Source organism: Tenrec ecaudatus, chromosome 5, assembly GCF_050624435.1.
Source record: "Tenrec ecaudatus isolate mTenEca1 chromosome 5, mTenEca1.hap1, whole genome shotgun sequence".
In the NCBI taxonomy this organism is placed as follows: Eukaryota; Metazoa; Chordata; class Mammalia; order Afrosoricida; family Tenrecidae; genus Tenrec; species Tenrec ecaudatus.
The window spans coordinates 17,318,123-17,606,480 of NC_134534.1; the positions used below are offsets into that span (position 1 = coordinate 17,318,123).

The 288,358-nt window shown below is 42.1% G+C and overlaps 1 long non-coding RNA gene and 1 pseudogene across 1 annotated transcript; one reads left to right on the forward strand and one right to left on the reverse strand.

Moving 5' to 3' along the window:
- The first annotated feature begins 64,113 nt into the window (after positions 1–64,113).
- LOC142448658 (dynein regulatory complex protein 8 pseudogene) lies at positions 64,114–64,774 on the forward strand (annotated as a pseudogene).
- Positions 64,775–282,197: 217,423 nt separating this feature from the next.
- LOC142448659 (uncharacterized) lies at positions 282,198–285,357 on the reverse strand. Its single transcript, XR_012784531.1, has 4 exons — positions 285,125–285,357; positions 284,562–284,683; positions 283,228–283,369; positions 282,198–283,067 (listed from the first exon to the last, which is right to left on the reverse strand). It is a non-coding gene; the product is annotated as an uncharacterized LOC142448659 (long non-coding RNA).
- Positions 285,358–288,358: the final 3,001 nt, after the last annotated feature.

The window sequence follows — 288,358 nt, forward strand, 5'->3', positions numbered from 1 at the left end:
AAGAAAGAACACCATTTTCACAAGGACACTATTTTTAATGTAGCTCAAAACCAGAATTCTGCTTCATAAAGAATAAGAACTTGTTTTATTCTTTCTTTCTTACTGAATTAATCCTTTACATACTGTGGTTGTTACATAGTCTAGAGTCAATTTGGGACTTGATAGTAAAGGGGTGGAGTCTAGTCTATCAATGGGATCATAGCTAATGAGGCCTCATATGGACATGGCCTGCTCCTGAGAATTCTGGGAATTTCTGGATTTCTTCCTTGGAGGTGGAAGACAGACTCTTTCTCTCCCGGCTCACTCCCTTGGAGACTTTACTGACAATGCTCACTCTCTGAGAGACGCTCTACTGACAAGACACGTGACACTACACTGAGAGACCTTATGCCCTGGGAACTGGAGAAGCCACCTGGAGACCCCTGCCAGCTCTGAGATGCTTACAATGCCACTGGATCCAAAGACTTTCTACCTACTGGCCTGTGATCATCCTTTATTCAGTGTCACTGCATGTGTTTCATCAGTCTGAGGAAGACTTTACAGATTTGTATCAGACATGTGGACTAATATAAGATTTATGGGCTTGGACTAGAATGGATTGGGCTGTTTTCTCAATATTCAACTGCTCTTGTATAGAACCCTTTTCTTATATAAAGATGAGTTTCTATGGATTTATTTCTCTAGTCTACCCAGACTAACACACATGCTGATCTGTTTATTGAACGTGTCCCAGTTTTGTGAGGTCTAAGTTTAGATTCTCGGGGAGGCTATCATTAAGGAAGGAAATCTTGGTGATGTAGTGGTTGCACATTGGGCTTCGCAACACATGGTCAGCACTTTGTAACTACAAGCAAATCCTTGGGAGAAAGACAAAGCTTTCTACTCTTTATTTCAGAGCACAGTCTCAGAAACCCATGGGCAGTTCTACCCTGTCTTACAGGGTCACTATGCATCAGGGTTGACTTGATGGCAGTGAATTGGGTTGTTTTTTTTTTTCAGGGTGTGTGTGTATGTATGTGTTCTATTAAGAGATAAATATAAAATTACTAACAAAAAATGAGACCTAAGATCGATTTTTTAATTTCAAGTAAAAAAAGAGATAACAATAATTATTTGAGATTCACCCCCTCCTTCACCTTTCCAAGGTAACTTTGGACAATTCGCCATAGTGTTTGCAAACATTTCCTGGTTGCAATCTGGCTCCCCTGAAACACTCTTGAACCCAGCTGAGCCACATTCTTTAGTTCTCAGCCTTTCTGAGCCCTTCTCAGCATCGCCGAGGAACCAGCCTTGTTGGCTTGACAGCAAATGCAGTTCTTACAATAACGTCCTTTTCCAGAGACTAGACTCTTTCTTGATAAAGCTGAAGGTGCTCATAAAAGAAGACGACCCTGGAAGAGATGGGTTAGCACAGTGGCTGCAACTACAGCAGCAAACAGAACAACAGCCATCAGATGACAGAGGGCGGGCCAGTGCTTCATTCTGCTGTCGGAGTCTCACTGTGAGTCAGAACTGATTCTATGACACCTGACAACAATAATACACTGAGATCGTGTGTCACTCCCAACTCTGAAATGCTATGCTTGATATTGGAAATACGGTCCTTCGCCTTGTTTTTGTTTTGTTTTTTTCTTTCAGAGCACAAGGAGTGAATATCTCTTCAAACTGCTATCTGAGGCAAATAGAACAAAGAATGATAATTCATTGTGTGCTTGTTTGTTTTGTTTTGGTCAGGGACTGTATGCACAGCAGAACAAAATACCACCTGGGCATGCTTCTTCTCACATCTTTGTTATGTTAGAGGCAATTGTTGTGTCACTTAATGTCCTTGAAGCTCTTCCTCTTTTTTGCTAATCCATCACTTGACCAAGACCGATGTCCTTTCCCATGGACCAGTCCTGGTAACATGTCCAAATGATATGAGACAATTTCCTGCCATCCTTGCTTCTAAGGAGCCTTCTGGCGGTACTTCCTTTAAAAGAGATTTGTTTATTGTTCTTTTCAGTTCATGGAACACCCCGTGTTGTTCACCAACACCATGACTCAAAGGCAGAAACCATTCTTGAATCTCCCTTACTCGTTTTCCATCTTTTATATGCATATAAACCCATGGAAACGAGCATGGCTTAACCAGGAACATCCTAGTCCTCAAAATTAACATCTTTGTTTTACTGAACTTTAAAGCGCTATCGTGTACCAGATTTGGCGGATGCAAAGATGAATTGTTTTCTTGTTTGCTTCTCCCTTGCACATTTATTATGGGTCCACGTAAAATGAAATCCTTGACAACTTCAGTGTTTTCTTTACTTCTCATGATGCTGCTGACTGGTACAGTTGTGAGGATTTCTGTCTTCTCTACATGGAGTGTAATTCATAGCACAGGCTCTGGTCTTTGATCTGCATCTGTAAGTGCTTCAAGTCTTCTGTGCTTTCAGCAAGCAAGGTAGTGTCAGCTACACATGGCAAATTATGAATGCATCTTCCTATAATGCTGAAACCTAATTTTGCTCATATAATCCAGCTTCTCAGGTTATTTATTCTGCATAAAGATTGCCTAACTCTGGCGAAAGGATACAACTCTAAAACATACCTCATTTTCAACCACACAAAACAATGCCACAATGCCTGCTGGTCTGTGTATACATCCTACATAAGCACAACGAAGTGTTCTGGAATTCCCGTTCTTTGGAATATCATTCATAATTTTCTATAACCCACACAGTCTATTGGTTTTGCAATGTCAATAAAGCACAAGGAAACATCTTTATGGTATTCTCTAATTTCAGCCAAGATCCATCTGATACCAGCACTGATACCACTTGTTCTGCATCCTTTTCTGAATCAGGCTTGCATTTCTGGGTGTTTTCTGTCAGTGTACTGCCATAATATTTTCTCAATTATTCTCAGCCTAAAGTATGCTTGCTTGTGATATGAATGATATTGTTAGATAATTTCCACATTTTATTGGATCACCTATCTTTGAAATGGGCATGGATATGGATCTTTTTCTAATTGGTTGTCCAGGTAGCTGTCTTTCAAATTTCTTAGACCAGACAAGTGAGTGTGTCCATAACGATATGCATTTGTTGAAACATATCAAATTGAAAGTTGAGCAAATCAGTTTCATACAGTGACCTCTTCTTGTTTCAGTGCTTCCTGGGCAGTAAATGTGTTTGCCCCATAGGATCCTTCAAATTGAAACCTGACACTTGAATGACTTCTTCAGCTCGTTACACTTGAGCAACGACAGGAATCTTCTTGACTTTTGTTTCCCAACTCAAGATTTTGGCACATTTCAGGGTAATGTTTTGTTTACTTGAGTCAGGGTTACTTCACCATTTCTTTCTTTCACTTTAGCTACTCAACATTCAAGAGCAAGTTTCAGAGTTCATTGTCACATTCATTTTTATCTTTGCTTCCTGTTTTTAAAAACCGTTTCAGTGACATAAAATTCACATATATAATTCAATGGTTTAAACATATGAGGGGGGTACCTCCCCCCCAAAAAATCAAAACTAAAACCATAACAGGAAAAAGCTCTACTGGGTGGAATTTTCATAGTTTGCATTTTTCCCACAAATAGAGCATCCAGCAACTTGCTCTGCGTTAGTGCACACAGGGGCACCACCTGGGAAGGTTCTCTCTGGTCACAGTGAGTATTTTGTAAAAGCAGTTTTGTTTGAACCATGTTTTTTGGTTTTGTGTGTGTGTATGTGCGTGTGTGTGTGTGATGGTTGATGTAAAAGAGCGGCATGAGGCTGTGAAACTTGATTTCCTGCCAGGGGAAAATGCCACAGAAACTGTGATGTTGAACACAATTTACAAGGACAGTGTTATGGTGAAAACTCAAATGCACAAGTGGTTTTCTTGTTTCATAAAAGGTGGAATATTAATTGATGTTTTGAGCTACCTCATTTGGGATATCTGTCAACTTCCAGAATGGATGAAAATGTGCTCAAAGACTGACAACAGACCATTGAAGAGATGGGGAAATTATCTGGACTATGCTGGAGCTCAGTTCAGGGAATTTTAACAGAAGATTTGGGAATGAGAAGGGTCAGCCTTAGGCCTGGCTGACCAGGAAAAAGAGTGTTGAGTGGAAACATGCATGTTTTGAAAGGACAGTCAGAAGTGCCCCAGATGTTTTTTTGCAAGGTCATTACTGGTGAGGAGACATGGTGCCATTCTCATAACCCACAAACCAAATATCTATCAAGCCAGTGGAAGACACCATCCTCACCTTGTCCAACAAAAATCTCATCAAGTGAAATCAAAGATCAAGATGATGCTCATTTGTTTATTTTTTAATATTTTTTAATGTGAGGGGGTTGGTGCATTTGGAGGTCATTCCACCAGGTCAGGCTGTTAATCGAACTTTCTATTTAGAGGTTCTGAAAAGAGTGCATAACAGTGTGCAACCAAAAAAAGCCTGATTTGTGAAAGACAGGGGACTGGTTTTGCTATCATGACAATGCGCCTGCTCATGCTGCCATCTCAGTGTGCCAGTTGGGGTAAAAACCAGCATGCCTCTCACCCCACGCATCTTACTCCATGAGACTTCTTTTTGTTTCCATGAATGAAGTGGGACATGAAAGGACAGCAATTTGACAATGTAGAAGAGGGGAAGAAAAAATGTGGGATGTGCTGCCAGCCATTCAAACATGTTTGAAAAATGTTGCCAAGAATGGAATTGCAGGTGTGATAAATGTATTAAGTGTAATGGAAAGTATTTTGAACGTGATAAGGTTATTTTGCAAAAAAAATTTTAAATACAAAGCTTTGAAAAAATTCCATTTTGGGGGGTGGGTACCCCCCTCATATTGTAAAATGTTGTACAATCATCATAACAATCAATTTTAGAATTTTTTCTTCTGTTTGTATTCAACCTATCATAACTCCAAGAGACTATTAACCTAGTTACTGTTGCTATAGAGTTGCCTGTCCTGGATTTCTTATAAAGAAAAACATACAAAAACAAGAAGCAAAATATAAACAACAATGATAACAAAATAAAACTTAGGAAAGATTGAAAAGATAACAGAAAGCCATAAAGTCTAGAGCACATTTCAATTGGATCTCAAGGGAGAATAAATTATAAGTTGTTAAATTTTAACTTAACTGCCATCCACATGATTTCACTTTGCAGTGTGGTCTGTCTGAAAGCAAGGCTACTTCTCACATCCCTGGTCAAAGTTCAGAGTGAAAATTTACCAGAGGCTCAATCCAAGTGGGGACCTTGCAAATGGATTTTGGGTTTTCACTGTCATCCACAGCCTTCTTTAAACTGGGTGCTCAGAATTTAAGCTCTATTACTGTTCTCTCCCATCTTAGATATTGTTATTTCCAATCCTTGGGTCACAAAGGCTGGTATGAAAAAAAATGTATTTGAAATTTAGAAGTTGTTGGTCTTGCAAAAGTCTCTCATGTGATCTCCAGCTTTGTCTCGCCCACTAAGATCATAGTTTTCAACTTTGATTCATTCCAATTTGATCATATTTTTCAACATTGATCCTTCTTGGTTCCCAACATGTCACTCTAATTATGCAGCATGATCGATGCAATGAATGTTTGATCAATTTTAAACCACAGATGTTTGCCATTTCAATTTCATCTTCGACATTAGTGGTGTTGCATCAATTTTGAATAATAGTTATATAACTGGTCTTCCTTTTTGGGAGGTGGGAGAGGAGGAAAATGAAAGAGGGAAGAAGGGTGGGAAGGAGAAGAAACACAGAACCATGTGGGTCAATGATCCGCATGCTTCTTCAGCCGAAATGTATGGAAGAATTACACTTGGATTAGCCTTCTTGGTCAGCATTTCTCCCTAGATTTGAAGTCAGATTCTGCCCCTTTTCTAATGGGGTGTGTGGTGGGAGGCTGAGGGGGTGGTTGGTGGTTGCATTTAATTACGTTCAAAGAAAGCTGCGGAATACTCAGCAGATGTCAGGCTTTTAGCTGGGATCCCACAGCCAATGCTGCTCTGCTATCTTGCCTTCCACATGACAGCACCAAAGCAGGGCCCAGATCCCGACCAGCAGACGCACTGGCTGGGGCTGAGGGAGAAAAGATAACAAATCTTAAGGAAACATGTTGCCTATTAGTCCTCATAATGAGAGCTGCCAGAGTGTACACTGAGCAGGCCTCCGGCTGATACGGGGACACAAAGGCTCTTAATGCATCCCACACAAGGATGTCATTTGCAATCTGGAGAAACAGAGGAGATGGAAGCCGTGGAAGGTGGGCCTTGACGCTTGATACTGCATATCCCAGGGAGGACAAATAACAACCACACCGTTTGCTTTCCCAAGCCCCATAGGCGTTCAAAGGAAGCCCGCTGACTGTAGTTACGATGGCTCAGCTTTTCAAAGCGGGCCCTCTCAGCAGGCAGTGGGGCCCATCATGGACCACGGGATTCGGGCATGTTTCAGATTTACCATGGAGGCAGGCTCATTGAAAGAGACGACAAGGAGGAAAACCCTAATGACTTCACATTCACAACCCCCATCACAGAGGGTCCCACTGCTGCCTCCACGTCAGCGAGCATCTGACTTTGTAGAAAGAAAAGTAGCTCCCTTTTTAGTCCATATGCCCTGGGTCCACCTAGGAGGTCCTAACAGAAAGCTCCCTTCCGACCTAACGTTTCCTTTGCCTCCTCACCTAGAGGCTGTTTTTGCTGAGTGGAGTTAGTATGGGGCAGTCCGGAGGTGCCACGGATGGAGAATAGAAGTGAATGTCTGGTTCCTGCAGACTAGTTAGACAGCAGCCCCCAGGAAATTCTCGGGGGGAAATTGAATCCTCAATGTCACCCACTCATAGTTACATCCTTGGATGGCTTTCTTCCTTTCCCTGGATCCACTTCTCGTTCTCTACCTTGACTTTGACATGACCTTCCAAATAAACTTGGTGGTGTTGTTAAGTGCTTTTGAATTCATTTCAACGCACAGCACCCCTCTGTGAGAGTAGACCTGCTCCTATAGAATTTCCTCTAATCTTCACACAAGCAAGCTATCAGATTTCTTACTCGTGGAGCCGCTGGTTGGACTTGAACCAACATCTTTCATAACCATTTTATTATAAGAGCTCCTCCCAAAGATGCCACTTCTACCCGGATTCTTCTCTCGGGATCTCCTTTGGAGGAAACTGAACTGTCCAAGTGACCAGATTTTATGAACTGATTCATTCTGTACCCTGACGTAGGCAATGCCATCAATATGAGGGTCGAAGGGTGTGTAGCCCATCCCATGACACTGTCAGAGAAGTGACACCAGAAAACCCCAGGGGCTGCAGCACTGAGCAAGTCAGCATGGTAGGGTAGGGACTGTCCAGGCAAGGCATGCCTAAGATTCCTGTCACCCAATGAGGTAGTTCCTCATCTTTCCCTGCCTCCTGCAGTCATCAGCCAGTCAAGGTATAGGTAGCTCCTGCAACTGGGCAGAGAAGAGGATCTGCATCAGGGCCCATGGGAGAGGGAAAGAGTGGGTGGGTTGGGGGTGCTAAGAAGGGCAGGGCTGTGTGGCTGTGACTCTTGGTCCAGTGTGTGGGTGGGCAGGACTGGGCTACTCTACCCACTTGAAGGGGTTCCACCAGCAAGCCTTACCTACTCAGAGAGTGACATCATGAATGAACACAGCCTCAGTGATGAAACTGTGAAGCAAGAGCAAAAACAAACACAAACCCGCTGGCATTGTATTGATTCCAACTCATAGTAAGCCTGCAGGGCCATGCAGAACTGCTTCCCAGCACTCTAAATATGATGGGAGCAGAAAGCCTCATCTCCCCCGCCCCCCACGACCCTGAACAGCTGCTCAAAGTAGGCCAAAATTAGCATGACCTCAAACTATCTTCTAAATTCACATACACTTTCTCCTCAGTGACTCTCTCATCATCCTATATTGTGCATTTACAATAGTAAAAGTAAAAGACAAGAGCCCTTATGGAGTAGTGGTTAGGTGTTGGGCTGAGGTCCTCGTGGTTGGCAGTTCGAAAATAAAAGACAACTCCTATCTAATAATCATTTGGCACATCGACTGCATACATCTGACAGTGATGAATACAGGGTGCAGGGGAAAGTGATACCGGCTACAATGCTGTCCATGATGTGCCAACTTGGCTCAGGCGGGATTCTCAGAGATTTGCCAGCCGTGTAATGAAATGATTTGCAGTTGTGTAGTACCTTAGTTGTCTTCCATTTTGTGATCGAATATGATCATCCTCTGTCGTCACATTACATCCTCATTGTTGTAACCTACTGGTCTTCAAACAAAACGCGAGGAGATGGTGTGAAACCACTATATCACACCACTCCCAGACAAGCGTTATAATTTCATTATTTCAAGCCCTAGCACGTGGACTTTCCTCAACCCAAACTCCTCACTTAGCAAAAGCTTCTTTTTATTTTTAGGCCTACCTGAAATGGCACTTTACTCCCCGCAGCCTTTCAGCAGGCAGAAGTAGAGCTGGGTTCTCCCACACTGTGTCGACAGCTTGTGAGGCAGGTACCCCGCTCTCTGAAAGGCCCTTGCTCCCAACACCACTGGTGGATGGAAAACTCCACAGAAGACACTGTCTTTTCTTTGTGGTCTCAACTCAAAGTTACTTAGTAGGTGCCCAATAAAAGCATTCTATTTGAGTGACAAAATTAATAAATGAGTGGCATCGCATTGCTATGATATCAGGGACAAGTGTTTGATGATTCTGCTCTGTCCCTCTCTATTTCTAGGTAAGGGAAAGGATCGAATTTACCTTCTCAGATTACTTGGAAAGCCATACAGTTTTTTCTTAAGGATACGTTAAATACAAAATATTATCAATGCAGTGGTTTGTTGGGATTGTGATGTTTTGTATGGTTTGTATGGTTTATTGAGATTGTGATGGTTTGTATGGTTTGTTGGGATTGTGATGGTTTGTATGGTTTGTTGGGATTGTGATCCACGACATCCTTTTGCACACATTTTATGGTATCATTTAATATATACCAGAGGAACATCGAGGCCTAGTAGCACAGTGGTCACGCATTGGACTACGAACTGCAGTGCCAGAAGTTTGAAACCACCAACCTCGCTGTGGAAAAAGATAAGGGTTTCTACTCTCGCAAGGATTTATAGGCCTGAAACTCATAGGGGTCGTTCTACCCTGTCCTATAGGGTTACTATAGGTCAGAATTGACTCCGTGGAAGTGAATGAGTGGGTGAACATCACTGTCCCCTTTGTATTTTAAATGAACATTGTAAATGTGATCCAGTGAAACATTAGGGCATTCAGAACCCCATATTTACAATTATTGCTGCTTTTATCAGAAAAATTGTATGATTGATTCTGCTTTTACAAGGCAGTCCATTTAAGATTTCTGCGTTGGTACCTCTTAAAATTCAAATAACATTTCATTTGCATGAATTTGAGTTTTTTAATGAAATATTATGTACAAGTATGCTTTGTAAAATTTAATGTGGCCACACACACACACACACACACACACACACACACACACACGAGTAAGTCAAAAAGTATTGCTATAATATGGTAGAGCCTTTTATTAGACAAAAATATTAAAAGGTGAACATATTGTTCCCAACCTATCCTCTGTATAGGCTTGTTTCTGAAGATATTTCCATTTCTCTAACTATTTCCCTAAGAACTATTAGCTGCTTATCAAGCGTGTCAAATGCCATGTCAAAGTGGAAGCTTGAGCATCTTCCAGGACTCAACCTGTGAAGCTTTAAGTTTGAGGAACAAAAAGATGCCTGCAAGGGTAAGATCAGGCCTGTAGGGGGCGTGGAGTGGGGAAGTTTCTTTTTGTTCCTCAGACGTCCAGGGCCATCTTTGCTGATGTCAGATGGCTCTTGGCTGAAACCAGAGAATAAAAGGAAGATATTTATTTGTGTTCCACTGACTATGCCAAGACATTAGACCGTGTGCATCATAACCAGTGTGGATAGCCCAGGAAAGACTGGGAATTCCAGAATGCTTCCTTGTGTTCCTGCAGAATGTGTACATGCATCAAGAAGCTGTTGTGCAAATGGAAAAAGGTTTATAATCAGGAAATGCATGATTTAGAATCTGGAAATGCATGATTTAGAATCAGGAAATGCATGATTTAAAACCAGGAAACAATTGAATTAAAATCAGGAAATGCATGGTTTAGAATCAGGAAAGGGGTGTGTCAGGGTTGTATTTTCTCACCATACTTATTCAATCTGTATACTGAGCAAATAATCAGAGGAGCTGGTTCATTTATGAAGATGATTTTGGCATCAGGATTGGACGAAGGCTTATTAACAACGTGTGATATGCAAATGACACACTTTGCTGCTAAAAGAAGGGCGGACTTTAGGCACTTGCTGATGGAGACCAAGGATGACAGTCTTCGGTATGGATTAAACTCAAAGAAAAGAAGAGCACAATTCTCATCACGGCACCAATAGTAGCATCGTGATACGTGGAGAAAAGATGGAAGGTGCCACCGATTTTGTGTTGCTTGGATCTCCATGAAATGCTCATGAAAACAGCTCTCAAGTAATGAAAAGATAAGTTCCTCTGGGTAAATCTGCTGCACAAGACCTCTTCAGAGTATTGAAAAGCAAGGATGGTACTTTGTGGATTAAGTGCACCTAACCCAAGACATGGTATTTTTAATTGTCTCAGATTCATGTGAAATTGTGACACTGAATAAGGAAGACTGAAGAAGAAATGATACATTGAATTTCAGTGCTGGTGAAGAATATTAGAAGTATGGTGGACTTCCAAAAGATCAAACAAATCTATCTGTGAAAAAAACATATATATATACACATATATACATATATATATGACTAGAGTGCTCCTTAGAGGCAAGGATGGTGAGACTTCATCTTACATACTTTGGTCATGTTATCAGGAGAAACATCATGCTTCATAAAATGGAGGGACAGTGAAAACCATAAAGGTCCTCAGAAGATGACTTGGCACAGTGGCTGCAACAATAGGCACGAGCCCAGGAGGATGGCACAGAGCTGGTCCATGTCTTGTTCTGTAGGGCATCACGTTGATATAGGTGGGAATCAACTCAACAGCACCTAACAAAATCATAACCTTAAAAACTTGTGAGAAGGAAGCATTTCTCTTGCTCAAAAAACTTCACAATTTGGTTTGGGAAATGTAACCGCTACACACCGAAGTTTATAAAGCAATATTAACACACATGTTTTTGCATAGTGTGCAGCAAGAAATTTCTGTGATCTTAGTGCAGACCCCGTTTTCTCCTTCTAATTACAGTAGATTCCAGGATGGATGCTTTATCTCGCCTTCACACACACAAGTTAATTCAAGTGGTTTCCCAGCAGCGTGTTGCAGGATGTCATTCTTCTGGTTGTGATTATTTTCAGGAAAGGAACCATCCATGCAAGAAAATGTGCTAGCAGAGCCGTGTGGCACGTGGGGTCACGCCCCCCACACGCTGAGCAGAGTGGAATATCCGCCAGTGTATTCAGCAGTTTGGATTTATTGGATCTGTGTCACAGGTCTACCCAGACCCTACTGAGACAATGAAATGGGGCAAATAGAAAGGCTCTAGGGGGTGAGTGCAGCAAACAATGCAGCCACAAAGTAATGGAGGAAGTCAGCACATCAAATAGAACCCCGATGCAAAGGGCATAATGGCAAAAGGACCCCAAGATAAGGATGGATGATCAAAATAGAAGTTAGAGGAAGGATCTGTGGTGCTTTCCTGAGGGCTGGGGATTCAGAGCATGAGATAGTCAGCAATCCAGGTAGCTAGTAGGTACTGGGGGAAATCTGTAAGTTAGTAAATATGCTTTACCCGTTCAGTAAAGGGCCGAGAATGGAATTTTAATTCCTGGAAATCAACTTAAAAAAAATCAAGCTAATTCTCAGCATTCGAGCTATCAGCTTCAAGCAAACTCCCCCAAAGAAGAATCAAGTACAATATTCACAAAGTAACGATATGAATACCAGAATGAGACGCAGATATGGACACCTATTTTGTCATAGATTGGGGTGAAAGGGCAACACGTGATCAAAGTTGGAGTCCAAGTTCCCGAGAATGGGCTATATCCTTCCTGCCTCTACTTCCCCTCTATAAACGGGACCCAGGGAAGGGTTGTCAGGTAAGCAGGAAGGGCATGCAGGATGCCAAGAGCTAGGAGCTGGCCATCCGTGTACACTGTCCATAACTCCAACATAAAGAGAACGATATTTCCTCCACGGTTGGAAAATCATCACGAGGTGAGGTCTTTCCTGTGCTCCCTGAAGATTCCCTTAGAATACAATCTTTGGGAAGTGGGGCCTTCCGTGAGCTACATCCTTCCTGTAACAAAGATGTAAGCATTTTCCTTGGAGAGTTTTGGAATTAGGTATCTATCAAAGATCTTGCATTGAAGGTGAAAGTGATGACTTCTTCAAGTTCCACCATGGAAATCATCCTTTCCCAAAGCCAGCTCCAGCTGGCGAACAGCACTGGCTGTCCCGGAACCCAAACATCTGGAAGAAGGCTGGAGTTGGCCATCTCCCTGCCTGCCGCTGATGTCTGAAACCTTTCTTAGATAGTAGGTTTGAAAACACATTCTTGGCTAGACAAAATTAATACATTTTTGTCTAGCTACCAAATTTCTAAAGTAGCATAACGTCGACCAAACAATAGATACCCATTGCCATCACAGATCAGTTCCAACTCAGAGTGACCCAATAAGACAGAGTTGAATTGTCTTGTCGAGTTTCCAAGGTGATTGCTCCTCGTGGAAGAAGATTGAAACCTCCTTCTCTGATGGTGCGGCTGCGATGGTTGACCCAGTGACCTTTGGGCTAGTAGTTCAGTGTTTAACTACTGTATCATCAAACCTCCTTCAATAAGATATAGAAGACACAAAAGACATTGCATTTGTACTTTATTTAATATTTGGGTGTCAACTATACTGATAAGATCAATGGGAGCATGGAAATGATGTTAGCCAGCTGGTTTGTTTTTTTTTTTTGCACCCTAAATTGACTGCCTTCTAGTAAACGTTAATGCATGGGAACCCTGTGAGTGTCAGAGGACAACTGCACTCTAGCAGGTTTTCAATGGCTATATTCTTCCAGACACAGGTCGTCTCCAGCATCACTGAGTGGACTCAAAAGACTAACCCTTTAATTAGTAGCCCAAAGCAAACTGCTTAGGCCAGCCACCCAGATAATTTTGGTTCTGCAGATATCATAATGACAATTCATACATTTGAAGGTTGTTTGGTTGGTTAATTGTTGTTGTTGGTTTGTTTGTTTTTAATGGTTTTCTTGGCTTCTAATTCACATATCATACGATTCAATAGTGCAATCACATCAAGAAGAGCTGTACAATCATCACCATAATCACTTTTAGAAGATTTTTGTCATTCTTGTACTCATCAATATTAGCTCCCCATTTCCCCTCAACCTTCCCTTGCCATACTCCTAAGGAGCCACTAATCCAGTTACTGTCTCTACAGATTTACCTTTCCTAGATTTCATATACAGAAAAACATTATGCAAGACCCCCCAAACTAACAACAACAACAAAGTAAAACAGATTAAAAACTTCAATTTAAAATATTAAAAACTAGAATAAATTTCAATAGATCCAGAGGGAGATCAAATAATAGGGTGCTACATTGTAACCTAATCGCATGTCCAACAATCTACTTTCCAATGCCTTCTGCATGATAGCAAGGCTCCGCACATCCCTGGTCAAGGATCAGAGGGGATTCACCGGCGGCTCAATCCATGTGTACTTCCCCTTCATTTTTTCTTTCAAACTGAAACATCTTTAAAATGGGTCCAAAGAGAGAGCAAATGAGACAATGTGACACTTTTGTCTAACTATGCGTGTCATGACCTACTTTACAATGCTTTCTGCCTAATAGCAGAGCTCTTTCCAGCCCTCAACTATGATCAGAGGGCATTCACGGGTGGAGCACACTCATGGGGAATGGATTAATCCACATCCGAACCCTGCAAATGGATCTTGGACTTGCACTATCATCTGTAGTCTCTGCACACCAGGTGTTCACAATTTAAACTCTGATACCATTCCCTCCTGTAGGTTTGGATTCTATCATTTATGGTCCCTGGATTATACAGGCTGGTGCGCTTCTTCCATGAGGACTTAGTAGATGCTTCACTTCGATGGCAGCTTGTTTGAAACATGCCTTTAAAACCCCAGATTCTATTCTTTCTGATAGCCAGGAACCACCTAGTAGCACCCATACCTTCACTGATCTCTTCATAAGGAAGTGCATCAAGCAGGGAAACATCATAAGAACTAATTGTCTATAGATTGGGGCTAGAATTAAGTGAAAGTCCCAAAGCCATTCATGTATCTATGGTATCTTTGATTCATCTAGAGATATCATTGTCATTTTATGTTAGAGAGTGTTACCAATCACATTCCCCTGGGGCATCACGTCCACTGCCACCAAGTCAATACTGACTCATATCAACCCCAGAGGGCAGGGGAGAACTGCCCGTGTGAGTCTCTGAGCTTGCAAAGCTTCATAGGAGTAGAAAGCCTCATCCTTCTCCTGCAGAGCTGCCTGCGGTTAGTAGTTCAATGCATAACAACCATGCATTGCTAACATCATTGGTGTAGCCAATGGTACAGAATGTAAAACACTGTTGAGAAAAAGAACTTATTTGAGTATATGGCAGCTATGACCCACCATACAGGAATTGTTGACTTGTACAGATTAAACGCTTAGGTGAATGGATACTATTTATATAAACTACTAGTGCTGGTGATTGGGCAAATCTCCCAATGATATTCATTCACAAAAGCAGAGCCACACCTACCAGATTAATACATGTCATAATGAAGCAAGGAATCAGGGGAAGCATATGGTACTGGGTGAGCTACCATTCATTGGACACCCTCAAGGTTAGAGATTCAGCCAAAATCCAACATCCTCCCATTCTACGTCCTTGAGTAAGCAGCCATCTACTTCTTCTCACACTTGGAAATTTTGGGCTTAAATCCAATGGCTGCAGTTTGAGGTAAAGACAGTTCACCTAGTGGCTTGGTTGGTTAATTGAATGGTTTAGTTTTCCAGAAACTGATTGGAATGGAGCTGTTGCCTGGGCTACAAGTACCCCCACTCCCACCCCCATGTTGGAAAAGAGAACTAGAATGAACATGTTCATTCTCAATCTTCACTTTAATTTTTTAAGGCTTTCTTTAAAAGGTTTTGCATGAATTATTGAAAACCTCAATCAGAACAGTGTCCTAACTCTGTAAACATGCACAATCCACTTGTACTTTCAGATTCTGGGGTTCTTCCTCTATAAAATAAGGATAGACATAACTAACACTGGGTATACTATGAAGATTGTGATAGATAAGACATGTGTAGAGATGCCAAACAATTAAAAGTCATTACCTGGCAGTCATTTTTATTGTTGTTGTTATTAAACTGCAGAGCAGAAATCACACAAGCATCATGTACCAACATTAGTGATGGCCCTTGCCTAAAGTGACACAGGTTTCGTATGAAATGGTTAGTAAAAAGCCGCAGGAGGATGGCTGACATCAAGGAAAGTAAAACTTCTCTGGACACATCTGGAAGTCAGCTGTGAAAAATCCTATCCCCTTCTCGTTTAAGGACAACTGCATAAATATAGACAAGGATTAGCCCATTGCTCTTTCCCCCAGTTCCTACATGGCAGCAAATCTTGGCTAAAAGTTTCCTCTTGAAGTTCCCAAATCTGTTTGCCTGTGTCCTGTTTGGAAAATGTACTTGAAATATGTGCTGTTGTCTGCACTAGGCTTTTTACTTATTCCAGCCACTTTTGAAAGTCCGTGTTTGAAGGACTAGAAGATTATTGACTTATTTCTTCACACTTTATTTGCCTGTAATTAAATTGAATGATATAGTATGATAATTTTGTGAGAAATTAAAGACCCTCATGTTTTGTTTTATGCTTATGAATTACTTTGGAAATATTTAGCTTGCTAATATATTAGGTATTTATTTAAGAATGTATTGCATCATTTTCAGTCTTTTTTAAATGGCTAAAGTATTCTTTCCTTTTACAAATTTTCTGACAATCTAGATTTCATAGACTCATTTAGCAAAATATTATTGGTTGACTGATATGCCTTAAATGTGATGCTTCTTTCTGGGAAACTACACTGAATAAGATTAAAAACTCTGATCTTGTCTGTAGGAAGCTTAGCATTTGGCCAGTAAATAAAAAAATAAAGAATAAGTCAATTCAAATTTGAGAAAAGGTTGCGTTAGATTGAAGACAGTAATTTGACCAGACTCATGGACTACAGGGACCCCAGCCTCCGTGGCCCAGAGACCAGAAGAACAAGATGGCCTGAGCTATCACTGGCCGCTGACTACTTGGAAAAGTAGAGGTCCTGGGTAAAATGGGAGAAAACATTAGAATGAAAATCAAAATCATGAAAGAAAACTAGGCTTATCGATCAGACACAGACTGGTGGAACCTGGAAACGATGGCTTTAGGCATGCTCCAGGTCTGAAATTGAACTCACCTCCCATGGTTCAGCTTTCAGCCAAACCACAGAGAACCTGGAGCGTGAAGAATTCCATCAGGGAAGTATACACACTTGAAAATCATCAATCATAGGAGATCAAAAGGTCCACATTTGCCCATAGAGAAAACACAAAAGGCAGAAAGGTAGCAAAGACAAACGAAGGGAAATGGCAAATATACAGAAGAGGGGAGAGTGTTCCTACACTGAAGGAATTGCGATCAATGTCACAAAACAAATTGTACACTAATTGCTGCGTGGAAAACCAGTGTTCTCTGCATACATGTACCCAAAATGTTCTAAAGAAAAAATATAGGAAGTGGAAGATATGGATTTTCCTCTGGTTGGGAGACAATGTTGACAGAAATATCTTAGTGATCTTTCTAAGAAAGAAAAGGTGCACACCCAGAAATGTCATGAGCTCATCTTGTGAGTCTCAAATCTGTCTGTACATGTTTATCAGAAGTTCCTCTGTACGTTTAAAAGTTAAAAAAAACTAGTCTGAATATCAGCCCCTCCTGCAGGCTTTTGACTTTATTGCTTTGGTGAGATTGGCGTTTTTGTAAAGCTCCCTGGGTATTTTTAATTATTAGATATAATTATGAGCCATTGGACCAAGACACCAAAGGAAACAAGGGAGGAAAAGAAGGAAGGAAAACAGGATGGTAGGAATGAGAGAAGGAGGAAAGAAGGAATTCTCTGAGGCCAGAATGGTTGAGAGGCTCTTAAGAACCAAAAGGTCAAAACCAAATTCATGTGATCCAATATATTTAGACTCACAGGTGACCCTACTGGACACAGTAGGACTGTCCCTGAGGGTTTCTGTGACAGCAATACTGTATGGAGGTAAAAAGCTTTATCTTGCTCTCTCATAGTGGTTGGTAGTTTCCAACTGATGACCTTGGGGTTAGCAGCCCTATCTGTAACGTGCTACGTCACAGTGTGCTTATGTTTTTAATAGGTGGTGTGTTAATATGGATTGACTAGAGAAATAAATGCAGAGACACTCATATGTACAAGAAAGAGTTTTATATAAAAGAGCAATTATACATTAACATCCCAGCCCAGTCTAGATCAAGTCCATAAGTCTGATATTATCCCTTATGTTGACACTAGTCCATAAATTCCTCTAGACTCACACAGCCATGAAATGATGCTGAATGCAGGAAGATCACAGGCTAGTGGGTGGGAGGTCTTAGGGATCCAGTGGTGGTGGAAGCATCTCAGAGCTGGCATGGGTTTCTATGTGGCTCTTCCAGCATCAGAGCCCTGGCTGCCATTAGTATAGTTCCATGTGACTTGTCAACAGGAATGTGTAGCAGACAGAGAATGCCTCCCACCTCCAGGGAGGAACATAGGAGTTCCCAGAATCCTCAGGAGAAGGCCATGCTCACACAGAGGCCTCATTGACTATGGCCAGATTGACAGGCTAGACTGCAGCCCTCCGCAAGTTGACAGGAGATTATGTCACTGCCACATATGGGTTTAACTTACTGGAAGAGGCCCGGCACAGAAATGGAGGGAAAGAAAGGCTGCTCTACTTGAAGAGAGTATTTAATGCCACTAAATTATACATAGGGAAAGTGCTTAGTAGGTATATGTTTTTCTGTGTATATTCTCAGCTACAACAAACATTAAAAAAATGAATCTACTTAATTTTCTCTTCGCCACTGGAAAATAAGATCCCTAATGCCACCTCCTCCTACCATTGTGGTGGAGTGAAATGCCTTATTATATCTCTTCTCTCCGAGTCTCTGCAACGCACACCAAATGACTGGGTAACCCACCCCCAGTGATTGAGACTATGTAGACAGAGCATGTGTAACACTAAGAGATTGGCCAGTTTTTCTTCCCACCCACCTGCCTACAAGGATGAACCATCTTTGAAACAACACCCGTGAGAGAAAGCCCAGGACTGTGATGTCCAAGATCTCTACTGGAAGTGTAGAGGCTGCCAAGACCCGAGGTGCCAGGGACTGCGGCTCAGAGACCCAGAGGAACAGTTCTGAGACTACAGGTACCTTCTCCTCCTCTGGCCTGAGACTGTCTAACTGTGAGACAAAGTGACAGGTTGGCTGGCTTTCTGGTCCATATAAGCCAAGGCCAAGAGATCATGTGGCCACGGGACTGAAAACCAGAGAATGGGCCAGGCAGGTTTTGTGCCCCCTTCCCTGTGGCAACAGGGGAGCCATAGGAGTTCAGATGTGTCCCTCCATCTCTGTGTATTTGCAACCATCACCGCTCCTGCTATCCTCAACTATTCAGGAAAGTCTGAAGCCTACAGCCTTGCTCCACTCTACTCTTCTGAACAGAAGAAAAGCAGCCATCTGCCAGGTGCACGGGGTTGGAAAACTGGGTCAGAATATATGGGTGGCAAGAAGAAGAGAACTTGCATGCAGCTATAGCAGAAATTTAGATTCAGAAGTGAAATATAAATTTCTGATTAATCACTATGGCATTTCTGCTCCCACTGCCAAGAATATTGTTATTGTAAGATGTATTATTAGATAGCTGAATTATCAAACTCCCTACATCTGAGTCCATGTTCATGAAATAACCTTTTGATTAAGATTTGGCTCCCTATGTGCATCTCTCTGCCTACAGGGACTCCAGGAGCTGATTACATAGATTTCAAGTATATCTAGTTCTCATAAAACTATGCAATAGCTTCTGATTACAGTTTGGCTTCCTGTTTATCTTGATTACAGGGGGAAAGTGCTTACATGAATTTTTTATCTCTGATTATGTGACAATAAGTTTTTATTACAGATTCTTAAATTGACATAGCCATACATAGATTGGACAGAGCCGTTTTCTACGTGTGTATTAACCTATGCTGCAAATGTATCACGGATGAACTGGCGCTCACAGTGCTTCTTAGACACAGCCAAGTGCCACGAGAGAATGATTCACTGGGGCTGGGGCCGCAGTGCCACGGTTTCCGGGGACACCAAGGTCAACCGATAGAACAGCCTATAAAGACATGCTACTTGGGTGAATATTGATTGAGATCTGTAAACTCAAAATTGGCCGTCTAAGACACAACCGTTAGGCATTCCCTGTCTGAAGGAAAACAGAGTGAAGAAAACTGAAGACAAAGGGAAATAATTAGTCCAGTGGATTAATGGATCATTAAAGCAGTAGCCTCGACTCAAAATCATCAAAGAGACCAAGGGTATTGGATAAAGACGAATGGAACCACCAAGACTATAGTTCTTAGCAACACCTCATTCTAGAGCTAAACTCAACTCCATGGCACAATTAGTTTACCAAACAATGGTCCTGATGGCATACTGCAGCGGTTCTCAACCTGTGGGTCATGACCCCTTTAGGGGTTGAATGACCTTTTCGCAGGGGTCGCCCAATTCATAACAGTAGCAAAATTACAGTGATGAAGTAGCAGCAAAAATAATTTTATGGTTGGGGGTCACCACAACATGAGGAACTGTATTAAAGGGTCGTGGCATTAGGAAGATTGAGAACCACTGGCATACTGGGTTATGCATCCAACAGCTAACCCCAACATCAGCAGTTCAGAACCACCACTACATCTGTAGGAGAAAGATGAGGCTTTCTATTCCCGTAATCTGTTACAGGTTCAGAAACTCACAGGGCAGGGCAGTTCTACTCTGCCCTATTCGATTGCTATGGGTCATACTATATTCTGTTACAGCGAGTTTGCAAATCAGAGGTGTGCACATTTTAGAAAAAGTATTTGGGATTAAAAAGGCTGCCTCTACCCAAAGCCAAAGTTCAAAATGATGAGTGAAAAACAAGGAACAGAAACATAGGGAGGAAATGAATTGATATTATATTCTGGGAATTTCAATCAATGATGTGAAACAAAATTTATATGAATTATTAAATGAAAAACCTATCTACTCAGTAAACCTTCAACCAATTTACAATCAATATTTTTAAATATATATATTCTATTTATATAGTTAATCTAGAGATCCCATCCACTGAAATGCATCTCGATAAATTGTTTTCTTGCAGAAATCACAAACCATCTTTTTATCATCGTAAAACGGCAACCCTGTTTCTTTTTTCTTATCATTTTATTGGGGGGCTCATACAGCTCTTTTTTTTAGTTTTCAGTTTAAAAATTTTTTTAAATCATTTTACTGGGGTTCATACAGCTCTTATCACAATGCATACATACATCAATTGTGTAAAGTACACATACATTTGTTGCCCTCATCATTCTCAAAATTCGCTTTCCACTTGAGTTCCTGGAATCAGCTCCTCATTTTCCTTTTTCCCTCCCCCTCCATCCCCGCTCCCCCTTCCCTCATGAACCCTTAAATATTTATAAATTATTATTTTATCTTATCTTACACTGCCCGGCACCTCCCTTCACCCACTTTTCTGTTGCCCATCCCCAAGAGAGGAGGTTATACATAGATCCTTGTGATAGGTTCCCCCTTTCTATCTCCCTTTCCCCTCCTGGTATGGCCACTCTCCCCGCTAGTCCTGAGGGGTCATCTGTCCTGGATTCCCTGTGTTTCCAGTTCCCATCTGCACCGCTGTGCATTCCAGCTCTTTTCACAATCCCTACATCTATCCATTGTGTCAAGCACACTTGTACATGTGTTGCCATCATCATTCTCAAAACATTTGCTTTCTACTTGAGCCCTTGGTATCAGATCCTCATTTCCCTTCTCTCTTTCCCTCCCCTACGCTCCCTCATGATCCCTTGGTCATTTATAAAGTATTATTTTTGGCAACCATGTTTCTCATGAGGATTTTATTTCATCTAAAACTTAATTCAGTTCTGTGTATTTCAAGAGCTTATTAGCCATCTTGAAAATACTGGGAAGATAGCACTTCATGGGTGCTATGTTTGCTCGATGGATCCCTGTTGGCACAGTGGACTGAGCATTGGGCTGCTAATCACAAGATGAAAGTTTGCAACCCTCCAACCAGTCCGCAGGGAAATGGTTGAGGCTATCTGCTCTCATAAAGATTTACAGCTCAGAAGCTCTATGGAGTGGTTCACTGCACTTTCAAGGTTTTCCTCCAACACCATGGTTCAAATGCACCAAGTCTTCCCCTCTCTTTCTCATTTATTGTCCAGCTTTCACACGCATGTGAAAATATCATGGCATGTGCCACGTCCACCGCGGTTCTCAAAGTCACAACTTTGACTTGTCAAGCTTTAAGGAGCTCTTTTGCAGCAGCTTTATGCAATTCAATACAATGTTTGATTTCTTGACTACTGCTTCCATGGGCATTAATTGGGCAGAGTCAAGGAAAATTGAAATACTGAGAACTTCAGTCATTTTTATTGATTTACCATGATGTTTCTCATCGGTCCGGTGGTGATGGTTTTGGTTTCCTTGATGTTGAGGTGGTCTTTGATCTTCACCTCCAACTGCTTCATGAACTCTTCACTTTCAGGAGGCAAGGTTATGGCATCTGCATATTGCAGGTTTGTAGTAAGCCTTCTTTCAATCCTCAAGCTACATTCTTCTTTATCTAGTATAGCTTCTCCTATCATTTGCTCAGAAGACAATTTGGATATGTTGGTTGAAATTATGCAAATCTGATGCACACGTTTCCTGATTTTAAACCACCAGAATCTCTTGTTATGTTTGAACAGGACAAGTTCCCCTTCAGTATAATGCCATCTTCTGGAATTCCCTTTCTTTGCAGTGTCATCCATAATTGTTATGATCCATGCAGTCCAATACATTTGCATTCTCAGTGAACACAGATACATGTTGAGTTAGTTTACTGTGTGAACCTGGCCAATAAACACATGTGGAGTTAATTGAAGGGTGGAGAGATAAATGACTCAGTGAGCCTCACCTTTCTAGTTCTTGAGTCTCCTGCTTTGTAATGGTACGAACAGGGTGCAGTTGCCTTAGCCAGTTCCCTGATTCAGCTTGCAAGGTTCACTTCCCGCAAGACATCCCCGAGAAGCCGCATGGACCTCCCCCGATGCAACCCTGGGTGCTGGAGCAGCCTTGTGGAGAGGCTTACACTTTCACTGACTCGGCTTTCCTCCTGCAGTTGGTGTCACAGTGTGTGTTTTGTGAGATGGAGGAGGATTTTGTGGTTTGGTGTCAGACATGTGGGTTAATGTTGGACTCGTGGGTTTGGGCAGCACTGGTTTGAGATATTTTCTTAATATGCACTTAACCTTTATATAAAATTCTCTTATACATGAGTTTCTGTGGGTTTGTTTCCCTAAAGTACGGACTAACACACATGTATTTTTGCCATTCTCTGCCTTTAGCCAAGATCCATCTAAGATCAATAATGATGTTCTTCTTCCTTCGATATCCTCTTTTGAATTAGACTTCAGTTTCTTGGAGTTTCCTGTCTCAGTGCTGCTGTGACTACTTTTTAATTATCCTCAGCAAAATTTTACTTGTGTGTCTGATATTAATGATATTATTCAATAGTTGCTGTTTTTTATTGGCTCACTTTTCTTTGTAAAGGGCACAAACTTGTACGTATAGCTTCCAGTTGGATGATGGGTATTTATCTTCAAATTTCTTGGCAAAGACGAATGAGTCCCTCCAGCACTGAATCCATTTGTTGAAACATTTATATTGGAATGCCATCAATTCCTGGAACTTCAATTTGGGGCTAGTCTCCTCAGTGGCCACACAACGGGCTCACGCATACCAGCCATTGTGAAGTTGGCATCAGAGAGGGGACGTTTCATTTCCCATCTCGCTAATAACTAGCAAGAATGGCCACTTAGAACTCTACTATTGAAGAGTTTTTACCCTAAAGAATATATTTCCTGAGAGTTATAATGATGTAAACGTAATGAACTGCATATGCCTTGGTTTGCTAATTCAGTCGAGTTAAAGGACATGCCACCGTTTCGTGCTTCCTGTCGCAGGCAACAGCTGGTCTTGAGCGCTCTTCCTTCCCTTGGGCATGGGCAGTGCCTGACGACCTTTTCAGGATCAGAGCAACCACAATTCACCAAGCAGGCAGGTTGGCTGCAAGCCGTGAGTCCAAGGATCAATTTGGGCTGAAACAAGGGAGGACTGTTCTGGCACCATCGTCACATGTGGTGTGGTCACAATAACTGCAGAGAATAAAGATCAAATAAAAAGATTTTGCTCATTTTGCTAACTCAAGTTCTGCGCTGAAATGTTGCGTGGCTTCCATACATGAATTGCATAGTTTGAAATACAACAGAGCTTCATGCCTCTGGTTTATGAGAAATTTTGACTGGGGATTCTTTCATTTTGAAAAGCTTTGAGTTTTCCCCCCATATTTAATTACTTAGTAAATTGAAGGCTATCAAAGTAAGGTTATTTTGTTCCACTGAGAGAACTTCAATGCGATGTAGTATGTATTAGCTCCACTTTTTATTAACAGAAAAATAGAAACAGATTTCTGATTCTCTCCAATCTACCTCACAAATAGCTAGAATGGCCAGGATCAGATTTGCAGAAAGGAATCTAAGTTGTTTTCTTTTCTCCAATTGAATGAATATCTTAAGGAGACACTGAAATAAATTCAAATATGATAGAAGGTAATTGCAAGGTATTTTAAGCTATGAGGAAATTAAAATAATTGAATGTGTTAGAGAGTGATTTAGAGGGGTTTCATTTTTCTTTTCTTATTTTTGTTACCTTTCAAATGTAATAATTATTATACATTTGAATATTAAGAATGACTGAAAAAAATTTTAATATTGGCATATAAGCTGCTCTTTCCACACAAGAATTATTCATATGTGATAGTCAACATTACTTAACCAATTGACTGTTCTATAAATCAAATTTGCTTCCACTGAGTCATTTCACCTAACAGTGACCCAACATGACAGAGTGGGACTGATCCATAGGGTTTTTCTTATTTTCTCAACTATTCTCTTTTTTAACATGTTTTATTGACATGTGACTCACACATTATAATTCACATATTTCAATTCACTGTTGAATTATAGTTCCATAGTATAACCATATTAAAAAGAATGGCTCACTCATCACCACCATCAATTTTAGAATATGTTCTTTCTTGTACTCATTAATATTAGCTCCCTATTTCCTCCTTACCTCCTCTGCCATAACCCCAAGAAAAATTCCAAATCCATTTGCAAGTCTCCACTTGGATTGATCCTCCGGTGAATCCCCTCTGACCGTTGACCACAGAGGGGAATAGCCTTGTTCTGAGGTCAAGTGCATTGTAAAGTAGACTGATGCAGGCATAATTAGGGCAAATTTAACACCTTATCATGTGTTTTCCTGGTGACTAATTTTGTATTTGTTCTAGCTCTCATTATTTTCTGCTGTCTTTCAATGGAAGTTTTCCCTTGTTTTATTTTGTTATTGCTGTTGGGTTTTGTTTGCTTGTTTGTTTTGTTTTCAGTTTTCTGTTATTCTTGAAATGAAATCCAGGGTAGATAAATCTATGACAACAGTTACTGGAGTGTACTCATGTTCTATTGTTTCATAACAAACTACTGGGAATTTAGCAACTAAAAGGAGCTCTTGGTACTCAGTGTTTAAGTGACTAAAAAGTGGCTTAACTAAAAAATTGCTGCTTTGAACCCACCCATCCACCCATTGAACCCACCCAGCTGCCCATTGGGGAAAAGATCTGACAACCTCCTTCTATAAAGACTGCAGCTTTGGAAACTTACTCTGTCCTTCAGGGTCACTACCAGTCACAATGGTCTCGATTGTAGCTTAAAGGAACATAAGTTTATAATCTGCTTCTTTGCCTGAGAAGTACAAGCTGAGTTAACTGGAACCTGTGCTCAAGGTCTCACCAGTCAAAAATCTCAATGGCAATGGTGTTCATGATGTGATATGGAGCGCAGAGTCTCTTCCAATCCATCTCAGGGGGGTTGTACAGTGTGCTTCTTGCCACTGTAGAACTCAGGTCCCTGTTGCCTGGCTTAGTTTCATAAGCAACTTTCAGCATTGTGAGGCCACCCTCAAGTCTCTGCCACCTGTGCCCTCCACCAGGCCCCCTTTCACTGTGGATGTGGCTTCTTTTACGTCAACAGCAGGATTCTTTTACTTAAAGGGCTTGCCTGATGTGGTCACATCAACTCAAGGTTACCACTCTTTTGATCAACTTAGAGTTAACTGCATAAGCCCTGTGTCATTTAATTTATTATAATCATAAATACATTATGTGATTGATTATATCTGTAGGTCCCATCCATACTAAAAAAATGTGATTTACAAAAGTATAGCTCACAGAGGCCATCTTAGAATACAATCGATCATCATGGTTAAGTCAACGGCATTAACTAAGGTCATGGGGAAGACTTCAGAGAGAAATAATATTTGAATTACAACCTGAGTTTTGAGAAGGAGTCAACCATACTATCCTAGGAACACACACACGCGCACGCACACACACACACACACACACACGAGGCTTTAAGAAGTTGATGAAAAAGTGGAATCAAAAGATAATGAAATTTTTGTGAATGTTTTGCACACACACACACACACACACACGCACACCCATGTCTACATGTGTCCTGGCAGTGCAGTGGTTAAAGCTCTCATTTGTAAATGAAGGGGTCTGTGGTTTGAACCCACAGGCCACTCTGTGGAGGAGAGAAAGGTGTGGTAGTCTGCTTGCACAAAGATGTACAACCTTGGGAATCACAAAGGAGCAGTTTCACACTGTCTCAATGTGCTGCTGTGAGTGGAGTCAGTTGGTTCTTGTTGGCCATGCAGACTTGGGAATTTAAAATAGCAGACAATAAGGCTGCATTGTATGTTTGGTCAGTAATTTGAACTCAAGTTGAATGAGAAGTAATAGGATAGTGAAGCATGGAGGAAGCAGTGAAGAATCATGATCTAATATATTTGTAAACAATGCAAAACCCTTAGGGAAGACATCAGGAGACAGAGTACTGGAAAAGAGATACCTTAATTGAGAATTGTAGAGATCTATGAAGTGAACCCTCAACACACACATGCAAACAACAACAACAAACTACCCAAGATTATCACTGTGAAGATTATAGAAATAATAATACCCAGAATTCATACAAAGCCTGTTTTCAACAAAGCAGACAACCTCTAATAATGTGTGGCTACTCAACTCACTGCCATTGAGTTGATGCTGACAAATAGTAACCCTGTAGGACAGGGTAGAACTTTCTCTGTGATTTTCTGAGACTGTAACTTTTTATGGGAGTAGAAAGCCAGTTTTTTCTTCCATGGAAAGGCTGGTGGTTTCAAACTTCTGAACTTCCAGTTAACAACGCAACATGTAACCACTATGCTACCAGAGCTACTGCTTCCCCACTGGGTATTGGGTATTCAGAAAGATCATGCCTCATGGGAGCACAAAAAAGCTTGCTGTTGTTGTCATTGTATTATCGCCGAGTTAATTTATGCTTCCTAGTGACCCCTGTGACAGAGCATAACTGCTTTTATGGTGGGCTAGGCATCATCTTTGTGGAGACAATTGCCAGTCCTCTCATCAAAAGATGAACTGGGTGGGTTTGAATTAGCGACTTTTAGATTATGAGTTGAATGATTAACCTTTGAGCCACCAGGAATCCTTTAACCTCATACTAAAGAACGTTCTGGCCTTACCAAAAAATGCTTAGAAGAGATATACAAAGGGATAAGCCCTGTGGAAACTCATACCCAGGTAGTAATTAGGGTTTAAAGCCCAAACAATAAGAAGCAAATGTGCATCCTTGGTCTTCAAACAGGACAGGGCTCTTGGTTCGGCAAGGTTCAGCAGCTTGAGTAAAGCTAATATCACCTGTGCCTCTTTTCCTCTGGACTGTTTTTCTTTGATCACATTCATGTTGTTGCCACTGTTAGGCGTCATCAAGCCTTTCCCAACCCCTTAATGACCCTAAACCCAACAGGCAGAAACACCACCTGGTACTGTGCCATCCTCACAGTTGTTCCTGTGGTTGCACCCATTGTTGCAACTGCTGTGTCAATCCATCTGATTGAAGGCCTTCCTCTCTTTCTGCTCTTCTGCTTTCCCAAGCATGATGTCCCTCCGCTGAGGACCAGTCTCTCCTGACAACATGTCCAAAGTGTGAGATGATGTCTTGCCATCCTTTCTCCTAAGGAGCATGCTGGCTGTACTTCTTCAAAGACAGATTTGCTTGTTCTTTTCATAGTCCAAGGCTTTGCCAGCAGGATCACCTTTGAGTCTTATGTTTCAAACAGACTTTGGCCAAAGAGTTGGAACAGGGTCCTAAAGACCTCCTACTAAATTGAGGCATTAGCTTATTTGTTGTTAAATCACCAAAGTTTATGGAATATTCTGAAGCATGGTAAACACACACACACACACACACACACATCCTCATTGAGTCTAACATGTAAGCTTTGGGGATGCCATTGTCCAAGGGAAGTAAGATAGATTTTGCAGAGGTAATGAGCAAGGCTGTTACTTTGAGGACCAAGATACACCTGACCTAAGACATGGTACTTTCAATCACCTAGCATGTATTTGAAAGTGGAACACTGAATAAGGAAGACCGAAGAAGAATCGATGCATGTGAATTGTGGTTCTGGCAAAAAGAGTATTGAAAGTACCATGGACTGCCCAAAGGAGAGGTAAGCCTGTCTTGGCAGAAGTACAGCCAGGGTACTGTTAGGAGGCGAGGGTGGTGATGGAGAAAGTGGTTGTAACCCAGTGGCTGTAACAGTGGGTTTAACTATAAGAGCAATGTCCTCTAGGACACCACCATAGGCTCATTGTAGAATTCAGTAGAGGACTGAGAGAGTTGAAGGACCTCCAGCCTATCTTCACCTACCCAGTGCTGACTTGTGCCCGCCACAGTCCATCAGCAATTCTTAGTTTTGCTAGCTATGCCAGCTCACATGGGTCCCTCTAATCAATATGGAGATCTTTTCATGTACCTTAGTTTACATACAAGGGAGTAATTGCCCCTACCCCCCAAAAAACCCAAAAACCTGAAGCTCACTTGTTTGTTGTTTTATGTGAGAGGGATAGTGCATTTGGAGTTCATTCCACCAGGTCAGACTGTTAATCAAGTTTTCTATTTAGAGGTTCTGAAAAAAGCTATGTAACATTGTGTGGGGGGTGGCGGGGGGGAGGAAGCACCTGATTTGTGACAGATGGAGGAATGGTTTGGCCACCATGACAATGCATCTATTCATGAAGCCATATCAGGGCACCAGATTTGGGCAAAAAACAGCACACCTCTCTTGCCCCATACACCTGACTCACCTGACTTTGCTCTGTGCAACTTCATTGTGTTTCCATAAATGCAGAGGGACAATAAGGGACAGAAGTGTGACAACATAGAAGAGGTGAAGAGAAAAACAAAGGAGGTGCTGTCAACCATTCAAGCAGATGAGTTTGAAAAATGTTTCCAAGAATGAATTCGCAAATTTGACAAATGTATTATGTGTAATGGGGAGTACTTTGAAGGTGATAAGGTTGTTTTGTAAAAAAAAAAAATACATAGCTTTAAAAAAATTCTGGGTTTTGGGGGGCACCATATGGTTCAAAAAAGGCACATGAAAACATATATCTTATGATTAAGAATAAGAATCAAAATCTTTGAAACCTGTGGAGATGAGTTTTGCCTACAATGATGTCAATGTCTCCTAAGAAAGCACTAAGGATGATGTGACTACACCCACTGGGTCCAAGCAACCAACATTGCTTATTGTTATGAGGACTTGTTTCCAAAATCTGAAATGTACTTAAAAAATACAAAGGAAAGATGACTACCCAATGGAGACAGGCTAGTTTGGATACCACCATAACATTCACGGATCCAGGAATTAAATGAATGGAAATCAAGGGATTCCATTTTGGTTCAGCGTTACTCAAGAGAACAAAATTTAATTCTGAATCTTCAGTATTGAGGTCTACACAGTCCTAGATTTATCTATTACATGATTTCTCCAAGAATTTCATCCATGAGAAGAATTCATGATGTAGGTGATATGAGGTCAAAGAAGGATTGGGGTTCTGACTTAGCTATTGAAGCCAATATTCCCAAGTTTTGGGGTTTAATTATCCAATGTGTTTCACCAAGAATACAGAGGTTTAGTTAGAGTTGCCAGATTTAATTTAGCCAATAAAGTCATTAAACCATCCAACAATTATCTGCTTTCACCATCAATTCTTAAAGAAAAAAGATTTTAACCTCAAAGTAGCAGTAGTAATAATAATTCCAGAATAAAGAACACAATGTAAAATGAAAACAAAATTGATTTTTAGGAAAATTGGCTGTTTCAGTTTCTACCATTTTCCTAACAGATTTGGATTTCTTGAAATGTTGCCATAGGCCAGGAAATTATAATATGTGAAATATTGATTTGTGTGTCTCTCCTATTTGGGCTTATTTCCAGAAAATTGAAAGAGAAAAGAAGCATTTATGCAACTGTAGTAATTTTCAGCTAGAAAATAAACCTAAGCTGGAATAGAGAGATAAGCAAACCATAATGGAGAAGGTAAATTCTTACAAATAAAGATGGCTTAACAATCTTGTAGGCCAGTAATTCTCAACTCAGATTGCCATTATAATTACCTGGACTATTGACTATTAGTATTGAGATCAATAGTAATTTCACATCTAAAGATTCTGATTGAATTATTCTTGTAGAGTGTCCAATTATATGTACCTCTTTAAGAGTGTCTCTTATAAATCCAATAACTAGATAATGTTGTCATGGATTGACCAAACATTAATTGTAGTTTTTAATAATAGGACATGGGCAGTAAAGAGTATGCATTGTGAGTATTTGCCTACAGGAATGTATTTAAAATAAAAATGAAGTAAACAGAACACATTAAAGATGGGGTTTTTCAGAAATACTATTCAAATATCTTATTTTCCCCTAAGAATCAAGGGGTAAGAGGACTTAAATAAATTGCCTGGAGTCAGAGAAGAATGTAAAATAAATCTTTACTCTGCCTTTACGGAGAGCTCGTATTTCCCCTAAATATGACCATTACAATGGGTTTCCTTGACATGAATAAGGTGGCTCCATATATTGATTTAGTGAGAAAAGACTATGTCACCGTGATGATGTGGTCATCCTCCACTTCCCTGCAATGCTGATTTTCAAATGGGGCCTGATCTTTGGAACATCTCCACGTCGATAAGCGTGAGTACAGACAAATATGCACAGGAAGGGAAGTAAGTCAAAAGGTGCCTCAGGGCCCACCTCAGACCCCTGCCTTTCTTCTACTTTAAGTTACAGAATTGTCTCCAGAAGCTTTCTCTTTGGATTTGAGCTCCCTTGACATCGCTCAGGTCCTGGAACAAAGGCCCTGGAGTAACTCAAAAGGTATTGCTCAAAAATCATAGAAACCTTTACTAAACCAAATATCAGGATGTGCGGCTATGATTTCCCAAAGCATGTCCCATCTAGTTCACTACCCTTCCCCGGGCTGTTTCCTTCTCTCCGACCCTCCCCAAAGTCCTCTGTTCGGTTCCATTCTCACCACGGCAAATGGCAGTCTTGACATCCTCAAGGGACTCAAATTGCGTTTCTTTTAAGTGTTCTTTGATTTGGGGAACAAAATCTGTCTGCAAGGACAAGCTCAGGACAGTAGGGTGGATGAGGTAAGGTTACCCCATAACATTCTCAGAGGACAGTCCTTGCTACCCTCAAAGAATGTCAAGTACATTGTCATGATGGGGGAAATTACTTTCGCAAAACTTCCTTGGCCTTTTTCTCATTAATGCAGTTTTCAATTTCCTGAAAACTTCCTCCAGATAAGCTCTGATGAGCGTTCGGTGTCCCTTCAGAAAATCGATCAAGATTACTCCATTGGCAACAGGAAAACAGTCACCTTAACTTTCTGAGCTGACCTCTAGGCCTTGAATTTAACTGGCCCAGCAGATCCCCTAGAAAGCTACTCTTTATCTTGCTCTCCTCTTCTGAAGGCACCCTAAGGAGAGTAGGCTAAGTGTGTTCTGATAGAGCTTACCTACAGCCTGCCCTGGGTGCAGAGATATGTTGAAATGTGTTTTGTTTTGTGAATAAACTCGCATGTATGAACCGGAACCCTAGAAGCAATAACATTTACTTCTCCTTTTTATATGCATATTTCCTTTATCTCTTATAAAGCTCTCATTTATCCTGTAAATTGATGTCTACTGTCTGAGCATAACAGATAAAGGGAAAAAGAATGAGAGACTCAATGTGAATTACCCAAGTAAATAAATAGCAATGGTGGAACAGGAATTCATTTCTCTCTGGCTCTACCCATCCTTACTAGAGACATGACCTTGGATACATTGTTTGTAGCATCAAAATTCTCAACTGTACAAGAGGGACATTCACCCATCGCATCGACAATTTGTTTCGTCGCTCTCACCTGCTACTCATACTTTAGATACAGTGGAGCCTCTGGGTTTTGCAAAGAGTCGGGTTGTAAATAATTATAAGTGCTAACTGAAAGGCTCAAGGTTCAAGGGTCAAGTCCACTCCGAGTGGCCTTGAAGAAAGGGCTGGTCATCTATTTCTGGAAAATCTTTAAAAACCCTATGAAGCACAGTTCGAACCTGAGCCACTTGAATTGACCGACATTGCTTTACAATGTCACAAAAAGCTACACACAGAAATAATGTTCAGCCTAATATGGTAGCAAAGATTAAAATAATTACAATGGAAAATGAATAGCTATAAACTGATTCCAAATATTCTGGAACATAGGAAAACCGCTATGTGATTATATACAAAGAGCGTGCGTGGGTCAGGGCAGTGTCAAGGAGGAGAAAACATGCTTATTATATGTGAGAGAGAAGAAAAAGGTAAGTATGCAGAGGGCTTGGGGGAGAAGTCCTGGCAGAAAACTCACCAGATGTTCTTGGTGAGTCAACGCTCTTTGTTCCAGGACCTGAGCAATGTCAAGGGAGCTCGAATCCAAAGGAAAGAGCTTCCTGGGACAAATCCTTAACCCATGTGGCTGTCCTGTGCTTAAAGTCGAACAGAGGCAGTGGTCCAAGACTGGCCCTAGACACCTCAAACCAGGATATGAACCCACGGTGGGCGATGGGGAGTGGGGGATGTTGGGGGTTGATCACTTTTCACCAAACAGTAGACAGGCCCGTCCCTAAGGAAAGCGCTCCTCAAAACCATCAACCATATGAGAGCAATAGGCAGAGTGTGCCCCCAACAAAGTTCCTAAGGCAGAAAGACGGGGGAATGGAACGGGAAACCAGAGAGGAAGTAGAGAGAGGGCATATCATCACATTTCAGGGGATAGCAACCAATGTCATGTGTAAACTGTTAAATGGGAAACGGATCCGCTTTGCGCACTTTCATGCAAGGCACAATAAAATAGAAGACACACACACACACACACACACACACACACACACACTCAGAGTGAGAGCGAAGAGGCAAGGCCAGGGAATACGCTTTGTACATTTAAGAGTATTGTGTTCATGTGACGGTGTGTGGGAGTTTGCCTGATTTCTTGTTTTAATTAAAAAAAAAAAAAACTTTAACATTTTCCCCAAATGATTCCTAAAGATCGAGCGCTCTGCTCCCGTGGAAAGTTCCCCCCTTTGGACCCCCCAGGGCAGTGCTGCTGTTTCCTGCTGGCGCTCTGAGCCAGGACTGCTTGATGGTGGAGAGTTTGGTGGGGTTTGGTTCTCAAAGTCTTCGCGCAGAGGGGAAGAGCGAGGTCTTTAATGGCATGAAATTGGAGTTTCCAGAGTGGCTTCTGGTTGTACCTTTTCAAAGCTGGAGACAACTCCAAGCAGGAGTGAGCTGAAAATATGTTTCAAAGCATCCCATAGGTAGCCCCTGGCTGCTTCTAAGGAAGCCACCCTCAGACTGACAGACACGATGCACCCGCAGCTTGACTGGCCGTATTGTTTGGATTCCATATGTGTATCAATTGGTCTAAGAGGGGAGAGACAGAAAAATGGAACTGTCTCAGAGGCCCCAGAAACATGAGGAATTTTGCCCACTGGGAGATGGGGTGGGGACAGGGGAGGGCAAGTCTGTAAGCCGGTGACTACTGCGTGCAGATATCCTGAACTGTCCTGAGGCAAAACAGAACAAATCCCTGTGTGGGAGGTCTCGCCCACCCACACCTTTTCCAGGTTGACTTTCCAGGAGGTCTGAAATGCACCCTGTCTGTTGTGGCAAATGATGGCAGTTGAGGGCCAAGGGACTATCAAAGACTGTTGTTATTTGCCATTCACTCTGTGGCAGAGTAGAACTGCCCCATAGGGTGTTCTATGCTGGTCTCTTAATGGGAGCAGATTTGAAGGTCTGTATCCCATGGACATGGTGAGGGACTCAAACTGCCCACCCTTCAGTTAGCCACCCAGTGTTTGACATCTGTTCTCTCAGGGTCTCTTCAAAAGACGTTCACTCCGGAACAATGGGTTCCCAAACTCAGGGAGCAACGAGGTGTGGAGAAGCTAGTAAGACCCTTGGTGGTTTATGAGTCATGTACTGCTTGAAATAGTTCAGGCAGCCGATAAAGCAGTGGTTCTCAGCTTCCTAATGTCGTGACCCTTTAATACAGTCCCTCATGTTGTGGTGACCCCCAACCATAAAATGGTTTTCATTACTACTTCATAACTGTAATTTTTTACTGTTATGAATTGGAATGTACATAAATATTTGAAATGCAGGAAGTATTTTATTGGTACTAATTGAAAATAAAGCATAGTTATTAATCACAAATATAATATGTCATTATATATTGTGAAATATTGATTTCTAATTAGAAATAAATGATATTTTGTCTTGAAACATGGTGTAGCATGGGTAACAGTCTTAATATAGCAACAGTAAACTACATTTTGCAACAGTATGTGTAAAACATTGCTATATTTTGCAACAGTATGCATAAAAAGCCAACATCAGTAAAAGGTTGAGCAAACTTCTTTCTCAACAGATCAGAAGTGTTGTTTTACCTCCAATACTTCAGCTTTCAACACAGTAGCTGCTTTTAACAAAGTAGCTGGTTTCTACACAGTAGCTGCTTTCTACACAGTACCTACTTTCTACATAGTAGCTGCTCTCTACACGTGTGACTTGTCCACATAAGTACATTATGGCATCAGCCCTGTCACACACACCTGTATTTGTATGGGGTGTATGTGATGGGTTTGGCGCCATGATGTCAGTGGAGGGGAGAAGGCAGGAACTATTGCTGGTTATCAAGGGTCCAGGAGAGGCTGACACTATTTTAACGAATGACAGAGAGCAGGATGATAGGAGATATTCTAAGTTTTATTACAGCAAGCACTGACAGAAGGGAACAGTGGGATTTCTACCCTGAAACTGTTCCAAAAGTCAGTTAAAAATCCACCAAATTATATGCCTTAAACTCCAGAACAATAAACGGGCTTTGCTAAGAGGAAGGAACCCGAAAGGGAAGAAGAACTCAAGATAGAGAGAGCGTGTGCGGGCCCTGAGAGGCCCGCAAGCTGCAAGTGCACACAGGGGAGATTCCGCACTCTGACCTGCAAGAGAGAACCCGAAAGAGGGGCAGCTTGCCCTCGGTCTGCTATTTGTCCCTTCTTATCCCAACGGGCTGAGGGAGCATGGTTGAGGGTATTGGTCCATCTTAGAGGCTGAGTTCAGGCATACCTATGTGACTTAATATCACCGATCCCTAATGTGTCTGTGCCCAGGATGATCTCCACTGGGCCTAGGTGACCTGGGTCTGAGAATATTCATCTTTGGATTGTCTAGTGTGTGCCTGATTTCTTTGCAAGTCCTTTAAGATGGCCAGCTAGTTTTCATTTAGTGTAAGTATTCAGTGGAGACAACCTGCTTTCTCCCTGATCTATCTAGCTAACCTTTCTAGCACCTTCCAAACGTGGGAAGTTGCTGCGGTGGGTGTGAGGAAAGAGTTGCATAAACATTAATGGCACGCTATTTACTCGTTGTTAGGATTGTGATGTGGGATCGCTGATCACTCGGGCATTTCCTCCGGCAAGTATTGAGGGCACCAACTCGGTCCCAGTCACTCTACTGGGCACTGCAGAGTCAGGGTCAGTAACCTCAGTCTAGCGGAAGAGACATATTCAACAATAACTACCAATCACAGCATCCTACTGATATGGGAAAGTGAAAGATTCGGTTGCCATTATTGGTGCTTCAGGTGATGTTATGTAATGTTTATCAGGTATGTTTCCCATGGACCCTATTCACTTCCAAAGGAAGCACTATCAGGTGGTGTTGATGTTCAAGTTCACTGCTGCAATGACTCTTCTCATGTAACCCACGGCTCTGGTCCTACATTGGGGCCAACTTAAAACAGCGGGCTTTGCATTCAAGAGAAACAGAAGGAGATTTATTATCTGTAAAGACTAGGAGCCTGGGGGAAGGTGACAAAAATATGCCATGTCCCCCAAATTGGGAGCACTTGGGTCTCTTATGCCCTTGGTATTCTTGGACTCTGACTCTTCTTTGCCTTTCCACACCCTCTCACTTGCCTCTGTCCATAAACGGACATCTGGTGGCTGAGTCACGAGGTTCTGAATGTTTTCTAGATGGAAAACTCGCTTGAGAAACAAGCTAACTCGAGGAAGAGCGCCGAGCCAAGATAGCATGCTCCTTCCAAGTGATTCTTGGGCTGAGTGACTTGGAAGATGCTGATGTATGGACTGTGCATGCTCTCGGACCCAGACAAAACTTGGAAGACCCTAAGTCCATTCGTAGCAGACGTGTCTTAGGAAGAACAGACGATGACCAGGATTTATAAGATGGGACAGTTAGGTAATAATAGAGTGAGTTACAGAGCCCCAGGCCAGGAGTCATCAAAAAGAGGATATTGACCCAAGTGTTTCGCGACTGTGCCCATCCATGTCATTGAGGACCTTCCTCTTCTGGGCTTACGCTCCACTGTGCCAGTCATGGTGTCTTTCTCTGGGGACTGCTGCCTCCGGAGAACATATCCAAAGCATGTGAGATGAAATGTTAGCATTCTTGCTTCAGAGGAGAATTCTTTCTGTTCTTAGATGGTTGATTCTATCTGAGAGCTACCTACAAAGCTTTAAAGGGGGGGCCTTTGGGCTGGATCTTGAGAAGGCATCCGGTTGAGAAAGTGAAAAGAGGAGGAAGAGCAGACAAGGTGAGCACACTGAGGTTTGGCAACAGCACACCAAGAGCAAGTTGCCTCAGCAGGTTGGGCAAAGAAGAGGCAGGACTGTAAATGCCAGATCAGTGTTCGCAAATGCTAGAACGAATACTATCCTTGACTTGTTTGTTTGCCTTGCATCCAGTTTATACAGTTTCTAGGCTGACTAAACGTCCACAAACCAAGTGACTATGGGTCCCAGGCAGTAAACAACCCAGATCATCAACCTTGGAAATATTTCATGTAATTTCAGAAGAAAAAGAAATGAAGGAATGTTGGAATGAAGGAAGATGCTCAGGAAAGAAAGAGGAAGGGACGGACTCAAGCAGAAGGACAGGGAAGGACAATGGAAAGTGGGAAAGCAGGAGGGAGCAAGATGAAGGGAAGTCACAACTGGAAGAAAAAGAAGAAAGGAGAGAAAGTAAAGAAGAAAACTTTTTAAAAGAAATCATTTGGATCTACTGCCAACAAGAGTTAAGAAAGCTGATTTCTTAAGATAAACTGAAGGAAAACAAAATACACTCCATATGTTGAAACTGTACACTTAGTTTGGGATAAACAAAAACATGTTTGGGGAATAGCTCCCATAATTAAAAAGAAATTAAAAGAAAGAAAGAAAAAACATCTGGGGATAGATACATATTTAAACACACGCATACACACAGGAGGACACAAGCACACGATGATTCCAAAAGTTTGTTTTTATTGACTAAGGGAAACTGATTTTTGCAAAAGTACATTGTAATAGTAATAATCTTTGCCAAAAGTATCCCATGTTCTACGCTCCCACTCCACGGGGCTAACCAGCAGTGCTCAAAACACCAAAAGGCTTTCAAATCCTGTCACCTGATGCTGCTCTCTCCTCTGCTTGGATCTGTGTTGTCTCTCTGTTATCTGGACAATGCCCACTCACTCCTCAGCACCCAAAGAAAACATCACAGGGCCCCTGTGAGAGCCTGGATTCTCAGGTAGCTAATCATGCCATCACCTGTGTACTCTACACCAACCCCTCATTGAGTGTCTGTTCCACTGAAGGGATAATATGTCTGTATCTTCCATCCCCAAAGGAGTCCATGGGAAAGATCACGGCAAAGATAGTATCTCATTGCTGACCTTCTGCCTACAAGTGTGAACAGACTAAATTTAGTAAATTCTTGGTGGTGGTTGGGGTTGACTCTGACGTAAGGTGACACCATAGTCAACAGAATGAAATGTTGCCCCTTCGTATTCATTCATATCCTTGAGGCTGTTGTTGTGGCCACTGTGCATTTTGAGCCCCACAAACTAAGGGGGGCTCCTTTTCCATTGGAAAATGTTGTGTTGTGATCGGTGGGGCTTACATCGGCTAATTTTCAGAAATAGATGGTCAGGGCTTTCTTCCTACTTTTCCTTCATCTGCAAGCTCCACTAAAAGTTGCCCACCATGGGGGACCCTGTTGATATTTGAAATACTAGTGGTTTAGATTACAGCATGAGAGCAACATGCAAGCTGTCACAGTTAGACAACCTGATAGATGAGTAGCATGGATTTTTAGTTCACGTATTTTGGCTAAAGTCAATTGAATCATATTCTCTATCACCAGAGAGCTGATTCAAGCCCAGAGGAAAGGGAACATTCAGATTAAAGCTAAGAGGAAAGGGTAGATTCAGTTGAATCTACACCAGAGCAGGACTTTGGGTATCAGACACGCCCATTTTGCTATACTTCCCAGATTGTACATACCTTCCCTGTGGCAGTGCAAAACCCTTGCCTGAAATAATGTAACAGGATGAACAATTATGCATAAAAGACTTACATGTCAATATAGTTCTCTGACCAAATAGCTATTTAGTCTTCTAAAAATTGCTGCTCGGTGAACCTCAGCTTATATATCCTCAAAAGATGGCATTTAAACTAGAAAGAGTGATTATCAAATACAACAATGCATAAGAACTCTCTTATATATCCCAAAGACCCAATTTACACAACAGATCATGGTCAAGCTGCTGGAAACACCGAAGGGAGGTAGCCTAGAATTACATTGTCTCGGGATTTCTAAAGAAGAGCCTTAACCACAAGTGAAACCCACTGCAGCAAGGTTCATAGGGGCCCTGCTTGGGGTTTCCAAGACTATCGCTATTTCCAGAGCAAACAGCCTCCTCTTTGTCCCGTGGAGTGGTTGGTGGGTTTGCAGTCTTGCAGTTGACAGTCCAATGCCTAAGGAACTCTGGGAAAATGTATATTTAAAATGACTTGACCAAATAAAAGTCTAGGTGTGATAGTGAATTCTTCACCTGCAATCATAGACATTTAGTCAAGTGCCATGGAGTGAACTTCAACTCATAGCAGTCCGAGGTATGGACGAGTAGAACTGTACCCCACAGAATTATCAGTGGCTAGATTTTTTGTAAGTAAATTGCCTGGTAAGTAGGTGCCTCTGGGTAAACTCAGATAGATATCTAACCTTTCAGTTATCAGCCTGGTGTATTTACATCACCCTGGGACTCCTGTAGACATATATAGAGAGCGACATATATAAATAAAAAGCCAAACAAGTAAACAAACTTACTTTCACTGAGTTGATTCTGACTCACACTGACCCTATATGCCAGAGTAGAGCTGCCCCTTTGGATTTCTAAGACTGTAACTCTTCACAAGACCCAATACCTGCACCTCTCTCCTGCAGAATGGCTGGGGTTCAAACTGCAGCTCTTGTGGTTAGGAAGTAAAAGCCAAGGCCAGGAGCATCACCAAGACTCCCTCCATGGGGCATGCGTAATGTTAGCTAGTCAGAGGCTGGCAGGAGGGAAGAGTTGATAACGGAAGGAATCTGAGAAGAATCTTAAACACAAAAGAGAGGAAGAGGCACGTTTCCCCACATGCCCCTCTAATACAAAGGAGTATGAAGCAGAATAAAATGCATTTCCTTATCGATGGAAGAGACTCTGGGGTATTGGAGATGATTAAATGGTGGTGATGGTGGCAGGGGAGGTGAGAGATAGAAAATTCCTACAACCCCCCACAATGATTGAACAGACTGTTGAGTTTGGGGTCTGAGACAAGGGTACAACATATAGTCAGGGGTGCTGAGATGCACATACCTGGAAAGAGGAGGGACGCTATGGAAAACCAGCCAATAGCAGAAGACTTGCCGGAAAGCCAGCCTAGGGTTGGAGTTCTGCCAATAGCCGACTACAAGTTTCAGCTTTATGTTTTGATGGGCCTTTTAGACTAGCTAAGGCTCTTTGGAAGTCTCTTCCAAAGTACCCTCTTTGAGACATTTATTCTTTCTGTTCAAATCTTTTCTCTGACTCGGGTCTGAGTTTTGTCTTTTATCCTGACATCTTTCTTGAGAGCTGGACACCAACTGAGGAGTGGAGGGGCTTGAAACTCCGAGTCTTCTGCCAGCGACACATCAGATAACCAAGAGGAAATAAAAGAGCTCATTATAAAAGTATAAAGATACTTGGCCAAAGTGGTAAGCCAGACAAAGATCTTGGACAGAACGTTTTGTGGCCAGCTCAGAGTGAGCACCTAATTGTATCTCGGTACTGCACTGTCAGGTTTAAGTTCAGCAGGAACATGAAAGAATGTGCATGCCCAGTGTAGATTTTCACCCTTGGTCCATGAAGAAGGCCACGGAGTCAATGTCAACTCGTAGCAACCCTTTAGGGTTTTGAGGTTTGAATTTTTAAAGTCTCAAGAAAACCTCATCTCTCTCCAAGAGAGGCTATTGGTTTGGCTCACTGCCTAGCGGTTAGCGACTTAATGATTAACCCATCGAGCCAGAGAGCTCCCTGGATTCGCCCTATTCAATGAAATTGTTTTTAGATGCTGTAGGGGCCACATGTACAAAGGAAGGAAACATTGCTGGTCCTGTACCATCCTCACATTTGTTGTCACATTTGAGCCCGTTGTTGTGGTCACAGTGTCAGTTCATCTCCGTATGGTCTTCCTTCTGCTTGTTCATGTTCACTTCGCCAAACATGAGGTCCTTTGCAGAGCTTGGTCTCTCCTAATCACGTCCAAGGTGCCCGAGGCGGTCTTGCCATCCGCACTTCTGGCCACACTTCTTCCAAGACAGAGTTCTTTGTTCTTCTGGAAGTCGCTTTTAGTCTGGGTAGACTAGAGAAACAAATTCATAGACACCCATATGTGTGTAAGACAGAACTTTATATACAAGAGCAATTGAATCTTGAGAAAGCACCCCAGCCCAGTCCAGTTCTAGTCCATAAGTCTGATTTTAGCCCATATGTCCGATACCAGTTTATAAATTCCTCTTCAGACTCACGGACCACATGCAGTGAAGTTGAATGCAGGAAGATCACAGGCCAGTGAGTGGAAAGTCTTGTGGATTCAGCGGTGGTATAAGCATGTCAGCGCTGACAGAGTCAGGGCACTAACATAGTTCCATGTGTCTTGTCAGTTGCAATGTCTCCCAGGGAATGAGTAAGTGTGTGTCCCACCTCCAGCAAGCTATTTGTCTCCCCAGCGCCTCCAAATGAAGTCATCATGCTGTGACCTGATTGACAGGCTAAACTCCACCCCTCCACTCTTCAGTCTCAAATGGACAACAGATTATATAATGACCACACAATCCAATGTATTTTTAATATTCTTGGCCAGCACCATAATACAAAGACATAATTTATTTGGTCTTCCTTTTGTCTTGTCTACCTTTCATGTGCATATAAAGCAACTGCAACATTCTTACTCTTCAATACTTTAAAGAGGTCTTGTGTAGCAAATTTGTCCAATTCAATACTTCATTTGATTACTTGAGTCCTGCTTTCATGAGAATTGACTAGTAATATGTATAAAACAACTTTCTCTATATATCCACATGAACTTTTGCTCCTAACAATTATGAATAGGTTTGCTTTAGTCTTCTGTCCCTTGGTGCATGCTGCTCCTTCCGTTGAACATGTCTGTCTCTGCCTTCGACCCTAATTCCTCTTTCCAAGTGTGACTTAAGCTTATTGTTGTTCAAGAATCTTTCTCTGATCTCTAGGTCCAATTAACTTCACTTTCTTCAAAATGCCTTTGTGTATCTGTTGTTTCATGAATGCATTCATACAGTTAAATTATCAACTTAAATTGTGAGTTTTTTATTCCGTTGCCGCTTAGTTCCAAACAGAGTAAATTTGGACATTCTTCATATGGGTGTTTATGCCTCAGGAACCACTAACACATTTGGACTATAATAAACCCAATGCTGGCCAATAGGTGCTGGCGCCTATCAACCCTAGAATAGAATGGCCCTGCTACGTTCCCAGGGCTACAAACATTTATGAAGCCAGACGATCACATCATTATCCTGCAGAACATCTTACAGATTCGAACCATCAAGTTTTGGTTCACAGTCGAACCCTCAACTGGGGCTCCTTATGGATGCTAATAAGCTGCTGAGAAATGTCCAGAGGAGAAGCGCATACTTTGAAGGTCAATAGTCAATTTAATTTGCATAAGAGAAAGTGAATACTGAGAGTAAATCTCTAGTGACTATATTCTTGATTCAACACAGTCAAGGAGGAACAGAAAATGTAAATTTTTTCTAACTTATCTGGGAAATTAGCCCAAGAACCAAATGTTTTATTTTAATAGTATGTTTCTTCTCTCATACCACAACTAGTAAACATTTCAGATCACACATGCATACAATGTTTGTTTGTGTTTACTGTAACTCGCCTTACAGCTCCAGATGCTTGGACTGGTTAGGCATCTTATGCATGTTTGATGAATTAAGGAATACATGAAGGAGCACTTGAATAACATGAGCTAAGATTCTGACATCCATTAGCAAGCCGTTAGCAGTTTTCATCGGCTTGGTTTGAAGAATAGGCCTGTCCATTTTGAAAAGGGAATGGCAAGAGGTGATATTATGCCTGACGCGCTCCATTCGTTTTAAATAAATACTTAAAACAAACAAACAAAAATCTCGTAAGACATTTTGTGGCCCATGAGGTGACTTCGGTTGTGGCTGCAGGTCAGTGCCCACGTTGCATTGTGAGATTAACCTCCTTCATTTAGGAGGTTGAGCTGGGAGATTCTAGCCACATTAATGTATTCTGACTGCAAAACACAGACCAGATTTCCGTGAAGTCTCCTCTACTGTTGTTGTTGGGGACTATTGAACCGATTCCAACTGCTAGCATGGTTTCTGAGGCTGAAGGTCTTTTGTGAGCGCAAGGGAGAGAGCCTTATCTTTCAACCAGGGATCAATTGGTGGGTTTGAACTGCTGACTTTGATGTTATCAGTCCCACATTTACCCCACAGCACCACTCCTTCAGACCCAAGATGCTCTAATCCAATTCCATAGCATAATGATACATGAGGCTGAATTTCCATCTGTGTACACATCAAGTATCATCTTTAGGAATTTACTAAAAGGAAATGAAATATTGACCCTTTTGATTAAATTCCAGGAAAATTTCTTGGGAGAAGTGTCTTCTGTCCTCCAAGAAACACACCCCTCACCGCAGATTTCCCTGCCGCTCTAGAAACACAATGCCTTTACAAGGTGGGCTGCTAATTGTAAAGTCAGCAGTCCAAATCCAGCAGCCGCTCCAAGGGAGAAAGAGTGGGCTTTCTACCCCCATAACCAGTTACAGTCTGGGAAACTCACAGGGGCAGCTCTCCCCTGTCCTGTTAGGGTCGCTATGAGTTGGCATCAACTGAATGGTCATTCAAATCCATCATTTCTTAAGATGGAAATGAGCAGAAATCAACGTAGTCTGTCTGCTCAGTTTTCAGAAGTTCTTGCAAAATGGTGTGGAAGAAGGGCCACTGTGGCATCTCAGGCTGTGTCCGTGTGGTCTATCAAGAGAATCAGCAGTAGCTTACTTATAACCTTGTAAATGACTAAATTCCAGCCAGAATTTGTGTTTCTCTTCCCCAATTGATAAATTTATAAGGACAGCATTTGAATTTACCAGAAGGCTGAGGAGAGTATTGTGTTACACGGTTTTAAGAAACATTGGAGACGCTCCCTGAGGGTCCTCATCTCTCCCCTTGTAGAGGCACAAGACCCTTTCCACTTTGGCACAGTGAAATGACCTGCTAAGAAACGACTTTACTAAACATGAGAACAAGATGTCTGTCTCCGGGGATTGGTCTCTCCTGGTATTTTCAAAGTATTTGAAATGAAGTGTCACCATCTCTGCTTCCAGGAGCATTCTGGCTGTACTTCTTCCAAGACAGATCTATTTGTTCTTTTGGCATTCCATGATGCTTTCAATATACTTCACCAACACCATAGTACAAATCTGCAACTCTTTCTCTGCTTTTCCTTATTCACTGTCCAAATTTCACACGCATATGAAGCAATTGAAAATGCCATCGCTTGGATTGGGTGCACCTTAGTCCTCAAGGTAATATCTTGGACCAGTTGCGATGATTTGGGTCTTCACATTGAATCGTGAACCATACTGAAGGCTTCAGTCCTTGATCTCCGTCAGCAAGTGTTTCAAGTCCTCCTCACTTTCAGCAAGCAAGTTTGTGTCATCTGCTTATTGCAGGTTCTTAATAAACCTCCCTCCAGTCCTGATGCCGCGGTCTTCTTTATCTAATTCAGCTTCTCAGGTGCTCTTCTCAGCATCCAGATTGGACAAGTATGTTAAAAGGCTATAACCCTAGCACGTGCCTTTTCTGATTTTAAACCATGCACGAGTCACTTGTTCTGTTTACACAACTGCCTCTTGGTCCCTGTACAAGGTCCTCATGAGCAAACTTCAGGATTCTGGAGTTCCCATCCTTCTCAAGGCGATCCATAATCTTGTGCGGGCCATGCAATCATATTTTTGTGTGCATCGTCCATGAAACACAAGTAACCCTCTGTTGGATAGCCTCTACTTTCTGCCAGCATCTGTCCAATGTCAGCAATATCTGTGCTAGTTGGATGATTATCCATCAACTTGAATCTGTGTGCAAGTGCAGAGGTGGGGTTCAACTTTTCAATCAAGCCACAGCCTGATAATGCCTCCTTGGGTGTATGGCCTTCTTAAAAGGGAGAAATGGGGAACTACTCCCCTCTCTTTCTGTCTCCCTCTCTCTTTCTTTGCTCCATTCACCTTCCTGCTTGCTGGGACTCTGCCTTCCTCCGGGGTGGCTGCATGTGGGCTACCTGATCCTGAGAGCTTGAGGAGCCCTGCCATGTTTCCCCTGACTGAGGATACATGAGACTCTGCACCCATTGGCTTGTGAACTCCCTGCTTCCCACTTCACTATGCTGTGTCATCGGCCCGCAGCCACATGACTCTGAAGAGGACCCTGGCCTGCATTGGACTCATGGACTTGAGTTGGACTGAGCTGGGATGCCTTCTTGATATAGGATTACTTTTTATATAAAATTCTTTCTTCTACCTATATGAGCATCTCTGATTACATTTCTGTAGACAACCCAGCTTAACATGATATTCCTTGTTCCAAGTCCTCTTCTGAACCCAGCCTGAATCTCTGGCAGCTCCCTGTCGATGAACTGCTGCAACCTTTGTTGGATGTTCTTCAGCGCAATATTACTTGCATATGATATTAATGACATTTTTCTATAACTTGAGCTTTCTTTAGGGCCGCTTTTTTTTGGAATGGGTATAAATATGGATCTCTTCCAGTCAGTTAGCCAAATAGCTGTCTTCCAAATTTCTTGGCATAGACCAGTGAGTGCTTTCAGTGATTCATCAGCTTATTGAAACATTTCAATTGGTATTCCATCAATTCCTGCAGCCTTGTTTTTGACAAATGCTTTAAGTACAGCTTGAGCTTCTTCCTCTGGTACCACTGGATGATGTGTAAATGCTACCTCTTGAAATGGTGGAATGCTGACTAGTTCTGTTTAGTACAATGACTTTGTGTTCTTTCCATCTTCTTTTGATGCCTCCGACATCATTCGATATTTTACCCATAGTATAGTTCAAGATTGCAACATAAGGCTTAGATTTATTTTCTTTCTTTCTTTTTTTCAGTGTGAGAGATGCTGAGCATGCTCTTGCTCTTTGGTTTCCTAACTCCCTGTCACTGCACTTTTCATTATAACATTTTACTTTGTCTTCTTGAGCTGCCTTTTGAAATTTTGTTCAGTTCTTTGACTTACTCATTTCTTCTATTTGTCTTAGCTACTCTGTGATTCAAAGCAATTTCCAGAGGCTTCTCTGACATTTGCACTGATCGTGTCTTTTTTCCTGTTTTTAATGACCATTTGTTTTCTTCATGATTGTTCCTCTTGATGTCATATCGCAGCTCATCGGGTCTTCTTGTCATTGGTGTTGAATGCACTTCTGAGATGCCCTTGAGCTATTCTCAACATGAGATATACTCAAAGTCGTATTTGGGCTCTCTTGAACTTATTTGCATTTTCTTTAAGTTCAACCTGAACTTACATATGAGTGATTGATGGTCTGTTCTACTGTCTGCCTTTGGCCTAGTTTTAAGTGCTAATATTGAGCTGCTCCATAATTAATTTCCACTTGAACCAACAAACTCAAACTCACTGCCAATGCTGCCTCATAGCTAACTTATACGACAAGGTAGAACTGCCCGTGAGAGGTTCTGGGATTCTGTTTGCAGGGGTAGAAACCCAGCCCTGTCTTTTGCTTGCAGAGCCGGGCATGCTGATTGCCAATAATTATCGGTGCACCTTGATCAAATATTTGCTTGATTTCAAACTGTAGATGTTGGTAGAATCCTACAAATTCTTCATCGCTAACTTCAGTGGTTGGTGTATAAATATGAGTAAAAACTGTACTGGCTACATGTCCTTGTTTGCAGATAGACCTTATCCTATCACAGACAGACAACGTCCTTTCACAGACAGATCTCAAAATGTCCTTTTGAAGGTGACTGCAATGCCATTCCTCTTGATTGTTTCATCTAACTATAGTAAATCATGATTTCTGATTGAAGATTGCCAATGCCAGTCTGCTTCAGCTCACTAATACCTAGCATATTTTCTTGTATTTTATCCATTTTATTTTAATTGACTTTAATTTTCCTACATTTCAGGTTCAATTTTTTTTATTGATGTTTGCAGCTGTTTTCTCTCACGTTGAGAAAATGAAGGTGCTGAAGGCTTTGCTCATGCAGCCTTGACTCCATGTGTGCCCTGACGGTCAATTCCACTTTGAAACGACGATTCTTACTCAGTCATAGTGTACGTGCCGTCCAACATGAGGGGCTGCTCTTCTGGCACCCCTACTAGTCTCTGCAAAATAATATCATTGCTTGGCAAAGCAGAGGGGCAGTGGAAAACAGGAAGACACAGTGACTACAACAATGGGCTCAAACGTATGAACAATTTCAAGGATGCTGTGCATGGGTGGGGTTGCTATGAGTCAGATCAGGTGAGATGACACCTAACAAGTGTGCCTGAAGGTTTCATGGGGAAAGGTGAGCTAGGACTTCTTCTCTGTCCATAAAGATTCGCCTATGGAAGCTGTGAAGCCAGAGGCTCTTGCCTCCATTTGGTGTATGTTGCTGACTGGAATAGGAATAAGGAAAGCTTACTGGCTTGATATAGAGGAGAACATTCAGAATGAGCTGGTTCAAACACCTCAGTGCCACCACGACTGTAAAAGATCCTACTTATTATTTCATTGGAGTGGGGATCAAAACTGCTTCCCCTGGTGTCTTTTCTCTGCCAGATTCCTTGTGTCCTTTTAAAAACACTCTCCAGGGCCTGGAGGAAAAAGTAACATCCTTCATTTTGAAAACATATTTTTCTCTATGTAGAAGAAACACACGTTTTAGAAACTGAGATGGTATAACTTTTTAGTAAAAATTCACCTCTAAAGAGTGCTGCAAAGTAACTAGTTTGTGAGAGTGTCTTCCCAGCCCGACAGGAAACTACAGAAGGTATCTTCGTGGCAGGAAGACAGGCATGTTAGGAGATCTCAGGATATAAAGGATAGTTCTTCAGTTACAGGCAGGTCCAGCAAGACCTGGGAGAAGTCAGCTGGATAATTGTGGTTTGGTTTTGTCTTTTATATCTGGAGGCAGCCTCATAAAGATCACAAGACATCTCTGAAGGAAAAGAAAAGAAAAAGGCAGATCTGGAACATCCAACTCTAAATGACAGCCCCAAGGAGGTCTACAGCTTTTGGGTTAATCTAGAGTTATTTAAAACTAATTTTATTGACCATACAGCACTCTGTTTGTGATCTTGAGGACATCCAGTGACCACTTACATTTTCTGCTTCTGGGGTTGAATGGGAAGCACATATCCCAATTTTAGACCAGGCTCCCTCATGGTAAGAACCTTGATGGCCCACTGGGTTAAGCATTGGGCTGCTAACTGAAAGGATGTTGGTGTAAACCCACCACAGGAGAAAGATAAAACAGTCTGTTTCTGCAAAGATTTGCATCCTGCTCAACCCTAGGGAGGCATTCTCCCTGTCCATCGAGCCATTCTGATTGGAAGTTGACTCAATGGCAGTGAGGTTGGTTTGGCTTTGGGGCTTTACATCTTATGGGGGCCTCTATTACTGTGTGAATCTGAAGAAACAGGCCTCATCCAATTGTGAGACAGGCACTCCTCATGACATATGTGTCCCATGACTAATTGTATCAAAATTCATATTACATCAAGAGTTTTCATTTTATTTCATTCAAGATGCCTTCCATTACTAAAAATTTTCTTGGTTGCTTCCAAGAAAAAACTCAAAGCAGAAAAAAATCCAGTCCTGAAAGGGTTAAGAAGGTCTTTGTGTATTCATCAGTAGCTCTTGCTGTGGTCTTGTAAATAAAACAAGCACTCAAAGAAAACCCCAAATGAATCATACTGATTCTGACATTTTCTACATCAATGAATGTTGTAAAAGTCGTGCCTTAGGCGTAAGAACTTTAACAAAACCCAAAGTGATAGCTTTCTCTGCTCTCATTCGGATTCTGAGTGCACTGCAAGCATTAGGAGAAGGAGGGAGGGAGGGAGGACAGGGAGAGTGAAAGGGACATCCGGAGACAAAGCAAACTAAAATGAAATAAAATAATCACACAGCGAAAAGATCCCATCTGTTATTCCCTGCTTCCTAAAATAAAAGGAAGCTTGAGCCTTGCCCTGTGAGTCCAGTCTTCTTCAATATTTTCCACCCACGACCCCTCTTTGCTTGAGAAGGTTTTACGTAACTGTGGATAGACAGGTATATAAAATAAGTATGCAGATCCAACGCAATGGTTCATGAAGCTCTTGATTTTTATAGGATTGAAATGCGCAACATCTAACTCGGGTGGTTTCCTTGCCTTTGTGCAGGTTGTTTGTTCTGAACCAAGGCTGCAGTGAAGCCCTGCGATACGGCATGGGCAAGCGCTCACGGAAACACCTTAGATTCCATGTATGTCTGAGTTTGGATTAATTTTTGGTCACTGCTCATTCAGAAAGCTTTTACCCCATCCTCCACCCACAGTTGAAGAAACTCTGCCCTAAGTCATGAACTCCCTAAAGAAAATGATTTGATCATTGCAGGTCTGATACTCATGTGAAAAGAACGACTGCTGTGTCCTCCAAGATAACACGGTGACCTTCGTCATCTTTAGACACTTCTATTGTTTCTTTTATACTGAGAAACATTCTTTTCAAACATGATATGGATACAGAACTAGATGATCCAGATATACTTTTTGTTTGTTTGTCTTCTAAACTCTGGACTCCTTTGTCTTATTTGTGAGGAACCTACGCATTTTACAATAAATGCTCTTGAATGTGAGCCTTTCTTGAATGGGAGAAGACCAAGCGACAGCCATTTTAAAAGGGATGGGATTTAAAAGCTCAGCAGATGTTGACACCATCTGTCTCTGCGACTGAGCCTTGCTTACTGTGGCTGTGTGCTCCATTAACCCAGCACAATCTCCACTGGAAGGGAACCGGTGGTGTCTTGGGGGAAATCACACTAACTTCAAACCTGGGCCAAACAAGCAAGGACCTGCTGGTTGTGACAAATTTCCACTGAAGAGGAGGATAGGACTTCATGTGCTGTGAGAACTCAGTAAGAAAAAGGATTGAATAAAAAAAGGTAGAGTTGGTACAAGAAAATCCATCTTCTACTCCTTAGAGCTGAGCAATGTTAACTCACTGAGTTGTTGGGTGTGGGTCAGGAGGCATATTTTACTAATTTCTGTGTTCACCATGCCTGCCAAAGGACTCTGTCTCATTTATTCATTCAACACATTTAATGAGTCCCCACTGTGTGCCCTGGAGTCCCTGAGTAGAGCATGGCTAACACACTCACGGTTAACTAACCCAGGAGATAACCGAAACGTATCCACTCAGAAGTGCCTCGGAAGAAAGACCTGTTGTTCTACTTTAGAAAGTCAACCATTGGAAACCCTATGGAGCATGTCACTGCCCTGATGCCCTTGGGCTGGAGTCAACTCAGCATCAAATTAATTTTTGATTGGAGAGAGATAGATAGAGATAGCGAGAGCAAGCGAGTGAGCAAGAGAGAGAGAGAGAGAGAAAGAGAGAGAAGTAGAAGGTGGGTGTAACAGTTCATGCTATGGATCACTTATGAGTAGGTTATGGTTCCCCGTGGTTTGACACACATTGAACTAGGTGCCTTCCCAGCATGTCATGTGGTGTTTTCACTCTCAATGGTGTAATTCGATGTCAACACAAAAGGGAAATTCCCTTGGCCATGTGTCCTACGTGCAATATGAAAATGGATGTTCTAGCAAAACATTTTTTTCCCTCTTTCATGGCAACCCTGAAATCTTCTTTTAGCCTCAGTTTGAGTCTGGGGAAGTAAGTCTGCAGCACTCGTTAGCCACTACCTGATTTGCTGGGTTTAAATTTACCAGCCCTTTCTATCTCATGAGTCAGCAGAGGTTTCCAGCCTGCTGCTTGACACCCCCCCCCCTCCAATATTGTGTGAGCCATTTCCTTGAAGCAAATCTCTCAATATGTCAGTGAGATGAATATCACTGGCTCACATATGAATATATATATAGCGTCTGGGGTCTTAAAGGCTTGAGGGTAAACAAGCGACCATCCAACTCAGAGCCGGCAGAGCCCACATGGAAGAAGCACACCACCCTGTGCGATCACGAGGTGTCGAAAGGATCAGGTATCAGGGATCATCAGAACAAAAAGTCTTACCATAGTGAATGAGGGGGGAGTGCAGAGTGGAGACCCAAAGCCTATTTGTAGGCCACTGGACACTCCCTTACAGAAGGGTCTCGGGGAGGAGATGAGCCAGTCAGGGTGCGATGTAGCAACGATGAAAAATACAAGTTTTCTCTGGTTCCTAAATGCTTCCCCCCCACCCCACCGCCCACTATCATGATCCCAATTCTACCTTGCAAGTTTGGCTAGACCAGAGGATGTACACTGGTACAGATAGGAACTGGAAACACAAGGCGGGTGATCCCTTCAGGACCAGTGGTGTGAGTGGCGATACTGGGAGGGTAGAGGGAGGGTGGGTTGGAAAGGGGGAACCGATTACAAGGATCTACATATAACCTCCTCCCTGGGGGACAGTGAGTAAAGGGAGAAGTCAGATGGGGCAAAATATGAAAAAATATAGTTTATAAATTATCAGGGGCTCATGAGGGAGAGGGGAGTGGGAAGGGAGGGAAAAATGAGGAGCTGATGCCAGGGGCTTAAGTGGAGAGCGAGTGTTTTGAGAATGATGAGGGCAGTGAATGTACAGATGTGCTTTACACAATTGATGTATGCATGGACTGTGATAAGGGTTGTATGAGCCCCTAATAAAATAATAAAAAATATTTTTTAAAAAAACCCAGTCTAAGGAGATATGATAGCAACATTTTATGTCAAATCTTGGATGAGTCTGGATTCTCAGTGGTTTGGCAGATGAGGCCTAGTAATTACTCGTGATGTGACATAACAATGTAATCAACTCCATGATGTAAGATGAGGGTTGAGAGAAATCTCCTTACCTAAGTCACAGAAAAATGTCTCTGTCTTTTCCAGATACTCTTGTTGCTAGGTGCCTCCAAGTTTCTCCTGACTCATAGTGACCCTATATTTTAACAGAAAGAAATCCAACCTGGTCTTGAAACATCCTCAAAATTGTTCTAATGTTTGATCCCATTGATGAAGCCACTTTGTCAAGCCATCTTGTCAAAGATCTTCCTCTTTTCATTCCGTTATACTTTACGAAGCATGATGTTCTTCTCCAGGGACTGGTCGCTCCTGACAACAGGTCCAAAGTACCTGAGATGAAGTCTGGCCATCCTTGCCTCTATGGAACATTCTGGCTGTACTTCTACCAAGACAGATTTGTTTGTGCTTTTGGCAGTTCATGACACTTTCAGTATTCTTATTCAACACCATAATTTCAAATGCATCGATTCTTCTTCCATCTTCCTTATTCAATATCCAATTTTCACATGCATATGAGTCAATTGAAAATACCACGGCTTGGATCACTCACACTTTAGTCCTCAGAATAATACCTATGCTTTCCAACACTATTAAAGGGGTCTTGTGCAACAGATTTACCCAATGCAATGCATCATTCGTCCTCTTGACAGCGGCTTCCATGAGCATTGATTATGAGTCTACCCAAGATTAAATCCTTGGCAACTTCAATCTTTTCTCCCTTTACCAAGATGTTATCACTACAGCCTGATTTCATTGAAAGGCGTTTCCTTGGGGGTATGGCCTATGCATCCTTTTAGCTGTGTCTTGATCCTGAATTAGTGGAGTTAAGTCACTTATTTGATGCCAAGATAGTTGGCTCTAGCATTACAGGTGGTTGTTTTTATCTTTTTTGAGTGTTCTTGAGGCAACTCATAGCAACCCCAAGTACAACAGAAAAAAACACTGCGCTATCATCCCAATTGTTGTTTTCTTGAGTTCTTTGTTGCAGCTACTGAGTCAGTTCATGGAGGCCTCCCTCTTTGTCACTGCCCTTCTTCTTTACCAACTATAATATCCTTTCCAAGGTTAGAAGTACAGCTAAGAAAATAATACTATTCATATAAGGAAATGTGGTTTCTTCTTTGTTAACTTTTCTTTCCACTTTATCCAAGGAGAAGAATCTCGCATAATACAACTCAATTGTCACCTGCTCTGTGAAACTTTCTCTGTCCCTCCCAGACAGGGAGAGTAGCTTCTCTCTCTCCTTTGTGCTTAGCTTCAGGTGTTCTAAAGCGACAACAAACACACACACATACATGCAGGCACTAGAACAAAGCAAAGTGGTAACAAGTTTTATGAAGATTCATAGCACAACTCAATTTTTTGTTTTCTATTGAATTCTTTATTTTCTATCTCCTAAAAACCCCTTGTCTTCTAACTACAAAGAGAAGCAAAGAAAAAATTGATAATTTACTTCCCCACTGCCCCTATCTCTTTCTTTATTGTTATGTTTCTTAAATATTTTATCAATCAAATTCTTATTGCTGGCACTGGTCACATTTTAAACACTGGACTAAATTTCATAGGTGATTGGCAACTAGTTTTTTCTTGATTGGCAACACATCATAAATATAAGATCAGAGGCTAATTTATGTCTGAGCTAAATAGGAAATTAAGCAAAATATGGTCGTTGGGGTGACGATGAAGATGAACACAATTGTTTGTAGCCTTTCCTTGCCAGGCATATTTGGGATGAGTTGATAGCAGCAAATAGATACAGAAATAGAGATTTCTTCATTACTTCTTTATTGTGAACACTTGTAACTAGAAAAGTACGTAGGCCTCTTTCAAAGACCCAGATTTCCAAGGACCAATTTCAATGCTCACATGATTACAGAGGCACTCGTTGTTAATTACAGAAATATATTTGTGTATCTAACAGTATTAGACGGATTTGCTCCTCAGAAGCAATCCTACAGGACTGGTGGGATTCACTGTTAAAGGTCAAGCCCTGTTGCTGTGAGCACTTTGATGACATCATGAAATCATAAGTGACCTCTCAAGGCTATCTCCACACTGTAAAATCTGGGGATGTGCTCTTATTTGACAAGAGATGCTTTACAAAGGAAATTCCATGAAGCATCTGAAAATGAGGTGCTCCTGGATTGTTCTAGGAGCTCTACATTTGATAGTAAGTGCCCTTTTGAGAGGCACACAGAGTAGAGAGGCAGCTGGAAGCGGACACAGACCCAGAAAGATGGAGACAGATGTTGGACATAGCAACAGCCCACGCAGCACCCGGAGCCCCAGCAGCTGAACAGCCAAGGGGACCTGTTAGCCTCGAGTCCCGGACAGAAGTGAGACTGTGGACACTTCAACACCAAACTTCAGGCATCTGGAGCTATTAGGAAATGAGTTCCTATTGTGTGAAGTCACCAAGTATATGAGATAACCATCCCTCCGTCTCCACCAGCTTTGCATCTGTAGATTCAGTAACCAGGGATTGAAATATTATTGTTCGTTTCATTCCAGAAAGTCAAACTTGGGTCTGCTGCATGGTGCACCCTGCTGTGAATCCATGTGAGTGAAGTGCTGCGTGGGCAGGCCGAGGCTGCTCTTGTATTCCCTCCGCTTCACAGATTCTTCGTCTCTCACCAGCTTTCCTTTGGCATCGTCCCCCTCCTTCACTGGCTACTTGTGTTGTATGCACCCCTTAGTTTTGTGTGTGTATGTGAAATAAAATGTCTCCTTTAATGCAAATAAGTGGTCAAAACCATCCCTCAAATGCTAAGAGGGAGCCCGAAGTACTAATCACATAGCATTTACCTTGCGCACCATATAGTAAGCAACCTAGAGATGAGTTATTTTAAAGTATGGGGGAGGATATGAGTAGATGACATACAGATGCCATGCCATTTCATCTAGGGGACTTGAACATGCAAGTATATTTGCAACTTAAAGAGGTTCTGGAGGAGTCCTGGAAGCATAGTGAGTTATATGTTGGGCTGCTAACCACAAGGTCAGTGGTTTGAAACCACCAGTTTGTTGGCCAAGAAAAAAACGAGGCTTTCGACTCCCATAAAGATTTACCATCTCAAAAAACATTAATGAATTAAAATTAAAAAAAAATTTACCGTCTCAGAAGACCACAGCCCTAGTTTGGCTACAGAGTCTCCATGAATGTCAACTGTTGTGATTGCAGTGGGTTTGATTTCAGATTTTTAAGAGGGTTCCCTAGAGATGGCTGCAATTTATAAAAGCAGCAAAAGAAATTAATCATAAATGGGGTTGGCGTGTTTTTGAGTAGGGTGTGAGAAAGAAGTATTGGTTTTGCCAAGTAGAAAAAGCTGACCTTGAAGTTCATAGAACCAGATAAGAAAGAGGTTGAAAAATAAAGTGAAGGAAAAAGCAGGGTAATCATGGCAGTTTCTGAGCCTGAGCCCGGTCTATTCAGAGAGGAGTCACCATGGCTGACAAGGCTTGGGAGGAAAGAAACGTCTGGCTTCAGAGTTTCTGCCGTTTGATGGCATCTCCTCCCTGGGATGCTCGTCGAGTTTTACAGCTTTTTTTTTTTCTTTTCAAACTTGCGAAGAGCCAAATGCAATGTTTGGAAAGATTTCAGGTAATTGAGAACAGCACATCAAAGCAGCATTCCACAAAGAGAGGGGGATATGAGATTATCATATCCCTTGGCTTGCAAAAAAATTATTATAGAAAAGTATTCACTTTTTCAAGCATGATATTGTGGATTTGGGGCAACAGTCCTAGACTCTAAATGGTGATATGGTATATGATCTTGAATCTATTTATGATTTTGTACATGATATTAAACTCCTGGATTGATATTTCTTTTTTTTTTGACCACAAAAAATATTATTTTTTGTTGAGGGAAGAAACTGCCTATTAGTATCTGATTTCCAATCCTAGAAAGCATAAGCATTCATTCAATAAAAATTTCTTGGAAGAATATATGAATTGTATCATGTTGGAGCGACCGGCTTGTGATAGGCTTTGTTAGTCGATTAAAAAAGTATAAATAAATGCGAAGATATGCCACATTCCAATCATGTGCCAAGAATGGGTTTAAACACTTTACAAACATGAGACCACTTTTAATCTTTACCTTAACCATCTATGTTAGGATCAATTATGATCCTCTTTTAGAGATGAAAAGGCATACATATGATGAAATGAACTTGCTCAGAGTCTGTCACAGGTATGCAATGGAGCCAATGTTTGCATGTAGACGGTTCCTCATACATTCAGCGGATTTCCCTGGAGGTCTAGCAGTGCCAGGTGTTAGTGACTCTTGGGTCTGGGATGCAGAATATTACAGAAAAGGATCCCTCTCTCATGGAACTCTTTGGTTGGAGGAAAGACAGAGTAAACAAGTAAATAAATAGATGCTAGGTTTAATGGTGATGAGAATGATGGGGGGCATATAATGAAAGGAAAGGGGCTAGCGTGACCCGAAACTCCTTTTCTTTCAAATAGATCAAGCAACAATCCTCTGCTAATGGCCATTCAATCAAAGACAAAGCAGATGTAGAAAGGCTGTCTCAGGAAAGTATAATTCCTAAGATTCTGTCATGGGGACCAAGATGGCAGGAGAAGGCCTTCGCAGGGAGTGGAGAGCCCAGGCGGCATTAGGTATACAAATATCTAAGCAACACTTGCAAATGAGTGCGTTTACGAGGCCACTCGTAGAAGTTGCCTGTGGACTAATCAATGGGGGACAGCTGAATACATGTATTGTGGTCGTGGCGTGTGCCATTTACACATGGCAGTGGAGAACTATGCTGTAGAGGCTCCTAAATTGTGATCTTCATGGGAGCAGAGCATTGTCATGAATTGAGGGCTAATTTGACCGCAGCTAATATTAACAGAGTAAGTCTTAAAAACCCCTTCGAAACAGAGCCCACAGATTTAAGACTGGCATTTAAACATAAATCTGGTCATGTAGATTTGGGAATTAGTGGGCAGTTGTAGAAGGTGTAAGATCTTGGAGACTAGGTCAGGGGAACAAGGATGGTTTTTTGGTGATATGGCTCATTTAGGATCACAAGGCAGAGAAGATGGATGAATGGATGTAGCATTACTGGGAACATATGGGTCATAACTCACTCAAACCTGCATTTTCCAGGCTGACATGCCTTGGATGGTGCATCCTCTTTCAAGGAGCAGATATAAATGCCAAGTGTACATTCACAGAGAGCTCGTTGAATGGGGTGACCAATGACCCAGTACTAATCCACTCTGCTTTCTCATTTTTGTTGTACTCTTTCACCCTGCTGCAAAATTGTTCTCCCACTCCAGATAGAATGAATCAGAATCTACTTTTTAACAAAACCACTAGGGGATTCCTACGTACACATGAGTGCACATGATATACAAGGGGTGTAAAAAATCCGGAAAAAGTGATATTTTAATTCATTTTCCCATGACCTTTAAGAAGCCCCTCATATAAGGTAATTCTAATGTCATCCTAATCGGGGATCTATGCATCCTAAACTACCTGGGAGGAAAGGCAGGCCAATCTACTTCTGAAACCAATTGGGAAGCCCTGTTCTGATCTGGCCCCCACAGGTTCCCCATGAGCAGGAGTAGGCTTGATGACAGCTCCTTCACTGGCACTTAAGCTACAAACTTTCTCTGGTAATTTCCAGCATACAACCCACCTCTTCTTCTTTGTTCTGTACAGTATGCCACTTAATTATTGTTGTATTTCAGCCCTACTGAAATGTAAGAGCGACGAGGACAAGGAGTCTTGTCTATATTCTTCATCTCCACTTCCCTGGCACCAGAATAGGAGGCACTCAAAGCATGAAGAATATCCTTGAATGGATAATTATCTTTCCCCACTGCCCGGGTTATAATTGGGGAAGAAAAGAACAGTGGAGATTGGAAAGAGAAAGAATTGTCCTGGCAACGATAAAGGAAGAACAGAGCAGAACGGAAGCGCAGTCTGTCAGTGAACGCAGATCACACAGTGTTCACCGACTGAGTTTTCCACTCAATGATGCCCATCTCCTTTGTGGTCAAAGGAGAACCATTCTTTGGGCTTTGGGTTCCATAGCCCATGCTTCTCAGTGGCCGAAGAGGCTAAGGCAGCTGGTTGCTGGGCTCAAACGCAGTTGAAAATGGTTAGTTTCTGTTTGGTTTAATGTTAGCTTCAAGAAGTACAAAACAAGCTAGCCAAATCTCTTTTACATTATTTTGGAAAGCCCTGCACAATCCATAGGGAAACTCAATACAAATGTTCTGGTTAGTTTACATGGGGTTTCAATAACTATTTGATGACTAGAGAGTCCGTAGGGCATTTGCAAAAATAAGCAGTGGGAAGTTGGGCTGAGTTAAGAGAGAAACAATTGCAGGGCCTCCCCTACAATCCTCAATCACAACAAGCTGTGCGCTAAAGCTTACTGAGATGGCTCAAAAGCATGGGGGTTCGTTTTGTAAATCTTACAAAAGTCAGTGAATTTAAAACTAACTAATTCTAAAAGTTCTCAATCTCTGGAACAAACCCTTCTTTCACCAAACCGCCTGAGGAAATCGCTTAACATAAAGAACAATTACCTACTAAAAATAAGAACACTTGACAGTCATGACTTTAAAGCTCCCCATGAGCCAGCCCTGACTTCAAGTGGGAAAATGGCAACCATCTAAGGTGGGAGAGGTTCTATCTCTACCTGACTGCTTCCCCTCCTGGAGCCAAGGGCCCCACCGCACACACCACTTCAAGACCACAGATTCCTCTCCTGACCCAAGGATCTGGACAAACACATCTTTTCTCTTTGCTTCATTTCAAAGGGTGACGAGGACATTCATAAACCTTCTTTATGGAGTCCTGGTTTATCAGTGTCTCTGAATGTCTGAAAGCGTGCTTCTGAGGTTAGAAATTATAGCTTTGATCCAGATGAGAATGTGTAAATTTACTAATCATAATATATAACAATTTACTCAGTTCCACGTCTTTAGTAGATGGATGGCTATCAATCAAATGTTAAAACTACCGCAAGAACCACGTTCTCCAAGACTCAAAGTAAGGCTGACGTGTATGTGTGTGTGTGTGTGTGTGTGTGTGTGTGTGATGTTTCCATCTTGAAAATTTAGAATGTTAATTTCTGAGTAATTCAAGAATCTAGCTATTGTCATATAATGCCTGGTATAATGGAAGGAGAAGAGAGATGACTATAGCAAAGATCTGTGTTTGACTCCCAATTCTCCCACTCTGAGAACCCAAGATGGAGATTAATAATAAGTACTGTCAATGATTATTGTAAGTAACTATACTAGTGGATGAAATGTGCAATTATAGATGCATGACTGCTTTCATAGTATATAAAAATTAAAGCAGGTGAGGGCATGTTGAAAATTGTAAACCTGAAAATGCAGAATTTCAAGATGTGGAGTGACGGGATAGTGTCCTTTTTTTTGAGAAGGAAAGGAAGTGACAGTTGTAACAGCAGTTATACAAAGTCCATTAGTGAAATCAGTTCCTTTGAACTGTGAGGATGGGAAAACCTGTTCCCCACACCCGCCGACATCGACAATCTCGGTTTTGGTGCCATAATCCCAGATAAATGACCCAGTGTATCTGGCTCGTTAAACAATGCCTCGTCTTCGTAAACATCTTCATCTTTTCATATTTGCATTTTGTTTTTACTGGCATTTATGGAGAATTCTGTGCTATGTCAAATGTAATGACATTCGGTGAGACAGAAAAATCACACAGCGCATGTTCAGAGAGAAGCTCTGACTAATTGCTATAGGGATATCTTTCTCTATAAACCAGATTCAATTAAGACAACATATTACCCAGACTGACATAAAAGGTAATGCTTATAATTTATTGATGGTCAGTAAATTGAGTCATACAGAAGGCAGTCAAACTATGTGAATATGTTGATTGACCCACATATATATATTTATTGCTCATAATTGAAATCACTTCCTTCCAACAAGCATTTACTAAGTAGGGCCTTGGGCAATGTATTTTTGACACAATTCTTAGTGTTAGTTTGATATTTTTCCAGATGAGTTTGTAGAATTGGAGCAGAGATACTATACCACATAGAAATCTCAAACCTACATGAGATCTATGAGAGTTTTTGGAAAAGATTAATAGGAGTATTATTCAAAGCCAACTACCCATCTAAACTTCAAGGAGGACATCCTGAAGGCATTATATATCTTGACAAGCTTACACTAAGCACTGGGCTATTAGCCAAACGATTGTAAGTAAGTAGAATCTACCCAGAGGCCCTTCCGAAGACAGGTCTGGTGTCTTTCCACAAAGTCACAACCATGAAACTGGTGTGGAACAGCCCTACAGTGACACCTGCATAAAGGGTTCTTATAAGTCAGAATGGAGTCATTGACATCTGGACTTTTGTTTGCTTGTTTCATAGGTCTATAACAAATTCGCTTTTAAAAGGAGCGCTAGTGGTAGAGTCGGTTACTCCTCAGACTGCTAACCTCTGGGTCACCATTTCAAACACCTTGGCCACTCTGAAGGACATAGCTGAGGCTGTCTGCTCCATAAAGATTGACAGCCTCCGAAATGCCCTGGAACAGTTGGACTGTGTCCTCCAGGGTCCAGCTAAATCAGAGTTGACTTGATGACAGTGGGTAGGTTCTTTACAAAGGTACGGGGCCAGCTAATATGTCTACACAGATAATAAAAACAGTGAGAAGATGAATATCTTCTTTAGTTGCTCAAATTGTTATTGAATTAGACATCTACTGAGAAGCAAATGGATGCTTGAAAGTACTGTGTGATTACAGATAGCTTTGAAATCTAAGAGCAGAGTTTTGGGTTCTTTACACAATACTGAATTCTTTTGTTTTTGTTTTTTTCTCTTAGGAATGGAAAAGGAAACCTTAAAATCTAACAAGACGTTCCTCTCTCTAATTGAGGATGTAAAAAAATGTAAGTGAAGTGAACGCCTGTGACTGACTTCACGGCGAAGCTCAAGTTCATAGTTTGACAGCACTCTGAGGCAACTGGGGCACGTGATCCAGGCCCAGATACAGTTGGATCTGTAGCCCTTTCCAAGTCACTCATCATAGACACTGTGAAAAACAAAACAAGCCAGTTATCTCAGATTCCCAATGTTTACTGGAAACACAGGAAGTTTGTAATTCTCGGAATTAAGCCTAATGCAGGGTCTGTCTTCCACGGATTCTGTAAGTTCAAAAGGAATCCAAGTAAAAAACACCTGAAAGAGCATGTATGCTGATGGATATCTGAAATATTCCAATTTTGGTCCTGTAGTAATGCAGCCATCGTGTAGGCAATATACCTTTTTATCTGCTTGTGAAGGAAAATCTGCATGCAAGTCAATAGTGCAAATACAAGTGCTAGGAAGAGATCTGTAGAAAAGAACTACCCAACCATTTTAAAATCATTTCATTAGGGACTCCTACCACTCTTATCACAATCCATACGTACATCAATTGTGTAAAGCACATTTGTACATTCGTTACCCTCATCAGTCTCAAAGCATTGGCTCTCCACTAAAGCTTCTAGCAGCAGCTCCTCATTTTTCCCCTCCCTCCCACTTTCCAATGTCTCCCTTCACTCACTTTTCTGTTGTTGTTTCCCCAAGGAGGAGCTTATATGTAGATCCTTGTAATCAGTTCCCCCTTTCTACCTCACCTTCCCTCCACCCTCCTGGTATCGTCACTCTCACCACTGGTCCTGAAGGGATCATCCGTCCTGGATTCCCTGTGTTTCCAGTTCCTATCTGTTCCAGTGTCCATCCTCTTGTCTAGCCAGATTTGTAAGGTAGAATTGGGATCATGATAGTGGGGGTGGGGGGAGAAGCATTTAGGAACTAGAGGAAAGTTGAACGTTTCATCATTGCTACCCTGCACCCAACCATTTTTAAGACCCTTTCTAGAATCTTAGAAGTTCTTTTTATACAGAAATCTTCATTGTGCTTTCCATCCCCTAGGTGTTGCATTAAAATGCGTCCTTTCTGTCTTTCAAGTGGCTTTACATTGCTGGTTATTGATATCTACTGAAGAATTTGGAAGCAAAGATGCTGTTTCTCAGAAAGCAAAAAGTAAATTCCAATTAATGTATCCAAATAGATAACAATTTGCTCTGTACAAAACACAGAGCTCATGCTTGTTAACTGGTATTGTTGTTATTTAAGAATAATTGTAATCATCATGGGCATCATTCTTAAGACATAAATCTGTCTTGGAAGATGGACAGTCAGACAGACTTCATCACGAGAACTTTTGACATGTTGTCAGAAAAGACCAGTCCCTGGAAATGGACATGAGGCTTGGTGAAGCCATCAAAAGACAGGCAACTGGTGGTTTTGAATTTGCCGAGTTTACCGTTTACAGCCTAATACACAGCCATTATGCCACCAGAGAGACCCTTGGAATCTCTGACTACAGTGAGTCATCACTCCTATGACAAAGCTAGGCTATGCAATATGACAGGCTATTGTTGATATTGTTAGCTACTGTAGCCTTATCACAGACTCACAGAGACTCCACACACAATACAATGAAATGCTGCCTGATCTGGGACCATCCCCATGGTGGGTGTGAATCAGAAGATTGTGATCCAGAAGGTTTCCAGCGGCTGATTTTCAGAAGTTGACCACCAGACCTTTCTTCCTCGTGTGTCTTAATCTAGAAGCTCTGCTGAACACAAAAGCTATCCTTGAAAGACAGGTAGTAGCTGTGCATGCCCTAGTTGATCTGTGTCAGTCTAACCTAATCACATCACAGGGTTTTCTCTGGCTGAGAATAGAAAGAGGAAGACAGAGAGAGCCAAAGCTTTTGAAGCCCTTTGCTCTGAGGATGGAGGCAGCTAGGTGAGAAGCAATGAGTCCATGCCACAATAAAAGGCAGGAGGTGGCCCCCAGCAAATAGGCAGTGAGGAATCCTTGACCTTAGTCTTCCAGCTTGAAGGAAGTGAATTCTGTCAGTGACAAGAGTGAGCTGGGAAAAGGCTCCACATCCCAGGTGGGAATGCAGCCAGCTATCCGCCTGTGAGTCCCTATGCAGAGAGTTGAGCCAAGTGGTGCCAGCCTTGTCCCCTACACAACCATGAGCCAGTAAATGGGTATCTTGTTAATGCCCCCAATTTGTAATACTTTGTTCAATATCCACCACATAAGAATGGATGTCTCCTCTAAGAATTTAATGTATTCCCAGGGCTTCTGAGCAGCATCCAAATTAGAGGTAAAATGCTTTTCTGAGAGGGATGTTTTGACGACCCTTCAATGAAGCCAAGGCCCTTTATGTGGCCTTATTTAATTGCCCCGCCCCCAACTTGCCTCAGACCCTGTCACATTGAGAAAATAGATGCGACTTTCTTGTATTCTTTCATGTGTTTTGAGTTTCATAACATATGCTGTTTATAATCAGTTTCTATAGAGTTTCTTTCGGTCTTGTAAACAGTTGCAAAGCTTCACCTAGAGCTGTGTGGGATTTCTTTATCCCCCCACCCCATTGGAAAGGCTGAATAGGCCCAAGGATTAGTAACAGCTTAACTTCAGTCATGATTTGTAAGAGATAAATGCAGTCTTTGTTCCTGTTTGGCTCTTGGGGACAATGTGAAATTAACAACTTGTCTGCTTCTTTCTGTACTTACCTCAGCGTCCACAGCTTAACCATCACTCCTATTTGTGTTTTATTGTCTTGTCAGAAAGTACCTGTAAATGAATTCTCAATATGAAACGAGGTGCCAAGCCAAGTTACTTTCCTTCCAAATGAGTTCTGGAAAAGATCATCAACTCCTCTTTCTCAAGGGCTTAATACATGACAGATACTAAACTAGTCAAATAACATATGCCGTTTTTTTATGGTTAATACTACCCTTGGTTGTTTGGGGGGGGATTTTTTAGGTGAGAGAACTGACATTCAAAGAGAGGGAAAACTTGCCAAAAGTTAGAGCTAATACGTGGAGAAGCAACATGAATTTTAATCCAAGGTGACTCCATACTGATTACACTCGGATTCGTGTTAATCTCATATTGCCATATAGTGTAGGAGAACATCGTAATTTCCTTGACCTCAACCTCAGTCAGTCCACAGTTATCTCGGCCCTTTCACAGGTCTCCATCTACTCCTCATCTTGAACATAATCGTTCCAGCGCTATTTCTCATCCCGTAATACAGATATCCACATTCAGTTACCCCAAACACTCCATACTCAGCCATGGCCCTATAGGGCAGAATCGTACTGCCCGTATGGGTGTTCAAGGCTATCAATCTTTAAGGGGACAGAGTTGGCATCTTTCGTTCCTGGAGTGTCTCTTGGGTCCCATGGTGGACCTCATAGTTAGCGTCCAATGAGTCATGCAGGGTTCCTTCCACTGTAGACGACTTAAAATTAACTAACAGTAAAAATCCTCCTCCACACCCCACGAGCAATATTTCAAGGGCTCAATAGCCAGTTGTGGCCCTTGGGCACCATGCCGAAATGATCAGATTGATAGAACGTTTGATTATTTCCCTAAGTCCTTCTGGACAGCACTGATGGCGGCAGAGCAACAATGAAACTAGCTAAGCTTTGGGCTACATGCTGAGTAAACTTAAATCAAAATCATGGCCATTGAGTCAATTCTGTCCTAGCAATCCTGAAGGACAGCGTAGAATGGCCTCTGTGAGTTTCTTAGGCTGTAAATCTTTACTACAGCAGAAAACCTCATCTTTCCCCCACAGAGTGGCTGGTGGTTTCGAACTGCTAATCTTAAAAGGTAGTAGCTCTCCTCATAACACCAGGGCTCCTACACGCGGAATATGTACTGGCAATTTAAAAATCCGCAACAAGATGGCGGAGGATAAAGACTGGGAAAGCCCAGAGACTGCAGTAACAGAATTTCACAAAAGGATCAAAGAAGCCTTTGAAGTATTTGACCATGAGTCGAACAATACAGTGGATGTGAGAGAGATTGGAACAATTATCCGGTCATTGGGATGCTGCCCCAGTGAAGGAGAGCTGCATGACCTGATTGCAGATGTAGAAGAAGAAGAACCCACTGGATACATCTGATTAGAAAAATTTCTTCCAGTGATGACAGAAGTACTACTGGAAAGAAGATACAGACCAATTCTAGAAGATATCCTTCTTCGTGCGTTTGAGGTATTAGATCCAGCTAAACGTGGGTTTCTCACTAAGGAAGAATTGGTCAAGTATATGACTGAAGAGGGGGAACCTTTTTCTCAAGAGGAAATGGAAGAAATGCTGTCTGCTGCAATTGATCCAGAATCCAATTCAATCCATTACAAGGACTATATATCAATGATGGTGGTAGATGAAAATTGAATACTCTAAACACTTCTAATTCAAAGGGCAATTAAAATGTTTTTCTTTGTCCTAGCTAATTCCACATCTTATCTTGTAACTCTTAACATCTGATAATGAATTCTTCTGTACATAACTATTGCAAGATACGCCAATGATTTAAAGATGATTGTAACAGTGTAAAGCCTAAATATTTTTCGTATGTTTAGCCTACGAAGTAGTAAATTTCTAATAATTTTAAAAATAAAAAGATAATAATAAAAATAGTCTACATCTCATAGAACCTTTGTTTTGAAGTACAGAGTATCAAAGTTCCTTAATTCCTATGTGTCACAGAAGATGAAAACCATGAAGAGAGAAGTGTTCCAATTTCTTTCTCTTTTTTTTGATTATAGACCCAGTCATATGCGATACACTAGAACAGAAGGAAAAAGTTCACATTTCCCCCAATTAAGCTTCAACATCCTTATGGGTTTGAATTAATACACTTTCTGAAATGGCCCTCCTCTTTGTGAATTTACCATTTTAAATCCAGTTAGTAGAGAATATATCTTTAACCTACGTGCACGAGGAATTACCTTAGGGATGCTCCCATAGGAAGATGCATGAGATCATTTCCTCTTCCCTGACTTCACCATCATTCTGAGCTGCGTCCAAGTGATGAGACTGGAGACTATGCTTTTGTGTGTAGAATATCAACAGGGCCAACAAAGAGGGTAGGTTTGATCATTGACTTCCTAAAATTAGCCAATGAAAACCCAGAATTTGGTCCAGCATAGTTCTGAAAGATGACACATTAGCATGGAAGGCACTCAGAATATGCAGGCGATACAACAGTAGACTCAGCAAATCAATAATCATGAAGATGGTGCAAGACCAGGCAATGTTTTCTTCTGTAGTTTGGGGTCACCATGACATGGAGTCAAAGCAATAGCAACTCACAACAAAATAAAACTAAGCTTCATGTCTCATGTCATATGCCATTAATTCTTGGTAGATAATTGTAATTCTCTAGAAACTAATTGAGGTCCCACATCTCTGCATGCCCAATTCCACTGGCCTTAATCATTTCACCTTATTATTATGTTAATATAACTCATTTGCTCCCCACTGAAGCAATAAACACCCCATGGGCATGAGTTCTGTCTACCTAGTTAAATAGTAGATTTTTAACTGTTAGAATACTGTCTAATATTTGGTGGGTTCACACCCAACCACTTCTTCATGAATAGGATTTTTGTTTGTCTTGAGAGCGCAAGCAATGAGCTGGTTTTTGTTTGTTTGCTTTGTATTATGGCGTCTACCTGCCTCCCACAATATCATCACATCAACCGATAAAATCAAGTACAATTCGCTGTAGTTAAAAGACTATGCTTCACTCGTGCTTTCTATGGAAAAAAAGTACAAAGCTGGAGCTTTGCCCTGGAAAAATTCACGTCAGTGTGGACTAACATGCTAGCGTGATAAGGACATTGGAAGCAAAAGGACCCAATTGGGAATTTTCATTTTGCCACCAGACTACTATGTGATATTTTTTCTCATTGCTGTATCTTTGTTCTCTGTAATCCCCATCAATAAACCACGCACAAGAATTTCTAGTCCACAGAATTTCTATCAGTTGAATGATGCATGGTAGTTTCTAACGTACTCATTTGGTGCTTAATAAATGCCAGGGCTTGACCTTCCTCTACCCCCAGCATTGGCACCCTAGGCAATGACTGGGCATTTGCTTTAAATCCCTTCCCAGCCCTGTTACCCTCTCTGGTTTCAGTAGATATGCCTTTAACTTAGGCAATTCAAAAAAAAAATGTTGGGATGTGTGTGGTGGGAGTTATGTGGATCTTAGCTTCTGATCGTCCCCTTCTAAGCCAGCGTTCCTGCTCCATCTTTGATTCCTACTCGTGAGGACCCTGTATGAGTAAGTAGAACTTCTCTGGTGGGTTTCCAAAACTGTACATGTTTCTGAGAGTAGAAAGCTTCATCTATCTCCCAAGGGGTGCTTCCAAACTGCTGACCCTGCAGTTGGCAGCCCAACACATAACCCACTCCACCACTCAGGCTGCCTAATGACACATTGCTGTGATTGATCATTGACCTTTGGCACAAGTAGACATCTGATTTATACTTGTAGGACATCATTTTGCCTGTAACCCCTCCCAGTTCATGCTTCTAAACTGTTTTTGAGGTGTTCGTATCTGTTAAGGTTGTTAAGATTATTTGGTTTTATACTGATAAATATTTTACAACTAATTCTTCTCTCTCTCTCTCTCTCTCTATATATATATATATACATATATATATATATATATATTAGTTACATCATGTAGCAATCTATTTTCAGTTCATGATCACACCAGCAATTAGAAACTATGATTTCTTGGCAAAAGGTCTTGGTCTTTGTGGCAGAGATGAAGGGACGCCATCTCATTTCTACTGTGCTTATATTCTCTTGGCCATAATTGTGTTCTGATGTTTTTGCTACAGTTTCATAATTTTCAGGGGTGGGGGGAAGAGAGCGAGAGAGAAACAGAAGGAATCCTTCATGGCCCTTCATTTTGTCAAGGTTTTAAGTGCTCATTTACTTATTTTTTATTGATGTATGTGGTAGGCTACGCACAATGCACCTTCCCTTGTGTTCACATTTTAATTCCCAATAAACACAAATAACTTACATAGCAAATAACTCAACTCACTGCCATTGGCTTCCTTCTGACATAGAGACCCTACCGGACAGCGTAGTACTGCCCTGTGGGTTCCCAAAATTAGAAATCTTTGCTGGAGCTGAAAACCTTGGATTTCTCCTGTGGAGTAGCTGGTGGTTTTGAAATGCTAACCTTATAATTAGCAGCTCAATGCATAACCATTACACCACCAGAGAGACTTATCAGACTTTCCAGTGGGTTAAGTACTAGTCTGCTAATCGCAAATTCAGCAGTGTGTTTCTCAGAAACGCCCAGGGCAGTTCTAGTTTGTCCAGTGGGGTCGTTCTGAGTCTGAGTCCGCGTGATGGCAATGGCGTGTGTTTGATGATCCCGGTGGGCTGCGGTAATCTTACACAAGTGAGTCAGGAGCGTCAGAGTAAGAGAAACGTATTCATAAGTAAAGCAGAGGTGGGAATAATAGGCTTTAGAGATGGAGGGAGGTGACATGAGCCAAGGAATTCAGGTGGTTTCTAACCAACCAGCCAAACATACTGTTGTCCAGTCAATTCCACCTCAACGCTAGTAGAAAGGCCTCAGGAGTCCCAACACTATAACCTTTCAGACTCGTCTATCTTCTGTGGAGCAGCTGGTGGGTTCAAACTGCCAGCCACTAAGTTAGCGTGGAGTGCTTCCCCACTGCACTACCCACCCCAGTTCCTTGGGTGGACTCTAGAAGACGAAATGGCCAAGGAATGGAAACAGCCTGCCGAAGGATTGCAGACGTGGACACCTGTACTTAACTGCGGACCGCTGAGTTCTGTTGGAAGGCAATGGACTTGTGGTTTGGGGGTCGGGGGGGTTGGCACTGAGCTTTTGGTAACTTGTTACAATGGCAACAGGAAATTATTACAGAAGTCTGCATCATGTAATGCCCACAAGAAGTCTGTGATGCATGTTATGTGAATTTACAGTATGTGAGTGTATCTTAAAGCTCAAGGGGGGTTATTTCCAATTGTTCTCAGCACCTCGGCTGCCACAATTGCTGCAGCGGGAGCAGGTGGCGGAGTATGGAGGAATGGTCTGCGCAGTGATGGTGGCCCAGAGGGTTGGCTGGGTGGGCATTATGTGACCCATACCTGTAGTCGGTCAATAAGGTCTCTAAATCAGGTTGTTTTCTGAATGAAGGGGCAAACGAAAGATAGCTTTCACATCCACATAGAAAAGCTCTTAATGTACTTCTGTGCACATCTTTGTACTAAAATACTACGACTGTGAGCATCTGAACTTCTAGACCCAAAGGAATCCCTCCCATTGGGGCACCTGTGCCAGGGTGCATTCTGGAATATGGGTGCAGAATACTGTGCTTAATCCTCTGAGAACTGAAATGCTGAACATGTATGTACATGTACAAAGGCGGTCTTCAAAAAGTTCATGGACAAGGTCCATCATGTTTCCTTCCACTTTTCCATGAACTTTTTAAAGTTCTCTCATACATGCTATGATTTCATTTCATCCATGTGTGTGTATGAGTCAGAAATAGCCCAATGGCAACTGTTGGTTTTTGTTTTTTTTGTGGGGCAGGGGTATTTATTTAAGAAAAGTGGTTCTAGCGGTATAAGGGGGTGAAGTCTTCAGTTACTAACTAAAAAACGGTGGTTTGAACACACAAAGCTCCTCCACGGGAGGAAGATGTGGCTGTTTACTTCCAAAACTTCCTAGCCTTAGAGTCCCGGTGGTGTCGGCCCCTCTGTACTATAATGTTGCTGCGATCACCAAGGGTCTTTAGGGTAATCCAGTCCTAGAAGCCTGGCTTTCCATGCAGATGCCCCAGGTTCAAGTGACAGTCAACACAGTTCATGCACAACCACCACCAACCTCTCTGAAAGTTTAGTTATGTTCATTCACAAGTGTGGGGAGAACTTGCAGATTAAGATGGACTAGAAAGAAAGGCCTGGCCATCAACTTTTAAAATCAGCCAGAAAAAAAAACAACCATGGAATGCAAGTGTCTGATCGCTAACTGATCTGGGGACAGCTCTGGACCAGACAGTATCTCATGCCTGGTGCATGAGGTCAGCAGGAGGACATCCCTCAACCAAGGGAAATGTATGCATGTGTTAATTGACTCTGGGCTAATAAAAAGCATTTCCATTTCTATCCGCACTATAGACCATTTGAAGGAAGTTACTCTCTTCCAGAAATGTATTTGTTGACTTGGGAGAAGTGTAACAGACACTTTGGTGAATGACGCAGAATGAAGTCTGTTTAGAGGACTGCTGACAACGGATGTTCTAGAAGGGGAACACAAAAGGTAATTCTACACTGAAAGCATGGTCAAAACAGGCTAATAAACACTTGCAATCAACCCTCTGGGGAGGGAAACTTATTCTTTCTCTTCTTGGAGCTGTTCTTAATATGACTAAGAAAATACATTCAAACAAAATTCATTACCAAGCAGTTAGCCTCTGTGCCCTCCGGGACCAATGCAAACGGGTTTGGACCTCGCATACATGGAACGGCTCCGTTTAGCTTGGCATTGCTCCCCCACCCTCTCGGGCTCATTAATTAACCTCCCTGCATCTGGAGTCAATAGATAATTTTGAAGGAAAAAAATTATTTTCTATTCTAAACATCAATGCTGTAGTTTCATTATCATTTACATTATATATAGGACAGCAGAGGTGACGTGGGAGCCAATACATTACCTCCCAAAGGAAAACGTCCCTGATTCTTCTGAGCTATTTCAGTTATTCTACTTCTGCAATGTCTGAATAACCTTGATGCACAATATTATCTGCATGTCCAAATTGTATTTAAAATATTGGTCCATTGTTCTCTTTAGCTTGTAAGCTACTTGATGGCAGAGATTGACACTAATGTGTTTTTTCTGAACATCCAAAAACAAAACTCCAAACTCAATTGTTATTGGGTCAATATCAACTCATATTAGCCCTAGAGAACAGAGTTGACTCGCCCTGTGGGTTTCTAAGCTTTAAATATTTGCTGGATCAGAAAGCCTTGTGGGTTTGATTCTTGCAATTAGCAGCCCGATGCTCATCCCACAGTGCCACTGGTCTCCTCTCAAAGCGTACTGTAGGCCTTAAATGTACATTTGTGGAGCACACCCACCCCATCATTGTGAGGTACTCACAGAATTTTAAATGGGAGACTGACACCTCTTGCTTAGCTCATTGCTGTCTAGTAGATGCTGGCTCATAGTGTCAGAGCACTGCCCCTGAGACTGGTGGTTTCCAAAACCTGACCGTGTGGATCCTAGCCCAACACATCACTACTGTGCCATGATGGTTTCACATACCTCGTGCTAGGGTTATCAAATGTCTTTCCTGAACTAATTACCAATAGCTTAAATCTCTCATCATTTCCATCCACCAATAGTAAAGTTATTGCCATCCAGTTGCTTCTCATGCCTAGTAACCTTATAGAGAGTCCACATGGCCATACATCTTTATGGGAGCAGATAGGTTGATCTTTCGCCTATGGGAGGACTAGTGGGTTTGAAGCACAAACCTTGCAATTAATAGTCCATCAGGTCACCAATAATGGGCCCTTCCTAAAGCCTGAATATCTGCTCTTTTGGATTCAGCCAGAGTTTAGAACTGGTCCATAAGAATGGACCAGTTTTTCCCAGGCTAAAAGTGTACATTTCCATGCCAGATATACTAAATCAGAATGTATATGTTAATAAATCCCTAGGTGATTCTTAGAAGTACACATGTAATCATGTTAGGATGCTTGAGAATCAGAGGAGTGTCTTGTTAAACTGTGGATTCTGATTCAGCCATCTGGAGTGGAAATTCAAGTTCTCAGTAAGGGTTGGACCAGTGTGAACCCTTTTGAAGCCCTGGTTCCAGCTATATATATATATATATAAAAAAGTCTTAGACAATATTTTCAATACTCCATGCAATCTGTGTAACTATAAACACCAAAAATTCAGCTTTCTACCCTTGTCAAAGTTCCTGTCAGACCTTCCCATTATAACTGATTAAACCATATCCTTAACAAAGATGAACAATTTTGCGGTAACCCTAATTGTTCTTGAAAACACTGAGTCCCTGAATTCATTTTCTCTAAATCATCTGGAAAACGTGATTTGGGGGTTTTCTTACCATACAATACTTTATTTGCATTCTTGATTTGTTTTTGGCGAATAGCTCTATCAACACAGCTGTAGGTGGAGCAATGCTTAAAGTGATCGTGCCTTTCCAAACAATTGCTTTTCTCAACAGCTGACAACCCAGTCTGTAGGCTTTTGTCAAGCTACCATTCTGAGTCTCCGAAATGTGCCCACAACGTGTCCTGAAAATGTAGCTCCATGTCTATAACTTGACATGGTTTTCCTTGAATTTGTTTTAAGGGTTAGTCAGTCATCGGATATTCTAACAGCCGGCTTACTTTCTCCTCGTCGGTCCATCTAGTCACCACTACACTAAGGGCATTCCATATGTAATGCAAAATTAGCCCAATTGTCACATTGAGTTAGTTGGAAGAGCCGAGTGCTTTAAACTAGAATCAGAACGCTTGCCCCTGGCCTGGGCCAACCCCCAGAATCAACAAGCAGCTTTAAATGACTCACTTTCCCGGGACTCAGTGTTCTCATCTCTTAAATGCGAGTAGAAATTATGACCTAGCTCATTCTACACGGCCTTAAAAGATGGAGGTGTCTCCAGAGGAGGGTACTGTTTGTGTCTCCACAGGAAAAGAGGGGCCAGACTTAAATCCAGTGTTCCGGGATGCAAATGCAGCATGCCAGCATGGAGTGGGGAGCCAGTGGAGCAGCCTGAGGGCTCGGCCCCCATACCAGCTACGTGGACAACTGTCCCTCCCCCCAGAAGAATTTACTTTAGAGGACGCACTGAAGCTGCAGCTCGGGGATATGGCTGATCAGAACACTCGGGAGCAAATGAAGGGGGAGGAAGAGAGAGTGGAGCACATCCTGGCCCAACAGACCTGGAGGACAATATCCCCGCTCTGAAGAGCCAATGCACAGAGTGGACCATATGGTTGATCCCACACACCGTCCCTTGTTGGCCCAGGGCCTAAGGGAGACAACACTGGTGACTCAGTGTTGGGACTGGCCCAGACTGAACCTGTGACACAGAGGCAAACCACTAAAGGTGTGCAGCAGAGCAACCATGAGAGCAGAGCAGGGAGCCCTTGAGGGAGTACAAGGGACAGACTCTGGGGCCAGAGCACGGTACCCCATCTGACCTGACTGAAGGACATGCCTAGAGTTCAAAAATCAGACCTTGATCTATTTGCAAGTTTTTCTTTCTTTTTTAAATGTTTTCTTTTAATTAATTTATTCTTTTATGTGTCATTGGTTTTCTTTTTTCTTGTTATTGCTGTGTTCTCATTTATTGCTTGTCTTGCTATGTCTTGCTTTTTTGGTGCATATTATTATCTCTACAGATCTATCTAGATAAGATAGGCTGGATGAATAGTCTGGAGGAGAAAACAATAGGACCAGTGGTTCTAGGGGGACATGGGAGAGAGAGAGGTGGGGATAAGGAGGTGGTGTTGACCAACCCAGTTACAGGGGAGCAACAAGTGATCCAAAATTAGTAGCAAGGAGGGTGTGAGAGGTCTGGTAGGAATTCAGCAAAGGCAATGTAACTGAGAGAAATTACTGAAACCCAAATGAAGGCTGAGCATGATAATGGGACAAGACGAAAATAAAAGGAAATAGAGGAAAGAGCTAGGTGACAAAGGGCATGTATAGAGACCTAAATATAGGCACATACATATGTAAATATATTTATAGAGGATGATGGCAAGTAGATCTACATGCTTATTTTTATAGGTTTAATGTTAAGGCAGCAGATGGACGTTGGACCTCCACTCAAGTACTTACTCAATGCAAGAACACATTGTTCTATTAAATTGGCATTCCATGATGCTCACCTTCCTGACACTATCACTGAAGACAAATGTGTGCATAAGCAAATGTGGTGAAAAGAGCTGATGGTGCCCAGCTGCATCAGGGGTAATAAAGGCTTGCAGATAAACAGGCAGCCATCTAGCTCAGAAGCATTAACACCCATATGGAAGAAGCATAGCAACCTGTGTGACCACAAGGTGTAGAAGGGAGCAGGTATCAGACATCAAAGAACAGAAAAATCATACCAGTGGATGTCCACCTTGCCGATATGATCACTGAAGACATATGAGTGCAAAAGCAAATGTGGTTGAAGAAAGATGATGGTGCCTGGCTATCAAAAGATATAGCATCTGGGGTCTTAAAGGCTTGAAGATAAACAAGCAGCCATCTAGCTCAGAAGCAACAAAGCCCACATGGAAGAAACACACCAGCCTGTGTGACCACAAGGTGTCAAAAGGATCAAGTATCAGGCATCAAAGAACAAAAATCATTTCATTGTAAATGAGGATGAGTGCAGAGTGGAGTCTCAAAGCCCATTGGTAGGCAACTGGACACCCCCTTACTGAAGGATTGTGGGGAGGAGATGAGCCAGTCGGGGTGCAGGGTAGCGACGATGAAGCATATAACTTTCCTCTAGTTCTTAAATGCTTCCTCCCCACCCACTATTATGATCCCAATTCTACGTTACAAATCTGGCTAGACCAAAGGATGTACACTGGTACAGATAGCAACCGGAAATACAGGGAATCCAGGAAAGATGACCCCTTCAGGACCAGTGGTGAGAGTGGTGATGCCTGGAGGGTGGAAGGAATGTGGGTTGGAAAGGGGGAACCGATTACAAGAATCTACGTATAACCTCCTCCCTGAGAGATGGACAACAGAGAAGTGGGCGAGGGGAGACGTCAGACAGTGTAAGATATGTCAAAATAATAATAATTTATGAATTATGAAGGGCTCATGAGGGAGGGGGAGGGGGTTGGAGGGGGAAAACAAGGAGCTGATATTAAGGACTCAAGTGGAGGGCAAATGTTTTGAGAATGAAGAAGGCAACAAATGTTCAAATGTGCTTGACACATGGATGTATGGATGGATTGTGATAAGAATTGTATGAGCCCCCAATAAAGTGATTTTTTTAAAGATGGAGGTGTCTAATATTTTAAAGAAAATGAACAGTTATTCCCTTTCCTGGTTAAAATGCATTTTCTCATCTACATTGTATTATTGGAAATATATAGTATGTTTATTAATTTACTTATAAACAAGCAAGGTCAAATTAGGAAGCACTGATTTGTTCCTTTTTCTGAGCTAAAGGACAGGGTCGCTTTTCCTGAAATTTCTTCTGGCACTGGTGATTTGGTGAACACAGAATCCATCCTCCCTGCCGCCCGGGCCTTCCTTGACCCAGTCCATCCACGTCTTTTCAACCAAAAGGACTTGAGCTGAAATCAAGGGCCCTTTATGATAATCACAGAGCCCTTCTGTGGATAGCCAGTACAAAGGGTCCCAACCTGTCACTCTGTAGCATTTCATCCTGTCCAGTTCCCACATGGAACATATCACAGTGTGATAGTTCTCTTGTTCATTCACGTGTTGCTTTATTTTTCCAATAAAATATAAGCTCCAGAGACTGAGGTATTCTGTCAGTTCTATTTACCGCTGCTCACCAGTACCTAGAATTGTGTCTGGAACTTAATGAGCACTCAATAAGATGAGGATGATTGGATTACAGTATACTCATTCACTGTAACTCAAATCAAACCCCACCATAGAAGAACCTGCAATCAGTCTTGGTTCCTTGAATACGATAGAGAATTCATTCAGTACAGTAGAATTTTATTGCTTATCTTCCTAAGCATCTCCATGATTTTCACCACATTCCTATCCATGGCCTAAACATTACCCTAAGTAATTGTGAATTTTAAAATGCAAATACCTAGATTATTCTTCCTAACCTTTCATCTCCATCACCTCACCCATGTCCTTGACACCCATTCCATTCTACCAGTAGATACCCTCCAGGGTCTACCAGTAGACTTCTTGGCCAGAACAACAAGATTTAATCATTCATTTCTTTACATATTATCTTACATTGTGACTTCCATACTGATGAACTCTACCTGCAATGTTTTCAGTGAATTATTAGATATTTAAGCTTGGAGCTAAAATAAGAGTATTTTAAGAAAAAGACCGTATTTTATTTTGAAGTCAGTCATAAAATAATTTCAGCAACACGATAAGTAATAGTCACATCACCCATCAAGTTCAAAAGTATTGAGAAACACAGGAACCAGGTATATGGTGTGGGATGACAATAGTTTGACTAATATTATAACCAAGACTTAGGCAGCTACCCACCCATACAAATGTTCCTTGGCAGCCTACCCTCATTAAATGTATAGCTTGGAGGGAATGGATCTTCTTAGAAGGAGCTGGGTACCAAAAAGACAGAGAGAAGGGATTCAGTCAGCCATGCCTAGTACCTTCTCCAAATCTCACTAATCAAATAATGCATCCCCTTCTCACTGGAAGAAATGAATAAGGGGATTAAAATATTATATTGATAGAAACTCGTTTGCAATGAGGACACATAGAAGGGACATAAAATTCACTCTCAAATTCCTTCCTTCAAAAATGTCATGGGATCCATGTTTATTGCAAGAAGTGTCTACATATAATTTACAGTTAAGAGCAAAACAGACTAGAGACTAAAACAGACTAAAATTTATGAAGGCTCAGAGATGATATCAAAAACTAGATGTTGACTGATTGTCTGAAGGCCTTATAATGTGATCCCTTTCAGAGCAGTTAACAGTCATCACCAGACACAGACTATTCCTCTGGTGTTAGGGTAGCAGAAGCATATGTTCATGTGGCCCGTTAATCAATTAGACTAATTATTTCCATGGGCCTTGAACTGTCGTCACTTTTATTTTCTTCCTAGTAGAGTGATACTAATAGTTGTCTCTTAGATGGCTGCTCAGAAGATTTTAAGACTCACCAAAGTAGGGTATAGAACATTATCATTGTGGGTTACATTATGCAAATTGACCTTGGTGTCCCTGTGAGACCCTAGGCTTGAGCCTCGACACCCATTCATGCCTTCAGGGTGTTTGGTTATGTCTAACAGTTTTCATAACTTTCACACTTGTATACTCCATCACATTCATGGATATGCCTCAAAGATAAATACACATGTACAAATACCCTCTGTCGAATCTCTATAAACCTATGCGTATACTCCCACACCTGCTTAGCCTGTACTGTACTGTAAGATCACACTGCTTAGCCTGTACTGCTTAGCCTGTATCTCACTTTGAGACTGGCCTTCTTGTAGGAATGTAGAGAGAACAGTGTGTGCACCTGTGACCTTTAACTCTTCCACTCCTCCCAGGGTCTTCCTCTGCCACCATCACTTTTTGCCATCATCATTCCCACTGTATATTGCCATCCCCTTTGAGAGAGTTAGTTTATTGTGCCAGCCTGGCTGATAAACACATGTGGGATTGATTGAAGGGCGGAGAGATAAATGGCTTAGCGAGTCTCGCCTTCCTTGTCTCTCGCTCTTTGATCAACGGACCAGTGTGTGGCTGCCTTGCTTGTTCTGTGCCTCAATTTGCAAGCTACACTACCTGTGGGACACCTAACCTGTGGATTGTGTTGCTGTAATTTGAGTTCCCTTTAAGATCACACAATTGGAATGAACATCTCTTAAGCTGGGGACTAACTGTTGGTGACCTGGCTGACTGTTAGTGACCTGCCTTGCTGTTTGCTGCCTGTGCTGGGATAGCCTAGCTCTCTCTACAGAGGGCTACCTGGCAGCCCTCAAGACTTGAAGGACTGCCAGTGTCTCACAACTCTCTCACGGGAGTGAGTTGCACTGAGCCATTTGTACTGCTTTATAATTTAACTATTCATTTCTTGTATTATATATCTATATGTATATAATTTAACAGTTCATTTCTTGTGTTATATATCATTTATCTTTATAAATATATATATATAATTATTAGCAATCTGGTTTTGTCTCTCTAGAGAACCCTGTCTAACACACCCTTCCCCTAAGTTAACGCATTTCGACTCAGTAGTAACTCCCTCACAATCCTTCCTCTTCCTTCTCTGGTAGCCATCAAATAATGTGTGTTCGGGCGTGATAACCTTTTCCTGATTATTGCGCTAGAAGTTTCATAAAATATTTATCCTTTGTGATTGACTTATTCACAATGGCCTCCATCACAATGCCATCCATATTTTGAGTTGTTTACCCAATTTCATTGCTCTCCATTAACATTCTATAGTATCCCGTGTGCGTGTGTATCATAGTGTTGTTTTGTTTTTTAATTATTTTACTGGGGACTCATACAACTCTTATCACAATCCATGCATACATCCATTGTGTCAAGTACATTTGTGCATTTGTTGCCATCATCATTCTCAAAGCACTTTCTTTCTACTTGAGCCCTTGTTATCAGCTACTCATTTCCCCCCTCACTCTCCCACCCTCACTCTCTCAGGACCCCTGATAATTTATAAATTTTTTTCATGACTTACACTGTCTGGTGTCTCTCTTCATCCACTTTTCTGTTGTCTGTCCCCCAGGGAGGGGGTTACATATAGATCACTGTGATAAGTTACCCCTTTCTACCCCACTTTCCCCTTATCCTCCTGGTATTGCTACTCTCATTATTGGTCCTGAGGGGTTTATCTGTCCTGGATTCTCTGTGTTTCCAACTCTTATCTGTACCAGTGTACATCCTCTGGCCTAGCTAGATTTGTAAGGTAGAATTGGGATCATGATAGTGCGGGGAGGAAGCATTAAAGAACTAGAGGAAAGTTGTATGTTTCATCGGTGCTACACTGCACCCTGACTAGGTTGTCTCCTCCCTATTACCCTTCTGTAAGGGGATGTCCAGTTGCCTACAGGTGGGCTTTGGGTTTCCACTCTGCACTCCACCTCATTCACAATGATTTTTTGATTTTTGATGCCGGATACCTGATCCTATTGACACCTCGTGATCACACAGGCTGGTGTGTTTCTTCCATGTGGGCTTTGTTGCTTCTGAGCTAGATGGCCACTTGCTTATCTTCAAGCAAGCCTTTAAGACCCCAGATGCTATATCTTTTGATAGCCGGGCACCAGCAGCTTTCTTTACCACATTTGCTTAAGCATCCACTTTGTCTTCAGTGGTCGTGTCGGGAATGTGAGCATCATGGAATGCCAGCTTATTAGAACAAAGTGTTTTTGCATTGAGGGAGTACTTGAGTAGAGCCCAATGTCCATCTTCTACTTTAGTACTAAACCTACAAATATATTCACATAGATCTAATTTCCCATTGTCATATATAAATATATTTACATATATATGCCTGTATTTAGAACTCTATAAATGCCCTTTGCCTTCTAGTTCTTTCCTCTATTTCCTTTTACTTTCCTCTTGTCCTACTACCATGTTCAGCCTTCATTTGGGTTTCAGTAATTCCTCTCGGTTACATTGCTCTGGATCAAACCCTACCAGGTCTCCTAAACCATCCTTGACATCAATTTCAGATCATTTGTTGTTCCCTTGTCGCTGGGTTTGTTAACACCACTTTCTTTCCCCCTTTCCCATGTTCCCCCAGAACCATCTGTCCTGTTGTTTACTCCTCCAGATTGTTTATCCTGCCTATTTTATTTAGATAGACCTGCAGAGATAATAATATGCACAAAACATAAGACAAAGCAAAACAAAACAAAAAAACAATGACAAAAAAAGAAAAGAAAGAAAAGCCTGTAAATAGTTCAAGGCCTGTTTGTTGACCTTTAGGAGTATTTTCCAGTCAAGTCTGATGGGGTGCCACACCTAGGCCCCAAAGTCTAGTTTTGGTATTCCATGGGGACTTTTTTGCTCTGTTCCCCTTGCTGTTCTGTTACACACCCTTAGTGTTTCACCTCAGTGTGGTGGGGTCAGATCAGGTGCAATTCCTGTACTATGTCTCCAGTGTTGTACCCTTCAGGGCAATAGGTCAGTGAAAGATGTCGTGTCTCATGGTGGGGCCGGCTCTATGGTCCTCTCTGTACATTGGCTGCTCTGAGCGGGAATATTGTCTTCAGGGCTTGGTGGTCCAGGATGTGCTCCACTCTCTCTTCCTCCCCCTTCATTTGCTCCTGTGTGCTCTGCTCAGACATGTCCCTCTCCCTGAGCTGTAGCTTCAGTGCTGTCCTCTGAAGTGAATTTTTCTGAGGGGAGGGGGTGTTGTCCACATAGTTGGGATTGGGGCTGGTCCGTCAGACCTCTCTATTGGTTCCCTGGTTCATGCTGGTATATTGCATTCACATCTTGGAGTACCGAGTTGAAGTCTGGTCCCTCTTTCCCTGTGGAGATATAAACAATACCCTCCCCTTGGGTGGGTTAGTGTCCTTTCCCTTATTACTCATGTCGTTTTTTTTTCTTTTCCCTCCTCCTTTTTAGTTGGCTATCATATGTATTCCTGGATTTTGTCTGGCCCCTGCCATACTACCTGGTTCTCACCCCAGGAATGTTTGTATTCAGTAGCTTTTCCCTGTGCCCCTTTCCTAGTGTCAGTGTTATCCTTTTACATTCTATAGTAGTCCATTTCCATTGTGTGTATCTGAATCATAGATTTTAAAACATTTTAAAAAATAGTTTCATTGAGAGTTCTTACACATATCAGTAACATTCCACACTTAAATGACATCAAGCAGTATTGTATAATTGCTACCACAATCAGTTTCAACACATTTTCTTTCTCCTTGGATTCCTTGATATCAGCTCTCCTTTATCCTTTACTTCCCCCACCCTAGCATCCAGGAACCCTTTCTTTTATTTATTTATTTATTTATTTCCCATATCTTACATCATCCAATATATCCAGTCACATATAATTCTGTTGTTCACTCCCCTCAAGTGGAGTTAGTTATATAATCATCAATGCTTTCAGCTCCCCATTTCCCCCTTACCCAACTCTTCCCATACCCTCAGGGAACCATTACCCCTGTTACTATTTCTAAGGGGTTACATATCTTGGCTTTCATGTATCAAACGATCTTAAATATACAAAGAACATACACAAGTGTAACAAGATTAATGAGGTAAAACAAATAAAAACCATGATAGTAACAGTAGGAAATAATAAAGAACTAGAGGATAGTTATGTGATTTATCTGTTCTATATCACACCCTAGACCTAAAGCATATTTTATAATAGAACATTGCTTATGCATGTACCTTGCACCATAGTTGTTCAAGTCCTGAATAGTGGCCCTCTTCTTAGAGAAATATGGAATACATTATTTATGGAATATGTAATTATAACACTTATGCAAGAGATAATAGAGTTAAGAGTTTAACAATAAAACAAGGGGGGATTTCTGCAAGCAATATAGTGGTCCTATGAAAGGGAACCTATCCTGGGGTCACCAGTGGTGTGTCGTGAGGATCTAAAACTAGATCTCCAAGACAGAAACAAAGAGCACTGTTTTGTAGTCCTGACTGGTGTGGTATAAATATTCCTAACAAGATTTTTCAAGCTACCAACAGCATATCACTGAACATGGTACTGGAAAAAGATCCACAGTAGCGTAGTATCATAAGGTATTCTTAACTAGAGTACCACCATACTAAATTCATTTCTATCTGTTGATTTTGACTCATAGTGACCTATGGGACAGAGAAGAGCTTTACCCAAAGGGTGTCCATGGCTGTCCATCTTTGTGGAATCAGACTGCCCTAGCTTTCTCCCTCACAGTGGCTGGCGCATTCATCATCAGCACTTCTGCTATAAGCTCAGTGCTTGGCTCTATGCCATCAGAATTATAAAAACCAAATAAAACTTACTGCCATCATGTCGATGCTGACTCATAGCAACCCTACAGGAAAGGGCAAAACTGCCTGTTTCTGAGCTTGTTACTCATTAAGGAAGTAGAAAACCTCCTCTTTCTCCCTTGGAGCAACTGGTGGTTTCAAACTGCTGACTTTGAAAATCACAGTCCAATGTGCAACCACAAGGCAGCAGGCCTCTTCAGAGATACTATAGACATGCCAAACTGAAACCCATTACCATCGAGCTACTTCCCGCACACAGAGGCCCTGTGTAGAGTTTTTGAGGGTCTCAATCTTGAGGGAGCAGGTAGTCTCATCTTTCTCCCTGAAAGCACCTGATGTGTGTGAACCACCAACCGAAGCACTCCAACCCATAGCAGATGGTGCCACCAGGGCTCCTATAGAGAGAGGAGTAAGTGGAGAAAGCAAACACGTTTCTTCAGTAAAGACAAGAAAATGGGTGATAGTAAAATGTAGAAAGTGATTAGCTTTGAGCATTGCCATTTCACCTGTAACTTTTTTATGTCAGCTTTTATGTAGATACGTAATTTTTATTCATGCTGGGTTACAACTGGTTCATAAAATTTCTGAAAATTTAACAGTGGACTTCATACTGCAAGACAGTATGAGCCAACTCCAGCACACCACTGAAAATGCCATTAGAGGACATCACAACTAACATGTCTTGTCTTGTTCATCTTCAGGGCATCCACTCTAGCTCCTTCCTTGCATGTTTAGATAATGGCTACGTCTACACTGGCAGATGGAAAATAAAACCATTTCTCTTCAGCTCCCGAACAAGTTAAAATTCCTGGAACCCTTCATAAGATCGCTAAGCAAAGAGAGCCATGGTTTCTAAAGCATTTTAGACCCTATTTTCTATTTTCATCTTTGCATGCAGATGTAGTTGGACAGGGCCTTATTGGATGTCCTTGCATAGTTAAAAGTATAATTCTAGTGTGTCTGCACAACCTCAAACATCTGGACTGACAGAAAAAGATTCTACATCTGGTTGGAAAGTAAGAGTCAATCCAACATGTCTGGAGAACACCAAAGCAACCAGATGTCCCACTGATTTTTTTTTAATTTGCGCTTGATATGGATACTCTCAATTGAACTGATCCAACTGAGCTCCTCAAATGTGAATTTATGGATTGAGGGACTCTCCCATATGAATAATTCATATAACCAGTACAATAACCCAGCTCCATTGGAAATTACTATCCCAGCTTTTACTATGAAAGAAATGGTAGGCAAATGTCAAATATTTTACCGGAGAAAGGGATGCCCAATTCGCAAATAGCAAATTTGGGATTTGAATGCATGCCACGCTCGAAGGCATGCTAGCATTGTGCCACACAGCTTCTTCCACCTGCGTCTTGTGCAAAGAGTGCTGTGCCATCCTCAACTTCTTTGTCCATGGAGATGGGGAAGTCTTCTTGGCTGCCATATAGCCAGATGCTGCCGGCGCTGTGTGTTTGTTTGCTTGTTTCCATCTGTGACCATTTCATCTTTGAGTTGCTATGTGGGGTCTTCCTTCTTCCAACCTTAGTATAACCCTGCACCCAACATACTTTCAGTTCTTTGAATCTCTGGTGTTTTTGTTCCCATGGGGTGCAGGGAAACATTGGCTGTTATTAGTCCCATTTCCATTCATCACCACGATAACAAACAGACACGTGAAGGGAAGAAGACACTGCTCTAGATTGTGGATTGGAATACATCTGACAGAAGATTCTCCTAGAGTTGTTTGCTGGTTAAATAAAAGGGGTGCTCTTTTTCTCCATATTTCTGACCTGCCCTCCCCCCTACACGTCATTGCTATTATTTTAGTAAGGTTAGGAGGTAGGTGGATAATTGTATTTCATTCATACACTAGGAACCTAACCTACCCTATGGTCCATAGGAGACCTCGTTAATTCTTGTGCTGATGCCATGCAGGACATCTGGGGGAAAGGGACAAGGTTGTCCATTCGTGCTGGGCACATACAGAATGCAGTTGCTAAAACTGTGTGCTCTATTTGAGGGCAGAAATTCCATTTCTATGCTGCCCATGAAAGCCACTTTCTCCAGCAGCCTTGGCCATCAACTTTCTCCGAAGCTCCTGACAGTTGGTTCTGTCCACCCAGTTCCCACGTGTCCTTGTACCACTTGACCTGATCTGGTTCTGGTGAAAATCTTTGTGGTTAATATCTTTTTCACGCAGCAAACCAGAGCTTCAGCTTTCATATTTTGCACAAAGTTCTATTCTTCCATCTATGGATGCAGGAGTCTCCACATCCATAATTGAAATGCTATGCTTTCTGTTAATCTTCTGTGTTGAATGGGTGACATGTTAAATCTTGAATAACAATAAAAATAAATTGAAGGTGTATATGCCTCCATTAATTTTACTCCTACATGTCCAGGGATGTAATTTTTACAGAAGGGAGCCAGGGTGGTGTAGTGGTCATGTGTCACATTGCGATCCACATGGTCGATAGTTCAAAGCCAACAGCAACCCTACAGGAGAAAGGCTGAGCTTTCTACTGCCAGTCTGTAACTATAACTTCTCTTGAAAACCCACAAAGCGTTCCTAGGACTCCGCATTGACTCGATGGCAGTGAACTTGGTCTGGAATCTTTACAAAAGTAGATCTCCACATCATTCTCTTGCACTGACCTTTTGATGAACAGTTGAGCATTTGACCTCTAGTACCACCAGAGTTCTTTTTGTAAACCTATACATTTAAAAAAGAATAGTTTATATGTAGAATACCTTAGTAATAATAGTCAACATTTACTGAACACACATAAAAGCAAAGCACCGATTACAGTGCTTGATTATCTCAGAAAGGAGTGTTCTGGACTCTCTTCCTTTTACAGATGGTTGTTAACTTGCACTTACAAGATCACCCAATGCAATCATCTTAGAGTCAGGCTGTGGACTCCAAATAAGATGGAATTTAAAGTCTTTGTTTTGAAACACTATAGTAGTTTCAGGGAATCAGTGTTGACCAACATGCCCAGTGGAAAACATAAGGTTCAGAGTTTCACAAGTGTGATCCATGAGTTTAAGTATAGTAAATTCTAGAATTATAATCTTTAAACTATAATCTTTGAGTCAAGACTCGGGGATATACACAATGAGAGTTCCTTGAAAGATTTTTAGGAAGGCTGGCTTTAATGATGGCTTGGATTGTTCCCTATTATAGTAAATATATGTATAGAGTGGGAGAAAGACAAGCATTACATCAGAGTTACAGACACCCACAAGGACAGCTCTGCCATGTCCTCTATGATCACTATCCGTTGGTATTAACTGGATGACAGTGAGTTTGTGTTTTGGTTTTATGTATAATGTATCTAATATATACACATATATTTACTATAATAATTGAAAGTGACTCAATGGCAGTGAGTTTGAGTTTTGATAGCTTAATTAAATAATGTCACCCTTGTGTACTGTACTATTTTTAAAAATTATCTATATAGCAATTAAGCACCTGGTGAATCTCACCTGACCATGGACCAGGATTGGAACAGTCTCGATTTTATGCAGAATGCACTGGAAAGTGGATTGCTGAAGATGAAGTTAGGCTAAAATGTAGCACACCATACGATAATCTGCCTTGTTGTCTGGTTTTCAATAGTTTCTGCTTTCTTTTTAAGTGAGGTTTTTATCTGTTTCACTTTGTTATTGTTTCTAGTTTTTTAAACGTTTTTCTGTACATGAAATTCAGGCTAGGTAAACCTATAGAAAGAGAAACTGGATTAATGGTTCTTTGGGGGCAGGCAGAGGAGGTTGGGGGGAAATAGAGAACTAATAATGGCGAGTAAAAGAATGAAGAAAATGTTCTAAAACTGACTGTGGTAATAATTGTACAGCTCTTCCTGATGTGATTGCACTATTGAGTTGTATGATATGTGAATCATATGTCAATAAAACTGTCTTTTTAATTCTCTATGGGAAACTAAGTGGACAAAAATCACCCTCGAAAGGCTGAGAACAGTGGGACTGAGCTGATGGGCAGAGATCAATCAGAATGGAAATAGGGACAATATCGACACAATGTAAAGAACATAACCAAGGCCACTCAACATTACACACAGAGTTTGTTGAAAGGGAACCTGGTTTGCTAGATATACTTTCACCAAAAATGCAATAAAATATTATTTTAAAGAAGATCTTTTATGAAAACATGCCAGGTAATTACTAAATAAAAACACCCTGTTTTCTGGGAAAACCTTCAGCTATTTTAATTAAAGATTCTCAGTAACAAATTTCTTGATGTATCCCCTCACAGTTGGACTGAGACATAAAAACTAATGAATTCTGACCTAGTTCAAGATTCTTTTTTTTAAGGGGAAGAAAATAAGATGTGGGAGATTTAGGTGATTTATCAAATTCTAATAGCTAGATAGTGACAGAACTAGAATGCACTGTCTAAACATTAAAATGTTGACACAGGAAATGCTGATAACTTCTAGTGCAAACCTGGTGACAATAAAAGTTTATTGAGGGTGATTTAATTGATGGAACTATTTTCTTACTCTAAAGGTCATTTAAAATTTGAAAGAAAGAAAAAGGAATCAATGTGCAGATAAGTTTGGGCCCACAACCATAAGCTGAGATATAATGATCAACAGGTAACAACACAATGCATTTTGAAGGCAGATTCAATGGATGTGCTCTGCACTTGAGGTGAGAATTAATTCAAACCAAACGCACTGCCATAGAGCAGATGCTGTCTTCGCAATCCTGTAGGACAGGGTAACCAGTAGTTTAAAACTGCTGACCTTGCATTTAGCAGTCCAGTGCGTAACCACTACAGCCCTAGGACTCCTCTGAGGTGAGAGCTAACTGTGATTGTCGTGTCACGTGGTGTCTGAGTAAAACAAAGTGAGCCCTAGGGGGTTAAGGATGAAAACTTCACTACATTATAGATAAGTTGAAAACCGCTGAATGCAAATTACTAATGTACTAATCATGAAGTGGAAGGTTGTGCCAGCAGCTGAGGAAGCCAGAAGTGACAGCTACACGAGGGAAAGTGGGTAGTCTCCTTCCTCAGCCACGAAGATGCTGAGCACTAGAAGATACGTAAAAATAAAAATAATTGCCTTTGAATTTAAATAGTATTAAAATAGTGCTATTTAACAATTTCCATTTGTTTAATGCTTGTTGTATGGCAACTATTTCTAGGAATTATTTTACTTAAGTTGTGGCATACCTCCTAAGTAGGAGGAACCCTGGTGGAACCCTGGTGACTGAGACACACAAGGTTCGCAGTTCAAACCCACCAGCTACTCCATGGGAGAAAGGCCAAGCTATCTACTCCAGTAAATACTTACAGTGTCAGAAACTTGAAAGGGCGCTTCTACCTTGTCCTGCATGCTCGCTGAGTCGGTATAGACTCCATGGCAGTGAGTTTGGGTCTCTTTTCATGTACGTGCTAAATGTATATTAGTTAATATGATTGCTATTTTACAGGTGAAGGTGTTAGCCTAAAATAACACAGTAACCATGTGCCAGGATTGATTCCGAAAAATCGCTGCCTGTCTCATTTTCCATGATACAAATTCCTAATTTTTTAAATTGTAATACACTACGTATGGCGACCCCTTAAGACACAGGAGCTCATTGTCTGCTGAGGCTGTTCACTCTAAGTTCATACGGAACTCAGAACTCCTTAATCCCATACACTATTCCTAGGCATCACAGAGAGGAAGACTTTGGCTGATCTGTCATTCTCATAGCTAAATTTCAGACATGTGAAGGTATAAATGAAACTACACCTGTTGGTGGGGAGTTGATGTTGACTCACAGCTACTTTCTAGGTCTGAGTAGAACTCTCCCCCAAAGGCTTTCCAAGGATGTAAATCTTCACAGGAGTAGACTGCCACATTTTTCTCCTGAGGAATGTCTGATAGATTCGAAATTGACTACTTTAACCACTATACCACCAGGGATCCTGTTAAGCAGCCACCGCCATCCAACTCCATTCAACTTAGTCAGCTCATGGGTTTTCTGGTTCAAGCTTTATTTCTTCTGTATCTACCATGTGGCTCAGAAATATTATTGAATAACCAGTCACCCTCTTAAAAACCCTACTTTGAAAAACTTGTATCTAGACTTCAGACTTCTAAGTGCTGCGAATTCTAGTTATTACGTGACAAAGGCAGAACCAGAAGAGACTTTCACTTCTGAGTGTTAGGGATAATTCACCTAACTGCTATGTCTGGGCACTTCCAATTTTATCCTACTTGACAATGACTTTATAAGTGTTGGTCGGCTTTGCTACATGATGCAATTAGTTTTCTTACTGAACAGCAGCAATTTGGGTTAGACAGCCGTGAGTCCAATCCATGGAAACAAATTCAATGGAAGGCCAATGAGCCTGTGATTCTCTTTCCCCCCAAGAGCATGAACGAAGGTACAAAGTCATGAATTATGGAAGTCAGACAAAATTCTTTCGATGAGGTCATGGAGCACCGAAGCCAGAGTCTGCCCCCACAGCACCCAGTTCATACCACTACCCCAGCACATATGCTTTCAGATAGTAAGGTTAAGTATAGTACCTTTTCATAGCTCCGTGTTTCTCATGTAGATTGATACCACACATATGAAGTTACTTGGTCAATGTTTGCTGAATCCAGCCAGGGTAAATCTCTAGAATGAATTTAATTTTAAGACATCTACGTTCAGCTCATAGATTTATAATTTACCATGTTCATGAGGAAGCTACTCCTGATCAAGGGACTGCTATAAAAATGATAAATTAAAATTTATCAACTAAAAAATTAGCCTCTTATATTTGCTTGAACATTTTAATTCACTCACCCCTGCTGTGATGGCTGGAACCACTCCTCTTATACGAGGGCTGCAATGCTCACTGCTATTGGTGGTTTTGTCGGTCTGACTTCCCTTCCACTCTTCTACACCACTGCATACAGGCCCACGCCTAGTCTTCTAGCTCCATCTACCTAATGCCAATAATTCCCTCTGTCTTGCCAACAGAACTCGGTCCAGGTTAGAGGCTCTTCCACAAAGGTCATTGTGAAACTTTTCCCACCACATTTTTTTTACTCTGGCTGTAATTATTGGATTAAAGCACACACTGAGCACATGTCTGTGTCATGGTTTAGAAAATGGGCTCGTCATGAGAAAATCAAGGTTCGGATTCTGGTTTTTCTTGTAAATTGTGTTCCTCTCAAATTCTGCTCAGTGGGAAAAAGAGCAACAGAACACCTGCACTTAGTTCAGGGTGTTTTCTGGATACCCAATTATGCAGGCATTGCGTCCAAAAATATCACGGCTCCCTCAAATCAAATAGATTTGAAAATAAAATAAAAGCTGTGACTTGGGCTTTTATTCCACATTTCAAAGTTACTGTCAGGCATTTTCTCATTTCTAAACCTTTTGACACACATTCTCACAAAGCTATCACACCTGTTATTAGATGGACTCCAAGCCCACTTCCCTGGAGTCGATTCTGACTCATAGCAACCCTACAGTGCAGAGTGGATTTCTAAGGCTGTGGATTTCTTTACAGGAGCAGAAAGCCTCACCGCTCTCCTTCTGTGTAGCTGATAGATTCAAATTGCTATGATCTTATAGTTATCAGCCCCACACATGACCCACTCTGATACCAGTGTTCGGTAGAGGGACTAAGTATGCATTATGATTTCTTTTATCTAGAAAAGAATGCTGGTGTCACTGACAGAGATAGGGGTTTTCCAAGGAACTCCTAGCTCATCAATGGCAGAGATGAGTCCACCTAGGTTTCACAGCTCTAAATAAGATGTTCTTCCTTATGATACCATCTGTGCCACTGATAGCTTCTACCTGTCACATTTGGAGATATAGGAACTCAACAGGCCAATTGAAAGAATTGTCAGTCATATCCACACATCATAAACTAGGAGTGAAGTTCATTTGGACTGTCTGGAAGTTGCTCCCTTTAGTTAATAAACACACAGCGATTGTTTATTTGAGAAGCAGAGGAGTCCATGCTTTTAGGTAAGCTGCTCAGAATGATTTACTGAAAATAGGGATTTGCTAAAAGCATCTGCCAAGATCAATCTAACATGCATATAAAAATATTAGAATGCTAACTTCATGCAGACAAACTGATGAATATCACTGCCATGGGTTCTGGGATATGAGGAGAATATGTATTTCATCTTTATGCAACCAGTCCTTCCCTCAGCTTCTTAAAACAAAGGGTTGTGAGTTGCATCTAAGTACGCTTTGTCTTGGTAGCCACTGGTCTTAGCTCACACATGAAATCTTGATTTATAATGCTGAGATCAGTTCCTCAAGTTTCTTCGCATTTGTCTTGCTGCCCTCACAAGACAGCACTTCAATCTTCTTTCTCTTTTTTTCTTTTTCCTCCTTGGCACTGTCCTTCTTATTTCTCTTACATATCATTATTTCATCAAATGTATGTACTCAATATGATTCCAATTTTGTTTTGTTTGTTGGGCCAGTGAACCCGGGTAACCCAAGGCACATGGCCAAGCATCTGGTAACAATAAAATCAACATTACAGTAGAAGTAGATCAAGAATCCTGTAGCTCTAAGGTAATATGGTGTACATTTGGGTAGCTATGCAGAATACATAACAGTGTGCTTGCTTCCATGATCATTATGTTCCCTGAGTTGACAGAACTAGGTCAAAGATCCCCAGTATCTTGCTTTCAGTGCACTTGGCCAAGAGAAAACAGCATTTGTCCTTTGTGTCTGGTTTAGATTTTCCTTTTAATTTATTATTTCTTCTAAAGTTCTCAGAAATCCAGAACCCTAAAAGCTGCTGGAAATTCACCTGGTCACCAACTAAATGAGAAATGCAGTCTCCCTGTATGCACTACATCTTTTCGGGTTCATCGATTTTCACTTTCACAGTTGGGGTCCTGAGTCTTTGAGAACTTCTTTCCCCCTAGCTATTCATGGTAAATGTCCCGGTAGTTTGGCATGCTCTGTATAGCCAAGGATCCCCAGTGGTTCTGTGGGTTAAGCACTAGACTGCTCATGGGAATGTCTGCTGTCCAAATTCACCAGCCTCTTGGAGGCAGTCAGCTTCAGTGAAAATGGAAAGTCTCCGCAACTCTATGGAGCAGCTCTCCTCTGTCCTGTTGCTATGCGTCAGAATCAACTCAGTAGCAGTGGGTTTGCATTGGGGTTTCCAGCGCCTGGCACACTTTGGGTACTTGTTGTTAGGTGCCAGGGAGTCGGTTATAACTCATAGTGACCTTATGCATGACGGAATGAAATAGCCCAGCCCTACGACATGGACCTTAGTGCTTCATAGGGGCCAATTTACATCTGGTGAGTAACATTGAATGGACCATTCTTCTGCATCTCTGTCCTAGGGAAGCTGTCCTTATTCCCTTTGTTGTTTGTAGGAACATCTTAATTAGAAAGTACTAAGAAAGTACTAAGTACTTAAATACATTCTTCCTGTTTTTGATTTATTCATTAAATCAGGAGATCAATGGTTCCACTCACATCTGTTCAAATAAATTTTAATGTGATTAACTTATTTATTTATTTAACGCCCCCATTCCCAAGTGATTAGAAAATCCCCCCATAACTTGTTTCTGCAGAATTCAAGGTTTATACTTCAGCTTACTCTTTTGTCCTTTCCAAGACTTTCAGGCAAGCTATTTCCTTTCGTTGATAGCAAGTATTTATGATCTGAGAAGCCCTCTGGCGGAGTGACTACACTGTGAACTACTAACCCAAAGGCCAGCACTTAGCAGCCATCACCCATGGTGCTGCTGGGTGGATTGAAGCTACCAAGCTTTCAGTGAATAGCCAAGGCTAAGTCATGTGTGTCATACCAAGGGATTTGTACTTTATGAAAACCTGTCTCTGTTGAAGTGTTATCACGTGTTGGTATCATCCATTACCTCTACAAAAGTAGAGAGAGTTTGATGTATGTTTTCTGGAGATTGTTTGACTGGAAATAGCATTAATCAGAGCAATCACTGCAAAAGGAATCCCAGTAATGGCAATAGTCATTTTAGGAGTATGTCATACCTGCCGGACCTTGTATTTTCCTAGGGAAAGTACATAGGTCATGGATCCCTCCAACCCATCTTTAGAAGGCAGGTAGTAGTTCCTTGCAGATCTAATTTCAATAAACTCCTAGACCTGCTAGTTCTACTAGGTTCCTCTTCCAAAGAAGTGTCTCATCATCCCATTCAAAAACATGTACATGCTCCACCCAGTCATCCTGCCTTTCCTGTGTCTCTCTAATTGGTCAGGCTAGATTGACTCGATACTCTGCAGCTCAGCTAGATCTGATTCCTTAGGGTTAATTGTTGCTTTTTCAATCTTCAGTATTTAGTGTACTTTCAGGGTAATTGTTTCAAAGTATAAATAAATAATTAAATATATAACTAAAAGGTGATCTGGTGGCATAGTGGGTTAATATTTGGGCTGTAGCCATTAAGGTCAGCAGTTAGAACCTGCCTGCTGCTCCACCGGAGAAAGACGAGGTTGCCTCTGACACCCACAGGGACAGACTCTGTGGCAATAGTTTAAAACTCAAATAACATACAATAGAGCACTTGCTTTTAAGTGTCTTCAGGTAAACTGGGGACTCCTGAATAATACATAAACCTCCCCAAACTAAACTATCTTCACAATCCCTTTCAGGATCCCACAGCCATAAGGTTGTATCATTATTAATAATAATGTCAATTTTCATTTCTAGTCTTTGGGATCCACATCCAATTTTCTCCTAACCCTGGAGAAAGAAGAGCTTCTTTGCATAGCTCAGGAGCCACTCGGTTCTGCTCCAGGATAAGTATGTCAAAACCCACAGGACTGGACAGCACCGAGAATGAACCCAGTGGGCTTAAGTTCACCAGGATGCGTCAATGTCGGTCATCGGCTGGAACAAATGAATTGCTGCAGCGCACACTGTAAATAAAAGGAGAAACAGAATGCAAAAGAGTGGGGGCCAAGTGGGAGCTCTGCACTTTCTGTACAGCTTTTCTGTAAAACTAAAACTGCTGTAAAAAATAAGACTGTTAAAACTATCCAATAAAGAAACAAACATATTCCCATAGAAGATCAACTTTACTGACACCCTATTGACAAAAAAACCCATCTGAAGCGACTGAGGCAGCCTGGTGGTGCTGTGGCTAACTTCTTGGTCGCTACCAAGAATGGTTCAAACCCACTAATGGTTCCGAAGCTGTTCCTGTAAAGATTTACAACGCTGGAAAACCTATGAATTCAACCAAACTACAATAAAATCCCAAAGAAGAAAGAAAGAAACCCTGAAGGACAATTCTGCTATGTACTGTAATGGAAAATAACCAAGGTCACTGCCAAGGAGGAGATGCTGACTCACAGGGATCCTTTTGGACAGGGTAGAGCTAGCCCTGTCAGCTTCTGGGACCGGGACTCTTTACAAGAGTAAGAAGCCCCGTCCTTTTCCTGCGGAGCCGTTGGGGGTTTATGATTAACCACCACGCCACCAGGACCACTGCACTAAGTATTATAGCAGAATCGAAATTGAGTCCTAGACTGTTAAATGGATCTGAAATGATCGATCAAAATGCTGCGGGGCATACACACAACAGCCCGGTCCCTGTGGGCAGACCACGCCCTCCAGGATCTGCCCAATGGAGCCTCTGGTAGCAGCTGAGCACCAGGCTCCTCCTCCTGTATGTGCTTCCTCTGGTCTCTCACCTTTCCACTCCCCCAGCTTGCAATGACTCCCGGAAACCCTTCTTTCTTTGAGCACGCTTCTCCGTGTTGGGATTTTCGAGTCTCTTTGGGAGGCAGTTTTGCTCTCATCTTTGTGCTTCAGGCACTAACGTTCTCCAGGAGGGACTGTGAGAGCCCTAGCCCAGGGACCCAGGAATCTATATGGATGGCGGCGGCAAGACAAGGCTCCACATGCAGGGAAAGGAGAGTTATCCTCACACGTTATGAAGATGTTTTCCTGTTTATCCGTCAAGCATCTTCTACATCCTTCTCAACTGCACTCTCCACTCTCATCAAGACCTGTCAAGATTTGTATATAGCTTTTGTTTGGGAGATGGTGGGTCTTGATCATGCATTTCCTCACTTCTTATTTTATGCATAATAATACAGAATAGGTTATAGGACATGAGCAAAATCCCATAAAAAACTAGAGAGAGAAAGGAAACTTTATCCCAAACATCTCATTTCCTAATCCATATCATATTCCTATTTAGTCTAATGTTCAAGCTGGTGGTGGAGTGGTTATGTGTTGAGCTGTGAGATAAAGTTTATTTTGCCAACCTGGCCGATAAACACATGTGGGGCTAATTGAGGGCGGAGAGATAAATGGCTCAGTGAGCCTCGCCTTTCTAGTTCTCAGGTTTCTTGCTTTCTAATGGTCGGACCAGGGTGTAGTTGTCTTAGCCAGTGCCCTGCTTCAGCTGGCAAGGCTCACTTCCTGCAGGACATCTCTGAGGAGAAGCTGCATCGACATACCCCGATGCAGCCCTGGGTGCTGGAGCACCCATGTGGAGACCACTGCCAGTGCTGAGATGCTTACCCATTCACTGATGCGGCTTTCCTCCTGCAGTCGACATCATAGTGTGTGTTTTGTGAGATGGAGGGGGACTTTGTGGATTGGTTTCGGATATATGGGTTAATATTGGACTTGTGGGCTTGGGCAGCACTGGGTTGGGATGTTTTCTTGATGTGTACTTACCTTTTATATAAAACTCTCTTATACATTCGTTTCTGTGGATTTGTTTCTCTAAAGTACCCAGACTAACGCAGGCTGCTAATGACAAGGTTGTCAGTTTAAAACTACAAGCTGCTCCGGCAAAAAGTTACAGTCCCTGAAACCCACAAAAGCAGTTTTACCCTTTCCTATAGGGTTGTTATGATTTGGTATCTGCTCAATGGCAGTGAGTTTTATTTACTTGTTTGTTTGTAGTTCTTCTTGATACAGTGACTGTGTATTTTTTCATGTTATTTTCCTCCTTCCTGCATCATTTATATGTTGCATTCATTGTCAAAGAGACATTTTGAGATCAATCTTATAGACATGTAGGAGCTAATATATTTGCTCCTTTAGGATTGACAAGATTATTCCTTCAACAGCAGGGTCTGTTTGGAGAATTTTTACCCTGTTAACTATCACTCACAACTGGAGCATGTAATCAGTCCTAGCAGCACCATGCCCCACCACTTCCTACCCAAGACTCATCAGGAAAAATTCACTTGGTGGGAGTTATAGACTATGGCTAGAAGGTTATGTCAAGTAATTCGCAGCACTACAATCAGTTACTCTCTTTATAGCCAATTTAGAAAGGCAGAAAAAGAATGCACCTAGACTAAAATGAGAGAACATCTGTCTGCCATACGAAAAAGGCAGTATCTTGAAAACTGTTCATGTGATTGAAAATTGTACTGGAATCTTCTTATAGAACACATAAATTCTATCAATAGGGCTGATAATCTCTCCAAGAACTTGAGAAGCAGCCCTGTACTTTGAGTTTAAAAATAAAACAAGACAAAAACTCAGCAGCTCAGCTTCATTTTTTTTTAAGTTACTTTTGAAAGCCATGTGTGCATGCCTGCATGCATCTGAGAGGTGGGGTGGGGGTGCTTTAAAGGGGTTGTGGAGAATGAAAATTAAAAGGTAATTAATTCTTCAATGAATCTTGTAGGAGCTCCTTTCTATAGACGTTAAGGAGCCCCGAGGGCCTGGCAGTAAAACATGGGGCTGCTGGCCCCTTCACAGGAGAACAATGAGGTGTTTCTGCTCCCATGACAATTTAGAGCCTCTGAACCCCCATGGAGCAATGCTTCTCTGCTGTATGGGTTCCTCTGAGCTGGAAGCAACTGATGAGTGATGGGAAGTTCATGGAATATGTGTTGTATTTTGTAATTATAAATGAGAGGACCCAGTGGGTTTGTCTCCGTTATAGGCAATGCTCCAGAAAGTCACAAGACTTACGGGACAACAATTTCTCAATATCCGCTTGGCAATGCCACTAGGTCTCGTCTATAATGCTTTTTCTCCATCACAGAATTTAGAAACCGCTTTAGAAACTCCTGTGACAGAAAGATAAACTTATTAAATACTCAATCCATATTTTCTCATTGCAAATAGAGCCTCATGCTGTTTGGGGTAACAAGGCCAGTTCTACATGTACTTTCACATTTCTCTTTTCAAGTAGACATATTGCTTGTCACTAGTAGGCAAGACTAAGTCTAAGAAGAACTTTTGGAAAAGATGTGTTTTTCTGGTCTACAGAGCCAACACCATTGGCATTGCCATCTGTCCTGCCTGTCACTGGACTGAGTGACTGAGGACAGGATGTGGAACTGTTAGTGTTGTTGTTAAGCGCTGTTGAGTCGGTTCGGACTCACAGCAACTTTGCACAACAGAAGGACACGCCGCCTAATCCTGCACCCTTCCTCACAATTGTTTTTATAGTTGAGCCCCTGTTGCAGCCACTGTGTTAACCCAGCTTTCAGAGCCTTCCTCTTCATTGTTACCTCTCTACTTTTCTGACAACACATCCGAAGTATGTGGGATGAAATCTCACTTAGTTCTCATTAATTATTGAATTTCTTAGGTCCGGATGATGCATTGAGCAAGAAAATAAACCCAGATCTGTTTCAGTTACTATTACATGGATCTCTGCTGTGATTGTCATTCCTGTTAGTTTCCATCGAGGTGGCTCTGACTTACAGAAACCTTGTGTGTATCAGAACACAACGTTGCTTATTCTGCACTGCCTTAAAGAGCATTGGTATGTCTGAGTTCAGTACTTCAATCACTGTCTCAATATATCTCATTGAGAACTTCCCTGGTCTAGCCGCCCCTCTACTTTACCAACCAGGATGTCTTTCTTTAGTGCTTGATCTTTCCCGATGATATGTCTAAACTAAGTGAATCAGTCTTATCATCCTTGCTTCTATGAAGTATTTTGGGTGTATATCTTCTAAGATGGATTTATTCATTCTTCTGAAAGTCCATAAAATATTAGTGTTCCTCACCTACTTGTAGTCAAAATTATTCCTAGTTGTTATATTAATTTGAATGTCTTTTTTTAAGACAAACATGAGGCTGAGTGTAAACAACAATCTGATTAGAATGAGGAGCCCTGGTGGTGTAGTGGTTATTCATTAGGTTGCTAACCTTAAGGTCAACAGTTCCAAACCACCTGCTTCTCCACATGTTCCTTGGGAGAAAGATGAGACTTTCTGCTCCAGTAAAGAGTTTGAGTCTCAGAAACCCGTAGGGGCTGCTATCGGTTTGCTACAAGTCAGAATCAACCCAGTGGCAGTGAATTGGTTGGTTGGTTGGTTGGTTAGTTGGTTGGTTGGTTGGTTGGTTTAGAGATATTTGGGGTGAGAAGTACATTCTAAGAGCCCATGTCTTTTCTGGAACACAATCTGCAGCTACTGAGTATGGTTGCAGTTCTGCTTCAGGACCTGTCTCTTCAAGTCAAGAAGAAAATAATGATATCAAAAGTCTCATAGTTTATTAAGTCAGAATTGTTGATAACTGTACAAATGAGTGCTGGACTTCACTACTTTATAATGTTGGTTTCATATAATAGTGACCTTTTGGATGATGTTTTAAAATGTAACATATTGAAGTCAAATTAGTATCATCTGCAATTACATGCTTGCTCATTCTTGAGTCAAAACATTGGGATGACAAATCAAAAATTCCACAGTTCATCAAGCTCTTCTTCCTAAATTCTAATTACCCAACTCTCTGGATGCTTTGGCATCACGCAAACTCAGTTACGCTAAGCGTTGAGTTAGGCAATTATCCACTGTATTTGGGCAATGTGATTTGAGTAATTCACTCAACCATTACTTTCAGGCTTTTTTTCCCTCTTAATTAAAAATCCCAGAAGACTCTAGAATGACTGTTTGTCATCTGTCCTTTGTTTTCCTCTCCAGCTATTAACTTATGTAAAAAGAAATGAAAGTTTACAACTTGTTGGGTGTCCTCTTTCAAGGGTGGTATTTCTCGCACTTGCTAGTGCTAACGCCCATTTCCAGACGGAGCTCTCCCTGTGCCACACTTCCTTGCAAATCGCTCACGAACAAACGCGTCCTCTTCCTAACGTGTCGGCATCATTCTCTTCCATCACGAGAATGCATTTCTAAGCTGTCCAAATGCACTCATGGACCAGATGTGAAGCATGACTTAAATGAACAAGGAATTCAGTATGTTTTTACAATGGTGGGACATAGAGTATATCCCAACTAAGGCACTGCTGCCTGTAAGATTCCCTGGTGCCGGAAGGCTGTGACAAGTGCCTTCGGAGCTCTTTTGGGCATACTCGTCTTCCTTTTGTGCCTTTCTTTCAACTTCTCCAACCAACTAAAAATCTGAAAATGGAGGCAAAATGTAAATAAGACTTTCTTCCTTGCCTTCAAGTATTAATGCAAATAGATGACTCATGGGGGGAAAGGAGGCTTTCTATGCCTATAAAGAGTTACACGCTTGGAAACCAGAGGGCAGTTCTATCCTTTCTGATAAGGTCATAATAAGCCAGAATCAACTTGATGGCAGTGAGTTTGAGTGATAAGACCTATGGATCCCTTTTCTTTTAATCTGTGCTGATGAAGGACAGGATTGTCAGTTACATCATTCTTTTGACCTTAGATGTGGTTTGAGATTCTACCCAACACATGTAATTCAGTCATTTCAAATTGGCACTCAATACAGTTGTGAACAACTCATCATAATAATCTAAATTTAATGTGAACTCTGTGACTCTATAGGGGGCTCTTTTGCCATAAATAAATAAATAAAACTTCTTGTCACGTGTGTGTAGAAGGAAGAGTACTGGAATGGAAGAAAATAAAAACCTAAATAGATCCCAAATTAATCCACTTTTATTATCTCTGTTTCTTTAAACCAAAACTCAGCTCCCATGTCCCCCACTAAACTATGGTGACAGTCTCATATCCATCTGCTTACATCCCTTTGTCTTTTCCCCCATCCATTCTTTGAACCAGCAGAAAGAAGAAGCTTTCAGTACTGAACATCTGTTGATGTCAAATTTTATCAGTAATATCATTACACATAGAGAAAACTTCAATATATTCAATATAATCTATAAAGCCTGTCATAATTTCGGTCTTTATTTCTATCTTCATCATTGAATAATCCTAGTTTGGTTGACTGTACCCCACCCACAGTGGTTGTCTCTTGGTCGAACATGATACACTCTTTCCTCTCCCTAGGATTTCCAGTTCATCCAGCTATTTTTTAAAATTGTATGTATTAGGTGCTTAACGTATTCCAAACAGCCTACTTCATCTGGTTGTGTCCCACTCATGTCTGGATTGCAGCATCAAACCCCCCTTTCTCATCTGACAATCACAGAAACATCTACGTACACCTCTCAAAGTCGACGTTCTCCTCCTGCCGCCGGTCATGGGTCCACAAGTCCCAATCTGCTCTCGCATCTCAGAGAGAAAAACAATAAGTACTGATTAATCAAATGTGAGGATAAGTGTGATAAGTCACTGCCTGGCTAAAATGATTAAAGAGGGAAAAAATATTATTCCCTGAATCATTGTGAGAAGGACCTCAAGTTTTACAGCGTGTCGATGCCGGTGGCATGTTTTTGGTCAACTGCCCAACATCATGGCAACTTCAAGGTCTGGTGACATATCTTCTTTTCTGACTTCCTTGTAATAATTACATGGGTCTGTTTGACGATCCAAAGCAACTTCTCTTCTGTTAAACCTTAACTGAATTTGAATTGCATCTCCAAAATCCATTTTGCCATGTAACTCATCCACAGGCACTGGAAATTCTAACATGAACACATTGAGGTGTGGCATGATTCTGTATAATACATTGAGTAATAGGTATGTGAAAGGTTTAGAACGAACTGATGTTATTAACGCTCAAACTTAAGACAAAGGAAAGAGCCAGAATGGAGGTGGGAGAGAAGCTCCCTTGGCTGAAAGGAGAATATTGAACATAGGTGTTGTGGCAGAAGACTTAACTTTGCTTGCCAAAAATGAAGATGAATTACAGTTCATATGGATAAAAAATCAAACGCTAGGGCTGAGACCTTTTTTTGAACGCATATTACTTCTTAGAAATGCAAAGTACCCATTGTTAAACTGGAAAGAGGTGTGAGAAAATAGAAGAAAAGAAATAAAGAGAAATACGAGAGCACATAAATAAATAACATTGAGCATGGGCACAAGAATCATGAACCCTGGCGGTATCATGGGTTATCCATTGAACTGCTGACCACAGGGTCAGTAGTTTGAACACATCACCCACTTCCATAAAGATCTTTTCAGTGTCAGAAACCCTATTTAAGGTCCCTTTAAGGCAGAATCTATTCAATGGAAGTAGCATTGACTTTGGTTTACAAGCATATGTATTTTCTAGAGACAAGTAACAGAATCCTACCAAATTTTCACTGGAATGATAACGCCTCTAAAAACATAAGCTAGAGTAATAAAACCATGAGGAAGAAATAACACATGTAACAATTTTATCTAAAATCAATATTTCTTCTTTTAGAACTCTGATGTCTTGTACTGATAGTGGAATCTAACAATTATGAGCATGATAATTTTGAATACTATATGTCCACATGTAGTGTATAACCTATTTTAACACTACAATCTGAGGTACATAAATACACATTCTTTTCTAAATATTTCTTTTTCATTTAGAGATGCACTGTTTCATAGCATTGTTAGAAAAAAATACCACCTATAATTCTATGAACATTTCCAGTGAAATCTGAAGCCAGTCAAAAATCATTTTGAAATAAATATGACTAGAGATAAACATTCCCAAGTCTGATTCTAACAGGCAAATGGGCCAAAAAACCCACTGCCATCAACTTCATTCGGACTCATAAAGGCCCTATCAGCCACCAGGGCTCCTTAACAGACAAGTAGACCACACAATGAGCTACAACACCAAGCACAATTGACATGCTGATGCTCTCTGAGGACGCCTAACCCAAACTTCAACATGATGGGAAATAAAGAAACTTTCTTCAGAAATAAAATACTCATGAGTTCGTAAAATTTACGATGTGTTTTTCCCTAAATGAAAACATATATTCATTATTTTTCTTTATATTTCTTTCTTACCCTTCAACACACAATCCCCATTGTGAGTTTGCCTATTATTTCTTGACTCCAAAACTCTGAGTAGAGTCTGAACAATTACCGAACCCCCCCATCAAATTCTCATATGTTGTGAATGAGCATCTCATTGAACATGTACGTGGGAAATGAAAGACAGATGTCTTTAAGCCTGTATCTCCTTTATCTCTATTGTCAAACCAGAATCAACTTCACATGCCTTCCCAGTTTTATTTGTATCAATAGCTTGCATTTGGTTCACAAATAACCCTTTCTCTCTCACATGTGTATTTTTACCAATTCGACATCTCTGGAGAGCTCTTGGAATCATCTTTTATCATTTTGTCTACTTACCTTTTATCCCTTCCTTCTCGATCAGGTCCTCTTGAGGATCAACTCGCTCTTGAGCTTTCTTAACTCACTGCCATCGAGTCAATTCTGACTCATCACGTCCCTATAGGAGAGTGTCGAACTGCTCCTGTGCATTGCTGAGACAGCAATTCTTTATGGGAGTAGAAAACCTCATCTTTCTCCCTGGAGCAGCTGGTGGTTGCGAACTCCTGACTTTGTGAGCCATGGTTTGCCAGTTAAGCATTTTAACTAAGTATTTCTTTACCCTTCAACAATTTAACAGAACTTTTCACTATGAAAATCAACTCAATGTCAGTGAGTTTGGTTTTTTAAATTTTTTTATCCCGTGTTCTCTTTTCACCAGCACGGGACATTTGGCCATCTGATTTCCTTAGGTGGTACAAATGAGTAAGCACTAGACCTTTAGCTAAAGCGCTAGACCATTAACTAAAGAGGTGGTAACTCAAATGTACCCAGAGGTGTCTCAGAAGATGCCTGCTGGTCTGCTTCTGAAACTCCACAGGCTTTGAAAACCTTGTGGAGTGCAGGTCCGCTTTGCTCTGCGACATGTGAAGTGCCATGAGTTGGCATGGCTTGAAAACTGGTAACGACTGGTAACCACACAAAAGGCATTGGACAATCAGGAGAAAACGAAACCTATTGTTCCCTCTCACCCATATTCACTCTCCCAGAAGCCCGAAGCAGTGCTGGAACTGGAAGAGAGAAGAAAAGCATGTGGTCTGCGTGTTTATGTGCGCTAAAGAATAAACTATCTTCTCTCTTCCCATTACTTAATTGTGGCAATCGAGAGTCAAGGCCGAGCTGGAAGGGAGATGAAGAAGTTTTTAATTTGAAAGTTCTGTGTGGAACTGGCATGGGAGAAAGACTGGACTTTCTCTTCTCTTAAACAATTGCGGTCTCACAAATGTACAAATGTGCTTGACACAATGGATGGATGGGTGGCTTGTGATAAGAGTTGTACGAGCTCCCAATAAAATGATTTAAAACAACAACAGTTGCAGTCTCAGAAACCCCCTGGGGTCGCTCTGAGTCCATAGCAGTGAGGGTGAGATATGATACTGGAAATAAGACTGATCATCTGGGACAGCTAGGACCTGGCTGAGAGCCCGTCCGAAACAAAGGCGGGAGATAGAGCACAACACACTGAGGGTAGTTGTTGAAAAGGAAACAGGGTTTGGGGTTTCTACTCAATCTAATATAGTCAGAAGGCGCCTCAGAAGCAAAGAAAACAAGACTTTGCCTCACTCACTCTGCAGAGTTTAGCAGGAGGGACCCACCTTGGAGAAGGACATCAACCTTGGCAAAGTAGAGGATCAGCAAAAAAATTCCTCAATGACATGTCTTGATGCAGTGGTTGCAACAATGAACTGCAGTGTGGGAGCACTGGAAAGGATGGTGCTGGAGCAGGAAGAGCCCTGTCTTGTGGGGCACAGGATTGCTATGAGTCAGAACCAACCTGACAGCATCAAATAGTAACGATACTTAACATAAATACACAGATAATTTATGAATAAATACACATAGGTTGTGCAGTGCTGCATGAAGTCGAAAGTCTACAAGAAAGCATACGGAATGCTCAGATGGTGGTAAGATGTTAGTTTTGCTGACTCAAAATCCTCTTTTTAAAAATGTGCATCATAAGATGTCTTTGAATTATTGTGAGGTCACAGTAAACACTGATGTATGAACGTATAGAGCGCCAAACCCAGATCCTCTTGATAAGCTTCTCTCACAAGTTCCTAACATCATGCATGTTTGAAGATCTACTAGGTCCGAGAAACCAAACTAGAAAATCATGCAATCACTTCTATTTTGTCCACACTTTATAAGGAGCTTATAGGAGACACAAAGTTAAGACAAATAAACGTCAGAAACTGGTACAAGGGCATTATGGTCGACTAGCATGTGTGGTGTCAACTGTTGTATAATTGATTTAGAAATCTAGAGAAAAGGAACAAAATGTAAACCAACATATTTCCTAGAAAACAACATAAAGTTCAAGTCAACAAGACTTGATTTTTCTTTTCTTCCAGTTCTTTCCAGTTTGAAACACACCCAGGGTTCTTCTGAAGACCAGGGAGCTTGAAGACTGGCAGAGCCAACAGTAGATGGGATTGTATTGATTTGTGATCCCAGACACCGATCTTGATCCTTAAAGAACATTCCCCACTGCTACCCTGTTTCAACATTTGCAATAGATTATTTGGAAAACAGTGTTGGGGCCAAAGCCACTTCTAACAATTTCCATTCCAAGAGCATCAAATTTTTATTTTAATGAAAACAAGATTCTAAGTCTTTGGACATCAATTTCTGACAATGGGGAGCTATGAATAGAGTAAGGCCTGGTTACATTGGGTTTATTCATGTAAACCCACCATGAAATCAATCGTTTGTTAGTAGAATGTAGGCTTAGTTTACCTTAGATTAAGGAAAATGTGACAGTCCATTGTGTGTTTGAGTCATGAATATGCACATATGGGAACAAAAATTAATACCAGGGGAGAATATGCCAACATTTTAACGTCGTCTCCTTTCCTCCAGAGTGCCCCTCTCACTGCCAGTCCACATCTTCTTTCAACCTCAGATGATTCTCTTTTTGTAGTGTAATGAATTGCTTCATCTGACTCTTCTGGACAGAGGTTTTGTAATTCTTACCCCCAAACTGGGTCACACCATGTACATGTGAGTTTCTGTGGCCCTCTAAGGGGATGAAATAGCATGCCAATGATGTACATAAGGACCACCGTGTGTTGTCCAGCTATACAAATAGAGTATGTGGAACTCTAATGTGGGGATTAGTCAGTCAGTTCACCATCTCACTAGGTTTAAAATGAGCCATCTCAGAAACACCAAGTGAGATCTCACTCTCATCAAGAAAGAAAAGCCAGGAGTGGAGTGTATATCATTTAGGTCCCAAGATCACTATGCCAACTCAGTCCCGGAGACTAAGAGTCGTGACACCACAGAAGCAGCAAAGAAGCGGTGGCAGCAGAGGCAGCAGAACCAAGAGAGCACAACAGGGCAGTGGGCTTCCTGGTCTATGGAGCAGGAAAGCTGAGTGCCTTTCCACAGGCAGCTTAGTTGTGATGTGGGGTATACCCAGGACATGAATCAAGGGGCCTAAATTGGCAGACTCAAGTAGCTCATGCTGACCACCCTTGACAGGTTTCCCAGCAAAATGGAGTGTCTTTCAGGCACTAATTGGCAGAGCAAAAAGAACTCTGTAGCATTGACCATACACAATAGGGCCAAAGGACCAAATGTCTAAGACCTCGAAAATCAAATAAAGATGTGCCTGTGAGTGTGTTTGAGAAGAGGTAATCTTGACTAAAGAATTATAATCTGACTATTACTCATCCTGAATTGTAATCTGGGAACTTCCTAAATGTACAGATGGTCTATGAGTCCTGTGCTGCCATTTCAACAGATGAGGCACGTCTCGCCTCTGCCTCACAGAAATTAGCCTTGGACTGATGTTGAGTTTGATTCTTCTTCCCTCTTGGGAAGTCAGGGAAATTCAGATACTGCCCCAATGCCAGTTTTCTAAGCAGTCATGCTTGTTCTTACTCTTTTGTGATGCACACAAAGGTAGAGAATAAGCAGAGAAGTCTTGAGAGAGGCAAAACCCAGTCTCTATAAAAATTTAGAGAAAGGGGGGGCAAAGAAAGAATGAAAGTGAAGAGCCAGAGCAGGCGGAAGAATTAAACTTGACTTATGTGTTAGGCTGGACTGACTAGAGAAACAAATCCAGTGTACTCACATATGTGTAAAAGAGACTTTTATACCAAGAAGTAGGTATGTATCAGGAACACAGTCCATCCCAGTCCAGATCAAGTCAGTAAGTCCACTACTAGTGCACCAGTCTGATACTAGTCCATAAATCTCTCTTCAGATTCACACAGTCACAAGCAATAATGCAAAATGCAGAAAGATCACTGACTGATGAGTGAAAATTCCTGTGGATCCAATGGCAGTGGCTGCATCTCAAGGGCTCATGCAGGTCTCCACATGGCGCCAACAGGAAGGTGAAGGCAGAGGGAGGTGAGGGGTTCCAGGACGCTCCTTATGAGGAGGTCACGTTTACAAGGAGGCACTATCAGACTGTGACCTGATTGACAGGCTAGACTCCACCCTTACACGCGAAGTTGACACAAAGTTATGTAACTAGCACACTTAGCTAGAGGAGAAATATTGAGCATTGGTGTTGGGTCGATGGCATAGCTTTATTTGGGTTAAGGGAAGTACTAATGTACGTCAGACATCAGTATGAAGCACACCTGGACATAAAGAAAATAGAAAGCTTCACAATCGAACTAATAACATCATAATGAAGAGAAAACAAACAAAATGAAATTGTCAACAATTTTATTCTACTTGGATCAACAGTCAACCCCATGGAAGTAGTGGTCAAAACATCAAATGATGTATGATATTGGAAAACTCTACTGTGAGAGATTTCTTTAACATGCTACAAAGCAAAGATGTCATCTTTGCCTAAGGTGCGCCGACCTCAGAATAATCATCACATCTCATGTGCATGCAATAGGTGGACAATAAAGCAGAAGAATTGATGTGTTTGAATTATGGTGTTTGCAGCAAATATTAAATATACCATGAACTAGCAAAAAAAATCATGTTCGAAGAAATACAAATAGAATGCTTTTTAGAAGCAAAGGATAAGGTTATTTTGGATGCATCATCTGGAAAGACCAGTGAGTAGAAATCACATCATGTTTGGTAAAGTGTACAGTCAGGGAAAAAGAGGAAAACCCTCCGTGAGATGCACTGACGTACTAGCCTCAGCAATGAACTCAAACGCACAGAGGATCGTGGAGACAGCACATGACTAATAGCATTGTGTTCTGACATCCATGAAATTCACCCGAGTCAAGGTCATTTCAACAGCAGTCCCAGCAACAAGATGTTGTAAGGTGGGTCACTGTTTCAGTCTGGTTTCTCTAGGGAATAATATCCAGTAAAGCTGACATGTATGTATACATCACATATAGGTCTATGATTATACATAGGTGTGCAGATATAATTGCCTCACCCAGTTGTAGATGTCAGGCTGGAGGCTTCTCTTGACTCACATACCTGCAGGGATTGATGAACCCAAGATCAGCAGGTCAGATGGCAGGCTGCTAAGGACTTCTTTCAGGATCACCAGCGATAGGAGAGGCCACTGGCACACGTCTGAAGAACAAGAGGTAGAAGAGGAGACAGATCCAAGATCCAGATCCGGCAAATGGCAAGCCAGCTTCTCCACAGCGTCCACGTATAATACAACCTGGCCACACCCCAAGGAAATGTTCTTTCAATTGACTGACTTCTCAACGTCACTCTCATTATGGAGGTGATTACAGTATATCGATCTCATTGTATGGAATTACTGTGTCTTAACTGTCAAACCACTGAGAATCCTGGCCCGGTTAAGTTGACCTCAAACCATATATGAGTATCATTTGATAATATTAAAGTGAGGAGAAGACACAACCGGGCAGGAGAAATGTCACTGAGGAGATGGGGTTTTTCTATGGGGAACACGGATCATGTTTAGAATTTATATGGGGGCCCTTTTGGTTTGGCATGGTGACTTGTGCTTCCTAAAAGTGAAATAATATATAAACTGAACTCTGGATTGTGAAGGGTATACTTATGCCTAAATAGTGAGAAATTATTTTTACATGGTTCTCTTACAGACTTTATATCACCTGTTTACTTATATTTATCACCGATAAGGGTTAAGGCATTCACTTGTAACTCTCTTTATGAATGAGATGGCCATAAGATCTGGGCATATAAAGGAGGGCAACAAAGCGATAGGAAATAGGAAGAGGGGACAAGAGGCAGAAAAGGAAACATGGAGAGCAAACGACCAGGTATCAGTCCATGGAAATTTGGGATTTCTTGGCCACTTTGAAGGCTCACAGAACTACAAACCAAAAGAAAAAGTAGTTTCTTGGAGAGAAAAGATCCTTTCTGAAGGAAGTCTCCATCCAAGCTGAGAGAAGGCTCTGGGGAACGGAATGAACTCTCCGTGTCTAATATCTGTTATATGTCCCTGCTTTCTGTAAGTTCCAACTAGAGCTCAGCTCCATCCAGGAGCCTGAGGTCATCAGCTCTTGCCCCAAATAATATTTGGTAAATAAATGGACACATTCCCTTGGAAACCACTGCAAACTCGACAATGTTACTGACTATACATGAGTAAAGTCAACTTTTTCTCTGGTGTTGTTTCTGTCTCACTCACCAATTTAAGCTCCCTGCACTCAGGAACAATGTCTTACACATGTTTGCCGTCTCAGATGGCAGAGTAAGTACTCAATGGACGAACACTGCACTGAATGGAAAATAAATATGCAGAAAATAAGCACTATCTTGGGCAAGTACAGACCGCCTTCATGGAGTCCCGCAGGAAAAGAACTTGGCAGCAGACTCAGGTGAATCTAGGCTGGTCTTGTAAGGGCATCAGCAAGGACAAAACAAGCAAGCCCACTGTCACTGACTCTATTCCGACTCATCATAATGTCAGATCTCTCGGGGGAGAGAGAAGCCTCTGTCCTTGGCTTCATGCGAGAAAGAATTCCCGCCGAAGCCTGGTCTGTGATCCAAGTGAGTGTATAGAGAATAGTAGCAGTTTCAGGTCCTACAGTAAACGGAGCACAAGCCAGACAGAGTCCACAGCACAGTTGCGAAACTGCGACCTAGTTCTCTGGACCGTAACCCGGCTGTGCTACATGGTGTCACAGCCGCTGGGAAAGAGAGAGCGCCTAGAGCAAAACCTCTGGCCTTTTCAGGGGTCCCGTTGGGAGGTGTGGTCGACAATACTGACCGACCCCATTGGATCACTCACATTCACTAGGCTTAGATGGGCCAATCCAGGTGTAACGCCTACCTAGGTGTACCACCCCTTCCTGGCCAGAAGCTCAAACCTCTGAGCATGCGTAATGGACACCCCAGTCCCTATGCTAGCTACCTAACAATCACTGGACAGGACAGAGTACAAACGTTCCAGAGGCTTTCTCAGACTGTAAGTCTTCATGGGAGCACACAACCTCCTCTGTCTCCCAAGGGTCAACCACGGACTGACGGTTGACCCATTGTGCCAGGCCCCTGCGAATGGTCCTGTAAAGTCGTTTGAGTGATCACTGCCTAACCCTGCGCCAAGGGTTTCATAATGTTTGCCAGAATGAGTACCTAATTTAAGTAGGAAACGAGATCTGCAAACTTTTGTTTCTTTTATGTTGAGCTTATTTTTCAATGAGTTAACATCATATAGTGACAATCAGATGCTGAAGGAAACTCTTTTCCCCCCATACACCTGAAACCCTCACCTAAATTGTTATTGTCGCTAGTCGTTAATTAGTCGATGCTCACTCTCAATGGCACAATGCACGCAGGACAGAGTGCTCCATAGGGGGCTCAAGGCTGTCACCTCTCAGAAGCTGATCACCATCCTTATCTCTAAATTACCTTTGCACTTTCTGTTGGTAGCTGAGTGCTTTGCCATTTGTGCTACCCAGGATTGCTCGGATCTAAATAAGGGTGGCCAGCTGCTCTTAAGGAGAAAGATGCAGCTGGCCACAGCGATTACACGTTGGGCTGTTAACTGCAAAGTCAGTAGTTTGAAACCAACACCCAGCTCCAAGGGAGAAACATGAGGCTTTCTACTCCTAAAAGGGTTGCAGTCTGGGAAAACCACAGGGCAGTTCTACGCTATCCTATGGGGTTGCTATGAGCCAGCATTGACTGGACAGCAGTGAGGTGGGTTGATTCCACTCCAATAAAAAGGAGCCGTGCCTACTGGGTCTCTAGGGGTCAGAATCAACGTGATAGCAAGAAGTTATTTCAGAATAGTTATTCTTGTACTCTGTATCCATATTCTAACAATTTTATGATTTCTCAGCATCTTTGGGGAACTTTAAAAACTTAAAAATCCTAAACTTTAAAAACTTTAGCAAGTGGTTATATTATTGATAGACTTTACTTTGAAAACAGAAAGGATTATGTCTAGTTAAATCTTGTGACTAAATGTGAGTGGGAAGCAAAACAAGAAATATGAATTAAATTACTGCTGTCTTTTTAGTTTTATTCTAAACTGACTGTAATCAGTGCCATATAAATTCACAATAATATCATGTAATATTGTGAGGATAAGTACAATGCTTTCTAAAATACAACACTGGAAATCAACTCCAATATGAATGCATAAGTATTTTATGGGCATATAATTCACGCATTATACAATTCAATAGCTCAAATTAAAAAGAGCTGTGCAATCATCACTCCAATCAATTTTACATTTTCTTCTCCCTTGTAGTTATTGTTGCTAGTTCCCCATTTTCCCCCACCCTCCCCTGCCATGTCCCTAGGGAATAATTAATCCAGTTACTCTCTCTACAGATTTACCTATCCTAGATCTCATAGACAGAAAAGTTATACAAACAAAATAAAGAAACGAAAAAGGAAGACAACATACTGCAGATAAATCTTAATCTAAATAAAAGTAGAAAATAGTAAGAACTGGAAGGCAGTTGAAATGGGTCAAAGGAAGATCAAATGATAGTGTGCTACATTGTAACCTAGCTGCATCCACCATCGATGACTTGGCAATGCTCTCTGTCTGATACAAGACTGTTCACGCCCCTGGGCTGTGGTCAGAGGGGAACCACTGGAGGTTTAATCATGTCAGGACCCTGCACTGTCTGTCATTCATGGCGCCTGCAAACTGGGTGTTCCGAATTTAAGCTATGAGACCATTTCCTCTGGTGGATTTGGATTTTTATAATCCTTGGATTATGATCCTTGTTTATAATTGGACCTAGTTGGTGCTCGTTGGGAGGAAGTCTCAGAACCTTGAAGATATTCTTCTCACCACTTAAAGGGAATAACCAAGAGCCACAAAGGGGAAAGAGAGTGGGAAACACAGATAAAGATTGAGAAACTCTGTATCAGTATTTCCTGTACAGAGATGCTGACTCAGAGATGTGCATCAACCTCTTTTATGGACACTGCATGATAAAAACAACAAATGAAATCATCTTCACAGGAAGAAGGTAGATATGATCAGATCTACCAACTTACTAGTGAAGTTTATAAATCTTACTCCATTAGTCCATCTACAACACACTTAAGCAGTTCCTAAGTTAGACTAGACCAGAGAAAGAAATAAATAAGCAGTCCTCCTTTGGCACACACATACTCACTTACGCATTGGCTTGGTTGCTCTTTCTTATCAAAAGTCTAGTGTGTAATACCAGTTACCGGGTGCAGTTGAGTCAATTCCAACTCATGGCAACCCCGTGTGTAACTGAGTAGGACTGCTTGTCGTAGGGTTTTCACGGCTGTTATTTTGTGAAGCAGTTTGCCTGGCCTTTCTTCCAAAGTGCCTCTGGGTGGGCTTGAATTGCCATCCTTTTATTTAGTGGTCCATCCAATTCTAAACCCTTTGTACAACCCAGTAACTACTGTAGGTAGGAATAAACTGAACCCATTGCCATTAAGTCCGTGCTGACTTATACCCAAAAGTTGGCAGTTCGAACCCACCAGCAGCTCAAAATGATACAATTTGAAACATTGGCAAATGTAATACTTATCAAATTTAAAACTCAATGCGTTTTATTAAAGTCTGGAAGTTGGTCTCTCATAGGTGTAAATAAGGAGATTAATTGGCAAGCAGGTACTTTTAACAATCACAGATGATTATATTTTTCTATAGAAATTAAACTTAATAGCGAATCCTGTATATGACAAGTTGAGTTGAAGTCTGCATATTTGGATACGTGATTACTTCAATATCTAGAGTACACTTATGCTTCCAGAATTCAGAAAATGTCCTGCTTGAGTGGCCTTTGCTCATAGTAATAAGGAGAAGAGAGGATAATTTTGAGTGCATTAAAAAAAAGAAAACAGAAAGAAACCATACTTTCTTGCTTTGTGATAAATCTCGTCTTCGAAGGTAAAAATATGAGTTTGAATAGAAAGTGGGAATATACATGGAGGGAAGAGGCGACACTGTTAGAATTGGGTTTCATGAATTTGAGGTTATCTGAAGCACTCCTTTGCTTTATTGGGGCAGAGTAAACCTGCCCATTAGGATGCTTCTAGGATGTGCTATTCATGGGAGCAGCTCGCCACCAAGTCTTTCTCTTATGGAGCTGTTGGGTGGGTTTGAACTGCTGACCTTTCAATTAGCCACCAAGTGCATACCCATTGCTTCCCATGGAGTCTTACTGCCCTGGAAAATCCACGGCGCTTACTAGTAAGAGAGATGCAATCCTTGCCTCTCGTCATCAACAGGAAAGGGGGTGTAAGGACAAAAGGTGGGAGAGCGCTGATAAAAAACACAAATTAGGACATGGGGGAAGGAAGACACAGCCCAGAGGCTTCATGGTGATGAAATAATTGCAGTGGTAAAGTCTCTATGTGGGTGTGAATGAGCAGTTGACCTCGTCAGCCCAGACTTCCTGGAAGGAGTTGTCTAAGCTGAGATTTAAGAAATGAGGGAGAAATTTATCTTGCCAAGAACTGACGACAAAGAAACTTCTCACAATGGAGAAAGTGGAAAAGATGACTCAGGCATGCGTAGACTCATATAGTCTGTGGCTGGTCGGCTCACCATTTCTCAAGAGCAGAGAGGAAGAGGTAGGAATATGGTGGGAGTCCTGGAAAGCCTTTCAGGCTGTGACGCATCTTGAACTTTATTCTCTGGGCAGTGGGAATCAATGAAGAATAGGCAAGACAGAGGGACTAGATTAGGATAGAGAAAAGGCTGGAGTTCATCTTCCTTCTCTTACTCCTCTATCTACTTTTTTACCCCAAGTGCCCCAAACCTGTTGCTGTCCATTCAATTCAGACTCATCGTGACCCCATAGGATGGGAAGAACTGGCCACATGAGTTTCTAAGACTGTAAGCCTCTCACAGAGTTGAAAGCCCTGTTTTTCTTCGGAAGAGTGGTTTCACACTGCTGACTGTGGGGTTAGCAGCCCGATCCATAATCCACTATGTCCTTGGGGCAAGATGGCCAATATCAATCCAGGTCACCTCAGTAATGCCTGGGGTATCAGTCGTTACGTTTCCCATTTCACTTTTGATAGCTTCTAATATTTCTAGAGTCAGACTGCATACATTCCACACTCAGGTTGTTAAAAAATATTAGCTTTCTTTTCATCTTAAATAGAGTCTCATCAGCAAGAGACAATCCTGAAAGCTTGGCCCCATCATGGATCAGGGTCAATTCTACTGTGACAAGGCAACCTTCTCCCCCAGTCATATTTTGAGTCCCTTCCAACCGGAGGGGTTTCCTTTAGCACGATATCTAACAAGACTTTCTGCTAGTCACAAAGCCTTCCATGGATAACCTCCCAGTCGTGAGCAGTCTTTTTCTTATTCATGGTCTATCTTAGTCTAAAAGCTCCATTGAAGTCGATCTATCAGTTGATATGTCAACTACTGGTGACCTAGCTTCCAGCATCACAGCAATATGCAAGCCAACACAGAATGACAGACTGACAAACTAGTGACAGTGGAAGGAGGGTGAAAGTGTATATGTGATTATTAGATCATATGATAATTTTATATTTAACTTTTTGAGAAGCTACCAAACTCTTTTCCACAGTGATTGTACCACTATACATTTTATAATCCACAAGGAATGAATGGGATTCCAGCCTCTCCACATCCTTGCCAGCACCTGTAGTTTTCATTGTTGCTTTGTTTGGTTTTGTTTCATTTTAGTGACTGGTGATTTTGAACTGCTGACATTTGGTTTAATAGCCCAATATATAGCCCACTATATCACCAAGAATATTTAGTAACCACATAGACCAGAATAAAATGGCCCACTGAATTTTCAAGTCTCTAATCTTGACAGTCAATGCTTACGAAAGCAGCAGTCAGGAGATGAAAAGACATACTCTATTGGGTAAATCTGCTGCACAAGACCTCCTTAAGGTGTTGAAAAGTAAAGAAGCTATTTTGAGGACCAGGTACGGCCTGACCCAACCCATTGTGTTTTCAATCACCTCAAATATATGTGAAAGTTGGACATTGAATTAGGGCTACCGAAGAAGAATCGATGCATTTGAATTGCGGTGCTGGAGAAGAATAGCGAAAGTACCATGGTGGTAAGAAGACAAAGAAATCTGTCTTAGAAACATGGCCAGAGTACTCCTTAGAAGCAAGGAAGGCGAGACGTTGTCTTACAGACTTGAGACATATTATCAGGAGAGATCAGTCACTGGAGAAGGGCATCGTGCTCTGTAAAGTATGTGAGCAGTGAAAAAGAGCAAGGAGATGGATGGACGCAATGGCTGCAACAATGGGTTCAAGCATCGAAACAATTGTGGGAATGGCCAGCATTGGACAGTGTTTTATCTGTTGTGCAGATGAGTTGGAATGACTCTGTGGTACTAACTAGCAGCAACAACAACAATCTTAACAGAAACAGAAAGCCACATCTTGCTTCTATGAGGTAGCTGGTGGGTTTGAACCATCAACTTTTTGGTTAGCAGTCATTGTGCCACCAGGGCTCCATATCCCATGCCTTAATCCTATCATGGAAACTTCAAGTTGCAAAAAATAATGAGGATGTTGTTGTTCAGTGCCACCAACTCAGCTCACACTCATTGCAACAGAATGAAACACGCCCATCCTGTGCCCCTCTCAGAATTATTCCTACGTTTCAGCCCATTATTGCAAAGATAATGGCAGCTGCTTCTTCTTTTGCATCTTGCTCTATCAACAAACGTTTGAATAAGTGTTTTAATAACTGGTTTTCTTTTCCTGAAGATTGATATTCTACTATCACAGATAACATTGTTAATCAAGATAGATCTTGAAATATCCTTTTTGGCAATGAATATGACCCCATTCCTCTGGAATCTGTCATTCCCAGCAGAGTAAATCACATGATTTTCTGCCTCAAAATGTCCAATGCCAGTACATTTCAGCGCAATTCCTAGGATATAGATCAATGGCATAATATAACAGAAATCATTCTGTAACAGTTAATGGTGGCGGCCAGATGACATGGTGAACATAATCAATATCGCTAACCTGTCCATTTGAAGACTGTTAAAGTGGCAAATGTTTTCTTACCTTTATGTTGCTGCTGTTGTTATGTGATGCCACTCAGACTCATACTGACCCTATGTACAACAACACAGAGCGCCGCCCACACCTTCACCCGTCCGACAGTTGCTGTGTTGTTGCCCATTGTAGCCACTGTATCATTCCATTTCTTTGAAGGTTTTCATCTTCTTAGCTGCCCTTGTACTGTACCAAGGATCCCTAATGGTGTAGTGTTTATTCGTTGGACTGCTAACTACAAGGTCAGCTGTTCGAAACTACCAGCCACTCTGTTGGAGAAAGATGGGGCTTTCTACTCCTATAGAGAGTTACAGTTGGAAATTCATGAGGGCACTTCTACCTTGTCCCTTAGGGTCAAGATGAGTTGGCATCAACTGGATGGCCATGAGTGTGGTTTTGATTTTACCAAGCATGATGTCATTTTTCAGGGACTGGTCTTTCAAAGTATGTGAGATGAAATGTGACCATCCTCGCTCTAAGGAGCATTCTGAGTGGCTTTACTTCCTCCAAGATAAATTTATTTGTTCTTTTGGCAGTCCATAATTCAAATGCATCAATTCTTCTTCAGTCTGACTTATTCAATGCCCACTTTCACATGCATCTGAGGTGATTGTGAAAAAGAAGGAGAAAATGAAAAGTCGAAGTATGGATTTATTTTTCCTTTCATTGGTGGTGGGTATCTATTGTTGCTTAAAAAAATCGAAGAGTTGTTGCAGCAACAACTTGTAGTAAATATCAAATGGTGATTCTGGAGAGTATTTATTGCTTTTAGCACCTGATATGGCCTGAACATGGCTAATGGAGTTGGTCACCTGCAGAAAGAGCAATTCTGTACGAGAATTGTCCATAGGAGCCCTAATGGTCATGCTGGGTAAGCATTGTACTGCTAACTGCAAGGTCTACAGTTCAAACTAACTAGGTGCTCCCAGGGGGCAAAGTGGTGGCGATTTGTAGTTGTAGTCATCTGCTCCCATAAAGATTTACACTCTTGGAACTCCTGTAAAATAGGATCATTATGAGTCAGAATCTCCTCAATAGCAGTGGGTAATCTTTCATAAGGGACCCTGGTAATGCAGTGGGTTAAGTGTTGGGCTGCTAACTGCAAAGTTGGCAGTTGAAATCTACCAGCCACACCATCAGAGAAAGGTGACACAGTCTACTCCTGTACAGTTTCCAATCACAGAAACCAAAGGAAGCCATTGTATTCTGTCTGTCCTATATGATCACAATGTGTTACTAGTAGAAACTTTTGTTTGGGAATCTTAACATCCACTTGGCCTTTATTCCCATTCTTTATGATTAACATGCCAGTGTGCCAACACATCACATGGAGTACATCTTTTCTAATCTTTGAATTAATCCTAGAAAGTAAATATTTTTATACCCATTTTCCACTCAAGGGAGTTGATACTCAAGAAATGTAAGTAGCTTCTGCAAGGCCAATGGAAAACCATTAAGTGATGTAAATTTAAATAAACGACAACTGCAGGCAGATAAACATGCCTGGTAGGCTATTCTTTTCACACACATGCCTGACAAATTAGGCCATTGCCAGCACTGGTGTTGAGAGTTGTGTGAGGATTTTGGCTATCTCACTGCTCAGTGGCTTGGTGATTCTTCTCCTTGCCCTGAACCAGAAGTGTAACTATCTCCATGTGTTCAGGAGCTCACAGGAAGGAAATTGAGAACAGCTTGATTAACACAGCCTGGGTGTTGGGCAAACTGCTCTCATAGCATAAGGCATTTCTCTGTATATTTCGCAGCATGAAGTCTCTCCACAATTCATCAGTTACACCCTGGCTCTGTAATGATCTTGTATTAAATCTTGGCTTCCAAGCCCTTTGGGAAAGTTTGACTTACTGATGGATAATCAAGGAGCCAAAATGGAGCACCTGCCATGTGAAAACCACAATAGGTGGTTGCATAAGAATTATGAGATGTTGCTCCTTTTCTCTAGGGATGCAGTGCCTAGCTAAGAAGAAATCAAAAACGCCCCATCCATAACAGGTAGGATAAAAAACAGGAGTAGAGTACAAGCTATCAGGATGTGATTGCTAATTAAAAGTCAAGCAAAAGTCGGAGACAATGCAGAAGCATTTCAAGTTGGGAGAAGTCACTAGCCTAATGTGCTTTTCAAAGGAGCCTGGGAAGAAAGGGACTTGGTAAAGTTTACGAGAGCTAAGATTGCATTTGGCCAGATAATTTTATTAAACATGAACAGAGAAAAAATATAGTGATTATATCAAGGCAATAAACTAATTATAGCACCATTTTCATGCTATTATGCATAAAGAAAAAATGGTTGCCTAAAGAATAAGGCAGATTTCAGTAATAAACATAATATGAGAGGTCATTCTAGACAAAAGAAACTTTGACAACATAGGTAGTGAGGCAGAAACATAATCAAGTGCCTTCACAGATGCTGGCTAAAATATCCACTATAATTTTTAGATAATAGCAGCAGCATCAGTGAAAGTGCAATATTATCTATGAATCTATTTTTTAAATGTGAAAACTATATGCACAGTTAGGCAGAGTTGGATTATCCAATAAGCAAGGCAAACCAGGGATTACTTTTATCATTCACTAATCTGTAGTAACCAATTTCCTTTCAATCCCTGGCAGGGATAGAGCCCGAGAAATAGAAGCGTATTTGTGTTTTATGTGAAATGTATCACTAGTAAGTAAGTTCATGTTGAATAAAATTATCTGGCCAAAACACTTAAAGAAATCCATATGTATGCCCATGTCAAAGATATGTGACCCACCCAAATTCAGAAATCATCAAGCAATATTATTAATATCGCCTAGAAGTAAAATTTTGTTGAAGATTATTCAAGAACGGTTGCAGCAGTACATTGACAGGGAGCTACCGAAAAGTTAAGGCTAATTCAGAGGAGGACATGGAAGGAAGTATATCACTCTGATGTCCCATAGATCTAGACTGAAAGTAGAGAATACAAGAAAGATCTTTACCTGTGTCTTATTGGCTATGCAAAGGTAGTCAATTGTATGGATTAAAACAAACAAAAAAACAAAACACTACAGCTAAGTTTGAGAGAAATGGAAACTCATGAGGAACCAGTCATCAGAACAAGGGACATAATTAGAAAAGGTATATGTCAGAGTTATGTTCTTTCATCATATTCCTTTAATCTGTATGTGAAGCAAGTAATCCAAGAAACTAAGCTGTACAAAGAAGACTTGCACCAGTATGGAGGAAGACTCAATAAAAGCCTACTATTTGTGGATGAAACAACTTTCCCTTCTGGAAGAGGACGTCAAACTTGTACTCATGAAGATCAGCGCGCGCAGCCTTCGGTATTAATTACACCTCCTTGTAAAGAAAACCCAAATCCTCGCAGCTGAATCAATAGAAAACATCATGATAAAGGGAGACAACTTGAAAGTTTTATAGGCATTCATATTATTTGGACCTGCCATCGTTGGTCATGGAAGCAGCAGTCAAAAAGTCCAACAATCTATTGTGTTGGGAGATCAGCTGAACAAGATTTTGCTAAAAGTGTAAAAGATCAAAGGTGCCACGTGAAGAACAAAGGTCTAACTGACCCAAAGCCATGGTATTTCCAGCACCACATATACATATAAATGCTGGACAATGAATCTGGAGCACCAAAAAATAATTAATGACTGTAAGGTATGGTGTTGGCCAAGGACTTTGAAAGCACCACCCACTGCTAGAACAAGCAAATCAAGAAGGAAGTACAGTCAGAGTGTTCTGCTCAAACAAGGAGTTCACACTTCTTCATCTTATGTACTTCATACATGTTATCAGGAACCCCCAAATACCTCACTGCTATCAAGTACCTCTGACTCACAGCAACCCTATAGAACAGGGTAGAGTAGAACAGTCCCTTTGGCTTTCAGAGTCTTCAAGAATAGAAACAGAAAGCCCTATCTTTCTCTCTCAGAGCCATTGGTTGGTCTTTCAGCTTGTGTCCAAACTCTAACCCACTAGGCCATCAGTGCTCCTACCAGGAGGGACCCAACTCACTGCCTTCCAGTTGATTCTGACTCAGAGAGACCCTAAAAGGCAGAATAAAACTGTCTACATGGGTTTCTAAGACCATAAGTCATCCTGGGAGTAGAAAGCCTTGTATTTCTCCTGTGGAGTGGCTGGTGCTTTCAAACTGCTGGCCTTGTGTTTAGTAACCCGACACATAACTGACTTAGGCACTAGGGATCCTAGTCAGGCAGCACTCATCCCTGGAAAAGGACATCATATTTCATAAAACAGAAAGTGAAAAAATAGAAAGTCCCTCAACAAGATGGATTGACAACAGTGGCTGCAACAATAAGGTCACATACGACAATTGTGCGAATGGTGGAAGACCTGGAAGTGTTTCATTGTGTTGCACAGAGATAGGGTCACAAGGATTCAGAGCTGACTATGGCACCTAACAACAAAATTAGCATTTTTAATAAGAAACCTTAAAGTATGAACGTGTGAGTCATGTGATGTTAAGAGAAACATATGGTTGGAACAGTGTTAGTCTTGGTTGACTAGAGAAACAAATTCATAGACACTCATATGTGTACAAAAAACAACTTTATGTACAAGAGCAATTGAATATTGAGAAAACAACCCAGCCCAGTCCAGATCACATCTATAAGTTTGATATTAGTTTGACATCTATAAGTTTGATATTGTCCGATACCAATCTATAAATTCCTCGTCAAACTCACAAAACATATTGAATGATGCTGAATGCAAAAAAATCACAGATCAATGGGTGGAAAGTCTTGTGAGTCCAGTGAAAGTGGAAGCATCGCAACACTGGCAGGGGTTTCCCGTGGCTCTTCCAGCTCCAGAACTCTATGGTAGCTCCATGTGTCTTGTCAGCAGGAATGTCTCCCAGAGAGTGAGAGTGTGTCCTGCCTCCAGGGAGCTATTTATCTCTTTAGTGCCTTCAAATGAGACCATCAAGCTGCGAGCTGATTGACAGGCTATACTCCACCCCTTCATTCTTAATAGTCTCAAATTGGCAACAGATTATCTAACTACCACAGGAACAAAATGCAAATCAGTGGGGCAATGGGAAAAACTTTTGTCTCTAAAACAATTGAGTTAGTTGGTTTATTGTGCCAACTTGGTTGATAAACACATGTGGGGTTAATTGAAGGATGGAGGGATAAATGACTCAGTGAGCCTCGCCTTTATAGTTCTCCAGTCTCTTGCTTTGTGATGGTCAGACCAGGGTCCAGCTGCCTTAGCCAGTTCCCTGCTTCAGCTGGCAAGGCTCACTTCCTGCAAGACATACCCAAGGAGAAGCCACATAGACCTACCCTGATGCAGCCCTGGGTGCTGGAGCAGCTGTGTGGAAATCCCTGCCAGCTCTGAGATGCTTACACATTCACTGATTTCAGTTTTCCACATGAAGTCACCATTATTGTGTGTGCTTTGTGAGATAGAGGAGGACTTTGTGGATTGGTGTCAGACATATGGGTCAATGTTGGACTTGTGGGCTTGGGCAGCACTGGGTTGGGATGTTTTCTTGATATGCACTTACCCTGACTTGTTTCTCTAAAATACCCAAACTAACACAACAATATAGAGATGCTATCGTTTTAAATGAAGTCTATCAAAAGGGAGATTTTCAAATATATATAGAAAAAAAAATAAAGGAACCTGAGACAAAGAATATACCTACAGAAGTCAAGATATCTTTCCCCTCATCCTGTGAAAGGAACTCCATCTCATTTAAGATTCTGAGTTGCCCAAACACTTGGAGTGAAAGCAGTGCATCAATAATTAACAGGACTTGATAGTAGATTCCAGGATGCAAGGGCCATTTGGATGCAGAACTTAAAGAAGGTCCTCTGTTGGCGGAAGACATTAGCAAATACTCTTAACATATAGCAAATACTCCAAGAAGCTCTGCCACGGTTCCCAGCAGATACTACCTTGAGCTTGTCATCACGTCAGGGAGCACAGACTTTAGTTCTGATCCCCGCCAGATGGAAAGATAAGCCTATTGGAAAGAGAGATGGAAGTTCTGATCCCAGACAGAAGGAAAGATAAGCCCAGTGTTCTCTGACTACAAAGAAACAGGGGGAAAAAATGCATTCACCAAGTGACACAGATTGTGGCTCCTGAGAGGAGCCAGCTGTTGCAATCCCAGGTAATGGGGAGATAGTGTTGATTTCTTTCCAAGGGAACACAAAACACCAAAGTTGGAGTGGAACTGGAGAACATGGACTTGGCAGGAAAAATGGCCCAGGCCAATTTAAAGAACGCTAGAGTGGGTTATGCATTAGGCTGCTAACCACAAGGTCGGCAGTTTGAAACAGTCTCAGGAACCCACAGAGACAGTTCTACCCTGTCCTATAGGGTCGCTCTGAGTCAGAATCAACGTAAGGTCAGGGAGACTGGTTTGTGGGATTTCAAGAATGACCCAATTAAATTATTTTCCTCTCCTTCCAATCTAGTGTTAAACTCCATACACCCCACCCCTCACTTTTCTGTTATAGATTGCACTGTGCTCCCCTCAAGAGATATGCTGAGTTTCTAACCCCTGAAGTTGTGAATGAGACCAGGTTTGGAAATAGGGTATTCCTTTGAAGATGAAACTAATTTTATGTTAGCCAGGTCGGGCTGGAGTAAGGTGGGTCCTCAGCCCTTGTGAGTCCTGGTTTAAAAGGGAGGGAAGAGAGAGAAGACAGAGCCACACAGAAAGGACATGACACCTTGTGCAGATGTTTCTGTAAAGCCAAGGAACACACCTGCGGCCATCAGAAGTAGGAGAAGACAAGTCATGCTCTTTATGTAGAGGAGACCGATGGAGCATGGCCTTGTTGACAGCCTGATTCCCAACTGCTAACCTCCAGGATGATGAGAAAATAAATTGCTGTTCTCAAAATAATACATTTATTTCTGCAAAGTCACCCATTCTGGGCGTTTTGCTATGGCAGCCGTGGGTAACTCAGGTTTCTTCCTAGAAACTTGATCCCCAGCCTCCTTAGCTTTCTCCAGAAGTCTTACCCAGACAAGACTACCTCATGTTTTATACATTTTCTAGTCATTCTCTTCCAAGAAAGTCAGACGTCTCTGTGTTTCATCCCGTCCTGCTACTTAGAAGTTATCTGGCTAGATACTGTTTCAGATCAATCACTTTTAGAAAAGATTTAATTGCTCACAATGATTTACTAAACATATTAATGACCAAATAGGTTAAGCGTTTTATCAGTAGTATTTTAAATCCGTGGCATATCTCTACTTTTATTTAATTAAATGTATTAATATCTCAACCCTGTGCAGAAAGTATCTGGCAATGATTTCTATAGTTCTCCTACGACTATTATATAGTAATCCTATCACATATTGATTCATCAGCTGCCAAGACATATAATAAATTATGGGATCCTAGATCTTTCCAGCACTATTGATCTCCTTTGAAAAGAAAATTTAGACCAGATGACCTCTTGGGTCCCCTGTATTCCTCACGTAGAAGTTCTTTTCTACATCCACAGGGACAGTAACAAGCAAAACTCAGCAGTAGACACTCTTATCTTACTTGAAAATGAAAGACCTTAATAATTAGAGAAATAGCCTCATCAGCATTGTTTTCCCCCGTGTGAATTAGCCAGAACATGTCGGGGCCTAAACGGAAATTTGGTTGAAGTCCATGCTCTCTTGACGACAGACCATCTAGCACAGTTTGCTTTGGTTACCCCTCTGTACGGTGGCAGACTAAGAGTTGGGCTGCCGACCCAAAGTTCAGCAGTTTTAGCCCATCAGTCACTCCACGGAGGTTAGACTGTCTGTTCCCATCAACATTTGCAGCTGCGGTAAACCTGGAAAGCAGTTCAACCTTGTTGCATAGGGTTGGAGTCAACTTGGCCACAGCAGGATTAGATTTATGCCTTCATAGTAACACCGCTTAATTATTAAGGTGGCGGCAGCCTGAGAAACGTCTTCATCCGACCCTCAAAAATCCCAATATCCAGACCAGGCATTGAGGGATTATTTGCAGGACACCTTGGTAGCTCACCTGAAAGTGATGGATGTAGACATGATTGGGACTCATGGTCAGTTCAGGTATGAATGATTCAGAATCAACCCTGTGCCAATCTGTCGTTTTTGTTTGTAGTGTGATTAAGAAGGCTTTCTGATTAGCTGCCACCATCTGCTGTCTCTGCTTCCAAAAGCATTTCCAACATCACAGAACTTATAAAATCAAGTCTGTGGCAGTCAGGGAAAGGACTCCATTTGGTAAATAATAGCAAACAAAAAAACATGACTTTCAAGACTGAAGAAAAAACTATGTCAGCAGCTGAACGCAAGGTATAGAGTGATGAAATCAAACTGCATTTTCTCCCTGCTGCCCCAACATGCCCCGCTCACAACCTGAGAATCACAAGCAAGCAGGCCTAGCTCTTCAATCCCTCCTCTGATTAACCAAGGTGGAACACATTTCTTTTCTTTCCTAAGCATAACGTAGGCTCATGATCGCACATGCTGGGTCATCCCGCCTGGCTCACATCTTGAGTGAAATGATCTCGTGGCTTCACGAAGAGCAGGTGTGAAGACCCCTGGAGAATCTTGGATGGGTAACATTAGAAAGAATTAATTTAGGAGGCGCATGGCCTCGCCTTTCTGACCCAGTACACTTGGAAAGGGAGAGGCTGAAGCCTGTCACAAAGTCAGAGATGGAAATGTAAATAAAGAATAAAATTCAGAGGAAGCAGTGGGGTCAGGCCATTCAAGAGACATAAAGATGAGAATATTATGCTTGAACTGGACAAACTGTGGCCTGAGGAAGACAGCAATGAACAGTGGGCTGCGATACTGAGAGCCAGTGTGTGACGCCTGAGAGGAACACAGAGCTATCCAATGGGAACCATACTTCCAGCTCTGGAAAGGGAGGCTTGACTTCCCAGCAGTAATACAAGAAGGGAGCATGAGAGCATAGAGATGACGGAAGGGAGCGAAGGAAGCTATAACATAGCGAGGGGCAGAGAACGGCACATAGCCTATGGAGCAGCCCGCTGTTGGCAGAACGGGTGACAGCTTTGAAACAAACCTGAAGAGAGGCACAATGGAATTTGGGTCTACAATGCTCGAAATTCACCGCATGTGGAATTTCCAGATCCAAGATTAGGATCCAAATTTTAATCATATAAAAGCAAAACAAGCAGGGGAGGCGATGTCAGATCACAAGGGGAAACGAAGAAGAGGTTGATAGAGAAACTATTTGCAGTTAGCCTTGCCGCAGGGTATTGAACTGAATCCTTGGAAGTCAACCTGTACTGAGGAAAATGGACCGCAAGTGCCCAGTGACCCTTAAAACCCCCTGGAAGCTGTGCCTGGACAACTGTGCATGTCCTGGCTTTGACTATCCACTAGGAAAACTGTCTGAGAGGGATCGGTTTGTCCTAAAAGCCTTTACAATCTTCAAAGAGCTCACTGTGCACGTGGAGCAGCTCCAACACTCCTTCCATGTTTTCTATCCCTTTATCAGAGCGGGAAGGCGATGGAAGGTCCGGTTAAAGCTTGCAGTTCAGTGAGACCTCCCTCTGAGTGTGCTGACTGGCTTGATGGGGCAAGCGTGGGCAGCAGCCATATGGAAAAATGAAATGACATGTGAACGCACTGGAGGGCCAGCGGATAGGGAGTTCTTAGAGATGACACAGATTGTTGCAGTCAAGTTGATTCCAACACATAGCGACCTTATTGGACGGAGGAGAACTGTCTCATAGAATTTACAAGGATGTCAAGAAGCACAAACACATCTGTGTTAGAAGAAGTACGGCTGCGTTTCTCCTTAGACAAGAGACAAGGTCAAGACTTCATCTTACAGACCTTGTGTATATTTTCAGAAGAGAACAATCTCTGGAAAAGGATATCCTTTTCGGTGAAGTAGAGGGTCAGCAAAAGAGAGTAGGACCCTCAATAAAATGAACTGATATGGTGGCTGCAACCATGGGCTCAAACATAACCCCAAATGTGAGGATGGCACAGGACCAGTGTTTTATTCCATTGTACATCTGGATCAATAGATAGCACCATGATATGTGGAGAAAGATTAAAGTTGTCAAGGGTCCCTTTTTAATTGGATCCACAATTAACACTCATGGAAGCAGCAGTCAAGAAATCAAGCAATATATTATATTTGGGCGAATCTGCAGCACAGAATGGATTGAATGTATTAAAAAGCAACGATATCACTTTGAAAACTGAGGCACACCTGGTCCAAGTCATGGTATTTTCCATTGACTCAAATGTATGTGCAAGTTGGGCAATCAATAAAGAAGACCACAAAAGAGTTGCATTTAAATCATGGTCTTCTCCAAGAATACTGTATATTCCATGGACTGCCAGAAGAACCAACGAATCTGTCATGAAGGGAGTTTGGCAAAATTCTCCTTTTGAAACAAAGATGGTAAAGCTCCACCCTATATACTTTAGACGTATTAGCTGGGGTTCATTAGTCGCTGGAAAAGAACATCATGCTTGGCAAAGTACAGGGTCAACATGGGAAAAAAGGAAGGAAGACCCTGAATGACATAGATGGACATGGTGGTGGCAACAATGGCCTCAATCACAGGAACAATAGTGAGAACAGAGCAGGACCAGACAAGGCTTCCCTCTCTTGTGCATGGAGTCAGTATGCGTGGGAACCAACTCAAAGGCATGTAAGAACAACAAGAAGCTTTACAGAAGCAACCTGCCATGTGTACCGTTCCCCCCCACCCCCCCAACCCTCAGAGAGGGTGGTAGGCTTGAAATGCTGTGGTTGTGATAGCAGCGAGACTTTTCCCTACCACACCACTAGGACTCCTAATTAACTTCATAAAAAGCTTCAACAACTGTTTGCCTCCATACCTTCCTCTAACCACTCTGCTCTAAAGTAACTATGTCAATACAATCCAGTTGATTTTTTTTTCATTTCCTTTTGCTAAGGAAAAGTTTTGGTAAATGAAAATTTTAGAATTGTTTGAGAATTTCCACTGGCTAGTATAGAATTTTAACAAGTCTCTGCCTTTTGCAAATTTTACCACCCCTGATTCAGCTATTAATGGGATGTCTAATGTCTACTTCGACACTGTACCAGATTGTGATAGTTACCACATGTACTTGAGTATAAGCCGACCCAAATATCAGTCAAGGCACCTAATTTTACCAAAAAAAAAAAACCCTGCATTTAAAATGTGCTGAAAAAACTCGGCTTATACACGAGTATATGCGGTACATAATTTCATGTTAACTTGATAAATAAGTGTAGCAATGGAGTCTACCCTGTCAATCAGATCACAGCCTGATGATGTCTGCTTGTGGGTGTGGCCTTCTCATGAGGATTCTGGGAACTTCCTCTCTTTCTCTCTGGAGGCTGGCCACACTCTCTCTTTGCTTCACCTTCCTGTTGACAACCCTTGTGGAGCCATGCTCAGACCTGAGCGAACCATGTGGTGGAGACTTGTGTCAGCCCTGTCATGCTTCTACCACCACTGGGTCCAGAAGACTTTTCACTCACCATAATTTTGGTGCAATGATCATCCAGCATTATGCATCATTGCATGGGGCTGTGTGAGTCTGATGAGAGATTTATGGACTAGTATCAGACTTACAGGCTAATATCAGACTTATGGACTTGATCTGGACTGGGCTGGGACGTTTTCTTGAGATACAATTACTCTTTGATATAAAGCTCTTTCTTTTCCATATATGAGTGTGATAGTTTATTGTGCCAGCCTTTATAAATATATTTATATATAATTACTAGCAATCTGGTTTTGTCTCTCTAGAGAACCCTGTCCAACACAATGAGTGTGTTAGACAGGGTTCTCTAGAGAAACAATAATGAAGTGTCTCTAGGACACTTATGATTTTATAGATAGCTAGATACAATATGAAGAAATAAACAGCTAATTAGTCCACAGACCAGTACAGCAGAGGGCTCAGTTCAAGTCACTTCCATGAGACATTAATATACTGGCAGTCCTTCAACTCACAAGGGCTTCTGGGTGCAAATCAAGGAAGCAGACAGCTGCGTCTTCTGTAGAGCAATACAGACAGTTCAGCCGCAGGCAGCAAACAGCAGGGCGGGTCATGAACAGTCAGTCAGATGACAGGGTCAAACAGTCCCCAGCTTGAGTGATGCATACACCAGCAGTGTGGCAAAGCAGGTCTCAAAGTAACCTCAAACTATAGCAACATGGTCCACGGGTTGGGTGTCCCACAGGTAGCGTAGCTTGAAAGTTAAGGCAGAGAACTAGCTAAGGCAACCGCAAACTGATCTGATCCTCAGAGAGCAAGAGACAGAAAGGTGAGGCTCGCCAAGCCATTTATCTCTTTGCCCTTTAATTAAACGGTGATCTTTTTAATCTTACATGTGTTTATTGGCCAGGTTGGTACAATAAGCCTTCCTATCACAATGAGTGTCTCTGGATTTTTTTTCCCTCTAATGAGCCCAGCCTAACACAGAGATGCTTGTGTGCTATAGGGTAAGCAAGACAAATACAGTGCCTGCCAGTTTGCATTTTATCAGGGAGACAGAAAAAAAAAATTAGGCTCCCAACTAATTGCTTAATCGGTGTTCTTTGAAATCTACGAGGGAAGCTTAAAGTGTCCCTAAGACACACAAGCACAGATTACCGTAGATTTGCTTCAGACTTGGCAATCCTATGTGTCTCTGAATAGGATTGTGTTCTGTGCTGTTTATTATGGCTGTGGTCTGTTAGTAGATTCGTAGAGCTTTCTTTCATCTGAAGCAGTTTCGAGTGGGTTGAAATGGTCAGCATTCTGGTTATAGCCAAGTTTTTACTTTAGGACATCCACTGGACTATCCCGCAGGTGTGTATAGGATCCAGGACCTGGTGGCGGGAGTGGGGCTCACAATTGTCTCTGAAATAGACAGTCTATGAATGTGAATTGGTAGGCTTGCTGGGGTCAAAGAGGAGAAAAGGGGAACCATCTATCTAGCAGGATCGGCTCGGGAAAAGGCTTGTCGCAGAAGGGGAGAGAGACCATTTGATAAAGCTACAGGAAACTCAGAGAGTCTAGCAAGGAAAAGCATAAATACCGGGTGATTCAGGGACTTACAGGCTTGGTACAAATTGTGAACTGTAACGTACGGCCATTGGGAAGCAATGACTCATTTTCAGCAGGAAGATTAAGATCCTTACATGTGTTTGGAAAAAATACTTTATTTGTATTTATTTTATTACTTTGCATGTGTCCTTAGTGCCTCTAAGCATCATTGGCTACAATTTGTTTCATGTGTTATATGTAATTTGGAAGGTGGCTTCTCTGTTCTTTCCCATGGGTTTTGAGCTTCAGTCTTGGTGAGAGCCACCTAGTGGCGTTCTGGAGCTAGCTTGTACCACAAAACAAAATTGATTATCTTTCTTCCCAACTCTTCTGTTCAGTACCACCAAATGGAAGCTTGAAATTGGATACGGGTACAGTATTTACAACAAGAAACTGGCAAACTGGACATAAAGAGCTTTTTAAATTATAGACACATTGTTTCTTAGCACACAGAGGAACTATCCCTGGAGTGAAGTAACTGGGAAATTGGCTACTTATAAATTAGAGAAGAAACAATGACAGAGAGAGAGAGAGAGAGAGAGAGAGAGAGAGAGAGAGAGAGAGAGAGAGATCATACCTACCTTGTGAGCTGACTACTTTACCCTGAATTTGAATTTAACAGGCCAAGCAGATTCCCTCGGAAGCCATGATTCAATTTGATTTTTCTTTTGAAGGAAGCCAAATAAGACATGTTTAAACATGTTTTGTGTGAAATAAACCTGTGCATCTATGAGTTGGGACCTTTGTAGCAATATTTCTTGATTCACAAATGTTTGTGTGTGTCTGTGTGTGTCTGTGTGTGTGTGTGTGTGTGAGAGAGAGAGAGAGAGAGAGAGAGAGAGAATGTCTGATAGCTTTGAACTGCTAACCACAAAGTAGCCAGTTCAAACCCACCAGAAGCTCAGAAGGAGGAAAGAAGAAACTCTTCCCACATAGATTTACAACCTAATAAACCCCATATAGGTTTACTATGAGTTGGACTGGACAGGATGTAGTGGATTTATTAAAAATATACAGTGAATATATATGTATATAAAAGGTGCTTCAAAAGTTTAATGAAAAATAAAATTAAAGTAGAATGGAAAACCTCATATATATCCATACGTGTGTGTATGTGTATATATATATACATATATACATACATACACACATGTATATATATATGGAACCATGGTGGTGTACTGGTCATGCATTGGGTTGCTAACCAGACAGTCAGCAATTTGAAACCACGAGCTGATCCACAGGGGGAAATGGGAGTTTCTACCCTGTAAAGAGTTACAGGAGTTCAGGGAACGGGGAAGGATGGGGACACGATTTAAAAAATTGGAGGTTTAACAGAATATTTCATTTCTCAATATGGGACATTATATATATATTATATACACACAATATTTAGTATATTGATTTTATGCATGGGAGGGTGCTCATCTATTGTTACTTGTGCTTTTTGCCCCTAATCACCACTACTCTTTCCAATGCACACAGTCACAGCTTCGACCTCTGCCTACACCATTTCCACCGTCAAGTCCCAGACCAAAGCAGAGTGATGATAGATCACTGACTTGGGAGTGAGGTGGTCCTAGACTGAGGTCCCAGCACACACTGGAGATATTCAAAAGCATCAAACCTGAGAAACACAATCAAGGTGTCTGCTGAGTCTCAAGAAATGCATGAATAATTTGCAGCATTCCTGTAAAGTGCTGGGCTAATGTCTGAGCCCCGGAACCAGCAGCCTTGATTCACCTTGAATGGTAGTAATGACTTGATGGCCTAGAACTAGCAAATCCCACCCTTGCTGATATTGTGGGTATCAGGCATGCCTCTCATCAGAATCATGCTTATTTGACACAGCAAACCCTATTTGACCTTCCCGGCGACTTGGTGAGGCCTCCTTGTCTGAGAACTTTTCACAGACCCTCCAGAAGAGAATAATCTCTTCCTCCACTCTGTCCCTGGAGCACTCTATTTCCAGGGCTATTGTGTCAATGGCACACCACATCTCCATTGTGCGTAGATGATGATCCATTGGATACGAAGGGTCATCTTATTCATATTTGTACCTTGAACTTGTAGCGAATTGTCTGATATCGGTGCTCGAGATGTATACTTATAACCAATAAAAGGGGGGACAAAGTGTACATACAAATAATAATATGCTTTATGTGAAGCATTATAAGCATCTTTTGCATTTTACCACTTGATGAAGCAAGTAAAGTCTCTGTCTCGGTGACCGAAAGGGATTGCTTGCTCCCATTTTACACATCTGGCACTGTGATGTATTCCTCTCTCCCAGGTATTTTCCTGTACATGATGCTGCTACGCATGTTTGTTGGGGCATGTGTAGGTCTGGGTGGGGTGGGGGAGGGTGTATGTGCTGTGACTGACTTTTTAGGGGAAATCCTGGTTCTTCCTACATCTAAAGCAATGCCGAGAGAGGTCCTGCATCTTTATTTTCATCCTGGTTTCCTCTCTAGTTTGACCTTTTACCCTTCCCACAACCCTTGACTTCTCGCTTCCAGTACTCCCGCTCCTGGATTGAAAAGTTGGCTGCAAGGGCAGGGGAGCGTTTGTTATTCCCCCGCAGCCCCTGCTTTGTGAGTGCCTGGGGATGTGTTGCTTTGTTTGCAGGCCTGGGTTTGATGTATATTTTGTTAAATTCCCTCCAGTCCTCTAGACACCAAGGCCTGGAAAATGAAAAATGACTATTGTTGTTACCCTTGTTTGCCCAGGATCCTAAGCCACCACGTGTTTCTCAGTCCTCCGCCTCTGTGTGAAAGGCCCCGGAGAGTTGCTGATTCCATTGACGGTTAGCCCGCAGGCATGTGTGCTTTAGGGACAACAGAGAAACCTGCAGGAGTAACTTCCAGCCCCACATGGGCTCTCTGTTGTTACAAGATGTGAGCTGTACCCTACCCTGAAAGCCACAAGTGTCCAAAATGGGGGGAATGAAGGGGGGGATCTCAATCAACTCCGACAAAATGATTTGTTTTCTCAACACCAAACACTGATCTTTTGGAAGCAGCTAAACAGTGAGTCCATTTGTTTACTTTTCATACACATGTTTGTCATGTGGAACCAGACCCGGACTGATTCTAATTTGAGAAGATTCCTTTCCAAATCTAAAGTCAGTCCACAAATCAGTATTAAATACTCACTGTATGCAAGGGAAAGTGCTAGGTACAAGGAAAGCTTGTGAAACGCTGCCTAAAATCATTTCCCAGCACGTCTTTTCTGGCTGATGGGGCGGGACATAGTGTGTGTCACAGTGAAGGTGTGCTGAACTTCAGATGATTTTCAATGGCTCATATTTTCAGAAGCAGATCACTAAGCCTCTGACTGGATTCTCACCCTCAGTCTTTCAGTTAGCTGAATATTTACATCCCCCAGGAACTCTAAAACACGGCCTTGGATGATGGTGGGTGAAGGGGGGACAGAAAACAAAAGAAGAAAACACCCATAATAACAACAAAGCAAAATAAAGCATTAAATCAGAAATCCATAGATCATCTTTGCTCCTTGAATGTCATCAACAGAAAAACCACTCTGAGACGCATGTCCTTCCTGGTAGCATAATGTCACTACCTTCTTCCAGAACTGCTCTGGGACGTGAAGGTAAGGGTGTATGTTGAAGGACTTCACCAGCTGTGATATACACACAGATGGTATGTCTTGCCATCTATTTGAAAAGCATTTCCCTTTACCCTCAAGGAGCGCCTGCCCTAGTTGAGTCATTGGCAATACACACTAAGAACTTAATAACAATATAAGAGTTAAATAATATCAGACAGAAATTCAAGAGATGTTGCAAGGCGCTGCGTGATTGATTGCCAAAGAGTAGAGACTTGAGCAGAGAGAGAGAGCACAGTGTGAGCTGGAACCATCCAGGGACGGATGAGACTACTGCCAAACCAACACCCGGGTTCAGCTAAGCATTTGGAGCATGAGTCTGTAGAAAATCAATTTAGCACAAATGTGACAGGAGTATCATGCTTTAAAATTGAATTTCTAACATTCTGAGAGAAGATAAATAGCTCTACTCTAAAATGTTTATTATCATTTCAGACCTTTGGAGACAAATTTTGGGAAAGGAGCATGTTATTTAGTGAGAAGAAAACAGACTGACGCATCAGAGAAAACCAGTGTCCACCGCTGACCGTCCCCTCCTGGTTGTGTCCCTACCCACAGGCTTAGTAGTGTGACTGCTGGCCCTTTGTCTTCAGATACCTTGGAGAGATGTCTATGTCATCAGGCATCCTCATGGGAGGTCCTGGATGGAGGGGGAAGAAAATGTAGAACATGGAAACAACCAAAAACTCCAATGATAAAGGAATGGATACTCAAATTCTGGCACACTCATACAAGGCAATATTATGTATTAATATAAAAACAAAACAAGAAAACAATGGCAACTCTCTTAAACACCAGAAGATATGAACAAAACTAGAGAGCATAATATTTAGCAAAGTTAGTCAATCTTATGAAGCTAAGTATTTAATGACACCATTATTATAAGGAAGAAGAAAGTGTGTGTGTGCTATTAACCACAAAATATAAGACTTTGAAGACTATGAGAAGGCCAGGGACAGAGGGGACGTGGGGAGAATGGGGGAGAAAAAAGGGGGGAGTAGGAAACTATAGAGGGAGGGAGGGAGGATGGGAGGATAAAAAAGAGAAAAACACATTGATGGAGGATTTACTGGGATTTTACTACTGATCTCCCTTGTTGAGTTAGACTGTGAAACTACATATTCTTGGCTTCCTTAGAAACTTAAATAAATAGAGAGAGGCACTTGGAGGCTCACAAATTTAAACCCTAGAGCCCCCTTACCGCTCGGATCTAAATATTGGAGTAGCTAAAAGATGAGGAAACGTAAAACTGAAGTGGACTTGAAGTCCATTTCAAACATAAGAAAACAATGTGAGACACAACTCAAAATGATAATAAGATAAACCAAGTTTAGTCGGATAAAGACTGCTGGTTCTCCTGAGACTATGACCCTTTAAGCCACTGTGCTGGCTAAACTTCCAGCCAAACAATAGAAAGGCGGACAGTGACACCTGGGAGGTGCTTATTCTAGAACAGTCAACCCTCTGAGATCAACGGGCAGCATGCGCCTGGGAGTCAATTGCAGAAGGCAGAAAGGGCTGGAAAAGAGGAAGAATGGAAACAGGAAACACAAGGAGGAAGTGGGAAGAATGCTGCGGGAATGGCAGTTGATGTGTCACCAAAAAAAATGGTGACATGGAATGGAAAATCCATGTGCTCAGTAAACTTTCACCCAACTCACCATAAAAGAAAAGTACATTTTTTTAAAAGAAGGGGAAGAAGTAATTAGAAGAAACTAGGCAAAAGTTAAGGTCAGGACTGAAGTGGGTAGGAATATTACAGGGAGAGGGTACTGCATTACAGAGAGATAGTATATATGATTCTAATGTATAATGTAGAAACCAAGAGATTGTGATTTGTTCAGTAAATCAATTAAACTACTTATAAATTTTTTTAAATTGCTGTGATACAGGCTCTCTTTCTTCTATCTTTGCCTATTGTTATTCTTGTATTATAATCATATGCCTTCTTTTGTCACTTTTTTGAATGTTGTTAGATGCCCTTGAATTCATTCAGATTCACTGTTATGTTTGAGCCTGTTGTTGCAGCCACCCTGTCAATCCCTTTCACTCTGGGTGTTTCTCTTTCCTACTGACCAAGTTATCATGTCCTTTTCATGGACTGGTTTTATGTTCAAAGAACACGAGGAAAACTTTCACCACCCTTGCTTCTAAAGATAATTCTGGTATACTTCTACCAAGACAGAGTTGAACAATTTTCTGGAAATCCATGATATAATTAATTAATATTTTTCACTAACACCCTTATGTTAGGCAGGGTCCTCTAGAGAAATAAAACAAAGACACTTATGATTATATATATCCATACATACAAATATATATATACACATATAGATTTATACAGCATGAAGGAATATAATAGCTAATTAGTTCACACAGCAGTACAGAGGGCTAAGTTCAACTCACTTCAATGGAACAATTAATATTCTGGAAGTCCTTCAACTCACCAGGGATGCTGGGTCCAAGGACAAGGAAGCAGACAGCTGAGTTTTCCCTCGGCAATGCAGGCAGAGTCCCCCCCACAGTCAGCAAACAGCAGGGCGGGTCACAAACAGCCAGCAGCTTAGAAGCTTAGAGAAGCAGGCCTGGATGGGATAACGAACTCAAACAATGCAAGATGACAGGATCCACAAGCTCATACGATGTACACACCACCAGCAGAGCAAAGCAGATCTCAAAGGAACCTCAAGCTCTATCAACACAATCCACAAGTTGGCTGTCCCACAGGTAGTGTAGCTCACAAGTGAAGGAAAGAGAACTAGCTGGAGCAGCCGCACGCTAATCCGATCACCAGAGAGCAAGAGAGTGAGGGGACAGGCCTTGCCCACCCATTTATACCTTTATCCTCCAATCAAACTGTGACCTGATTAATCCCACATGTTCCTATTGACCAGGTTGGCACAATAAACCTACCTATCACAACCATAATTCAAAGGAATTCATTCTTCTTCATTCTGAATTAATTATGTGGTTTCTGCATGCATAGGAGGCAATTGAATACCATGGTTCAGATCAAGCACACTTTAGTCTTCAAAGTGGCATCTTTTTCTAACAAAAACTGACCCAGAGCTAAAGGCCCTCACTTTTTAAAAAGATTAGAAAACAAAGTGACAGCTTTGATTTCTAACATTTAAACGTGATTTTTTGCATCTGATTGGCCCGGGACATTTTTTTATTTCTTGCCTGCTGCTTCTATGGATATGGGTTGTGGATCCAACTAATATCAAATTCTTGAAAACTTCAAGCTTTTCTTCATTGATCATGATTTTGCCTAGTCTACATGTCAGAATATTGGTTTTCTTTACCTTGAGTTGTACTTCATATTGAAGGTTATAGTTTTTGATCTTCATTAGCAAGTGCTTCAAGTTCTCTTCATCTTCCAAAACTAAGGGTTTATCATCTGCATACTGACATTTGTTGATGTGCCTTCCTCCAATCCTGATGCCTTCTTCTTATGCATATAGTACAACCTCTGAGATTTTTTGTTCAACATACAAATTGAGTAAGTATTGTGAAAAGATATAACTCTTACACACGGCTTTACTGATTTTAAACCATACAATATCCCATTATTCTTTTTTTGTGACTGACTATCTATGTGAATACTTCCCATTGCCACTATGACGTGTTCTGGAATTCCCATTGTTCACAGTGTTATTCACAGTTTGCTATGTTCAACACAGCAAATTCCTTTGCATAGTCAATAAAATACAAACAAATGTATTCCTGGGATTCTCTGTTTTCAGCCAAGATCCATCTGACATGAGCAACAAATATCTCTCACTCCCTGCTCTCTTCTGAATCTGGCTTAAATTTTTGGCAGCTCCTTGTCAAAGCACTGTTGCAACTGTTTTTTAAAATTATATTCAGCATAATTTTACTTATGATAATAATGATATTGTTTGATAATTTCTGTATTATGTTTAATAACCTTTCTTTGGAATGGGTACAAGTGTGGATCTCTTTAGTCTGTCTTCCAAATTTCTTGGCAAGGAATAGTAAGAGTCTCCAGCACTGTGTCAGTTTTTTGAAACATTTCAATTATTTCCTGTAAATTCCTGGTGCCTTGTTTATTGCAACTTAAATTTCTTTCAATATTGCCAATTCTTGATAATAAGCTACCTCTTGAAACAAATGAACCATACCAATTCCTTTGGAACAGTAGTTCTGTGTAATCCTTTTATCTTCTTTAGATGCGTCTACGTCATTCAAAGTTTCCCATGAAATTGTTTGAAATTATAGTTTGAGGCTCTTCATTTTGTCTTTGTGGTTTTCATCTTGTAAAATAGTGAGTGTGTTCTTCCCTCTTGGTTTTGTAACTTCATGGTATTTTACATTTTATGATATTTGATTTTCTTGACCATGTTTTGAAATTTTGTTTGGTTTTTTAACTTCATTTCTTCCATTTACATGAGGAACTTTACATTCAAGAACAAATTTTATAGTCTCTCTTGACATCCATTTTGGTCTTTTTCCCTTACAATTTTCATGACTTTTTGCTTTCTTTATGTGTCATGTCGTTCATTTAATTCCAGTTTTTCTGATGTTTAGTCTTTCATTCTCAGTGTGTCAAATATATGGTTGAGATGATCTCTAGGTTCAGATAAGGTATACTGAAAAGGTATTTTGACTCTCCTGGACTTGGCTTAACTTTCTTCAACTTCAACTCAAGCGTTCTTATAAGCAATTAAGAGTCTGTTCCACTATTGGCCCTTGACTTTGTTCTAACTGATGATATTTTGTTTCTCCATCATCTCTCTCCATGTATGAAGTAGATTTGATTCCTGAATATTCCATCTGGTGAGGTCTACATGTATAGTCTCTGGTGATACTGTTGAAAGAATGATTTTGCAATGAATACTGGTCTTCAAAAGTCTATCCTGTGGTCCTGGGCATTTTTTCTATTACCAAGGCAATATTTTCCAACTAGCTGATCCCTTATTCTTTGTTCCCAACATTCTTGTGTCTGTTTTATCCATTTTAGAATATAAATGATAGTAAAAATGTTCAGTTTATTCATCTTTCATACTGATGGTTGGTGGTAAATTTAAATAATAGTTGCATTAGCTGGACTTTCCTGTAATCAATTTAATATCATCTGCTCAATGACAGTGTTGTACCAAATAGATCTTGAAATGTCCTCTGTGACGATGAATATGGTATCACTTCCCTTCACCTGGTACTTCCCAATGTCGCCGGCCATAGGACTGCCCAACCAAAATGGCCATACCAATCTATTTCAGCTCACCAATGCTTGGATGATCCATCCTTATGCATTCCATTGGTTATAATTTCCAATTTTCCCAATGTCATACTCTGTACCCTCCATGTTCTGATAAGTAATGGATATTTGCAGCAATTTTGAATTGTGCAACACAAGCCAACAAAGACGTGGAAGCTTTTGCTAAATCTGTGTAATTTAGGTTGACTTTGCTTTGAGGAGGCAGCTCTTCTTCGGTTATTGTGTGCCTTCCAACTCGAGGGGCTCATCTTCCAGCACGATCTATATCAGGTTTTCACTGGTAAATGTTTTCAAAAACACACGATCAGGTTCATCTTGATCCTCTGTCTCAGTATGAAAGTTGTTTGTAAACCTGTCCACCACAGATGACCCTGCTGAAATTTGAAATACCTGAAATATCATTGGCATAACTTCTAGTATCACAGCAACATGCAAGCTGCCACAGTACAGCAAACTGACACGTAAGTACTGGCCAAAGGCTGTGTCTATTGTTTAAGGGGACTTCTAATATTTTCCCAGGAAATTACATATTGGAAAGTACCCAGCACCCTGGATGACACACATGAGGAATTTGATCTCAATAAGTGTTACTGATTACAAATCAGAATTCCATTCCATTTCATGTGTGCATTGTATGCTTTTAATTTTTAATCTTAGTAATGTAAGAAAGTATATATACCATTATCATAGATCTTAAAAGTGTAGCACATTAAAAGTAATAAAAAATCAGAACTTGGTTAGATCATTTAAAATAGTAACTTCAATTTATATGTACGACCTACTCATTATTTAAACTATCCTACAGTACAAATAACTAGTATTTATGCACAAGTGTCTCTTTAGTAGTATTGCCATCGCATTTAATCACAGTTTTATTCATAAACTGAGCTTTCGTACACTGCTCATGTATAAAGCATGCTTATTTGCTTGTCATGTTCAACAAATAGAAAAGGCCTGTGGCAAACATGATAGTGGTACAGGAGGAAATTAAAAAGAAATAGAGGAAAGAACTGGGAAGCAAAGGACATTTATAGAGGTCTAGATACAGGTATGTATATGTGTAAATATATTTATATACAATGATAGGGTAATAGATCTATGTGTATATATTTATTTATAAAGTATTGAGGCAGTAGATGGACATTGAGCCTCCACTCAAGTACTCCCTCAATACAAGAACACTTTGTTCTACTAACACAACTTTCTGTGATGTTCATCTTCCCTGACACAATCACTGAAGACAAACTGGGTGCATGAGAAAATGTGGTGAAAAAAACTGATGGTGCCTGGCTATCAAAGATATAGCATCTGGGATCTTAATGGCTTGAAGATAAACAAGTGGCCACCTAGCTGAGAAGCAACAAAGTCCACAAGGAAGAAGTACACCAGCCTGTGTGACTATGAGGAGTCAATGGGATCGGGTATCAGGCATCAAAGACACAAAACAAAACAAAACGCATATCCATGGGAATGAGGGAGAGGGCAAAGTGGAGACCTAAACCCCATCAATAGTCGATTGGACGCCCCAGATCAGAAGGGCCACAAGAAAAAGATGAGTCAGTCAAGGTGCAGTATAGCATCAACAAAACATACAACCTTCCTCTAGTTCTTTTATGCTTCCCCCTTCCCACTATCATGACCCTAATTCTATATTACAAATCTGGCTAGAACCAAACATGTATACTGGTACAGATAAGAGCTTATAACATGGGGAATCCAGAACCAATAAGGAGAACAGCGATACCAGGAGGATAAGGGAAGGTGGGGTGGGGAGTAAGGGGGAAACCAATCACAATAATCTATGTATTCCCCCTGAGGGTGATGGACAGCAGAAAAGTGGGTGAAGGGTGACAGCAGTTAGGGCAAGACATGGGAAAATTATAAATTATTGAGGGGAAATGGGGGAGGGAAGATGGCAAGGGAGAAAAAAAATGAGGAGCTGAACCCAAGGACTCAAGTAGAAAGAAAATATTTTGAAAAAGATGATGACAACATATGGACAGATGTGCTTGGCACAATGGATATATGTATGGATGGTGATCAGAGCTGTGAGATCCCCCAATAAAATAAAAGTCAACAACAACAAAAAAAGAAAGGGGCTTGTGCCGAAGTGTTTTGTAAGTGATCGATGATAACAGCAGCAAAACAGACTAAATTAGACTCCACTTATGAGACCTTCTTGTTAACTGAATGATGGAAGATGCTGGTCAATCTAAGTGATATATCAGACACTCTTGACAAACAGATGGTTCCAATATCTGCAAATTCCCCCCCCCCCCATACTTCAGAACAAAATAGCCCTCTGCATTTTTTCTACTCTGTTCTTTCTTCTAAGCAGAGACCAACTATTGAGCATCTTTGGAGGTGATCTCCTTTCTGGTAAATTGTAGGCAGAAAACAATTGGTATTTTCCTCGCTAGATTACTGGGCGTCAGAGCTTGTTTCTGTGTATTGATCAATGGGATGTATCTGGGAGAGTCCTGGATGTGTCCAGCTTATCGTCACCAACCCTCGGTGGGTTTGCTCTGACGGCTTCCATGTGGGCTCCAGGGGAGGACTGGATTGCCAAAGGATTGTAAATATGAATCTTGGGTGGGGCCCAAGCCCTCCAGATGTGGTTGCTTTCATATTTTCAATGTGAATTCAGGGACCTACCCTCCTTGCTGACGGCTATAACAAGAGCCTTTGGCCTCATCTCATAATTAGAAAAATATGGTACTTTGAGTGGGAATGGTTACATGTAGCCTTTCCTGCCACCTACCTTTGTGGGGAATGAGGATCAGACGGGCCTTCTCTCTGGTTCCTGAGACGTTGTGAGGCTATAGCTATCTGAACCTTCATTGCTTTTATTTGTGTCTAAGATGTTTGGCCCCACTGTCTTCATATCAATATAATCTCTGACTGGACGAAAAAATTTATATGAGGAAGTAACTTCTCAAATGAATCAGTGTGTCTCAGCAGAACTTCTCTTTGCTGTGGCTTCTCTTCTTTCTAACATACTCAGCTTCCTGATGTTACAGTTCAAGTTCAATTGCTGGTCACTCTTCTATCTTACGTCTTGCAGTATGACTCAGGATTAGACTAAAGAACTGTTCTCTCCACATGATTTAAGTATATTCCTTGTGATGGAGATTTCCTACCAGAATGAGAAAAGAAAGGTGGGGAAAAACATATAACAAGAAATCTTGGACCATGTGATACAATCTAGGATCTTGAAATCAGTGGAGGGCATCGTGAAATCTGCCCGTGTATGAAGCCACAGTCTCAGAAACCTGCACTGGCAGTTACCCCCTGTCTATAAGGTTGCTATGAGTTGACATCGGTGATGGTAGTGAATTTGGAGTTGGGGGCATGGAGTCAAATTCTACCCAGTCCTTCCTTTGCTTATAACTAGCTTTATTTCCTCTGATATGTGATGTGTAAAAGTGCCACACAAAAAAGAAAGAAACACAATGCAGGTCTTCTTCAGAGCCAATTCTAAATGGATTTAAAATTCCATCTTCTCTCTTATCAGCCGAGCATGCTAACAGCTGGCACCACCCACAGAATCCATGGACAATTTGTTGTTTATAGGAGCTGCCCAGTTGGTTTTAACTCATAGCAATCCTACAGAACTGTTGGCCAATGCTACGCCATTGGCCACACTGTGGCTATATTTGAACACATCGACACAACCATGTGTGGGTGTGGAAGGCCTTCTTCTTTTCTCTGATGCTCTCTCTACCTTATCAAGCATGATGCCCTTCTCCAGACTGTTGCTCCTGACAGATAAGATGCTCAAAGGAAGCAAGATAGCTCTCCTCGCCCTTGCTTCTAAAGAACATCCTGTCTGTATCTCTTCCAAGATACGTTTGTTCATTCTCCTGGCAGGCCACGGTGCATTCAATATTCCTCCCTAACACCGCGATTCAAAATGATCAATTCTTCAGTATTCTTGATTCGTTGTCCGTATTTCACATATGAAATGACTGAAAATACCATAGCTTGGGTCAGGCCTATGCTCCTTGGGGACGGCTGTAAAAAGGGCCTTTGGCTTTATCTCATAAGCAGAGAAGACAGTGTACTTTATTTTAAAGTTATTTCGCGTCCTCAGCGTGACACCTTTGCTTTCCAACTCTTCAAAGAAGTCTCTTGCAGCAGATTTTCAAACTACAGCCCAGCGTTTAATTTGTTTTGACTGCTGTTCCCATTGGGCATTGATTGTGGGCACAAATATAATGGAATCATTGAGAACTTGTATCTCCCCTGTGTTACTCATGATGCTGTTGATTGTGAGGGTTTTTGGTTTCCTTTATCTTGAGGCGTAATCCTTAATGCAGGCGGTTTGTAGCCTTTGACTTTTATCAGTATGTGCTTAAAGTCCTCTTCATTTTCAGCAAGCAAGGTAGTGTCACCTGCCGATTGCAGACTGTTAATTAATAGTCCTTTCATTTTGATATCACATACTTCTTTATATAGCCTAATTCCTCTGAGTACTTGTTTAGCATATTGATTGAATAAGTATGGCTAAAGGATATAACCCTAACTTCCACCTTCCCAGATTTTAAAACCACATACTATCCCCTTGTTCTGTTCAAATAAGTGATTCCCGGTGTATATATAACTTCTGAATGAGCACAATCAGGGGTTCTGACTTCCCATTATTCACACCCCAATCTATAATTTGTTGTAATGCACACAAATGCCTTCACATAGTCAACAAAACATAGGAAAATATTTTTCTGGTATTCTCTCCTTTCAAGCAAGATTCATCTGACATCAGCAATCAAATTTCTCATCCTCTATCTGCTGGATCTAGTTTGAATCAAACGCAGTTCCCTGTCAAGGTACTATTAAAACTGTTTTTGCATTATCCTCAGGAAAATTTTGCTAGGATGGGATAGTAATAACAGTCATTAGATAACCCTTTATTTGGAAATATGGAACTCTTTGACTCCATTGGCCAGGTAAACTGTCTGTGGTATTTACATAATCTGGTGTCAATTTGAGAGAATTACTAATAAAGGGGTGGAGTCTACTCTGTCAATAGGGTCATTGCCAAGGAGGCCTCTGTGTGGGCCTGGCCTTCCCCTGAGAATTCTGAAAATTCCTGGATTTTCCTCCTTGGAGGCAGGAGACAACTCTTTCTCTCTCTGCTCACTCCCAGGGAGATATTGCAACTGACAAGACACATGGAACTACACTAGTGCCCTGAGCTGGAGAAGCCACATGAACCTACCCTCATGCAGCCAGACCCTGGAATAGAAGCCATGTGAGACCTCTGCCAGCGCTGAGATGCTTATAATGCCATTGGATCTACAAGACTTCCCACCCACTGACCTGTGATCCTCCTGCATTCGGCATCATTGCATGATGTATTTGGTGAGTCTAAAGAGCACTTTATAGATTAGTATCAGACACATGGGCTAATATTGGAAGGATGGGCTTGGACTGGACTGGGTTGGGATGCTTTCTTAATAGTTTATATAAAACTATCTCTTATATACATATATTTGTTTATGGATTTCTGACTAACACACTGTCTTTGAAATTTCTTAGTATAGATGAGTGAACACTTCTAGAATTTCATACATGTGTTTAAATATGAGATGGTGAAACATCTCAATTGATATTCCATCAATTCTGGAAACCTTGTTTGACTCAGTGCTTAGGGCAGCTTGGACTACTTCCTTGGATAGCATTGTTTCTTGGTTATATGCAAACTCCTGAAACTGTTGAACATCAACATTTTCTTTTTGATACAGTGACTCTGGGTATTCATAAATCTCTATGAAATTCATGGTGATGATTACACAACTCTTGTTAATATGTGTAAATCATTGTGTTGCATTATATGTGAATTATATATCAATAAAACTGGTTTTTAAAGTATCCATGGGGTATGAGCTCCTAATAAAATGTTTAAAAAGAAAAAAAAAGTATCCATGGGAGTAGGGTAAAGATGCTTCTGTACAAATTTTCCATAGCTTGGAATATTTAAGAAAAAAATCAACAAGATCATCCTTGAAATTGTGACTGGGTAAATTATAAAACATCTGTACACAATCTAGGAATAATTTTTACTACTTATTGAAATGATGCTTTATCATTAATTACTTGGGGGAGAAAAGGCTAACAGTATAAAGTTAAAGCCAGAACATAAAAATAGATGTAAAAAATATAGTTTCTTATTCTCTGTTTGATATGGCCTGAATAAAAGTAAGTGAATAGGAAAAAAATTGGAAAGAAACATTAAAATGATGAGTAATTCTCTGTGTTCATTGGGGTTACAAAGATGGTTTTTAGATTCTCTACCCTCTTCTTTGTCTAATGAACTGATATTATTTTGGTAGCTGAGCAACATTAAGCATAGGATTGAAAAAGAAGGAAGAAACGAGTGCCTGGGCTGAATTAGAATTCATGAAAAGCTAGATTATCAGGGAGCTTTCTCCACACTCTGAGTTAACAGGGCCACTCACTGAGAACAGGGACCCTCTGTCCCTATGACTTCTTAAATTGTTTCCATCCTTCCCCCCTATTAAGCTTTCCCTTCAAAGTCAAGTAGACACAGCTCTGCTTTCAATTCCATCTACTTTCACTCCTATACATCAGAAGAGCTCTCCTGCTGGAAGATTTTCAGAAGCCTATGGGTCTCCTACACATTCTCACAGTCGTATGTTGAGCTGCTTTTTAAACATTCGCCTATTCATTCCATGGGGCAGACTACTTAAAGATAGCTTTGTTTGCTTGTTCCCCTTGGTTGGCAGATGCCTCTGAAAAGAGACAGAAAGGTCCATCCACTCTTGGACCGTAAGCCAGCCATTCATGTATTGAAGTCACTGGAGGCTGATGTAAGATAGCAACCATTCATGTTAGCAGACAAGAGAACTCTGTATGCAGAACAGAAGACTGGGGTGATTTTTAACTGGCCATTCCTGACATGGAAATACTGCTAGAGGGCTCTGATTGGCTGAAATGAGACTGCTTTGTGAGGGGGCCTGAGCCAGCACAAAGCTTCCAGAGTGTGTATGCATGTCCTTCCTCCTTCAGTCGGGGTAGTGAACCTCCAACAGTTTATTGCGCCAGCTTCTGGAATTGTGAGGCCCACATATGTAAATTATTACACAAACAAATCATAATAACATTTTATCAACTTGATGAATCATTGGGATACAATATCAGGCCCAAGGACATATAATCTCAAACACTTTTGTCCCCATGTAAAAATGGGGACAAAATTCCCCAAATATGGATTGGCTTTGGGGTTCAGATCAAAATTCCAATGTCTGACAGAGCTGTCTCAGATGAGCTGGAGCCTCTTGCCCCAGCAGGTCTCTGAAAGCAGTGCAAAGAATTGTCCCCGAAAGGGTGCTGGTCACTTTGATGGGAGAAAAATCATCAATCAATGGAAATCTTCTTCTTCATCTTTTTCAAGATTGATTGACTTTGGGGTTAAGGCTACTGGTTTTGTTTTGGGTTCATTTTTAAGTGATTACTGGACATTGCTTTTTGCCCCAGTCAAAAGCAAGGTGGCTTTAGAAGTATTGAGCTTAATTAAAATTCTAATGATAAACAGTTGTGTTTTTGAAAGGTTATCTACAAAGGAGCTGGGGTGGCCACGGGCCTGCTGCTGAATGGCCAGCTTATAATGCTGCCTGGCATTTGGATATTGTCCAAAGACATAACAGGTACTTAGGCTCTTATTAGGATTCCCCGAGAGACAGGTTGCCCTGGTGGAAAAGTGGTCATGGGGCGCTCTGCTCCCGTAAAGAGTTACAGTCTCAGAAACTCACAATGGCAGTTCCACTCACTTATATGGGGTCGCTCTGAGTCAGAATTGACTTGATGGCAGTGAGTTTTGAGCAAGGAGTAAGAGGCAGAAGCATTGGAGTGACACAAATGACTCAGAGCCTTGACTGACATCAGCGTTCAAGTAGTACTAACTGTAGTACTAACTGAAAGGTTACAGGTTTGAGTCAACCACAGTGATTCAAAGGAAGGACTGTTGCTCAGCTTCCAAAAGTACAGCGACTGGTTTGACAGTAGTAGGTAACAATAGAAGAAACCAATGCAAGAAAACAAAATATATTCAAAAACAAAACTCCTTGTCATGGAATCTATTTTGACTCATGGCCACCCAATAGGACAGAATAGAACTGCCCCTTTGGATTTCTAAAGCTGTATATGCCTACTATGTGAGTCTGGGTAGACTATAGAAACAAATTCATAAACACGCATATGTATGTAAGGGAGAGGTTTGTATACAAGAGGAATTGAACATTGAGAAAAGATCCCAGCCCAGTCCAGTCTAAGACCATAGTCTGATATTGGCCCATATGTCCAATGCCAATCTATAAAGTCCTCTTCAGACTCACAAAACACTTGCAATGATGCTGGATGCAGGATGATCACAGACCAGTGGGTAGAAAGTCTTTGGGTTCAGTGGTGTTGTAAGCATCTCAGTGCTGGCAGGGATCTCTCTGTGGCCTCTCTGGCTTCCAAGGCCTGGTTTCGTCCATGTGGTTTGTCTTCTGCAATGTCTCTCAGGGAGTAGCAGAGAGAGAGAAGTGTCTTCTGCCTCCAAGGAGGAAGTACCAGATTTCCCAGAATTCTCAGGAGAAGGCAATGCCCACACCGAAGTCTCATTAGCTATCTCCAGATTGACAGCCTAGACTCCACCCCTACACTCTTAATCCTTAAATTGACACCAGATTAGGTGGCTACCACACCTACAGAGGTAGAACACTAGAGGTAGCTAGTGGGTTTGAAAACATAGCCCAACACACCACACTAAAACCCCAAACTTACTGCCACGGAGTCAACGCCAACTCACAGAGACCCTACAGGACAAGATGGTGGTTTCAAACTGCTGACCTTTAGGCTTGAGGATCACAGGCCAATGAGCAAACACTACATTACCAGTGATCCTTCAAAAGCAATAAAGAGGGTTTTATTTAAAAAAAACAACAACAACAAAAAACCAGCTATTCCCCTATTTATTCTTGAAATCTTTATTGGCTGTGCTGTGTGTAGGGCCCTGATTTAGGGCTGACCTGCAGCAATGACTTAAACAAAGTCAGTCATTGATGGAGCTATGAGTTGGGCATTGGACAAGGCAGTCAACACCGTGTGGAGGCAAATCTGACCTCCTCTGACTGCCCCATTGCCATAAGGAAGGGATCAAACAGCCTACATGCTCCATCCATTCTTCCGAACTTCTTCTGCCACTAACCACTCCTCCCATAGCACTCTACTTCTATTCTGGGTTCAATCATTCTTTGCAATGGCCACACAAACTAACAGACAAAGCTCACCTTTATGGGGGTTTGTTAGGAAAGTGAATTGTTTACCACAATTCAGGATCAGTAAACAGCAATGAAACAGTCAGTTGTCCCCAGCAGCATCTCTCCTCAGCCAGTGACCAAGTCTCTCTCTGCTCCTTAGGCTCACAGCTTTAATTATGTGGTCCCTTGGCCTTTGCCTCCGTGGGCCTGGAAGCCCACCCACTGCTCTGACTCACAGTCTTATAGTCCCCATACTACTTCTCTCTCTCTCTGTCCCATAGTTTCCATGACACAGCCCCTAATGTCTCTGGCCTCAGCCTCCTCCACCTTCGATAGAGACCTAGAATGTGCTATGTTGAGGGTCCCAGCATTTGTCTTTTCCTCTGAGATGGCTCTATACCCAGAGGAATGGCTTTGAAGGATGAAGTCTTTAGTCACATCCTCTAGTAGAGTTTAAAGATTCCCCTGAAGAAACAGAGGATGTGATTCTGTTCACACCCTCTACTAAAGTCAGGATTTAAACCCATCTTATTCTTGTTCATGAGTACACCAGATAATTCCATGCACAGTGGAATTATAGCCACAGACACATATTCCAGATTTATAACCCATTACATAATGAATTATGGCTAGATAAGCCATAATAACTGACTCTATCTTAGGCTGCTATAGCAAGGTCAAGTGTGAAAACCCAGCAGTCACTCTGAAGGAGAAAGATGAAAGCTTCATGCTCCCCTAAAGATGTGCAGTCTTTGAAACCCTGTATAAATTAGATGACTGGCAGTGTTTTTGTTTGTTTTGCTTTTAAGTCATGGCTTCAGGATGCTTATAATCAGGAAGTAGAATTGGGCTTTCAGTTCTAAGTCTAATGATCTCAAGAATGTTTGGGTCAGACATATCATGAGGTGTACACTTGTGCACTTAGCAGGATGCTTTCATTTCAGAGCGAGGGAGCCCCAAATCAAACTGGCTGAAGTTAAAAAAAGGCAATTCTTTGGCTAGACTGCCTGGCACATCTACAGTGGGCTAGCTCGATCCATGAGACCAACCTGTGTCATTGGGATTTAATCTCTACCCATCTGTAGTAGTGACATAATCCACTGTCAATTTGAGAGTATTAAGAATAGAGGGGTAGAGTCTAGTCTGTCAATCATGTCACAGCTTGATGATCTCATTTGGAGATCCTAAAGAGATAAATAGCTCACTGGAGGTGGGACACTCCCTCCCTCCCTGGGAGACATTCTTGTTGACAAGCCACATGGAGCTATGCTGATGGAGCCAGAGCCCTGGAGCTGGAGGAGCCATGTGGAAACCCACAGTGGTGCTGAGATGTTTCCACCGCCACTGGATCCACAAGACTTTCCACCTGCTGGCCTGTGATCTTCTTGAATTTGGCATCCTCTAGAGAGGAATTTATGGATTAACATCAGCATATGGAGTAATATTGGACTTACTGACTTGATCTGGACTGGGCTGGAATGTTTTCTCAATATATAATTGCTCTTTTATATAAAACCCTCTCTTGTACACATATGAGTGTCTATGAATTTGTTTCTCTAGTCAACCCAGACTAACACACCATTCCTTTGCTGTGTTTATTCATGGAGTAGATGCCATTCTTCCTTCTCTCCATACTAATGCTTTGGTCAAATCCACCTAAGTGTAAATCCAACAGAAAAGGATTTTGTATGCCTAGACAGTTTCCAAAAAACAAGTAGTAGATTCAAGAATCATTCTACTTAGATAAGATCCCAACCAGTCGGCATCAAGTCCCTTCTGAATCATGATGACCCCATGTATGTCCAAGTAGAAGACCCCATGTATTTCAGAGTAGAAGACCCCATGTATGTCCAAGTAGAAGACCCCATGTGTGTCCGAGTAGAAGACCCCATGTGTGTCCAAGTAGAAGACCCAATGCATGTCCGAGTAGAAGACCCCATGTATGTCAGAGCAGAAGACCCCATGCATGTCCGAGCAGAAGACCCCATGTGTGTCCGAGCAGGAGACCCCATGCGTGTCTGAGTAGGAGACCCCATGCGTGTCCGAGTAGGAAACCCCATGCGTGTCCGAGTAGGAGACCCCATGCATGTCCAAGTAGGAGACCCCATGCGTGTCCAAGTAGGAGACCCCATGTATGTCCTAGTAGGAGACCCCATGTATGTCCTAGTAGGAGACCCCATGCGTGTCCTAGTAGGAGACCCCATGTGTGTCCGAGTAGAAGACCCCATGTATGTCCGAGTAGGAGACCCCATGCGTGTCCGAGTAGGAGACCCCATGCGTGTCCGAGTAGGAGACCCCATGCGTGTCCGAGTAGCACCGTGTTCCATAGAGTTTTCAAGGGCTGGTTTCAGAAGTTACTAGTCCTTTCTTCTGATGTGCTTTTGAGCTTTTCAGCCTTTCAGTTAACAGCCAAGCACATTAAGATCCACACCATTTTAGGTCTCCAGAGGAGGATGAGCCTTACCTCAGCCCTGTAGACAAAGAATAAATACACACAGACACCGCATACATTACTGTTGAGTTGATTCTAAGCCTTCCACGTAGAGTTTCTAAGGCTACACATCTTTATGCAAGGAGATTGCCATAATTTCTTTCTCCTTTGGAGAAATTGGTGGGTTTCAACCTCCCCCCAATTTCCAGGTCACAGTCGAGCACTTAACCACTGCATCACCAGGGGTCATTTATAACATCCTGATATTAGTACCAAATTGGTCAAGTTCATCACCTTGAACATCTGCATAATGCCCCTCTCAGGCTTCCTGGTTGCTTTGCCGTAACACCTGCATTTTAAAAGGCTCAGCCAGGTGGTACACTATCACTGCTCTGTGACTCTTAGGACTCAGCACTGAATGCTGCCTCTGAACCCCATGCTGGATAAAGGTGCTTGAGTGCATAGGAATGGATTTCCCAAGATAGCATGCATAATAGTCAAAATCATGGTCCCCTATAAATGGACACACTTGTCCCAGAAACTGAATATTTTCTATTACATGCCAAAAGAGAGTCCGCAGATATAATTACCATTGTGGATTTAATATAGGGATGTTTTCCTGTATTGACCATGTGGGCCAATCCAATCACATAATCCTTTTAAAGCAGAAAAGTTTCTCTGGCTTGACTCAGAGAGCGGTGGCAGAAGAGAAAGGCAGACCAGGTATGGCCGATAGAAAATTCAGAGAGATTCCCGGAGTAGGAAGGGTTGGAAGTGACTTTCCTGACACTGAGTTATTGTACACATATGCAAGGACTCCAGAGGCACCTCTTAAAGATAAGATGAGACAAAAGTCAACTAGGCCGTGGGGACTTCAGTCCTCCAACTGAATTCTGTTTGCACCCCAATGAGCTTGAAAAAAAGAGTCTTCCCAGGGACTCCCCTCTAATAGCCTGAATGATGAACGCTTTGGTCTTGTGACACTTGGAACAGAAAAACCAGCTGAACTGTGAAATGATAAATCTATGTTGGTGAAATGATAAATCTATGTTGACATAAGCTACGGAATTCGTGGTCATTTGTTTGAGCTGTAAGAGAACACGAATACAGTATGTTTCTGATAAAGAGAAACAAACAAAAAAAGATGGTGTTAGAAGCAATTGAAATAAGAGATGTATTTCGAATGCTGTCTTATCTTAGGGGGGAAAAGAGATGAATTGTCCACTAAACTGGGAGCTGCTCACACATCACGGAAGTCAATGTACAGATTATAGGCATTCTTACTGATAGTTGTGACAGATGAAGATGTCCCGGAAAGAGATCTGAAATGGAAGTTCTACAATGAGTCCCATGAGTAATCATTCACTATCCTACCCCTGGAGTCAGAACAGAGATCTTTTCTGATTTGAAGGAAAATTCTCCTTGTTTAGAATTCTTTTTTTTATGTTACACCTAATCAAATCATTTGGTCATTGTTGTAGCTTTTTAATAGTAAAAATGGTTACATGCTACATATAAATCAAGTCGCTGACTTAAATTTTCAGTTCCCATTGGTTTTTCTGAGAAGAATGTTAAATGATATATTATGTATCCTTGTCATATGTTAGATGGATTCATCATCTGTAATAAGAGCCTTAATTGAATAGCAACTCCTTGTTTTGAAAGTCACTGTACCACAGGATGAAAATGAAATAGGTCTGCCAAGAAAGATTTCACTTGAACTGCTTCACATGCACTAAACATTTCTATCTGCAAAGGATGTTTACATCCTTCTTGGGCTGCCTCCAAGATTCTATTTTGGGTATCTTTTTGGATTCAGACCCTTCTCTTACATAACTTTCTTCCTTAAAAATAATAGAAATATTTGCAAGACGGAAAGAAGAAAACCACTAGTGAGATCTCATCCATTTTTAGGATGTACTGCAAACCACCATCCAACCACCAGGTCAGGACCTAGGAAAAAAGAAAGCGCATTACATTGAATGGGAATTAGCAGGGAATGTTAACTTATAGGGAATAACACCCAAAACACATCCACATTTTTAAAGTCAGAAAACCTCAGCTATTAAGTTCCTGGATCTCTGCAGATACATAAATAACACCAAAGAGATGGGGAATTCCAGTTGGCTTTTGTCATAGCCTGGGTTTGATAGGGGGTTCCCTCAAGAGTTTAGAGCAGCCTTTTCTCTTTAAGACTGATGACAGCTGCTCTTCCTTGCAGACAAAGCATCCAGGATAAGCTTGTAGTCGTGGTCCAGTATCTCTGGAAATAGTGGTACCCTATCCATTCCCTTCTTCCCAAGCACATGTCTCCCACCAATCTATGCACGTTCATTGGTAATCCTTGGATAAATGATCCATAACACATATGATTCTCCACCCAAACACTGAGAAGCATCATCACTTGATGAAGAAGAGTGGGAAAAGAAGTCAACTTCCCGTATCTGTCAGATCAATGTCATGATTTGACTTTCCTTTGAAGTTTAAATCCATAGTAAGTTAGGTAGTTGGTCATTTAAAAATTAATTCATTTATTCAAACAAGCATCAATGATGGAAACATCTGTCAAGCCAAGGCAATAAAGGGGGAAGAACAAAGTCCTCAGATAGAAAAAGCTTTGTCATAAGCTTGGTGGGCCCAAGGGAAGATCAGTTGGCCTTCACAGTACCAAGCACCCATATTTTTAAATGCTATAAACATATACATCCTTTATATGAATTTTAACAAAAATGTATGGCTATCTTTTATAGAGTACCATTAAAAACTTACTGCCATTGAGTTGATGTCAATGCATAGTGACCCTATAGGACATGGTAGAACTGCCCCTGTGGGGTTCTGGGACTGTAACTCTTTATAGAAGTAGAAAGTCCTGCCTGTCACCAGAGGAGTGTCTAGTGATTTCGAATCGCTGACCTTGTAGTTAGCAGCCCAACAAGTAGCTATTAGAATTCTAGAACTAGAGTGAAACATTTAAGTTGTGTAGCACAGTTTGATTAAGTACAGTAGGTTATTTGTGACCACCCACCCACCAGCTGCTGAAACCAACGATTTAGAACTCACAATTGAGTTATTTGTCCCTTTACCTTTGTCCCCAACATCCTGAGTCCTGCCTACTTCTCTCCCTTTCTTCTTCAGTAGAAACTACCCAAGGCTCTCGCGCTAGCTCACGTGATGTGCTACTGTTGCTTTCCTAAAAGCAGTCTCAGGTTGACTTCCGAAAATGTAACAAGAGGCTGCCTTTGTGTGGGTAACTTGACAGGCTTAGTAGGGCCTTTAAAGGCCTAGTCTCTAGGTCTGACCTGATCCTATTCTGGCTTCTCTCGGAGGTCATCTACTGAGTCACCCCTTCGTTCACCATATTCAGTCATACTTACTCTTCTTTGCCTCTCACAATCTCCTTCTATTCTTAGGGAATATTGCTTCCTCTGATAAGAAAGATCTACGCCTCCAGAGAGGAGGCCAAGTGGTTATGTGTGGGGCTGCTAACCACAAGGTCAGCAGTTAGAAACCACCAGGCTCTCCTAGGGAGAAATCTGAGGCTCCCTACCCCCATAAGGAGTTTCAGTCCTGGAGATCCTCAGGGGGTAGTTCTACCCTAACTGATAGGGTTGCTATGAGTCAGGATTAATGCTATGGCAGGGAGGTGTTGTTTTTTAATCATTTTATTGGGGGCTCATACAGCTCTTTTCATCTTATCGCAATCCATCCATCCATCCATGTGTCAAGCACATTTGTTGCCATCATCATTTTCAAAGCACTTTCTTTCCACTTGAGCCCTGGGTATCATGAGGTTTTTTGTTTGGGGTATGCCTCCTGATCTATCCTTGGCTGACTCCTTGTCATTTAGGTCTCAGCTCAAAGGCCAATTCCTTAATGCAGTCTTTCCCGGTCAACTCATCTGACGAATGCCCCTTTCCGCCTACTCCAGTCACTTTTTCATTATTTTTTCATTTCATAGGATCTATCTCAAGTTTCTATTTGTCCATTGCATTTTGATTTCCTGTATTTCCCTGCTGGAACACAAACTCCAAGAGAGCAGGGACATTGTCTACCTTGCTCTTCGGTAATCATCATCACATTGTACCCATTGCTGTTAGGGGCCGTCCAGTAGGTTCCAAGTGATATCAACCAGATGAACAACAGAAAAAACACCACCTGGTTCTATGGCCTCCTCACAATTGTTTTGTGTTTGAGTCTATCAATACACCCACTGTGTCATTCCATCTTTTTAATACCTTCCTCTTTTTCACTGCCCTGATACTTTACCGAGCATGATATCCTTCTCCTGGGACTGGTCTCTTCTGACAATATGCCCAAAGCACATGAGACAAAGTTTCATCATTGCTTCTAAGGAGCAATCTGGCTATATTTCTTCTAATACATATTTGTTTCTTCTTTGGAGAGTCCATGGTACTTTCAGTGTTCTTCGCCAGCACCATACTCCAAATGCGCTGATTCGTCTTTGGCCTTCCTTATTCAATGTCCAACTTTCGCATGTATATGAAGCAATTGAGAATGCCATGGCTTGGGTCAATTACAACTTAATCCTCCAAGTAACATCCTTGCTTTTCAAGAGTCTTGCACAGCAGATTTACCCAATGCAATGTCTTGTTTGATCTCTTGACTGCTGTTTCCGTAAGCGTTGATTGCGGATCCAAGTGATAACTTCGATCTTTTCACCACTTTCAGCAGTACTGAACACTGAGGGTGCACCCAATAAACACCTACGCAGCTGGGTTATTCAAGGTCGCGCAGTATTGAGTTCAGAAGCTTTATCTAGGAATGCTCTAACAGATCACTCATTCCTTTGTTTATTCCAGTATCATGGTCGTGTTCTGGCTTTGTTAAATCATAAACCTCTTGAAGATAATATCTTATACCATTTGGGCAAAATCACACTTAGCAAACTGCCCTTCATAACACTAGTAAAGTAAGAAGAAAGCGTATTAGATGATGGACTAATTGGAAAGACATCTTGATTAAACTGAGAAGCAAGGATCCACTCAAATATGGAATATCCAATATGCAAACATCCCAGTATGCAGCATCTTAGTGCCAAAGCTCCTTCAAACAGAAAGGAAGCCTGCTTGCTAGGAGGATGTGTTGAAGGTTTGATTCATATGGTTTGATCTAGCGTTTTAGCTTTCTCACCTGTAAAATGGATATGACTTGCTTCTTTCTGATATAAAAATTAATTGCAAGGATCAGCACTGTGGCTGACACATAGAAAGTACTCAATAAGTGTACATTACCACCTTCCTCCCTGTTTGGGCATGTTTCTAAATGACGGAGGATCCCTGTGGTTAGATGCTCAGCCATTGATGGAAAGGTCTGCAGGTGGAACCTGCTAACCACTTGGGGAGGTGGGAGCGGCTGTGGTAGGATGCCTTTGTAAAGATTACAGACTCCAAAAATCTTTAGGGTGGCTCGACACTGTCCTGTAGTGTCACTGTGAGCTAGAATTGAATCCAAGGCAGTGAGTATCGTTGTGGATTTCTGAAGGACCCTTGTGGTGTAGGGGTTACACGTTGAGAGTCTAATCTGCAAGATTAGTAGTTGGAAACCACCATCTGCTACGCGTGAGCAAGAAGAGGCTTTCTACTCCTATAAAGAGTTAGAGTCTTAGAAACCCACATGACAATTTCTACCCTGTCCAATAGAGTCGCTGTGAATTGGAATGGACTCGAAGTGAAGTTTTTTGTTTTGACTTTTTGAAAGGAGGCCCAAAAGTACAGCGGATAATGCACTGAGGGAGAAATGACAAAGGTGAGGCTTTCTACTCCCGACTTACTGTCTCAGAAACCCACAAGGGCAATTGTACTCTGTTCTATAGGGTGACTTACGTCTGAGTGGCCTCTGAGTGACAGTGAGGTGTATTTGCTTTGTTTTGATAAATGAGCGCTAGGGATGGCAGGTAGGGGAGTAAGGGGAAAGAAATGGGGAACTGATTTCAGGGGCTCAAGTGGGAAGATAATATGTTAAAAATGAAGATGGTGGCATATGTGCAAAGGTGCTTTACACACTGGATGAATGTATGGATTGTGAAAAGAGATGTAAGAGCCCCAAATAAAACTATTTTTTAAAAAAAAGCAAAGAACGCTTTGCATGATCGGATTCCTTAAGAGTGGAAGGTAAAGTAGAAGGTGCCTGATGGGAGGGTTGTGGCACTCAGACTCATGTAGTCTGGTTCATCATGCCACGGGAGGCCAAGAACCCATCACAGAAACCTCTACACTGCAGTCAGTTGCTTTAAGTCACAGAGGTGAAGAATCCGTTTAAGAGGTTTTGTCTGTTATCTATACAGTGCCCTCTGGCGGTTAGGAGCTCTTGCTGTAGTTTAACCAGTTCCTGCTGGAATAGCCTTTTGCTTTGAATTTTCTGTTGATACTCTGCGTCCACATGGCACAGAAGATGAGCATTAGGTTGTTAGCCACAAAACTGGCAGTTCAAGTCCACTATCTGCTTCCGGGGAGAAAGCTGTCTCATCCCTTAAAGATGGACCATTTTAGGTACTCTAAAGAGGGCCACTAGAAGTGGGCACCTACTCAAGCAGTGGGTTGAGGTTTGTCTGGTCTGGTCTTCTCTTGTTTTGACGATGTGTTTTCAGTATGGAAAGCATTTTGAATTCAGGGATTTAAAAAAAAAAGTTTGATGTGATATGGAGAATACAAAGGGATCTTGGTGGTTGGATTGGTGAGGTGAGAGCCATTTCTTGTCACACAGTTACTCAGGGCCCCAACAGGCTGCATCAGGTACTGCCGGTAGGATCGTGACTTCCCAAGAAATCTGGGAGACTGAAAATGTAGGAGAGCAAGTCCTGTCTTACAGGACTTGAAAGGGTGAGAGAACGAGACCATAGAACAGAATATTGATATGATACCCAATATTTAGTGATCACTTTCTCTTTTTCAGACCCTTGGTCCAATAGTTTGCACGCATTCTCTCATCTAATTCTGATGACAAAACAATCCCTATACAGTAGGTTCTATGGACTCCATTTCTGATCATTGAGACATCAGTATAGAGGCTTAAATTCACTTAACCCATATCACAGACCTAACTACCTGGGATACTAGAATTCGAAGTCAGATGTGTTGGTCCTACCTTGCACAGCTGTGTACCTGTCATAACTATGTAACATGAACACAACAGTATTGTTGAAAGGGTTTCCTGGCTCAAGTCCACCCCACAGTCTCCAAATGAGCAAATGAAAGCCCGGAAAGGAGAGCCGCACAGGCCTCCATTGAAAAATTTGAGCTAAAACCTTGGCTATTTTTGCTCTTCTTTGTTGCTCTCTCTCTGTTGTATGAAGTTGTCTAACCTGGTTTGATCCCATTTTCTTTTCCTGTGATTGCTGGACTTTCCCCCAGTATACTAGTCAACATTCCTGAGCCCTTGTAATAAACAAAAGAGGGAGAGAGTTGGTAACCTCCCAAATTTGACAATTCATTCACTTCACTTGATCAAGGAGATTTAGTTGCACACCCGATGTCCTAGTCTAAACTTCATTCTCCAGGAGCACACATCCACTAAAGGATTAGCAATGAAGAGTCTCACTACCTTTGAGAAATAATACTTTTAAGGAGAGTTGCCCTCCATGACTCAGCACAAGCAACATTTACAATGTGTTCAGCCGCAAGCCTTTGCCCTGTTTCCTCCACATCAGAGGGTAGAGAACTGCCAGCAGAAGAAACAAACTTGCCCTTGCAGGGCATTTTCCCATTTGATAATGTGGCCATTATTACCCAAATCAAAATGCCATTGGTGATAAGTCACTATAATTCCTGAGTGTTGATCCTAAAGCTGCCCAGAAATTACCAAGCTGACTAGAGACACTGTAGAGCAAATTTCTTAGAATGAAATTTCTGATTTGCACAGGTATTGGACAATATGATAGTTTCTGGTCAGCAAAAGGGAAAAGCTGGGTCATCTTAACACAAAATAGGCGAAGATGATATGGGCTCAATCTCTCTGTTGTGTTTCACTGCCTTAGATTGAGTCCAGCTCATGATAACCCATTGTGTGCAGTGACAACTGCTTCATACCACTGTTTAAACCTATCTATTAAGGTTCTTCTGGGTGGGTTTGAAAGACCAACCTTTTGACTAATATTAAGTGCTTAACTATTTGTGCTATGGGGGACTCCTTCGAGCAACCTGAAATAGCCTTTATAACTAAACATATGAAAATGCAGCACACCCCTCAACAGACAATGGCCTCCCAGCACGGGAAGTATTCAACTAGAGAATGGCTCACCAACTGGCAAAAATAGTTTAGTGATGACTCAAGCAGTAGAATGAATAGATAATTTTCAAATTCCTTTCCAATCCCTAGAGTGGATGCTTCCTTGATTCAATTAAAATTTTCCTTTCTACTCTCCGTTGCTCTGAATTTGTTGTAACATTTGTGATGTAGCAACATAGGCATACCAAAAACAAACAAACATTCTCATTGCCATCAAGTTCACTCCAATTTGTAGCGACCCGAGCACCATAGAGGCTTCAAAAGTCATACAAGTGACGAGAAGTGGCTTCTGGGTGGGTCCACACAAACCAGGTATGGGCCTTCTTATTTTCATGTGAAAGGCCACCTTTTCTACATACTTTTTAATCATTTTATTGGGGGCTCATACAACCCTTATACAATCCATCCATCCATCCATTGTGTCAAGCACTTTTGTATATTTCTTTCCCTCATCATTCTCAAAACATTTGCTTTCTATTTGAGCCCTTGGTATCAGCTCCTCATTTTCCCCTCCCTCCTACTCCCTCTTCTCCCATGAACCCTTGATAATTTATAAATTATTATTACCTTGTCATATCTTATACCGTCTGACATCTCCCTTCATCCACTTCTCCACTTTAAGTCCCCTAGGGAGGAGGTTATATGTAGATCCTTGTAATCTTTTCTCCCTCACCTTACCTCCACCCTCCCAGTATCACCACTCTCACCATTTGTCCTGAAGGGTTCATCTGTCCTGGATTCCCTGTGTTTCCAGTTCCTATCTGTACCAGTGTACATCCTCCGGTCCAGCTGGATTTGTAAGGTAAAACGGATCATAATAGTGGGGAGGGGGAAGCATTCAAGAATTAGAGGAAAATTGTATGTTTCATCGTTGCTACACTGCACACTGACTAGCTCGTCTCCTCCCCGCAACCCTTCTGCAAGGGGATGTCCAATTTCCCACAGATGGGCTCTGGGTCCCCACTCCGCACTCCCCCTCATTCACAATGCTATGATTTGTGTTTTTGGTCTTTGATGTCTGATACATGGTGTGCTTCTTCCATGTGGGTTTTGTTGTTTCTCAGCAAGGTGGCCACCTGTTTATCTTCAAGCTTTTAAGACCCCAGACACTATATCTTTTGATTGCCGGACACCATCAACTTTCTTCACCACATTCGCTTATGCACCCATTTTGTCTTCAGCGATCAAGTCTGGACAGGCTGGGAGACGGGGGAGGCAGGGGAAAGGAAGTGGGTGTTAACAAATCAGGGACAAGGGAACAACAAGTGATCCAAAATCAGAGGCAAGGAGGGTGTAGGAGGTCTGGCAGGGCTGGATTAAAGACGATGTAACCAAGAGGAATTCCTGAAACCCAAATGAAGGATGAACATGATAGTGGGACAAGAGGAAAGTACAAATTAATAGAGGAAAGAACTAGAGGGCTAAGGGTAGTTATAGAGATTTAAATACAGGCATATAAAATGTAAATATATGTATATATGATGAGGGGGAAATAGATCTATGTAAATAGATTTATAGATTTAGTATTAAGGAAACAGATGGACAGTGGGCTCCCTACTCAAGTACTCCCTCAACACAAGAACAATTCGGCAGTCTGAGATGCTCACCTTCCTGTCACAATCGCTGAAGACAATGGATGCACAAGCAAATGTGGTGAAGAAAGCTGATGGTGCCCGGCTATCAAAAGATATAGCATCTGAGGTCTTAAAGGCCTGAAGATAAACAAGCAGCCATCTAGCTGAGAAACAACAAAACCCACATGGAAGAATTATACCAGCCTTTTCCATATCTTGATGGTAGGTAAAGAACATAGCTCTGGAGACATAAAATCCACTGTTCTCCTCCATGTTACGTGAGTTTAAACAGTACAAGGTGAGGCTCCATTCCCCATGCACACAGAAGGGGGTAAGCAGGTAATTTCCCAATATTTCTTTAGATCCCAGCAGTCTGACTCTAGAAATGACGTTGAGATGAGCAACAGTTGCCCGGTGCACAAAGTAAAAATAAAATTTGCACTGGAATAAGAACTAAGAAATATCATATTTAGCCTTGTTCTTCTGGGTGACTGAATAAATGACTTGCTAGAATATAGGATTATTGTCTGCATTATGAGGGATGTGTACTAAATAATATCTAAAGTGTTCCATCTTTGGACGAAACTGTGATTTGATTTTATTCCATGCACATATAAATCATGTGTACCTGGTTATATATGCATGCCCTCCCCTCTACATCCTTCCGAGGACCTAATCATACCACAAAAGGAGCAGTAAAATCAGCTGAGGGTAGTAAACAGAATGGAGACGATTCAAAGCAGACTCAAAGGTTGTTACAGAGAGGCTTCTTCATCTCGGTAAGCCTCTGTGGGGTCAGTGATGCAGTTTCCAAGCCTTCAGAAGATTTAAATGAGAAAAAAAGGGAAAATGCCATGCTACAAGTCAGAGCTGTTTGGTGATAAAATAGTCTGTTTCAGTTTGGATATGTTCCTTATCCCTGAAACTTTTAACCCCTTGATGCTCTTTGAATAGAATATTAAATACCATGTCCCTTGAGAATGCATGGGTATGTGAACCTTGGTCTATTGTCTCATTTATAAAGTAGCATTAGTATGTCTCTCTATTGTCACTCAAACCTTTCAGAAAAGTCCGTTTATCCTTCAGGAATCTCTGCATGTTAAACGAATTGCTGTTGGCTTTTGCAGGGCTGCTGCATTCTTTAACTGGCTCTTCCAGCCAACATTCCCATCAAACAACCTTTCCTTGCATGGGAAAAGGTGGGGTAAGACACTGATAGACTTCACCTGTGAGTAATTATGAGCATGAATCCCTGCAGTGTCGCCCCTGTTGTGTATAAGATGAGTCTTCTGAGAAACAGGAGGAGGAGGGATCTCATTACCAACAAGAGCCAGGGTGTCCTCTGGACCTGAGCTCTCTGCGCAGTGAACCTCCTGGATCCAGGTGACAGAGCAGCAGCAGAATCAGGATCCAGACAGAGGAACCATTCAAGTTGAGTGCTTTTGTGCAGGAGGCTGGTATACAGAGCAGAGTGCCTCTGTGCACTTAATTCAGGGAGTTGGCTTTGCTGACCCACAGAGTTTAAGCCAAATGCCTTTGGCTTGAGGCTCTTAGCAGAGTGGTGTGCCCTTGGAGCTTTTGATAGCAGACTTGACAGAATTTTGTAACCTGTCCTCATAAACAACTCAACGCTGAGCATGTCTCCCTGCATTACAACGTGTTCATTCCTTAATAAACCCTGCTATCATGAATTCTGTCTGTGAGTTCTTGTATGGCCATTGCAATAGATATCAGAACCTAGAGGTAAGGTAGAGAAGATAAGTTCGGATAACGTGATTCCTCCTCTAACTGGGACACATCTCAAAGATGTGTCAAGTGCCCTTGTGAGAAAGTTCTACACAGCACAAGACTCCCCAGCATACAACCTTTGATTCACTCCTGGGTAGAGTCAAACTCCATTATGCCTCCAAGTGAGGGGATACCTACCACAGAGCCAGGAGACTGACAGTAAGGTATATCTGTCAGAGCCGCCAGCCACCCAGAAGGAACTCCAGGAATCTTAATCTTTAATGAACCATGAAGCTCTAGGGCAGGCAGCTTGCAGCTGGAAAGTTGTTTGCCTATGCAAATCCCATCATAAATCACCACATCCTCAGTTATCAGGCACAGGGGAAGGCCAAGGTGCTCTGAAGCCTTATCATTGGACCACTGAGGTGCTGGACTTGGGATCTGACTGGACTTGGGATCCTTCGTCAAGGAATCACTTGAACTCCCATTTTGGAGATAAAGTTCCAGAGAATAATCAATTTTTCCCAAGTCTTAGGAATTGGTTCAAACTGCAAATCCTGCCACCAGGAGCTGATTTCTGCTCAAGCAATCTGCTGAGATAAGCACCTTCAATTCCTGCTCATGTTTCAAAAGGCACATAGGACAGGAAGAACTTACTGTGACGCTAGGCCCGGGAGAACCCGTCACATCCCCTTATCGCTGACTGTGTGGTTGTGTATCCCAGACTGTTGCTAAGCAGTCATAAGGCATTTCTCCACTCACGTCATCAATCCCGTGTTGCCTTGGTGAGGAGTCACAACATGTGTCTCTTCACAGAATGCTTTCTGTTTTATGAATGTTTAATGGGCTCTCTCTGCTGGCTCTGAATAGTAATCGCATTGAAATGAAGCAAAGGGAATGGGTGACTGGAAGAGGGGTGGGGGAGCCCCTCGCCCCCGACAGAAAGTGCAATGGGGCAGAGAAAACACAGGAGGAAAGATACTTCACTATGATTCCCACTGGTAAGGACAGAGCCTTGTATTGGCCTCAATGTAAACACCACTTCTGATGGGATTAGGAATTGGAGGATGTGCCTTCTGTCTCTGTCTCTCACACACTAGCTCTGAGAGGTGGAGAATAGTTACCTTCCACGAGTTTTCTCACTGACAGAAAGGGCCTGGCACCCTGACTTCACACACACACACACACACACACACACACACACACACACACACACACACACACACGGTGCCCAAGAACTGAATTAAAGAAGCTGGCACATGGGAAAGTTCTTCGGAACATTGTCCTGGAGAACGGAGCTAGTGATGTTTGTGTGAGACGGACTTTGAGGTGGCAAGCAACACCAGGTTGCAAGACGTGCTGTTTAGTGATCCCAGCAGAGGCTGCGGAAGTCTCACCTGAGGCCCCTTGAGGGTGGGGGGTGGGGTGGGGGTTGGGAGGTGGGGGTGGGAGACACTTTGCTCATCATGTTCTCCATAGGGGACATTCAGCAATCTTTCTAAGCTCCTTTCCTCATCTGGCAAGGGACAGCCATTCCTCCATCTCCCTCCCATGGTTTTGTTTTTTTCTGAGGAGGGAGTGCTAAATCAAGCCGGAAACCTGATTAAAGGTTAGGTCCCCAATTAAAGGAATCTCATTCGGTCAAAGCTTTAGGCTTTCAAGAAAAGATATTCAACCTCCTGGTGTCCCCCAGGTTGAAAAGAATGTCAGGGAAGACCTGGTCTGGCAGGCACCTTCTATCTGGTGTGTGTGTGTGTGTGTGTGTGTGTGTGTGTGTGTGTGTGTGTGTGAAGCAGGTACCAGCAGCTTGGGGATTTGAATCCTGCCCCTGCTGATTTCCTAGCTTAAATTTGCTGTCCCTGTGGGATGCAAGCAGTGCTCTGTGCTCTGCTCCTGACTGGATGGTTGGTGGTTTAAATTCATCCAGAGACACCTCAATGGTTAGTTAACCTTCTTCCCCCAAATCAGCCATTGAACCTCACGCAACACCTTTCTACTCTGAAACACATGGGATCACCACCAGGAATATTAATTGATTTGATGGCAACTGGTTTGGGGTTTTTTTCAACTTCTGTTTGTTCATCTATTAAATTTTTATTAAAACACAAGCTTATGCAAATACTATAGAGAATAAGTGAGCTAATAATACATGTAAAGTGCTTAAAGGAGAACATTCTTTTAAGTTCTAGCTATGGATATAAACTATCTCCTTCCCAGCGCCCCCTACCTTAACAAAAGAGATTTGCCTTTCGGGCAAAACAGAGTACAGACAAGCAGGTTCATATTTATCCCTCCGCTTGCCAACCAGGGCTTGCCTCAGCTAGGATTCTTCTCGGTTCTGGAGGTTCAGAAGTTACTATTGCAATTTTTCCCCTAAGTTTTTATCTCTGTTCACAGTTCTTGAGGACTTTTCAGTTAATTGGGAGATTTCTTCACAATTTCACTACTAGGTTTTAATGGAAATAAAAAAGAATATGCACCAATATAGTTTCCCATATTAATATCTATTGATCAACAGCAGAAAGTAATCATATGGCCTCTTATGAAAGTGTTCTGTCATTCCAAGTACTCCAACAACACTTCCTGGTCACACCAACGACACTGTTGGCAAATGTGACCATTCTCTCACCAGGATATGTCCACACGGTCTAGTCAGAGTCCCATGACCAAAGTTTGTCCCAATCAGAAGCTGCATAGGAATCCCTGGGGATTACGTCTCGGCCTTTTGGCTAAGATCAAGTGTAAGAATCCTTGGGGAGGCACTCAGGCACCTAGAGTTGACCTCCCCACAGTAGAGTGCCTCTGTAAGATTTCTAGGCAAACATCCATCTATGGAACCCCATTAATTTTAATAATGCTCATTTTCCAGATCCATTAAGCTCTAGTTTTGCCAATTAAAAACCATTTTAATACCCATTTGTCTAATTAATAGACTCACCAGCAACTGGCTCTACTGGTTTCAATGAAGATTCATTCATCTTTGTCATCACTGCCCCCTGAGTATGGGTTATGATCAGAAGCCTGGACTATAAATCCCCAGTTAGATCAAGTAATGAGATTAAAAGACTACACACACAGCACACACACACACTTCTAAGTTGAAGCAATTTTGTGAAGAGACTTACAGTGCCCAGACCATTATTATACACATGTCTACTGCAGTTGAGGAAATGGTAATGCAGTTGAGTCATTTTCTCCAGGAGTTTCTAAAAAAAAAAAAAAGAAGCATCTTCTGACCTTTTTGACCTTATCATCGTCCTAAGGATCATGAGACACTCGTTGGAACAGAGTCACATCACATAGGAACTTCCTCACATTGAAGAATTGGCGTCTTTGTATCTGAGAACCCAGAGAGGATGTGAGAAGACTGGGATCTTGAAGGACTTGCAACTGACGTTGCAAAACAATATGCACACAGATTGTTGAACGGGAAATGGAATTGCTCTGTGAAATGTCCCTAAACCACAAATTTGAAAAATATAACTTAATTTTAAAAAAAAGGATTGAAGTCATCGTTCTCCTGCAGGCGCCATTAATGAGCTCCAGACAGGCTGTCAGCTTATAAAATGTTGCTCACGCTAGAACGAGCCTGTTCACTTCCTTCATGTGGTCAGTACTGGTCTTTTAATCTCCAAGGTCCATTTCTGCTCATCTTCCTCGATGGCAAAGCCATCAGAATTCCTCCAACATGAAACTCTCATTTATTACACTTATCACCCAAACTTCTAATTTAATTGCATGTTTGTGTCCATTATATTGTCAGTTCCTGAAGCTTGTGTATATGCTGGAGCATTAGCACAGCACAATGGTAGCGCCTTCCTCAGACGAGCCAACCAATAGTTAAAGAAAGATGTAAACTTAGCAGAGAAGAAAGAAGGCCCTGTTTATTTTAGAGATATCTCCCTTACTTACCAGGTATGCGAATTTCTGAAAGCCATTCATTTTTCCTCTATGAAATGGGAATAATTGGGCCCGTCTGATTTATTTGAAAGTTATCAGAATCAAATGAAACTGAGGATAGGAAAACCCTTCGCTCATTGTGTCTTATGAAGCATTCTGACTCAGCTTTCAAAGAAGTCTAGTAGAGTGGAAGAAAAGCTCCAGCACATGGTGATTGTTTGAAACATGCCCTATCTTTATGAGGATCTTTTTTTTTATGTAACCTTTCTTTCTTTCTTTTTTTAACATTTTATTAGGGGCTCATACAACTGTTATCACAATCCATACATATACATACATCAATTGTATAAAGCACATCCGTATCACTCAAAGGAGCCCTAGTGACACAATGGGCCCCTTCCCAGGCTCGCTGATCCCAGAAAGGCCTTTTGCCCATCCAGTCACTCTGGGAGAGATGGCCGTGGCAGTTTGCCTCCTTAGAGACTGCAGACCCAGAAGCCTCGGGAGGCAGTTCTACTCTGTCCTATGGAGTCCCCACGACTTGGAATCAATGCAATGATGGTAGACTCTCCTCTGGACCCCAGATAATATATCACTAGATATGTTTATGTGATATGTGACCATCAATGGGTTAAAAAAATAAGTGGAGTAGAGCTCAAAACTTGTACCTCATACTCCTTTGTCCAAACCTAGTCCTCTCTTTGCTTTCCTTCCCTGAGGATGCAATGTGACAATTCATGCGTTGGTTTGGGCGTAAACCCTTGGAGGTTCCTTTGAATTGTTTCCTTTCTTTACTCTAAAACATCAACTAGTTTTCTAGGGTTTTTTCCTTGAAAATGTATCGTAAATATTACTTTTTGCCATGTCCATTGTCTCCAAAGACCAAGCCACCGATCTCTTTCCCTTGGCTTCTTTTCTTGTGGACACTGTCTCCTCGGCAGGCTGATGTGTTGCTGCACTAACCAATCCTCTTCTCTCTTTAAAGCTCCCTAGCCAATTCCCAGCGCACCAGGGGTAAGATCTGAATTCCTTATTTCAGCCTTTTAAGTCTTATATTGGTCATTCCTGGCTTCTAGCAGGGATCCATACTGACAACTGCATCATAAATTCGTTCTGACTGAAGATAATTACCCTTTTTCTTTACTTTGTTTTCTTACTAATCTTAATTATTATTTCCTTTTATTGTCGGAATCAAGGAACCCAGTTGGTTAAGTGTTGCAATGCCAACTGAAAGGTTGGTGGTTCAAGCCCTCCAGCTACTCATCAGGAGAAAGATGAGGCACTTAGCTTCTGTACAGATTGATGGCCTTGGGAAATCTGGGCAGAAGTTTCTGTCCTGTGAGGTTTCTGGGAATTGAAATGGGCCATACAGCGGCGGACACGATGCCACACACAGTGGGCTTAGGCTGTTCTTATCCTTATCAATCTGATCTTCATCTGTCTCCGGGGATTTGAAACACTGCATATTAACTCAAAGAAATAGTTTAATATATACATTCACACAAGGGAAGATCAAAAGTATTCCTATTAGGGTTCCAGTTCATGTATGCATGGATTTATTCCAAATAAAACATGTTTAAACGCGTCCCTGTAGTCAGTGCGTACTGTAGGAAAGTTCTCCCAATTATGTTCTTGTTTTTAGAGGGATGCATTGAACTCCCACTCTACCACACCCCCAGGGGAAAATGGGACCATCTACTCTGATAAAGATTTACAGCCTCAAAAACTCTATGTCGGCCAGCTACGGGTTAGTGTCACATCCTTGGCAGAGGTTTGATTCCTTTCAAATCCTTTATTCTGCTTTACCTTTCTTAACTGCACATATCGCTTTCTGAAAGTATCTGGGTGTTCTATTTTTGTGTGTATACACACATATACATATGATGTCTACATATATACTTGCGTGTAAATGTATATATTTGTTTGGGTCACTTTCTTAAAATAGCTTTCTCTCCCATTACAACATTGTCAGAAGAGTAGGGATCAGGACTCTTGTTCCTTGCTGTATCCACATATGCTAGAACGGTGTTGATGTAAGTAGTACTTAAGAAGAATTTATTAAGTAATTTATTAAATAAGAATTTCCAGCCCTCACCTGTCAGGTTGTCCTACTATGGTGGCTTCTCTGTGGCTGTGATGCGGGATGCTAGGCCACTCGTCAATAATGTCTACCTGGAGCATTATGCTCCTTGAAGATCTATGAATCCTAGAATAAAACTGACAATGACAACTCAAGATTTGTATGAGCCTCAGGGAACCAGGATAGTTCACATTTCAACAAGCAGCAAGGGTGAAATGAAAGCTGATTTTAGGACCCAGATGAAAGATGATGATGGTGATGTCAGTGAGAGAGACGAGACTTAGGAAAGGAGCGTGAGCACAGTTGCACTACGTGAATGTCAGCCACAGCAACCCACTGTAAACAGAAACTGGAATTGCTGTCTGTATTGATCAACAACAACAGCAAAATACATTATTTTATAAAGAACAGCCACCACCAAGGTAGGATTCTGTGCACTCTGCTCAAATGTAAAGATAGAACCAGCTTCGGTCACTTATCTATTCACGTGGTTGCTCACTCAATAGTTTATATCCAACACTGACTGTGTTACTGGCCAAGAATACAACGAATAGGATGTTTTCGCTGGGCTAGAGTAACGGGTGGTTTGTTGGTGGAAACAGATAGTAAGTTCTGCGTGGATGCACACGGCCCTGGCAGAGGCAGGGGGAGCATAAAAAGAGATCCCGGAGTTGGTGGAAGTCAATCATTTGGATGATTAGGGGAGCTTCTCTTGAGAGTCAGTATTGAGCTCTGGAAAGAGCATGATCCATGGCAACTTCTATGTGTGACAAAGAACAGAAGAATAACAACAAATCAGAAAATCCCCCTTTAATGCAGTTAATGTGACTCAGAATGCAAACACAGATCCCAGGTGCGATTCTTGAATGAATACACACTAGACACGTGAATTTGGGGAAGAGTTAGCGCCCTTTGTGGCCCCTCTTTTTCATGAATTATAAAGTGGAAAACAACGTCTGTCTTGAAGTTACTATACAGCTGAATTTCTACTGAAGTCAGACCCTGAAGGGATCACACCGTGAGTAATTTTGTGAACATGTTTAATGAGGTTAAAACTTACACAAAATATCTTGGCACTCCATTGTTTGATTCTATGGGAAAAGAATACAATCATATTCATATTTCACCAACAAGAAGACTCCAGAGCTGAACTGAAAGGTGCATCAATATGTAAGCTGTTATTATAATTCAGATTAAAGGTGATGAAGGTTGGAATTTAAGGATGAATAAAATAGGGCCCACAAGCAGGAGCCCTAGGGCCTTTGGGGTCACGTTTCGAAGGAGAAATTATACTTAATCACCTTGCTTCAATATTTCTGCAGGAATAAATTAATGATCACTTGTGAGGGTGGTGTAGGACGGACTGGGCAGTACTTCCTCCTGTCTTGCATAGGTACTGATGAACCAGAACTGACTCAATGGCACCTAGCAACAGTTGCTACCAAACACTTGACTTTTAGGCAATGACAGTCATTTCCCCATTCCTCCCAAAGATAAAAGGGGAAGTGTGGCCACATGCTTCCTCATGCTGAGTGGGACATAAGTGAGAGAGAAGAGAAACCTTTGTGTCTAAGCTGATAATCAACTTAGCTGGAGGGAGGGAGGGGATCCAGAGCCCAAACAGAAGGAATCTCAGTTGGCGTTCTTATGAGGCTCATGAGCTTCCAGTCTTCAAGCCTCTCCTGGTTGTACATCATAAAAGGTAAAACGTGGCGGGAGATGAGTCAAAACAACCTGATGAGATAGTGTAAAACATATGCAGTTTTACTCAGACATTCCACGTGAAATGATCATAAATAGTATTCTGATTATTTTGCATAGCATAACCTAAGAGAAAAGTCCAAAGTCGCCCAGCTCTTGAAGGAGACTTCTTTCTTTCACGCCCAGACCAGAAAAGAAAATCAACAACACCCCCTGAGGATGACTTTTTGGTCAGACCATCCGCCCCAGATGGTGGAAGGCCTTGGAAACAAACCTGGGATGTATCATCAGCTCTGCCAGGTTGTTTGTGCTGACTTTGTCACGATGAGATGTGTGACTTTGGGACTGAGTCCCCAGCCACCTGGATTTCTGCATTAAAACCTCCTAACTGACCCCTGCTTTGGTCTTTGTTTTCAGTCGACTCTCCACTGAGCAGCCAAGGAAGTTGGGCTAAAATGCAAGTGATCATGCGACTCTGCTGCTAACCACCTGCTAATAGGTCCCCCCCTTACACAGAGTCAGAGCTGAACTTTGTACCATGCTAGCAACTCCTTCTATCACCAGGTGCCCCCATTACTCCTCTTCGGTCTCAACTTGTACCCCACTTCTTCCTGGTCACTCTGCTCCAATTGTAAACCCAAACTGCTCACCATACATAGGCTCTGCCTCTAGAGCCCCACGGGCGTCAGCGCAGACCTGGGCTCCACTGCTGGTTTCCCAGGAGGAGATCATCAGATTTTCCTTCCAAGGGGTCTATGGTGGCATCGGACCTTTATCCTTGTAGTTTGGAGTCCCACCCAGGATCCTCGACCCTACTGGCCTCTGTGCCCTGCAGTTCTCAACACGTCGGGAATTTTCTTACCTTAGCCCTCCACACTTGTTCTTCTCTCTGGCTGTATTGCCCAGATTCATGTTACAAGCTTCCTCCTCCTCCTCTTCTTTTTTTAAAAGTCATTTTATTGGGGGCTCATACAGCTCTTATCACAATCCATTCATCCATCTATTGTGTCAGGTATATTTTTACATTTGTTGCCATCATCATTTTCAAAACATTTTCTTTCTACTTGAGCCCTTGGTGGCTGCAGATTATTTTTTTCCCTCTGTCCCCTCATGAACCCTTGATAATTTATAAATTATAATTATTAGTTCATGTCTTACAATGGCCAATGTCACCCTTCACCCACTTTTCTGTTGTCTATACTTCAGTGAGGAGGTTAGAGATAGATCATTGTGATCACTACCCCCTTTCTCCTCCCACCTTCCCCTGACCCTCCTGGTGTCGCTACTCTCATTATTGGTCCTGAGGGGGTTCTCTGTCCTGGATTCCCTGTGTTTCCAGCTCTTATCTGGACCAGTGTACATGCTCTAGTCTAGCCGGATCTTTGCATCTTGACCCAAGTAGAACTTTCTCAATGAGTCTATTTACCATCACAGCCTTTCCCCACAGCACTCTATCTCATTCCATGGTTTGTTTTTCTTATCTCTCAGCATCATCCAACATGCTATATATGTTTTTGCTTATTTCCATGATTCTTTTCCACTGGGCTCCCTGTTTCTACTGATGGAATGTACGCTTCAGAAAGGTAGGGAGGTTGGTAAGTTTGGTTCATTTTTTTTATTCTTAAGATCAAAAATGAGTCTCTGCCAAATGGCACACATTGACTAAATATGCATTACTCTGATGAATGAGATCAGGAATAAACGAGTTTTGAGCATTCTCTAAGACTCACATTGCAACTGTAACATAAGAATGATAGTGTCTAGGAACTCCTAGGTGCCTAATCCATCACAAATCTCTTACTGTTTGCCTCAAAACTCTACAGCAGTGGTTCTCAACCTGTGGGTCACGACCCCTTTGGGAATTAACGACAGGGGTCACCTAAGATCATCGGAAAACATATATTTATGATGGTCATAGGAATTGAGACACAACTTCTCTATCCATCTACAGGCGGGTCCGCCCACATGCAGATATGCCCACATATGAGAGAACCCAGCATGAAGACTGTTACCCATGCTACACTGTGTTTTAAGACAACATTTCACTTATTTGTCATTAGAAATGAATATTTTGCAATATATAATTACATAATTTTGTGCTGAATCACCATGCTTGAGTTATGTTCAATTTGTAACAATGAAAATATATCCTGTCTATCTGATATTTAAATTATGATTCATAACAGTAGCAAGTTACAGTTATAAAGTAGCAACGAAAATAATTTTATGGTTGGTGGTCACCACACCATGAGGAACTGTGAAAGGAAGGTTCAGGACCACTGCTCTACAGCTTTATTTTCTAGATCCATGTCCTGACAACAGAATAAATGCCTGCCTCCTGGCATCATCATTTCAACCCTACCGTTTAGTTTCGTTTTTCAAATAAACTTGATAAATATCCTAGTTCACACCTTCTTACAGAATAGATCCACAAGACATAATAGTTCCTCTCTTTTTTCTTCCTTTGTAGCTTGTTTACACAGTCACATGAAGACTGTCTCATTTACTAAGCATTTTTGAAAGCTTCTTTGCTTATGCTGAGTAAAATCTGAAACACCCAATTCTGAAAGCTAGAGATTCCATAAGTCTTGGTTTAAATATGTAGGAAAGACGCTAAGCGCATTTGTGTCCTTCTGAAAATGAGGACGGTAAGAATGCACTCGTTGGCATGCTCAGGTATGATGTGCTCATCTTGAGGCAAGTGCGGGCCCGGCTAGAGGCAGAGTGGCTTTGCTGTGTGCCCTGCATGGAGGCTTCTCTCCCTGAGAGGCAGGGAACAAAGAAACCCAGGCCTGGGCTGCTTGGGTTAGATCCTGCGTTTCACAGGGGCTCTGAGAGACCACATGCACGCTTCAGTTTATTTATCTAAAGGCTCTTCTTGTAGGTCCAGACCAGGCAGAGAAAAAAAATACCAGTGTGTAGCCAGATGTGTTGAGGAAGGCAAGTGCCTGGAAAGTCTTGCACAGGGTTTCGGGGAGCACGTAATTAGAAAACACCAAGCAGAATCCAGGGCCCTCTGCTCTCCTTCCCAGACCACAGGGCCCCAGGGAAAGTATATTATAACAAATAAATGTGCCCTCTCAGCACATGGGGAACATATGAACGTTTTGTTTTGGAATCTAAACTAGAATTGGGTTAGATTTGGCGTGTGTGTGTGTGTGTGTAACATATAAGCAAAATGGTGAAATGGTTTAGAAGTAAAATCCCAAGCAGCATCTGAGACCTGAGTGAAATTGCCCCTGGCTGTCTCAGCAAGGGGTTCTCTTTCTTCAGACTCAGTGTGAAAATTGTGTAACAGTGGCTGTAAAAACTTCCTATGCTTCCAGGAGTCTAAAAACACAGGCAGGGCCAATATAAAGAGAATCCCGCAGCAAGGGACGTCTGCACAGCAGTGCAAATAGAGAAAGAAGTGATGACATAGACAAAAAAAATTTTTTAATAAAATAAAAAGCAGATACTGTAAAATAGAGAATTAATTTTTTTCTTTCTTTTCTTTAAATCTCTTGGAGATATGTGCAATTGAAAATGCAGTACTAAAGACACGTAAAAATGTAGACAGTACCATACTAGTTGGTGGTACTGTAAGCTACACATTAGGCTGCTAACTGAAAGATCAGCTATTAAAATCACCAAAACTACATTTTCTTCCCTTTTTACAGTGATTCTGAAAAACTTCATGAAAATAGCCCTCCAATGTTGATTCCCAAAGAGCCTTCTTCCAGAATTTTCACTTCCTTGTAGTTCTTGTAGGATCTGGATTGCCTGTTGGACGGCTAACCCCAAAGTTCAGCATTTCGAAACCGCCAGCTGCTCTGAGATGTTCTACTCCCATAAAGAGTCAAAGTCTCTGAAACCTCCAGGGACAGTTCCACTCTGTGCCCTCAGGTCTCTGTGAGTCAGAATCCTCCCAGGCGGTGAGTGTATGCTATAAAAGAACCCGGGGGCCTAGGGTGGGCTATGCATAGAGCTACTGACCACAAAGTCAGCCATTTGAATCACCAGCTGATTTGTGGGAGAGAGAGGAGACGGTCTGCTCCCATAACTATGTCCAGTCCTATACACCTTACCTATGGTCACTGTGAGTCCCAATCAACCTCATTGTCATGGGTGCATAAGCAAATGTGGTAAAGAAAGCTGATGGTGCCTGGCTATCAAAAGAGATAGCATCTGGGGTCCTAAAGGCTTGAAGATAAACAAGCGGCCATCTAGCTGAGAAGCAACAAAGCCCACATGGAAGAAGCATACCAGCCTGTGTGATCACAAGGTGCCAAAGGGATCAGTTATCACAGAACAAAAAATCATATTGTTGTGTGCTCACCTCCTCGATATGATCACTGAAGACAAATGGGTATATAAGCAAATGTGGTGAAGAAAGCTGATAGTGCCCAGCTATCAAAAGATATAGCGTCTGGGGTCTTAAAGGCTTGAAGGTAAACAAGAGGCCATCTAGCTGAGAAGCAACAAAGCCCACATGGAAGAAGCACACCAGTCTGTGTGATCATGAGGTGTAGAATGGATGAGGTATCAGGCATCAAAGAACAAAAAATCATATCAATGTGAATATGGGGCAATGCGGACTGGGGACTGAAAGCCCATCTGTAGGAAACTGGACATCCCCTTATGGAAAGGTCATGGGGAGGAGACGAGCCAGTCAGGGTGCAGTGCAGCAATGATGAAACACACAACTTTCCTCTAGTTCCTAAATGCTTCCTCCTCCCCACCCCCCCACCCCCATCATGATCCCAATTCTACCTTACAAATCTGGCTAAACCAGAGGATGTATATACACTGGTACAGATAGGAACCGGAAACACAGGGAATCCAGGATGGATGATCCCTTCAAGATCAGTGGTGAGAATGGTGATACCAGGAGGGTGGAGGGAAGGTGGGGTGGAAAGGGAAACCAATTATAGGGATCTACATATAACCTCCTCCCTGGAGGATGGACAACAGAAAGTGGGTGAAGGGAGATGTCAGACAGTGTAAGATATGACAAAATAATCATTTATAAATTATCAAGGGTTCATGAGGGAGAGTGGAGTGGGGAGGAGGGAGAGGAAATGAGGAACTGATGCCAGGGCTTCAGTGGAGAGCAAATGTTTTGAGAATGATGAGGGCAACACATGTACAAATGTGTGCTTTACACAATTGATGTATGTATGGTTTGTGATACGAGTTGCCTGAGCCCCTAATAAAATAATTTTTTTAAGGAAAAGCCTTATAAAAAGAAAAAGAAGCAGCAGCCTTGGTGCTATAAATGGTTAAGCACTCAATCGCTAGGGAAAAGCTGGGTGATTCACTCCTAACCAGTGACTCCACAGGAGAGAAACCCAGCCATCCACTCTTATAAAGGAGTTCAACTCTGCCCTAGGGAGTCTCTGGAAGCAAAGTCACATCCTCTGTAGAGCCAGTTCGTAAATGGCTATATGCTCAATTACTGAATTAAAAGGTGGAGGTGAGAACGCACCCCGAGGCACCTCCCGGGAAGGGCCTGGCTATACCTGCATCTGAGACGGAACAGCCTTGAAAACTATGAATGTGCTCCTCACTGTTCATACAGGTGTGTCTAGGAGTCAAAATTGACTTGAAGGGACGGTTTTATTTCATGTTGTCATACCAAGTATAGTGATGGGTCTATGTAAGAGAGGAGCTTAAAACACAGACTTGCTTTTTTTTTTTTACAATGATTACATCACTTAAAAAAACCAAGTACCCTTTAGTCATTTAGGATCTACGGTCTCACATGCCTGATTGATATTAGTGTCTATTTTGTCTCCACATCTGTTTCCATATGACTCGATGTCTGTTGCTTCTCCATGGAGGAGTTTATGCTTGCGATCGCAGAGGGAAGGAGTTTCAAATGAAAACTCTGACAGCTTCTCAGAGCTAGCACAAAATCAGCAAAGAGTAAAACTTGATACGGGTTCTCGTTTCGTTTCTCCTCTGAAGTCATTGCACCTCCTTAACAGTTCTGCCCACTGAGACTGTTGTTATAGCTTGACGTCCAGCCCAGTCCAAATCAAAGAGAAGCACTGCTCCATTCGAGTTTCAGGGCTATGACTTTGAACGTCGGTCACCAGCCCTGTCTTTTGAGGTGCCTCAGCGTGATTTTAATCACCAAGGTTTTGGCTACCAGAACACTAATCACTTGTGGCACCCAAGAATTGATCCCCTTCCTCTTTTTCATATATCTTTCTCGTCTCACCAGATGAATTACTGTGGCATAATAGTTACATTCTGAGTTGCTAACTGCAAGGTCTGTAGTTTGAAGCCACCAGCAGCTCATCGGGAGAGAGATGGGGTTTTCTACTCCTGTAAAGAGTTGTAGTCTCTGAAACTCCCAGCGGCAGTTCTAGCCTGTCATGGAGGGTCACTATGAGTTGGTGTGGACTCGGAGGCAGTGAGTTCTTTTTTTATTATTATTATTCTGGTTTGTGCCATGAGTTGGTCAGTTTCTGGGACTGCTGTGACTTGTATGTTTCTTGCATGTTGGAAACTGTGGCTCCTGTATTACCAATATAGTAGGGTTATCCTTAGTAGCTGTGGGATTTGCAGGCTAATATTAGAAAGGAGAACCTCGAAGTATACCTATAAAAAAGTACATGGTAAGTAGAACATGGTCTAGTATAGTACCAGCACTGGGTATTTGCTGGGTGGCACTAAAAATGCAACTGGACCAGAGCAGCCACCTCAAACTAGAGCCAGACTCAATCATGTGCATGGAGGAAAGCCATTGGGACCTTCATTTTCTGATGTGATGTGACTCAAAATAATATGGATCAGCTTCATGTATGCATTAAGAGTTGGCACATGGATGTATAAAATATAAGGAAATTGGAAGTCATCAAAAATGAGATGGAACGCATCAAGATCAATATCCTAAGCATCAGTGAACTGAAATAGACTGGTACTGTCCATTTTGCATAAGAAAAACACATAGTGTACTGTCCTGGAGTGATAAATTAGAAAAGAATGGAGTCCCATCATCAAAGGGAACGTTCTAAGATCAATTCTGAACTACAGCTGTCACTGAGAGGATAGCCATGCACCTATAAGGAAGGCCAGGTAATACAACTATTACTCAAATTTACACACCAACCACTAATGTCAGAGAAGAAGATATTGACATTTCTCCCAACTCCTGCAGTCTGAAAGAACCAAATATTAAATAAAGATAATTACTGGTGAGTGTTGGAACTAGTAACTGGAAAATATGGCCTTGGTGATAGGAACAATACAGAAATTGCAGGATAAAATTTGCAAGACCAATAACTCATTCATGACAAATGATTTTGTTCAGCAACAAAAGCAGTGACTCCCCACATGGACCTCCTTGGGTGGAATGTGCAGGAATCAACTACATTTGTAAAAAGAAGCTTGATAGGATAAGGGAAAACTGCAGAATATCCCATGAATTGTCCATATGAAAGTTGAAGTTGAAGAAAATTAAAACAACTCCACAGGAACCAAAGGACAATCAAGAGACCACTTCAAGAAGAGATGTGATGCTTTGAATACTAATGAAAGTTGACCAAACAAGGTATAGGCTGAAATGACATACGTGGAGAGAGACCATTTAAAAAACGGTTGCAGGAGTCCCTCACCAAGAAACCGTCAGGAATTCAAGTCTGATTCCGAAGAGGATGTAGGATGAGGGATATTTCCATGGCTGCCCAAACAAAATATCACAGAGTGAGTGGCCTTAAAGAACTGAAATGGTGGCAGAATAATTTGGAAAAGGTTCTCACTCATTGTTGTACAACGTGGAGTATAATCCATGGAACTGAATTCTCCAAGTAGATGTTGTGGATTTGGAGAATGCTTTGTTTGTGTTTATTTTTGCCATAATTAGAAAATAATTATAAGAATAGTACTAAGTACCAGGAAGAAGAAAATGTTCTAGAATCAAATATGGTGACAATTGTAGAACTCTTCTTGATATAATTGCACTATTGCATTGCATGACATGTGGAAGAAGTGTTAATAAAACTGCTAAAAAATTAATAAAAACAATGCGAAAATGGATTTTCTCCCAGTCTGGGAGCTCCAGGTCCGAATAAGGACATAAGCTGGATTCTTTTGTTCTGAGAGCTTTGAGGAAGGCAGTGTTGCGTCATTCATTTGCAGCATCGACAGGCTGCTGGCAGCCCTTGGCTTTCCTTTGCTGCGTGCCAATGCATCTTCGTGTGGCATCTCCCACTGTGGGACTCTGTCCATGTGTGTCTTCCTTTCTTATCGAATGTCACTAGGAAAGGATTAGGACTAGGACTCGCCCTACTCTGGTTTAATTATGTTCATTCCATGATAATGTGTACAAAGAAAACCCTGTTTTCCCAAACAAGATCACTTTCACCAGTTCGAGGATCAGACTTCAAAATATCCTTTTGGAGGTGGGGGAGGGGAGGGGAAAAAAGAGGAACTGATCCCAAAGGCTCAATGGAAAGTAAATGTCTAGAAAAGAATGATGGAATATATGGATGAATATGTTGGATACAATTGATGTATGGTTTGTAACAAGAGTTGTAAGAGCGCCCTATAAAATGATTAATATATATCTCCTTTTAGGAGACAGTATCTAATCCTGAATAGCAAGTGTACATGTGTGTGTAAATCCAGTTTAAAAACCCATTTAGAAGTTACTCAGGTAACTATCACATTACAAGTATTAGCAATATATTTGACTATCTCTACAGTTTAAAGGAGCCTGGTAGCACAGTAGGTTAAGCATTGGGCAGCTATTAGAAGGTCGGCATTAACCCCGTTGAAGGACAACTGGCGGGACAGCGGGTTATGCATTGAATTGCTAACTGCAAGGTCAGCAGTTTGAACCCACCCCCCCTTTCCATAGGAGAAAGATGGGACTGTCTGTTTCTATCGAGATTGACAATCTCAGAGCGTTTTACTCTGTAGTACATGGTTGCTATTTGTCTGAATGAATTTGATACCAGTGGAGTCCCACAAATGCTCAATATGTGGAGTTGATAATGAAAAGGTTGGAATTTCTGTATCCACCCAGAGGCACTTTGAAAGAAAGAATCAATGGTGTAGTAATAAAATAATTAGTCATTAAAAACCTTATAGAGCGCAGTTCTCCCATGACACCCATGAATCTGCAATGAGTCAGAAATGACTTGATAGCAGCAGAGTTTTAGATGGCCTTGGCCTTCTGCCGATTCATCCTTGAAGTGTATTGTTTTTCCTTGGAAACTCATATCAGGAAGTTGTAGGCATGTGACGAGGGCACCAATATGAATGACATGCTCAGTGAAGCAGGGGTGAGTCAGTAAAGAGGCGTGTGCAAGAGTGAGTCAGCCTGTTGGCTGGCTTCTTTCTTGTCAGGTACCATGGGTTAGTTATGACTCATATAGACACCACAATGGAAGCCTGCCCTGTCTGGTGCCACGTCAAATTGTTGTTTAGTCTGAATTCTTTGCTGCAGTCACCGTGTCAATCTAACATCTTGAGGGCCTTCCTTTTCCCCCTGACCATCTAGTTTATCAAGCATGATGTCTTTCTCCAGAGACGGTCCCTCCTGCACACATTTGTATACATCTATATGATAGATAGATAGATAGATAGATAGATAGATAGATAGATAGATAGATAGATAGCAAAGTAACTTCACATTAATTCTACATACGCTATTTTGTCAAGAAAAACATTTTACTAAGTTATAGTTTTTCCATACTTAGAGATTTTCAAAACCTTGAAAGATTTCCTCTCGTGGCTGTCAGTTGACTCGATGGCAGTGTGTTTAATGAGATTACTTTGAAATTCTTTCAAATATACAAGGAAAATTCACCAAGATTCATCATTTGTTTTTGTTTTTTTTTACAAAGACATGTGCTCTCGTGGGTTACGGTGATAAACTTGTTTTAAGAGTTCCCTATTTAAGAATAATATTCTACAATACAATACTCTAAAATAATTGGAATGGTTAGTGTGGACTCTTAAGGAGAATCCATGCCACAGTACTTCCTTGGTGAATCATTCTTATCCATCTGCAGTGGAGACTCCCTTTATTCCACCAAGCCTCCTCTGTAATGGCAAGTACCACCACTTGGCATTCTCTCCTGTCACAATGCCCTCTGGCAACGATAAGTGGAGATTTGAGATGTCCAGCACTGCCATCATCAGACAGCTCATACATGCTCGCTGTGAGGTCATCTAATTGCACTTTGGTACCATTGTAGTGTCTCTATTCGAAACCACGGCCTGGATTCCTTAGTCTGAAGTAGTTGCCTCAATGTTTTGTTTCCCAACCTACTAAAACACAGCAAAAAGAAAACAAAATATAACTATTTGGAATACATAGGTAGTAGACTGCATCAGTATTCTGGATTGTTGCCTATCTTCTCTTTAAGAATATTAGTCCGCCTCATCCCTTGCCTTTAAGTTCCTGGATGGCACAACTTTTTGTAGTGACTTAGTACTAACCAAAAGGTTGGCGGTTCAAAGCCATCCAGTGACTTACAAAACAAAGGCAAGGCCTAATGGACGCTTCCGTTAAAAGTAAACCTCATGGAGATGTTTTCTTCAGCAACATACGGGGTCATCGTGCACTTGAAGTGACCCCAGAAGAAAAGGACATGAAATGACTGTCGGCTCCTCTGTGAGCAGACCTTCCTCCCCAGGAGACCCGGGATGGTTTGGCCATGTGACTTGTTTTGACGAATGAACTATGAGACATCATAAGCAGAACATTAAAAGCTGTCCTATACACGCCATAGCCAACAAAGAAAATTTTCTCTCAGCCTGGATTCCAAAATAAATACTGGATGTGGTGCAAAGCCACAGACTGAAACAGGGCGTAAGTTGACCTGAATTAGGAGGTAATGTGAGTACACCCAAAAGGTCATGGCTTTGACCCACGAGTGGGGATCATTACTGCCGCATGACAACGTGAACGCTACCTGGTAAGACGAGTAACTGAAATGTACATGTTACCCCTGTGTCCTTCGTCAAAAGGTACGGTGACACCTACCTTACTTTCTTAGGTGGCAGTTCTCCTAGTTTCATGACCGGTCAGTGTTGGCGGCAGCAATCAGACCTGACTTCCTCTAGTTCCTGCCTCTTCTTCCTCTTTGCCTTCAGCTACATTGAGACAACCTGTTGTATTTTGGGTGGCGATTTCCTAGCTTTTAAGACCTCAAGCACTATGCGACAAAGCAAGAGGCAGAACAGAAGTGCTGAGAAACAATACTGGGCCAATTGAGTAAAAGTCCCTCGAAACTGTTACTCTAACCCTCCAGACCAAGAAGCCACTCCCACAAGGTGTTTGGTAGTGCTTTACCAGCCTCAGCATTTTCTTTTCTTCCTTTTTTGTAAATATATATATACTAAAAGACATTTGACAATTCAATCTTTAGGCTCGTCGTTGAGCACTTAACCTTTCTGACACGCCTCCTGCCAGGTGTTAGTATTAACAAAATTAGCATTCGTGGCCTGGCTTTCCTAATGCATCGCCTTGAGTTTGGTCTAAGGATTCCTCATATGTTCGTTCCCGGCAGTAAGTGAGAGAGGACCCAGAGAGGAGCGTGAAAGGTGTTCAGAGCTGGATCCATTGCCACTAGGCTCGAGCTCGCTCTGGCGATGGTGGGTCGTCGTGGCAATTTTACAGCCAAAGGGGCACAAAGAGCGTTGCTACTCTTTGAGATGGCGACACATGGATTTGAAAGTGAGAAATGCACAAAGAAAACAAATGAGTCCACTGACCTTCTAACTTACAGTGTGAACTGCAATCTACTGGGAAATGCCGAAGTCGTTTTGACACGCCAGAAATGATGAATAGATCATGAACTAGCTGAGTAGTCTTGGGTAATTTACAAACTTACCTGTGCCACAGTTTCCTCAATAGCTACGTGGGAATAAGAATGACACCTAGATATTCATGAAGTATATTTTTTACAAACCTCAAATCTCGCTGGTATTGAGTTGATTCCGGCTCAAAGAGACCCAATATTAGACAGCCCGGGGGAGCCTGCTAAGGCCCGTTAAATGAGTCTTCATGATTGTTTTCAGGTACATCGCGCCCGTTCCAGTTCATACTGATCCTCTATATACCAGGAGGGGCTACTCCCCATCTCTCTGCCTCCCTTGCGATCCTTGCTGTGCTTTCTAAACCCATCTGGTTGAGGGGTTTCCTCTTCCTGCCGACTTCAACTCTAGCAGACATGATGTTCTCCTCCAAGGATTTGGCCCTCCTAGGAACATGGCCAAGGTAGGTAAGAAAAAACCTTGTTATCCTCTCTTCTAGGGTACTTGGCCTGCGTGTCTGGCAACACAGGTTTGCTCGTGCTTTGACACATTTACATGTCATCTGCAACGCCATCCTTCAAAGGCACACATTCGCCTTCATTCTCTTTCTCCACTGCCCAGCATTCCCATTCTTATAAGGCAATTGAAAACACCCTGATACACCCGAACCTTCAAAGTGACATCCTTGCTTTTTAAAAGTTTAGAGAGATTTTTTGGGCAGCGCATGGTCCCAACACCAGAGCAGTCAGACTGCAATCCACAAGGTCCACAGTTCAAAACCCCAAGCCATTCTGGTGGGAAAAGACAGGACTTTCGACTCCCATAAAGAGTTACAGTCTTAGAATGGACCCTGTCCTAGATGGGTCCTACGAGTCAGCATTTTCTCGATGGCAGTGAATGTGTAAGCTTCTGTTGGCATTGCTTGTAGATCCAGATAAAGTGAAAACCCTCACCATTTCTATCTCTTCTCCATTTAGCATATGGTTTTGCCTACTAATTCAATTGTGAGGATTTTTGTTTTCTGAACATGGAGTTGTAATCCAGAGCGAAAGTGGTAAGCTTTGACTTCCATTAGGGAAGGCTTCAAATCTTCTGTTTGAGCCGTGTGTCACCAGTTCTTGATGAGTCTGCCTCTAATACTGATGCTTTCTTCTTCTTCCTATAATCCACATTCTTCATATGATCCACTTGGATTACTTGCTCAGTGTACTGTTACTATGGAGGGTGGCACACACTTTTCCTAACCTAAAACTACACAGTAGTCCCGTGTTCAGTTCCAGTGTCTCTCTCCGTGCACGCACACATTCCCCCTGAGCACAGTTAAGCGTTCTGGAATTAGCATTCTTCTCATTGTTAGTCATAATTTGTCATGGTTCACACAGCTGAATGCTTTTGCATAGTCAATAAAACACCAGAAAACATCTTCTGATTCCATTTGCTTTCAGCCAAGATCATCAGGTATCAGCGAGGACAGCCCTCCTTACGTGTTCTGTTTTGAACGCAGATTGAATTTGGGGCAGTTTCCTGTCAATGTACAGCTGCAACCATTTTTAAATTATATTCAGGAAAACGTTGCTTGTCTATGATGTTAGTGGCTTTTAAGGAAATAATTTCTGCCTCCTGTTCCATCTCCCGTCCTTGGAATGCTCATGAATATAAATCTCTTCTAGTCAGTTCAGTAGAGAGCACTACTCCAACTGTTTTTGCGTAGATGAATAAATGCCTCTAGCCATGCATCCAATTGTGGAAAAATCGCAATTTGTAATCTCTCAATTACTGGATCCTTCTTTTCACGAAAACCTTCAGGGCAACTTAAGCTTCTTTTCAAACACCCTTAGTTCTTGATTACATGCCACCTCCTGCGATGGTTAAATGTGGACCACTCATTTTGATCCAATGACTGAATGGATTTCTCCCAGTGTTTTTTGATTCCATGAATGACATGAGTTAATGCACGTAAAGTAATTAGTAGAACATTTTAAACTTATTGCCATGTTTATCAATAAGACTATTACAACCATCTTTCGAGGCCTATGTGAAGGATGTGATTGACTTTCCAGACAACTACAGTTTACTCCTCAGCGTATTCATACCCAGTGCAGTACTGCATAGTCAGCTGGGGAAAGTACTAAACCACCTAATCATCTGAGTGCTTGTAAATGTTCACAGCTGAGGTTGCTTAAGCAAAGTATTGTTTTGTCGGCAGTATATCTAATTTTCCCAGGTATTTGCCATAATGTAGCGACCATATTTCTTCTACCTTAAGAATACCCAGGAGAAATTCAGCGGTTACTTAAAGATTAGCTATACTGTTGAATTTTTAAAATCTAATGTGTCGGAAAACACAAACAATAAACCAATCAAGCCAGCAGAAGTTACTAGGTGATAACTTTTAATAAATGTGATGGCATTTGGGATGACTCAAATTCAATGGCAGAGTCATCGGATATATATAAAGAATTACCTATTGCCTTAATGAGGGCAACAGAATTATATGGTGGATACTTGAAAGACCTCCCAGTATGAATCAGGCCAAGTCTGGACTTTACTTGATGTCAGCCTCAGCATGTCTCACTTCTCTATCTTGATTCACAAAGGAGTTTCTCTTGATACATTATGTCCAACTCATCTTCTAGGAAACCCACCCTCAGACAATGTATCTGTACCGCCAAAGGAACTTGACCAGTGATTCGAAGGAATCAGCCTCGTAACTCTGAGAAGACGTCTATTTCATGAATGCGTATGCTTAGGGAAGGAGACCGAAAGAATTAATGATATGCCAGTGACAGAGGAGATAACTAAGTTGTGAGACAACCATAAACTCAAGCACTGGAAATGGAAAGTCCTGCAGATAACTTAATCCAGCTATTGCTGTCAGGTGGTTCCTGGGTGGGCTGACTTGGTGGAATGGTTGCTTTAGGGCTGTCCATCATTTCATTCTCTTCTGCCTTTGGGGTGGGATGCGTACCCTCTGTTAAGAGGAATTGAAGGTAAGCCTCCTTACCTCAAAATGCCTGCTCAAGAGGACTATATTTAGTGTGTTCTACCATTCAGGGCTTAGTTAACTGATGAATGGCTTATTGAAGATACAAGAGGGGAGCTGGGATGGAAACGGGGTGCTAATAATGAAGACAAGAAGGAAGAAAATTTTTTTGATCATAGTGATGAATGTACAACTCTTTTTAATATGACTGAACTATGGAAATGTATGATATATTAAGTATGTGTCGATAAAACTATTTTTAAAATATTATAGTCACTCACTCTTGCCTGAAGCCATTAACCCAGCTGATACAAAATCTGGTGTAGATTCTCACCATGGGAACTTCTTTATTTTTCATGTTTAAATGCATAAAAGGTAAAAATGAAATAATATAAACGAGACCATAGTTGGACTATCTATACTGTGGTGGTTGACTTTTTCAAATTTTATTCTGCTCTATTTTTTGCCATGATGATTGAACACCTAGTGATATGCTGGGCACAAGTAGAAATTAATAGCAAATATGATCTTCTGTCTGTATGCATCAAAGAGTTTTACAAGTATTATGTAACCTAACCAATTAGTAACTATTTTCTGACAAGTTCAATGAACGCAAGTATGGGGCAAATTGATTAAGTATAACCATAGAACATAACTTAGTTCCCCCACTCACCAAAAAAAACAAAACAATAGACGTTGAGGTAACTCCGTGTGTTACAGACAATAGCTGTTCACTGGATTTTTCTCAGCTGTAACCTTTGTGGAAGCAATTTGTCGGGCTTTTCCTTCATAAAGCCTCTGCTTGCATCGCCAACCTTTAGGCTAGAAGTCAAGGGTAAACTTTTGGGGCCGCCCCCACCCCACCCCCGAAGTCATCAATTTTCATGTATGACCTGATGCATAACCAAAGCCAATGCCGGGAGAGAAAGCAACAGGCGTCTTGGGCCATGGGAGAGAGCTCCACGGTAAGGTCAGTAGAGAAACTGCACAGAGGTCAGTGATGCTGGAGCACAGAGGGTCAATGACCTGTGTGTGATTGGTTTATGCTTTGTAGGGCCTAATGGATCATATTAGGGTGTGTGTGTGTGTGTGTGTTTGTGTGCGTGTGTGTGTGTTTTACTCATAACATCCCCTTCAAGAACCATACACATAGGCTCCTTGAGCCAGCCCCGTGGCCTGTGATGGAGGTGAGTGTTAATTTGAGTAGGCAGGCAGTCATTACAATCAATTGATTAGACGTGGAGCAATAAAGGGACGTTTGGGCAGGTGTTGAGATTGGGTTACATGGAAAGGGAGCAGCAGCAGCAGCACGAAAAGGCTTAGTCAGAGGGCAGGATCAAGGAACAGGGCTCCTCCCTTAGACCGGCAGGCCTGGAAAAGGTCATGAGGAGGAGGCCATGGTGAACTTAGCAAACAAATGTGACCAGCTGTCCCAAATGGCCAGAGAATCAGGAGAGGGAGACCAGGGAAGGCAGCAAAGCCAGGGGCTTAGGCAACGATGATGTCACGGCCCTGGAGAGCAGAGCCCTGCCTTAGCGCTAGAGAGCTGCTTGTGCCTGGGGACTGCCGGAGGGCTGCAGCGGACAACGGACAACCTGCACCCACCGGGGTTCACCTCAGGCTGAACACAGGCTCTTTCTTTGGGGTGTAAGTTTATCTTGTGTGTAGTTTTGCTTCTTCAGGTTCCAAGTTTATCATCGTCGAGTTCTTCTACTGCTACTTTCTTTTATTTATACATGTCTTATCTCATCTGGTCATCTAACCCAGGGTGGACGCGTCCACATCTGAAAAACTGGCACGCATAATTAATCTCTCCCTTACACACACACACACACACACACACACACACACACAGACACACAATTAGAAAATGATAGCTGCAGCAAGAACCTTTGAGAACTACCAAAAAAATAATCTTAAACCATTAGCTGCTCTGCCAACAATTTTGGGAAAGCCAGAGCACAATATGAGAGCAGGCATTTTACTTTGCTGAAGTGTCTCCATTCTCTGATTGACACCAGCGGTCTCCAAGCCTGTTCAGGAGCTGTGCCCCACGTTGGTACATGAGACGTTTTCCTTGTCTTAGAATCAAACAGGGGCATGCAAAGCATAGCAGATGTGAGTAAATAAAGTATACCGTCCAGGGAAAAATAAATAAATAAAATTAAGGAGTAGATTCCAGGAGACAATAGAACGTAGGCTCATCAGTGGGTTAAAACTTAACTACAATAGGAGAATATAAGCACTTAATTTGTGGGAACCGCTTTAAGAACCACAATGATCTTAATTGTGAGCTGAATGTCAGGGGAAACATGTTGGCAGTGACACCTAATTGGATTGTAGAGGATAATCTCCCCAGGGAAGGGGTGGACTCTTCATCTCGCATACTGGAGGCAAGCTTTTCACTGGCAGGACTTAGGATAAAATGACTTAATAGGTCTTTTCCAACATTGATTTCTATCGTTTGGCTAGGGAAACGGAGCCAGGAGTTACACAATAAAGCACCCTTGCTGAAAAATAAACACACAACTATCAGATAGTTCAGCTCCCCTACAATAAGCAAATCAAAAAACCAAAGATGGTAAAGACGCTGATAATCAAACTACCAATAAATCTAGTGAATCTAGTCCAGAAGAGTAATTCCTGACATAGTCCAGGGATAAAGGAATGCTTTCATTCTCCCCCCCCCCTCATTTTCTTAGTCCTCACATCTGAATGGGGGTGGGAGGGCAGGTTTCAGGGGGTGCTGGTGGGCAGGGGCTTTGCATAATCTACCCCGGAGGGTTTGCTCCGCTTGGAAGAGGTTATCCTTTGAAGGTGGCTGGACGAGATCCAGAGAGTTTTCTCCCACTACCAGTCTTTTACCCACTTCGCTTCGCCTCTTCCCCTTGGCGCTACCGGTCTCTGGGAAAGTGGGAACATTTCAACAAGCTTTAGATCCTTGCTTGGAGAAGTGTGAGCGCAGCATTATATCCTAATAGCCTGTTGGCAAATCCAAACCCCATTCAAAGAACAGGAACACTCCTGGGAAAACTCATTTTCCCCTCTTACTTTTTTTTTCTTTCCTAGGAGGGCTTAAGTTTTCACGTTTCCTTATTTGTTCCAGTGCTTCCTTTATTCTGGTTTCAGTTGTGTTTTGATTCCTTTTCGGAACTAGCCACCAGTGTAGACAGAATACATGAGGCATCAATGCCTGTGACTGTCTTGATTGACACAGGACTATCACTCAGGCAAACTGGCAAATTTAGGAGGGGGAAAGCAGCATATGGGCTGGTAGGTTGAGAACCAACTAGTGGTTGTGAGTATCGAGCCCAGCTCTGAGTCTTCTCTTCTTCTCCGACTTGCCTTTATAAACGCCTATTTTGGGATTGTATCTCTGATTCATAGAAATTAGGCAATCAAAAATAAATAAATAAATAATGAGCCTGGCATGGAGCCGTCCTGCTTATTATTTTCTCAAGACCTGGTGCAGCTGCAGCCCCTTTGGATCATGAATGAGCATCTTCTAACCATGAATGGACTTTTTTTTAAGTCCATAGAGCCTAGGGTAATTATGTTATGAAGGCTGCCTTTATTTAGCTGGCGTCTGTCATCCTTGTATCTCAGCTCACCTCCTCAGTACACTTCCAAGGAGACACAGCTGGGAGTGAAGCTTCTGTAGGTCAGTCACAACCCCAAGAACCGATTTCATCCGGTTCACCACTGTGAGACCCATCATACCCAAATCCTGGCATAGTCAATGGAACGAAAACAAACATCTTTCTGTGATTCTCAGCTTTCTACCAAGCCCCACCTGCCATCAGGAATGATATCCTCTGCTGCTCTTCTGAGCATAGCCTGAAGCTCTCTCAGCTCCCTTTGGTGACACTGCTGCATGATCATTGTTGGACAATCCTCAGGAGAAGTTTGCTTGCACGTGACATCAATGGGCCTGTTCTAATCCCTTCTCCTATATTCTTTTGGAGGGTCCAGGGCAGAGAGGGAAAGGATGTTTCACCTTTTCTACATTGGTGATGTATGACTTAGTTTTCTTACTTTTACTCAACAAATATTTTTGCACCAGGTAGCCCAGCTTTGGGAGTCTTTGTGTTAGCAAAAGAGAAGCATGGTGGCACAGTGTTTAAATGCTGGGCTGCTAAGCTCAAGGTTGGCGGTTTGAATCCACATGGCTTGGAGGGAAAAAAAAATAGGTCAGTCTGCTTCTGTAAAGATTACCGCTCAACTCTGTCCTACAGATTAACCATGTGTCAGACCTACTCACACCAAGGGGTTTGGGTGGAATAAGACAAATGTTGACCCACTTCCCTCCACTACTAGCTGAAAGGTTGGTGAACTGACCCCATCCTTCTACACTCAACAAACCCAGGCCAAGTAATCTGCTTCTGACCGGTCACAGTCACCGAACTCTGTGGAGCACGTCTACTCTGTACTTTGTGAAGTGTGGCCTGGCATCAGAATCAACTGAAGAGTTGCTGAGATATTTTTCATTCTTGTTCTTTCATGTTAGGCTAGGCTTTGGGGCCACAAAACCTGGAAATAAAACAAAAACAAAGACTGTTTTAGTTTTAAAGAGAACAAAATTAGAAACATTTTAAATGAAAATTAATAGAGCAAGATAGGAAGGAGGGAAGGAAGGAAAGATTGTTCTTGAAGTCATTTGGTCATGACTGAAAGAGATCCAAAGAACGTAAAATTGAGATTTTGATTTTATTTCCCTTAGAAAACGGAATAAGCAACTCTGGACTTCAACTCTGGGCAAATTGACACAAATCAAGCGTTTTCCCTGGATTAATCTCAGGGCACTGATCACTTTGGCTTTAGCAAATGAGTCTTTGTAATTACATCAAACAAGATTTTCAAGGTATGATTTCTTAATTAAAAAGATTTCAATAAATAAGGACCAAATGTGTGTTATCTTTTCAAATGGAGGGTTATGAAAAATTCTCACTACTTTATGGTGTTGTTACTGCCATTATTTCTGTTTATGTTTGGGTCTGATTATATCTCAACCTAATGATGACCTACATTCTGACGTGGGCGGGGGAGAAGTGCTCATTTCACTTGATCAAAGCATAATGACACTTTTTGACATTATATTTTTAAGAAACCAAGCAGGTTAATCACAAGAGCTTTTTCTTTTTTCTTTTTTTTATTTTTTTAACAATTTATTGGGGCTGATACAATTCTTTTCACAGTTCATACATATACATACATCAATTGTATAAAGCACATCTGTACAGTCTTTGCCCTAATCATTTTTTTTCTCTTTTCTTCTTTTACATTTTATTAGGGACTCAAACAACTCTTACCACAATCCATACATATACATACATCAATTGTATAAAGCACATCCATACATTCCCTGCCCCAATCATTCTCAAGACATTTGCTCTCCACTTAAGCCCCTTGCATCAGGTCCTCTTTTTTTTTTTTTCCTCCCCCTCCCTCCCCTTTCACCCCTCCCTCATATGCCCTTGGTAATTTATACCTCGTTATTTTGTCATATCTTGCCCTATCCGGGGTCTCCCTTCCCCCCTTCTCTGCTGTCCCTCTCCCAGGGAAGAGGTCACATGTGGCTCCTTGTCATCAGTTCCCCCTTTCCAACCCACTCACCCTCCACTCTCCCAGCATCGTCCCTCACGCCCTTGGTCCTGAAGGTATCATCCACCCTGGATTCCCTGTACCTCCAGCCCTCATATGTACCAGTGTACAGCCTCTGTCCTATCCAGCCCTGCAAGGTAGAATTCGGATCATGGTAGTTGGGGGGAGGAAGCATCCAGGATCTGGGGGAAAGCTGTGTTCTTCATCGATACTACCTCACACCCTAATTAACCCATCTTCTCTCCTAAGCCCCTCTATGAGGGGATCTCCATTGGCCGACACTTGGGCCTTGGGTCTCCACTCTGCACTTCCCCCTTCATTTAATATAATATATATATACACATACATATATACTATTATATATACACATATATACACATACATACACACACTTATATCTTTTTTTTTTTGCATGATGCCTTATATCTGGTCCCTTGGGCACCTCGTGATCGCACTGGCCGGTGTGCTTCTTCCATGTGGGCTTATTTGCTTCTGAGCGAGATGGCCGCTTGTTCACCTTCAAGCCTTTAAGACCCCAGACACTATCTCTTTTGAAAAGCTGTTGCATTTAAGGATCTGCTTGTTGTGTCATTTGGGAGTATTCAATGGCAAACCATGCTTTTAGTGTAATATTCATAAGTACTAATTTTTAAAATCCACTGTCATTGAGTCGATCCTGACTCATAGCAACTCTGTCGAGCAGAGAACTTCCCCCTACGGTTTCCAAAATTGTAAATGTTCATAGGCGCAGACAGCATTTTCCTGCCCAGGACAACCTGTGAGTTTGAACTGCCAACCTTGAGATTAGCAGCCCAATACTTACTACACCATTAGGACTTCTTATTAATAAGAAAAACCAACAATCTGACAAAACCAAACTCACTCACTGTCATCAACTCAGTGCTGACTCATAGTGACCCCCTGTGGATTTCTACTCCTTACTGGAGTAGAAAGCCCAATCTTCCTCAAGCAGAGCTGTTAGTGGTTTCAAACTGCCACCAAGTGGATCACCCCAACTCGTAATCACTACACCACCAGGCCTCCTTATTAATAAATAGGGATACTATATTTGGATACAACATTCAAAGGATATTATTAAATGAGTGATTCTGAATTATTGATTTTGAGCTTATATTCATGTCACTATGAAATATGAATGCCAGGAATGGTGAGTTTTAATAATGCAAACAATTTGGGCTTTAGATCAATAGCTTCACTTCAAATATTATTTGAAGAAGATATTTAAAACTAGAATACAAACAATCGATGGGATTTTCAATTATGTAAATTTGAGCAGTTATATTTAAAGTCAGTGCTCAGGGCAAAATAAGTAAGAGTTCAATTTCTTAGCATTGTTGTGGTGGTAGTTTGGATTCTCTAGAGAAGCAAAACCAGTACAAATACAGAGAGATCAAAACATTCTATCAAGAGTACACCCCAAGCAGTTGTCGAAGGAGTCGGTGCAGTCCAGCTCAAGTCCATGGGTCAAGTACTAGGCAGAGGCCCTTCCCAGCGCGTGCTCCAGGGCTGACTAACCAGGAGGCAGACAGATAAACACAGGCCACAAGGACAGAGTCCAGTGAATCCGAGGTTTCCAGGCAACATGGCAGTCCGTAGCAGGCTACAGGCCCAAATCCTAGGAAGCCAGATTCAGTATCCAGGCCAGCAGGAAGAACACAAGAGGGAGTTCTTCACAGTGTCTATTTATGTATGTATGATGTAGGCACAGCTCCAAGGAGACATCATCAGGCTGTGAGATGAGGAAAGGGTTGCACTCCACCCTCCTCTTCCCACAACTGCATGTTCCTGAGAGGTCACAGAGATGGTGGTTCATGCGGTCTCTTAGTATTTGGGACTAATTGCTCCCTTGGCTTTGGTCTTCGTTCTTCTTTACTCTAGACAGGTAGAGACCAATAGGTGAATCTTAGATGGCCACAATTAAGCGTTTAGATCCCAGATGATGCTGGCTTAAGGATACAGAACACACCTTATGGACTACATTGTGCTAATTGACATAGATGTCCCCCAAGTCTATAGTCCTTCACCTTAAGCCTAGGAATTTTAGCTATAAAGGGGGTAGATATGTCCAAGAAATTTCCATGATTGTGCCCATTGTGTGGTCTACTGGCTGTATTAATGTACATACAGAAGCCACAAATATATATGTAGAAATAGAAATATTCACAAATTTATATCTGCAGATGGTTATGTTCTCCTTCACCCTTCCATACCTCTTTAACATGTATCCATTCATAAGTTCCTATCTGTTAATATCATTGCTGCAGGATTGTCCATGTTATAATAGTCACCATCAGCCTTTACTGTGGTGGTCCTCTCGTTGTCTTCTTTTAACTTGGTCCTCTTGTGTTAAATTCCATAGTATTGCATATCACTTCTCACTTGGCCATTATTAGTACACATCTTCTTTATAGTTAATTTTCCATCCCCCCTCCTCTTACCCTCATTGACCATCAAAATTTCTCCCCCTCTACCACGTGTGCTACCCTTTACCTGTTTTAGTCCTTTTCTATAATAATGCTCTCATACAAGACTTGCCCTTTGTGCTTTGTTTATTTCACTCAGCATAATGTCCTCCAAATTCTTCCACGCTGTTGTGAGATGTTTTGCAGATTCGTCATTATTCCTCATTGTTGCATCGTATTCTATTCCGGGTGTATATCACATATATTTCTTATTCATTCATCCCGTGAAGAGAACTTTCTCCATCGTTTTGTTCTTGTGACCATTGCTTCCACGAATATGGGCATATGTTGACTCTTGTCCTAACTCCTACTTCTCTAGGGCATGTTCCTAGGAATGGAATCACCAGATCAGATAGCATCGTGGTTAAGCGTTGGCTGTGAATTTAAAAACCACCAGTCTCTCAGGAGAGAGACAGCGCTTGCCAAAACAGGTATAGTTTCGGAAAGTTACAGGAGCAGTTCTGTCGTCCTATTGCTATGAGTTTACACGGATTCCATGATAGTGAGTTTGTTTGGCATTTGTTTTTCTATAGTATTTCTATTTCTAGCTTTTTAAGGAAAAGCCGGTACCATTTTGCATAGTGGCTTTACCATTATAATTCCCACCAGCAGCATATAAAACCTCCAATCTTCTCCCTACCTGGAGAGCATTTGTTCTTTTTAATTTTATGTTGGTTTATTTATTTTTCATTAGTACCATTATGATCAGAATTAGATGATATCTTAAAATTGGCATCTTTTAAATAGCTAATGCTCATGGCCATTTGCTTCATGTGTTTTTAGGTCACTTGAATGTCCTCTTTGATGAAGCGTCTTCTCATTTCCTTTGCTTAATTCATACTCGATTGTTGTTTGTCTTTTTGTTGTCGAGGTGTTGAAGTTTTCCATTAAATTTTAGAAATTAGGCCATTATCAGACATGTAATAGACCGTTTTCTCCCCTGGATGTTCTCTGACCTCTTTTGGAGATGTCTTTTTGATGAGCATACTGCTAGATTTCTAGGAGGTCATATTTATTTAGTTCATCTTCTACTGTTTGGACATTTTTGGTTGTGTTTGGTATTCCGTGTATGCCACTTCTTAGAGACCCTAGCATTGTCCCTATTTTCCTTCCATAATATTTATAAAATTAGGTCTTATATTTAGGCATTCAGCTCATTTTGAGTTAATTTTGGATGTGAAGTGAGCGATGGGTGTTATCTCATTTTTCTACAGATAAACATCCGGTTTTGACAAACACTTTGTCCTTTTATTAAAGATCCACAAATGTCCACATTCATAAATAGATGGACTTACATTTGGATCCTAAATTCTGCTCTCTTGGTCTAACTCTTTGTCATTCTACCAATCCTATGAGCTCAAGCTCTGCTCTTCAACCATGCTGGACTGATTCGGGGCCTCTTTCCCGTCTAAGTAAAGCTGGCCATTGGTTTTTGCATTAATTTCAAAAGCTGTTGGAACTTGAGTCGGATATATTAGATCTATAGATCATGTGAGGTACCGCTGACATTCTGCCATGTTAGATCCTCCTATGGTTGTGGTATGCTTTCCCATTCCTGTTGGCCTCTTTGGGTTGTTTGTGACAGTGATTTCTTTATATATATATATATATATATTATAAATCATTTACATCACTGGTTAGATTTATTTCAAAGTATTTTATCTTATCTTGGGCAGAGGTAATAATTTTTTTCAGATTTCATATTTAAAGCTTTCATATTTGGGTATAGAGGAACCAATTGATTTTTGAATACACCCTGCTACTGTGCTGACATCCTTATTAGCTCCAGTAACTTTCTTGTGGAATTGTTGGGATTTTTTACACACATATTATCTTAGGAATAGTTTTGCTTCTTTCTTACCGATTTGAATTCCCCTTTCATTTGTTTTCCTGCCTTATTGCTCTCGCTGAAACTTGAATTAGCAGAGTGAGAGGACATCCCTTCCCGGTTCCTGTTCTCAAGGGAAATGCTTTCATTCTCTCTTAGTTGGATTTTTATCACGTCTGATTTATGTTGAACAATTTCTCTCATATTTGTATTTTTTAACAAAATGAACTTTTATTAAAAATGAGTCTTGGACTTTATCAAATGTGTGTTCTATGATGATGAGATGATTATGTGAATCTGTTATTTGCGTATGTGGTGGATCATGTTCATTAACGCTATATTGTTGAATCATCCTTGCATACCTGGTATGATTCTCAATTGGTCACGATGTTTTATCTATATATAAAAATAATGTTATAGCTATATGCTAATGAATTCTATTGGCTAGAACTTTGGAGGGAAAAATTTCATCCACATGCCGGATGCAGGTCTTTAGTTTCTTTCTTTCCTTCCCTCCATCCATCCTTCCTTCCCTCCAGCCATCCTTCCTTCCCTCCATCCATCCTTCCTTCCCTCCATCCATCCTTCCTTCCCTCCATCCATCCTTCCTTCCCTCCAGCCATCCTTCCTTCCCTCCAGCCATCCTTCCTTCCCTCCAGCCATCCTTCCTTCCCTCCATCCATCCTTCCTTCCCTCCATCCATCCTTCCTTCCCTCCAGCCATCCTTCCTTCCCTCCATCCATCCTTCCTTCCCTCCAGCCATCCTTCCTTCCCTCCAGCCATCCTTCCTTCCCTCCATCCATCCTTCCTTCCCTCCAGCCATCCTTCCTTCCCTCCATCCATCCTTCCTTCCCTCCATCCATCCTTCCTTCCCTCCAGCCATCCTTCCTTCCCTCCAGCCATCCTTCCTTCCCTCCAGCCATCCTTCCTTCCCTCCATCCATCCTTCCTTCCCTCCATCCATCCTTCCTTCCCTCCAGCCATCCTTCCTTCCCTCCATCTATCCTTCCTTCCCTCCAGCCATCCTTCCTTCCCTCCATCCATCCTTCCTTCCCTCCAGCCATCCTTCCTTCCCTCCAGCCATCCTTCCTTCCCTCCATCCATCCTTCCTTCCCTCCATCCATCCTTCCTTCCCTCCAGCCATCCTTCCTTCCCTCCATCCATCCTTCCTTCCCTCCAGCCATCCTTCCTTCCCTCCAGCCATCCTTCCTTCCCTCCATCCATCCTTCCTTCCCTCCAGCCATCCTTCCTTCCCTCCAGCCATCCTTCCTTCCCTCCATCCATCCTTCCTTCCCTCCATCCATCCTTCCTTCCCTCCGGCCATCCTTCCTTCCCTCCGGCCATCCTTCCTTCCCTCCGGCCATCCTTCCTTCCCTCCGGCCATCCTTCCTTCCCTCCATCCATCCTTCCTTCCCTCCAGCCATCCTTCCTTCCCTCCATCCATCCTTCCTTCCCTCCATCCATCCTTCCTTCCCTCCAGCCATCCTTCCTTCCCTCCAGCCATCCTTCCTTCCCTCCATCCATCCTTCCTTCCCTCCATCCATCCTTCCTTCCCTCCAGCCATCCTTCCTTCCCTCCATCCATCCTTCCTTCCCTCCAGCCATCCTTCCTTCCCTCCAGCCATCCTTCCTTCCCTCCAGCCATCCTTCCTTCCCTCCAGCCATCCTTCCTTCCCTCCATCCATCCTTCCTTCCCTCCAGCCATCCTTCCTTCCCTCCAGCCATCCTTCCTTCCCTCCATCCATCCTTCCTTCCCTCCGGCCATCCTTCCTTCCCTCCATCCATCCTTCCTTCCCTCCATCCATCCTTCCTTCCCTCCAGCCATCCTTCCTTCCCTCCAGCCATCCTTCCTTCCCTCCAGCCATCCTTCCTTCCCTCCAGCCATCCTTCCTTCCCTCCATCCATCCTTCCTTCCCTCCAGCCATCCTTCCTTCCCTCCATCCATGCTTCCTTCCCTCTAGCCATCCTTCCTTCCCTCCAGCCATCCTTCCTTCCCTCCAGCCATCCTTCCTTCCCTCCATCCATCCTTCCTTCCCTCCATCCATCCTTCCTTCCCTCCGGCCATCCTTCCTTCCCTCCGGCCATCCTTCCTTCCCTCCGGCCATCCTTCCTTCCCTCCGGCCATCCTTCCTTCCCTCCATCCATCCTTCCTTCCCTCCAGCCATCCTTCCTTCCCTCCAGCCATCCTTCCTTCCCTCCATCCATCCTTCCTTCCCTCCAGCCATCCTTCCTTCCCTCCAGCCATCCTTCCTTCCCTCCATCCATCCTTCCTTCCCTCCATCCATCCTTCCTTCCCTCCAGCCATCCTTCCTTCCCTCCAGCCATCCTTCCTTCCCTCCAGCCATCCTTCCTTCCCTCCAGCCATCTCTCCCTCTGATTTTCCTTTGTCTCTGACTTTACTGTCAGGGTTGTGCTGATTTTATAGAATGGGTTTTATAGACATTTCTATGCTCTGAAATAGTTTGAGTAGTAAGTTTTTGAATGTTTGGTAGAATTCACTAGTGCAGTAATTTAGGCAAAGGTTTTCAATGGGCTAGTGATGGAGCAGGGCAAGTCTTTTTAGTACCTCTTCAATCTCTTGTTATGAGTCTGTGCTATTTCCTACCTCAGTTTCTGTTCATTTAGGTACTTAATATGGTCCTAAAATTTTGATGATTTCCTCATTTGTTGGAGTACAATTTCCCACCATCTTCTGTAATGATTATTTTTATTTTGGTTGGTTCTGTTGTAATGTCACCTATCTCATTTCTTATTTGGGGTATTAATTTCTCCTGGGCTTTTGCTTGGTCTATTTGACCAGTGGCTTATCAATGTTAGTGATCCTCAAATAACCATCTCCTGGTTTTATGGATTCCTTCTATTGTTTTTCTTTTCTCTGTTTCATATTTGTCTCCTGTAATCACTATTATTTCCTTTCATTTGGTGATATAATTCTGCTGCTACGGCCCTCTTTCTATTTGTTCACATTGTCGGGTTAATATTTTGATTTCGGAGCTTCTTTTTGACGTGAGTGTTTGTTGCTATAAATTGACTGCTGAGCACTGCCGCTGGCACTTCCGTTGCTTTGTCCTAATAATTTGATACATTGTATTTTCATTCGTCTTTGATTCTAGGAATTTTTAAATTTCACCTTTGATTTGTTTTATTCCCTAGTTTGTTGATTTTAAAACAAAATATTAGTTCCATTTCCATGCTGATGATCTTTTTCTTTTTCTTCCTAATACTGTTTCTAGTTTCACAGAATTTTTATCCGAAAACATTTTTATATTATTTTTGTTTGGGATTTTATTGAGGTTTTCATTTTGATTTAAAAATGTGGCCTATTAAAAATATGATCCAGGTGCTTTGGCAAAGAACGTATGCTCTGCTGCTGTTGAGCGATGTGTTCTGTATTGTCTATGCAGCTGAGTTAGTTCACATTGGCATTTAGACCTTTTTGTGTCCTTTGATGAATTCCTGTCTACTTGTTCTGTCCTTCACCAAATGTGGTGAGTGAAAGTCCCTTACTATTCATGTGGAGCCATCTATTTCTCTCGCCAATATTGTTAGAATTTGTTTCGTGAATTTTAGAGTCGTGCTTACATATTTATATGGTTGTCTTCTTGATGGGTTGGCCCTTGTATCATTAGATGATGTCTTTCTATATACATTTTGCCTTAAAATCTTCTCTGTTAGGTATCAGTACTGCCACTCCTGCTCTTTTATATTACTGCTTGCTTCATGCATTTTTTCTCTACACTCTGAGCTTTAATTTTATATGTCTTTGTATCGGGGCTGTTTCCTTTTTAGACCACATATTGGTGGGTCAAGGTTTGTTTTGTGCTTGCTTTTTAAATTCACCCTGTCATTCTCTGTCTGCTTTTTGGGGTGACATTTTTCGTCTGTTTGGATTCATTTTTGGTGCTGTTGCTTTTGTTTGTACATTTTCTTTTGTATTTCCAGAGTCTTTATTATGTCTTTCCTGTATTTTTTTATTTTGATAAGCCTTTTTTAAAGCTTTCTTTGATGTTACCTTGAAATTTACCTTTATATTCCTTTTTAAAGTACTTTAAAAATCTATATTCCCTTAACTTCCCTTATATAAAAAAGTTCTATAACTACACCTTTATTCCCCTATTTGTTGTGATATTGGTGTAATATACAGAATGACCTTTCTGGTTCCCAGAATTCAGACTTTGATCTTTGTTTTTGAGGATTCTTTGTCTGGGTTTGTATCTTGCTGATATTGTCTTGTGTCCTAGTATCAAGCTGCTGTTTAATATTATTGGCTCTCTGTCTCTAAAAGCTCCCTTCGATATGCATTCTCACATTGGTCTGTTTCAAAGATCCCTTAAATTTCTTCTTATTTGGAAGTGAGCTAATTTCACCATTGCGTGTGAGAGATAATTTTTCTGCATATATAATTTTTGGTTGGCAATTCTTTCTTGGTTTTCTATAAGTGATTTCAATGTCCTCTCATTTCTCTGGTTTCTGCTGAGTTCAGAGCTTCTAAAACCAAAGCCAAACACACTACCATTGAGTTGATTTTATTCACAGTGTTCCTAGAGAACAGAGTAGAACTGCTTCTTTGGATTTCCAAGACTTACTCAGCCTCATATTTCTCTCAAAGATCAGTTGGTGAGATCGAACCACTGACCTTGTGGTTAGAAGCTCAATAAATGCCACACTATGCTATCAGAGCTCCTGTTCAGAACTTAGTCTTATTGGTTTTTCCTTCATAAATTAATTTTCATTTTTCCTAAACTGATTTCAGAATTATTTTTCATGCTTTGTTTTGGCATGTTTAAGAGTGCTTTATCTTGGTTACTTTGTTTTGAAATTTATCCTGTATGGGGTTCATTGGGTTTCTAGAATGGATGAATTTTTGTTTTCCATTATCCTAAGGAAATTTTCTTACTGTAAATTTCTGGCAATTCTCTGTGTGTTTGTTTCCCACTCTTTCTGTCCTGGAATTCCAAGTACACATTTTTTTTCTCTTCATATGGTCCCTAATAATTTTTAGACTTTCTTCATTCTTCTTCCTTATTTCTTTTTTTAATACAAATTGATGTCAAGAGATATGTCCTTGATTATGCTCATTCTGTTTTTTATCCGTTCAATTCTACTTCGATGAACTTATCTTGAGTTATCTATTTCTGAAATTTTATTTTTCAGCCTTGAATTTCTAGTTTCAGTGTTTTCATGACTTCTGTCATTTTGTGGTTTTGTTCTAGTATGTTTTCCTGAATTATTTTATTGTTTCCTCTGTGTCTCCCTTGATTGTCTCCGGTTTATCCTTCATTTTGTCTGTGTTTTCCTTGTCCTCTTACAGTAACCTATATGTTAATCTTTTGAATTCCTTACTAAGGAGTTCAATGACCATTTTGACCTTTGGAATAGTTATTGGCTCTCTCAGTCTCTTCATCAATGTACTGAAGCCCTCTTGTCCTGCTTCTTTATTTGATTTAATATTGTCTGTTGTATATGAGGTAGTCCATATATTCTATGTTTGTTTGCTGGATCCTGACTTTTTGTTTGCTTTGATTTGATGTACCTGAGTAGGTGGGGTGTGCATGCTACTCTGGTTGCTAACCTGACTGCACTGGGGCCCTCAACACCTATCCTGGAAGGGTGAGGTAGCAACCAAATGTAGGAGAATGAGTCTCTACTTATACTGCAGGGCAGCTGAGGATCTCGCTGATGTTGCTGGTCAGATGATATGTCAGTTAGGTCAGGTATCTGGGCATTAGTGCAGGAAACATTTTCATTGGTCAGTTGTCACTGGTTGAGTGTTGTGTGTGTATGTGTGTGCATTTCCAGTTGCTAGGTAATTGAGGTAAGGGTGGTGGGTTGTCAAGCACCAGTGAGTGGTACAGAAACCCTCAGTGACGGCTCTGGGTGAACAGACCTGTGCCAGAGCTGTCAGTATGGATTACAGTAACAGGGCAGGTGTAGGGTAGGGCAGGGGTAGACAAACAGGATTGGAGCATCCTCTAGGAGGGCATGCCCCTGACACTAGAGTACAACACTGAGGATGGGGTGTTAGTTGATCCTCTGGCTCCTGGCTTAGGTATTTGGAATTGTCTCTGGTCTGTGAGCCTCGATGTGGGCATAGCAGTGGGTGCTTCTGGTTCATGAGCTCCTGGTGTCAACAACTGGGTAGAACAGTGGGGGCTGACATTCTTTGGGCCCCAGTTGCCAATGACCAGGCAGAGTTTAGCGTCACCAATCCACAGATCCACAATATGGGGGCCTAAGTAATGGATTGGGTATGATAAGGGTAGGTCATTTTCACAGGGAAGCCAGCATTCCCGTCCGATGCTGGGGGTGAGGGCAGAGTAACTCCTGCCTGCCAGTGGGAGATGGAGGCTTCAGCTGAGAATACTGTCTCCATGTGGCAGTGTTGGATGGGTTGGATTGCCAGGGTGTCAGTGTCCTGTGTCCACTGGTTTTTGTATAGACTCTCCTTCCATTTGGCACTGCTTGGTCCAATTATTCTACCTCTCTTGCTTTGACCCTCTGGGTTCCAACATTGTCATCTGTATTTGACTCACCTGTTTTCTTGGGTCTTTATTGCAAGCCGTTTGGAAGTGTCTGACTATGCCGCCATTTTGGACTTCCTCTAAAAGACTTCAATTATATCAAGTCCTGCTTAGAGGGAAAGAAAATTTTTTTTAATGTTTCTTCCTAAAGTATATAACCATGACAACTCTTCCTAAAGATATTTTGATAGATTCTCTGGTATTGAATTTCATTCTAGAAAATGAACAGAAAATAGTCTTTCTCTTCTTGCTGTTAATTTTAGTATAAAAACTACAATGCCCAAATGTTTCAATATGATCCTATAATTTCAAAATAATTACATAGAGTATGTTATATTTTTTATTAGATTGTATCTGAATTCTACCCCCTGAGCCATCTTTTAAAATACCATGAAAACTGAAAAGTTACATACACACACACACACAGATATATAGGGCACATTTTTAAAGACTCAAATCTCTCTTCTTCATAACAGTAAATACAATCTCCTATGGGTCTTAGAAAGTGGATTAATATTTGCTATTTTTAATAATAATGTCATTAACAACTCTTTCTAGCTTGATTAATTTGTATTTCTTCAGTATTTTCTTTATTAAAATAAAATTGCTGTTTTAAGTAGCTACAGGAGCTCTAGATTGGAATCTAATGTTGCATTAGTCTTTTCAGTTCTCTTCTACCTCCTGTATTTTCTACTGTAATGTAATTTAAGGCCTTCCACAATGAACAGTTCACTTTATTCCCTGGGTTTTATATAAAGTTTTCAAGATATGATTTGGTTAAAAAAAACACAATTTCTTACAAAAATTCTTTTGGCAAATTAAACTGTAAAACTATCCAAAGTCTCAAAAAAATAAATAAAATAAAATTGCATTGTGTTTTCAATGAACATTTACACAAAAAATTAGGTTCTCACTTAACAATGTCTATATGATTTGATCAACAGCACTGATTGCATTTCTTCTTCAATCCAAAAGAAAACAGAAAGTAGTTTTTAAAATAGAACAAATTAAGAATGGGTAAAAAGGAAAACAAGTGATAAGCTGTTAGATTTTAAACTGTCAGCATTTATTCATAATACTTGATGCTTCATGTAAAATCATGATAGTACAACTAGTGATTGATTTATGAACATCTTATCATTCATCCTAAAATAGTATTGAGCTTATTGCTCTGTTATCTTTTAACCAATTTTCTCTGCTTGTGATTTGGTTGCCTGGGGAAAACGTAAGAATGGATTATTCCAGTTGAGGTAAAAATTTGAATGAAGAGACCATCCTACTCCTTACTCAACAATCACTAACACAAGAGTTAGGAAATATCAATTTTGTCTTCTGTTGGCTAAGAGGGAGTTTAATGACCCTCCAAAAATCACAGTGCAATTCCCACTTCCAAACTCAGACCATGCTTTCCACTTAACCACAGTCATTGCTGCTCCCTGCTTGTTCTCTACTGTTAAAACTGCAACTGAAACAAAGCCCCTCCAAATGGATTCCAATTTGCCATCCCTCTCTGTCTGTTCACATTACTTTGTCGGCCCTTCCAACCCATAGCCATCCTGATGTGGGTTGTGTCTCATCTATCAAGGAGATTTTTCAATGAACCATAGTCTTCTCTTTCCATTGGCTACGTCTGTAAACCTTGGTGGGCTGGGTGGGTCCCAAATGAAAAGAGGATGTTTTCTTTTTCCACTGTTTAAATCTCTGGTGAGTAATTCCCCGCAGCTGTACATAAACACCCCCTTTCTTAGCGGGGCAGGGGAAGAGGCCTCAGAACAGCTTAGCTCTTTCTGTTTATCAAATAAAAATAAATTGTGGCAACAGCGTTTGTGCACAGCTTCTTACTTTAACCAAGGGGGAGTTCTTCGCCCCAGCACACTTTCCAGGGGCTTTATTGTACTCTGGAGCTTCAGGCTAGAAGGAACCTGAATTCTTCTTTACAGACAGGAAGGGAAAAAAAGATGAAGAGAAGAAAATAAGTAGAATTGCTACGTGTAAACAAACTGGGGTTCGTTTTAAAGTTATTATGAGATCATTAAACAATTAAATAGCTATAATTATAACCTCAAACGATGCTTGGTTGGGCTGGCTGCCTAATCAGGGAAGTTGTATTTGTACTGCAGACTAAGCATTTTATTGTTAAAATAAATGTTATTGGAAAAACAGCTCTAGAGAATACGATTCTGCCTGCGATTAAACTCAAAGACGCCAAGACAGTTGGTAGCCAGCGTATAGTTGGTGCAGAAGAACACGTTTTACATTGAATAGGAAATGCCCAGGCTTGTTGGCCACTATGATTATCTATTGCTATGAACAGTTTTCAAATATCATCACACAGAATCTGCTAGATTTCAGGTTCATTCATTTCACCAGTCACACTGATGCATATGCTGAGACAACGGCGAGGTGATTTTGCAAGGCCAGGCATTTATACCAGACTGTGGAGACACAGACTTCTTTGCATAACCCCATCATAGTCCTTATAATTACAGTAATTATCGATTCAGTCATATGACTTCACGCATGGATCATGAGATTCATGAGGCTTCTTTATCGCTGAATATGCACAGCCAAGCACACCATGTAGTTACGGAATGGGGGGAGAAGATAAGGAGGTAGTGATGGAAAAGGCCATGGTATGTTTGCAATCAATTTGCATGTAATATAAATTCGCGATTTTTAAATCAAAACGCAAAATGCAGCTCTTGAGTTGCCTCCAGCATACGGTGACTCCATGCGTGAGAAGAGAATTGCTCGGCCCCATAGGGTTTCCAATGGCTGGTTCTCAGCGAGAGATAGATCCTCAGGGCTTCCTCCCTAGGACCCGAGCACTTCTGGGTAGCAGCCTGGAATGGTAACCATATTCACTGTTCCGAGACTCCATAGCAGAATGCCAGCCCTGCAGAGTTAACCCTAGATAAACTTTGAAATGCTCTTCCAAATGTTCTTAGTCTCCAAAATATTGTCTTTGCTGAATAAAGGGGAAGGAGAAAACTGTTTAATCTTACCTTCGATTGTTTCATTATTCTTTCTCGCTCACTTTTTAAAAACCATTTCATTCAACTTAAAAGGCTTCCTCCTTCTTTAGCATTCTTAAAATTGACCTGATCATAAGCACTACCTTCAAATCTTCTTAAAAATCCAACTTCTCTCAAAACAGCCTCATTAAGCCTCACGACAGTGGAGCTTAATGATAAAGTAAATTTGGAAAAAATAATTTTTGTAAATAATTTCTGGCTCACCAAGGATACTACCAGACAAGTCTTTACCAGTGAGGACAAACCCCACTTCCCTGCAACTAACTGGAGGCCACTTTGCCCACTAAAAATTTTCCCCTTTCCCCTTAATTTTTAAAAAATGTTATAGATAATTTTCATCTTTCTTTTGGCTCATGACATTTCCTTATTTCCTGAATGTCTTTTAATAGTAAAAAAAAATTCTTAAAAAATGTCTGAACCTTATTTATCCCCACATTTAATGTACATTTTTCAAAACAGTTGTATTGGCATTTCATCCAAATATCATACAATTCCATAGATCAACCATATCAAGAAGAGTTGTATAATCTTTACCACAATCAATATTAGAACATTTTGCTTTTCCCCCACACTCATTTTATTTATGTAATTTCTTTTCAATTGATGTACATTTATTAGACACCTAGTAAATATTTTAGTCATATGTACAAGTAGTGTATAAGACATGATTTCTGTACCATAATAATTTGACAAGTATTACTTATGCAAAATGAGTCCCTGGGAGGTCTAACTGGCTGGAGTTTTAAGTCAATCCAAAGACTCCACAGACGTTCTCAACCTGTGGGTCACGACCCCTTTGGGGGGTCGAACGACCCTTTCACAGGGATCGCCTAAGACCATGAGAAAACACATAATTACATATTGTTTGTGATTAATCACTATGCTTTAACTGTTTATGTTCAATTTGTAACAATGAAAATACATCCTGCATATCAGATATTTCCATGACAATTCATAATAGTAGCAAAATTACCGTGATGAAGTAGCAATGAAAATAATTTTATGGTTGGGGTCACCACAACATGAGGAACTGTATGAAAGGGTTGGGCCTGAGGAAGGTTGAGAACCACTGCCTTAGAAGAAAGTGGTGGTGACCTGCTTTCAGAAAGTTAGCCATTGAATGCCCCATGGAGTGCAGGGGGTGCCACAGCTTTAAAGCAACTGGATGACAATTGATTTAGTGACTGCTGCTTTGCTGTAGTGTCTAGTACTCAGCATTTCATATAAGATATACTCAAAATGCATTTGTTTGAACTTGCTTAGTAATTTTTTGTCTTTTCTATGGTATCTAGTGTAGTCCATCTTACATAAGATATGCACATAACCTACTTGTTGAACAGATAGACTCAGACCTGAATGCAGAATGCCCCCACAATGATTCTCCAAAGAATTTCCCATTGTGGCATTGCTTCCTGAAAGCAAAAATGATTCTGCAATATTATCATCAGAATGACAACTTATTTGTCTCACCTGGTTTAAAGTGGATAAAGATTTTCCCCTTGTATCAGCTCATCTCTCCTGGCCATCAACCCACTGACACGGAAAGGGCAGGTTTCACATTATCAATGAATAAACTGCCACTCACTGAGCTTCATTAACCTATGTAGTGAAAGTCAGATATTAAAAATGAATAAAGATTAGCGGATGCAAGATTTCTTCTGAAATGCAAGGCTCAAGAGTATGTATAGGAAACCCAAGATCCTGGTTTAGGAGACAGAATTCAGATGAGAGAGTTCAACATGTAAACAAATGGGTTATCACTGTAAGTCACTTAAGTACCCACCCCATGAGCCTGTTTTCTCATTGACAAACTGGGGTTGACTTCCACATCACAAGATTATGATGACTATTAGAAGAGCTATTAGGATGCCTTTTACATTTGAATATGAGAATGTTGGTTGTTTTCCAAACAAGAAGCATCAAACCTTCCCTTTAGAAGTCGTGCTGCTGCCTACTGAACACCTATAGCACGAGCAGAGCAACAGCCCTTGAGTCAAAGCCTGCTCACCGTGGCCCTATAGGACAGGGCCAAACGGCCCAGTGGGTTGCCAAGACCGTTGATTTATTACAGGAGTAGAAAGCCCCACCTTTCTCCTGCAGAGCAGCTGTTGGTTCAGAAGAGCTGATGTTGTTGTTAAGTGCCCGACACATAACCACCATGCGACCAGGACTCCAATGAGCATTGTTATATTGTTATGTTGTGTTATGTTATGTTATGTTAGTTATGCTGTGTTGTATTTTGTTGTGTTGTGTTATGTTGTGTTGTGTTGTGTTGTGTTATGTTATGTTGTGTTGTGTTGTGTTGTGTTATGTTATGTTGTGTTGTGTTGTGTTATGTTATGTTATGTTGTGTTATGTTGTGTTGTGTTGTGTTGTGTTATGTTAGTTATGCTGTGTTGTATTGTGTTGTGTTATGTTGTGTTGTATTGTGTTGTGTTGTGTTATGTTATGTTGTGTTGTGTGATGTCATGTTAGTTTTATGACACGCTATGTGCCATCAAGTCGGTTTGAACCCATAGCACAACAGAACAAAACTCTGCCCAGTCCTGCATCATTCTCACAGTCGTTGTCATGCCCGAGCCCATGTGTCAGCCACTGTGTCCATCCATATCCTTGAGGGACTTCCTCTTTTTTGCTGCCCCTCCACTGCACCAATTATGATGTCCTTTTCCAGGGACTGGTCTCTCCCGACCATCTGTGCAAAGAATGTAAGATGAAACCTTGCCCTCCTCACCTCCGAGGAGCGCTCTGGCCATACAACTTCCCAGACACATCAGTTTATCCTCTTGCAGCCCTTGGCTCTGTCAGTATACTTCTCCAGCACCGTATTTCAAATCCATCGATGGGCATATACGCTCCTTAAACCACGAGAGATGGGCTGGGCCGGTGGCTTAAACCCAGGCGCTGGGATGGCATGAGCTGACCTTCCTTCCCAGCTCTGGCATTTAGCAGCTGTGAGAGCTGGCAGAGATGGAAATCCCTCTGTGCCTCCATGTGATTGTTACTTGTCCTGGAGTCGAGTCCCACTCAGGGTGAGCAGAGTAGAAATGCCTCCGTGGTGCTTTCGAAGGCTGCAGCGTTGGAAGCAGCTTGCCAGGCTTCCCTTCTGAAGCTCTTCTGCATGGTTTCTAGCCACCAACCTGCCCTTGAGCCAGCCAATGCACAGCAACCACGCTTCAAGATGCTTGAAAGGAATTATGAGGTTGCACATATGTAAGGGCCATGGCTGATGCATAGGGACACATTGAACAGATGGCTGATGTTATTTTGTTTGTTTATCTTTGATATGTTTTTGTTGTTACTGTTCTGTGTTTGTTTTTGTTTGGTTGGCTTTTCCTGGCGTATGGATCAGGATCTGTGTACCAGGGCTCCCCTTAAAGTTCATTTCAAAGGAATATTTGATAAAAATTGTACTGAGGAGCAATTACAACGCCAGGCACTGCTCCAGGGAGGAGGTCCATTCTGGAGCCAGCTTATCGAGGATCCTTCTAAAATTCCTCTTCTAGAAGCAGCAGGCAAGGAGGTGGCCTCCCCAGAGGGGCTTCCCAGGGCACCACGTCCATGGCGGTAGGAAAAAAGAGGAGGCCCTTGTCATCCTGTAAGGGCAGTGATTAACCTGGGGAAATGCAGGGATCAGCCAGGCCAGGCCCCAACCGTGACAGTTCACATAGGTTAGAAGTTCGCTTTCCCCTAATTGGTCCCAGACTCTCCTCAGGGAGAGTCATCGTTGGTGGCGGGCTTGCCAGGAGGGCAGCTCCAGGTGTCCCCTCAGATCGCAACGACTTCATTTCCCCCCTGGGCACGCTCCCCAGCGGCACATTGCCGCTGCCTCCTCTCCTGCTGACGTGTTTCCTCATTCGTCAACTGCCAAATCCAGTATGTCCACGTTTGTCTCCCTTGTTTATCGCCCGGTGACGAGCCAGCCGTTCTGAGTTAGTGACTGACCTTGGCAGGAGGAGGTGGGTCTAGCTGGAAGTGGGACAGAGCCCAGCGTGTTACTCGCTCAAATGCAAGGTAATGGCCCTGAAAAATAATGTCTCTCCTCCACCTCTCAGGGTTAGGAGGGCCATCGAAGTACCGAAAAGATATTACATAACATTTTCTTAAAGAAAATGCTTATGTTGTGTTCACTGTAGATTCACGTGTAGTTGTAAGAAACAGAGAGAGCGAGCGCGCAGGCGCACCCAGATTCCACCAGAGCTGCCTCCTTGCAACGTTATAGAATGGGGTGCTCACGCTCTTTTGGCATGCCAGCTATTTATAAAATGATCCAGCCAAAATGATCTACCAACTGCAAAAATGCAAAACACATATCGTATTTGTTTGTTACATTTACTCATAAATGCAGTGAGAATTCTTTATATGTACAATGTATGTTTATGTACCTTGTATAACCAGGAGTCCCTGTTGCACAACACAACACAATAAACTATGTACATTTTTTTGTCATTGCCTGAGTTTACTCTGATGACTTGCCCTGAATGGAATGAGCCAGGGATGCACAGTCCTGACGGTAGCTGCTGACAGCCAGCCTCAAGCACACTTCCAAATGATCATCAGTCATGGTGGAGCGGTACTTGGACTTAATGATCTTTATGTGGGAAAAGGCTGGCTCGCATAAATCAGTAGAGCCGAATCATGCAGTCAAGGAGGTAGCACATTTTCTCATGTTTGGGTACTTTCCCTCTGCGAGTAAGTTCCAGAACTGTTCATGCCTCTGGACTTCAGCTGAATGTAGGCTTGTAGTGTCAAAATCTCCCATTCCGTATGAAAGTGATAACGTTTTTGTCTTCTTATTTGGTCCAGCTCCACCACTCATTTTATATCCTTTGTTACGTTTAACAGGGAAAAAAAGCAAACAAGATCTAAACATTGGCATTGACGTAACGTGTTGGTTTTGCTGCACTTAGCGCAGTTGTTTGCACACGCGTTTGACACCTAAGCTTGCATCTCATTGGCTGTGCTGTACATCAATTGAGTGACGGGACGGATGATAGGCTTCGGTCTATTTTTTTAATGCCATGCGATCTACCCACAGCTTATTTGCGATCGACTAGCAAGCAGATCGCGATTGACGTATGGAGCACATTAGAGACTATCACAACGCTGGTACGGGCGTGGACACGATGCACCACTCTCGTTCCGATTGTACCGGGCTTGCGTGCACTCGCTGTGTGTGTGTCTGTGTGCATCTGATTCTAGGCAATCTCATCACAGGTGAAGGTTCACGTGCGCACCACCACAGTTATGACACACACAAAATGCCACCAGGCTCACCAGATCACCACAGAGATGCTCTAGTGGCCCTTTTAAAACTCCACACCTCCCTCCCCCAGCCCCGAGCCTCAATCCCTGGAAACCAGTAATCGCTATAATTTTGTCACTTCAAGAAGCTTTTACAGCTTAGAATCACATAGTATCTTCAAGTTTTGTAAAAATACAAAGTAGCATAAATTAATATTTAAATGACTGCGATTATGATGATGCATTTTTGTGATCACTGTGTAAATTGCTTACACCAATCATTTTCTTAGACTAGTACACGTTTTTAAACAATATGTTTTCTGCTGTATTTGGTGGGTCCATTGAAAGGGAAAGTTTGTAGAGTAGCTGGGAGACGTCAATCTTTGGGGCTTTTTTTCTGTGGGACAACGTCCTGTTCTGCTCAGAGAGAAAGCTGCAAACTATGAAATAAGGCCAATTTCTCTTCCTGGAAGGTTTTTATGGTTCACCTGGCAAAGATAATCAAGTGGTTCTTCTCTGGAAGATGTACAATGATTCAGAGTCTGGTGCATAGTATACCTTGGTAGGATCCGAGATCAAAGTTGGTGTTTTAAGAAAAGGAGGTCCAGTCAAAGCTCTGCAGAGTGATTTTGGAACAGGCCTCCCTGTGGTGATACAGGTAAATTAGACCCCTCAAGAAAATAACAGTAATTATTATATTTATAATATGAGACATTCTATTTATGGTATGCCATGACCTCTGCTCAGCAAGTTGAATCAAATCAATATTTTCATGAAAGTCTCACACACACTAAAGTGTCCACGATGAGGTTCATTAATTCCATTTTATTGATGAGCATACATGGATGCAGAAAAGATGAAAGAACTCTTTTAAAGACCCATAGAGAGATGGGTGGCATAGCTGCTCATACAACCAAAACTAACAAGCCACAAGCCGCTCATCTTTTTATCTGGTGAGAGGGTTGGTGTTAAGGAGCCCTTATGGCCCAGTTGTTAAGTGCTAGGCTACTTACCAAAAGGTGGGCAGTGTTTAAATTACAGGCCGCTCCCTGGGAGAAGGACGTGGCAGGCTGCTTCTAAAAAGATACAGCCCTGAAAACTCTATGGGCCATTTCCACTGCCCTAAAAGGTCACTATGAATTGGAATAGACTGAGCAAAAGTGAGTTTCACTTGGTTTTTAGTTTGGTGGTAGCTTTTTATGCTGTGTGTGTGTGTGTGTGTGTGTGTGTGTGTGTGTTTGGTGAAGATTTACACAGCTCTTTACATTGCTATTCAACAATTTCTACATAATTGTTCAGTGACATTGTTTACATTCTACACAAGACACTCTAGTTGTCCTGTTTCCATTCATCTAATTTTCCTGTCCACTTCCATTCTCAACTTTTCTTTCTAAAAATTGTTAACTGTTTGGTGTATCATATAGACCCCAAACATTTATATAAATCACATTCACACATCCACGAAAGTCGAAAGAATGGTACAGGAAACCTCAACATACATTTTACCTTGTTTAATTAACTGTCAAACTTTCACCACATTCAATAATATTTATAATTCAATACTAGATAAATATCTAATTGCTAAAAACTATTGCCCCAATAATAGTTTGTAAGCATATCCTTCCAATCCAGAATAGAAGGATTGACTTTCCACATCTCTTTATCATCTTCCATTACACTAGAACAGGGCCCCAAACCAACATTCTTAGTCACTGCTTAAGTCTGAACACATGACATCTGAATTTGGAAATGATGAGGAATTAAGGACATGGTAAAGCTAGCAATTCTCTGCCATTTCTTTTTACTGCAACCCAACTAACATGAACATTCCCTTTCCCCCTGTGAGAGCTTTGTGTCACTACTTCCTTCAGACAAGACGTCTCTGTTTTGCTGGATACTCTGACGATCAACCAAGAACAGGAGTCCTAACTTATCCAGGTGTAGAAAAGATTAGGGTTCTGGTCTCTTGCTTCGAATTCAAAGAGCTTTTAAGATATACATCTGATTTCCCAATGCTGCATGCAGCAACCAAGGCATGAGTGCAGACTGCCTACAGGAATGATGTCTCTGACTTAGGAATCAATAAGACCCCTATCTGTAGATGTAGATAGAATTATTTTTGAAAGTTTAGAAGAAAATGGAACTATTTCCATTATATTTTGTATACTATCACTTACTTAAAAGAGAGAAAGAAAGGCAATTTGCACTGGTTTTCTAGAATGGCATTCAAAGAGGAGAATCAAAATATCTTTAGGTGGGGTTGTCGTCACTACGTACTTACGGGAGAAATATTTAAAGATTAAAAAAAAAACCTGCCTTCATGCCAAACGTGATTAAACTGAATATGATGAGATGCAATCCATGAGGGTGGCTCGAATCTTAGGCCCACTCTTTTCTAGAAATGTGACCGTCAACTTCACCTCTCTAAGGTCTATGGTCTTTTCTCGCCAGATGGGTGTCTACAAGGACCCTAGGAGATTTCTAGTGTGTGAATAGACTGTCTGGCACGAGCAATCACTCAACACGCTTCAATTCTGAAGCTGTCTTCAAGTAGAAACAATGACATTTATTGGAACGCACGCTCCATAGCATGTCTATTGCTTCTGTTTCTTTGGGAGTTTCCTTTATTTCTCAGGGGGAAATGTTAAAGTCTTTAACAATTATCTATGGTTCCTAAGCCCTTATCCATTATCATCAGGACTTGTCCTGCATAGAATCCACGGAGAGATACAGCATTAGGCCCAAGGATTTTTTCCTCCCTTCATTTCCATGTTGGATTACAACTTGAATGACAGCTCATCAGACAGCCCTGCTTGTGGTTAGAAAGTTGTCCTTGGGGTTGGCCACAAGCTGATTTTCTCATTCTGTGGTTTGCAGGGTTGACCAAGTGCCATATTCCCTCCTGGGAAAACTGTGTCAATGGGCTGGATTTTATTGTGAAATCCCGAGGCCATTTTCTCCTTTCCACCCGCTCCTCTCACTCTCCCAAAGTGACTGTTAGCTTAGAGAGAAGCAATACTGAATGTGTAGCCAGTTTCCCCCTGTTTCCTATTAAACGATGACTGAGAAAGATACCTATCTTTGTTTTTTCAGCATGGATTCCTGATTATTTCATTTACTTAGAACTTGCGAAGACCTGTTTCAATCATTGTGCAAGGGACTTCGGCTATTTTATCTCATTTAATCCTCACAGTAACTCTTTTCATTTCTATTGGCTGATCTCAACTTCGACACAGACCTCAGAGACTTAGAGTATACAGCCAAAATCACTCACCTGATAAATGTCTATTGTCTTTGTTCAGGATCCTCAGTGCCCATGCCCTGTGCATAAAGGGAAGGGGGGGAATTAAATAAGCATCTTAAATCCCAGAGTACCAAGTCAGGATGGGAATTCTGTGCCGGCAAACTTTGTGTTCAAGAAGCGCAAGTACATGTTTGCAGGAATATCCAAGGTAACAGCTTTCTTTGGCCAAGAAAGCTAAAACGTGAACTTAACCTTTAACAAGTGAACTTAACATTTATTTCCTTCACCTTATCTTCATCAGGCTATTTATTCCCTGTAGCAGACAGGATTGCCATGATCACTGCAATGTCATTTTAAAGGAGTGCTTATAACAATGTGCATGACTTTAGAAAGAGTCTACTGCCTACATGGTCTCAATAGTTAGACTTCCTGGTAGGCGCTGTATTTGAAACATCGTGCTCTTTTTTCTCTGTCTGGCAAACCACTGCTTGTCTTTGAAAACATTGCCATTGGGATCTTGACACGCTTGCACCAGCGAAGTCCAGGATCTGTGCCCTGTAACACGAGTACCAGGCAGCACAGCACATTGGTCTCTCGCACCCAAATTAGATTGCCATGTCCTCGAAAGCCTTTGCTTGCTCTTTCTTGCGTACAGTGACCCTGTAGGACAGGGTAGACCTATCCTTGGGAGTCACCTCTGGTAGTCGAAAGATACAGTTGAATAATTCAAACTTCACATGCATGCGATATCTAAATTCACACGCAGCAACATGTTGGTGTGTGACCTACAGCCACATAGATCCTTGTACTAAGATTTCCAGTAGCAGTCTCTCTCTATATATATTAAATATTATTAAATATTACATATATATCTTAAAATCTGTTTGCTGAATGACAAATAAGGGGATTTTTTTAATTTTGTGAGGAAACGCCAGTGTCTTTTTATTAGGTGGTGCCATAAGCTTTTTGAAGGCTCTCGGTATATACAGTTAGACAGTGTTTAAGGATGAATATTGCCGGGTTTATTGTAAGATAGAATTAAGCGAAATCCATATGATTACATTAAGTGACATTCACTAAAATAACAATTTTTCCAGGTTGTCAAATAACTGGATTTTTGGCACTTTATTTGTCTAATCATCTCTGTGAAACTGTAAGAGTTTTCCTAAGCATGCTCATCTGTATTTGCTAAATGTGCAAGCTCTCACAAGCAAAGGGTAGGGTCGTAGTTTCCCGGGTCTCATTTATATTGTTACGGCACTGCTGCAAGGTGAAGAGCACAAGAGCTTGTCTAAAACTGATTTGGACGGAGGTCAATGTTTTTTGAGGAAGACATTTCTTTGCACTACCGCTGAGAAGACTAAAGCAGCCATCCGGGACCACGGAGAACACATCAGTGGTGACTAGGGGATTGGAAGGAGAAAGATAACACTTTGAAAATGAACGGGGGGGGGGGGGCGGAAAGTATGACAGCTTGCCAGGGAAATGAAAATTAAAAACAGGCAAAGCCTTTTATACCAGTTGAGGTCTCAGGAAAAGAGCGGGAAGTACAATAAATCAACAGACAAGTTTATTTTGTTGCGAGTGAAAAGAAATCCCCTTTTACGTTCTTATAAACGGCTTCAGGATGATGCAAAGCATCCTGTACACTTTACTGGAATCACAGGCCTTTCAAAGACTCAGCTGGGTCTGCAGAGAAATTAAGTAAGAGAAGGAACAGTGTCTTTTAATAAACCTTTCCATGTAATAAAGAAATATATATTTCTTGACTTTGAAATTGCCCAAGGATCACTACTTTCTGTGTTGCTAACCATATGCTTTATATATGTTAGGGAATCAAAAATATACCCAATATGGGAAGAAGTGAATTTAAATATCTTTAATGGGCACAATGTGGGCTGGGGGTGTTTTATTGTATACTTTTTCATCCTCTGCTGGCATCTTCTACAGCCCCATAAAAATGCGCTCAATAGCTGAGCCAACCGCCCTTGATGAGCATCTACCTCCATATTGTGTCAGTCGCTTCGCTCTTCTACCATATGCTGACGCCTCTGCCAGCCATAAGCTAACTAGATCGCCAAAAGAAAGCATACGTGATTGATAAACACAGAGGCGTGAGAATCTATGCCGGAGGAAGTAGAAGCAACTTGATGCTGGCAGTTCTTAAAGTGCTCTAACAGAAATAATGAAAACTACACCTGGGAAGATGAAAAGGTGGGGAAGCCTGTACCCCTAGCAGTGAACTCCGCCAACCACGTAGAAAGGGGAAAACCACCAAATGATCGGCGAGGCATGATTTAAAATCAGCATTACATTTTCCTAGGCGTGGTTAAATATTTTCTCCTCTCAAATGTGCTCAGAGAGAGATAGAATTCCATGTGAGCGTATGACTGTCCAGGTGGAGACCGTGTATCTCAGTCTGCTTTGTAGCATGGAGGAGCCCATGCGACAGAGGTGGGTAGGTACTTTGCCACTTCCACAGCACTTGATGGAAGGAAATCGTTTGTCCTCCACATGTCCTCTTCCGGGTGGACATGCAGCGGAGGGGCTGACTTAGCTTTGGCTTGGGTTCCATGAATGGTCTATGGAGCAGACCTGCCCTGGCTACCACACCATGAACTCTCACTTCTACACTACTGAGTGAGAGAGAACGAAGTGTATGTCTGTCCTGTATCAGTTACTTTATTTGGGGGCACAGGGTAGAGAAGCCCTGAGACATAGTAGGTCAAAGGTGGTGCTGTTAAAATCTACCAGCCACTCTGTGGGACTAAGAAGAGTCTGGCTGTTCCTGTTTCTGAGATTTACATTCTTAAAAACCCGAAGGATTAATTCAACCATGCCCTAAGCAGCAGTTCTCAACCTGTGGGTCCTGACTCATCTGAGGGTCGAACGACACTTTCACAGGGTCACCCGATTCATAACAGTAGCTAAATGACAGTGATGAAGTAGCAACAATAACAATTTTATGGGTAGAGGATCACCACAACATGAGGAACTGTATTAAAGGGTCGCAGCAATAGGAAGGTTGAGAACCACTGCTCTATAGGGTCTCTATGAGTCAGAATCAATCTGCCGGCAGTGGATTCGAGTTTTATGTTAAAGCTGTGTAGCCTACTACCCTACCTGATACAGGGAATTCTGCTCACCTTTTTCAGAAGGTAAAACTGAGATTGAAGGACCACAAGGAAGAGAGGAGCCGGTCAGGGTACAGTATAGTAATGATGAAACACACCACTTTCCTCTAGTTCTTTAAGACTCCCCTCGCCCTTCCTGCACTACCATGACCCCAATTTTACCTTATAAATCTGGCTAGACCACGACATTTACACTGGTACAGATAAGAGCTCTCCACACAGAGAATCCAGGAGAGATGAACCCCTCAGGACCAATAATGGGAGTAACGATACTAGGAGGGTAAGAGAAGGAAGGGGAGGAAGGAGGAACCAATTGCAACGATTGACATATGACCCCCTCCAGGGGCACAGAAAACAGAAAAGTGGGTGAAGGGAGACAGCAGTCAGTGTAAGACATGAAAAAAAAAAGATGGTTTATAAGTTATCCGGGGTTCTTAGGGGAAGGTTGATGGGGGAAGGAGGGGGAAAAATGAGGAGCTGATACCAAAGGTTCAATTGGAGGGAAAATGTTTTGAAAAAGATGATAGCAAGACATATACAGATATGCTTGATAGAATGGATATATGTATGGATTATGATGGGAGCTGTATGAGTCCCCAATAAAATTAAAAATTAAACTGTACAATATACATTTAAATTTCACAAGCCCTTGAATCCCAAACTTAATTGCATTGCTTTTCCACTAGCCTGCTTTCTTATGAAGACAGTCCCACTGGTGAGAGCCAGAACCCAATGGGAGGACCTCATTTTTCCAGGCCTTCCAGGTACCCCAACTTTGACAGGGGCCCTCCACTCTTCTATTACTCATCTGAGCAGGAAATATTTGAGTTTTCCTCCTCTGACAGGTTTCCACCTTCCTGGTTCTGATTCTGGTCCTGTCAGGCTTTACTATTACAAGAAGAGAGCACATTTTTTTGTATTCAGTCAGGCCGATATCCAAATGCTGTTTCTCATCATGTTAATAAAAATATAACTTGTTTAGTTGTCAGTGTCAAAACCTAGGTTTGATACTGTGTATTTTATTTCACCTAATTTTAATAACCCAATACATGAGTTACTCCTTCTATTTTGCCATCGAATAACTTGAGGGTTAAAGTCGTTCACAAGATCACCCTAAGTCATATCCTTAGCAAGTGGTGGGAGAAATGGGATTAACGACTTAGTCTTCCTGACTCATAGCCTTTCCTCTGTACTGCTTCATGCTGAGGCCAAACCTAAGGGTATAAAACGGTGTCTTAGTTATCTAGTGCTTTCACAGAAACACCCATATCAGTGGCTGTAACAAAGAAAAACATCTGTTCTCACAGTGCAGGAGGCCAGAAGTCTGAAATTGGGTTAATGGTTCAGCGGAAGGCTCTCTTTCTCTGTCTCTTTCAGCATCTGCTACTGAGTGACCATCCAATGGTGTGGCTTCTCCCTAACCCATCTGTGTCTCCTGTGTTTGTTTCGTTTCTATCATCAACACACATCCTCCACTATGTTTATCAAATTAACGTAACAAAGACCCATTCCACTGTGAGATGATAATCACAGAGAGAGGGGTCAAGATGGATATTTTTGGACACCATAATGGAATCGACGCATATGTCAATGACATTGACTTACTTGAGCTTGGCCTGAGCCTTGGCTACAGATGATGCTTTTTCAGACCCCAAGACATGCTCAAAAAAACAAAACAACAAACTAATTGCCACTGAGTTGATTCTGACTCAGAGACCCTATAGGACAGAGTAGATCTGCCCTCTGAGTTTCTGAGAATAAATCTTTACTGGAGCAGTAAACTTCGTCATTCTCCCTTGGAGTTTCGAGTGGGTGTGAACCACGGGCCTGTGATAAGCAGCTAGATGCGTAGCCCAGCAATTCACCAGGGCTTCTTTCACGCACAAAGTAGGTGCACAATAAGTGGTGGGTACCTTCCTTCCTTGATGATCGAAGAACTCTTTGAGGGAAGAGCAATATCTCCTTCAACTTTAGATTCTGCCATTCCTTGTAAAATGCCTGGCAAGAAGTTGTTGTTGGCATTATTATTTTTAGGTACTGTGGTAGTTACATAATCTAGTGTCAGTTTGAGAGGATTACAAGTGAAGGGGTGGAGTCTGGCCTGCCAATCAAGAGTTAACCAAAGAGGCCTCTGTGTGGGCATGGCCTTCTCCTGAGAATTCTGGGAACTCCTGTTTTTCCTCCCTGGAGGCAGAAAACACACTCTGCTCTTTTCCTGTGAGACATCCCTGAGAAGAAGCCACATGGACCTGCCCTGATGCAGCCCTGGAAACTGGAGTGTCCACATAGAGACCTCTGCCAGCACTAAGATGCTTCTACTGCCACTGAATTTGAATCCACTAGCCTGTGATTGTCCTGCATTTGGCATCATTGCATGTGTTAGGTGAGTCTGAGAGGACTTTATAGATTGGTGTCAGACATATGGGTTAATAACGGACTCATGGCTTTGGACTGGACTGGGTTGGGATGCTTTCTTAATGTACAAAGGCCCTTTATGTAAAACTCTCTCTTATCCACATGCGTTTCTATGGATTTGTTTCTCTAGTCTACCGAGACTAACACAGGTACCATCAAGTCAGTTCTGATTCAGAGCAAGTCATACACTCAAAGTGCAATAAAACTAGACACTGTGCAGTTCTGTGCCATTGTCATGATGAGGAAAGGTATGGAAACTGATAAACGGAAAAGAGTAATAAGGATCAATAAGGTCAACATCATTGACTTCTACTGTGTTCTGGGAAATATGATAATTACTTGACATACATTTGTTTTAACTTTTCTTTCAGATTTATCAACAAAAACTAAGGTGGGCTACACATTGCGCTGTTCACCACAAGGTCAGTAGTGTGGACCTACTAGCTGCTCCACAGGAGAAGGATGAGGTTGTCTGCTCTAGAAATCTTAGTCTCAAAAACACAAAGAAGCAGTTTTACTCTGTCCTGTAGGCTCACCTGATAGCGATGAGTTTAAGGTTTAGTCATTGTTGAGTTTAAGGTTCTGTCATTGTTGTTGGTTAGTAGGGCGACTTTATGAAATTGGCTTTATGTGTTTATTATTTTTCGACCTGGTTTACAGATGAGACCACTGGGCCCCAGGAAGTTCAGTAAACTCACTTTCGGACAGTCCCAAGGTTGTTAATTTGTGTAGCTTCCACTTAAACCGAGCTATATGCTTGATTGTCCAGAGCCCATCTTTTAGTCTCTGCATGCCAAGCCACGTGGATCAAGAAGCTAGCTGCCAGCCCTAACTCATAACACTGCTGGACTTTGAGATACAGAACGTTCCCCTGCCCCAAAGTCCTGATCTGCAGTACTTTATAGTAAAGGTGAGGTCTGTGGACTGTAGGCCCTCCTCAGCTTGACCTCTCGGTGTCCTGCAGTAGCCAGGTGGGCTGTAACTTGACTTTTCCCCTCAAGGGAGAGCTCCTGGGTGGCCAAGCAAGGCCTGTGGGCTTCCGCAGCTGCCTTCTGTGTTGCAGTCCAAGCAGCTGGGCACGCAAGCTGCTCCAGCAGCCGGGAGTCTGATTGTGTAAACCGCTGCAGGCTCCTGGCAGCTGTGGGACTGGTGCGGTCCCTCAGGAAATGATGGGAAAACTCCAAGTGAGCTTGACAAGGTCTGCTCCGTGGCAGGAAGCAAGAGACACTTGACCTCATTGGATCTCCAACTCAGTCCTTTTCAGAGGCGCAAACTTTGGCTTCACCTTCCCCAGCGCCCTCTTTTACCAGCCACATTGCTTGTTATACGGCATGTGCTCACTGCAATGTTGTTGAATTAATAAGTGACTACGTGCTGAATAAAGGAAATGCAATCCTATTGGGGGGTCAGGAGGGACGTGAACATTTTATATCGGAGTCCTTTACCAAACTTTCAACCAACGACGTCCAGCTGTCCTCTTCTTCCACAGAGAAGCCCTGGTGGCACAGTTGGGATCCTAAGTGCTAGGTCAGCAGTTTGAAACCAACCCCATGCTCTCCAGGAGGACGATGAGGCTGGACACGCCACATGGACAAGTCTACTCTGTTCTGTGGAGTCGCGGTGAATTGGGATAGACTCAATGATGGTGAGTTTACGTTTCATTGTTCCTTTTGTTGATTCTTCCACACCCCCACCTACTTGCATCACGCTTTCCATCATCATCCCATGCTCTGGCCATTGCATTCCGAAATATGTTTTCCCTTGACCTTATCTAATTTGTCCCTTCTCTAATCTGTTGTTAGGACTTTTCGTCATGGGCCTGCTGACCACAGGAGAAAAATGAGGCTTTCTCTTCCCACACAGTTTTACACCTTTGGAAACCCTGTATTGGATTACTATGAATCAGAACGCACACACTGGCAGGGGTATCTTTTACAGTCTGTTGTTAAGAGACAATGCTGGGAAATTGCTATTTAATCAGAACAAACGGTAATGATTCCTGATATGTCCCACTGTGCCTTCACCATCATCACCAGCAAATAGAGGGGTTATGTTTCAACCGGTTTCTTGCAGACAGTCCATGATTTCTGCTCATTGGGGGGCACTATTGCTGGCAAATAGAAATGTATTTTGCCAAAGGTGGTCCCATGATATCTTCAATCTACTCCCTATCTCCCATCCTATAATTAAGACTGGTGAAAAGAATGATGAATGATAGATACCCACATTCTCAAGAACTTTACAAATATGAAGGCGTGCATAGCAATCATCTAATCATGTGCATATGTCCACCTGGACCTTCGGGGCCTCGGAGCAAATCTCATTTCATCAGAAAATGTGGACAAATACAGTCTTGGGATTGAATGGGGCTAACAGTTCTAGTCTGTATTTCAACTACTCATAGTGAAACACTTAACAAGAACATTTCCTTGGTGATAAAAAGAAAATGCAACATTATATTAGAGTAGTAAAACTATGTTTCCCAAGAAATGAAGCTACAAAATAATTTTCATCTAAATTTGTTTAACACAACCCTTTTCAGAAAAATTCTGTAAGGGATACGTTAAAGTGGTAAAAATTAATTATGTTAGTTTTTTTATTTCTAGATACGTATTGTTATTATAAAAGCTATATCTGTTCAAAATTCTAATAGAGTTGTAAAAAGTAATGGCTAAACACTTTATTCATTTCTCTCTATTGTCCAGCTGTAACCTTTAGTAGCAATTTATATATGTCCCTTGAAAAAATGGTCAATATTACTAAAAGAAACACAAAGCAAAAATCCCCTTATTTTACAAATACTCATGAAGTATGCTTTATATTGTGGGGATGCTGTATGACATGGCAATGTTTCATTCTGTGGCACAGTGACAGGATCTAAATGAGTTGGAACAAACAGCAACAGCGCTGTATATGCCAGGTAACAAAAGGCAAACTCAACCCACTGTTGAGGAGTTGATTCTGACTCCGGTTATTTTGCATATATTTGGAATACAATAATGACCCAAACAAAGATGCATTCTTCTATGGAGTTCACTTTCTACCCAAGCTACAGACAAATAATAGATGTCATGAATAAGTAAGGTGCATCATAGATTGAGCCACTGCCACCAATTCAATGACAATTCACAGTGATTAATTAAACACAAGGTTTTTGAGGCTGTAAACTTTCAGGAGAGCAAACAGCCTCGTTTTCTCCCTCAGATCAGCTGATGGGTTTGATCCACTGACCTTGCAGTTATCAGCCCGATGCTTACCTGACCACCATCTTTGGAGGTAAAGGTTATGATGAACTGTATGAAAGAAAAGAAAATGGAAGGTACAAAGCGCTGGGGATGAGGCTAGGATTTGAGCTTGTAATTTTAAAATAGGGTAGTCTGAGTGGGCTCCACTGAGAGAATGGGGCCCTAAGCTGTGTGAGGATTTAGTGGCAATTACTTGGTGCATAAAACAGTTGCGTGGGGAATGCCTCGAACGTCCTCGTAGAGCAGGAGTGGAGGGAGTAAGAAAAGCAGGAAGTGACCAAGACAGAGAAGTCATAGGAAGGGAGGACTTGGAAGCCCTCTCTTCTATTATCGGTTTATTATAAGGACTTTGACTCATTTTGCATGAGATGAGGAGACACTGGAAAGGTTGAGCAAAAGAGAAGTATGATCTGATTTGCGTTTTAAAGAAACTCCTCTGGCATCTAGGCTGAGAACAGACAAAAGAGGGACAAAGTTAAGAGGAAGGAGAATTGTTACGAATCTACTGCATAACAGGGTATGTCATGGATCTTCAAGTTAGCAGGGATGGCATAAGTTTTCAGCCAAATGGGTATATTTACAAAGTACAAACAAAGGAGATACCAGGGTGGCAGAGAAAGAGAAGCATCAGGATGGTTCCAAATTTTTAATCTAGAAAATTTAAAGGGGGATGTCACTCTACAGAGCCTTTTCTAAAATTTAATTATTGATTCACAATGTATCAAGCACATCGCTCCATATCAAAATGTATAAAGCCACCTTCCTTTTAGCAATTTTAAAGAAATCTGTAACATGATTGTGTTATCATTTCTTTAATCAATGTCCTCATATGTTTGATCTTCTTTTTTTCCTATAAAAATCAAAATGACTTTCTAGAAACATGTTCTTGTGGGTTTCTTGCACAGATGAATGCGATGGCTTAAATCTACATTGAAATCCACAAGAGTAGGTCTTTCAGAAGTCTAGTTAATTAATTGAGACATTTTTATATATGTTCTTGCTATTTGTGATACCTTTCTATATAAATCGGATGGTCAGGAGTTTCCTTTTTATTATATTAATTCTGGATAGAAAGCTGGAAAATTGGAATAATTTTATTTCTAAAAGAAACAGTGTGCTCAGAGAATGGAACACATAGAGGCTTGTGGAGAAGGGGCCCATGATGTAAGACAGCATTTTAAAAAAGCATTCAGTGCAGTTCTTAAGTTGTCTTGTTTACAAGGTAAATACAGTCTTAGCTTGGCAAAGAATGATAAGCTTATCATTTTAATTAATGATTTATAAATCCACTTGTATTTTCTTTAATTATATAAGTGATAGGATTGATCACTTGAATTCATTTATGGGATGGTTTAGTATTTGGTGCTATATTTTTAAAATACTCAAAATCTCTATATATATATAGATATAGAATTAGATTTTACTATACTAACTATAGTTTTTGACATTCTGTAACTAGCTCAAAATGTGTTTCTTACCTCAAAAGTAGGGATTCTATTAACTTAAACCATACTTTTTACTTAACTATGTTCAATTATCTGCCTTACTGGGGATTAAAAACAGACTATGCAACCACATGTAGGTCTGGGCACTGCACACCCAGAGTTGCCATGAAGCGAGTGACTTGGCTGGGTCTATTATTAAACATGAGCAGTCGGAGCCTTCTCCATGTACTGAACCAATGAGAGGCAGAGCGCCAGGCCGGGCAAGAGTTGCTTGTAGGAAGCTGCCATACAGCCACGGAGAGAAAGCAAGGGCGACACGTGTGTACCAGAAGACATTTGAATTTATCTGTTTGCTAACCTTTGCGTTATAAAGAGAGAAAAAAATAATAATAATTTTTTAAAGGACAATGAATGAGAAAAAGACTAACCTGAGACTTTAAATTTCATATTAAAAGATTTGCTAGGGTCATTGTGATATATATTTTCTAAGTTTTATACTAATTAATTATACACTATATCATTAGATGCATTAAATTATACCAGGAGTATATAAATTGTGATATAAATTATATTTTATAGTTACCATAACCAGGAAGTAGCTAACCTAGGCATATAATTTGATTTTAAAATTATAGACAATTGGGAAACGATTTCAAACTGAATTAATCAAACATGACAGAGGAGTCACCATTCTGTCTTTGGATTAAAGCAACACAGAACAATTGAGGTTACTTCATAATAGGTAAGATCCTTGGCTTGAAATGTCCCCATACCATCTATTTTTCCTTGAGAAAATTTTAAGAGTTTTGTTTTTACAACTTGTTGAAAAATTCTGTGGGTTGTAACCGGTGTTAAATGCATATATATTAAGTAAGTGATAGGCAAAAAAGAAGGAAAGAAATATGTAGACAATACATTTGAGCAAAAAAAATAGCCAAACTTTCAGCATTTGATCACATGGTGCTCTATTTTTCCTCATTTATGATTCCATAAAATTCACAATCGGAAGAGCTTTTTACAAAGTCAAATTCCCTCTCCTGAGACGTACAATGTCTTTTGACCCAATGCATCCAAATATAATCTTATAATTCCCTGAAAATTGTTAGATAATGCACACAATCCTCATCATTATCACCAAGTCATCTCACAGCTATCTAGTCCATTCTGACTCATACCAACTCTGGGCAGTGTGTGTGAGGCTGTCAAACTTTGCAGGAGCATATAGCTTCGTTTTCTTCTCCATGGAGCAGCTAGTGAATTTGAATCACTGACTTTGCGGTTAGCATTCCGATTTTCACCAGACGGCGCCACCATAGTAGATAACCAACCGTGTATCATTATCATCTATTCAAATTTGACTATAGGACAACAGTGTGGTGTGTTGTAATGGGTATTGGCCGCTCTGATAGGCTTTATGTCAACTTGGAGGAAGGGGACAAGATTCTCAATAGCATGGCATGTGAGACCTCCCCCACATGTGACTGAATCTAACATTAACCATTCCTTGATCTGATCTTCTGTGAGCAGTCTAGCAGTTGTAATATTAGGGTGGAGTGCAATTGGAGGGACGTTTGCTCAGGAGTATGAACTATGTCTATGTAACTAACCACTGTGCTTGTCTGGAAACTGCATGTGGCTCATTGATGTATTAAAGCCCACCTTATTCCTACCTGATCCTGAGAGCCATCAGCCTGACATCTCACCTACTGATCCTGGAGCCATCTGTCGCTCCCTCTGCCAGCAGTAGTCTTCCTGCTTTGTCTTCCTGCTTCCTGGCTTTTGAGCCCTTGCAGCTGCAATTCAGAAAAGGATTCCAGTTTATCATCTGACCACAGACTTGAATCAAATCAGAATTTCCCATTCCTATAATTGTGTGAGTCACTTCCTTGATCAAAATTTATATCAAGGAAATGCCTCACATGAATATGCAGACCCACACCAGGGCTGAGATGCTTTCACCACCACTGGATCCACAAGCCTTTCCACTTGCTGGCCTGTGATCTTCCTGCATTCAGCATCATTGCCTGGCTGCATGAGTCTAAAGAGGAATTTATGCACTAGTATTGACATTTGGGGTGATATTGGACTTATGGACTTGATCTGGACTGGGCTGGGATGTTTTCTTAATGTACGATTGCTCTTTGATATGAAGATATCTCTTATATACATATGAGCATTTCTGGATTGGTTTCTTTAGTCTGCCCAGACTAACACACTCATGAAACAAGATTGGTACACGCTCTAATAAAAATGTGATTTACCCAAGAAAGGGGCAAGCCAGCCATGGTGCAGTATCGCACTGAATAAGCACACATTCCTCCCCCTCACTATCATGATCCCAGTTCTACCTTACAAATTTGGCTTAACCAGAACATGTAAACTGGTACAAATAAGAGCTCTTGACATACAGAATTCAGGACAGATAAACCCCTCGGGAACAATAATGGGAGCAGCAATATTATGAGGATAGGGGGCTGGTCTGGGGAGAAGGGGAATAATGGGAAATCTGATTGTGATGATCGATGTATACCCAACTCCTCCCCGACCCCAGGGAGACCAACAACATAAACCTGGGTGGAGACAGCAGTTGGTGTAAGTTATGAAAATAATTATTTATCATTTATCAGCGGTTCATGAGCATGGGAGAGTGGGGGAGGGAAGGAAAAGAGAGGAGCCGACACCAAGGGATCAAGTAGAAAGAAAATGTTTTGAAAATGATGATGGCAACATATGTACAAATGTGCTTGATACAATTGATGTATGGATTTTAAATGAGCTGTAAGAGCCCCCAGTAAAAAGATTTATTTTAAAAAGATTTGACTTACCTTTGACCCTTGCATTCTATAGTTAGTCTGAAAAATATTATCAAAACAGAATGTAGTCCACATTACAGCAAAAACAAACATGCTAAATGATGAAAATTTTAATATAATGAGTGATAGACATCAAGCCCCTGAAGAAGTGGCAGCCTGGTGGTAGAGCGCAAAAGCATTCACTTGTGAAAAGAGAAGAGTATTTCCTGCCTCCCAGCCAACCCGCGGGAGGAAAACGTCATCGCCTGCTTCCTCGAACATTACACCTTTGGCTACTCTCAGGGCAGTTCAATTCTGTCCAATAGGGTCACTATGAGTCACAATCCACTCAAGTTCTCTTTCCTGGACACCCACCGCCTACAACTGTGGAAGTGAATGGACTCTATAGATACACCCTGTTTCATAATGTGGTTACCGTATGTTGATAAAATATCTGGGTATTTTTTTTTTCCACTTAACTAGCTATCCCAGTATCACGAAGGTTTATTTTGCTTGTTCTGTAGTCGTTATTTTTGTTTGTTCTATAATAGTTATCCAACCATAATTAGCAATGATTTGCCACAGCATCTCATGAATCTGGAAAATACTAGAATTTTTCATTATTTTCCATGTCCCTAATAATTACTTAGATTCATTATAAACATAAAAATGTTACTTTGTCCTACTTATTTTTTGTAGCTTTAATGTGCAGGTATAAGCTTACACACATCCTTAATCTCTGTCTTTATAAATGTAGTGGGAGAATATAGTTCTGAGAAATAATAGAGAATTCTTTCTAATCATGACATTGTTGACATTTTATTTATAAATTGAAAATCCTAGAGTGTCTTTTCTGACACACTTAGGATAAATCCTAATGGCTTATTATTTTCACAAGGGCCTAGATCATCTACCTTTCTCCTAAGACACTCCGACCCAATGAGCTCCTTTCAGCCTTTTCAACATATCGAGCCCATTCTTGCTTTAAGCTAGTCGTCCATCTTGGTCCCCTGCCAGGAATCGCTCTGATCTTCCTTAAGTCGGATGTCAGAAAGATCTCCTGGGCTCGCTGAATGTAAACTTGCCATCTACTCATCTACCCTTCTCGCATCTCACTAGCACGTGTTTCTCAATAACTCAAAGAGCTCTAGCCTACTGCCCTTGAGTTACTTCCTGCACATTGCAGCAGGCCTCTGTGGCTTTCCCAGACCCTGGGGGTCCAAAGCCTTGTTTGTCTCCTGAGAGGCCGGTGATTTTGAATTGCTGACCTGCAGGCCAACGTGTGACCTTTGCGCCACCAGGGCTCCAATGCCTCCGTAGAGGAAGCATGAGTCTCTCATCTATCTTGTTTGTTTTGTCTTGCCTGTAGTTTCTTACCAGTTTGTAAGATTCATTACCAGAGCCCTGGTGCTCAACACCCTCCTGACACATTAAAACCCAAACCCCGTCGTCATTGATTACCTTCTGACTCCTAGGAATCTGACAGGATAAAGTTGAACTGCTCCTTTAGATTTTAGAGACTGTACATTGTGTGGACACAGAACGCCCCCTCTGGCTCCTGCCTGCTGTTTTTAGGTGCCGCTGAGTCAGTTCTGACTCATTGCACAACAGAAAAAGGCACAGGCCGCTTGGGCACCATCTCCCAATTGTTCGTATATTTGAGCCTCTTGTTGCAGCCACTGTGGAGTCCATCTTGTCCGAGGTCTTCCTCCCTTCGACTTTCCCAAGATTGATGTCCTTCTCCAGGGACTGGTCTCTCCAGACAGCATGTCCAAAGTACATGACCTGAAGTCTCAGCATCCTTGTTTCTAAGATCCAGTCTAGCCGTACTTCTTTCAAGGCAGATTTGTTTGTTTTTATGCAAACTTCCAATAATCTTCAACAGCACCATAATTCAAAGGCATCAATTCATCTTCAGTTTTCTTATCCAACGTCCAATGTTCACTTGCATATGAGGTAACTGAAAACACCATGGCTTGGTCAGGCCCACCTTAGTCCTCAAAGTAACATACTTGCTTTTCAACACTTTCAGTGCCACTCTGCAGAAACTGAATGAATGAGTGCTAAAGGAATGAGTGTTATATTTCCCTTGACTTCACCCAATGGTGCATGCCTATCAATAAATCAATAGATGAGTGGATAAACATTATTTAAAGCATTGCCCTTATGTTAACTTCTAAGAGTTTCATGGTTTTAAATTTTACTGTTAGGGCTTCATCCATCTTGAATTAATTGTCATAAAAGAAGTTTGAGAAAACCGGTCATCCCTGTAACCACTTATTAATGTCTGGTCTTTCCTTATTGAACACTCTTGGTGCCCTTGTCAAAAGTGAAATGACCAGAGACATACAGGTGTCTTCAAGGACTCACCTCTATTTCATTGGCCCACATCTCATTTTATGACTGTCTGTCTATTTTGATTGTTATAATTGTTTAGTGTGTCTTGAAATCAGGAAGTGCAAGTCTTTTTACTTTATTCTTCTTTTATCAAGATATATCTGGCTAATTGGGGCCATTTAAACTTGAGGCTTGGTTGTTCCAAAAGTTGTTGGAATTTTCTTGGAAATTGCAACGATTCTACAAAAGCTTTAGGTTGTATTGATGTCTTTACAATATTGATCCCCTTTATTTCTGCATGGTAGGTTGCAATGTCCCCACTTTCATTTCTAGTTTTACCTACTTGCACCAGCTTCTTTTTTCTTTGATTTCTCATTCTGGTGTAAGTTAAGCAACTTTATCAATAAATGAACTTCTAGTGCTGCTGATTCTCTGTATTCCTTTTCTATTCTCAACTTCATTTATTTCTGTACTGATATTTACTATTTCCTTCCTTCTGGCAGCTCTGGGGTTAGTTTGCTCTTCTTCCCCCAGTCTCCTTCTAAGCAATGCCTCACAGACTCCTGTGCATCCTGGATTGCTGTGCTCCCATTTTCATTTGAGCCTAAGTACTTTCTGATTTCTCTCTTAGTTCTTTGGTTTTATATTATTATCTTATTTTGTTTTTTTATTTAAATCATTTTATTGGGGGCTCTTATTCCATTCCACCCATCAATTGTATCAAGCATATTTGCACATATTGGTTGTTTAACAGTGTGCCGCATGTTCCCCACATGCTTGCTGGAGTTTCCTTTCTCTTATTAATTTCTCATTTGACTCCATTTATTATGGTTGAATAAGATGCTCTGTGCAATTTCAGTTCTTTTAAAATGCACTGTGCCTTGTTTGGTGACCTGTTGTTTTTATCGATTCCGGGAGAATGATCCCTGAGCCCAGGAGTAGAAAGTGTATTGGGGTGTTGTCTGGGAGACGGTGCTGTGTCTGTCAGGCCAACTTGGTTTGTAGAGTCAGGCCTACTTGGTTTGTAGAGTCACTTAGGAAGGACCGCAACTCCCATTCTAAATACCTCATGCTGAGCACTTAGATTTGTTCACAGGTGGTATGTGACTAGTGTTTTACAGTGCTGATGACAATGATGATAGTGTTGATGTTGATATTTCCTAGCATTTCAAATATTGTTCCTTTCATATAGTGGAAGTTGATTTATTATTTATAATCTTACCATGACTTTTCTTCTTATTTTCTTCTTTGTGGATGGGTTTTATTTTGGGCCTATAATTTTATTGCCCTTTCTAGAAATTGAAAAAGAGTACTATTGTTACCTGGGTTACTAACAGAAACAGTATTATTTCTACCTGGATTACTAGCAACTTGGTTCTATGAATCTTTTGTAATAGAAAATCTGCACCATGATACCTGGACATACTTTTCCAAATCCTAAATTTTTATTTATTATTTTAATGGAGGGCTCAAGACTCCAAATAAAATTTCCATCAAATGAATTTATAATTTTCATGCTATATAAGAATCCTTTAGAATCTTCATTTGAGTGAATAATTTAACTACATTTGGAAATCTAAACTACATTTTAATGTCTTGATTCTGTACAGTAAATTATTTAGTCATCTCAATACACTGGGGGGTGAAGGGGAGGAAAATAGGTAGAGGGGGACCTTAGCCAGAACTAGGGGGCAATAGATTAAGATGTAAAGAGTATGATTAACTTGATTCTAGACCAGCTGATGTCCAAATTAAACAATTCAACTAGGGGGAAAAAATGAAACAGATGAGGTGTGTTGGGTGAGAAAGCAGTCTGGTCGCAAAGTCAGAGGACATGCTCACACTCTGTAACGAGGGTGAAAGGTCTTATTGTGAATGTGTTATTTAAGCCTCCCTGAGAGACCAAAGAATCGACCTTTATAAAGTTCACGTTGACCAAGATGTCAGCTTATTTTGTGTGTTTCATCTTTAAGATCAAAAACCAGAAACATGCTGCTTCTCACATCGTGATTACTTATTGCTTATATGCTTCCTAGGGACAAACTATCATAAAACTACGTAGAATGTAAATTGACTTAGATTTAATTTTTCTCAGTCCCAACTTGGTTATGAAATTCTGGTGAAAGAAACTGTCAGGGTATGGTCTCTTTGCTATTGCTTATCTTTCTTTTAATTGATTTTAAAAAAAAGAAAGAAAGTGTCAGCCAGAAGGAGGGAGAAGAAACAACTCTAGAGTAATTAGTAAGCAAAGGTCCCCGCATGTTCCCACTTTGCCTACCAGTTTCGTTAAGTGCCCCGAGAGTAAATTTTCAAAGAGTGGTTAGATGACTTCAGGGTCTGTAGACTTGACTCCTATGCTCAGTGTTTGGCCCCGGAGTGATTTTTCTCTTGGAATAGTGAATGCAATCCAAGCATTGCCGGGATGGTGGGTCACATGGAAGAGGAGTCATCCCCCCATTCACTTTGGTTAGGTGATTTCATAACCGCGAGCATGTAGGGGTGGTGAAAGAAAGAGCTTGTCTGGTGCTAATTACTTTTGATTCAATTCCATTGGTTTCTATGTGGTGATGTGAATCTTGTATGAATAGGCTGACGTGCAGAATTTTATCTTCTTTTTCCAGAGGAGTAATGTTGTCATATACTGTGAGCAAGGAGCCCTTGTGGTGCAATGGTTAAAGCACTCGGATGCTAACCTAAAGATTTGTGGTTGGCACCTGCCAGTCACTTTTAGAGAAAAAGGTGGCAGTGTGCTTCTGTGAAGATGACACCCTCGAAAAGCCGACAGGGCAACCCTTCTCTGTCCTGTGGGGTTGATAAGAGTGGACCTTGGCTGGTTGGCCATGGGTCTGAGGTTGAGCTCCTGTACAGAACTAACCGAACATATTTAGCATTTTCAAAAGCAATCAAATCTATCACTTAAGATACTTTACAGGTTTCCAGTAGGTGCAAGTCCTCCCAGTGTGATATTTTCATTTTTACTTAATGTATCTCTTGGCTTTTGTTCCATTGGAAGGGGGTGGTCATAGGCTGATGTTTGTCACTGATTTTGATGACCACTCACAGAGCTGGGAAGTGAAGTTTGTTTAGGGACAAGTCAGTACTTGACAAAGTTAAGAGCCAGATTGGAACAAATCTTCATCCCTCTCCCAACAAATCCAAGAGAAGAAATGGTTTCACAAAACACATTGCCAAGGAATTGCAGAAATGTAAGGATGTGGGCAGAAGGAGGGAAACAAGGGCAAGGTGGACGAAAGAATCAAGATCTCATCCTTAACCAATTTATTAGCAGTATGAGTTATTGCACATGTTATAATTTTATCTACTTATTTCATCAAAAGTCTTTCCCTAAAATGGAAGTAAACATAGACAGTGGTATGTGGTAGCCCTTGGAGCCCTGAAATGATGAAGGCCTTGGTTCTCTAGGGAAGAGCTCGGCCAAGTTATTTGATGGTGGAATGTAGACTTGCTGATTTAATTTTTTATATTAGCAAATCATACCTAATAGATCTAACCATGTCATCCTCATTAAAAAGGGGCCCCTCCCCCCCCATTTCATACCGGTTGAGAACTTGACTGCTAACCCAAAAGTCAATGGTTTCAATCCAATAACTGCTCCGTGGGAGAAGATGGTGGTAGAGAGCTTCCATCAAGAGTGCAACCTCGGAAACTCTTTGAGGCAGTTCTACGCCAGGGTGGCTGTGGGCAGGAATTGACTTGATGGCAATTGATATCCTCCTGAGAATGCTGTTGATATTTAGGAAATGGGGCAGTTCAACCTCACTTGGGTGATTTAGTCGTTCACAAGTCATAGCATCGGAGATGGCGTTCCAGACAGGGACTTAGTGGGTGCTTTAGGGAGGCAAAGAGGGCATGAGGAGTAACAGTTATGAGAAATACAGATAACTGGACTCAGTGGTCCTGACGAAACAGAAGAAAGAGTGAGTTCACAGAAGGGGAAAGAATAGCATCCTCTAGTTTGCCCAAAGAATAAAGTTGTTTTTCAAGGTGTCCATTGAATATAATGCACCTAACAAATGTAATTTCTTTTCATGGATCAAAATGTTTCTCAACACATCTTGGCATCTGTGGCTCAGGATTTTTGAGAGGTGGGGAGCAGGAACACCACATACAATAAAAGCAAGAAGTTATCTGTCAGGTTTTGCACCCAATTGGAACTTCCCAGGTCAATTAACTCATTTTAGCTCTTCCTCTGGGATTGAATCGGATAGCATCTTGTGTTTGTACTGGGGGTCAGCAAAATTTTGAGACAGAAGAGCCAATCTTGTCCCTCAATTTAAAATTATTTGAGAGCTATAAATATATTATAAATAGCCTTCATATTTCAATTTTACTTCAGAGTCTACGCTATACATGAAAGAGCCACCGCTTATTTGTTTTGTTCTTGTTACGTGCTGTAGAATTGGTTCCCATAGTAACCCATGAACATCAGTTAAAAAAAACCCAGCACTGTCCTGCAGGTCCTGCACCACCCTCACAATGCTTTTTATGCCTGAGCCCATCGTTGCAGCCAATATGTCAGTCTATCTCGTCGAGGGTCTTCCTCTTTATTTCACTGACCTGCTCGCTTACTAAGAATGATGTCCTTCAGGATCCGGCCTCTCCTGTTCACAAGTCCATCGCACCTGAGACAAAGTCTCTCCATCCTTGCTTCTAAGCAGCATTCTGGCTATCCTTCTTCCATGACAGATGTGTGAGTTCTTTCAGCCATCCATGGCACATTCAATATTCTTTGGCAACATCATCATTCAAAGGCATCCAATTTCCTCAGTATTAATTATTCATCCTCCAGCCATCCTCCATATAAGACAATTGAAAATACCTTGCTTTGGGTTAGGTCAGCGGTTCTCAACCTGTGGGTCTCAACCCAAATGGCCCTTTCACAGGGGTCACCTCCGACCATCTGAAAACACATATTTCTGACAGTCAGGAACTGAGACACTGCTCCTCTATCCGTCTCCAGGCGAGTCCGCCCACATGCAGATACGCCCACATGCAAGTACCGGGCGTGAAGACTGTTACCCATGCTCCACCATGCTTCAAGACAACATTTCATTGACTTGTCATTAGAAATAAATATTTCGCAATATATAATTACAAATTGTTTTTGTGATGAATCACTGTGCTTTAATTATGTCCAATTTGTAACAATGAAAATACATCCTGCATATCCGATATCTACAGGACAATTCATGACAGTAGCAAAATGACAGTGATGAAGTAGCAATGAAAATAATTTGATGGTTGGGGGTCACCACCACATAAGGAACTGTGTTAAAGGGTCGCGGCCTGAGGAAGGCTGAGAACCACTGGGTTAGGTGCACCCTAATGCTCAGATTGACTCGGCTCTTTAACACTTTCAAGAGATCTGTGACAGCAGTTTTGCCCAGAGCCATTGTTTGATTCATTGCTGTTTCATGAGCATGGAAGTAAAATAAAATTCTTGACACCTTGGATCTTTTTTATCATGAGGTTGTTATCGAGTCATGGATGAGGATTTTGCTCTTTTTACACTGAGTTGCAATCACTCTCCCAGTGGCAGGCGTACAGAGGGATAGTCCGCATGGACTGTGGTTAACTGAACCAGAACGAAAGCTTAGGGAACCTTCTTCCTGGCCGGAGATTACTGTAGCTTCCGTCCTGCAGATGGAGATGGAGCTGGATGCAAACTGAAGCTCAAAGAGACAGATTGCTCTGGAGAATGTTTATCCTGCTCCCAGGGCCTCCTTGATGTCGCCTATCAGCTTTTAATAGTAGAAACAACCCTGTTTACCGAAGTGCTTTCACAAATATTTGTTATTCCCCAGCTTTTCAAGGAGGAGGATTTTCCCCAAGGAAGTAGAGTAGGAGAACAAAGCATTTAACTTGGAAAAGCACGGAGTGAAACTAGGGCTTTGTTTTCTCAATTGACTGCAGCAAAACTTTTTAGCTAGACATCCCAAGGGGAAGCAGAGAGAAATGTCTGTCAGCTCCTATGATAAGGAACCATCTCGCCAATGGGAAAGTTGGGAGTTTAAAGATGGTAAGTGGCAAAGGCCGGAGGTAAGCCTCATTTTCTAATCTGTAGTCCAATGAAGTCTTCGTTGCAATCCATAGATATTCTTGCTATGACGTCCATACCACAGCGTGAGACTGACTCGTCTGTGTTAAAGAGGTAAGTATGTTCCCCAAGGGTTGGATTTCACATCCATGTTTCTTGATGTGTGCCTTTCACTGCTCTTTAGATGACTCCTGACAAAACCTTCAAGTGGTGCCAACCACAGAAGAGGTGGTTGAACCCAGATACCATCTTCTACTCCCACTTACCTTTCTGCTATTCGAGCCTGAGCTTGCAACATTACTAACTACAAAAGTCAGGGGGGTTGGGGTCACTCTGGTGAAGCTAGAGGCTGAGAGACTGCAGAAATTCCTGAGTAGGTTGCACAATGAGGACGTGGATGCTTGTTTCTCTTCCGCTGGCTACAGGAACGCTTTGGACCTCAATTAGTTACACGAAAACTAAGTGATAAAGAAAAAAAATCTTGCCTTGATGTTTTTCTATATAAAGTTTACATGTAAATTATTGTAATAAAAATGGATAGCCCAGATAGTCTGATTTCAGATTCCACTGTCTTTATTTCCCATGCAATATTGTCTAAAGGTATTCAATAATATTCTTTTCTGAGGTTAAATCCTAGGACAATGAGTGTAATAATTAAGATTTATTGAATATTGACTTGTATTATACACTATGACAAGAGTCATTACAAATAAGTAATGTATTTAATCCTCACAATAAAAAAATATTTCATTGTGCATCTATATCATCATGCACCTTTAGCCTAAGGGCTTAAAAATAAGGACAAAGAATAGCCCTTCCCCCTGATGAGTCCGCAGTCGATTAGCTTTAAAAGCAAGATGTTAACAACAAGAAGCTAACGCAACACAGTGAGGCTGTAGCAGAAGTAAGAACATAACACAAAGGTGCATGGCTTAGACTAAGCGTCAAGGGGCCAAAATCAGGATGTATATCTCAAAAGTAATCTATCTCAACATCTGAAAATTAAGTTCTTCAGATAAATAAAGGAAAGAAATGTATGTGGCTAGCTTCTGGAATAGTATATAGATGCAGAAAGAGAATGCACTGAGTCTTCTGATGGCGATACAATGTATTTTGTCAAAAGCAGCAGAGGAGTTCAGCAGGAATTAGATTTTTAGGGGCTAGCATGGATCTTTGAGGAGCGCTGGTAGTTCAATGGGTTACAAGTTGCACTGCCAACTGCAAGGTCAACAGTTCAAAACCATGAGACTCCCTGCAGAAGAAAGATAAGACCTACTATATTCTTAAAGAAATACAGTCTCAGAAACCCACAGGACATTCTACTCTGTCCTATCGGGGCGCTATGAGTCGAAATCCCCTGGACAACAGTGAGTTTGGGGTTTAGGGGTCATGCACCTTCACTTCCACTGCAGACTCCATGCAGTGTTATTATTCAAGCAATGGGAATATTGGGGATAACAATAATTAAATGAGGCAAACAATGTAAAGAGCAGGAATCAGCTCATTTGTCTTCAGAAAAACCTGTTATGATCTGTTATGATTATCTCCTAATTTATAGATAGGAAAACTGAAGGGTGAGGGAGTAAAAATCCCCCCCAACGGAACAAATGAGTCAGTCTCTTTTCAAGCCAAGCATTACTAATCCAAAGCCCATGCTCTAAAGGCATTAATAACTAGCCGGTATGATATGGTGATAATAATCCCATATATGATGTTCGTCACACACCATTCATTTATGTTGGTGGTTTTTATGCATTGAAATGCTTTTAAGTGTGAATTATTATTCTGTGTTTAATTCATTAAAATTATCTTACTCTGAGGTCGGGGTGAAATGATACTACTTTGGTCTCTCTCCAACCACTCCTTTAAGATGTTGTAGATATACAAATGGCTTAGGTTTAGGCAAGGATGAAAGAAAAAAACAAAACTCGTTTACCTGGTGTGGAAAGAACAGTTGGCTAAGGAAAAACAGATGAAAGTACATTTCCCAAATAAAAAATAAATGGGTAGTAGGTGTACAGGACACTAACGCACACAATGAGAGAGTATTGTTTATATCTCCACAGCGAAAGAGGGACCAGACTTCAACCTGGTTGAATTAGTTAGTTTATTGTGCCAACCTGGCTGATAAACACATGTGGTTTTAATTGAAGAGTGGAGGGATAAATGGCTCAGTGAGCCTCGCCTTTGTAGTTCTTGGGTCTCTGGCTTTCTGATGGTTGGACCAGGGTGAAGCTGCCTTGGCCAGTTCCCTGCTTTAGCTGGCAGGGCTCACTTCCTGTAGGACGTCCCTGAGGAGAAGCCACATGGACCTGCCCTGATGAAGCCCTGGGTGGTGGAGCAGCTGTGTGGAGACCCCTGTCAGCACTGAGATACTTACACGGTCACTAATTTGGCTTTCCTCCTGTAGTCAGCATGATTGCATCCGTTTTGTGAGATGTAGGAAGACTTTGTGGATTGGTGTTGGACATAGGGGTTAATGAGTTAATGTTGGACTTGTGGACTTGGGCTGTGTTGGGATGTTTTCTTGATGTGCACTTACCCTTTATATAAAACTCTCTTATACACGAGTTTCTGTGGATTTGTTTCTCTAAAGTATCCAGACTAACACACCGGTGTTCCAAGATGTGAATGCAACATGCCAGCATGGAGTAGGGAAACAGTGGAGAGGTCTGAAGGGCCGGCCCCAATCCCAACTACGTGGACACCTGCCCCTCCCCCAAGAAGAATTTATTTCAGAGGACATCACTGAAGCTGCATCTCAGGGAGAGGGACATGTCTGATCAGAGCACACGGGAGCAAATGAAAGGGGAGGAAGAGAGAGCAGAGCACATCTTGGCTCAACAAGTCTTGAAGATGATACTCATGCTCAGAGCAGCCAATCCGCAGAGAAGACCACATGGCTGGTCCCATTATGAGACGTGACATCCCTCACTGACCATAGCTCTACAGGGGACAACACTGGAGACACAGTGTGGGAATTCTGCCCGATTTGATCCCACCACGCAGAGACAAAACGCTAAGGGCATGTAACAGAACAGCCAGGGGAACAGAGCAACAAAGTTCCCAGGGAATACCAAAAATAGATTTTGGGAACAGGTCTTGGTACCCCAACAAACTGGACTAGAAAACACGCCTAAAGGCCAACAAGCAGTTTTTGAACTAACTACAAGCTTTTCTTTTTTGTTGTTGTGTTTTGCTTTTTGTTTTGTCATTGGCTTTTTGTTGTTTTTGTTTTCTTTTGCTGCTTGGTTTTGCTGTCTTGTTTTTGTGCATGTTATTATCTCTGCACGTCTGTCTAAATAAGATAGGCTGGATGAAAAATCTGAAGGAAAAGAAAATGGGGCTGACAGCTCAGGGGGACATGGGAGAGGGGGAGGGGGGGGAAGGAGGTGGTGTTAACATTCCCAGGGACAAAGGAACAACAAGTGATCCAAATCGGTGGTGAGGAGTGTGTAGGAGCCCTGGTAGGGTGTGTTCAAGGATAATGTAACCAAGAGGAATTACTGAAACCCAAATGAAGGCTGAACATGACAGTGAGATAAGAGGAAAGTAAAAGGAAATAGAGGATAGATCTAGGAAGCAAAGGGTATTTATAGAGGTCTAAAAAATGCGTGTACATATATTTATATATGATGATAGGGAAATAGATCTATGTGCATATATTTATAGGTTTAGTTTTAAGGTGGCAGATGGACAATGGGCCTCCACTCAAGTACTCCCTCAATGCAAGAATACTTTGTTCTATTAAACTGTCATTCCATGATGCTCACCTTCCTGACATGAAGACAAAGTGGTTGCATAAGCAAATGTGGTGAAGAAGGCTGATGGAGGCCGGGTATCAAAAGATAGAGCATCCATCTAGCACTGAAACAGCAAAGCCCACATGGACGAAGCACACCAGCCTCTGTGATCACGAGTTGTCGAAGGGATGAGGTATCAAGCATCAAAGAACAAAAAATTATATCATTATGAATGAGGCAGAGTGCAGAGTGGGGACCCAAAGTCCATTTGTAAGCAACTGGACATCCCCTTACAGAAGGGTCGCGGGGAGGTGAAGAGACAGTCAGGGTGCAGTGTAGCAACGATGAAACATACAATTTTCCTCTAGTTCCTAAATTCTTCCTCCTACCCACTACCATGATCCCAATTCTACCTTACAAATCTGGCTAGACCAGAGGATGTACACAGGTACAGATAGGAACTGGAAACACAGGGAATCCAGAGCAGATGATCCCTTCAGGACCAGTGGTATGAGTGGCGATACAGGGAGGGCAGAAGGAGGGTGGGGGAGAAAGGGGGAACCAATTACAAGAATCTACATGGACAACAGAAAAGTGGGTGAAGGGTGATGTCAGACAATGTAAGAAATGACAAAATAATAATTTATAAATTATGAAGGGTTCATGACGGAGTTGGGAGTGAGGAGTGAGGGAAAAATGAGGAGCTGGTGCCAGGGGCTTCAGTGGAGAGCAAATGTTTTGAGAATGATGAGGGCAATGAATGTACAAATGTGCTTAACACAATTGATGTATGTATGGATTGTGATAAGAGTTGTATGAGCCTCCAATAAAATGATTTTTAAGTACATTTTTCTAATTGCGCTTCAGTTGGCCAATCTCCAGCTCCGAATGCAATGCTCATTTTCCTGAAGAACACGGATTGCTCACACCCAATTACTTACACCACATAGATAATTCTCTTCTTTCCCTCAGACATACAATCAATCGTTGAATGAAATCTTTGTAAGTTCAGGGCATAAACATGCCAACCTCTATGGCTGTTTGTAATTATAGCTGGCAAAATGAAAGATTGTTCAATGGATATTAATAGTCAGAACAACTGGGGAGAAAAAAGGGTAAAGGGGCAAGTTCGTCTTGTTCAGGACTTCCGGAAGAAGAAACCCAACCCCCGAGGAAGTCCTTGGATCTCAATGGGAATGCCCAGTGGTCTGTTCTCATTGACCTTCAAAGAGCTACCTTCATCTGGAACAGGTGTTGATAACTGAAGAAGAAAACCCTGACACTGCCTGGGTCGTTCCCTACCAGAGAGGAAATGAAATTCCACTTGGTTTGCTTTCCTCCCTGATTAGGTTACCTCTTCTCCAGGTCGTTAAGTATACAGTGGTGCTGAGAAAGCCTTCTAAATGTTAAAGAGCATCCCCGTGCTAGGAACAGTGTCTGCGTAATGTTAGGAGAATGGCGTCTATGGCAGCCCTCCCAAGTGAAAAGTTAAATCATTGGCTTCTGGGAAAATTAAAATGGAAAGATCCCCTTGGCTCCTCCATTGAGCTGGAGGCGTCCTGGACCCAGGAGAGTCTCACAGGGAGCTTGGCAAGAATTTTACGAGTGTGCTTCTGGATCAGGGGTCAAGACACTACAGCTCTCGGGCCAAATAGGATTCTTCCCTTGTTTTTGTAAGGCCCGTTGACTAAGAATGCCTTTATGGTTGTTTAAGATTGAAAAATAATTCAAAGAAGGGGATATTTCGGTTCAAATTTAAGAGTCCATACATAGTTGTATTAAAACCTCACTATGCTCACCCATTTACAAATTATCTTTGGTTGTTTTGTGCGACAACAGTGACTTGAGTGGTGGATACTGAAGTAATAACCCAACAAAGTCTAAATATGTGACTACTTGACCCTTTCACATAAAAAATATTAAGTATTAAGGAACTGAATTAAGTGAGATGAATGGCTTCTTTTCCTAAAACATCAATCGTTTGGAAACTCAATAGTTCTTGTAAAATTCTGATTTGGGGTCTACTGGGAGAATTATTCATTTCTGGTAAATATGATTGAAGCAAACCAAAACCGGGTGTAAATAAATTTACTAGGTTTGGCATGCTACATTAAGTCAAATCAAATTGACCAGTGAGCTGCCAAGTCCCCAGTAATTATTGTGTTGAATCACATGAAATCACCATCTAGCATTTCAAAATTGGTCAAGTCAGCAGTTCCATATGGTTTCCTAAGATACCTACATAGAAAGGAGTATTTTTCCATCAGTCAGATTCTTACCGTGTGATATACATTTCACGTGGTTTTACTTAACTATCTTGTATTTAACATAGCAGGTGCATTATACATACTTGTTGACTACTTAGTTGCTAAGTTCCATTCAGTTGGCTCAACTCATAGCAACCTCATATACAACAAAATGAAACACTGCGCAGCCCCACCTGCCCCTCACTGTAGCAGACACCATGTCTATTCACCCCATCAAGGGTCTTCCTCTGTTTTGTTGCCCTTCTATTTTACCAAGCATGAGGTCCAAAGTACAAGTCTCGCCATCCTTGCTTCTGAAGATCATCCTGGCTCTATTTCTTCCAAGACAGATTTGTTTGTTCATTTGGCAGCTATGGTGCTTTCAATATTCTTCACCAGCACCATAATTCAACTGCATCAATTCTTAGGTCTTTCGTATTCAACGCCAAGTGTTCACATGCATACGAGGTCATTGAAAAGGCCATGGCTTCGCTCGGACACACCTTCGTTCACAAAGTAACACCTGTGCCCTCCGACATTGTAAAGAGGTGTGCTGTGCAGCAGATTCGTCTGATGGAATGTGTCCTTTGATCTCTGACGCTTGCTTCCATGAGCATTGATTGTGGAACCAAGCAAGATGAAATCCTTGACAACTTCAATCTTTTCTCCATTTACTTAATGTTACCTCTTTGTTCAGTTTGTAAGGATCTTGGTTTCCTTGATATCGAGTTGTAATCCTTATCGAAGGCTATCATCCTCGATCGTCAGCAACAAGGCCCCAAGTTCTCCTCCTTTTCAGCAAGCAAGGTTGTGTCATCGGTATATCAAAGGCTTCTTCTTCATATAATCCAGCTCATCATGACTTGCTCACCACACAGATGGCAAGGTATGGTGATGGGATACAACCCTGATGCACACCTTTCCTGATTTTAAACGATGCCATATGTACTCCTTCTTTTGAATGACTGCCTCTGGATCCATATCCAGATTTCACATGAACACAATGAAATGTTCCGGAACACCGTTCTTCTCAAAGGTGTCCATCATCTGCTATGATTCAGACACTTGAATGCCTGTGTGTAATCAATAAAAAACAAATACACATCTTTTGAGTATTCTCTCCTTTAAGCCAAGAGTCACCTGAATTCAGCAATTATATTTCCTGTTCCACGTCACCTTCTGAATCCACTTTAAATTTCCGGCAGCTCCCTGTCAATGTCCTGCTGCAACCATCGTTGAATGATCATCAGTAACTGTTTGCATGCCGGTGATATTCATTGGATTGTTCAATAACATGCCCATTCTACGGTGTCACCTTTCTCTGGAATTTATATGACCATGGATTTCTTCCAGGCAGTTGGCCAGTGGCTGTTTCCCAAATTTCTTGGCATGAATGAGTGTTTCAGTGCTTTACTGACTTGTGGAAACATTTCACTTGGTATTAAGGTAAAGGGTATTAAGTACTGGACCCTTAAATAAATTCCTTGCTCATAACCTACATTTGAAATACACTACAAAAAATAACTCTAGTACTGTAAGTGAACCTAGAAGTAAGTGCAAAACTAAGATGTTTTTCACAGACTGGTAGCACCGCATGTTGAAGGCAGAGAGACTTCATACGTTTTGCTCTAGGTAAAAGAATGTCAATGGTTTGCAAATCATATCAAGAATAATTATATCGTGTACATGGATTCAAAATCCACAACTTTCTTATGTTACGTCATTTCTGACAACTTCAAAATAACTTATAAATCTTAAACAAAATAACAAAGTCTTTAGATAGGAAATAAATATTTTTCTCACTGTTTTATTTTGTCTATTAAGTTCATTTTACTCTTCCATTGGTATATTAACCTCATGAAAGCAAGGAACAGGTCTAACTTGTTAATCATGAATCTGATAGGACTTAACCTAATGTGTAGTTTCTGATATAAAAATACACTAAGACTGAATGACTGAAAGAAGGATGAATGGGAAATGAAGGCAGGGGTCAGAGAAAGGGAGGATGAAGCACCATCAGAGGGGAAAGAGCGGGGAGGAAAAGAGAAAGAAGGAGAAAAGAGAAGGGAAGGGGCTAAAAATAAAGGGATATCTCTAGTAATTTAGATAATAATAATCTTTTCTTGTAATATCACAACCATATATTTCCAAGCAGATCAGAGCTCTACCCACAAATGACCATAATCAGGGAAACATTTGATTACCAACATGACATCATAGGATTAATAAAGACAATGGGTTAAGAATGGATTTAATCGTATAGCTATGCCTGAAAATATTAAGTACAAATCGCAAATTTGTTCTCTTCAGTAGCTTCATTTACTATATGCCATTTTTATGGTACCTATCTTTGTTTCCTATGGTTGTAACAAACCACTGTCAATTCGGTAGCTTAAACCCTCAGAAAGTTCTTCTCTCACAGTTATGGAAGTCAGAAGTCTGAAATCAAGGTATAGGAAGAATGCCACTCCCTCTAGAACAGCGGTTCTCAACCCGTGGGTCACGACCCCTTTGGGGGGTCAAATGACCCTTTCACAAAAGTTGCCCGAGTCATAACAGTAGCAAAATTAAAGTGATGAAGTAGCAACGAAAATAATTTCATGGTTGGGGGGTGGGGGGTCACCACGACAAGAGCAACTGTATGAAAGGGCCGCAGCATCAGAAAGGTTGAGAACCACTGGTCTCGCAGCTACAGCACAGAATGTGCTGCTCGTCCCTTCCAACTTCTGGCTGTCAGCATGCTTGATTTGTGTGGCCACATCACCCTCTCTTGTCTTTACACGACCTTCTCTTCTAGTCTCTCTAACCGTCCTTTCTTGAGGACATGCATGATGCCATTTAATATCATCCATGTAAGCAGAGAAGCTGTAGTACATGGACAAGTGTGTGACATTGGGACTGAGGGAAGATGTATTATCCTGGGATGTGCAGATGAGACGAGCTTGTTTACTGAGTGTGAGAAGGCCTTGAAGCACTAGCTCATGAAGATCAAAGATTGAAGCCTTTGGTATGAATGACAACTCAATGTCAAGAAGACCCAAACCCTCACAACTGGACCAATAGAAGAAAAGTGTGAATTTGTCAAGGATTTTGTCTTGCTTCAATCCACATGGAAACAGCCGACCAAAAGACATGCTGCATTAGGTAAATCTGTGACACAAGACCTCTTTAGAGTGCTGAAAAGCATGGGTGTAACTTTGAGGGCTAAGGTGCCCCCGACCCAAGCCATGGTATTTTCAATTGCCTCCTATGCATATGAAAGTTGAGCACTGAAAAAAAAAGACTGAAGAAGAATCGATGCAGTTGAATTAAGGTGCTGGCAAAGAATATAGAACGTACTATGGACTAAGCTAAAGGGCAAATAAATGTCTTAAAACAGTAGGGTCAGAATGCTCCTTTGTGGCAAGGATAGCGAGACTTTGTCTTACCCATGTTGACATACTATCAGGAGAGACCAGTCCCTGGAGAAGGACATCTTGCTAGGTCAAGTACAGTGGCACCAAAGAAAAGGAAGGCCTTCAATGAGATGGATTGGCTCAGTGGCGGCAACAGTGAGCTCCAGCACAGAGATAATTTTGAGGATGGAGCAGACCCAGGTCAGTATCTTGTTTTGTTGTGCACTGGGTCACTGTGAGGCAGAACCAATTCGAAGTCACTTAAAACAGTAGAATACAGAAGAATCTCCTCCTCTCAAGATCTCTTACCACATAGTTTCTATCCTCACTCTTCTGTAAGGCAAGGTAACATCTGTTGGACATGGGACCACCATGAGTCAGGGGAAATTGCCCCCCACTCAAGAACAACAACATATTGGGGGATGCTTTTATTCAGCCTGCTACAGCAAAGATGATTTCTTATTGACATATAAAACAACCGCTTTAAAAACATCTCTTGAAAGAAGGTCAACATACCCTTTTGTTTTCGCTGGGTGCCACTGAATCAGTTCCAGCCTATTGGGGCCCTGCACACCACAGAACAAAACACTTCCCGGGCCTGCACCCCCTGCACAAATGCTCCTGTGCCTGAGCCCAGGGCTGCAAGCACTGTGTCAGGCACAGTTGAGGATCTTCTTCTCTTTCACTGCCCCTCTGTTTTACCAGGCTCAGTGTCCTTCTCCAGGGACGTTACACCCTATTAAACGTATTTTCATACTAGGTAGATGATGCCCCTCCCCAAGATAATGCCTTTCTTAAGTTGCGAACACTGCATTACAAAACTAGACATGTAAGGGAAGCCCACACGCATCTCTTTCTGCAATGCAGGGCAAACAACAAGCAATAAACTCTAAAGTAGACCAATTACCCAATCACATATTCAAAAATGAAGAAAGAAGACTAAATTAATTATCAAGGAAATCTCTGTTATTAATTTCCCCCCCCTTAGGTTCGGGTTATACCCACAGAAAATAGTCTGTAGGAGAGACCTTATGTTTGATTAAAGACAGACTCTAATAAAAGTGGGTTGGGATCACAATTGTAACCTTATTCAAGAATATAAAGAAAAAGTGCCCTTGAAGGGAAAGACGCACATGTGTTCACATTTGATACCGGGAAATAGCTGTGTGATGTTGGGGAGTGATTATTACCAGCTGTAAGTGTGTATGCCACACAATAATATCTCATTCGGATAACCACTGGGAAAATTTCTTCCCTGCTCGCTCTCGTTCTCTCCCAAGAGTTCCATAAAACATGTCCAATTCTTTCCCCTCGTACTGAACACTGACCTTTGCAAATCCCTATACATGAAAACAGAAATGTTGACTGGAGAGCAGAAGGAGGAGGCTCCAAGTTTACTCATTCCTCCACAAGAATCAGTTTGGCCGGGATATGCGGGCTCACCCTTCTTCAGAGTTGGTGACGAATATGCTTTCTGATACTGCTGTCTGATGACCCCAGCATCTTCCTGGGCTTCAAAAACATCACTGACCTGGAAGACAAACCATTCTTAATGCAAAGAGCTCATACCTCAATAACGGCAGCCTTTTACTACAAACCCTTACCATTGCACACAATCATGAAATGCCATCCCGATCTTGCTCCTGAACTTCAGCTTATGGTATCATCAGTGATCCCTTGCTGTAATTGCCTCAGACAGCCTGGTATCTCCCTAGACGTGGCTTCCTTTACCCAAGCAAAAGCAGGGTTCTGTAGCAGCTTGACTGAGTTGTTAGGAAACACTGGTAGCGTAAGGTAAAGAAAGGTTGATAAGCTTTTGAGAAACTAGGAACACACCTGCTTGCTTTTTTTTTTCTTCCCAGTTTAAATATATTTTTGCTTGAACCAAATATGCTCAGGTTAAACAATAATAGGAAAATGTACACCAATACTTTCATATTTCAAACATGAAAGTTAAGAGAAGGAAAGATAAGATGCTATTGGTATCAACACCAAATTTCCCTTTTTTATCTAATTCAGCTGAATGTAAATGAACTAAGGAAATGGAATGTTGACCAAACACTTTCAGTGCTTTAAAGTAAGGCTGGTAGGAGTAACTACCTATGGAACCACTTGCCGCTGACAGAAGGCTAAGTAACAAACATTCGTGAGTCCAATGTGATTGTCACTCCGTTCAACTACTTAGGCTTGTCTTTGAAGCCCCTTCTCTGTGCCAAGTCCCCTCCATGGCCTGTGTTTTCTCTCAACGTCTTTCTTTTTTAATGAAATTAGTTGATAACAATTCCACAGGTTTTAAAAAAAATCACATCTCATCCATTTCAATAACTCCATCACATTCATGAGTTGTGTAACCATCACCACCATCAATTCCAGAATATGTCTCCTTCCTTGTTCTTAGATGCCCATTTTCTGCCAGCCTCCCCTGACATGTCCCTTAGAATCTGGGTGTAGATACAGAGGTTTCCTACGCAGACGCATCTGGGTTTCATTTACAGGGACTCATGCAAAATCAAGAGAGAATACAAATGGCCCAACAACAATAACACGATGAAAAACGATGACAAAAACCTCAAATAATAATAAAGCAAAAATGTTCAAAACTGGAGCAATCATACATTGAGTCAAGAGGGAGATCAATGACGGGGTGTGGCATTTGACCTAACTGCAACAGCGTTATCCCCCCTGCGATGTCCTCTGTCTGGTCACAGGGTCTTTCCCAGCTCTGCGCTGCAGTCGGGGAATTGTCTGAGGCTGAGTCCACATGGGCGACCTGGCAACTGGATTGGGGGCTTTCACTGTAAGCTGTAGGCATCTGCAAACTGAACACATTGCATTTTAATTAGTTGTTTACACACATAGATACACAAACATAGACTTGGGGCACTGGCCCATCAGCTTAGATTACCACTAAATTATGAAACATAGCAGTGTCTCAGATGTATCTTAATATTAAATATTGGCTGAATAAATGAAGACCAGAGTGGAAAAAGATGAGTAAGGAGGATGGAACCCGCCCTCAGAGGCACAGAGTTCTCTGGTGGAAAGTCTGAGATCAAGGCTCTTTGACATTTGTTCTGGGTCCGTCCACCTTTTGTCACTCATCCGTATTGTAATCGTGAGTGCTGCTGTTCAGGGAACAATTGTTTTCAGCCAGCTGCGTGACACACATTGCACATCAGCACCTCCTGAGAGTCAGTATGAGGACCCTCCAGGTAGGAAGCATCCACAGACACTCCTGCCCCTAAGTGGCAGTGCCCAGTCAAGCTCAGCTATATCAGGAACTCTCAAGCTCCTCCAACTGAGGCATCCCGCCATGTGTTTCTCACCAGCCATTATGCGCCTAGCAATGACAGGGCTGGTGAAAGCTCTTTAATCTTGTGTGTGCGTGGAATCTATTCTGCGTCTTGAGGGTAATACACTGGGAAGGATTAACACTCAAGGGGCAGAAGCAGAAATTATCAACAAGTAAGAACAAGGAGATTTCTGAGGACTGTCACAGGAGAGAAGTCAGCAAAAACAGCTTGTAGAGGCTGAGAACTTGATAAGGTGACATGTTCCCAGAGGGAGATTTGGTGGGTTCGAGACACTGGCATTCAGGCAAAGCTAACGGTCCAATGTCTAAGAGAACAGTGTGCACCAGAGAGCTTGTTTACTGCAAGTCACCGTAAGCACAGGATTAGAGAACCCATTCAGGATGACTAGGGCAGACCTGATGGGCTCAAACATAAGAACCATAGTGAGGATGGAGGAGGACCGGGCAGTGTTTAGTTCAGTTGCACATAGGATTGCTATGGGTCACAACCAACAACTAACAACAACAGCATTGGCCAGAAAAAAATCTGCTTTCTAGAACATTCCGACCTGTTTCATGTCCTGAAATATTTTACATAATCCATAAGGAACTGTTAGAACCTAAGACTCCATAATTACAGGGAGGGGTGGTCTAGTGGTTACAACAATTGAATGCTGAGGTGATGATATGAAACATAAACCCCACACCACACTTATAACAGGTCACACCCACAGACACCCCCACTCCACCCCCAAAGAAAACCTCCATGATTGCAGAGATATAAAATCTATGAAGAGATGAAGGCTCAGATTAAAATTTAGTTTCATAAATTTGTAATCAAATCAAGGTGTTCTTTATTTCATTCCTGCGCCTTCTGGGCAACATTTATACCTGGGCTCCTATAGCTCTAGTGGTGTAGTGGGGTTCGTGTTGGGCTGCCAACTGTAAGGTTAGCAGTTCAAGACTGCCAGCCACTCCATGAGAGAAAGATGAGACTTTCTATGAACATAGAGGGTTACAGTCTTCAAAACCCACAGGAGCAGTTTCCATGAGTCAGAATCAACCAGATGGCAGTGAGTAAACTTTCAGCTTTTTGAGATATAATGACAGGAGTTCCTAGGTGGTTCAGAGTTTAATGCACTTGGTTGTGATCGGAAAGACTGCGAGTGTGAGTCCATGCAGAGGTGCATCCAAGTCAAGCCCACTGATCTGCTTCCCCAAATTTCACCACCAAAAACCCAATGGAGCAGCATTTTCACACCAGAATCAACTCAACAGCAATAGCACTGTGTCTCTCATGGTGAGGTCATCGTTTTTCTTTTAGTCATTTTATTGGGCTCTTGCAGCTCTTATAATCCATACATCCATTGTGCCAAGCACATTTATAAAAAAGGTTGCCATCATCCTTTTCAAAACAGGTTCTTTCTACTGGAGCCCTTGTTATCAGCTCACTTCACCCCCCCTCCCTCCCCTACCCTCACACCCTCATGAACCATTGATAAATTGTAAATTATTATTATTTTCATATGTTGCACCATCCACTGTCTGTGTTCACCCATCTTTCTGCTGTTCGTCACCCCGTGGGGAGGGGGGAGTTATACATCAATCCTTGTGATCGGTTCCTCCTTTCTCCCCAAATCTTCCCTCTACCCTCGTGGTATGCATACTCCCATTATTGTTCCTGAGGGGTTTATCTGTCATGGATTCCATGTGTCAAGAGCTCTTATCTGTACCGGTGTACATGCTCTGGTCCAGCCAGATTTGTAAGGTAGAACTGAGGTCATGATAGTGGGGGGAGGGGGGGAAGAAGCATTAAAGAACTAGAGGAATGTTGTATGGTTCGTTGGTCCTATACTGCACCCTGGCTGGCTCATCCCTTCCTTGTGACCCTTCTGTGAGGAATGCTTAATTGTCTACAGAAGGGCTTTGGGTCTCCACTCTGACCCCCCTCATTCACATCGATATGATTGTTTGTTTTGTTCTTCTGATGTCTGATACCTGATCCTGTTGACGCCTCATGATTACACAGGCCGGTATGCTTCTTCCATGTGGGCTTTCTTGCCTTCCAGATACATGGCCACTTGTTTATCTCCAAGCCTTTATGACCCTAGATGCTATATCTTTAAAGAGCTGGGCACCATCAGCTTCCTTCACCACATTTGCTTATGCACGCATTTTGTCATTAGCAATCATGTTGGGAATGGGAGCATCACAGATCACCAGGTTACTATTAGAACGTGTTCTCGCATTGAGGGAGTACTTGAGGAGAGGCCCCATGTCCACCTGCTACCTTAATACTTAACATAGAAATATATGGACATAGATCTATGTCCCTATTATTATATATAAATATATTTTCTTATGCACGTGCCTGTTTTTATACCTCTAGAACTGTCCTTTGTCTCCTAGTTCTTTCCTCTTTTTCCTCTTGTCCCACGATCATTTTGATGTTCACTCAGCTTTCAGTAATTCCTCTCAGCTACATTGCACTTGAATGAGGGCATCATTTTATCATTTTTATCATGTGGTCCTTAGACTTCATTTTCCAATTTTAGAGGTAACATAGCATAATTTTTTTAGTGTCTCCCTATTTTCAAAACAGCATTTAACATTAAATATTTTATTTCTAATTGCTAAAGGAGTGCTCAGTCTAGTGACTCTCAAATATGATTGACGGTCACAGTAGCTTGGTGTGAATACTAGTTTTATTGGCAGATACTTCCCATATCATACAATTTAATCATTCAATCAATCATACTAAGAAGATGTGTCCAATTGCCCCCACAATCAATGTCAGTTCATTTTCTTTTCATACTCATTGTGGTTAGCTCCTTATTTCCCCCCATCCTCTCCTGCCATGGCCCAATCCCATTACTGTCTCTCTAGGTCCACCTATCCTGGATTTCATAGGCAGAAAATCATGGAAAACAAACAAATGAAACCCATCAGCAATGACTAAACAAGCATAGAAAAAATATCAAAGCAAAAACAGAAACAACTTTAAAATGTGTCAAAAGGGAGATCAAATGATAAGGTGTTATATTTAAACCCAATCACAACGGCCATAATCAACTTGACAGTGTTCTCTGAATGATAGCAATGTTGCTGGCATGAATTTTTTTTTTCTTTTCTTTTTTTTACATTTTATTAGGGGCTCATACAACTCTTATCACAATCCACACATATACATACATCAATTGTATAAAGCACATCCGTATATTCTTTGCCCTAATCACTCTCAAAGAATTTGCTCTCCACTTAAGCCCTTTATATCAGGTCCTCTTTTTTTTTCCCCTCCCTCCCCGCTACCCCCTCCCTCATGAGCCCTTGATAATCCACAGATTGTTATTTTATCATATCTTGCCCCATCCGGAGTCTCCCTTCCCCCCCCTTCTCTGCCGTCCATCTCCCAGGGAAGAGGTCACATGTGGATCCTTGTAATCAGTTCCCCCTATCCAACCCACTCACCCTCCACTCTCCCAGTCTCGCCCCTCACACCCCTGGTCCTGAAGGTGTCATCCACCCTGGATTCCCTGTGCCTCCAGTCCCCGTATGCCATATGTACACCAGTGTACAACCTCTGCCCTATCCAGTCCTGCAAGGTAGAATTCGGATCACGGTAGTTGGGGGGAGGAAGCATCCAGGATCTGGGGGAAAGCTGTGTTCTTCATCGGTACTACCTCACACCCTGACTGACCCATCTCCTCTCCTAAACCCCTCTGTGAGGGAATCTCCAGTGGTCGACACTTGGGCCTCAGGTCTCCACTCTGCACTTCCCCCTTCATTCACTATGGTATATACACACACACACACACACACACACACATATATATATATATATATATTCTTTTTTTTTTGCATGATGCCTTATACCTGGTCCCTTTGGCACCTCGTGATTGCACCGGCTGGTGTGCTTCTTCCATGTGGGCTTTATTGCTTCTGAGCTAGATGGCCACTTGTTCACCTAGCATGAATATTTTTAAGTACCTAATCTTCTGTCCTATCCCTGAATTTTCTCATTAATTTTCAACCTCAAAAAATAACAGTAAAGAGAATCACAGTGAAAAAGCATACTTTGGCCAGGCTTTAAAAGAGGTTATTACTATTTTAACACAATAGGAGTTGCCAGTGTGGAGCCAATCTGAAAGAATAAGGTCATCAAACAGATCAATTCTTAGTTCAGCCTTTAAGTATAGCTGCAACTCATTCTGTCATGTACTGGAATGGTTTAGGAGCATCAAAGAAAGCTATTTCCATAAAATGTAAATTGGCAATTTACCCCTTAAAGGCTGGAAGAAACTCAAATGCCTATATATCCACTGGGAATGAATTCTGACCATCAGCAGGGTAGGGAGCACAGGCAGGACACACACAACCACCTGCTGCAGAGCAGGGGTGGAAGCAGCCAGGTGGGACACATTCCCCCGTGGAGGAAATCCGAGCTGTCTCTTGGCTTCCTACAGGATGGAAGGGGCGAGGTGGTTGGAGGAGGTTGAGCAAGAGAAATCTGAGCAGGTTTCTTAGCGATTGTCCATGTGCAGAAAGCAAGATTAAATGAGAGAGACTTAAAATAGGAAGATTGACAATAAAAGCTTATGTGTTTAGAGTGCATTCAGACCATTGGAACACTATAAAAACAGATGATAACTCCTCTAAAAATCCAGGTGTGGCTAAATATGAACCCTGGAGTTACCTCAGTCTCTACATGCTCTGTGAAATGCCCATCTGAGAAAATATCCGTGGCAGGAAAATACACGTTTACAAAGGGAGCATAGGACAAAGGTCAATGCAGTCAAAACCCCCAAACTCAAAGGGTTTAGCAGCAAACCAATGGCGTTCACTCTCGTTTTCTATAACGTGAAATCCCAAACTAGCCACAAAGAGTAATTTTTGTATTTACATTTCTTTGCCTCCCTTCCTTGTCCCTTTCTCCTTTCTGGCATAAGGGGAAAATATGAACTATCCCAACTGTTTTGTACTGTGATGCCTTGCATGTTGCTGTGATGTTGGAAGCTATACCCCAGTATCTCAAATACTAACAGATTTACTCATGATGGACAGCTTTCACGGAGCCTCTAGACAAATAGATTAGGAAGGAAGGCCTGGTAATATGAAAATCCTGTGTCTCACAACAGAACAATAGCCGATATAGTGTTGGAAGATGAGGCCCCACATTGGAAAATACTCAAAGTGTAGCTGGAACAACAATGAACTCACACACAACAATAATGGGCAACATGCCCAAACTGGGCAACATTTCATTGTGTTCTGCATCTAGTCATTGAGTTGGGGACAACTCTACAACCACTAGCCCAAAGAGCAAATATTTATGGAGTCGGGTGGTGGGGGAAATCTTAAAACATGATACCTGGGTTAAATATCATTCAAATAACAAAGTGTTCTATCAATTTGGAAATTAATTAAAAGGCATGTCGAATATTTAACAAACACACAGCATATGCTACACAATACAGTAAGAGTTATAGATTCATTTTCATTCAACACACACACACACACAAAGCAAAACCCCCTAGTGTTCCTAAGCCTAGTGACCCAATGAGACAAGGTAGAAATGTTCCATACCAGTGGATCTCCACCTTACTCACGCTGCAACCCTTCAACACAGTTCCTCATGTGGTGGTGACTCCCCAACCATAAAATTATTTTTGTTGCTATGTCATCACTGTCATTTTGCTGTTGTGATGAATCAGGAAACCCCTGTGAAAGGGTTGTTTGAACCCCTGAAGGGGTCGTCACCCACAGGTTGAGAACCACTGCTCCAGAGGGTTCTAGAGGTTGTAATGTTTTAAGAAAGTCATTTCTCCCATCGTTCTCCAGTGCCATGGCTGGTGGGCTCAAACCCCCTTTTGTTGGCAACCCTGTGCTCAAGCCACTATGCCAACAGAGATCTTGTCATCCAATCCTATTGCCCTTTCGGTCGATTCTGACTTCATAGTGAAGGTATTATTAGACTCACTTTGCAAAATAAGAAGCTTGAATTGAGAAACAATAAGTCATGTATTCAGAGATAGCACTCATAGGGGCACATCTGAGAGTTGGGGCTCAGCTCTTTGGCTCTAAAGATAGCCTTCGGCAATGTTGCCTGAAGATGGCAGTGCATTGGGGTTGATTCGGAACCAGCGTCATACACTTTCTAAAATATAACTAAGACTACAGGGAAAATGATCTTTTTAGAGAACATTCTTTCTAAGAAGTTAAGTTCGTGTGCCACAAAAAGTTCAAGCCTCCTCAGAGCATATTTATTCATATTTGGGCTGAAACACAAACTCACTCCCTGCCATCACATTGCTGCCAACTCACAGTGACCCTTCAGGACAAGGTAGAACTGCCCGGGGTAAGGGGGGAGGGGAGGGGGCGCCCGGGCATTCCAAGGATAACTCTTTATGGGACTAGAAAGTCTCTTCTTTCTCCACAGAGCAGCCAGTGGTTTCTAACTGCTGGCTTGTGCTTAGCAGCCCAATTCATAAGCAGACCAGGTTAGTTTATTTCTGCCCAGGGTGGATTCCTGGTAGGATTTAGGGATGAGCGACAGAGGCAGAGATAAGGATGGGGATAAAGCAGGAAGAGTAGCTGGATCCTGGAGTAGATAATCCACTTACTTTATTATGGATTCAGTATAATGCTAATTAGACTTGATTCCTTAAAGAGAAGTGACTGTTTGGTGGCCCACAGACGGGCACGTCCATCAGAAGGAGAGGCGTTCAGCGTCTTGGGTTTGAGAGACTAGTGCTTAAGAGTCTGTCCATTTTCATTTTGTACTTGGCTTGCAGGAATCTCCAGTAAATTGGAGATTACAAGCTTTCCGGTTCTGTGAAAAACAGAAATAAACGGTGCATGCTTTGCTCCTACCCATCCCGACCCCCTCAAAGTCTCCATGCGTATTTTGAATCCTAGTGGTGCTTGCCACAGAGCGCGTGCTAAAAGAAAAGTCGCTGCCGTGGAACGGGTCTCACCTATAGCCCTCCTCTACTGGTACTGTACAGAGAAACACTGGTGACGTGGGGAAAAGAAAGAAAAATGAGAACAACAGCCAAAGACACATGCTAAAAAGTATGGGCATATAAACACAACAGTCCAGTCAAGCTTTAATTCTTCCTTAGCATCAAGTAGCCTTGAATCATTTAATTATAAAAACACTACTTTCTTATGTCTTTAAAAGAAAGTAGGAATGTTAAGAAACAAAACAGGTACAAATAGCATAAAACTAGAATAGTACTTACATATTGTTGACTGTGTGCCAGCCACTGAGTACAAGCCCTACGACAGAGTCCCTCCAAACCAAACACTACCCTCATTGCCAGGGAGTCCAACTCTGACTCATAGTGACCCTACAGGACAGGATAGAAAACACAATAAAATAAATAAAACTCTTTTTTTAAATGGCATTGTCCATTTTACAGTGAAGGGCAAGGGAGACACAGACAAAATTTCTCATAAAGCCCAATTTTATCTTGCTCAATTAACAGTAAAAAGAATTGTGATTCAAACCCTGGTTGAACACTGTACTGTGTAAAATAGTTTAGATATAGTCTCACGGACTATTACTGCTTTAAAAGAATTGCACATAAAGCGGTTGTTTTAGTTATCTGAACTCTAAATCAATCACTAAAATATCACAACACCAGATGATCTCACTTATCTAACAATAAGCAGCAAATGTATACACAACAAAGCTTTGTCGGGGGTTACCAGTAGAAGGAAGTGGGAAAGGGGAAGTTAGTTATTGCTTATATTAAGAAATTTTAGTTTACATGATGAGAAAATCACATTTATTAAGTGTAACTATTATCAAGAAGTTGCGCATCTATAAAAAGTTGCATTAGCAACAGTTGTGTGATACATATAGTTACATACATACCATAGTTTGTAGCCACCACCCAAAAGAGAGTGTAGTTATTAAGCCTGTTTATATACAAGCAAATGCCTCATGGGGTTTCCTTGCTACATGTGGAGGTTTAGGGTCATGGTTTCATGGAACCTTCCAGCTAATTGCCCTTCTCTTGTACTTAATGCTTCCTGTCTAACTCCTAGTTCATCAACCACTGCCCAGATGTGTGATATAAATAGGCTTTCCCCAGGTTGTCACCCCCAAATATATGTCAATATTACAACAAATGGTAAATATTGTACCACACTCGGAAGCAAGCTACTTAGAAGTTTTCTCCCTGAGATATTTGACAGTGTAAGACACGGCAAAATAATAATAATTTATAAATTATCAAGGGTTCATGAGAAAGAGGGGTGGAGAAGGAGGAGAAAATTTTGTTTTTTTTACTTAAAAAGAAAGAAGAAGCTTTCTCCCTGAAGGCATCAGCCATCCAGAGAACAATGAGACTGTTGTTGTCCCACCGTAGGTGGGGCTCACTGCCTGCTGCTGATAAGGACAGTGGATTGCTTTTCTCCAGGAGAGCCCAGAATATGTCAAACCGGCTCAAAGACAACTAAGGTTAGGCTGCCATCTTGAATCTAGCATCCACCCATCTTGTCACATATGTACCCCTAATTCCTCCTCTTCCTATTGCGTGTACCCCCCTCCCATTGCTGTATTGCCTATGGTACAACCCCTTCCTAAGTATATATAAGCCTTGGTCAGAAATATATTCTCCCTCCTCTCTCCTCTCGTCTCTCACCTCCACGTGGACCACCAAGAGGGGCTGAGGTGAGCATGCTACCATGAAATGTGTCTGACTCCTTTATTTTACTGTCTCTCCTGTCTCTCTTATTCTCTATGACTTTACTATAAGCTTTATCTATTATCACTGTACAATTGCGCCTACAGACCCATAATATTGTCAGAAGCTGGTTACTCTGACACCAAGGGTCTTATAAAAGGAGTCGTAGTGGCATAATGAGTTGGGCACTGCACTCTAATTCCAGGGTCACCAGTTCAAACCTATCAGTTGCTGCAAATGAGAAAGACGAGGCTGCCTGCCAGTGTGACGATGTATAGTCTCCCAAAAGCAAAGGCACTGCTTCTACTCTGTCGTACAGCATCACTCTGCGTCTGAATTAGCCAATGGCAGTAGGTTGGAAGGCTTTTAAAAGCATGAGAGCGACCATCTCTTGTACAATAATTGGTCTCGATGTGCCTAGAGCACAGAGAAGAAGGAGACTCAGAACGGAAGGTAGAAATGGAATGTGTGACTAATTGTCTCCTTTTTAATGGAGCCAGAAGGGCTACCATTAGTGTACATCTTGAACAAAGATTGTATAGAAACATTCTCATCAAATGGGGGAAAACACAAAACAGATTTTAAAATTCTCCTAAGTGCAGACTTTCTGGATCCACAAAGGCTAGCTTAACCCCTGAAAATATTGCCCGGAGATCATCCTTCAACCTTCAACCCCAAATATCCCCTGAAATCTTCTTCAAACGAAATGATTGTTTAAACTACGAAGGAATATTTGCCTTAAACATTGTGATTTTTGGAGATCTCTGTGAAATCAGATTGACAACAGCAACTCAAAAGTTTAGATAGAAACTGAGGGGCCGGCGAGTCTATGTCGAGGAGGGGAGAACAGTTCCGAAAGGACAGGCAGAATGATTGCCCACCTAGAAGAACGGAATCACGATCACTGATTGCAGAGACCTTTGTGCGAGTGTATGTTCTGCTTGGTGTATGCGTTAGTCTGGGTAGACTGGAGAAACAAATCCATAAACACACATATGTGTCTAAGGGAGAGGTTTATATACAAGAGGAACTGAACATTGAGAAAACATCCCAACCCAGTCCAGTCCAAGGCCAAAAGTCTGATATTAGCCCATATGTCTGATACCAATCTATAAAGTCCTCTTCAGACTCACGAAACACATGGAATGAAGCCAAATGCAGGGCGATCACAAGCCAGTAGGTAGAAAGTCTTTGGTTCCAGTGGTGTTGTAAGCATCTCAGTGCTGGCTGGGGTCTCTCTGTGGCTTCTCCGGCTTCTGAGGTCTGGTTGAGTCCATGTGGCTTGTCTTCTGCAATGTCTCCCAGGGAGTAATAGAGAGAGAGATCTTCTGCCTCCAAGGAGGAAGTACCGGATTTTCCAGAATTCTCAGGAGAAGGCCATGCCCATAGAAGTCTCACTGGCTATCTCCAGACTGACAGCCTAGACTCCACCCTACACTCTTAAGCTCCAAATTGACACCAGATTAGGTGACTACCATGGTATAGTATCAACAATAACAAAAATTAAATAAATTTTGAGCCTACATCTTATACGTCGGCATTATAGGACACTTGCCATTGGCTCACTTCATCAAATTGTAACCGTGTGTACAGTTCTTTGCACTGTAACATAATCAGTGGCACCTACTAGATGTCCAAGGTACTGTTCTAAACACTGGGGCTTGGAGTTTGCCATCTGTGCTGTATTCCACTCATGAACCTGTCCAGAATGTGTTCCTCAGTCAACATTTTAACTTATAACAGCTCTATGAAAATTTTAATAAATGTCTAATCCTATATGTTAAAATGATAATAACATTTCCTTATGATGCTTGAATGGGAAGGAGAAGAATGGGTATTAGTAACAAAGAATTCATTTTCTTTCCAGATAAAATAACTGCTTGCCAAAATATGTTAGCACTTCAAGTTGTTAAATATCTATCCATCAGTTACTCAACAGAGATTGGCAGGCAGTTTCATTAGCGTATTAAACACTGCGCTGGATTCTTATGCTCAAGTTTAAGTGTCTACTCAGACGATGTTGAAAGCAAAAACAGAATGCAGCATTTCACAAAGACCTTTCATACAACTGAAAAGAACTTCTTTCCATCTCAAAAACAAATTATACTTATTGTAATATACACTCCCTATTTTTTTACTTTTCTGATACAGATTCACAGATGTTTTAGAGTACTTGATTTCATTTTTAAATAAGATGAATCATTTGGTTAGACCAGAGAGAGAAACACTTTTTATTTTTTTGAGAAATACTAACTTTTAAAGGCAAAATGGCAATTTGTTTTCTGTGGCTCCAGTATGTAAGAAGTCCACCTTAAAGTGATTTTCTTTTTAATTTCATATTTGACATTCTGCTGTCCCTGAAGTCTAGGCTATGTTCTCTCCAAGGGCATTGCTTTCTGAAGTGAAGCAATAATTTCATAATCATTTTTATGTGTCTGTTTTCATGCCCCAAACATCTTCATTTCATGGTCAAGTCTGTACAAACCCTCTGGCCTCAAGGAAAAGTTTAACCCCAGGCAACACTTTCACCTGCCGGGGAAATCAAGGGCTGCAGGGCAATTTCTAAGTTAAGCAGCCCACTCTCCATTTCTTGTCTCACTACTTCAATCAGATGAGGTTCATATCTGTGGTGTCTCCAAATGTGCTTCTGTGCCTTGTCTAGTGCTCTTTGGGACTTGTGGCAGGGGGCAGTTCAGTTTCCCTATCTGCCCACTGGCTTCCGCTAAGACTCTGGCTGCCTACTGCACTTGAGGAAGAACCGCAGTCAGTACAGGTTGACAAAGACTGCTCAGTGGCAGCCCATTCCAAGTGACACCCGGGACACGGGCATGCCTGCCATCCTTTAGATGCGCCACTATCCCTGTGATTAATAATGCAATAATGTTAGAGGAAGGTTAATACTCTATGCTTCAAGTGAATATATAGGACTGTGGTGGTGTAGTGGTTATGCCTTGGGCTGCGATCTGAATGGTCAGCAGTTGGAAATCACCAGCACCTCCTCAGGAGGAAGACTGGGCTTTCTACTCCCTGAAGCAGTTGCCGTCTCAGCAACTCACAAGGGGTCACTGTGAGTCATCAGTGACTAAAGGGCAGTGAGCTGTGTTGTTTTTTCAAGTGAATACATGTTTGGAAATACATCGACTATATCCACCTGCCAGAGTCAGAATACATGGATTCAAATCCCTTGATGGAACTCAGGAGTTAAGTGACCTGGTACTTTCCCTCAATACTTGTATGTTCACCTGTAAGCTAACATCATAGACTCTGTTGTTAACCTGTGGGTTTGTGTTCTCAACCTGTGGGTCATGACCCCTTTGGGGGTTGAATGACCCTTTCACAGGGTCACCCAATCCATAATAGTAGCCAAATTACAGTTATGAAGTAGTAACAAAAATAATTTTATAGTTGGGGGGTCACCACAACATGAGGAGCTGTATTAAAGGGCCGCAGCATTAGGAAGGTTGAGAACCAGTGTCATAGAGTATCCTGTGTGCCACTCCACTAAACACACTGCCCAGTCCAGAGGGGGGAATCCATTTAAGATATTAATTTGGATATCATTAGAGTAAAATTATCTGTATTGGAAAGATCAGAAATGTACATTCTTGTTTGTTTTGCTGCCCCCACCCCCGCCACCATTAGTGGCTTCTCCCTTCATGCATTCTTTGATCTTATTGGCTGCCAGAGTCTGTCTTTGACCCATGACAACTCCATTCACCATGATGAACCAAAATGCTGTCCCGCCAAGTGCCAGCTTAATAATAACTTGAAGCTCTAGCCATTGGGATCCATAGGATTTTCATTGGCTGGTTTTCAGAAGTAGATCACTAGGTCCTCCTTTCTAGTCTTTCTTAGTCTGGAAGCTCTGCTGAAACCAGTTCCGTTTCATATGACAAACAAGTCTCCGCTGACAGACAGGTAGTGCCTGTGTAGATGGTGCACTGGTTACAATGAAAACTGGGTCTCTGGTGGGGGAGGTTAAAGGGCTACCACTGAACCACTAATAGAGACACTGACGTGACCAGATTGTGTCTTGCTACTTACCTGTGGGTAGCCTGGAGTAAAACTACTTATCCTCTCGGAACCTCATTTTGTTCATGAATAAAATAGGAATTCCTTCACTTTGCATGCTTAGTGTCAGTATTCGAAATAATAAAACTCTTTATAGGAACAGCATCTAGTACTTTTGAATGACTATTTAAGCCAGATATGATGCTATTTGGCATCCATATTTTATTGAACCACCTAAATTTCTCCACCATAATGAACAAAAAAAAATTGGTTATCAAACAGGAACAACGTGTCCAATTAAAGGAGGCATTACATTTAGATTTAAAACCAAAACCAAAAATACTTCAACCAAGTCTATTCCAACTCATCAGACAGAGTAGAACTGTTCCTTGGGGTTCCTGAGACTAATTATTTGTGGGAACAGATTTTTCTCCCACAAAACCTCATCTTTCTCTCAGAGAGCACCCAGTGGGATTGAACCATCAACCTTGGAGTTAACAGCTTAATATTTAATGCACAGGCTGCCAAGAGAAACATTCCCATACACAGGATAGGTTGCTTTGAAAAGTAGGGCCCAAGTAATGTTTTAACTGGATTTCTCAGCAACTGAACTTCCCACTTGGAATGCATCCGTCACCATTCCCTCACTGGCTGTCTCCAAGTGGAACCAAGATCTATGAAAGGACACTAACAAATAAACCTGCAGGTAGAGATGCTACATAGTTGATGTTCTTTCTTCTGATTTTTTTTCTTTTTCCAACTGATGATTTACATCTTTTTAAAAATCATTTTACTGGGGACTCATACAACTCTTATCACAATCCATACAGACATCAATTGTATAAAAGCACATTTGTACATTCGTTACCCTCAGCATTCTCTCCACTTAAGCTTCCGGCATCAGCTCCTCATTTTTCCCCCTCCTTCCCTGCTGCCCCTTCCCTCATGAACCCTTGATAATTTATAAATTATTATTTTGTCCTTTCTTCCAATTCTTATACTTGTCATTTCCATTATATTTCAACAGCATTTTTATCATATAAATTATGTGTTTTTGCTAAACATATAGCTATTTTTCTTTAAAATAACTATCTTCTTATCATATAATTTAAATGATTCATATTTAATAAGATTACTGTAAAATATAGCTGACATAAATGGGTTTGGAAATAATAGTGTTTCACTTTTCTTAAGCATTCTATTCTGATTGCAGCGAGTTGGTAGAACTGACTAGACAGGAGTCAGATAATCACAAACTTTCTGGGGTTTTCAGCCAGTCTGACCACTGGAAAAAGGAATGTGAGCGAGCAGGTCTGACGAGGCACATTAGTTAAGAGCATGTGTACTTCTTTTAAAGTGTCTTATAAACTCTGACATTGTGAAAGAAGCTTCTATATTTCTTCAGACCATTCTTCAGTGGCATAAAACCTTTCAATATATTTCCTTTTACACAAAGAATAGCATGTCTACTCATTAAAAAAATAATATCTTGGTCTTAGCAGCAAACACAAAAGAATCTTATGTTCAAGGAAATGGCCCATCTTGAAACGGTCTTGATACCACGTCACTCTGCAGCATTCGTCTGCCTTGTGCTTCAGTGGTGCATAGTTCACACAGTGAGAGGTCAAATGAGAGCTGAATTCTTCTTTCCCCGTTTCTCTCCACTGTTCACTTCACGTTCTCCTGTGTCCAAGAGCACACACGTTTTCTTCACTTTCTTCAAGAACATGAGACAGTGACATCAAGTGAGTCTTCCCAATCCATACTCTCCCAGGCTGGAATAAGCAGCCTTTGAGGCTACTCTTAAGGTCTGACAGGGACCTGTATAGAAAGATACCATTCAATCCAGCCCTCTGGAAACACCAGTGATCTAATACACACACACACACACACACACACACACACACACACACACATGCCCAATACAGTTCAATGAATCTCTAAATGTCTTTATTTCCAGTAATGAAGAGAGAACACCCATGGCCTAGATTGAAGAATGTGTGGAGGTGAAGGATATGCAATAGCTCAGTTCCTCACCAGGTGACAGAATGAAATAAACCCTAACACTTCATGTAAATCCTAATGATGAGTCCTCAAGAAAATCTTGATTGCCAGTGGATTCTTGTTCTCAGGACATCTACATCCATTTCTTTCATCAAATTGGCTCCTGCTGCGTTTCTTAGAACGGCCATTCCCAGACAAAGGGAACGAGTGGGAAGTCAGATTTACTTCACTTTCGGGGGCAGATTGAGCCCTTTTGTTTTGGTATGGATGAATTCTACTGATCTCGCTGTTCACATTATTGGACACATTGTTAATTGCTGCTGGGTGCAAGAACTAGACTTAGTTATTCAACCTTTACTCTACTTGTGTAGAGTGAGAAATATCCTTGTGGACTTGTGTGTCCACTCAACAAATCCACTGACCTTTAACTGTGACTCTTAGGTTTACCAGAAGGAAGTAGAAAGAAAACTAGTCTGTATCAAGTTTCAAACGAGTGGGGAGTACAAGGCAAAGGTCTTTTTCATATAAACTTGCTAATCCCTAGAATAAAGCATTTCCCAAAGGGAACGTGGTAGAGAACTTGAGTCATATGTACTTTGGGAATTAAATAGTACATGCTCACAGTGGAAAGAAAATAAATATTTATTTAGTTTAGGATGACAACAAAGGTTTGCATTACAAAACTCTGTATGAACAGTAATTTAAGAATGGCATGTGGCAGAAGTATACAGGATTATCTAGTAGCATAAACCATCAACACCATTACATCAAACAACATGGAAGAAAAATCTCACTGCTCTTGTCTCTCCCCTACTTTGTCATGTGGATTAGCTTCGTTTCATTCAGATCGTGTAACAGAAAAAAGTCAGTCTAAGAACTGAATAATAATGTAGTTTACCATACTCTTTATATAATTTACCGTTGTTTCTGAGTTTGCTGCATATTTTTGGCTATCACTAATGAGCCCTGGTGCTATAGGAGGGTTATGGGTTCAGCTGCTAACTGCCTGGTGGGCAGTTTGTACCCACCAGTTGCGTTTCAGGACAGGTTTGGGGTTTCCTGTTCCCATGAAGATTTAACATCTCAGAAACGGAATGGGCACTTCTACCCTGCCCAGTAGGGTCATTACTGAGTAGGAATCAACTGCATAGCAGTGGATTTGGCTTGGTTTCTAGTCTTACTTTTATAGAATTCTCCCCTAGCAGTTCCCCTGGAACTTTTCAAATTCTCCCAGAATAGTCACCTTCCTTATATTGTGTGTGTGTGTGTGTGTGTGTGTGTGTGCGGCATTGTTCTCAGCACATTAGTCACAGACGTGAACAAAACCTCTGTTATTCAAAAGAAACCACTGGCTCGGTAATAGCTCAACTAAGAAGGAACAGTAAACAACCAAGTCCAATATCTACATTCCATCGAGTGGGGATGGGGACTCACAGCCAGGCTCGAGGAGGGAGTAGATATACGCTCTGGGGTTGCCAAGGATGCAGCCTTTCTGGAAGCTGAGTGCCACATCTCTTTTCTGTGCAGCAGTTGGTTAGTTCAACCACCAACCTTTCAGTTAGCACACAGCCACCCTGTCATGGGCCTCCTTAAGAGACAGATAGGATAGGATGTATACGTTGATGGGAAAGTAAATAAATCAGTAAACATGTCTTCTAAGCCAAATGGGGGGCTTGACTCCATGGAGACATGATAATGGGAGTACAGCCATCTCTTTACTTGTCCTTTTCTCATTGCCGATCTGTTCTTCCTGTACCGATGAGAAATTTAAAAACAGAAAAAGCAAGCTGGTGGAATGATAAGATTCTTAGACTTAACACTGGCAAGAAGTTTTATGACACGATCACTAGCAATTAAAGACCTTTCGTTTCTGCATCAAATGGCGTTGCATGGTGATAGAAAGGACACACCCAGAGATACGATGTGTTATTTATATTACATTCTCTCATAAATCATTTATACCTCTATAACCAATATTGATTGCACTGGACCTTTGGCACTGAACTCAGACTGTTGGAGACTGCAGTAACCAAGACCCCTGCATGCTTCACTCTGTAAGTGAGAAACGCTCAATTGGCAAGTAGCTGTATCATAGGAGGGTGGTGGTGTGTGTGCCACAGAGTAAAACAGGGAGAGCAGATGGGAAGTGTAAAAGTCTTATTTCAGCTTTTACATTTAACTAATGACAACTTTCAAGTGCCATGCCACTCTTTCTTGTGTTAGGGCAGATATTGAGAAAGTCGAAGAACTCCCTTTTCTGGCACGTGCAAGTCAAGCTCACAACCCCAGTCCATGAAACAATAGATAAACCAAAAAACACCTCCATCTCGGCTTGAACTCCAACACAATATAGGAATAAAACATGCCTCATCTCCTTGGGACCCTGCATTATTTTAGAAGATCGATATGTAGGTAGGTAGACAGATAGATGATAGGTATACGATAGATAAGCATATAGATGATGGATTTACTTTAATCTTAACTGAAGTATAAGGATTTAATGAGGGATGGGAATTGACATAAGATCTTTTTTTAAAATGTGCATGTTTTGATCCCTACATGCAACGCCCTGTTTGATGATGACATCATCGCACAGCATCTGTCCCTCACCTGTTTGCTTCTCTGGCGTTGTTCTGAGGGGAGGGTCTGGATTTTTTTTAAATAATATCCACTTTGGGACACTAACCTGGTTCATTCTCAACCTGTACCTTGTATTGCTGCTCAATAGTTCACGCAGGAGCATCTCTCTCTCTCTCTCTCTCTCTCTCTCTCTCTCTCTCTCTCTCTCTCTCTCTCTCTCTCTCTCTCTCATACACACACACACACACAGGCACATATATTGGAATTGGAATCGGGGTCAGGAGCACCTCAAAAAGTTAGTGGAAATTTTTAAATTTTATTTTCATTCCATTTTCCAAAAAAATTTCTGGAGTCCCTTGCCTATGTTTAATTCTGTGGATCTCTGACGCAGAATAACCATCAGGAAGCCACTCATGGGTTTGAGTCACCAACCCTGTAGCTAGTAGCTCAACGTAGCTACCACTTTATTCAATACCAGGGCTCCTTGTGGACGTCTACAAGAAGAAAGAGTCTTAGAAGAAATGCAAGCAGACGTACCTTAGAGGAAGGATGGTGAGACTCTCGGCACACTCACACATCATCAGGAAAGACCAATCATGAGAAAAATGACATCACATTTGGTAAATCAGAGGGTCAGCCAAAACTTGGGAGAACTTCCATGAAACGGGCTAACACCACAGCCACAGCGGTGACCTCCAACATCTCCATGACTATGAAAGTCATATAGTATCACGGAAGTTTTTGTTCTATTTTGAGTGCAGGTCAAAAAAGTATTGCTACGAAAGAACAGAATCTTTTCTTCAACAACATATCGGAATGTTAAGCTATCGTTTCTCCACATGGCCTCTCTCTAGGTCTACGCACTTCTGGAAGCTGCCTTTCCATATCGCTACCTTTTCCCTGAAGAATGCTGGGATCCTCTGTTTATACCGAATGAAGTCTGCAGGGCAAAGGTAAGGGCTGGAGGGCAGAGAGAAGGCAAGGTCCCTGATGAAAGTCTCAGACACGATCCCTCTGCTCTTCAAGAATGAGCCGGTGCATCATCACGATGGGCCTTTTTTCTCATCGATGAATTTTCGGTTTTCTTAAAACTTCATAATAAGCCCCATGATCTGCCTGTGTCTTTTGAGAAAAAATGATCAAGATTACTCCTTAGAGCCTCAAAAAAAACAATTACCAGAACATTTTGAACTGGCCTCTCTGTCTTGACTTTAACTGACCCAGAGGGTCAGCTAGGTCTCAATTGGACCTGTTTTGTTACGGCCCTCAGTGGAGACTAAGACAAGTACATTCCTGAGCGGACTTGACTGCCAGCATCCACTGGTCTTGGAGACCATTCTTACACATGCTTTGTTTAGACAAAACCACTGATTTTGGACCTAGAACTCTACTAAAAATCTCAGGGCCATTGAGCCATTTCCGATCACAGAGAGCCTGTACGACAAAGTACAACTGCCCAGTGGGTTTCTGAGACTGTAGCTCTCCACTGGAGTAGAAAGGCCCATCTTTCTCCTAAGGAATGGCTGGTGGTTTTGAACTGCTGACTTTGCAGTTAGCAGCCCAATGTGTAACCTCTATGCCACCAGGGCTCCTCTTAGAGCAGTGGTTCTCAACCTGTGGATCACAACCCCATTGGGGGTCAAGCGACCCTTTCACAGGGGTCGCCCAATTCATAACAGTAGCAAAATGACAGTGATGAAGTAGCAATGAAAATAATATTATGGTTGGGGCTCACCACCACATGAGGAATTGTATGAAAGGGTTGAGGCATTAGGAAGGTTGAGAACCACTGTCTTAGAACCTTACAAGCAATACTGATTGACTGACCTTGGTAGCCATGCGTCAGATCCAATCTGATGAAAAACGATAATAACAAATTTTACATTGGGTGCAGCCTACACCTGGGCCACATCTCACTGTTTTTAATGTAAGTCGGGGAAAATTTCCGTCAGGCAGAACTTGCACATTGTCTTGGGAAGACAAGGAGACAGCAGCAAGCACCCTTGAGCCCTACGTCCTGGCTTGGATGTCTGCTGTGCTACATGCCTCTGCGCCCTCGGGCAACTATTTCACTGCTGTAGCCTCCGTGTTCTGGTTGGAAAAATACAGTCAGATCATTAAGAATAATCTCACGGTGTGATGATGAAAGTCAAAATTCTTATTTGGATAATTCTTAGGTAAAGTTACACTTAACTTCCACTTAAACAGCCTTTGTCACAGTAGGTGGGGAGAAGGTGAATAAGAGGATTAAAATGAGGGAGGGGTGTTTTCTTGTGACCACACCTTTTGAAGCAAAAGAATAGTGCATTCCTTAAACCTCTAGGTGTATGTCCAGCAGATATTGACTGGGGTACAAGAAGGATTTCCTGCCTGCATGGTCTCCATAACGTCATTGAAGAGGCAATAAAATCATCCCCCATGTGAGAGGGAGGAATAGAAGAGCTTTTGTCAAATAAGCAACAAGCCTGGTGCGGTCACTCCTCAGGGAAAGGCTGGGGAGGGCAGGCAGAGCTTCATAGAGAAAAGGGAATTCTCTTTTTCTTGAAAGAGTACAGTTTCCTGGCCGGTGTCTGCGGGACCAATAGAGCTGGGTGACTTCTGGCCGGCTCCCAGGGGGAGCGTGTGCTCTCAGACACAACCCTGCTGTTTGTCACCGAAGCACCTGGCAGCTTGGACGTGCAGCTGGCACGGCAATGGGTGTGGTTGGTTCAAAAGGCCCAATCAGATGTGAATCAACTCCTTGTAAGCACAGGGCATTGAGGCCATAACTAATCTACAGTAGATTGCTACTATGCAAGGAGGGGACACTAGATGACTACACATTTAGAACTGGAAGCCAGGGCGATGGGAGTTAGAACTTTCTTTGGTAGAGCCTCCGTCCTGAGCACTGAGTCCCGATCTAAATTCAGCCTCCACTGAGTTCTTTCTGACCATTGACCAGCAACACAAAAAGCTTTGCCCTCAGGCAGAGTGTTTTGCTACAACTCCACTGGTCAGTCCAGGATGGGCCCATCTCACCTTCAGTCACTTCCCTGGGTATGTCCTCGATGGAACCTGGGTCACGTCACGACGGCCACTGGGTCATGAATGATGCTCTGAGCAGGTGGTCAGAGGACCCTGAACCAGTCTGATCTGCACTAGCGTTTCTACCCTAACATAGTCCCTTTCCCCCATCTGTCATCTCATCTATGAATGATGGACAGACCTGCTGCCAACTTGATTTTGTAATGCATCCCCTTGCCTTCTGTGCTTTACAGTTCAGTCCTTTGGCTTTGGAGCATTTGAGACAGAGCATGCTTTCAGGCTTATGGGCTCTCTCACTGGATGCTTTGTTTTTGTTTGTCCCATTTAAACCTTACTAAATCCACTGCCATGGAGTCATTTTTGACTCACACTGAGCCTCTCTATGATTTACGAGGCTGTAATTATTTATTATTTTTTCTCCTACAGAGCAGTGATGGATTTGAACTCTGACCTTGGTGGTTAGCAGTCCAAAGTGTAACTGACAGCACCATAGGACTCCTTAAAACAACAACAACAACAATAACCCTTGAACTCACTGCCATTGAGCCCATGCTGACTCATAGCAACCCTATGGGACAGGGTAGAACTGCCCCTGTGAATGTCTGAGATGGTCACTCTTTACAGGAGTAGAAAGCGCCATCGAATGATTTCAAGCTGCTGACCTTGTAGGTCTCAGCCCAATAGAGCGTAACCACTATACCACCAGGGGTCCTTAAGACTTCATAAAGAGGTCTCTATAAAATATATTTCCTTTTAGGGTCCTTTTCCCCCTCAAATACTATCTTAATCAGGGTTTCTCTAAGGTGACAATTTTCAAGATAGCTGTAAAATTTCAAGATAGCTGTAAGCCCTGTTTTATCTCCCTTGTAAATAATGAATGATTGGACATTTTAATTTCCTCATTAGTAAAATTAAAGGATTGAGTTCTGGCATAAATTACCTATCCCTTCCTTCACTCCCTCATCACATATTAGTTATTTCTAAATATCTCTTCCTAAGTTAATAGCTAAGGATCACTAAGACGAGAAAGTGATACCTAGACAGCATCCAGAACCAAACTCACTGCAGCGAGTCATCTAGAAACAATTTTTGAACCTCAAACTCACTGCCATCGAGTCAAGTACAACTGACAGCAAGCCTTTAGGACAGAGCAGCACGCTCCCCCGCGGGTTTCTGAGGCTGACATCTTTACAAGAGTAGAAAGCCTCATCTTTCTCCCCTGGAGTGATGGATGACTTTGAACTTCCGATCTGGTTAGCAGCCCGATAAAAATAAAAAGTTAATAAAGCATACAATTTCATACCCAGGAGCAGCTTGTTGAAACCCAAGAAACTCTATGATTGTTTGGGACCATAAAAATTCACTTGACGAAATAGTCCAAATAGATCGGGCTGCCCTCCTGTGATGTGTATATGGAGAACATAATACTCTGAAAATAAAGCTGGTGTTACGAGCCCGAATGGACCGGGGACCTCCGATCTTTGAATGTAGCTCCTCATTCGCTAATACAGTCAGGCTACAAAAGCTGAAACCCGTGAAAGGCAACAAACTGTCAAAGGAAAACTCAGATATTTCCTACTATTAGAGTGTGCTAGAGCCCTGGTGGAATAATGGTTACACGTTGGACTGATAACCTCAAGGTCAGCAGTTCTCAACCTCTAGCCAGCTCTGCAGGAGGAGGTGAGCCTTTCCACTCCCATAAGGAGTGACAGCCTGGGACACCGAAAGAAGCAGTTCTGCCCTGTCCTACAGCATCCACTCTGTGAGTCAGCATCCACTCGGTGGCAAGGAGTCTGGGTTTTGGTTTCTGATTTTGACAGCTCGCTAGCAACGTGGTAAGGAAGAATGAAAAACCGCAAAGGTTTGAACCTTAGGAAGGCCTTCAAAAGAAGGCCGCCATTCAGAGCTCGGGCTCTCGGGGGTTCAAAGCATCTGCGTCTCTGTGCTCTCTCCGCACAGCGTAGCTCCTGTCTGCCCATTGCTTTCACCTCCTCAGGAGAGCAAGCACTTACCTAAAATAGGAAGTGTCACCTTGCGTGGTGAGCTTTGACCTCCAAGCCCACGGAGCACTGGGGTTCCACGCAGAGAACTGGAAACATGCTTGTTTCACTCCACAACTCCTCTCTAATTCCCGGGTTTGCTGCTGGTTAGTTGTGCAGACCTGATGGCATGTCTCTAGTTTTAACCCTAACTCAAGAATTGGCTCTTCCGGTACTGAATCGAAGGTCCTCACAGGGGTCCTCCACCTTCCTCACGCCATGACCCTTTCATGCAATTCGTCATGTGGTAGTGACCCCCCAACCATAAAATTATTTTCTTTGCTACTTCCTCACTGTCATTTTGCTACTGTTTTGAATCGGGCGACCCCAGGGAAAGGGTCATTCAATCCCCACAGGGGTCACGGCCCACAAGCTGAGAACTGGCTACGCGGTTTGAGGGAGAAACACAGCGCTGTCGCGTGTGCTCCGTGGATCGCCCTCGTGCTCCCCGCCTTGTAGAGACCATTTCCTTCCCAGCCTGGGCAAGTCCACCCTTATCGGAGCGCTTGATCTTAACGAAACCCCCTTACAGCACCACAGATAGCCTGCTGCTTGACACCATTAGCCTGTGCCCTCTGAGGAAGCTCCATCAGTGAGGAGCGTGGTCATCCAGAGGGGTTTGCACCAAAGCCAATGAAATAGGAGTGGGTCTTATTAGCTCTCAATACAAAGCAGAGCACTTTCTCAATGGACGGGCACCATGCAAAGCTCACACACAGGCCCTATCCACACTGGGGAGGAGGCCTGGTGGCTAGCAGGATCCACATCTGGCTACTAACTGCAAGGTCGGAGGAGATGGTGGTTCAACTTTACCAGCCCCTCCTTGGGAAAAAGATGAGGCTTTCTGATGCCATAACGTGTGACAGCCTTGGAAGTCCACAGAGAATTCAGAAGACCCTGTCTCAGGGGCTGCCAGGAGTTGTAATTAACTGGTGACCATGGTGAGTTCTTTGAGTGGATGGAGCTGTGAAGTAGCAGTTCAAACTCACCACCAGCTCCACAGAGAAAAAAACAAGGCTGCTTGCTCTACTCCAGAGAGGCAGTCTTAGAAATCCTGTATAGGCTTGCTATGAATCAGGGTCAAGTTTGTGACTGTGGATAGAACTGCCCCCGTGGGAGTCTGAGACTAGAACTCTGTAGGGGAGTAGAAAGCTTTATCTTTCTCCTATACAGTATATGGTTGTTTTGACCTGTTTATGTTGTGATTAGCAGCCCAATATGTAACCACTATACTACCTACCAGCCTTAGAAATCATATGAGGCAGTTCTAGTCTGTCCTCCGGGGGTCCCTGTGAGTCAGAATCAACTCTACAGCCATGAGTTTGGTAAAGGGAAAGAAAAAAAACAAAGGAGTCTTGTTTGGGACCATGGTGAAGATATTGTTTTGTCTTGTTTTTGCAGAGTCGGATATGTTAAACAGATTGGTGTGATAAAAAAGAAAAAAATAGAATGAAATGCAGCCAACATTCCAGACAGTAAAATATGACATTGGATGGTACGTATTATCTCCAACATTAATTATTCCATCTGGAAATTAATGTGTGGCTGGAAATGGTCTCAACCCATTTTATTTTGTTTGTAGGTTGAGTTAGTTATTGTCCTTCAAATCTGTTGCCAAAGGATGAAGTGGGGGCAGTGGGGGGGGAGGGCGGGGGGAGATCTGTGGAGAGAAAAGCCCTTTGCTTTACTTTGCCCCTACTGCTTTTCTTTCAATGAATTTGTTTAGGGAGTGGCAAATTCATTTTTATAATTAAGCAAAATGTAAAAAGTCACAAATGCCTTGTTAGGATTTCTATCAGCTGCATCTTACACAGAGGTGTTAGGTATGCTGTCCAGTCTAGGGCAACCCATTCCCACTGCCTCCTAGCACATCCCAAGTCTTACCACCCTACACTGGGTTACCGAGGATGTAAATTCTCACCAGAGCAGACAGCCTCATCTTTCTCCCATGGAGCAGCTGGTGGTTTTGAACTACAGATCTGTTGTTGTTGTTGTTGTTGTTGTTGTTGTTGTTGTTGTTGCTGTTGTTGTTAGGTGCCATTGAGTGGACTCTGGCCCATAGTGACTTTACGCACAACAGAAGGATACACTGCATGGGCCTATGTCATCCTCACAACTGTTCCTATGTTTCAGCCCATTGTTACAGCCACTGAGTCAGCCCATCTCATTGAGAGCCTTCCTCTTTTTTTTGCTGCCCCTCTACTTGACCAAGCATGACATCCTTCTCCAGGAACTGGTCTCTCCTGACAACAAGTCCAAAGGATGTAAGACCAAGTCTCACCATCCTTGCCTCCAAGGAACATCTGGCAACACTTCTTCTGAGACAGATCAGTTTGTCCTCTTAGCAGTCCATAGTACTGTCAATATTCTTCTCCATACCACAATTCAGATGCATCGATTCTTCTCCTGTCTTCTTTATTCAGTGTCCAACTTTCATGTGCATATGAGGCCATTGAAAGTACTGTGACTTGGGTCAGATGTATCCTAGTCCTCAAAGCAGCATCCTTGCTTCTCAACCCTGTAAAGAGGCCCTTGCACAGCAGACTTAGCCAATGCAATGATCTCGTGACTGCTGCTTCCAGGAGCATCAATTGTGGGCCCAAGTGAGACAAAACCCTTGACAAATTCAAGCTTGTCTCCATTTATCATGCGGTTGCCTATCGGTCCAGTTGTGAGGATTTGGGTCTTGCAGATCTCACAAAGGCATACCACACAGAATCACCAGAACTGTTTTCACTTAGAATGACACTTTAGAAAAGAAAGAGCAAGGTTTTAGAATATTTTAGAAAAATGCATTCATTATAAATTTTTTAAGGTAGCCTTGACTCTTTGCAAAATTGACTGCTATCGGGATGAAAAGGATGTGAAGCTAAGCAAATACACACCCAGCCAGGAAGTGTGGGTCTTGCAAAAGGCCCTATACGAATAAAAAAGATATCATCCAACTTCCAAGACACCCTCTCCTATCAGGGAGCCACGCCTGTTAACAACTGGATAAACTAACATGATCAGTTGTATGCTGTCGCTGCCAGGGACGGTTGAGTTGATTTCAACTCTTAGTGGCCCCATGTGACAGAGAAAAATGGTCCCATGGGATTTCCAAGATGTATAATCTCAGAAACCGTAGGGAAAATTCTTCTCTGTTCTGTAGGATGCTATGAGGCAGGATTGCCGCCATGGTGGTGGGTTAGTTTGGGTTTGGGTTCATTTTGAGGGAAGCCAACTGGTGCCCCATTTTCTGCCAGAGTCACTGGGTGTGTTTGAACCACCAACCTCTGAGTTAGCCACCGCACACTTACCACTTTGAGCCCACAGCACTCTTTTAATTGTATGCTTCTTGCTTGGGGGCAAAAAACAAACAAGTAAACACAAACAATAAAAGCATTGTGGGGCTCAAAAAAGAAGAGTACATTCTGACTGGGAATTAAGTCCCTCAAGGAGTCCTGGATTGTATTCCTAGGACTCCTAAAAAAATTTTTAGATGTTAAACATGTGAACTACTATTTATTAAGCAGTTGCTGTTTGTCAAAACTCTAAGTCCTTTCAACTATCTCTCTCCTAATAAAGGTGCTTCTTTTTCCTGATTGATGATATGCGGGTCCCTGGGTGCCATGTGGTCAGTTGCAATTCACACTTGCCTATGTAAAAACAGAATTAAACACCACCAGTCCTAGGCCGTACTCACAATTGTTACATCTGAGCCCATTTTTGCAGCCACTGTGTCAACATGTCTCATGAAGGATTTTCCTCTTTTTTTGGCTCATCCCCACTTTACCAGGCATGATGTTCTTTTCCCATTTTTCAAACCAAGTAAATTAAAACTCAAATCACATCGTAACTCAGAAGCAGAATGGAGGCATGATTTGGTATGTACTTGCCTTTGGATTCCAATTTTCTCACTTGATTCAATTTCCTATTTAACACAAACCCACTCGGATAAATAAACTTAAGTTAGGATCGAATGAAACAGGATTGAGTGTGAAGAAGAAAGGGAAAAACAAGCCAATATCAACAGGGACAGTAAGGGCATCAACAATAGTTTGTCACTCTCTGGCTTCTCAGAAGTTGGTCCTGCAGAGGGAACTCTTTAACCCAAAGGTAGGCAGCTCAGCCGCCAGCACCCAGCAGTGCTGAGAAGGAAAGTCCTGGACGCCAGCTTCTCTGAAGATCAAGCCAAGAAAACCCATGGGTTTGGCTGAGCACTTTAAATCAGAATTGGCTGGATGGAAATGGCTTTTATTTGTAATATTTTTATTTATTTATTTTTAATCATTTTATTGGGGGCTCTTATAACAGTCCATTCATCAATTGCATGGGGCACATTTATAGATGTGTTTTTAATGTTTTTAAATGAAAGCTATGAAAAATTCTGCTTTCCAATAAAACTCACTGCCATCGACTTGATACTGACTCATAGTGACCCTATAAGACAGGGTAAAGCTGCCCCTATGTGTTTCTGAGACTGCAAACTCCTTATGGGAGGCCGGAGCCTTCTCTTTCTCCATAGGTGCAGCGGGGGTAATTAACAGCCAGTGCCTAACCATGATACCACCACAGCCCCCAAAAGTCCCAGCAACATGTAGGGGTGGCATTTGGGGCACATTGTCCCGAAAGTTGCAACTCAGAGAGGACAGAGTGGAACGGCTCCATAGGGTGTCTGGGACTGCTGTCTCTACAGAACACACGAGGAGATTCGAATAACTGACCTTTCAAGCAGCCTAATTCATCTTGATCAAATGATCGTCGTAGGGAAGAAAGGATGCACTGAAAGGGGAGGGAAGTTCAAACTATTGCCATCCATTGGTTTTTATTGATCTCCTTTTTCAAACCAGAGCAGTAACATACACACAAATGGCCACGATGCTCTCTACCTACACTTGGCTAAGTATCAGGCCTGTGAACAGATCGTCACAGATGATGCCAGTGGTGGGTGGAATGATTACTTTTTTAATTGCGTTGTTGTTATTGTTATTATTATTTTGAGCTATGACATCCTGATTTGTCCCTGAATCATTTTGTGAATCTCATTAAATACTAATTTCTGCAAATGCATATTACTTTTTTAAAAATTCTGCTCCCTACCCACTTGGTTTGAAAAATGCATTTCTTTAGGTCTTTTTCTATTTAAAGCGGCTTTCTAGGCACATTCTGAGTTATTTTGTAAGCATCCATGTTTCTTTATCTAATCCCTCTCCACATTACTCTTCTGACAATCCCTGCAGTTTATAAAGGTCCCCGTGTTGGCTGCCCCTCCCCCAGAGCACTCCTTGCTATTCCGTGTTCCCAACTTAGACCCCGCAGTCCTAGCAGCACCTTTGACCAGTGACAGCGAGCTAATCACTGCCCATTTATTTGCTGACGGCCAACTGGCCTTTGGGGAACATTATGTCATGGTGACATTGAGTTCTTTAGATGCTCACAAGTCAATCTGGAAACTCAAATCCTAAATTGAAAACATATTTCAGCAAAAATGAGATGCAGGTTTTCCTGTCACAGACAAGTCTCGGAGCCACAACAAGGTGGAACCGAGGTAGGGCAAAGGGGAGACTGACAAAGAAGGAGCCCCACTCCCGGAGGCTATGACCCAATGCTTCCATTTGGGGAGTCATGGGCTTCCTAATGATTAGTTCCCTCCCCCTTTTTTTTAAGTCCACCCCATCTTTGGAGGAAGGAATGCTAGAAGGTTCTGAGGAACCCACAGCTTTTAGTGAAATACAGAATGTATATTCCATATCCTGACTTCAAACCTGACTGCAAGCCTGGCGGTCAGCGCCGTTCACATCCTTTTCTGAGACCGCTCCCTGGAATCCTTGGGCTTGACCAAGGGTTGCGCAGGGCCAGTTAATGTCTACTCTTCTATCTCCTTAGAATTAAGGGTGGTGCAGAAAGTTAAACAGCTTGACTGCCAACCAAAATGTTGGAGGAGGTTCGAGTCCACTCAGAGGTACCGACCGTGAGGCAGAAAAGCTGGTGATCAACTTCTAAACACCTGAGAGGCACAGTGCTACTGTGGTCCATGTGACATCACTACGGCTCACATCAGCCTGATTTGACAGCAGCTGCTCACTTCCTCTTATTGGAAAGGTGTATAGAACAGAGGAAATCGAGATCCATACATATGGTAGCTTCAGAAAGTTTGTGAAAAAAATTATTATCTTTTCATTCCATTTTCCCATGAACTTTGGAAGCTCCTTCATATGATACAAATCTAAAACAGATGCCAAGTGGACAAATGAAATAGCAACTAGGAAAATGTGCATTTCTCCACTGAACCTTCTTATTTTGTTCAAAAGAAGTTAATATTTGACTCCAAAGGCAGGTTCTCTTCTAGTCCTATGGTTTCCTCAACCAGAATCGTCATCATAAGGGGGTCCTTATGATGCATTTCTTAGTTCAGCAGGCCTGGTTTTATCTTTGTCTGTGGGCATTATTGAAGCTATGCCCTATGGCCAACCCTCATGGTTTGTGTACATAGTGTCCAGTCACTGAAGTTTTTCATCTTTACAAGTCAGCAATCCATGTATGTTAGTCCAGAGAGCTGTCTCACACGTGCACGCTTTCCTCTGTTTTCAAGAACTTAGGAATCTGATTTCTTAACAACTGAACGCTGTTGTTATTCTCACTAAAACTCCTATTGACATAAAGCCCGTTTGGACTCATATCGGTTCCTATTCAAAGACATCTTATGTTCAACAGACCAAAACCCTGCCCAGCCCTGTGCCATCTCCCAACGGTTGTGAGGTTTGAGTCCATTGGTGTAGCCACTGTGTCACTCCATCTCCTGGATGGCCTCCCTCGTTTTTGCTCAGCTTCCACTTTACCAAGCGTGCCATCCTTTGCCGGGGATTGCTCTCCTGGTAACATACGGTAGCTTCCAAAATACGGAAGACGCACTCTCACTATCCCCACTGCAAGGACGCCCTATGGCTATACTGCTTCCATGACACACGTGTTTGTTCTTCTAGTGATCAATAATGCTGCCAATATTCTTCGCCAACACCACGATTCAAAGGCATCAGTTCTTCATCAGTCTTCTTCTTTGGTGAGGACTGAAAAGCAAAAGCAAAATATCGTGTAGAGGAGGTAGATGGGACAGTGGGGCCTCACATGGACCGAAGTAATAAAGAAGCAGGGTTGCTGCTAGCTGAGCAGTAGTCTTACAGGCTCTGTTTCCTCGAAAGAAATCATTCTTTGTGGTTACTGACATTAGAGAGCACCAAAGCTTTATATATTGCTTGCTCATAGAGAACTGTGTATAAGAGTCTATGTGATTGATTTGCATCAGTGCCCATTTCTGTGTATCCCAATGATAATTGTCGTGGTGTGCCATCAACTGAATTCCAACTCACAGCGGCCCTAAAGGACAGAGTAGAACTGCCCCAAAGCGATTCCAGGGCTACAATATTCATGATAACTGGTCACCAGGCCTGTCCCCCAGGGGGCAGCCAGTAGGTTAGGACTGCCCATCTTGTAGTTAGCAGTTGAGTGCTGTGCCATCATGGCTGGTACAAAAATACTGGTAATGATCAAGAGTGCATGAATAAGTTTACTTTCTCCTATTATTTGCACTCGACGCACAAGATCTTAGGCACCTAAATGATTATTTTATAGTCTTAGGTACCCTTGGTCTTAGGAATATGTGCAGTTCCTGGGTGGTACAAACAAGTGAGTACTCAACCATTAGGTTGGCATTAGCACCCACTGTAAGATTGAGTGTCAGTTTGGCTGGGCCAGGGTTCTCAGTGGTTTGGTCTAGTAACCCCCATGATAGAAACTAACATAATGTAATCAGCTACATGATGGGATCTACTGTAAGCAGCCAAGTAGTTGTAGGAGGATTTGGGAGAGTGCCTCCCCTTACTTAATCTGAGTCATAGTCCTGAGGAAGTTTCTTTGGGATTGTGGTCTAATCCATATATATATATATATATATATATATATATACATGCTGTGGAGAGCTTTGCTTCTGGTCTGGATCTCATCTGGCTCATTGATCTGAACCAATGGCCGGCCTTATTGACTGTCACACCTGGGAGCTATCAGCAGCCTGCAGCTGGCCTACCAACCTTGTGTTCATTGGACTCTGCAGCCACAAACCTGATCTGCTGACTAGAGACCCATCTGCCTCTGTATCCATCAGCTTGTGGTCTTCTTGCTTCAGCTTCCTGCTTTGTCTTCTTGTTTCTTGATTCATCTTCCTAATTTGTCAGTTCCAGTTGGCACATGAGTCAGGAGAAGCCTTCAGCTTGACATCTGACCCACAGACTTAACCAGCCTGGCCTTCCCTGCTTTGAATCATTGTGTGAGAAATGTTCTTGATGTGAATTTATCTGGTTTAGCTTCTCTAGAGAAGTCAGTTTAGCACACCCACCTTGGAGGCACCTTGGAAGAAATACTTGACAAGCCACAGCCACGGAAACCTTATGGAGCCAGTCGATTTTGCACAAATGTGTCGCCACAAATTAGAATTGTCTTGGTGGCAACGAACAATAACAACAAAGGGTAGAACCGGGGCTCTGCTGCTGACAACAAAGAAAGAGACTGCAGGGTCTTCCAGGTGACAAGCAGCAGCCAGGCCTGTTGACAGCAGAGGACTGGCAGGACATCATTGATGGTTACCACTCCTGGCTCTCCCCACTGGCTGAAAGGTCACAGCATCACTTAAGGGTGACACTGGCTCTTCGGTGCAGCTGTGGCTCCCCTGCGAGCCCTGCTCCCGCTTCCTTGGGGGCCAGTTCTCAGCCATCCCGCTGTCCTCCAAGGTTCCCTGGAAATGGGATCCTGTGCTAAAGAAGGTCCAGCACTGCCATCTCAAAGCCATAGGACTGACCCCCATACACGGCACCCTGACGTGTGACCCAGTAGAATGTGTCCCATAGGTTTTCAGGGGTGGGCATTTTTAGAAGTCAGTTCCCAGACCTTTCTTCTGAGATGGCGCTGGGTGGGTTCGAACTCCAACCTTCTGGAGCACATTCACTCTTGGCAACACTCAGGGACTTCACCTTTCCAACTAGGCTCCCAAACTGTCTGGCTATTTTGGGCTCTCCCTTGAATGCAGTAGCGACTGAAGGCAGGGCCATCAGAGGGGCGAGTCCAGGGTTCTGGGATAGGCCTTTTCCTTCCAGGTGACATGGCAAAGAAGGCCCCGTGTCACTGTGCTCTCTGCCATGAAGAGCGCCTTCCTCTCAACCTAAAGGTTTTCTTCTTCTTAATTCCTCTCGGCCATAGCTTCGGCTGTTCATCAGCGCATGCTCGCCACAAGGAAGGGAAGAGAGAAACGATTGCTAGCAGGAATCCAGACCAGGCAAGTGGCACTCTGAGTGCTTAACCACTGTGCCACCAGAGCTGTCCTCAGTGCTCCCGACTGGGTGCCAGACACCACACAACCAACTCCTGCCCTCATCGGAAGCACGGGTCTGCATGCTAACCGATTTCTCAAAATATCATTAAATTAAATCCCTGGCCAGAGCCTCACGCCGCCCGAGCCTGACTAGCCTCACTGCCCCGTCCACAGGTGGCAGAGACCTAACCTCCACCCCCTCTGCTTCTCCACACTCATTCAAAGGCCTCTGATTTAACCTTTCTTACCTCACTCAGGAGTCAGCGGGCTAGGGAAGCTGGGAGAGCGTTTAAAGGTGCAACATCACCAATCCATTAGAAGAATATGTGTTTCAGAAGTGTCGGCAGGTAACTGGAAGCTTAGAGATCACCTGGCCAGGCCTCCTTTCTCAGAGGAGGACCCTGCAGGAGTGGGAGGCCAGGTGAACTGGGTTCCCTGAGCCTACAGGGAGCTCCTTTCAGTCTTTCCTCCCAGTGGGAAGCTAAGCTGAGTCCCACACAAGCGTGTAGAGAGAATGTTCTCCCTCCAGCCTGTTTGCTTCTTGGATTTTGCTGTCTTTTCATAGAACTGTGAAATCACCACTTTTCAAAAACAAATTTTGTTTTTTTTCTCAACTACTTGAGAAATATTTGGAACTGAGGTTTTATTGTTGTTGTTTTTGCGTATAGTTTTCCCTGGGGTGGGATAGGGGTGTACAGAAGAAAGTGATAGGATCTGAGATGGGCTTGAAAGAGCTGAGCCATGTTAGAGGACAAACCAGCTGGTCCTTTTTTTTTCCTTTCAGATTTGCTCCAAACCCCAAATCCTGTTACTATTAAATCCATTCTGACACCTAGTGACCCATGTGGTACTGAGTAGAAGAAATAGATCCCATTGGGTTTTCTTGGAAGATCTTTGCAGACAACCCAGCCTTGCTTCTGTAGACCTGGGGGTGGGTTCGAACCACCAAGCCTTCAGTTGTGGGTTTCATTCACTGCTATCCTGTCATTATTGACTCTTAGTAAGCCCTATAGGACAGGCAACCTGTCATTGTTGGTTTCTGAAACTATAACTGCTTATAGGAGTAGAAAGCCTCATCATTTCCCAGCAGAGGGTCTGGTGGATTCAAACTGCTGACCTTATGTTTCGCAGTACAACGTGTAACTCCCTCTGCCACCAGGGCTCCTTCAGTTGTTGGTGTAGCGCAGACCTCTGCGCCAGACCCTGCTACATAGGTCTTGAGGCTGCCTTCCTGCCCTGGATTGAGGGGTAACCTGGGCCCTGCCTGTGAGTGCAGGGACCCCAGAAGTGGAAGCCTTGACGCTCGGCTTTGTGTTTCAAAGTCTGCAGGAAGGAGCTGTGTGTGTCATGCTCCAGGCTGGAGTTTGCAGTCCTCCACCCGCACTGAGCGAAACAGACTAGAGCCCTGAGTGACTCAGCAGGCTCTTCCAGCCAGGCCTAGCTTTCGGCTGCCCACTTGGCAGGGGATGGGGGGGAGTTCCCTCAATTGCTCAGTGACCTGGTGGCAGTGCAGGAACAACCCAGGGCCCTCCCTCTCCGCCTGGGGAGCAGTGCAGGACACACAGCCAGTTCGCAGGGCGAGTCCTCCCTCTGGCTGCCATGAGGGCTCCTCAGCCCTCCTGCAAAACACAACAGTATGAGACAAGAAGAGTGGGCTGGACGGTCAGCCTGTTTTCCCTGGGGCCCCAGGCATCACAAACAAAGCCATGTGTGCCTGGGCCACAGGGCTGCCTTCATCAGCCAGTGACGCAGCTGCAGCTGCGAGAGGCCACACAGCAGCGTACTCAGGGTCTGGGTGGGGTGATAGGTGGGTCCCACGGGTTAGAAAGCAGCCAGGGGACCCTGGCGGTGACCATTCCCTTCCAGGAAGAGTGATCTTTGTTAGATCCTGCATGCACACTGAAAAAACCTCAAGCCCAGGGCTCTGAGGAGTGGGGGTGGTGGTAAAGGGGGCTGTGAAATACACAGGTGCGATCTCTACCCTCAGGGGCCACAGAGTCCCGCTGGGGAGAAGCACTGATGACCCACATCCCCAGGTAAGAAACCCTGTTGAGAGGAGTGTGCTCACTGGTCAGAAGCCACGACTCTGCTCCCCACTCCCCACGCAGTCGCCCAGCCCTCCAACATCGCTGCAGAATGGGCGATTGTGGTCCATGGGTGAGTTGTTTTATTGGGCCAACCTGGCCGATAAACACACGTGGGGTTAATTGAAGGATAGAGGGATAAATGGCTCAGTGAGCCTCAGCTTTCTAGTTCTCGGGTCTCTTGCTTTCTGATAGTCAGACCAGGGTGCAGCTGCCTTAGCAGTTTCCTGCTTCAGCTGGCAAGGCTCACTTCCTGCAAGACATCCCCGAGGAGAAGCCATATGGACTTACCCCGATGTAGCCCAAGGTGCTGAAGCAGCCATGTGGAGACCCCTGCCAGTGCTGAGATGTTTACACATTCACTGACTCGGCTTTCTTCCTGCAGTTGGCATCATTGTCTCTGTTTTGTGAGATGGAGGAGGACTTTGTGGATTGGTGTTAGACATAGGGGTTAATGGGTTAATGTTGTACTTGTGGACTTGGGCAGCACTGAGTTGGGATGTTTTCTTGATGCGCACTTAACCTTTATATAAAAGTCTCTTAAAAATTTTTTTTAATATAAAAATAAAACTCTCTCTTATACATGAGTTTCTGTGGATTTGTTTCTCTAAAGTACCCAGACTAACACAATGGGTTTCCACTGGCCGATTTGGGGGACTTCCTTTTCTGTTTTACTGTAGGAAAAACTCTGTGCCACATAGTCGATGACGACTCATAGCGACCCTGTAGGGCAGGGAAGAACTGCCCCCTGTGCGTTTCCAATACTGAAATTCTTCACAGGAATAGAAAGCCTCATCTTTCTTCCAAAAAACAGCTGATGGTTTCAAACTGCTGACCTTGTGATTAGCAGCTCGATGCATAACCACTCCGCCGCCAGGTATCCCCAGATTCTGAGAAAAGGGTGCCCTTTACTTAGAATGTCTTTCTTCATTCTTCCCCGCTGTGTAGTTCAAAAGCATCCTTTCAGAGTCTGCTCCATGCCAACTTATCCACGGGGCTCTTTCTCATTCCCTTAGCAGAACCAAAGGGAGGAACCTAGACCACCAATCTGCCCCCAAAGTCCAAAGGTTTAACTATCATCATACACCCTTATTCTTTCTCTTTAAGCCAAACCTTGTCTTTCTTCCTCCTCCTCCTCCTCCTCCTCTTCTTCTTCTTCCTCCTCCTCCATCAACTCTTCCTCAGTCTTCTTCCTATGGCCTCTAGGGTTAGCCATGACAAGCCAGATAGAAACGCTTCTCCGAGGGCCTTATGAAGGTATGTGTCTTGTCTTAAACTTGGGCGTTTTTCTCCCTCTCTCTCTCTCTTTTATTTCTCTTGTCATTTTCTCACCTCACGGCACGGGTTCCTGTTACTGAGGAAAAGCTTAAACAAGCTGCTGAAAATGCCCTGCCAAGAGTCAAGGCTGCGCTTCACATCCCAGGCAACTTAACAGCCTTCAAGAAAGATCCTGTTTACAATGGAAACGCTGAGCTCAGCGCAAGATTCTGCTGGTTGAATAAAGGGCCCTGATGTACAGGGCTTTTACATGTCTGTAGATAATTTGGGTTTTACAAGTGCCAATCCCACCTTTTCAGTCCCTCACTTGCCAGCGCCCAGCCTCTAAAAAGTCACTCTGAGAGCCAAAGTGGAAGACATTCTTGGACAAAACATCCCATCCCGAGGACCGGGGAAATGGAGAGGCCTTGGTGGGAAGGGATGGTTTCCTCTGACTGCCTCAGCTCTCAGAGGGGAGCCGATGAAAGCTCTGAGCCCAATGTAACCTGAAAACCACAGGGCAGATCTACCTGCACCGTTTAGAGGCCAGGGGCCCCCAGCCCCATCTGCTCTGTCTTCCCTTGTCCTTAGCCATGTGACAGGGATTCTGCTGTTGTAAGGGATCCTGGTGGTTCAGCGCTTTAAGCGATGAACTGTGAAGTCCCAGGTGTCCTGTGGGAGAAAGAGGAGGCTGTCTGCTCCCATAAAGAGTTACCGTTGTCGTGGTAACCCTCAAGAGTGTATCTGATCTCCCAGGGGTGGGGGTGGGGGGGTGAGTGGCAATCAACTCGATTCAATGACTGTGGGTTGGGTTGGGTTGGGTTTTGCTGCCTGCTGTGCTGATGGTCAGCTGCTGAGTCAATGCCAACTCACAGTGAGCCTACACAGCAACGTAGACCTGCCTCCTTGGCTTTCTGCAACAAGATCCCTGCAGTCGGGTCGATGCCGACTCACAGTGACCCTGTAGAACAGGGGAGAACTGCCCCTGTGGTTTCAGACTGTAACTGTTACTTGGAGATGAAAGCCTCCTCCTTCTCCCTTGCAGGGACCGGTGGTTCCAACTGCTGATCTTTTGAAGATGGGTGGGTTCGAACCATAGGCTTTGCAGTTCACAGCTCAATGCACAACCCACAATGCCACCAGAGCTCCTCTTATGTAACCTGGAAAGCAGTGAAATGGCCAATTTATTGCTTGGTGTGGTAGTTAGATTTGAAGCCCGCTTGATGGTGCCTGTGTGGAGAGAGGGATGGAGTCCAACCTGTCAATCAGGTGGTAGCCTGGAGATACTTCCTTGAGGGTGTGGCCTTTTTATAAGAGAAATCATGAGAACTTCTTGCTCTCTGGCCCTTCGCCCTCCCTGCTCACTTAGATTCTGTGTCTGCCTCCAGGGGTGGCCCTGTGGCGACACTGATTCTGGAAGCCAATTTGGGAGCTGGTGTCACCCTGACATGTTCTCATTGACCTTGAATTCACAAGACTTAGGTTTATGAGTGGCACAAACAATAACTGCACTCAGCTGCTAACTGGAAGATGGGAGGTCTGAGCCCACCCAGAGGCACCTCCGAAGAAAGGCCTGGCTGTCTACTTGATGCAAAACCAACCACTGAAACCCCCATGGGGTACTTCTACTCTGACATGCAGATTCCGGCATGAGTCAGAGCCTGGTCCATGGCGGCTGAGCTGGTACTAAATGCTGCTAAAGTGTTCATTCATTTCGTCAGTCAACAAGACCGGCTCCAAATGCCCCAGGCATGATTCTGTAACTGTCCATGAAATGACACCAGAACACAGTTCTTTGAAGGGAAAGCCTCAAACCTTTCCTTCTGAGATGATCTTTGAATTGCCCAAAGAACTCTAAGGCCTTACACACTCCAAAAGAAATAATCAAGCAGATCTCTACACACAAACAGAGCCCAAACTAGGATCTTACCAGTCCACGACTGTTGACGTTCTCTCAATAGTGCATGACACTGAAATGAACTATTGCTGGGCACATAGACTCAGAGGCACTCTTGAGCGGAAGAAGGGGATGTGTCATAGTGTCCTTTCACCATATTTAATTCAATCTGTACGCTGAGCAAACACCCCAAGAAGCTGGCCTGTCTGAGAATGAAGATGGTATCGGATTGGAGGAGGATTCATCAACAATATGCAGACAACACAACCTTGCTTGCTGAGGGCCAAGATGAAGTGCAGGGTTCACAGATGATGCTAACAGACCACAATCTTCAGTATGAATTACACCTGAACATAAAGGAAACAAAGGCTTCCCAACTGGACCAATAGCCAATCTGATGATAGACAAAAGATGGAAGTTGTCAATAATTTCATTTTACTTAGTTCCCCAATCAACACCCATTGAACCAGCGGCCAGGGAATCAAATGGCCTATTATATTGGGCTGAACAGCTGCAAAAGATCTCGAAAGCAAAAATATCACTTTAAGGACTAAGGTATACTTAACCTAAGCCTTGGTATTTCCAAAGATCTGCCGGTCCAGAATCCTGTATTGACTTGTCCAGTCTTTGTAGGGAGATTCCCACCCCTCCAACATCCAACCCAGCCTGTGGCACTCTGAATGTGTAGTTTTAAGTCTGCAGCGGTTTTGTGACCAAATGCACACTATCTCCAAAGGAGCCAGGCAACCTCTGGGATGCTGGGCCATGTGTTTGTTTGTTTACGGATTTATAAGCTTGCTTGTGTGTAACCAAATAAGCTAAGTCCGTTTCAATTTTGCGTACACACACACACACACCCCTTTGTAACCATTCACACCAGTGTTTTCAATCTGGCAAGTGTGGAATCCAAAGGGTTTATAAGGCTGTGACCCTTCTTGACCTCGCTCTCTTTCTTTCTCTTTCAATTATTGATTTTCTTCATCTTTGTTATGATTGTCCTTGTTACTTGTGAAAATAACACATTCAAAGAAAAACAGACCATCTCTAGCTGCATAGCCCATCAGATCTAAACAGGGAGAGGATGCTAAGCCAATGTTTATTTACTCATAGACAGAACAATCAAATTCACTGTCATTGCATCCATTCCAATCCATAGTGACCTCAAGGATGGGGTAGAAGTGCCACTGTGTGTCTCCAAGATTCTGATTCTTGGAGGGAGTAGAGTCTTTCTCCTGAAGAGTAGCTGGTGGTTTCAAACTGCTGACCTTGTGGTTAGTAGCCCGAAGCGCAACCCACTATGCCACCGGAGCATTTACCTTCATTAATGTTGTATGTATTTATCATGGGCCTATCATATGTGGAGTATCTCCCATGTTCTAGATTTGTTTGACTTCGATGAGAAAACAGGGAGAGATTTAGACAAGATCCCTGCCCTGATAGAGTATATGGGTACAACTTCTGGACTTGATCCAGCGTCTACGAAGTCGTGGATTTGAATCCACAGTGCTCTTCCTTGCCAGGGTACCATAGGCAGCTTCTGTAAAAGCATTTGCCTTTAAAATTACAAAAATCAGAGGATACAATTCCTCCTTCTTTTCTTGCCCTTGTTTATTTATTTTGGATAGCAGGCTATTTGTCCACCATCAAAACAGAAACTATTTTTGCACAGAGTTCACCCACCTCCACGCACACAAATGACCACAGTTCTGAGTTATTGGATTATTGAAATGCCAACTATAAATCGATCTCGTAAGATAACCAATAATCCATTTTCATTGCAAACATGAAAGAGTACTCAGGTTTGTTCAGGGTGGGGGCGGTTGCATCGACATAAACAACTCTTAATGAAACTCATAATGGCAAACAACAGTCCCTGCCCCATTCCACAGTCAACGTTACTGCGTTTCCTCATCGGGGACTCTCAACACTAAAGGATGTAATCCAAGTAAAACCACGTTCAAAACTGGGACATCAGCAAAAGGATGCTTCTTGTCAGTGAACAAAACTCTGACTTTGTCACAGTTGCCTCTAAGATTCTGCCTAAGGAGATTGAATCCAGATACCTCTCTCTTCTTCACGCAGAGACCGAAATGACACACAGGGACAGAAACACACATACACGCATGGCAAATGAAATTAAAATACATTTTTATTCTGTGAGTGTGGTGAAGCCCTCACATATACATCACTCCTTCAGAGACCTCATCTGAGTCACCGAAGAGCAGACTCTTTATTTGGCATAATCCTGGACTAAGAGGCCAGACACTCGAGAGCAACATTCTACTGTTGAACAGTTAGAGGTATTCCGTGTCCACGTGAGACCCCAGAGGAAGTGGGCCCTGGATGTAAATGAAGTCCAAGAGAAGACTCGGACCTAAATGAAGGAGTTGAGTGGGCAACAAGGAAGGAGGGTGTGGTCGGGCTAACCTGGAGGTCAGCAGTAAGAAAGCACTGGCCACTTGGGAGGAGAAAGCCGAGGCTTTCTACTCCTCTGAAGAGTGGCCGTCTCAGAAACACTGAGGGGCAGCTGCACCTTCCCCTCGCGGTCACAACGAGTCAGAATGGCAGTGGACTTGCTTTCGGTTTGGCGTGGGCAGAGTAGCCGAAGGACTGCGGAAGGAAAGAGATGCTTGGAGAGAAGCTTTCGCTTGCCATATGGGGCTGTTGCCCCATCCCCTGCAGGGCTCCGCACCCTCAGTAAATTCCTCCATCAGGTAGTTGCAGTTGTCCAGAGGGATAGCAGAACAGACTGTGTATTCCTCACCTCGGAGGGCACTGTGGAAAAGCAGGCTCAGCTCTCCCAGGCACAAGGGGAAAGACCCAGGTGATTCCAAGTTTCTCAAGCTCAGCTCCGTTGATGCTATGGACTGAACCGCTCTCTGCGTGGGGACTGCCCTGTTCATTGTAGGATGTTTAGCAGCATCCTTGGTGTCTACACACGAAATCAAAGTATCCATCTACCTTCTGCCAAGCGTCTCCAGATGTTGCCAAGCACGCTCTCCTAGGAGGTAGGGCGGAGGACAAAATGGCCACAAATGGAGACTGCCGGTCTGAAATGTATGTAGATAAAGGATCTTCACATGAGGGGAGACGTTCCTCTCGCGTATGTACTTTACTGCGGCCAACCACTGGGAGAAGGGCCACCCAGACAATCAACCTACCTCGCTTGGGTAAGAAGCATTTCCATGGTGTATAATCATACTGCCATCAGGTCTTATCAGCCTTAGCGGGGAGAGCAGAACAGCCAGCATGGCGTTCCCAAGGCTGTCAATCTTCACAGAAGCAGACGTCCACATCTTTCTCCTATCAATTGATCACAGGGTTGAAACTTCAGCTCAGTGCTTTAACTACTGTGCCAACAACTCTAAAACCAAACCCACTGCCATTGAGGCAATGCTGACCCACTGAGACTTCCCTGCAGGTTTCTAAGACTGTAACTGTTCACGGGAGTAGAAAGCTCCGTCTGTCCCCTGTGGAGCTGCTGGTGGTTTTGAACTGCTAACCATGCGGATCTCAACCCAACATATAACCACTACACCACCAGGGGGCTCCTTTTTCCATGCGTATACATAGCTAAACTCTTCCGACTCCACCAAAATTAACAGAGTTCCCCTGCCGCACATACAGAATCACTACTTCACATTCTCCTCTGGAAAGAGAAATAGAAGTATTAATTTTTGTGTTTGGATCTGACATCTGAGCAATATCCAAGAAGAAGAACACAGTTAAGCATGTTTTTTAAAGGAAGAAAGAAGAAAACAACAGACAGCTCAGACAGAGTGCCTTGGAAAGGGCATTATTTTACCTGTCACCTGTGTGACCAGTCTAGCGGGGAGCTGCACCCCAACAGCTCGGGCAGGGCCCTGAACCAAGCTGGAAGTTCCTCTGCCTCCCAGGCTCTTCTCATCCCAGTCCAGTCCCAGATCCCACTCCGATATTCCCACCTTTAATTATCACGCATTGATCTGCCTCCAACTCCATATTTGTGACCGTCTTCCTTGCCTTCCTGTGTCCTTTTTAAAGTTCTGCATTTCAGCAAACCCTCAGACACCATCATCACATGGTGCAAACGGCCTCCCTCACCTGGATAATACATCTGTGTCTTGTCTTTGTCCTGTTGAGGACTTTAATACACGCTCTCTTTCAGAAAATAAAGTAATCAAAAAATACCGGCTAAGTGAAAACAAAAAATCTGATTAAAGAAAAAAAAAAGCCAGGAAGAAAGATTCCTTGACCATTTAACTCAAAACAAACAAACAGACACTTCAATACTATGGAGTAGATGCCAACTCATAGCAACCCTATAAGACTGGGTAGAGCTGTCCTTGTGCATTTCTGAGACTACAGCTCTTTATGGAAGTAGAAAGCCTTATCTTTCTCCCAAGGAGTGACTGGTGGTTTCCAACTGCTAACCTAGTGTGATAAGCAGGCTAACGTGTAACCAGGACACCCCAGAGCTTCTTCATGAGAGCCCTGCTGCTGGGCGTGGACTCACTAGTATGCGCCAGGATGCTGATCAGCTCATTGCCATTTTGCACCTGGATAAAGGGAAGTTGGACCGGATGAGCACGGACAAGTCTTCTATGCGCTGGGGGGTGTTTGGTGCACACCCCCAACCTGGATGGAGAAAAGAGGAAACCTTTCCCTGAATGTAGGAAAAGAACACCCCTGGAGCAACATGTGTTCCCAATTGTGTCTCTGTCCCTTGAGCCTGGAAGGGGCAGACAGAGAACAAAGCTCCATTGTCCCTTCAGCCTGACTACAGAAGGCATCTCCGCCAGACACAAAGGACGCAAGGCCAGGATAGGTCGGTGGAGACATGCGTGTCTAGAAAGTGCCGCATCCACACAGGGATTCTTCCCTGTGGGAAAATCCCCTGCATTCTGTGCCAATCAATTGGAGGGAAGGAGAGGAGAAAGAAAGAAACATTGGTTAAGTTTCAGCTCAGCATCATAAAAATTACTATGAGAGGAAGAAAGAAAGAATCCCTAAGCTACTATTAAAACAACACCAATAACAAATAACAACCCTTCCATAAATTTATGTTGATGTTTCTACCTTACGTCCAATCTCTCCACAAACTCTCAGCGGAGAAGGCGTGCAGATGTTCAGTTGTAAGGCCTCCCCTCCACCGATGAGTGAAATTAGGCAACAGGCTCTGGCTCCCATGAAATGCCAGCGAAAGGGATGCAGGTTACTCCTCCCTCGTGTCATCATCGAAGAACAATCTCCAATTCCTCTGCCACGCCCCTTGTTTCCTCAGCGTTGGAAGGGTTTTATGTCTGAAAACCACGCAAGTATGTTTCCCCATTCCACAGTTCCGAGGGCCCCTCCCTGGCCCTGAAAACAGATAGTCTCTCGGTTCCCATTTCCACAGGCTCGGGATGGCAGAAGAGCCCCCAGACGTACTCTAACAAGGAAGTTCCAGGGGACCATCACATCCATAAATCCCCAAATAAAACAAGACATTCGAAGAGGGCAGATGACGTCAGGGAATCCACAGGCGGAAGAGAATGTCCCATAAAAAAGGGACACGACTCTGCAGCTGGTGCTGTTTCCTACGGAAAGCAGGGAAGGAGAGGGCAAGAGCTGATGGGTTTGGAATCTCAGCTCCCTGGCTCCTGGCTTGTTGCCCCTCGGCCAGGGGTCTAGGAGACAGGGTAGCTGCCTCCTCAATGGGAACAGTTCCCAGAGCATCTGCACCCACAGCGAGAACTGAAACCAGCAGCATCAGCCTCAGGGATATAGTCATTCTGGTCAGGAGACAGCAGCGGTTCATTCCGAGCCCTCCAGGATGCCCATACTATTGTTGTCTGGTCGTTGGAGAGGAGAGTCCTTTGGTCAGAAAGGAGGGAGAAGGGCCAAGAAAGGTTCACCGGGTCAGAGGAGGTAAAAAGGTGCAGTCACAAGCCTTTCGTAGGGTTTGAAGTCTATAACATGCTTTCGCCGGCAAGCACTCACTTCCTGTAGACGCCTTGTGTTTTTCATATGGACTGATATTCACAAGAAGTCCCTGGTTGGTGCAAATGGTCTGCTATTAAGCTAAGGATGGATGGTCTGAGCTTACCCGAGGTGCTTTAGCACAAAGACCTGGCAGTTTACTGCAAAAAGACTGTAGCCTCTGAAACACCCTGTGGAGCGCAGGTCTACTCTCATGGGCGTCGAAATGAAGTGCGGGGCAGCGGGTTTGCTGAGACGCTTTGCTGTGGTGGGTGCACACCAGGAAAAGAATGAAGACTCAGAGCAGAGAACTGTTCTGCGCAAAGTTGAGCAATCAAAGCACACCATCTCGACTTTAGATCCTTGCGTTTTCTCTTTTTTCTCCCTAGAAATACTTAGCGATTCTGCGTGGGAATCGATTTCTTCCTGTGATGTTTACTCCATGGTGAACAAATGCGTTTGATGCTGGCTTCTATGGCAAGCCTTCCCGCCTAACCACTGCTGACTCTGCCACTGGCCAACTGCACCAAATGATGGTGCTTCCGGTGCCCTTGAATTGTTCTAGCGGAGCGCAGGGAGGTTCCCGTCCTCAGGCAGACTTGGAAGGAATGGTGGGCCCTGTGTGGGCATGGATGGTGAACAAATCATCACTTTCAACTAGTTGGCTTTGATTTGAGACCTCAATGCCCAGAACTGGATTTCCTTCTTTTGTGTATCAAGTATGTCCTGAAGTGGCCTATTTTATCCTCCAGTTCTCCAGTGTTTTTGCTCTTCATCTCATACCACAATTTTGCAATAACTTTGGGGTTGTTCTTTATTGCCTTCCCCCCCACACACAATATCAAGCAGCTGCATCTCTTGGGTGCAAGCCTCCCTGTTGTTGGATCCCCGGGATCCACTGTGTAGTTGATATTGCCTACTGGGAATTGCTTCGAATCTCCAAGTTATTATCTCATTTGTCAATGCTCTTGGCAAGTGAAAGGATTAACTAAGCGTTTATGTGCCTCGCCTTGTGCTAAGGCCTCTACCTACAATATCTTAGTTGCCTCTGGGAACATCCCCATGAGATGTCGACATCACTAATCCCATTCAAAGGGGGACCAACCGGACGCTTCTGCAAACACTCGTAAAAGCCAAAACACATTTGCCCCGAATAACTTGGCGAGAACATTTTACTTAAGAGAAAACTGAGTTCCACCTAGGTATTTTAAATTGTTCTTTAAAAGAAAAACACCTTTCATTATTATGTTACCAATGAAATGAGTGGTTAGCTGTCCCTTCCGCCCTAGCTATCCAGGAAAACTGGGTGAGAAGGAAGATGTTATAGGAGAACTTCTTTGGGGCCAGCTTGTTTCACTTTGGCAAAGTGGTGGGGAGGAGGGGAAAATAAGAAAGAAAGGGGGGGAGGGGCGGTCAGTTCTCTCCTCTTCAATAAACCAAAAAGGCCTAAAAATGACTGGTTTGGGAAACAACTGGAGCCTCTACATTGAAATGCATCGGGGGCTCATTACGCTATCAGACAAGGATGCGGTCCATTTACTATTATTTAACCACATTAATCATTGTGATGAAATATATTGTGAACTAATTCATAAGTTTCATACTTGGACTATTACAGTGTTGTCTGGGGTAATGACTTAAAGCAGTGACAGGTAAACTCTTTCCATGCTGACTACAATGAGTAAGCACCGACTTTTCTCTGTGGGGACCAGAAATTTCGGACATACCCAAGCTTCTATAGGCATATACCAGAAATGTGAAATTTGGGATCCATATATTAGGTCTTTAATGTTAAAGGCTTTATTTTTTTATATCTCCTACAAGGCCTTGATATCATTGCTTCTGAAAATTAAGCAGAGATGCAATCCTGCTTACCTTAAATGAAAGTAAGCCAAACCTTATGCTGTTGAGTTGCTCCTGACGCATAGCAACCCTATAGGACAGAGTAGAACAGCACCCACAGATGTGCCAAGGCTGTAAGGCTGTCCATCTTTAGGAGCCCTGGTGGCATAGTGGGTATGCATTGGGCTGCTAACCACAAGGTCAGCAGTTTGAAACCACCAGTGGATCCCAGGAAGAAAGACGAGGCTTTCTACTGCCACAAAGTGCTACAGTCTTAGAAATCCAGAGGGACAGTTCTACCCTGTCCTACACAACTGCTGTAAGTCAGAATCACCTTGATGGTAGTAAGTTTGTGTGTGTGTTTGTGGTATATCTTTAGGGAAGACTTCCTCATCTTTCTCCCCCAGAGTGGCTGTGGGATCAAACCACCAACCCAGCAGTTACCAGCCACTGTGCCTCCCCAGGGAACCTCCTGTTTTCCTTAGGGAATCTCAATTTCTAACAACATTG